At 39.7% G+C, this 276,612-nt stretch overlaps 6 protein-coding genes across 10 annotated transcripts; 5 read left to right on the forward strand and 1 right to left on the reverse strand.

Moving 5' to 3' along the window:
- The first annotated feature begins 6,229 nt into the window (after positions 1 to 6,229).
- LOC308318922 (atrial natriuretic peptide receptor 1-like) lies at positions 6,230 to 67,768 on the forward strand. 2 transcript variants are annotated; one of them, XM_080768635.1, is made up of 22 exons: positions 6,230 to 7,022; positions 8,416 to 9,244; positions 30,106 to 30,293; positions 32,845 to 32,958; positions 34,145 to 34,280; positions 49,326 to 49,417; positions 52,775 to 52,910; positions 53,066 to 53,147; positions 53,304 to 53,421; positions 54,379 to 54,453; positions 54,576 to 54,653; positions 55,150 to 55,254; positions 55,654 to 55,725; positions 56,404 to 56,566; positions 58,017 to 58,172; positions 60,115 to 60,283; positions 60,759 to 60,905; positions 61,240 to 61,363; positions 62,803 to 62,871; positions 63,861 to 64,035; positions 64,409 to 64,507; positions 65,164 to 67,768. In XM_080768635.1, the coding sequence occupies exons 2-22, from the start codon at positions 8,470 to 8,472 to the stop codon at positions 65,313 to 65,315; spliced, it is 3,225 nt and encodes a 1,074-aa protein (XP_080624761.1). In that variant the 5' UTR covers positions 6,230 to 7,022; positions 8,416 to 8,469; the 3' UTR covers positions 65,316 to 67,768. The 2 variants fall into 2 exon arrangements, with proteins under 2 accessions (XP_080624761.1, XP_080624762.1); XM_080768636.1 differs by lacking the exon at positions 55,654 to 55,725.
- Positions 67,769 to 75,537: 7,769 nt separating this feature from the next.
- col6a4a (collagen, type VI, alpha 4a) lies at positions 75,538 to 134,199 on the forward strand. 3 transcript variants are annotated; one of them, XM_080768842.1, is made up of 43 exons: positions 75,538 to 75,642; positions 77,276 to 77,321; positions 87,961 to 88,067; positions 88,948 to 89,550; positions 91,277 to 91,861; positions 93,474 to 94,043; positions 94,988 to 95,608; positions 96,536 to 97,096; positions 97,218 to 97,775; positions 99,442 to 100,020; positions 100,236 to 100,814; positions 100,983 to 101,332; positions 103,337 to 103,415; positions 104,155 to 104,300; positions 104,733 to 104,825; positions 105,519 to 105,572; positions 105,711 to 105,782; positions 105,946 to 105,972; positions 106,182 to 106,226; positions 108,189 to 108,242; positions 109,573 to 109,635; positions 112,842 to 112,907; positions 113,024 to 113,077; positions 114,357 to 114,392; positions 114,667 to 114,729; positions 117,687 to 117,749; positions 118,331 to 118,393; positions 120,447 to 120,509; positions 120,759 to 120,809; positions 121,081 to 121,116; positions 122,597 to 122,659; positions 122,800 to 122,862; positions 123,057 to 123,092; positions 123,224 to 123,260; positions 123,555 to 123,566; positions 124,122 to 124,615; positions 125,873 to 125,969; positions 126,467 to 127,141; positions 127,240 to 127,333; positions 127,520 to 127,677; positions 130,439 to 130,609; positions 132,419 to 132,463; positions 132,689 to 134,199. In XM_080768842.1, exons 3-43 carry the CDS (start codon positions 87,992 to 87,994, stop codon positions 132,862 to 132,864), a joined length of 8,331 nt encoding a protein of 2,776 aa, XP_080624968.1. In that variant the 5' UTR covers positions 75,538 to 75,642; positions 77,276 to 77,321; positions 87,961 to 87,991; the 3' UTR covers positions 132,865 to 134,199. The 3 variants fall into 3 exon arrangements, with proteins under 3 accessions (XP_080624968.1, XP_080624969.1, XP_080624970.1); XM_080768843.1 differs by lacking the exon at positions 130,439 to 130,609; XM_080768844.1 differs by lacking the exon at positions 88,948 to 89,550.
- A 744-nt stretch (positions 134,200 to 134,943) lies between these two features.
- Positions 134,944 to 147,940, reverse strand: pik3r4 (phosphoinositide-3-kinase, regulatory subunit 4). Its single transcript, XM_080767628.1, has 20 exons — positions 147,673 to 147,940; positions 146,436 to 147,155; positions 146,084 to 146,217; positions 145,147 to 145,768; positions 144,721 to 144,855; positions 144,095 to 144,316; positions 143,705 to 143,878; positions 143,255 to 143,400; positions 142,822 to 143,025; positions 141,686 to 141,887; positions 140,220 to 140,311; positions 139,750 to 139,972; positions 139,079 to 139,244; positions 138,609 to 138,773; positions 137,914 to 138,125; positions 137,654 to 137,785; positions 137,001 to 137,101; positions 136,327 to 136,415; positions 136,085 to 136,205; positions 134,944 to 135,524 (listed from the first exon to the last, which is right to left on the reverse strand). The coding sequence occupies exons 2-20, from the start codon at positions 147,151 to 147,153 to the stop codon at positions 135,354 to 135,356; spliced, it is 4,029 nt and encodes a 1,342-aa protein (XP_080623754.1). The 5' UTR covers positions 147,154 to 147,155; positions 147,673 to 147,940; the 3' UTR covers positions 134,944 to 135,353.
- A 3,348-nt stretch (positions 147,941 to 151,288) lies between these two features.
- On the forward strand, positions 151,289 to 186,085 carry atp2c1 (ATPase secretory pathway Ca2+ transporting 1). 2 transcript variants are annotated; one of them, XM_080768150.1, is made up of 28 exons: positions 151,289 to 151,342; positions 158,274 to 158,536; positions 160,638 to 160,742; positions 162,286 to 162,402; positions 165,847 to 165,936; positions 166,463 to 166,498; positions 166,993 to 167,054; positions 167,277 to 167,385; positions 167,663 to 167,818; positions 168,233 to 168,301; positions 168,419 to 168,494; positions 168,626 to 168,692; positions 169,029 to 169,153; positions 169,464 to 169,561; positions 170,007 to 170,102; positions 171,165 to 171,254; positions 174,506 to 174,610; positions 175,301 to 175,457; positions 175,771 to 175,941; positions 176,092 to 176,189; positions 177,527 to 177,577; positions 178,095 to 178,261; positions 178,934 to 179,002; positions 180,207 to 180,323; positions 180,850 to 180,997; positions 181,305 to 181,400; positions 181,717 to 181,858; positions 182,839 to 186,085. In XM_080768150.1, the coding sequence occupies exons 2-28, from the start codon at positions 158,474 to 158,476 to the stop codon at positions 182,964 to 182,966; spliced, it is 2,808 nt and encodes a 935-aa protein (XP_080624276.1). In that variant the 5' UTR covers positions 151,289 to 151,342; positions 158,274 to 158,473; the 3' UTR covers positions 182,967 to 186,085. The 2 variants fall into 2 exon arrangements, with proteins under 2 accessions (XP_080624276.1, XP_080624277.1); XM_080768151.1 differs by lacking the exon at positions 158,274 to 158,536 and having other exon boundaries at positions 151,291 to 151,342.
- Positions 186,086 to 187,269: 1,184 nt separating this feature from the next.
- On the forward strand, positions 187,270 to 189,221 carry rpp25l (ribonuclease P/MRP 25 subunit-like). The gene is made up of 2 exons (XM_080768434.1): positions 187,270 to 187,341; positions 188,069 to 189,221. The coding sequence occupies exon 2, from the start codon at positions 188,076 to 188,078 to the stop codon at positions 188,775 to 188,777; it is 702 nt and encodes a 233-aa protein (XP_080624560.1). The 5' UTR covers positions 187,270 to 187,341; positions 188,069 to 188,075; the 3' UTR covers positions 188,778 to 189,221.
- A 1,280-nt stretch (positions 189,222 to 190,501) lies between these two features.
- Positions 190,502 to 199,934, forward strand: LOC308318635 (gamma-aminobutyric acid type B receptor subunit 2-like). The gene is made up of 19 exons (XM_080768260.1): positions 190,502 to 190,727; positions 190,950 to 191,087; positions 191,483 to 191,653; positions 191,805 to 191,906; positions 192,455 to 192,520; positions 192,795 to 192,986; positions 193,260 to 193,502; positions 193,659 to 193,719; positions 193,850 to 193,930; positions 194,585 to 194,735; positions 195,340 to 195,521; positions 195,637 to 195,860; positions 196,185 to 196,307; positions 196,763 to 196,870; positions 196,971 to 197,198; positions 197,641 to 197,820; positions 197,929 to 198,031; positions 198,812 to 198,920; positions 199,685 to 199,934. Exons 1-19 carry the CDS (start codon positions 190,542 to 190,544, stop codon positions 199,800 to 199,802), a joined length of 2,766 nt encoding a protein of 921 aa, XP_080624386.1. The 5' UTR covers positions 190,502 to 190,541; the 3' UTR covers positions 199,803 to 199,934.
- Positions 199,935 to 276,612: the final 76,678 nt, after the last annotated feature.

The raw sequence follows: 276,612 nt of genomic DNA on the forward strand, positions 1-276,612 counted from the left end.
CAGTAGGTGGAGGTATTCCGATTTTTTAACGGTACATTTGACTGTGTGTGTCTATTTGTCTATATCAGCTGCCTTTAAGTCAATGGGAGACTTACCCATAAAACCCATAGTCTGAACTCTTAACGCTGCAACGTGAAGCTGTGAGCTGAGCTGGAGGCTGCGGCACACACACTGATTATACTGTATATGTTCATAAACGAGAGCTTTCTGCACCTGGCAGTTATGACTGAGTCATTCTTGTTTTTTAAAGTAAAAGTCCTGACTTAAAGTACCAAAAATAAAAGCACTTGAAATAAAAAATATTTACTGTGGAGAAGAATTCAGTATTGGAAATGGGGGGAAACTCCACTAAAGTATACTTAAGTACAGTACTTGAGTAAATGTACTTACTTTCATACTTACTTTTGTATTTACTTTCCACCACTGCTTCCACCACTGTTCTGTTGCCATGACACCACTGCATGTAGACAGTTTATCAGGAACATAAATCAAGTATGCATTGTCATACATGATGCAGGGTGCACCAAGTCAATATTCATCACATCCCCCTCTAACATCTGGTGGCATTTTTTTAAAGGAGGAAGCTCAAGGAAAAGTTTGAATATTTATTAGCTTAATTAGGAGTAATGTTGCCTAATCTAGTGTTCTCAAACATTTGTATGTCAAGGACCCACAAATTAATATGTTTACATATTCATTTTCAAAATGTTTCACATTTTGTCAAGTTGAAAGTCGAAAATACAAGTTTAGTTAATGTTAATTCTCATCTAAGCAATCGTAGACTTCTGACAGAAAATGTATGGCAGAAATTATTCTCTACTATTCTGGAAGGTCATCTATTATTAATGCTCCAATATGCCTTTCCACAGTCTCTCGCCTCCCACAGTCTCTCACCTCATCTTTGCTATTTATGTTTAGTTTCCACCACCCAAAATGATAAATTATTTAAAAAAAAGAAAAAGAAAGAACAATATGTATTGATCCAGTAGAAAATTCTGTATTGAGTGATCGATTGTTCATTCGTTCATTTGTTCGATCGATCATCATTTGGTTTAAAACATTTTATTTATTTATTTGTTTAATCTTGCAATGAAAATCAGTACTGATAATTTTCCACATAGGCTCCCAAGAACTGAGCGTGCTTTTTCCAAGGCAAATACTGTATTTCATAAGACATTCCAGCACGAGTTCCAGCTGCCCAAAGAAAAAAATAATCAATCTTCATCTTCATGATGACATTGGCATCATGTGTCTGTCTATGGCAGCCATATTATGTGGTGTAGGTCTAAATAGTTCTGACAGGGTCCATCAAGGAGCAATCTCTCCTGATCCTTGTGATTCTTTGCTGTAGAATGTACAGCATCCTTACAATCTGCTGAGTCAGCTTGAGTAAACTGAGTCCTTTAGGTCAGGAAGTGTATCACTCCCTATCTTGTGTTCATCTCAAAGGAAGGCCTCTTATGTAACAGAGCTCTAGATGTCAAGATAATAATCTGCCAGCTAAAGCTCACATGCAGGATCACTTAGGCATGTTGTCAGGCAAGCCAAAGTATAGGCTACCCTTAAAACTGTTATCGCTGCATAATACAATGGTTCTCAAACCTTTTCATATAAAGGATCCCCAAATTAATGTTTTGCCACGGACACCCAATTGCAGACCCATACATTTTTTGGGGGAAATCTGCAAGATGTATGCTGTGGTGGACAGTTTCTGCTACCTGGGGGGGGGGGGGGGGGGGGTTGGACCTAGCAGTAACCACAAGGGTTGGAAGAAGTTCAGGGAACTCATGCCATTTTTAACATCCAAGGCCCCATCCCTGAAGATGAAAGGGCAAGTGTATTCTGCAGGCATCAGAAGCTGCATTACATATGGAAGTGAGACATGGGCCCTGCAGGTGGAGCATGAAGAGAAGCTTAACAGAGCAGAGATGAGGATGATCAGATGGATGTGTGGTGTGTTACTGAGGGACAGAAAGACCAGTGCAGAGCTGAGACAAAGGATGGGAGTGGAGGCCATAGTCGATGTGGTGAGGAGAGGCAGACTGCGATGGTACGGACACGTAGTAAGGAAGGAAGAGAACGATTGGGTGAATCGTGAATGTCGATTAACTTAAAGGGGACAAGACCCAGTGGCCGGCCTAAGAAGACCTGGCAGACGACTGTGTTGGCTGACATGAAAGCGCTCGGCATCGATCGCGAGGTGTGCCATGGACCGTTCCCGGTGGAGGAAAAGCCATATCGAGAGTCAAGTCCAACCCAGCGGTGCCTGGAAAGCGGACTTTAAACCGATGATGATGATGATGATGATGGAAAGCTGCAAGCTCACGGTGCATTGCATCATGATGCTTAGATTTGAGCTATTTAATTTTCAAATAGCATTTTTCAAAAAGTAGCGTAAATTGATTTTTATGCTATATGAAATATAGCTGGGGAACCCCTGGGACCTTGTTTATAAAAAATAAAAATAAAAACACACCTGATTTCTTCACTCTGTTGTTGTTCTACATACGTACATACAGTAAACATTAGAGGGACAATGTGATTTTCTCTTGGAATGGGTCCCATTGCTAAACAGTTTTTATGCCTCTCTCTTTTTCTCTCTCTCTCTCTCTCTCCCTCTCTGTCTCTCTGCGTGCATGCGTGCGTGCATGCATGCACGTGCATGAGTGTGTGTGTTTTTCAATCATGTCTACAAGCTGACATAACAGCAATGATATGAACTAAATTGCAGGCTCTGTTTTGCATCAAGCTTGCCACAGATTGAGCACACAAATCAGTGTTCTTGGGTAAGAACTGATAACTGTGTGTCTCTCTGTGTGTGTGTGTGTGTGTGTGTGTGTGTGTGTGTGTGTGTGTGTGTGTGTGTGTGTGTGTGCGTGCGTGCGTGCGTGCGTGCGTGCGTGCGTGCGTGCGTGCGTGCGTGCGTGCGTGCATGTGTTTGTGTCAGGAGTGATTACGGTGGGGTGGGGAGCAGCTAAAGGGCCCTTGGAGAGGAAGCTCACTGACTGACTCCCACACTTTGTTGACCTACTAATGGCTCTCTACTGTGCATCGTTCCTCCCACTCGATACATTTTCCCAACACAACACGATCAACCTTAGATACAATTTGTGTAGACTGTGGAAACGAGGTGAAAACAATAAATAGGTAGCGAGAAACACAGCTATAGGGGGAGGGCATAGTGATGCGTTCGGTAGGATTTTGGCTTATTTGGGCGCCATCTTCCTGCCTACATGTAGGCTAGTAGGATGCTAGGCTACTTATAGTACTTGGCTGCCAGTCTGTAGTTCGTAAGTTTACTTGTCAATGACATGGTGTGTACACTGTCACTGCAGTACACCATCTTCCATCTCTCTACTATCTTTGACTTGTCACAACTCTTCTACTCTATGGCTCTGGATCGACGGTGGTATTATTATTATTCGTCGTTAGAAAATATTCGGGTGTCCCCTCACGTCAAAACCGTTCTCAATGTTTACATTTTACTTGACGAGAAGACATGTGGACATATCCTTATGGAACCAGGGAGAGGGGGAATAACGCCACGAGAGTGACGAGTGATCATGTGTTCTCTCCGCAGTAAATAAATAATCTGTCTGTATGCGATCTGACCATTATTATTTTGATTACACTGTCATGCTCGTTTGACGACAGGTAGAGAGCAGAGCATACATGAGTTTGGGAATGTTCCTGAAGGTTATGTTATTTTGTCAGCTGACACCCAAATCAAAGAAACCATGGCCCTATAGCCATAGACGTCACTGCAAGTATACATGTGACCTCAAACCTCAAACCCTTAGATATGGAGCTGACCTGTTCTGACATTCCATATGTGACAGACTCCAGCACTTTGGTCCTCATCTCGCCAGAATGCCTGACCAGTTTGTTTTGGGAAGTCTGGTGCCTTGTTTTAAAGGCCTTTCAGGTGCTGTGGTACCAATTGGTGCATGCTTGCATAGTCGAAGAAATCTTGTATGGGGGCTCGTGTTAGGGTCTTCAAGCTGTTGTTGTTGACCAGTGAGGAGACCCTGTACAGGAATCTTTTTTTATTACATTGGTGGCCATTTTATCACAGTAAGGATTTGCCTCCAGGATGTAACTCCTGATATCAGAATATATAGACATATTTATTACAAAAACATTTCAAACTGAACCTTGAAGCCATGCCCTAGTAAAGTTAGTAGTAGGGCAAGTGGGGATATAATCTAGAATTACCCGAAGGACTCTCCCTTATACTTTTTTTTTTTCTTCTTCTGTTTTGTTGCACATTTGTTTTTTATTGATCTGTAAAACTGCCTGTAAAAAACACAGTGATGATGGGAACAAGATAATCGTCAGTCTGCAGGAATGGGAGATAACACAGCTGTAAAATTTAGAGACAGGAAAGAGTAACTAAGTCAAAGTGACATGGCACCATTTCTACAGTATATCTCACTCATACAACACAATAATTCCTTCAGCAGTGATCATATTCAGTTTAAGCTGTGATTAAAATCAGTACACACGCACGCACACACACACACACACGCGCACACACACACACACACACACACACACACACACACACACACACACACACACACACACACACACACACACACACACACACACACGCGCACGCATGCATGCACATTAAACAGTTGTTACCCAAGAATACTGATTTCTACTGCTCAATTTGTGGCAAGTTTTATGCAAAACAGATTTTTGCAGCACCTCCAAACCTGTGGCTGTAAACTGAGCAAAACAGACTGCTTTTTGAGTGGTGCTAGCCACTCCTATGCAGAGCTATGTGTGTATGTACTGTATGTGTACGTACTTACGGCCAGTACGCACGCACACGCACACACGCGCACACACACACACACACACACACACACACACACACACACACACACACACACACACACACACACACACACACACACACACACACACACACACACACACACACACACACAGGAAGCATGGATGGACCGGGACAGTGGGGCCAGTCAGTGTTCAGGGGCCCTTGACTTCCAGGCGGCCGGTTGGGACTGATAACATTTTTGCTCAAATGTACAATACTGTACCATAGGTTAAGACTCGGCTCAGTGGCCTTGTGGTTAAAGTGTCCACCCTGAGACTTGGAGCTAGGTCGGGGTTCGATCCCAGTTCATATACCAAAGACTCTGAAAATGGGACCCAGTGGGAGTAAGTCCCTGACTGTGACATAGCGTCATGTCCAGGGGGTGTACATCGAGCTGCCTCGCAGAAGCAGTAGATAGGCTAATGAGCCATTCATTATCCATGCATCATTTGACCAACAACAACTAAATGTTGGTTCTAAATGCTCTAATATGAGAAATAAGGTAAAATAAACATGAAATAAACATGGAGCGAGATATCCGTGCTTTGGGGCGAGCTATCCACGCGGTGGTGCGAGATATCCACGCTTTGGGGACAGCTTGGCGAGCCATCTTCACTTTTAGAAATTCCGGGGCGAGCCGTCTTCACTTTTCCCGGGGGCGAGTTGGAAAAGGGCCGAACGGACCTGTTACCGTCGTGCACAGTTAACAGTTTTGTATTGAGTTGTGCTTGAAATATATACTGTAATTCTCCAAACTGTTAATAAATACTTCAATCAATCAATTAATGCCCAGTGCCCACAGCCCCACCCAAATCCCGATCTGGGTGGGGGGGCCCAGAGCCCCAGTGAGTCTTCAGGAAGAGCCTTGGATATGTAGGGAAACGGACACTCACTCTTACTTCCCGAGCATACAGCGGCACAGCCTGATATATATTTAATACATTTTTAATTTGAAATAAATATTTATAATGTGTTTGCTGTAAGAGCAGCCAGAGGACAGTAGAGACCCTACCATGATGATGATTGTATAAAGAGTGAAGACTCCCCCCCCCCCCCCCCCTGTCAGAATGAAAACCATCCATGTGAAAACCGAAGCCTGCCCCTCTTGCCCCTGTGAGACATCAGCAATCAGGTGAATGCACACAAACATGTCGCACACACTAATCCCATTTTTTTGTAGGCCTACACACTTGGCGCGCCGCCCCCCACACACGCACGACCACACGCACAAAACACACGAGCGTAGCCTATTCAGTGCATATATACTGTGATTCTCTGATATACAGGGCTGCATTGCCATTGATGCAGAAGCTCCCGCCCCGCGCGTCACTGACAAGGAGTTCAGTGGCAGCAGGAACAAGCACATTCTTGGACAGCTAACTGACTGAGCAACACTCCACTGAATATTATTGAAGTCTGGTGCACCTGACTGCACACCCGGAGAGCGTTGAGCTTTTGGGATTAATAACTTTTTTCTCCTTTTTTTAAAAACTTGATAAGCTTTTCACGGGCCTGACCAAAGGCGAGTGGCGACTGGCGTTAATTGGCTGTCCGCTGTCCTCCAAGGCTCCATGACGTTTTCCAACCACGGCATCATGGATAGCTTAATTGATCCAAAACAACGTGGTTATAGGCTCAGCAATTAATTCACTGTAGCCTAGTCCAACTCTATAGCCTATCTACATGCCAGAAGATATAATTGATCACATTTTCAGGACTGTTTCTCACCGCTCAAGATTTTTCGCTTTAAAGTTTGCAAAATGAAACGCAGACTTGGCCCACCTGGACACTTACCTATGATGATAAATTACTCTTCTTGTTCTTGCACTGTTATTTTTGAATCATGGATTTCAGTCTGATCTATTCTCCTCTACAACGCGACCAGACACATTATAGCAGAGGGGTTTACTCGTTTCCCCCCGGATAGATCAGTAGGTCTACCGGTATATACAAATTAAACAGCGCGTGACATTTTGGGCTTTGTTTTCAGAGTGCTGTGTGATTCCAAACCCATGCTGGACTCAGCCGTCGGTCTGACTACGGGCATGATATAGCATATGCATACATGCAGCTCTCAGCCCGGTCAGCCGATAGATATAGCCTACTGTCTCCTCAGCAACAAGAATCAGAAGAGATTGAAAGAGAGAAAAATGCGGAGATCAGATGCTTAAGGAAGGTAGGCTTCTTCTTATCATCAGCATCATTATTATTATTATATTATTATTATTATTATTATTATTATTATTATTATTATTATTATTATTATTATTATTATTATTATTATTATTTTTATTATTATTATCATGATCTTTGTTAAGAGCATTAATTGTTGACATTTTCTTTTACATAGGTTTAGAACGACCTTTTCCCCTTTTTTTTCTTTAAAGTTTCAGCTATGCAGCTTGTTGTGCATATTTTGTATGCACCGTGGCACGTGTGTATTTGTAGCCTACCAGGGGTTAGTTTTTTGTGTAGCCTTACTTATCAAAAAAAGCCTGTTATTTGAAAACCTGTATATGTTTATCAGTTCAGTTCAGTCTAAGTTATATAGCCATGAGCCAGACTATTGTTGTTTTTCTGCAACAGGCACTTTTGTGTTCTTAGGCTGTAAAAAACTTTGTAACAACTTATTTTTTAAATTATATTATCGTGAAAGGTCTCAACTCTACATATAAACAACTCAATAACTTAAAATAATTTAGCTGTCAGGAGCATTTCGTGCATCTGTCAGTTCCTGCAGTCCCACAAGCATACTTTCAATCTTCTACCCCCCTTGAAAACGAGTTGCCGCAACTTATTTTTAATAATTGTTTTGGAAAATGTGGCAGACCGGAAGAGACTAAACAATAAAAAAGTAATTGAAAAAACATGGCCCCTCACGTATTAGAAGGACAATATCAGTCACCAGTGTGTGTTTTTGATGAATCTAACATAGTTAAAATGGAGTTTGAAGCTACAATGGGTTTGAATAGGAAGGGGGCGAGGCAGCTAAAATTAATGTAAAATATCTAAATTTGAATCAAGCAACTTAAAAACTGTCTGGGGTGTTCACATAAGCCTGAGTAGAAGTTTTTTTTAAAGTGAAATATCCCTTTAAGTTAGCTGCTATTTTCTAGTGAAATATACAATTTGATCTAGTGAAAATATTGATATGAAATGTAGTTTTTATTATTGTTTGGTATTAAGTGTGCCTGATGTTGCAGAAGACAGGCCTGTGTTTTAACAATGTTGACTATCATAAATTCCAAAATACTAAAGCTACCCTAATATACACCCCAAAAAAAGTCTGGTACTATAGGCCTATTTACAATAGACCCGTTATTGTGTGCAAAATCCCTCTTGTGGGAGTCATTCTCCCATGACGCATGATGGCCTAGACTTGCAAAGGCCATAAGACTGACGTGGGCAAAATTGTTGAAGTGAATTCGACCATGACAGTCTGTGTCCTACCTACATTATTTGCCAAATGTTACTGTAATTGAGATAGGCAGTCATGCTTCTTCAAACTCAATAATAGTTTTGTATATTTCATTAATGCTTGAAAATATCTCTCACATGTGTACCTTCAGCTCACTGGCATAAATCATTAAAGTGCTGGAACTTGGGAACCTACAGAGCAGAGGATGGCCTGCTGCAAAGAAGGAGTTGGACTCCTGTTGGTAATGCTGGTTCTACTGTCTCTCCTCTGCCTGGAGCTCCAGCAGGTTCATGGCAAGTCCTTACGACACCGCGGCTCACGGCGCCATATACGAGCACACCATGAGCACCGAGAGCGACGAAATGTCACACTGGCCATCATCTTGCCACAGAAGAACACTGACTACCCCTGGGCCTGGCCCCGCGTTGGGCCCGCTCTGGAACGGGCCATCCGAATTGTCAACGCAGACACCACCTTACTCCCTGACCACCTCCTGACCTATGCCTTTAAGAACAGTGAAGACAAAGACGGCATCTGCTCAGAGTCCATTGCCCCACTCATGGCAGTGGATCTCAAGTTGGCCTATGACCCATGGGCCTTCATTGGGCCCGGTTGCTCCTACACTGCCTCCCCTGTGGGCCTCTTCACAACCCACTGGGATGTTCCCATGGTAACGGCCGGTGCCCCAGCTGTGGCTTTTGATGGCGGCGTCTATCCGTCCATCACTAACATAGGTCCTACACACAAAAAACTTGGCAAGTTCGCCCGCAACATCTGTGATCACTTTGGCTGGCGGGATCATGTGATGCTCATGTTCAGTGACAACAAGGTGGATGACCGGCCGTGTTACTTTGCAGTGGAGGGACTCTACACAGAGCTGAAGAAGGCTAACATCACCATTGAGGAGAGTGTGTTTGAGGAGAACAAACCTCCTGTGAACTATTCAGAAATGCTGAATGATATTCAGCATGCAGGACGAGGTGAGTCAACATACTAGTTATGAAATGCAGTAAATTATTCCCAGGGCTGGAAATTGCCTGTTTGTTTTTTGAGTGGTGCAACTACTCCAAGGAACAGCAATGTCCGTGTTCACCTATTTGTTCACCTATGTGTTCACCTATGTGGCCATGAGCACCAGTATATGACTATGAGTACCAGTAGGGGCGCTGTTGTCCCAGAAACAGAGAGAGAGAGAGATAGTATTAGTGCTGCACTGTTGCCTGCTAATGAGAGAGAGAGAGAGAGGAGGGGGGGGGGGGGGGGGGAGAGGGGAGTTGAACCACTCAGTTCACATGGGTGTGATTATTTAATTAGTACAAGGCCATCATTGCTAAGAAGACATCTCAATATAACCTTAAGGGAAAGGGACTGGTCGGAATAACGTCCGGCCGGGGAACTCTCCCCTGTCAGGTGAAAAGAAGCAGCTTGGACTCATCATGCATAGAAGGAAGCATGAGGTCAATCTGCTGCCCCCCAGGTTGGCAGAGGAAGTGTAACGCCCAGGATTACATTAGATAAATGAAAAAATGCGTTGCAAAATTGTGGGATAAAGAAATTATAAGAATAAAAAAGGAAATGCAAACAGCACAGTCATATCTAAAAGGATATACACAAAAAGTGTGGACTTGTTTCCATTGAGGTCCTATGTATTCAATTTTATCAACATAATATAATAACACCAAAAATGTATATCATCCCAAATCTAAACCAGTAGAAAACAGGGGGTAAAGGTATAAAGCGTCCTGAGAGCACTTTTGCTGACTGTTTCTGTCCAGATGAACAGACATAAAGTACAGTGTGTATAGTGAAAATATAATTGAGTGTATCATTACCTTGTGTATACCAACTCCAGTTCTGTACTCTGATCTTTGATACAGATTTGACTTACAGTATGAATAGGTTACAGTATGAATAGGTCTTATGGTCTTATTGTTCCATGTCTAGTACCAGTTAATGGACACCATGTAATGAATCAATATGCACTCTACTCAAATTACTCAATGCATACATTTACCGTCTTCCCACCTTGACCTTTAAACCTTGCAGTTAAAGTACTATAGCCTACTTTTACCAGGAGCGTTTCTGTTATCTTTCTAGACCACAATGTAACAAATTAATCAAGATTGTCCTTGCAAGAGTTGCCTGTCACAACAGACCCACGCCTGCATGCACATACTGTACACACATGCAGTGCTAAAACGCACAAACAGTCGTGTGCATTAACACATGCATTGCATGTTATGCACCATATAAATCATATTAAAAGGACACAAACTGAAACAAGACGTACAAATAATGTTCTGTTAAACCATTTAGTAATTGATTCAGCGGCACAGTTTTAACAAGACATATTGTGCTTTTGTGAGTGTGTGTTTGTGCGTCACATGCTGTTTCTGGTTTTCACTATCGCGTGGCCATCTCACCGTGCCATTTGTGCCCCCCTTTATCCCCCTGAGCAGGATTGGCAGTGTGGCTTGTTAGCCAGGGCATTAGCTTTTGATCCTTGCTGCAGGGCACCATCACAGAGGCAGCCTGAGCCAGAAATATGAGCCCAATCGATGAGCTCCACAGGCCAGACGGCTCAGAGCTGTAAATGGTGTGCCCTGAGGACAAGATGGAAAGTCAGCATCAGTGAATGATGCAGCAGATTTCTAGAATGCACAAGACATTGGGAGAATCACTTTCTAGGGCAATACAATACAAGGAGTGGTTATTTTTGCAATAGAATGATTTGTTACTAACTCAACCTGTACGGCATGAATCTACTTCTGCAATCAATTAAATGTCCAGTACAGCTTTAACATAACCCTAAATTATGAAACCATTCCTTTACACAAATTTGTATGAGCACAAATGTTTGGTTTGTTGCTTCCCTTTGCCGTAAAAGGATCTCTTTGCCAGTTGAAAGCACATACAAATAGACAAGCTTTCAACAGGTTCTCAATGAGCTTGCTTCTCTTGTTCCCACACGGTAGAAAAACCACTCCTGACAGGACATTTATTAACAGAGGTCAAGAGCCCTGTTGCCATATATGGAAACTACAGTCAGCCTATCAGATCGGTAGGTATTTCCTGCTAAACAGACTCACTCATTAGGCCAATGTATTTTTGTCTATTGTGATTCACATTCTACATTTTAACTGGTGCGCTTACTGCACTTAGGCTACATACAATGTAAGTACAACTGTACAGTAAGTTCCTAGGTTACCAACTTTCAGAATAAGAAAATGTGATGCATCAGAGCTGGACCTTAACGTGTGTGTGTGTGTGTGTGTGTGTGTGTGTGTGTGTGTGTGTGGCGTGCGTTCGTTCGTTCGTGCATGTGTAGCTTGTGTGCGCACGTGGTAGTTCCTCTGGAATTCCTCTGTAATTCCTGACAGCTAGTACTGTAATAATATTTTATTATTAAATAAGGTATGCTTTACATTTAAATTTCCCAACAATGTTCAACTGTATGAACCTTTCCCTGACTTGAAGACTTTCTATTGTATTATCAGTCATGTTGTGGAGCTAGCCAATGCTTTTGCAATTCTTGATTTTCACAACCTTAATGGAGTAGGCTGGTTGTTGAAATATAAAATGTACTGCAGTGAGCCAATGTGACATCTGTAATGTTTTTAAGGCTTGCATTTGATTTGCACTAGACAAATCAAATGTTGGGTGTGTGGAGCCTAATGGCTCTATTTTCATCACTGTCTATATCCCTAAACTTCTTTGCCTTTGTTTTTTTACTATTTTGAAAAACATTTTACATATTTCAACTACATCGACACGTGAGCTTGTAGAGCGGCTATTTGAACTATTCAAAAATGTTTTTCAAAATAGGGAAAAAAAGGAAAAAAAGTTTAGGGATAAGGGGTAAGGCAGTGATGAAAATATTGGCAGTTGAGGTGTTCTGTGGCTCACAGCAGAAGACTGGTTTTGCATGATCAAACCAGAATTTGACACAGAGCAATGCAAGGCTTTCAAGGCTTAATACATACACGCATGCATGCACGCTCACACACAACATTACCAGTTATTTCTATAAAATATTATTAAGGTTAGACAGACTTTAAATTAATCTATATTTTAGAGCAATAGCTGTTCTGGTATCGGAAAACAGACTTTCATTGCTAGTTTCTATATTTTAAAACAGAACTGGCCATATCGATGACCAGTAGTGGTCATGGATTTTGGTTCATATTCAGGATATAGTATGTGACACTGAAACAACAGCAACATTCATTATACTGTAGCTTATGCCATTAAAATATCCTATAAGACATGCATGTATGTGTGCACATACACTTCCTCTTGATTTCTCTCTCCCTTTATCTGTCTCACACACACACACACACACACACACACACACACACACACACACACACACACACACACGCACACAAATGCGTGTGTTACAGTTATCTGACAGCCACCAACCGGGTGGTTCGATGTGTCGAAGTGTTCCTGAGCGAGACACCTAACCCTCACGAGCTGCTCACCAAGCACTCTTCTTCAGGAAGTAAGCCATCTGCCATGTCAATTCAGAAAAGTAATTTCCCTCTCGGGACGATACAACACTACTCTTAAATTGATCATCCCCATTGGTGACTCATCAGCATAGGGCAAGCATTCTATTTTCGCCAAATGTTCACCCCAGAATAGGGATATTAGTGTTCAAGTGGTTAATGATTCAGTTTCTGGTGGCTCAGGTGGTTGGTGCTCCTTTACCGTTGTGGTTTGAGTCTAACTTCTGTCATGTCTCATTATGTTTCCTATAATAAATAATTCTTAATGATATAAATCAGGAATGTCAAACTCAAATACACAGTGGGCCAAAATAAAGAAATTGGTACAAGTCGAGGGCCGGACTGTGTTTCAACACACAGGCCAAAAATGGCCTGTGTGTTGAAATGGAGAGGGGTAGCTGAAAGTTGACCACAAGTGATATACTTTCACTGCTGATCAATAGTGAAGAGAAGACGCATGCTTGCGCTTGCGGGCCCTCGATACGTGACAATGCACTCACAGTGCATTGTGGGACTTGTAGTATTATGGTGGTCCGTGCAGTATACCAGAGGGCCAGTTCTAATACTAATTAAATATCATCCCGCAGGCCAAAGATAATTAATTCACAGGCCTGATTTGGCCCCCGGGCCTTGAGTTTGACATATATGATATAAATGGATCATATGTAGTAAGTAGAGGGTAGCACGGGTCCATAAAATTGGGCAGGATATTTGGCCGGAAAAGTATTCAAATGTTATTGTTTTTTTTTGTATTTAGTTAACATAACTATAACATTTACTATGACAGTAATATGCATTGTGGCCCTCTGGAGTGAGTGTGGAAATATAGTGGCGCTCTCCATCGTCAAAGTTGCCCACCCCTGGTGTGTGCTATATTATGCTTATTCTTACCATGACATGAGACTGCTCGTGCTCGTCACCCCGGGCCCCAGCCTCTCTGACGCAGCGGAGTGGAGGGTTACATAATATTAGTGCATTTAGCGGCACCGACATTCTTACCGGAGCCGTCGACAATGCATCACATCAAAACTGTCCCACACAGCTAACTTTCCTTTTGGGTCTTGCTCGCTTTGATTTGTAGTTTGCTTTGTGTTTCACCTCGCTATCAAGAAGGCCACCATGATTGCTTTAATATAGCCTGTGTGTGTGTGTGTGTGTGTGTGTGTGTGTGTGTGTGTGTGTGTGTGTGTGTGTGTGTGTGTGTGTGTGTGTGCGTGCGTGCGTGCGTGCGTGCGTGCGTGCGTGCGTGCGTGTGTGTGCGTGCGCGCTGTTATCGCCGCGGTGTGTTTGTTGGTTACATGTTATGGTATATGTCTATTTTTTAAACCTATTTTTGAGTGGTGCAACCACTCCATGTGTGTCCCTGGGTCCGTCCCTGGGTCCCTGGGTCTGTCTGTCCCTGGATCTTTCTGTCCAAGCACGAAAATAGCTTGGTTGGTAACTCTGTCATTTCTCGACTGTTTCGGATGCGGGCGGCTCGCCGCATTTCTGGGGTTCTGGATGTATATAATATACATCCAGAACCCAGAATACTATTAGTGAATAGTATAAACCTATATGGCACATACATTTTCTACAATTTCTTATTGTTTTCTCAAACTAATGTAGACCCCCATGTCATACCTAGTCAGGAAATATAAGCAGCAATAATACAATGTAAAAGTATCCCTTTGAAAGAAGCACGCACAAGCATGCTATATTGCTATTCTGTGGAGGAGAGACACGCTGCCCTCCAATACTGAAAGTCAAGGGGATGGAAGAGGTGTTTCAAGAGGCCTTGTGCACTTGGACTGAGCCCTCAACATGATGACCATGCATGAACCTCAACATGAGTCACCAGCTCCTTCAAGGAGGAACCAGGCCAACAAGATGAAGAGAAATATTGTAATAAGACAGTAGAAGGGTGTGTGTGGATGCTGAGACAAAATGAGATGAATGATCAGTATTTATGAAAAAGCAAACAATGTGTGCAGGTGCGTACCACGCAGAATTTGTGTTTTTGGTGAGATGGTGACAGAGTGGCGAGGGGATGTAAATGCAAAAACAATTATAAATGTGATGTTTATAGTCTATGTCAGTGTTTCACAAACTTTTTAGGTTGAGAGTCAAAAGTGTCCGAGACTATGTTTTGCACCCTGTCCGCCCCTCTGTGATTAGCTCATCTTCCGGATCCCGACTGACATGAAACTGTGCACACACAGTCCCACACTCCCTGGCATCCCACATTTTCACATCAGCCTGTTATAGCACCACCAGGAGCCTGATGTTTGCTAAACAATTTTTTTCATATTGCTCCTACAGATTTTGCCCCCAGGTTGTAACCAACGCCCTTACATCGCGTTACGTTACATAACGAAACTACTATTTGCAATAATTTGTAACCTAACGCTTTACATTTCCCATTCCATAACGGCGTTATAATTACTGTGCGTGTGTTAACCGCGTTATGGGCTGGCGTTATTATGTCAACTTCGCTCCGTGAGTCAGACTGTCATACAGGCGTCTCTATGCTGTTGGCAAGATTTAAAAATAATAAAGCCCCGACTGTCTGCGGAGTTTATTTCTCCTGCCTTCTGTGTGATGTATTTATCCTTCCAATACCACTATCCTGCGTCTACTACATCCTGTAGTTCACTTAAGAAATAAAAGTATTAGTAGCTTTTATTTTGAAGAGGAAGAGGAAGTTGTTTCGGTTGTAGGCTTGTAGCCAGCTAGTACTACAGTACGTCTACTACTCTACTCGACTAGAAGTGCCGGGTGATAGTGGAATAATAACAACAACATGCTTTTAGCCAAAGTTCATAAAAACCGGTTGCGTCTATGACTTAAACAATGTAGGCTAAACACGTTGGAATTACGTTAAACATGGTATATCCCCCGTGGCGGCGTCATTAGGTGAGTACTAATGAATTGTTAAGTTTCATAGTTGTTGATGCCCCCCAACATGAACAGGTTACAGCCTACAGGATTCTCATTCTGTTACTGTCACTGCCTGCAAGGATGGCCGCCGTGCCATTTCTTATAAACTTTCTAATTCATACGTGGGTCGTCGTGGGTCCACGTGGAGTTGTTGTTGTTGTTGTTGTTGTTGTTCATGCGCCACGGTGCGCGGCGTGGAGAGGGCATCAGAGCGCAGAGCAACAGCCTAGTAATAGTATGTCTTGTCTGTACTCTGATGGTGGAGTCTGTTCCTTGGTCAGAAAAATACCAGTGAAAGCAGGGCCAATGTGCAGAAATACATTTTCCAAATACCTGAACAGTGAATATTCTAAAATGGAAGATGAGCTTAAAAATACATTTGATGAATTAGAATATCTCTATATCACTGCAGATATATGGACTCATTTTTTATTTGATTATTATAAAAAAAAATTGAAGGCAAGTTGAGGCTACAATAAAGATGCCTGTCAAAATTCCTGAACATGTTTTATTGTTCCACTACATTTCATAATGTTAAGAGGGAGTTGTCTTTTCTCTTACTGTGCGACAGAACAAAAAACCTTCTTTTAAATCGTTTTTTATATTATTATTTTTTAAAGTAAAGTAAAGTAAAGTAGTTACTTTCATAATTTAATGTAAAGTAAAGTAACAAATTACTTTTTTAGATAAGTAACGATAACTATAATTCCTTCCCCAACACTAAGATTTTCAGGATTCACTGTCAATGGCAGTGTTGGGTAACTGAGTTGAGTAAAGAAATACCTAATTTCTCCTAATTTTCACAAAACTCAATATACAAAAGTGGTTAATCTTTTGCAGAGCTGGTAGTTTGCTCTTGGATCATTCTTAGCTTCATTGAAGTGATCAGAACCGCTTAGTTGCAGTTTGACTAACATAAACATTAAATGCCATTGACAATGAATGGAAAATAAGAGTGCCCCTCACTTCACACAGGTGTGATTTTTAAGATTTGTTTTTGGCTTTTTGCCTTTCTTGATAGTAGCATCTGGCTCCTGCCATGTTCCGCCGTGGGTTCCGGCCGTCTGATGACGACAACTTATATCCGCTCTAGACAGGACCAGAAAACCGAAGAAGTTGATCCTATGGAATCATGCATTTCCCGTCAGTGTGTGTGATGGTCACAGTGTCTCGCATGTGACAACTATATGTGGATGAGTTGTAGGAAACAGTGGCTAGAGACATGCAGCAAAGTTTGTCAAACACGCGACACGCTATGGCATGCACCTGTACCACTAGGCCAGCAGGCGCCCGTTTGATTAGCTATTGGACGGCTAACGCGTATATCTTTTCTACGTCCGAGTATAGACATGGTAACGCCCCGCCTGCCTCTGATTGGCCTACCGACACTGCCGGCCTTACCAGAGTTTCCTCCGAGGTGGAAAATACGTGCTGGATACTCTGCTCGACTCTGTTGCGAGGTTACTCCGTCGTGGGAAATAAATAAATAATAGTAGTACGAGAATGACAGCTTGGTACACGCGACAGTAACTTTTATTTTTGTAGAAGAGGCAAACTAATATTGTTTATTCTGTTGGCCTGTTTATTTGTATACATATGTGTAAACTTGAAACATTTTTGTACTGTAAAAGGGTCTCTTTTCCCTTGATCTTTATCTTTTTTAGTATAATAGTATTAGTTTACTATAATTAGATTAATACACGATAATCAACACTAACACTTTAATTTAGAACACAGCCAAATCAAATCATAGTACATACGTGTTCAATCAATTATTCAAGCAAACGGCACAAACAATATTAGTTTGCCAGTTGCCTCTTCTACAAAAATTAAAGTTACAAATAAGTTACTGTCGCGTGTTGTCATTTTCTTGTACTCTTGTGTCAGTAGGCCAATCAGAGGCAGGCGGGGCGTTACCATGTCTATGCTCGGACGTAGAATAAGCACAGCTAACTGTCACAAATTGCAACAGGATTGTTGAATGAGTGTCCAGATGCTCTCTGGGGTCCATTTGCACTCTCTCTGTCTGTCTCTCTCTCTCTCTCTCTCTCTCTCTCTCTCTCTCTCGCTCTCTCTCTCCTGCATAATCTACAGCCTCTAGTGTATAATTGCCACTGCCAGCAACAATTGTAACCAAAAACCTTATGTTGCAAGGCAAAACCTAGTGTAGAACAGAGAACTTATAACATTGGAATGCACTGAGCATTCCAATGTGGAGTTTCAAATCAACACAGGTATAATTTCTCCTATAGTGTTTGAAACAGGCATTTCATTTTTAGTGTGTGTTATCCTTCAGTGTGTTTTGTTATATACTTTGTCGTAAGATGAATAGCTAAAATAGCATACAGTATATATTCTCACCATAATGTCGCACCGTACAGAGGGAAGCCAGATTGGTTTTAGTTCCGACATTCCGACAACCTATCTCAAACCCTAACCTAACCGTAACCGCAAGCACGGGAGCAGCGCATGTCCGCCCGTTGTTCCCGTATGTCAGATCGTTGGTCTGTCGGATCTGCGTGTGCATCCCATTGAAAGTGGAATGTCTGTCTACTACTCATAAGCCCACAGCTACCTTTCTTATATGTGAAAAGCAACCAGTGTGACAGAACAGGCGGTCACAGGCTAACAGCCAAAGGCCTTTGGCAGCATCTCTAGGTAGCTTTATCTTGTGCTGAAATGTAGCATAATTGGTTAGCCTCAGTGCAACAAGTGATTCATCACTGCCTCCATTTCTACTCTCATAAAATAACCTTTTGGTTCAACCAGTCATTCATATTCATTGAATACATTAATGTAATTCAATTTATCACCACTGTTAAAAGGAGCATACACGATTGTCTGATATTTGTTTCCAGATAATGTTATCTTGACAGCAGGCTGAAAGGGGCATCACACCCTCACTCGGACTGTCACGCCCCCTCAGTCAACATGAACTAAAAAAGGAGAAGTGAGGAACAAAAATTGTATTCAATAAAATATTATTATTAAAAACAAAACTTGTACTTTAAAAACATTCAAAATTAGAAATCCATAGACTTGGCTGGGGTCCTGTTTTTTGAGGGGTGCTGTTTGTTATTAAAAGTCCATAGAATTGGCTGCCACATGACGTCACGAGTGGTGCTGTTTTTTTACATCATTAAAAGTCAATAGATTTGGCTGCCATATGACGTAATTTCTGAAAACCAGACGTTGACGTTGGCGGGGCTGAGAGGCATACGCTTGTCCGACTTACCAATTGTCCGACATACATGGCCGTTTAAGACTCACCCGTGGCTCCAACATATGTGGCCGGTTGAGACTCACCCGTGGCTTTTGTGTGCCACTATAGGTTATGGTTTGGGGTCCAAAGATATGCACCCAGAGGGGCTAGCACCCCTCAAAAAATAACATTTGTGTGAAGTGAGGGCGCCTTTAGGTGACATGACACATGACATCACACAAAGACGTCACATGACGTCATTTGCCATTGACTTGGCATAAAAGTTTGTACGGAATAAAAACACACATGACATCACGGGCGTAACACAATGCCAGATGTTGGAGGGGATAGCGCCACCTCCAAAAATAGCCTAATACAATTCACAATACCTAAGTGTGTTTGATCTGTTTTAACATTCAGGCATGGTCTAATTTTAATAAAATAAATTATAAACTAGAGCGAGTCAGGCAAGAAGTCTGGCATTTTTGTTAAAGAGATGGCTCTTTGTCTAAAGGAAAGACATCTTACAGTCTATTCGCTCAACAATGAATGAGAATGAGAAGGTCCCTAGAAGCCTCTGCTGCTCAAAATATAAATAAGCCTTCATTTTTTTAACCCTGCTGTGCTGTCTTTTCCGTTCTCTCGCTCCAATCTCTCGATAATCATGTGTATTTTTGGACAGGATTTCCTAATCAAGGAGCAAGGTAGCATACGACTCCACATGGGGTATAGCATCAGCCGCTTGTTCTGCCTGAAAACGCATTCTACAAAGACAATTGTCTGCTGCCTATCATACAGTAGGCTTATTGGAAACAAAGATGGAGAGTGGATTTCTGTTATCCAGTTTTTTAATGACAATGTTTTTTATTTATTACAATGATTTTCATAGTTTTGCAGTCTTCACAATGTCTCTCTCTGGAAAGCCTGACCACACAAAGAAGTGGTCAGCACTAATCAAATATTTTCTGCAATGAGAAATTATTTCCTTTATTAGGCATATAAAGACATTCAGGGGAGACGGTTGGTCGATATGGTTAACATCTTTGAACCTGATGTAACCTGGAGTTATGTAGGGGAACATTTTCAGAAAATGTGTTGTTTTTAATGTCAGACATTTCAACATCATCTATCTGTAAGACAATGTATAAAATAGGGCTTAAGTGGTTGAATCATGGATGGAACAAAGGAAACAAATGACGCAAAGGGCCTGTTAATTAATCATCAGTTATTTGATCGGATGTTTATCAAGCAATTACTGTGTGTTCTTTTGCCTTCACAGTTCAGCAGTCAAATCATAAAACAACATAAAAAAAAGTAGGAATTAAGTGACAGAAGAGGAGAAGAGAAGCATCAAGCTCCAACAGATTCATTGACGATGGAGATAACTAGGCTGTGAATGGAAACTAATTAGATTTACAAAACTTTAGTTCATAAGCACAGTGTCAACAGAGCGGTAACTCAAACATTCACTGACGTCAGTCTTCTCCTCGCCATGACCTACGACTTCCCAAAAGAGGGTGATGTCATATCCCATAGAGCCATCCTCCTTCTAACTACAGTACCTCATCTCATGTCGCCATGGTTGCTGGATGGGCAGGCGACCATGCTGAACAAATCTATCCACAACACCGTGATGCAGCCTTCTTTTCGTTCTCCTTGCCTGTTCCTGTCCATCTGGCAATAGTTAAAGATTAATATGCTGGAATCCCAAAGCCAAGAAAGCAGCGGAGGCAGTGAGCACATGCAGCAGTATGGCTGGTGGCTCTGTTAAGTGCAAGGTCACAGGTTTGATTCCAGCCAAGAGCTATAGTCCTTAAGCAAGACAGTGATTCACGGCCTGCTAAATCATTCCAATTTTGATGTAGCTAAGAGCAACTTTGGGCGACCTTGTAAAAGGGTGTGGCATGGTGTCGCACAGTTGTGGCACTAGGGGATGAGAAATGGGAGGCAACTTGCCATTCAGTTTCTATCCGGAGTACAATTCATTCTCAGTACAATACATTCAGTAGTTGTCCAGGTGGTATTAACTGTGTCGGCAGATTACAGAACTGTTTTTTATTCTCAAACATGGTTTCATCTGAAACAGTCCTAGTCATCATCATACTTAACTTTATATTAATGCAGTTTGCCCACATACTGTGGAATCACAGGTGGAGTACACAGTGTCACACACACACACACACACACACACACACACACACACACACACACACACACACACACACACACACACACACACACACACACACACACACACACACACACACACACACACACACACACACACTTTCTATAATTAGGTATTTGTGTCAGGGAAAGCAAGGAGGCTGACAAGTTCTTCATTAAGCCCTGAGACTCAATTAGACTATTGACTATTTTGTTTCTGTGTTTTGGTTTGGAGAGGCTATGCTGGCATAGTGGTGCCTGCTTACACTTAAGTTGATCACTCACCCATGACTCATTGGCCAGAAGAACAGCCTAGAGGCTAAATGAGATTAGTCTAACAAATGCAGTAGTTGTTCCCTTTTTATAAAACAACACCTTTACGTCTGTCTGTCTGTCTGTGTGTAATCCACGTAACTCGAGAACCGTTCGCCCCACCGACACAATCAAAATCGACACACGCGTTCCACACCACAGCAGGGGGTGCAGTGGCCGGTGTCGAGTCGGTCGGACCCACAGTTGTCCAGAAACTCCCCAAAAAGGCCTCTCCCCATTACTTATTATCATTGTCTAAATCTGAAATTGTCTTACAAAAATGCCTAATAAAAACAGTATTAATAGAGAGGGAAAAAAAAGGCCTCTCCCCGGGCTCTGGACAGGGCCCCTGCCCAGGGTCCATATTCTGACATCATTCTGACGTCTGAAGTAGGCCAGTGCCCAACGGGCACCGCTGCAGAGGCCCCACGGGCCCCGCTCTAGTTAAAGGGCCACTTCACTGGGGTTTTTACGTTGGTAATATGTGTTTTTAGATATTTTAGTATTTCAAAGTATCCATGGGCTCCATGATGTCATGGATACTGGGCTCACTTATTTCCTGGAATACATGTTGTCTCAGTAAGACAGCCCTCCCCCTATCCACAAGGAGGAGCAGTGGACCAAAACATTATGGGAATTGTAGTCCAGGAAGGAAGTGAGCCCAGTGTCCATGACATCATGGAGCCCATGGATACTTTGAAATACTAAAATATCTAAAAACACATATTACCCACGTAAAAACCACAGGAAAGTGTTTCTTGTCTCCAAAACATCATTAAAATAAGATCTGGTTGCAAAAGGGGTGAAGTGGCCCTTTAACTAGAGCAGGGCCCGTTGGGCACATGGTTTTGCACAAAAAACACGGCTAAAAATGGCCATAGCCACTATGTCCATTTTTAACGGATATGGCCTAATGCTATGGCGTGCATGTGTGCTATGGCCTAATGCACGCACACACACACACACACACACACACACACACACACACACACACACACACACACACACACACACACACACACACACACACATTTTCCCTCTCTCTTCCTCTCTCTCTGTGGGGGATGAACACTTTTGTAACATTTACGTAATCATATCTTCTTCCCGAAGCTGTACTACTCCCCTGGCCTTTGAACCTGTAGCCCCACCATCACCGGCAATGAATTATATGTCATAGTAGATCAATGGAAATGTATTACTATTATCTGTGCTGTAGTGAGATGAATTCCACCTGTGTGGACTTAAATGGAAGTTGACTTGTTCTACAGTATATATCACCTCAAGTCTTTACACACGTTCATACAGTGAACCTTTTGTTCATATACCGCATACTGGGGGTAGAGACCCCGTACATAAGGGGGGGGGGGGGTCTCCCACCGCCCAAGTATGACATAAGAACAAAATGGCTGCTGTCAGTTGAGATGACAGTCAGTTGAGATGAAAGCTGGAACCATTACGAGGTTGAAATGAGCTCAGAGGGAGATAATTACCTTTCCTCTTATCCAGCTTCCTCTCTGACCTTTACTTTTCCTTCATACTTTTTCAGTTCAAACAGTATTAATTAAGATGATGTTTTGTAACAAGTTAAACCCTCTAGACTTATTCATAGGGTGAAGACTGATTCATAAGCAGGGTAGGAAGGGATCGTCTTACAATTAATATCACCACACACAAGCTTGTAGATCAGCTATTTTTAGGGGAATAAACTAAAGTGTCTAAAAGCCGAACCAATAATATAATATAATCTGAATAATACGCCACAGCAAAAGTCTCTCTGGTGGTAATCATCCACTCACTACAGGATTTTAAGAGTCGGATAATGGGTTCGCTGTCCATGTCCTGCTCATGTTTTTAAATTTAGAGCACTAATGTGGTGTTAGAGGTTTTTAGTTGGTTGAAATTCTTGCACTTTTTGTTATCGTTTTGTAATCTGTTGTATTGCTTCGGGCCCTAACTGTCTTGCAGGTGTCACTTGCAAAAGTGCTTTCATAATTCAACGTGGCTATAAGTTTCTTTATTTTTAGAAAAACATCATTGCATAGATAACAGTATGAATTATGATGTTTTATACAATTCAATTCTGTATTGCGACTGAGGTGGTTTGTAGCAGACAATGTTTGACCATCATCCGCTATACCGCTTTCCTTGCACTCTTGCCTATATCTGCTGTACAGTACTGTAGCTTATTTGTGGTCAGACCTTTTTTCTGCAGATATTCATTTTATGTGCTAGGTAAGGTAACATAAAATCATGACCTATTGTAGCAATAATAACCTTGTCAGAAGTCAATTTAAAAAATAATATTTCTGTAGTGGGATTTGGTGGATCTGGGGGTATTAGACCTAGCACATCCTGATGGTTAGAGGAAAAGGAACCCTTTCATCACCCATAAATCTCTCATGTGAAAAGTGCATTGGTCAGTGAACTGGAACCCTTTCATCTCATTACAACTGTCCAGCTTAGGAAGTGTGTGAAGATCAGGGGTCAATGGTCATTGGGCACTACGGTAATCTTTTGGTCTTTCTGTTGCTCTGTGACCCTGCCTACCTTTCCTGGTGTGTAAGGGTCATGTCTGTACTTTGGCCTTTTGTACTGTGTACAAATCCTATGCCACTCTGACAGCTAGTGGGGAGGCGGTACCTAAAGGATGCAGGAGTGCTCTTGTGACAGGAAGACTGCTGTTTAGATTTTTCACCTTGGCTTGGAAAGAACAACAATTGCTGTGTGTTGATGTACTGTACAGGTTCTACAGCCTGATGTAAGTTTCAATGTGTGTTAATGTTAACTGTATGAATGTGAAATAACTTGATGAGCAGGCATTCTCTGCAGAGCCACTAATGTTATAATCACTTACAAATGCGCCCAGAGTGCCGGCCCGGTTCCGGCGAGCCGCCCCATGTCCGAAACGGTCGAGAAATGACAGAGTTACCATGTGGGGGTCCCCAGGGGGTCCCCAGTACATCTAGGAACCCGCCCAGGGGGCCGTGCTGCTTCTGACTAGCCGCCCCGCGTCCGAAACGGTTGAGAAATGACAGAGTTACCTTGTGGGGGTCCCCAGGGGGTCCCTGTACTGTACTGTACTGTACTGTACTGTACTGTACTGTACTGTACTGTACTGTACTGTACTGTACTGTACTGTACTGTACTGTACTGTACTGTACTGTCACACACGAAATCATCATATATACAGTTATTGTGTGTGTGTGTGTGTGTGTGTGTGTGTGTGTGTGTGTGTGTGTGTGTGTGTGTGTGTGTGTTAGGCTGCTGTCTGTCCGAGCTTTGTGCTTGGACAGACCCAGCCAGGGACCTAGGGACCCAGCCAGGGACCTAGGGACCCAGCCAGGGACAGACACACATAGCTCCTTAAGGAAGTGGTTGCACCACTTAAAAAGAAAGAAAAAGAGCTAGTAAGATGTGTGATTGATACTGTATGTATTTCTTAATGGGATGAGTCTTCAGTCTGGCCACTAAGCCTAAACCTCACACACACTGAATTCAGATAACTCCCTGGCTCCTATCGCTGCCCTGGCTGGTGGGGTGGGGGTTGAGGGGTTGGTTGGGTATAGAACTCGGAAGATCGCTTTTAGTTTTAGCCTTCGGTGACTTGTTTCCGTGGTTTCACCGCTCACTTCCTGACCCAAGGTTGTTAAACCCTGAAACAATAGAGCGAGCGAGACAGGAACGGCAGGCCGGAGGAATGTCATCACGCCCTTGGAGACTTCCTGTGGCACAGACACCGAACCTCAGGTTTGGGCAGAAGCCAGTAAAATGTTACTGCCCCATTTGCACCTTCAGCCCCCCAGGACAAATTATTGTCACAACGGCAATACCACTTTTTACAACTACTGCTACGCCTACTGTACTACTACCACTACTATTACTACTACTAACTAATACTATTATTACTACTTTGTGTGTAATGCCATGCCATACAGATATAACAGGAATAAAATAGGTAAACTTCTTAACTGACATTCTGTAAGAATGAAGTGAGAATGAAGTGAGCTGAGACTAATTTAGACAGACCCCAATAATATGAACATGCAATGCAATCGCTGCCATTTGGCGGATGCTCACCCTGTGCGACTTACTGTACGATGAGTACGTAATGGTTTTAGTATGACTGGTCTCAGCACCAGCCACAATATGAGTTCTATAAGCAGCGTATGGTTCACTGACTCTTCATAGTTTCAAAATGTTACTGTCTCTTTCTTCACATTAGAATGACTTAATGGCTTTAGCCTTAATTTTGGGCACAAGTCATACACATCACTATACCAGTGAGACGCGCAAACGCGGGAACCCGCCAGTGTGGTAGTGGGTAATATCACACTGCCTATGAACTTGCTATTAACTGTCTCCATTAATTACCTAAGCCTAATGAAGACTGTGTCTGGGAGCATGCCCTTTGGCTCTGATATATTGCTCAGTCTTACTAATGAAGTGCCTTATCTCGGTTGACTGCATACAGTAGTATACCTCCACTGTTGTATGCCTAGCCCAATTATCTTCCAGAAACAGATCCCGCAGCACACCCCCTCCATATCTCACATTATGAAAAAAGTATAAATAGAAAACAGATACTACACCAAAATGTATAGCTCTATATTCCTCTAGTAATAATTCTTTGCTATATATAGTTTTTGTTCTCCCCTCTTTCTTAAGTAAGAGGGGCGAAGGTACCAAATATAATATGTCCAAGTATGGAGTGTCTTGTCTAACTTCAGTGTGTTGTCATGGCATCAGCAAACATCAGTCGGCTCAATATAGGCACAAGGGGCATGCCCCTATATGGGCATATACTGATGACATCAGGGATCTCCATATATGTGCAAATAAATTCCATATATGGGCATAAAAGGACTGATATAGATCGGTGGTGCATAGAACAAACCTACTGCGCAAAAACAATGTTGGTGTGACTTAGCTGATTTTCTTTTACATGCATATCATGACTATAATTCAACTTTGACATGTTTTCATTTCAGTCTGGAGCCTTATCTTATCTTGTGCTGGCAAATGTAATGCCTGCGATTGACTAGTGCCGGTACAGTACATCACTTGAGATGGAGGGACAGGAGCATTGTAATTGGCTAGTAGTTCAGCTCCCATAAATCGGATGGACAGATGGTGCCCAAATGGCTACTTCCGGTCCATAGCCTGGCTGCATGTTTATCCCATAGCCTGGAGAAATGATTGCTATGTGATTATAAATTCAGACAAATTGCATAGTTGTCATTGCCAATTTAAATAAATATGATTCTATAGGGCCTATATCATATAGTATAGGCACACACAGGGGTAAATGCAAGATCTTCACATCAAAGATCTCACACAAAGAGAAACCATTTTTCACTATTTTACATTACAGTATGTGCAAGATTGGAATCCATGTTTTTGCAGAGGTTTTTACGAAACAAATGTATATATTTGGTTATAGGTATGGAAAGAAAAACAAGAAGAAAGGCAGATTACTAAATTACCTATTTGGAGAAATTACCTCTCTCTCTCTCTCTCTCTCTCTCTCTCTGCCTCTATCTTTATTACAGTACATGCACATTGACAGCTGAGCTTCTGTGATTGGTTGCAGTAATGCCAGGTCTTAGTTCACATGCTATACGAAGGTAATACTACTAGTGTATTATTTATTCTTATTTTTTCTTCCTGGGCCAGTAAGTGAAGTAGTTGCTTCAATAAGACACACAACGTGGACATTAAATACACAATAAGTCATAAGTATTGGTACTCAAGACAATTTTGGCAAGTAATCAGACAACCATCAAGACAATGGAATTAGAGAGATATATAGATACTGTATACGGGACAGACAAAGCAAGCTTGTAGAGGCTATAGGAATGATGACAAATGTGGCTTTCGAGCCAAGTTGTAAGATGATTTCCCCCAGGAATGGTGGGTGGTACTTTGCTGTAGTGTACAGTATTATGTATGTAGAGAGGAAGGGCGTCCCAGGTCAGGAAAGCCCCCCTGACCGGTGGTTCTTTCCTCATTGGGACAATAATGTTCCCTCAGGGTGTTGATCTGGTTAACCTGTCATTAAGGTCATGAAAGTACTATGTGGGGGTGGAGGTGGTCCAGGGCTGCTAGGCCATGTAATTGTTAAACAAGAAACCTTGTATGTCCATATTTAAACCGTTTTCCAACCAGTTTTTTTGTAAATGCCCTATACTTTGCCATACACTGCTACAGTGTCACTCACAAAAGAAGCAAACATTGCAAATCTACCAGCTCACAACACATCATGATGCAACATGTGAGCTTGTAGATCTGCAATTTTTTGCTATTTTTGGAGAGAGAAAAATGTAAGTGAAATTTTTGTTTGTTTGTTTGTTTGTCATGTTTATTTCGAATATGCCAATAAAACAGAAACAATTCCTTGCATTTCACAAGGAAAAACAATTAAAATAAAGCAAGAAGAAATAAAAGGAAAAAGAAAAAAAGAAAGAAATCATAAGCATATCCGAAAAGGAGTGAGAAGAAGTAAAAACTTCTAAACTCCCACCCCTCTATAACTGAAATTACTCGCTGGATTCTGTGCCAGTTAAGCTGCTCTTCAAGAGTGATACGAGTATACATATAAACATATATACATATGTACACCCATATACTTACACACAAACATTGTCTATTTTAATTACAACTAAATACCAATATAACATAACATTATACATAAATATAATATATTTTGAGTACTCGTGAATTAATCATTTCTTCCTCCCTGTATCTTGAAAATATCATGTTTTTGTACAATGCTTTAAATTGATTGATGCTTGGACATTGCTTTTGTTCCTTGACAGTGGTCTGTTTGTGGATTTTATAAATATTGAACTATAGGGGCGTCCCGATCACGTTGTTTTGCTCCCGATCCGATTCTGATTTGATTTTGAGTACAGATTTATTATTATTTTTAGAACACAATATCCAGTCTAATATCATGATATGGATATAATATTGATACTAGGGAATAGGATGTCCCGATCACTTTTTTTTTGCTCCCGATCCGATTCCGATCATTTGAAAATGATGCGATCGGCCCTGATTTCCGATCACGTGATCGGATCGGGACAACCCTATATTGAACCAATAAAACGTATTAACAAGAGCTTGTGATGAAATAATAACTAAATTGGATCCATTAGAGTTATTGGAACACACTAGCCTGTGAGCCTCCAGCTCAAAGAACCAGTGCGCTCAGTCGAGTGGGCGCCTGGGCGGGGTCTATGGGCTGGAAACCAGGCTAGGAACATACAACACATGTTCTTTTTCCTGAAATTAACTGTTTTGGACAAGGTCTCCACCAAACAGCGACGATATTAGCTCGTCGCTGAGCTCAGTAGGGGACTGTACTTGGGCAATTATGTATGTAACTTTTGGGTTTAATATCCAGGACTTAAGAGACTGTACAAGATAGTAAAGCTGTATATATATTGCCAGAACATGCCAGAAAGGAGTCTTGAATAACACCTAAAATATATTAAGTTGGATACCACTTGGGTTGGGTCTGATAGATACTGTAAATATAATGTTGTGGAACAGCACTACATACACAAACACGTTTTTTTCTTTTTCCCATTTGAGATGTACAGTAATCATTCGTTTTGTATGCCACTTAGTGACACTGACCATTATCTGTGTGAGTTTAAGAGCAGTCTGTTCACTGTCTTTTGCATGTACTTCATATTACAGTGTCATCTGTTACATTTGAATGTCACCCAAGGGAGATTATTTATGTATATGCTGCAAATGGGTCACAGTTCGTCATTGACTCTTGCACATTCAAGAGTGTTCAACAGTATTTTCAACATAAGATTCGAACTGCACAAAGCATCAGGAGAAAAGGATAATTGTTCCCGTTTGGCTCTAGTTTGGCTCTAGTTCTTTACAAAATGTAAGCCTAACTAATAACTATAAAAAAAAATATATATGGCTCTCCTTAGTTGTAATTTAGTTTATTATCCTGAGCAGTGGAAGTCCATTCTGTTTACCAGTGATGCTCTCATTGCTGCCAGGCCCCAGGGCTAATATTCAGTCAATATTGTAGTAATCTTTCCAATATTATCTCATAAATCTCAACTCTGTTAGCAGTGGTGGGCAGTAAGTAAGTACATCTACTTGAGTACTGCACTTAGGTTTAGTTTGTTTTGACGTTCAATCCACATTTCAGACAAAGACAACATATTGTACTATTGACTCCACTACATTTGTATGAAGGGAAAATTAGACTTTAAATTTAAATTAGACTTTAAATTTTAAATTTAAAAAAAACAAACAATGCTGGGTTGTGTGATGTTCTATACTGTCAGAATCAGCTTTTGTTTGTGTTCGTTTACGGGCGAAAAGAGTGACTTTGATTGATTGATTGATTGATTGATTGATTGACTGACTGATTGATTGAATAGTTTATTAGACAGAAATGTAAAAACAGCAGAGAGATATTTCACTGTACAATGTAGGTCAATGAGGAGAATATTTTGAATTATCAATTTCTAATCAATGGAGCAACTATTTTAGATTTTTCTTGCCCAACTTTGGAGTTACATCCTCTACCAAAGTGTCCTAGCCCTTTAAGTACACATTTGACTGAGCAACTTTCACTGTTGAGTATTAGTAATATTATTTGACCAGGAGTATTAACTCAAGTACTGGCGTCTGGGGTTGAGTAGTCTGTTACAAATGTCAATGTTGTCTCTCCACACTCTCTCTATCCCTCCAGTGGTGTTCTTGTGCTGCTCTCCAGACATCTTCAGGCAGCTGATGATTCACTTTCAGCGGAAAGGGCTACCTCAGGAAGAGTATGTCTTCTTCTTCATCGACGTGTTTGGAGATAGCCTGAACACCAAGAATGGCCAGCCTTGGGCCAGAGGAGATGAGGACGACGCTGTCGCCAAACAGGCCTTTGAGGTACAATGATACTGGTCAGAAGACTAAGACTATAGTGACTAGGTAACATTAGAAATGTCCCCGTAAGTGTGTAAACATGACTGCATCATTCACTTTTTTTTCTGACCCCCGAGAAACCAGAGCTGCCGATTAGTTCATGACCACTTGACACGACACGATACATCATAACCAACCAATAAAACTACAGCATGGCCTTCCATCATCTGGGCTATGGGACCTCAACTACAACTACATAATCCGTAGCCTGTGGGAAAAGTGCCATTAAACAGCTCACATTAGGAAAAAGTGAAAAATGTACGTTTTCAGATTTCAGATCGATTGGTCAACTCATTGAGTATGTTAACATCTGACTAGAAATCTGACATAAAATATCTAAAAGAACATCTATTGTATTGTCATGCACTACAACAAGATGTTCATACACACATACGCATGTGCATAAACACACACACACACACACACAGACACGGGCACCTAGGCTACAATGCACGCATAATTGCACACATACACGCTTTCACAGACACGCAAAACCAACAGATGTACTTACCGGCATTAAAGTATTACATAAAGCCTGACAAGGATAAGAAAACACAGAACCACAAAGTCATATGCACATAGACCCGCCCTCCCACCCCATCCCCCCACACGCCACACACACACACACACACACACACACACACACACACACACACACACACACACACACACACTGGTCCGCATAATCAGAAGTACAAGAATACAATAGGAGAACAGACAGTTACAAAGCTGTTACAAAGCTGAAGATGACATACTTGTCAGACACAGCAGACATAAATAATGGATAAAGGAAACAATGCCTCCTCCCAATTGAGCGGCTTCCTATAATGGCTGATACTGAGCAATACCTTGCTAGCTAACACAGCCAGACTAGACAGACTGATTAAGTGAGCAGGCAAGGTGACAGGGACCATGAAAGCCTGACTCTGTGGCGGTGATGGCAGAGAAGAGGACTCTGGCTAAAACACTAGCAATCCTGGACGATGTTAGTCACCCACTGCACACAGCACTTTATTCTCAGAAGAGAAAACTCAGTAACAGGTTTTTATCATGTAGCACAGATAGACTTAAGAACTCCTTTATCCCAAGGGCCATTAGACTATATAATGAATCAATGGGGGCCGTGGGGGTAGATAAAAATAATTAATATTTTTGGACGATACCGGGCGATTAGGCAATGTGTCGGCCGATGCTCGCCCGTTGTTAAAACTCACTGTTAGTCCCTTCACCTGTAGAATTCCCAGCTCGCAATTCATTTTCAATGGGAGCCACTGGGTTTCACAGAGCAGCTCTCTGCTCCATGTGGGGGAGGAGGGCAGAACACAGCCATGGAGCAGAGCTGTTCTGTGAAACCCATGGTGACTCCCATTGAAATTGAATTACGAGCTGCTCTAACCCCCCTCTCCCCCCGGAACAGAGAGAGCGATTTCGTTTGAATAGTGTGTAGGGCGCCTAATTGTGTGTCAGGCGCCTTAGGGACCGTTCACACCTAAGAGACAGCTGTCTCCTCCTCTGTCTCCTGTCTCTTCTGTGTGTCAATTCAATTCAATTCAAAGGGCTTTATTGGCATGAGAAAACATACGTTTACATTGCCAAAGCAGAAAGAACAATACAACAATACAGCAATACAATCAAAACAAAAACGTCACACGACGCGCCATGCATTTCCAATGGGAGGGGTAGGAGGGCAGAAGACAGCCAGGGAGCAAGCTGGGAGGGGGAGGAGGGCAGAAGACAGCCAGGGAGCAAGCCACGTGACTCCCATTGGAAATGCATTGTGAGCCGTGCGACACAGGGAAGAGACAGGAGACACCGAGGAGACAGCTGTCTCTTAGGTGGGAACGCTGCCTTCAGACACAACCAGACAGACAGATATAGAGATCTCCATACGGGAAACAGACAGACATTTAAAATGGGTGCTATGACCATGGCTATTGCATACTACGTTCCCAACTTGTATCGTTCCCAAGTAGGCCGGTGGCCGACGGGCACAGGTCTAATAACTAGGGGGGTGAATAGTATGTAATATAATTAAGGGGCTTGGGTGGAGTAGAATTGGAATAGAATATAGAAAATCCTCGCTGTCACTCACAGCCTTGATGTTACATCGGACAAAACACGTAAATGGTACTGTAAATGGTGCATTTATGTAGTGCCTTAATCCATAGTGCTTTACAATGTGCATTACATTCACCCATTCACACAAATTCACACACAGATGACCAGAGACGAAGAGTTTTTATAATTATCATGGGGTCCCTCCCCGACCCCCCGCACTCACACTTGGGTACTTATATTTACAGTTTGGTAATAAACACAGTGGTACGATTTCAGTTAACAACAAAATAATCATTCACTCATGACTTGTTTCAGCATCTTGTTTAAACATTTCAGCACCATGACAGTAGTAATAGATGATCAAATCAAAAGAGGAGTTACAAATTTGGGGACCCAAGCCCTTTCACCAGCAGACCAAAATGAAAATACTAAAGTATTATTTTCTGTCTATTTTAAGAGTGTGAAGATACTGACGTATCGAGAGCCACAGAACCCTGGGTACAGAGACTTTGTCAGCCACTTGAGGACAGATGCTAAGAAGACATTCAACTATACAATAGAGGACTCACTGGTAAGGAACATAATACAATTCATACAGTACAGTGTCCATGTGTGTGCATGTGTGTTCTGTTTGTGTGCATGTTTAAGCTCCCCCAAGAAGAAAATATATTTTGAAAGTAGCAGATCTGCAAGCTCACAACACATAATGTATACATGGTTAAATCGGTTTAACTGATTTTGATGCTAAATTAACTAATTTGTCTGGTCTGTCTTAAAGGTGTGTTTGTGTTGTATCCAGATCAGAGAGAGCACGTGTTGGTAATGCTCAGCGGGTCTATCAGCTAATTTTCTCCTGTACAACGCCTGGCTGATTGGTCCAATTCAATTTAGAGAAGCAAGCTAATTTAGTTTGGCCGATCGTATCTTCACATTGTGTCCTGCACACAGGTACAGGATGACAGCATAAAAGAAGCACTGTCACACAATTAGATGAACAAGATACACAGTAACAGAGAGATGGGCAGAGAGAGAGAGAGAGAGAGAGAGAGGAGGTAGTGTCATCTCACAAATCTTATCTGCATACACATTAGATTTAGGTGCAGCCAGAAGAAGAACACGCTGGGTCTAGGCATGGTTCTTCTGTTTGTCAGGCTTATGAAGCTAGTTGAACATTAACAACAGACTGCTAAATAAAACCAATAAACCAATAAAAAATACAGATCTACAAGTTCACAATGCTTTGCAGTGTGACATGTGTGAGCTTGTTGATCTGCTATTCTTGCTATTCATCATACCAGCTAAAATGTCTGAAAACAGACTGGGGGTCTCAGGAAAGAAGGTTGGGAACCACTATTATGAATGTTTAATGATTAGATATGGCTGATAGCAAGAGGGCCCATTAAATCAACTAATAATCAACTAATAAGTGACATAATCAGCCAGCCTTTCAGCCTGGACAGCCTGGATGACAGGCTGCATCAGAGATCTGTTATTTAGTATGCACTTTGTCAAGGCTGCAGGAAATTGCAGTTATTAAATTGTATGCGAGAGAGAGAGAGCTTATAGGCTATCTGGCATTGACCATTATCCATACTGTAGTGTTAATAAACAGAATCTGAATCAAATGTATCATTACAGGTTTACAGGCTCCACAGGCAATCTTACTGTAATAACAGTGGACTTTAAATTTGTCCTTGAGATTTTGCACATTATGATACCAGTCCGCTATTCTGATGTTAATGTTTTCTGTCTTCCAGAAGAACATAATCTCTGCAGGTTTCTATGATGGTCTGATGCTCTACGCCCATGCTTTGAAGGAGACCATGAACCCATCAGGGGATCGGCCTGTAGGAAAAACTGTCACCACCAAGATGTGGAACAGAACCTACCATGGTAAGTCTGTATTCTAGAAATTCGGCCATAGCCACTTGCCAAAATGTGCCCAAATGTGCTGACCTCATCACATTTGTGCTGACCTCATCACATTTGTGATGACGGCTATGGACGTTTTTAGTCCAAGGAGTGTTGTTCGTGCAAAACGAATGCTAATAACTTGTTTTCGCGATGTTTCCGGCAGAGCAGGCCTCTCATTCTGTGGACCTTAATGACCAAATTAATAGAAAAAACACAAATAAAATGTACGGCATGTACAGTCAGGTCCTGTCCAATTTTGGGCCTGTGGCTCCCCGGCTATAACCACTTTTCAAAATTGTTGAAAAATTGTTAAGATCGCTGATCTGCACGATGCTATACGACAAAGCAGCAATATTTTCAAAATGCAAAATGGAAGCCGTGTCTGTGAATATGAATTGACTGCCTCAGTGACCAACAGCAGAAGACTGTGGTTGTGTACACCTGCATGAATATACAGTAACATATGTAATGATGGGTCTCCTGACAGTTACTCTCTGTGGTCTTGGAGGACGTCGATCTGGTAAACAGATTTAACCGTGTGCACTGTAAAGTCCTCAGTGTTCATTTCATTCTGAGAGTGTACAAATGGAACCGAATAGACCCATGCTGGGAGACCCTGTGATGATATTTCTTCCAGTACCCTAGTTTCTTGTCTGAAACATTTTATTGCTGGAGGAAGGTACATTTGGCTACTGTGGAATGATTTCATTCTTCTGAGTTCAACGGCCTGCATTTTGTAATGGTAAGAATGTATGTGGAGGTTGTCTGTGCTTTAACAAAGCACTCAAATTGTAATTTATCTTAAAGAGATATGAGCCCCCTCAACTCAATACTGAGTTCTTGATTTTAGACAGAGCTGGCTCAGACCATCTTCTCAATCAACATTTCATTAATAAACCACAACCCAGAGGACTGGGATGAACAGAAACTCTGGGATACCCATAAAACAACACAGCCCCATCATGCATCAGTATTCTGTAAACCAATGATTTATTAAAACAAAAATATATTTCTTTACCTTCTGTTGACTCAATGCCTTATAATACATTTTGTTAGTTTATGTTTTAAAGATGCCAAGAGAAGTCAGTTGTGTTATTGTTGTGGGTTCCCCAAATAAAGACGAGTTAATCTTGAGTTCATTCAGTGACAGCCAGGCAAAGCAGAGATGTTAAATCCCTGGAGGTGTCCAAGGCTATTAGCTCTCTCCTACATTATAACATCATGGGTATCATCGACCTTTGTTACAAATACATATTCTGTGAATACATCCTCAAATACATTCTTTACATAATGATCATGTGTCATGTGCCATGTGTTTTCTTTTGTTTCTTTTTCTTACATTTTTATCCCACGATTTTGCAACCCATTTGTTCACCCAGTGTCAATTATCTGTAATCATGGGCGCTACACTTCCTCTGCCGCGGACTGGCCTCATGCTTCCTTCTATGCATGAGGAGTCCAAGCTGCTTCTTTTTAGCCTGGCTAATAAGCCTCGGTCTGGCTTATTAGCCAGGCTAGCTTCTTTTCACCTGACAGGGGGGCCAATTTTAACAGAAAAACATATGTCCTTATGTTACCATGGTCCGTAATAGTACCATGGTACAAAACTATACAGCCCTCTGTATACTTTGGCCACTTTGGCCTTGAAGCTGATTGGCTATACACATCATCATTGTTTAGTCATGACATATGAGACCACATCTTGGTCAATGTGGAGCTAGCCTCCCTTCTCTGCACAACTACACATGGTTGCATTTAAATGGCCAGTGGGATGCTTTAGGCATTCTGGTTCTTAATTTTGTTCTGAGCATGACATGAAGCAATGAATACAGCCTCTCTGTAGTTCTGAATTAAAACCCTGTACACTCAAGACACTTCCCTCGCTGCCACCTTTAGATCTCCATATATGGAGCTGACCTGTTCTGACATTCCATATGTTGATCTGACCTCATCAAACCCTGTAGACTCAAGACACGCTCCATTCCATATATTGATCTGCCCTCATCAAACCCTGTACACTGAAGACATGCTCCATATATGGCAGGTACAGAATTCATTCCATATGTTGATCTGACCCCCCATGCCAAAGCGCCAGCGCTCGCTCAGCAGTCTGCCGTCACCACCTGGGTGACCTCAGGGCGTCTTACTGGTTATTATTATAGTATTTAACCATAACATTATGAGATTGTAAAATTGAGCAGACCACCTCAAACCAGTACACAGTAAAATCCTTAACTCTGAGCGTGTACAAATGGAACCAAATCGACTTGTAAGGGTCCATTTGGTTCCATTTGTACATTCATGGATTTACAAATAGATAAATTAACATTGAGGATTTTACTGTGTAGGAATTGAAAAGATAGATCAGTTTTGGTTGCGGCTTTTGTCTTTTGGTGGACAAGCAGATGTTTCCTCTTCGGCTTCTCTTCAAGGTATTGGAAGGAGACAGAAAGGAGACAGAAAGCAGAGGCAGAGAGAGAGAAACCACAAAAATGCCAACGTTGCAAATCGTGTTATTGAACAGCCCCTCTCATCATACGTATCTCGTCTCATTTCTGCATGTCTTCCAAATTCTCTTTTCCTCTGGTTTCTCTGGAAGTACATTTCCGGACACTGCACAATGTAGTCACTCAAAATCCTCCCACTTCAGCCATATTGTGTGTCTCATTCAAGTGTCTAATAGGATACATGTGGAAGCTAATTGTGATGATTTATAATGGAGAAGATACTTGATATATGCTTTTGCTTATGCATCTATATAAATTGAATGCATTAAGTATTGATAGGTTGCTTTCGTGTTATGTAATGTTTGTATTTACATCTAATGGTAGAAGAAATACAAAAACAAAATCTGTTTCTTTGGTGGACGAACTGACTCATGACCTCCAATCCAACCCTGACACAGTCTTCATTGCGCTCTTGTCTAGACGTTTATTTGTATCCAATGTCATGCTCAAACTCCATATGCTTCACATTAAAAGACAATGGGGAAAGCAGTATACATATCTATGCATTTAATTATGTACAAAGTTATAAAATGTGCGGCATAAAACTCCACTCCCTCCACCCACACACATAAAAGACAGGATTTTTGAACCCCATATTGTATACATTAACAAGATACAGCATTTATGACAACCCCACCCTATACAGCAAATTGTTGTGTTAACTGAGTTAACTGTGTTAAAAATCTGGTGTGCAGGGTGATCTGAGTTGACTATAGGTCATCAAGTTTGCAACTTGATGAACCTTAACCAACTTCCTCTATGGTGCGATTTCCAAAGCACACAGACCAACAAGCCTGCAAATGATGGATGAGCTTTTAAATAGTTTGTTGAGGAGTTGACTGGGCCCATAGAAGCCCCATCAATCCCTCTTCACCTAAAATCTCCCTTTTTTGCCTCAACATGGGTGTATTATTCATGTACACGCACACACACACACACACACACACACACACACACACACACACACACACACACACACACACACACACACACACACACATCTCTCTACTTGCCACCAGGATCTGCATGTTTATGAGAGATCGTTCCAGCTCGACCAGCTAAACAAGCCACTTGTCTACGCTAAGCCAATGACAAGCTTTCATCACCTGCCCTGTCCAATCAGGCTGGTGTTCAGATTGTGTTTTCTTGTGTATTTGGGTTAGGCTCTAGCTCTGGCTCTATAGTTTGTTTGGGTGGGCAGCAGAGAGGGTGATGTTTATTTTTGGAAGGTCACTGAGGTCAAAGGCCCCTTTTTGGTCACAGGCACAGGGAAAGAGATGATTGACATTGAGAAGATGGAAGGTTACTGCATGGGCATATGCCTTATGTTAGGATTAATTAAGAACCTACTTAATTTGCCTGTTTCAACCCATAATGTTCACATTTTAAGATGACAGCAGTAACCAGGGGCGAGACATGCGTGTACTCTGATGATTTATTTTGCTCTCCATCTCCCTTTCCTTTCACTCACATCCACTACTCTCTCATTTTCTCATTTTCTACCCATCCATCGTCCTTTAACGCCCAATGTCTTTCCATTCATCTCCTTTGTTAGAGAAACCTCCATCACCAGGAGCTTGCTAACAGTAGAGGTAAACACTTAGAGGGGGGCAATGGGAGGCTAACCGAGGGAAACGCAGGCAGGAGCTAGCTAGACATATGCGGAATCCATCATTGTAATTTAGTTAGCCACAGGCAGACATGATGGCTGCCTTTCATTCATAGAATGAGCCCCCTCAACTCCCTTTTTTCCATCTCTCTGAATAAATGCTGAGATCTTGGAGAAAGAGGCAGAGCTGGCTCAGAGCATCTTCTCAATCAACATTTCATTAATAAATCACAACCAAGAGGGGGATTCCAAAAGCCGGCATCAACAGAAACTGGAACATCCTCCCCAAAAAACACAGACCCATCACACATCATTTAAAACCAAGGCTATCTTAAAACTTGAAACAAAAACATTCAGCAATGGCTTCAATAGCAATGGCTCCCTTTCATTCACAGGAAAGCAAAGTTCATTATTACAAGTAAGACGGGCAAACGCGGGAAGCGAACGCAGTTTGTGTGTGTGTGTGTGTGTGTGTGTGTGTGTTTTTTGTGTGATACAGCCGCGCCCTCTGGTGGCGGGAAGGTGGTGTAACAGCGGGACACACAGACCGACACACAGACACACAGACAGACATGATCTGCAGGGTCTCATAGTGCTCACTGCGTTCGCAATAAAAATAAAATAATAACCTACTTTATTATTATTCTTTTTTTTATAGAATCCAAAATGTGTTTAAATTAATATGTTTTTGAAAACATAATATAATATGTAGAATCAGAATTCAGAATTGTCAATAATTCAGCCCAAATATGTAAGCTCTTCTTTGCTGGAGATCTGTCAGCCTCACCTCCCTTCAGCTCCATTATTCAATCTTCACCTCTCGTCTACCTCCCAGACTCCTGCTCTCCTCCTCTACCATCTAAAGGTGACTCCAGGCCGAGGAAACTTGTCCAGACTAGTCTACTCGACTACTTAAAACTCTCATATTGCAACAGACTAGCATTTCTTATCTGCACAAAGACAGTCTGCCGACGAAACCTTATTTTCCACCATGAAAATTGCAGAAAGCGCTGGTTTGCAGTGTTGCCAGGTGTGCTTATTATAAGCGACTTTGGGCTAGTTGTCCTGGCTGTAACATAGGTTAATATTCATAGTTGCCCGTTGCTTTATGTAGTTTGGACTTATTTCTGAAGTGTAGTTGCTTATTTGGGTTTGCTTTCACGATTCATTTAAAAACATATAGCTGATGTAATAGGCAAATAGGGCTCAAGTAGTGAAACTGGTTGCTTCTTTTGGATTTGTTTTCATAGACATGGTCGCTTGTTTCGCAACACTGCGCTTCACACCAAAACAAACAAAGTTAGCATTATTTTCGCTAGTCTTGCTTTGGAGTTGATTTGGAGACTGGAGTTGATTGATTGGTATATATATGAATTGAGAGTTGATATTGAGAATATGCTTGGCACTTACTATACTGAGAATATGCACTTACTACTGCCCTTTTCTCTCTTTCATGTTTTTTTTTCTTCATCTCTCATAATCACTGAAAGAGAACATCCTCCTTTTTGTCTTGCTGAATAAAGACCTTAAAAAAAGGCAGGGGGACCCCAAAAATAGGCTGGAAATCTAATCGGGTGAAACCAGAGCTTCCTGCCTTTTCCTTCAAGCCCTTCTCCACGTCCTTAGATCCAGGAGAAGTCATCATCCTATGCTTGCCTCTCTGTTTCTCTATCTCTCTGACCGCCTGCACCTCCTTTATCCTTCCTAGGACATCCATCACTCAGTGGCCTTTACAGCTGGACTTTTACCGCTGCTGCTGCCCACATTGTTTTCCAGCTATAGTATTACTGACTGGCATGGCTGGTTAATGCTATAGGATCTGGATAGAGCTGATAATCACACTCAAGTAGTATCTCTCTCTGTAACTTCCCCATCAGCAGGACAGTAACATTATTTTGACGATGTTGAGTGAAGTCAAGTAGAGTAAAAAAAAGAAATCACACCCGTGTGAAATGAGTGGTGCAACTCCGTGTGGGAGTGGGGGGTGGGGTGGAAGCTCCAGACCCACAGAAATGACAGAGTTACCGTGTGGGGGTCCCTCTACTGTACCCTCTACTGTACTGTACTGTACTGTACTGTACTGACACACCCGAAATCACCATATATACACTGTTAATACAGTATGTGCGTGTTTGTGTGTGTGTTAGGTTGCACACAGGTGGTGAAAAACAACAATGCTGTTTTCATGCTCAGACCCACCCATCCAGCCAGCCAGGCAGGCAGGCACCCACCCACACACATAGCTCCGTAAGGAAGTGGTTGCACCACTCAAAAACGGCAATGTGCAGGACAAATACACAGGTGTCAAGTTTGCGGGACATTATCCTTACCAACTGAGAGTTTACAAATGGACCGGGAGGATTCTTGCTTTGAGCTGTTGCCTCTGTCTGCCACTGCCTAGATATACAAGGTGAAAACTGGCAAACTGCGATTTGCAAGACCTCAAGACACAAAACATGCAACAGAAGGCACAGAATGGGACACAACGTCCTAATTTTGGATCTACTTAACTTAATGAGATTGTTTTATGTTGTGTTTTGACTTAAGACAAAATGGAAGCCAGATGTTACATTATGTCCAGTTGTGATTTATCTCACAGCATGTATGCTCTGTCCATGTGCTGATTTAAAGGCTCTGTGTTTAGCCAAAGGCGATCAATCATTTCTAGTTTCTAAATGATCTAGTATAGTTAATTCCTTCCAAAATCAAAACCCTTGCTTTTGTGGAAAATTTGTAGCAATAATTTTAGTTACTTATAGATAGATGTATTTATGTCTTATGCATGTTTCCACAGAGTAGAGTAGGGTAGATCAGTGGTTCCTAAACGTTTGCCCCTGCCGGACCCAAAATAGTGATATTATTCAGTACTTACTTAATTAGTACTTAATTATTATTTTTATTCATGAAATTTCTTAGATTTGTTTGTTTGTTTTTGACTCGTACAAATTGGTCCGTGACCCACAAATGGGTCCCGACCCACGGTTTAGGAAGCAGTGGGGTAGATCGATGTCAGCTCACACTGATACAGGCATGACATCATGAAACCGAATATTGACAGTGCCTGATGTATCTCTGTAGCAGAGACCAGACAGATACACACCCCAAAACAGCACTGATGTTAATGATTCATTTCATTGCATCCTTGGCGTATAATGTGAACTCTCTGATTCCTTCATGAACAGCACGTTATTGGTCATTTGCTATTGATAAAGACTGCACAGGGAAGCCACACATGCAGTTATTAGACGTGTCTTGTTCTTTTTTCCTGAAAAATGTGCTTTTCATATGCCCTTTTAATCTGTAATCTTCTCTCCTGCATCTCCCTTACTTTATCTCCCTCTCCCAGGCTTCCTACACTCAAAGAAAAGCTCATTAACAGTTATCAATACTTGATAGAGGTCAGACAAGGAGGTCTGTGACTGTGCGTGCGTGCGTGCGTGCGTGTGTGTGCGCGTGTGCGCGTGCGTGCGTGCGAGTGAAAGAAAGAAGTGGAATTGAGAGATGGAGAGACAAAAATAGCATGTGAGACAGTAAAGAGATTGAGGTAGAATCTAATAAGATTTTTTATCATAAGCAATATCCATGACAAATACGACATGGATGAAGGGAGGTGGTCTGACGCTATACAGATCATGAATGAGGAAGTGAGGATGGGGGTTATTGGGCGTTGGTGGACAGATCAGGTTACATCTGCTTCTCTCTCCCTCGCTTCTGGTCCATTAACTAATGGACAGCCAGTTCTCACCATGGATGATGGATTGGGATGATGCCTTTTTTATTATTCAGTATACCAAGATTCACTGTGCACCCACAACATGCAACACCTTACGGAAGGTGTCTTGGAAGATCAAAATCAGAATCTGCTTTATGTGACATAAAGGTGCAGTTCATCTAACAAGGAAAGGTAAAACAACCGTGGTAAAAGTTAAACGGCCATATTAGGATGCCCCTCCCCCTTTACTGTACATAGTATTATTTTCTTTCTTTTTCTGACCGGGCTTTCTTGTAAATCCTCAGACCTTGTATTGAAAATGCACTTTACTGTGCGTTTTTCTGAAAACTGTTAATAAAGTATTCAATCAATCAATCAAACAAACAATCAGGGACCCCATTACGGCTATAGGAGGGGTCTCGTATACTGTAGGCCTATAGACTCACTGATTGGCCCACATGTTTTGTTTGAGCGTTAACCTATACATTTAAGTATCATGGCCCCTGGGCACTGACACAATTGGCCCAGTCCAGAGCCATCTAATAGAAGAGTTACGATATTGAGGGGGCAGAAACCAAGCGCTCAAGCGCTGTTCATGCAGCCTGAACTGAGACAAGCTGGAGTTGGAAATACATTGTTTGCAACAAGGGCGGTGCAAATAAGAGCTATTTTAAGCATGTGTGCAACATGACAACTGTACAGTAACAACTAAAGTATCTTTAATGTTGTACTAACAATCTAAAATAAAGGGATTTAAGATCATTAAAGCTGCCTGAGTCCAATGCATTTCTGCCTACTTCCGGTCCAGGACTTGTCCCACTTTGTTGTCCCCATTCTCAATACAAGTCTATGTGGGAGAGCCGCTTTTGGACTGGCCCCATAAAGTGAACAGAGTTTGCGTAACTCTGTCTATATCTAAGGCTCTGGCCCAGTCTATAGAGCAAAGCAGTGGGCGTGGTTTTCTGGACCCACTGAAAACTCTCCAATTCATTCTTTCCATAGAGATTTACAAAAATATAGTCTAAGCCTAGAATCAAGCCATCCAGGTGAATCATGACCATAAAACCTTTGATTCTGTGAAGAAGGAAAAAAAGTGAATATTTTTTTGATATACTACATTTAATTAATACCCTTTGTTTAACATTTTCCATTTTCATTATTACACAGAATCGAAGGTTTTATGGTCATGACTCACCAGGATCCTGGATGGCTTGATTCTAGGATTATAATAATTGACGATTTTTCAGTGGGTCCAGAAAACCACACCCACTATCCCTATATGCCCTATTCTACCCACTAATTTACACAGTCACCCCAATATTGGCATTGCTGCAGTTTCCAGAGATAAAAACAACAACATTATTTCCTGTTACTTTCTAAGTAGAGTGTGTGAAGGTAAAATCAATAAAAAGTAGGCCCAATTAAGCTCTCGACTTTTAACTTTTAGCCTCTTTGTTTACTTAGTGTGCACTGTGCAGTGTGCGCATGTACGCACAGACACACACTGTATTCCTGGAAAGCAATACGTCACTTACCCAGAGCATTACTAACATGGTTCGATGTTCACTATCATATCACTATAGGTGGGTGTTAAATCATAAGTACAGCACTTTACTTCCGTCCACTTTACTTCCGCTAAAGCCAGACAGCAAAACACACAAATAATGTCATTTTCCCACACCGACCGCAGGCAAAGTTAAACAGTCACCAATTGTAATGTGGAATAGGGAAGTTAATGAGGGCGATCATGGAAAGTGTGTGTGTGTGTGTGTGTGTGTGTGTGTGTGTGTGTGTGTGTGTGTGTGTGTGGGTGCGTGTGTGTGTGTGTGTGTGTGTGTGTGTGCGTGTGGGTGCGTGCGTGCGTGAGAGATTGTATGCATGTGTGCGTGTTTGGTTTTATGATGGACTACATTTTGCATTCATGTGGTTCCTTGGGTGTAGCTGCCTGTGAGTTTGCGCACTGCTCATGTGAGCCTTGTGAGCCTTGTTGTAGGTCTATACGTATTATTACGTGTTGATGTTTGTGTGTGTGCACATTTATGTGCATTTGCATGTATTTATTGTGCGTGAGAGTGTAATCTGTATGTGCAGCAACCATATCTCCCATTTCCATCACAGTGATAATCTGCTGCGTCCATCTCAAAGGTCTGCTCTCCCTCGCACAGTGGCAGGCCGCACCTGTAGTAGTTATTTATTACTTTAATAACCTCACACAGCTTTGACATTTCCACAGCCATATAATGGTTTAGTCCAATCAAGGCTAGACAAAATGTCATTTCTCTGAGCACATAAACACACCTGATGACCATCCATCCCTTGGCCTCAATGGTCATGCTAATTTGGTACGGAAATGAAAATGTCAATAGAGCAACTGGCCCACTGTTAGATTCAGGGACAATGCATAATTAAGCACATAAATATAACCGATGCTACTCATCCCAGAAACTTGTTGAAATCTCTCTAATCGTCCTAGTTCTGGAGATAGAAGCAGAAAGCCTCCAAACGTGATATATTTGTGTAAAGGCTGCATAATCAGTTCAGTTAGACATAAAATCTTATTAATTAAATCAGTAGAGTCTCGATATACACTTATGAGATGTGGACATATATAGGGCTTGGTAAAAACACAAAGAAAGGTCAACAAATTCTGACATGGGAAGGGACTATGGAAGCTCAGACAATGATTTAGGCAGTGTACACTGTACACTGTACAGAACAATACAGAACGAATAGGGTGTTAAACTACAGTAGTAGGTTGAGTGGTTATCCTTTTGGAAACTATAAGTCAGCCTAAAGTGTGAAATGTTGCGCAATAACATGGTATTTCATGCAAATGCAAACTGTACAGTAATTATGACAGTTGCATGGATGCGACATAGTGCGTTATGTCTGGACAGGCATGCAGTAGGTATTGTGCGTGGAGAGATGTGTGCAAACGGAGTGGTTTGGTAGGAGAAGGCGAACAATTGGGAACGGATAAACGGGCACAGGGCTTTCAATTAGTGTGGCAAGATAAAAGGGAGTCCTTTCATCTGCTGTTAAATTCTTTGAAAGGTTGATTGATAATATTCATTGTGTCTGCAAAATGCTAATGGATCCATTAGTGTCAGTGCATAAAGTACTCTTGAGTCGAAAATGACTTAACTGTAACATGTACTGTAAAAGGGCGGGGTTGTCATTAAATTACCAAAATGTCCTGAGGCTTACCCATTTCCTCTCCCAGTTATAACACACATAAGTTATATTGCACTGGGTGTGCAAAATGTGTTGGGCTTTTCTTGTTCATGCAAGCTAATGTACTTTTTGTGCACATGTACAGTAAGCCTACAGTATGTGTCTGTTCATGCACATAATTACATGGATGTGTTTTATGATTCATAGTTATATTCCGGTAGTTCAAATTAGCCAATTTTGCAAGTTCACAACATATATTGGTGCAAAGCCTTGTAGTATTCTTTTTTTGTTGTGTAACTCACGCTTAATAACTCTTATCCTGTCACAAGTGCACATGCAGCTCTAGAATTAGCCACAGACAAGACCAAGTCTTGCCATGGACACATTGTCTGTGTACGGACCTATTGATGACACAACCCTTTTTTAACCAAAGAAAATCGCTTATCCTAACTTTAATAATCCATCATTTTATCGTCTACTCAGACTTATGTGAACACCCCAGACAGTTTTTAAATTGCTCATTCATTTGATATTCATTTTAGCTGCCCTGCCCCGCCCCTTCCTATACATTGTAACTTCAAACTCTATTTTAACCATGATAGATTCATCGGAAACACCCGTCGTTTTTTCTGGTGACTGATATATTCTAAAACATTGACTGTTTTCATTTATTTTAATAATTCTTTTTGATGTTTTAGTCTCTTCTGGCCTCCTCCTGGAGGAGGTTCTTTTCTTTTCTAAATACTGAAGGTAAACATCACGCTGTGTCGTCATGGCAGCAGGCGCAAAACAATCTGTCTGCTCCATTTATGGACACAAAAGGGGCCATGCCCAAATGATGACATCAGGGATTGACAGATACAGAGATCTCCATATTTTGGCATAAAAGGATCATGGACTGCTCATGGCCGATGTGAGCTTGTTGATCTGCTATTTTCTGCGAAGCTTTCCACAATAAGGACACTGGGGTTTAAGTGGTTAACACGGCACCCATGTTAAGTGGTGGGTGGGCCTTGTGCATCTTCAGAGCATCAGTGGCGTGCACAGATAGACATACTGTACAGTATGTGGACCATGGTGACACGCTTCTAATATATTATTTGGGCCCCAATATCTATCAATCTCACACTATTAAGGCAACCAGCCTTCACTTGAGCACCTGCCCCTCTAAATGTCTGTGCACGCCACTGCAGAGCATGTTTATTTAACTAGACCTTACCCGTTCTGAATATATGAACATCAAATGATGTTCAGTGTGGGTAATGTGATGTAATATATCACATTACTGATAGGGGGGAATTGTTTACAGATGGTCTTGGGAAGTTGGGTTGGGCCCAAAAGTAGGCTAATTAAACATTTCTTGTGCAAGTAAATGCTGTAGAATCATAAGTACACCAGCGTGAAGTAAATTTGGTGGTGATATTCTGCCTATAAATGGAAGTTATTGAATATTTTCATGATATTTGCATATAAATACCCCCCGCAGAGGCTGAAATTCACACCAATTAAAAATCTCTGGTCTTTCTGCAATTTTGATAGTTTTTAACCTATGACCTTTGACCTTTAACTTTAACCCTAATAAAAGTAATATGTAATATGTTTTTTGTGATCATTAGAATGTCTAGAACATGTTTTATTAATTATTGTGAAAGATATCCCCCAAATGTAAATTATTCATTTATTATTATTATTTTAATAATTATTATAAATGTGCATAACATTTGCACACAAAAAAATTATATATTTTTTTACATGATTTCCTCTGATAATTCCTAGTAGTAAAAAGTAGTGGTAAGGTTGGAATCGTTTTTTTGCAAGTAGAAATTAATCCGGGTTTTACAGGGTTAAACCCTGTTGTTGCGTGCTAACGGTAGGCGGTTAAGAAAACGTCTCCATTTGGCCACCTTGAGTACGACAGATAAGCATTCTGTTGTGTTGGTGCTGTTCAGTGTGTCACGCAGCCACGCTGGGTGCGCGCAGGGCTGTAACCTGTTTATGGTTGGAGGACAGGGCTGCACGGCGCTAGGTTCCGTGAGGCGGTCCGTGCGTCGTGGCGTTGTGAGGAGGCGCACAACGCGAGCAGCTGTCTTGCTCTATGCTAAGGAAGTATTCTGACTGAAAGACAGCGACCGAGTGAAATAGACAGCGAGCGAGCGACCGCTAAATGAATAGATAGATTCCCACAGGTTGAGAACCACTAGTCTAGTATGGCAAGCAACCCCCTGACCAATGCTTTGCTTCTCTTGGGTGAACCGCATTATAATTACCAAATCACCATGGAGACCTGCAATCACCAGCAAGAGCTAATGGTGCCAACTCCTGTCTGTCTTTTCAAATGGAAATTAACACCCGGTCTTCGTCTTCTAACATGGCTAATCGGTGGTAATTAGCCTCGCCCACTGGCACTGGTTAGAGTTAGAGCAGCAAACACTTGCCATGTGGGTGACCTCCATGAAACCAGCTCCTTCTTACTGTATCTCTTCCCCCTCTCTCCCCACTGACTTTGTTCTCATGGTTTTATTATTTACATTATTTTCCCTAACTCTTTATTTCAGATGTCATTTTGTTTTATTTCAGGTGTCATTTCAATCCCACATGTTATTACTCTACTCGTCTATTGTTTCACTCTTTACCAAATTTTCATTCAAGTAGGCTATCTGCTTCTGTCTTGTTTTTGTTTCTATTTATTTGTATCTCTCCTTATCCACTTTTGCCTCATTCTCCCATCTCACCATCCGGATCACGGCCTCCGATATCAGTCATTGCAGGTTCTCTATTCACTTGAGGCCTTCATTTTTGTATTTACTAGTGTACTGTATATCTTGTTCAATCATCAAGGCAATCGAATGCATAGTTGAGCTACTTCAGCATCTCATGCTGGATACTGAAATATTTAAACACAAATTAAATAAACAGACAGTCTCATTATATTTTTGCATTGCTTCGTGAATCGACTAAAAAGTAGTTTGCTTCTGCCGACAGTTTGTGGGCTACTAGTGGACAGCTTGTGGACAGACACATTCAGCATTAAACATTTGCTCTGCTCTGTCCCACTTTTCTTTTGGTGCTTAGGCACCTAGCTGCCCTTTTCCCTCAAAAGAAATCAGAGAGTGCGCTACTGTACGTGCGGTCGTGCGCACATATTTACCCTTTTCTGGGGTTTGGGCACTGTGTGCATAGAGCACTGATAAATTGGTGTGACTGTATCTTTGTGACTGTTTCAAACTATAAAAGTGAACATTTCAGTCAATATGAGGGACATTTCTGTTTCCTGGATACCAAATAAGAAAAACCTTGTTGGTCAACTGTTAGCTTAGGCTAGTTAGCTATTATTGTCCAGTAATGTTGAGAACAAAAGACACTGGAAGAAGCATATCTTGGGTTTTCTCTGACCCGGTCATCCTTGACCGGATGTATCTAAGGATGCTCTCGAGGTCAGAGACTTGTCGAGAGCATTTATGAAACCATCTCTAACATGTCAACATGATGTACAAACTTTGTTTTCAGTGTTGGAAAAAGTACTTACAAGTAAAAGTATCAATACAGCAATGTAGAAATACTCCATTTCAAGTAAAAATCCAGAATTCAAAAAGCACAAAAGTACAATGCGATGCGACGCATTGTGAGCTTGTACGCTATTTTCAATTTGCCGAAATGTACTGTATAGAGGGCTGTGTGTTTTGTAATAATAATCAAAATCTACAAAGTAACTAGTAACTAATTTAATATATTTTTATTCCACATCTTTGCAGTGACACATTGCATAATACATACATAGGTACATGGTACATACATATAATTACCAGTAGGTTTCATGGTAGTCGTTGCATGTTTGTGGATTTTTCTCTCTTTTTTTAAAGAACAATATTTGTCTCTGAAATGTAGTGGAGACGGGAGTAGAAGTAAAAGTACAGAAAAATTGACATATTCAAGAAAGTACAAATACCTCAAATTGTGCTTAATATAAGTGCAGTTCTCAATTAAATGTACTTGGTTTCTTTCCACCACTGTTTACTTTTCAGGTGTGACAGGAGTGGTGCACATTGATGAAAATGGTGACAGAGAGACTGACTTCGCCCTGTGGGACATGGATACCAACACAAGTACCTTCCAGGTCCCAATTACAAATACTGTACAAGATAATAACAATAATATCATCAGCTGATGTGATATATTATATGATGCAAAACAGTATGAGACAAATTATAAGATTTGACTTGATGATTGTGTTGGGTTATATGCTAATGAAAATGAACGGTTGCCCTATCAGGGCAACTAGACTATAGTACTTGGAACACTTTATTATTCTTTCTAGAGTAACCTTTTTTTGGAAACGCTACTCCTCCCACAGTTTGGATGGCACGCACTTGAGCCATTTGTCACATCGACCGGCTTCATCGGTGTGCTTGTATTTTGCTAAGAGAAATGTTGTAGAGTTTAATTGATATTCATTATTAATTACTGAATTCATTTCACCCATTCTTGACATTATTCCGGTAGACTGTCAGTCCAGGCCTGATAATCACCGACAAGTTTGCAAAGCAGTGATTCGAACGATGATGTCATGTTGTCCTGTTTAACTTTCAAAGTGATTTATCCATGCCAATCGTGTTCACGTTTACAACTCTTATGTGCCGGCGATAGTGTCACCCTCTTTCAAGAGGGTGAAAAGGAAAAGCCTTCTTGCTCTGCTGCTCTCTGCTTCCCAGGGTCTTTTGCTGTTCTCGACACAATGTAAGCAATTCGTTGCTTACTCTGCAAGGCACTTACAGTAACCCGTGGCTCCCGACATGCGTGGCAGGTTACAACTAACCCGTGGCAGGTTACCTGTGGCTTCCTGTGAGGTTAGGTTTAGGGTTGGATTTTGGGTAGGGTGTCGGACTCATGACTGTTAGTACGTCAGACCAACTACATGCACCCCCGTCACCCTACAGCCCGACTACATTAGCATATTATCATTTTGTTACACTTCTGCATTCACACATTTAATCTCACCATACAGGCATACAGCAGTCCCACCTAAAGTTGCAATGCACTTACTCTGCAAATGCCTAAGTTACAGTAGCACTTTGTTTGCAAGTGTGCATTCTCTGCACATGTGTGTCTGTGTATTTGTATGTATGTATGTGTGCGAGAGAGAGAGAGAGAGAGAGAGAGAGAGAGAGAGAGAGAGAGAAAGTGTGCTTTGTTAGCAGGTGTGTGCATGTGATTAATCCGGGGACCGCATGTAATTTCTGACTAGTCTGAACAACGTACTGCACCCGATTAATCCAACACAAGTTTAAAAAGCAGGTGGCTTGCAAGTTGCACACATCCAGTTCCTTGCTGGTGCTGGACAAAAGGTAGATACATACAGAGAAGAAGAAGTCCGCACACAGTCTTTGCTCCAACAGTGTTTATTTTGTTAAAACACCATTTAATTCAGGACACGACGTTTCAGCCGTGAACGGCCTTCATCAGGTGATAGTCCATCCCACACAAAACATCATGTCTCTCTTATTATACCACTTCCTCTGTTTGTTGTCTCCACCAGGCCGAAGGCTTTGGGGAAGAGTATGTTTTGCACTCTGTCCGTCCGTCCGTCCGTCCGTCCGTCCGTCCATCTGTTTGTGTGTGTGTGTGTCCGTGTGTCCGTCCGTGTGTGTGTGTGTGTGTGTGTGTGTGTGTCTAATCTCCGGCACCATTAGCAGTACACAGTCTACACACTATCTCTATAGTCATGTGATCAACACAGGTCTGTCCGGTTTCCCATATTCCTTTAAAAACCTTTAAAAGGCATGTTCATATCAGCCTTGTGGCGCTATAACAGGCCGATTTTTACCTATAACTGCACATTCCTATAGGCAGAGGAATAAATCCCACCCTTTTCACATTGGCCTGTTATATCGCCACCAGCAGGTGGACTTTGAATGTCGAATTGCCATCAATTCGTACAATTGTAAGAAGAAATGGAACCCTTTTCACATTGTGCTCTGAGTAGCACTTTTTCTAGTCTGGATATTTTTCTTTCGAGTCCTCATCACTTTCCTCTTCTCAGTCACTCGCTATAGCTTTTTCACTTTCTCACATCTCTTAATCTTTAACCTTGCCACTCGATCTGTCTTTTTGTTCTCTTAGTTTCTCTTCGCTTTCTCTTTCTCCTCAAAGCTAATAGCCCTCTCTGCTACGGTTGGGCCAGAGATTTGTCAGGCTGTATACTCCATGTCTGTTTGCTTTAGACGAGAGCTCCTAATCCTCTGTACACGGACAGTCAGTCAACCGGGATTTAAACAAAACCTCCTTATTCTGTAACTGCAGTGTATGCACAATGTACCCATCCATCCATCCATCCGTCCTTCCATCTTCAACAGCTTAACCGTAGTCGGGTTGCGGGGCAACAGCTCCACCAGAGAGCTACAGATTTTCCTCTCCACAGCAATGCAAATCTGAAATTTACCAGATATATTGAAAAGCAAAGCGTGTATAGTTGGAGCAGTTTTTTATTGCATATCGGCCTAGGCCTTAGGCTACGTATGTGTTTTATATTTATATTTATTTTATTGGTCTCTGTGGGTATTCATTTTCACCTAGACATTCTTTCTCAGTTCATCGTTGCTCTGCTCCTTTCCACACGCCAAAGTGTTTTGTTGAAAAACTGAGACAAGCATAATAACTTTTGTGATGGTATTTCATGGTTCCATTATGGAAACATAGAAGGTAATTTAAGTCCTTGGCTGACAAAAAGATGAAAGTCGTTGAATGACTTGAAGTTCATGTAATCATGATGATGATAATGATTATCGTTAAAGCAGCATTTGATTATCTGCTTGTTTAACAAAATATTGTAGTTCTGCATTCTGGCAGCTAACAATAATTCAAATGCTCTGACAAAAAGGCCCTCAGCCAGCCTTTCAAAAAGTCTCACTGCGTCCTTTAGTGACTAACCAAACATAGGAGAGAGAGAAAGCGAGAGTACCGTGTACCACTCTGACCTTGATTTTGTTGCTCTAAAAAAAACACATTAAAAACAGCCTTTAGTGAGTGAAAGGAAGAAGGGGTGAACATTTTAAGGTGTAATGTTTAATGTTTTGGTAGTTCTGGCAATTTAAGTATCAAGGACAAATAAGGCAAAGATCTCTCAGAGTAGAAAGTCAATGTGTGTCTATGTGTCAGTAGGCCTACAAGCCCCAAATGGATGATGGATCATAATTCCAAAACTAGAAAGGGTCCAGATTTCTTTGAAGGCATTCCAAATGGACTCTTACAGGTCTTTACAAATGGAACCAAATGGACCCTGACGGGTCCATTTGGTTCCATTTATACACTCAGTTATGGTGATCCTTGAAATTAAAAGGTTTGAGAACAACTGCCTTGGATAATGACAATAAAGAATCGACTCAGTTTTCAAGGTTTGTCACTCAGGTTTGGTCACTGAGTGACACATTTCGGCCAAGTATTTTAATAATTCATTTCTTAATGCATTGTTTTCCAGATTGTGTCGTTGTACAACAGCTCAGAGGAGCAGCTGACAGCCGTGCCAGGAATGTTCCTCCATTGGCCAGGGGGCGCTATTCCTCCTGACATTCCTCCTTGTGGCTTCAAGAATGACAACCCTGTCTGCCTGGCAAGTCAGTACAGTAGATAACTACTGACAAAAGATGACTAAAATATATTGTAACTGCAATTTCACTGTTTCGTTGTATTTCTTCCACTGTAAGCGGTACATGCATGTACAGTACAGTATGTATACCCTGTGTCTGACCCCCCCCCCCTTCTCTCTCAGAAACGATCACTATCCATCAGATGGTGTCCATCGTTGTGTTCTTCATCATCATCATGATCACCATCACCGTCTTCATCTACAGGTGAGAGCTGCTTCCTGTTGTCCGAGTCAGAGGTCACTGGTGGTGACAGTCATCATTTCAAATATGTCAGCTATTCTTTTTCTTTTTCCCCACATCTTTTGGTTTCTGACACACACACACACACACACACACACACACACACACACATCCAAACAGGAAGTTGAAGTTGGAGAATGAACTAGTGGCTCAGCTGTGGAGGATCCACTGGGAGGATCTTCAGATGAGCAACCTGGAAAAGGTTCTGCGCAGTGGGAGCAAGCTTACCCTGTCTCTGGTCAGTACACATTGTACATACAGTAGCCATGCATGTACACACTCGCACACACACAGACACACACACACACACACACACACACACACACACACACACACACACACACACACACACACACACACACACTAAAGGTCAATGTGCGTACGAGTAGTACATCAGTAGTGGCCCAGAGCCTCATGAGGACCAAAAGCTTAATATCTCTCCCGCCCAAGGGGAATTCCCCTTTAGGCTAGTGGTTAAGGTTTGGTTTGAATCCTGGGCGAGGTCAAAAGGGGGGTGAGTGTATCAGTAGTGGCTCAGAGCCTCTCTGGGCCATAGACCACTGTGGAGAGTTATAGCCCTTTAGGCTGCTGGTTAAGATGTTGGCCTTCCACGTGCGAGACCGAATTACAGCGATTACAGCGATATGTGTGTGTATCGTGTACTATATGTGTGTTTCATCAAGATTCTTATTGTCACATGTTTTTTAAAACAGCTGTCCCAAATTCCAACATTCCAGGCATAGAAATTCTTGTAGTTATGATAATAGCAGTGATAATAAAAAAAACAACTAAGAAGTCTCAAAAGTCAGAATGAAGTAAAATAGCAAAATAAGCAATATGACAGTGTAGCAATATTAGACAATATAATTGTTTCAATATAGACCCAAGCACAAAAGTGTTCTTGCGAAAAATGAAGACGATTTCACCTTTTGAGGTGTTTCCATTCAGGAATTTAAGTACAAAGTCTAAAATGCGCTAAAACAGGGCTTGATGGAAATGCACTTAACGTTGTATAGCAAGAATAGTAATGACATAAATAATAGCGGTGCAGTGCAATATTGAAAAGTGTGCGTTCGTGTGTGCGTTTGTGTGTGTGTGTGTGTGTGTGTGTGTGTGTGTGTGTGTGTGTGTGTGTGTGTGTGTGTGTGTGTGTGTGTCTGTGTGTGAGCGCGTGCGTGTGCGTGTGTGTGCGCAGAGGGGCTCCAACTATGGCTCCCTGATGACAGGGGATGGAAACTTTCAGGTGTTTGCCAAAACTGGATACTACAAGGTCAGTTTGTGCTAAACTTACATTTATTATAAGCAGACAACAGTGTATGCAAACAGCAGTGAGAGAGAGAGAGAGAGAGAGAGAGAGAGTCTCTTGACATGTAATTCCTTGTAACCCTCCAGGGAAACATTGTGGCCATTAAATATACCAACAGGAAACGCATCGAACTCACCAGGAAGATCCTGTTTGAACTGAAACATGTGAGTATCTGATGTATTTATGTGTTTGAGTGTCTTTGAACTCTGATAACAAAGAGCTGCTCACAAAGATAGAACAAAACAAAAAAACACATCACATTCTTTTTAAAGTTCTGGAATGGAAACAAGTTCCCAGAACTTTTTTTGAGTTTCTTATTTCTGACTAATAAAGTATTCAATGAATCGATGAATGAATGAATTAATCAATCAATCAATCAATCAAAAAATATAGCCTTAGTTGTTCAGGTGAACAATCAGCATGATAGATCATATTTGACAGCCATATTAAACAATGTGAAATATATATTTATTCGATGTCTCCTGGGAATCTAAAAGTTCCCAGTTCGATCCCCTCCTGGCATCAAAGTGACCTTGAGCAAGACAATGAACAATATCTGCCCACTGAGTGAAATGCAGAGGTCATTATTCGTGCAAATGTATTTGGCCAATGAAAGTTCTTCCTCACCCTTATCCACCCCCCTCTCACCTGTTGGCATAGATGAGAGATGTTCAGAATGAACACCTGACACGTTTCATTGGAGCCAGCATAGACACCCCGAACATCTGTATCATCACTGAATACTGTCCTAGAGGGAGTCTACAGGTATTGTACCATCACTGAATACTGTCCTAGATGGAGTCTACAGGTATTGTATCATCACTGAATACTATTACTGTCCTAGAGGGAGTCTACAGGTATTGTACCATCACTGAATACTGTCCTAGATGGAGTCTACAGGTATTGTATCATCACTGAATACTGTCCTTTTCCTTTTCCTCTCCTCCTGTGTTTATCTGTTTCTACATCTTCCCCCTGTCAATTTCCCATCTCCTCAGCCCCCCCCCCCCCCCCCCCCCCCCCCCCCCCCATCCATCTTTCTTTCTTTCTCTTTCCTTGTCACTGCATTTCTGCTTTCTTTCACTTTGCCATTACTATTTATCTATCTATCAATGTGTAGCTCAGTGTCTGGCTGCTCTCTTACTCTCTTACGTTTGCCTTTAGGACATTTTAGAGAATGAAAGCATCACTCTGGACTGGATGTTCAAATACTCCCTCATCGTTGATATAGTCAAGGTACCTTTCTTTCTACCACATACTGTACAGCATGTTTACACTGTAGCTTACACTGTATCCTTTCACTTAAAACTCTTTGGTTACTTTTGTCAGTCGTGACTTGCAAGCCTATGGTGCATTACTTGTTATCTCCATATACTGTAGTGTACATTAATTAAACCTACTTCAAAAATAAGCCTTGCATCACGTTCCTTTTGGCATGAGGAGAACATTTCCACTGTGGATGCAAACAAGTACAGAGCTAGAACATCAGATGAAAATAGAGACAATCAGTGAGTCAGAGATGTATTATACAGTATAATAAAGGACACTGAGTATGTACTGTATTTACAAGTCCCAATTGGACATCATCTATTTATAGCCTATATAGACTTTGTGCTGTCACCTACATTTACCCACCTCTCTCTCTCTCTCTCTCTCTCTCTCTCTCTCTCTCTCTCTCTCTCTGTGTGTGTCTCTCTCTCTCTCTCTCTCTCTCTCTCTCTCTCTCTCTCTCTCTCTCTCTCTCTCTCTCTCTCTCTCTATTATTGTGTATTGTATATTGAGAGTAATAACTGGTGCATGGCACTTCTCTGCAGCTTGCGTTTCAGTACAGTATGTGTGTACTGTGAAAGATGCTTCAGATACATTTATTATACTAGTGATTAAATGTAATTTTGACTCTGTCTCTCTACTCAGGGCATGGCCTTTCTTCACAACAGTGTCATTAGCTCACACGGCAAACTCAAGTCAACCAACTGTGTGGTTGACAACCGATTCGTCCTAAAGATCACAGACTACGGCCTGTCCAGCTTCCGTTCTGAGAACGACCCTGAAGAAGATGCACATGCATACTATGCCCGTAGGTCTTTAGGTTCTCACACTTATGAAGACACATCAAATCTTCAGTTTAGAATGTCCCACGATAATGTACAGTAGGAAGTACCTGTCTATGGTATCTTTGTGTAGCTAATAAGGGCGTATGCAATCAGTAATCCAGATGACAATAATACAACATGCAGCTTGAGAACAGCGCACCTCAGCCTAAAGGGCCTTGCAAACGTGAAGTGAGGAACGCAGGTGTTGTTGCCTGGATCAACACAGGTCTCCTCCAGGTCTGTTGAAGAGGGTAAAAAAAAGGCGTAAAAGAGCATTGTCGCACCGCGACTTCTCAGAGCAAAAACACAGGTCTCATTGAAAATGAACTATAGGCGCGTTTTATCGCTCCCCGTTTCCAAGGCCCTTAATACAGCTAGTCCGGTGCGTCACAGGAGCAGGGACAACAGTTGCAGAAGGGATAGACACTGGACACTGAACACTTTTATTCAGGTACAAGAAGTACCTGCTAGTACAAGAATTGACTGACGTTTTGATCTTTGGAGCTTCGGCTTTGACTGTCAGAGCTGCTCCAGTGTCTATTCCTTCTGCATACAACAGTTTGATTTGCGATCCCTACAGAAAAGTGTGACCTTTCCACAAATATTTTTCACTCCCTTGATTCTTATCCATCCTCATTCCTCATTGCTCCTTCCTTTCTCCCCTCACCCTAACCCTAACCCTAACCCCCTCCTTACCATACACTTCCTCATCCTCTCAAAGACTCTCTCTACTCCTCTCTGCCTCCTCCCAATTCAATTCAAAGAAGCTTTAGTGGCATGAGAAAACATACATTTACATTGCCAAAGCAAAAGTGGAACAAAACAATAATTTTAAAAAAGCAATGTATTTACAATTAAATATTTCAGAGTTGTGTTACATTGCCAATTAGTGTTTGATTGATTGATGTACAGTCAAGCATGCCGTCCAAAAGGATTTCACTGAAGAAAGACCTTGCGGTCTTGTTTCCATTCGGGTCCCATACACTCACACACAATTATGACATGAATAACAATTCAGAACAGCAACAACAATATAGAGGGAAGAGAATATCTTGCAAAACTATAAAAGTTATCCCATATAGGAAAGGTTAGTTTGGTATCAACTTTTGAAATGTTTTTCGATGTTTTGCATTCAGTTTGTATAAAAGCTTTGCGACAAATAGCAGCAATATATTAATGCACTGCGAAGGGTTACTGACACTGATTTCCATTCCATTTCCATTAGACATCCTTCTCCTGTCACAACAGCTCACAAATCTTGCTGCTGTGTTTGTACATTGTTGTACTTCACCCAACAGACACAGGAGTTTTTTTTGTCCTTCTCCCTCCCACCCTTCCTTTCTCCTCCTTACTTGCATTCCTGCAACCACCGACCATCTACCTCATGTTGCTTCCTGCTCAAACCCTGTTTCCTCCCTCCTCCGTTGCTGCCAGGGAGGTTATGGACGGCACCGGAGCTGTTGAGGATGGAGATTCCCCCATTGGTCGGTACTCAGAAGGGGGACGTCTACAGCTTTGGCATTATTCTCCAGGAGGTGGCTCTGCGCCGTGGATCATTCTTCTTGGAAGGAGAACCCCTCAGTCCCAAAGGTACTACTGCAGGAACACATTCACATAATATACAGTACGTACTGTACACATACAATAAAGCACTAACACACAACAAACTAAAAGAGTCCCATGTGCCTCTGATGTCATGGGTTCAGCTTCACTTTATGACGTGTTGCCTGCAAATTAATTTGTTAAGCCAGCATTGGGATTTCAATGTAGCCCGCCTTCATTGTCATGACTTGGGTACTGTAGTTCTGTAGTAGTACTGTAAAAGCGGTATAGGTATTATAGGATTTACTTTAGAATAATTTTACTTTATTGTAACAATGGCTAATGCCTTTATTATAGCTTGACTTGTCTTTCACCCCAGCTTATGGGACATTACCATCGCTATGGAGACTAGATTCAAATGGATGTTATAAATGGATCCTGGATTCCTAGGTCAACTGCTGTTCGTAATGGACTGTCACAGACCTGTGTTCACACCTCTCACACAACCATAGGACTGTGTGTGTTTGTTGTGTGTTGGACATGATACATTTTCTCATTTCAAATAATAAGTAATAATGATATACAATAATATCTGGGATTTATGTAGCATTTTGAGCGGTGCTCACGGCTCCAATGACTGGCCGTGTGTGTCCCTATGTCCCTATGTATGTTTGGAGTATGAACAGCTGCAATACCGCTGGGTGACCTAAAGTAACACTGTTGAGCAGCCTAAAAAAACACACTTAAATGTGTTTTAAGCATGTACTTTTTAATACGGCTCCCCAATACTTGAACTTAAGTGCAAATTTGACAGAGCAACTTTCACTTGTAGTTGAGTAATATTTGTCCAGGAGTAGTAGGCCTACTGACTAAGCACTGTCCAACAGTTACAAACCAATGTACTGACTATATCATTGATTGGACAAGCAGAAAGCTGAGTGACTCATAGAGATCTGTGTAACAAGAGATTTGGGGGAGATATTTTAGTCTGCATCGTGACAGAATCTGAATGTGGAGAATTAGAGCTGGATCATGTCACAGTTGTCTGCAATAACACTCAAGACAGAGAGAGAGAGAGAGAGAGAGAGAGAGAGAGAGAGAGTAAACAGTAAACTATGTGTGTGTTTGGGGGAGGGCCATTTTGGCTTCATTAGCTGTTTTCCCTGATTCCTAAATCCCCCTTTAGGGCAGTGGATTCCTAAATCCCCCTTTAGTTTAGGGCAGTGGTTATTACACTATTTCCAACTTCTCAAAGTGCTCCGTTCGTCCAGAAAAGGCGCTCTGATCAGCTCTTTATGAAAGCAACCAGAGTTGAAAAATCTTGATACTGTCGTGTCGACTGTGTTCATCAACATCAGCAGCCACAGCCGTTAAAAATGGTTACAACACAATGTCGACATGGCTCTTCTGATGTGTTGAATTTGTCAGTTTCTTAAGAATGAAATGTGAAACTTTGGATAAAAGAACACAGATAAACAAAAGGAAATGTTGCATCAACAATAAAGCTTAGCTTAAGGGCTTGCACCGCATACTGACTAAGCTATGTTATAAATGGTAAATCTACCATTTATATCTAATGTAATGCACAATCTATGTAATGCAATTTGGATAAAAGTGCTATATAAATGCACCATTTATTTAGCACTTTTATCCAAATTGCATTACATACTGTAGATTGTGCATTACATTCATCAATTCACACACATTCATTCATATACCAATGTGCAAGGGGTTCAGAGTCTTGCTCAAGGACACTTCGACACTAATTGTTACTCATTGTTATTCACTGAAATTTGTGATTTATCAGGGGGTTCACTGAGCCCCCTTAAGGTCTGATCCTATAATCTGCCCTGGAATTAGGTACAGTATATTTTCGGCACATGTTATGATTATTTTCAAACAAACATACTGTGACATAGATAACAATAAAAAGAAAGGTATCATTTGTATTATCCTAAAGACACTCAAACCTGTCCCTTCCCTTTGGCAGAGATAATCGACCGGGTGATACTTGGAGAGTGGCCATCCCTGAGGCCATCCATTGACCCCCAGTGCCACAGTCCTGAGATAGGCCAGCTGATGCAGCGCTGCTGGGCAGAGGAGCCCACTGAGAGGCCTGAGTTTAACCACATCAAACTACTGCTACGAAAACAAAACACGTATGTAAACTAGAGGCCTGTGAAAGGCAGAGTAGCAGTGGCTGCTTGAAACCTTGTGTCCACCAAGGCCTTTTTTGTACTAGCTGAAAATGCATCTCCTAAAAACACTTCCAAAAAGTTGAAAAGAGTTGAAAATATTTTAACTCTGGTGGCCAGATAAATTTGGCAGGTGTGAATCATAGATCATAAATCATAGATGCTCAGAGCCTTGTCACGCAGTTCAAATTTGTGGTGCTCCCGTTCAAAACAGTTAACGATAACAGAAACAATAACGCCTTGGTGTTTAATTGTAGAAGGAGTACTTTGAAATATTCAGGTGGGGTGAAGAGACCCATCTCTCTTATTGTCCTCGTGTGCCTCACTTAGTGAGATAAGCATGACCTTCCTGCCTGTGAGAGACAGTGGCATTTAAGCATACTGTGTAACAGTATACACGTGTATGTGTGCTTGGACCTGAACCTCTTTCTGTGTGAAGGGAGTCCAGAACCAACATCTTGGACAACCTGCTGTCCCGTATGGAGCAGTATGCCAACAACCTAGAGGAGCTGGTGGAAGAGAGGACCCAGGCCTACCACGAGGAGAAACGCAAGGCAGAGGCCCTGCTCTACCAAATTCTACCACAGTAAGAATCATATTGTTCTAAATATTACCATAATCACTGTTAAATACACACTCACAGCCACTGTACATCACTAATATTTGGTTGAAAAGTAACACGTACAAGTCATGTACTGCCATAACACCATCCTTTACTCTGTACAGATGTGTATATCTAATGTACAGTTGCAATAATACATTTGTTAAGGTGCAACCCTCCAGTAAGTTTGACATATCCTTGATTGTGACCTTGAAAGTTTTGACCCAAATGTTTATCATTCGACCATCAGTTCTAGAGTTATTTTGCTAACAGACAGATGGACAGCCATGCCATTGCTACCCTTCCTTTCCTCCTCCAGTTCTGTAGCAGAGCAGCTGAAGCGAGGGGAGACAGTCCAGGCAGAGGCATTTGACTCAGTCACCATCTATTTCAGTGATATAGTAGGCTTTACTGCTATATCAGCTGAGAGCACACCCCTGCAGGTAAGTAGAGAAGAATAGAACAAAGTAGAACTGAGCAGAGTATGACAGATGATTAGGAAAAGCAGTCGGTCATCAATCATCTATGTACTTCAGAGACATGGTGAAAAAAGATAAATACAGTAATAGTTTGGGGTAAAGGTTGGGGTAAATGAGTCATTGACCTCAGGATAAGAGAATGATTCAGGTAAACAACTCAAAGGTGGAGGGAGAGTGAGTGCATTTTCCGGCAGCGGGATCAGCCGCGGAACACCCGTGGCAGGCGGTAGTGTTTGTCGGCGGCATCAGTCCGACACTACCCCAAACCCTAAACCTAAGCCTAAACCGCAAGCACGACGCAACGCATGGCATTAGCTGGGGAACACCCGCGGCAGGCGGCAGTGTTTCTCGACGGCATCAGTACGACACTCTACCCCAAACCTTTACCCTAACCCTAAACACAAGCACGACGCAACGCATGTCGGACCAACGCACTGCCGCGGAAGCGAGCGGCAGTCAAGTGTCATAATCCCACCAGCGTCACCGGCAGATGCCGCCCCTTCTCCCGGCAGCGCCGCAGCTGTTAATCATTGCCGATGCCGGAGAATGCACTCGCTGCTTCTGCAAAGGAGTGTCAATTCTTGTTCAGCTGATCAGCTCACTCCATCTGATTGGCTATTTAAACCTCACTGCACATTATTTTTGCTGCTGCTCTGCTACCGTATGCTGCTGCTCTGATATATGATATGATATAGTACTTTATTGTCAGTTTGCACTGAAATTAGTTTTGCAACCCAGCGGCCTTGTATGCAACACTTACACATTTGCTGCTTCGTGCTCTATGAAGTTTTTTGTTCTCCCACCACCACACCAGCATCCATGATTCCCATATGGGGGTCTATTTCATTCCCTGTGAGATCTATTTGGCAAATCCTTTATTATATTATTTCATGCTTACAGGCTGTGAATGAATGGAATAAGACAGAGCTTTGACGACAAATATGCTTATAAATATTTATGCTAAATATATTTAAATTTATGCTCAATAAATATTTATTCAATCCAAGAGTTGTCTGACTGAGCTGCACTTCTCAAATGTAGGTAGCACAGTGTACCTTTAGTCTGTTTTCACATGACATTGTTTGAGAAATTGGTCAGATTTTGTAACAATGATTTATGTGACCATTACTCTCAGAATTCCTTGCAAGTTAGGTCATACTCCCATAGCTACAGCTATAACTTGGAGAAACAACGGCTGTTTGAATCAAATTAATGAAATTAGCAAAGGCTATATGACAAAGCTGGTTTTAATTTCTCGACAAACGCAAACAAGGAGACTAGCCATGAAAACATATTTTTATATAACTGTAAATATCAAGGTTGTTGGCTGAATGATCAATAGGATAAGCTTTGAAGAATTCTCCACCATGTATGAACTTGTTTTATATCTGTCAACCCTTCAGGTGGTGACCTTGCTGAATGACCTGTACACCTGTTTTGATGCCATTATTGACAACTTTGATGTTTACAAGGTACTAGCATGCGAAGACATGAATTCATGATTACAATTTTGAAAGCATTTTTGTCAATACAACCAATAGAAAGACAATATGTGCCCAATAAAGCAAAATGCAGTTTATAATTATTAATTTGTTCAAGAAAATACTCGTGAGACAGCAGGAAGGCCACATTTCATTTACGACTGATTGACTTAAAATATATCCAATAGTAATTAATGTGACTCCCAATCAACAGCTGTCTTTCCATGTTTTTCTTTTGTGTTTGTTTGTGGTTTTCGTTTTACACATATGCACGAGGCGGAGGCAGAATGCTCTAGTGCACTAGTGTTAGATTAGAATGTGAAAAATGTGAAAAATATTTTCATCAGATATTATTGGCAGTCATCTATCTATGAATGCACCATGTCTCTGTACGTGTGTACGGTTGTAATCCATGTAACTCAGGAACCATTCGCCCCACCGACTTAAATTCGACACACGTGTTGCACACCGCACAGGGAGTGCAGTGCCCGAGTCGGTCAGACTCACGGTTGTCCAGAACCACCACAAAAGGCCTCTGCTCGGGCTCTGGACAGAGACAGATACAGAAATCTCCATATATGGGAATAAAAGGGACACAGACAGATGGGCGGAACGGGTACTCTGACATGGGTACTGTGGTACAAGTACAACTGGTATGGCATAGCCAGGTGGGGCATGGATCTCCAACTTCCATCGTTACCGACTCAGTGCTCTACAGCCGGGCACCGGTCTAGTTTTATGCCTCTTAGCCAATCAATCACAATACAACTGTGAACCAACTGTGGATGCTTATAATTTGTGTTATTGCTATTTTCAGATAGATCTATCACTGGTGTCCTGTAGCCTCTTATTTCATCCTACAAGACAGCGGAAGAGACAAAATATATGAAATGGTTGACCTGTCTGACTGTGGTGCAATACATGTCTATTATGTCCTTAAAGTTTGGAAAACAGCAGTGCTTGTCTTCTGGTGCCCCCAGGTGGAGACCATTGGTGATGCATATATGGTAGTGTCGGGTCTGCCTATGAGGAATGGTAAGCTCCATGGTCGGGAGATTGCCCGCATGGCCCTAGCCCTGCTGGACGCAGTCCGCACGTTCAAGACCCGCCACCGACCTGACCAGCAGCTCAAACTACGCATCGGAATCCATAGTGGTAAGATAGGGTTTACTTTATTTGTTTTATTTTCTACCGTTTTTATTTATTTTAACCATGTTTGAAGTACAGGATTATATTATATATTTTAAAATAGTTTACAGAAATTTTATCTATGGCAACAACTAAACATACTTATATCCACTACACAATATAGCCTGCTGCACATTTGCAATGGCAAAAAAACGGTCTATTTTAAGTACCAGCAATGCTTGAGTGCACATCCGAGTATTTTTTTGTTCTGTTCTTCATCTATACATTGACTGTGCAATGTCATTTGTGTGTGTGTGTGTGTGTGTGTGTGTGTGTGTGTGTGTGTGTGTGTGTGTGTGTGTGTGTGTGTGTGCATGCGTGTGTGTGTGTGTGTGTGTAGGGCCAGTGTGTGCTGGTGTGGTGGGTTTGAAGATGCCTCGCTACTGCCTGTTTGGTGACACCGTCAACACCTCATCTCGCATGGAGTCCAATGGAGAGGGTGGGTCCGCTCGTCTCCAACATCCATTTCAGGATACTGACATTATTTGTATATTGGTAACAATGTATGGTGCAGTGCAACTTTTGTCAGGCAAATTTACTATGATTTGAGTGGTGGCAGGTGGATAATTCCAATCACAGTAAATCATAAATAAATCATGGGCAGCTGTGGCTCAGAAGATAGAGCAGGTCGTCCAATAACTTGGTCGGCGGTTTGAATCCCGGCTCCTCCGGTCCACATGTCGAAGTGTCCTTGGGCAAAACCTTACATTGCCTCCAATGAGTTGGTCGGTGTGTGAATGTGGGAAGTGAGGACGCTGGCGTCGACTGTCCACTTCACCTCCAAATGAATTAACCATTGTGAAGTGCTTTGAACACTTGGAAAAGCGCTTTAAAAATGCAATTCATTGTTGTAGACTGTAGCTTTGCATCTGCCCGTGTGACAGCATAATATTTATAATTGAAAGTATGTACTGTATCATACAGTATATCTATGCCCATGTCTGCGTAGATATGTATGTATGCACATTTGTTTGACCATATATGCCTGAAAGCATGTGCCTGTTTGTACATGTATACATGTATGCATGTTGCATACATCCACATGCATGTCTGTGTGGTTAAGTGAATCTGTCTGCCTTTGTGTCCTCCATGCAGCCCTAAAGATCCATGTGTCGTCAACGACCCGTGATGTGCTACAGGAGTTCAACTGCTTCCAACTGGAGCTGAGGGGAGACATCGACGTCAAGGGCAAGGGTAAGATGACCACCTATTGGCTTCTGGGAGAGACTGACAACGACAGCCAGTGACATAGCGTATAAGCAACGATGAGGCGGCACAAGGACACAAGGGAAAGAAGGGAATGAATGGACCAAACATGGATGAAGTAAACTCCCAAAGAACTGAACAAGGAGGCAAAAAGGGGAATGAGAAAACTGACAAAGAATGGCAGCGTGAGTGTGGATATTATTATGACAATGAAAGCAGAGGAAGAACTCCACCTCACAGGATCAAGGCACTGTGCTTGAGAATAATTAGGCAAAAGGAATAATTGTTCTAATGGAGCCACTATTCCTGCCATTACGTCCAATGACATCAGTCTGTGTCCTGTATGTCTGTATGTCCTTTTCCCCTTCATGTCAGTACATTTTCATATACTACCACTTGTATTTTTTGGGTCGAATCTTAAAGGGAAGATCAGCTCAAGATGTTCTTCTGAAGGACAGAAGATGCACTTTGTGTACATTATGATGACATCTAGTATGATTACATCAAATAGTGTAACTGTGTGCATACAACACCACATCATCGTCAACTTCTAGGTTAAAGTAAAGTAAATTCTGAGTACTAGTTCCCAGGTGTATATCAAGGAAAGGGATGGATACCTGTCTCTTTTTCACGGTGAAAGAATCAGTTATTGCACTTTTGCCTTGTTAACCACCCAGTTAATTTTGTTTGTTATTTTCAACTAATAATTATTTTTTGTTTGAGAGAGGGAAAAGAGAGACGAGAGATGTGTCTCCTGACTCTCCATCCATCCATCTTCAACCGCTTATCTGTAGTCAGGTCGCAGGGGCAACAGCTTCACCAGAGAGCTCCAGACCTCCCTCTCCCGAGCAACATTAGTAACTTCATTCAGGGGGATCCCGAAGTGTTCTCTGCAGACTTTGGAGATATAATCCCTCCATCTCCTCCTTGGTCTGCCTGGGGGTTTTCTTCCAGTGGGACGTGTATCGAGGACCTCCCTAGGGAGACGCTCGAGGGACATCCTCTGGCGTATACATGAATCATATATACGCCATTAACACAAACTTAACAGCTGGCTCCTTTTCAAACGAAGAAGCAGCGGTTCTACTCCGAGTCTCTCTCGGGTGACTGAACTTCTCACCCTATCATGACCCACAGTTCATGACAATGGGTGAGAGTATATGAAGATTGCTCGATAGACAGAGAGCTTTGCCTTCTGGCTCAGCTCTCTTTTGAGGTACAGCGACTGCAATACCGCCCGTGCCGCTCTGATTCAATGGCTGATCTCCTTCTCCGTCCTCCCCTCACTCGTGAACAAGACCCCGAGATACTTAAACTCTTTCACCTGGGGCAAAGTCTCATTCCAATGTTGTGTCACACAGGAACTCATTTCTGTCTTACTTATTCAGAGCAACACACAATTATTGTTTTTCTCACCATACGCATCTTAAACAATGGTTTGAAAACCAATTATTGTCAATGTATCTTCTGGAAATATATTTGGCATTAATGAGAATCAATATTACAGCAGCATCAATATATTATAGTCTAAAAGTACTTTGTATTTCAAATACCTGTATCAGTAGTGTCACAGCAGCACCCATGGATGTGATAGGCAATGGGCACATGCTGTGGGCTACAGGGCATTGAACCTAAAACTCTGAACTATAACCCGTTTCTCTAACCACTGGGACAACCTACCACATTGATGAATGTACCAACCAAGCAGTTTTCCTAACCTACCTTAAACCATGAATTTGAATGAACTGCTCTAGTCAACCGTGGGTGATGTGGATGAAACAAGTATTTCCTTGGAAAGGATCTGCATTGATGAACTCATTTGTATGAAATAATCTCCTGCGGCAGATATTTTGTTAGTGCCATATTGTTTGTGTGGGAGCATCTCTCCACAGATATCTACCTGAAGAGTCGTATTCCAAGATGCAATATACTGTATAGATGTTTTTTGGAGAAGAAAATAATTTCTTGAAGTTCGTTATTCAATATCTCTAAAATATAAAGGATCAGTGTTGAAGTTGAAAGTTACCTTTCTATCCTATGTAAAAGTTCTATGTTTTTTTTTTTTGATTTTTCTTTTGTGCTCTCGATAATTCTACAAAGGCAGATTACCCTTTTCAGAAGATGGCTGTTGGACATTGGAATGAAAGTTGACTCAATGTTTGTTTTACCTCAAGTTATCTACTATCTAATGCCTTTTAAAACCTTCAGTGGTTGCATTGTGTATGCAAATTGTGTCAGTGATGATAACCCATGGTTATTTGTTAGTTATCAAGCCAGCAGTGTTGTACTGTGCATTAGTGACCTGGATAGAATGCTGTATAAACCGTCTCTCTAGGTGTGTCTCCAATTTGTTTTTAACCCCCAACCGTAAAGCTGCACATTTAAATATACAGTTACCATTGATGACAATATTATCACCTGTAGTTTTTATGTGGTGTGTTGGTGAGGGTGTAGTCAGCAGGGTTGTCCTTCCACTTACAAAATAAAGGTTATAATGTACATGAAGCATAGAGTTATGGATTATATTTGGGTCTGACTCTGAAGTGATTACATCATTTCTATCCCTGGTCTCTCTCACTCACTCACTCACTCACTCACTCACTCACTCAAACACACACACACACACACTCACTCACTCACACACACACACACACACACACACACACACACACACACACACACGCACGCACGCGCACGCACACGTGTGTGTGCGTATGTGTGTTACCAGCTAATCTCCGGCACCGTTAACTCAGTCGGTGCCAAACTTTGTCCCAAATTTTTAGGCCTGTTATAGAGCCACCATGAGGCAGCTTTTCACATTTTTACCTATAACTGTTACTGCACTGATCTGCATGAAACGTTGCATGCACACTCCCTAGAAGCGAAGGACAAATCTTTGACCTGCTGCATTTTTCACATCTGCCTTTCATAGCGCCACCAGGAGGCCGACTTTTGTAAAACACATTTTTTTATATTACTCCTCCAGATTCTGTCAAAAAATCCTGCAAATCGTTACACAGTGTCTCTATAGTCAGTCATGTACTCAAGATGGATTATAGCGCCACCAGGAGGCCACAACCTTACCTGGCCTGGTGAGACCTCTGCCCCGAGTGGCACTTTTTCTATAGTTGTTATTATTTTAAGTGGATACATGAACCCTACTAGAAAAGTCAGCATCATATCGTAATCTTACTGTCACATTAGATTCTATTCAGTTGACTCATTTGGTTCTACCTACAGTATCAGGTTTCCAGAAGGTGACATATCCGTTTCGTGTTCCTGCTGTTCCAGTTCATTTTCCCATAGCTTTGTTTTATTTTCTTGGCACCAGATTTGATTAGTTCAGTTCAGCCAATCAAACGACGCTACTGTATGGGAACATTAACAAACAGGAAATGGTTATGCCTCTTTATGGAAACCCAGGGCTACAATTGAGCACGGACACAGCCTGCCCTGAGTGCAAACAAAAATGTAGTAACTCCGCAAGGCTTTCATGTACTGCCTTCTTTTCAACAGTAGAGGTCAACAGTTTAACTTATAATATAGTGTTGAAATTATTATATTATGAATATGCACTGTCCTTCATCCTCCTTCATACAGATCTCCCCTCACTGCAGCTGGGAGACTTTGAGGGGTGTGGAACTGCCAAAGTCCAAGAAGAAGGGTCCTTCCTGTTTGGGTAGAAAGGTGGTGGGGATGACGTATGTCGATGTAAATGCGATGTATGTCGATTGTAAATGCCTGCTGGAATAGGGTCTGCATAGAAACCACACCTGCAAAGATAGAGAGAGAGAGAGCATGTGTTCTAAGACACTGTAAACAAACAAGATGTTTTTTCCTTCCTCCAGGGAATGAGAACATATACAGTATGTAACCAAGTGCTACTAAGGATTTACTCTTATTTATAGAAAGACTACGCCACCCTGATATAAATCTAGGACATGAACAAACAGACCAGTAAATTGGGTTCCCCAACATATGCAAGTTTTTGGGCCTTGAGACAACTGCAACAGGCAGGCCAGGAATTGAATCCTTTCAGGGGCAAGGCCTTAGTCTTTGGTGTTGTTGAGGACACAAAGGCCAAATGCTGTGGCAGGAAGGCCATCAAATAAAACAATTATTGTAATTGAAAGATCTTTAAATTCATATTTTTACTTATTTTGTACTCGATATGTATTGTAGTATATCTATCAGTGAAATAAATTCATGGTCTGTTTATTTCACAAAATGTATTTGTATGCATACACACAAAGTAGTTTTTTTGCTACGATTTTTTGTACGATGATGTCACGCACATACCACAGCCATGTGGCCTTCATGTCCTTGTAATTCCATGGAGCCTGCATCGATCTGGTGTTGTTATACGTAGCACATTACATGAAGCTGAACGGCCACACCGTGTGCTGTGGGCTTCAACGTATTTATTTTTGCAACAGTTATTTAACCTTTAACAGTGAAATTAAACATTGCTTCTTTTGATACATGAAAGACAAACTAATACATGTGAATGAATGTGTGTGTGATTTGTATACAACAAATACAAAGACCACATGAGCACTAGTAATCCAATAGCAATAGTAGAATCTGTTATTCTACGCACAGCAGTAGATTGTCCCCTAGAATATTTTGAAAGCAGTTTAAACTCACTAGGAGAACATAGCATAGCATAGAACAGGATTACATTTCTATTCAATTCTAACATGTTTTAGTTTTTGTTCCAACTTGAAGTTGACAGCAGAGGGAACCTTTTTATTAGCTTATTTTAGTTTTATACTTGCCACAATGTCTTTGTCATTCCTGTATTTTAGTGGATGAATATACAGTAAGTGAGAGTGGAAGAATGTCACTGCCAAGAACTTAGAGCTTAGCATGGTGAGTTAGCCGTTATGTCCACCCATGACCTTACTGCTCCCCTCCTCCTCCGGAAATGATCCTGAATGACTTAATTATTACAACCTGTGTAAAATAGGGCAGACACTGTGTTTAAAGACAGAGCTGGGATTGGGAAGGCACCCAAGCAGATGCCATAGTATTCACAGGGCAATAGTTTTGCTTGCACAGTACTTAACACCCGATTAATAGCAAAATAGAAGCTGTGTGAATATGCTCACTAAGGTATCCAAACTATCCATTTCATGCAGTCTCCTCAGGCAAACCCTATGCCAAAAAGTAATCTCAAAATAAAACATGGAAAACATTAACCTGATTAGACCCAGGCCTAATCAGTGTTTCTGCTCTCGCCAAACTGTATCTGCACATTGATTTATATTGACTTTGAAATGACAGTTATGGTATATATTTGTTATGGCTGCTGAGAAACACACATGTCTTCAGTGTATTCTGACAGACAGAAAATTGATCTGGAAACAAGGATGAACTTGGATGATGCATGCAGCATTAATGACGTACAGATGAGTAGAATAGTGTGTGTGTGTGTGTGTGTGTGTGTGTGTGTGTGTGTGTGTGTGTGTGTGTGTGTGTGTGTGTGTGTGTGTGTGTGTGTTTTTTTTCCCAGGTATAGTGTGGTGAAGTGAAGTGGGTGTCTGGCTATCTATACAATTTACAATTACAATTTAGGCATATAGCAGACACTCTTAATCTTGGTGGGTTGTAAGACAAGGAAAACAACCTTCATCCGGGAAGGGGAGAAACGGTGGTCCAAGCCATCGCCTCCAGATTCGGGCCCACTGAGTGCAGCCCGGGATTGGGAAATGCGGACAGACCGGGCGGGGCTGGAACGTGAAGGTGGAGGTGGGCTGCAGAGGCCTTGTAGCCAGTTCCACCACAAGGCTCCTGAAGGAAGTAGGGATCAGAGGTCAGGCCCAACGGAAGGCAATCTAAGAACTTTCCACTGCGGCAGAACGGAGCAGTCACTGGCTGTGGCTGAAATGTAGGGAAGCAACATGGGCTTCCAGATGACGACGTGGTGCCACCATGCGACACACACCTAGGTCTGATCAGCCTGTGCGGTGGGCCAACCTCGGCAGAGGGTGTCTTGTGATAAGTGGCCGAAACATCCAATGAGGTCGGGGCACACAACTGAAGATGTGTCGTACTGGTGGCACCACGGGATCATTGACAATTCCACCCCACCCAAGAGGACATCTCCAATCCATTGTTGTGCTGAATATTTAGAGATCTTTAACATCATCATGAATCATACGTAAACTAAGAACGTAACAGTGGAATATCTAGCCTCTCCAACCTGCATTCCATATTGTGTACTGTAATGTGTAAAGCATGTCTCAAGTATTCATTCCCTGGTGAGACTGAGTAGAATATGTCAATGGCAACCAGGGTTTGAATAGTAACCCTGACTTAAATAGACATGACGATCTGGTAATGAGAGCAAGGATCAGACCGAGAGATTACGAGACACAATGTCACCATACAAGGCATTATGTTCTCTTTTACAATCATCTCAATTTAAAGTTATGCAACTCAACAGTCACAAATTGAAAGCGCTAAACTGCACTTGCCCTTTATCAAAGAAATCATTGTTAGTTTCAGAAATAACGTTCAGCCTTCTAATGTTAGATTGTATCGACTTTAGAGACACTCTGAGACAGTGGACAAACAATAACAGGTTCAAACAATAACATCTTTATTTAAATATCCACATCGGTAGTTCTTATTTCATTGCACAGATTAAAAGTAAGTTGAAACAAGCAAATCAATACTTTTGTGAAGAGAACTGTACGTAATGTTATGTAACTTATGTTGATAATTGGTTATTTGGTCTAATACACTTGTATTGTTATTAGATACAGCAGTCTGCTGTAAAAAGAAATAGAATGAAAAGAAAAATTAGTAAACCCTTAGATCTCCATATATGGAGCTGACCTGTTCTGACATTCCATATGTTGATCTGACCTCATCAAACCCTGTACACTCAAGACACGCTCCATATATGGCCAGTACAGAATTCATTGCATATGTTGATCTAGCCTCGGTCCCAGGCTTACTTATCTGCGAAAAGAAAAACCCATAGATTAAAGTATAAAGCAAAGGAAGTTGTTTTCTCGCCAATATTGGCATTATGTTTCAGCAAGAATGATGAAGCAATAATGTAATGGATGTAGTGTGGAATGTGGAATGAAATAGATCCACAGCGTAAGGGTCCAGTGTGGAATTAAATAGATCCACAGTGTAAGGGTCCAGTTTTACAATCTTTAAATACGGATTAACAAGATTGCTGTGTAGAGTACTTGCTCTAGCCTGGGTTCCAGCCTGAATCGCTGCATTCCGTGATTCTGAATTGTCAATTCAGAATCACGGTAACGTTGTTACAAATAAAGAATCTTCCTGGGAGCACCTTCAATTCAGTGTGCGGACATTCATGTTTAGTCTCATACTGCTGGATGGCTGTCAGCCTGGGAAATATTCTAACTTCTTGAATACTTTTGCCACAATTTCCTTCCATCAACTCCCAAGACCTTCCATCATGTAGCTGTCCAGTAGATGTCCTTAGTTGGACTTTTCTTCATCACCTGACTCATGTACCTGTTCTCATGTTACTTACGTAAAATCAATCAGACGGGGTCTGATTTTTAACACTTGCCTTTGTTCCTCATTTTGTTAATTCAATCAGGGGTGCCTTTACGCAAGTCCAGGGATGCCTGATTCAAGTAAGGAGTAAGGAGGATGTTTCTGTGGAAGCCACATTAACACTTCCACGGAACCTAAAACCTGAACACCGTAAAAAACAGCAAAGATGACTCAGACCAGGCTCTTCCATGGACAAATCTTCACCAGATGATTTTCTAGTGTTGTAGATCGGCTATTTCTGGGGGAGATATTTGGTGTTGAGGGGGAAAAGGAACAGATCAAGTATAGAGCCCTGGGAACCCCTTTCACCTATACTATAGGGTCTAAGATAAATGTCCTGCCAGAATAATTGGTTTTGCCATCCATTTTATGAAACCTTTCTTGAACACGCACAGTGATATAACCCTGGGTCTGTGGGTGTTTTTAGTCTTTCAACATCAGAAACTTTCTCACAGACAAACACAGCTTGGTCTGATTAGTGCCAAATGTATTCTGTATCATCCACAGATGCACTTACAAAGTTACAGTACAAGTCATTGACCTCAAACCAGTGCCAAAAAAGTGCATTAGTGTACTGAATGAAGGACCACCCTGGCCGTGGTTCTGTGGGTCTGGAATTTCCGGGGAACCCCCGGGGACCCCCACACGGAGTTGCACCACTTACTTCACACAGGTGTGATTTTTTTAATTTTTTTGGGGGAACATGTTTTTCTCTTCTCTGTTTTTTCTTTTAGCGGTGCCTAACTGCTCCAACGGACAGCTGCAGTAGTGCTCTGTAACTGTGACTGGGGTGGCACTGTTGGGCGGCTAGCGCTGTGTGACCTGGGGTTTGCATGGCCGTCAGTCTCTCACGCCTCGTGTCTGCCATGCTCCATATATGGCTGTCTCCATATATGAAGATCACAACACTGACATCATCAAACCCTGGAAAGCCATACATGGAGAAGACTGGATCATCACCTAGTTCTGCATATATATGGAGCCGGTCTAAATCTGACACTGCCCCCGCTGCCACCCTTAGATCTCCATATATGGAGCTGACCTGTTATCTGACATTCCATATGTTGATCTGACCTCATCAAACCCTGTACACTCAAGACACACTCCATATGTTCACTACAGAATTAATTCTATATGTTGATCTGACCCCTGATGCCAAAGCACCAGTGCTCGACCCAGCAGTCTGCCATCACCCATGCAGGTGGATGCTGGCACGTCGCTTCTCACCCTCAGGGTATCATAGTGGTTTTTAATTTCCTACTTTATATATATAATATATATATATATATATATATGCACACACACACACACACACACACACACACACACACACACACACACACACACACACACACACACACACACACACACACACAGTTTGTTCTTGCTGACCTACAGGCATATCATCAGAATTTTATGCAATTTAGTCCAATATTCCCAAGAGAAAGGAAGCCAGAGAAAACGGCACCTATGAAAACATACTTCATGATGCATAACATTCCATTTTTGACCACATAATCACAATGTCACAATTAGGACTGTTTACTAAAAGGAAATCAATTAGGACTGGTAACCTTTGTTGCATGTCTGCCACCCTTTATTTCCTCGGGTCTGACCACCATCCTCTTTTAAGTGTGTGTGTGTGTGTGTGTGTTTAGTCAAGTCTGTCTAAATCTGCCCACAGCCCATGTGTACAGTAGGCTACAATTCAATGTTGAGTCTCTTGCCAAAGGTTTGACTAAGTTGTCACTTTGTGTTTTCTAGAGACTTTCACATTGCTTTATTCTTCTATAAAAATGGGTCCAGTAGCTTAGTTTATAGCTAGGTTTCTAATTTCTATGTATTGGAGGCGAGCATTCTGGGATTGATGTCCGATTGCGTGGGTGTGACAGAGAGAGCTCCTCTTCTCCTGTTGATTTTGGCCGGCCTATCTCTTCCCTTTTCGGTTCCCTTTTGTGATTTATGTGGCTTTTGGTAAAAGTTATGTTTGGAATTTTCAAGAAATTAATAAACATTTTCTTTTCAAGCTTTAGCCCAAACATGTCAGTTTGTTTGTCTTCTTTCCCTTCATAGAGCTTCTTTAGAGGCAGTAATATATATTATGCATAGGACTTTACTATCCAGAGCTTCATGAAGGGTTATAAGTGGTATTATACTGTGGCCAATGATTGCACTCACCAATTTAAAGCATTCATCAAATGGCATTTTAGAGATTATACAAATGGCTACCAGTAGGCTAATCTGACTTCCATAATATGACATTGACATTTCTTGAATTAATTAACATCATGCATGATGCACTATAAATCTGTATACAACCCATTAATTTCACTTTCATGATCCAGGTTATTCACACTCACACACACACACACACACACACCATCATCATCAACAACTGTAGTTTCCTTTCACAAGAAGTGCTTTGATAATGCTGCACAAATACAACTTTTTCTGGGTACTGCTTTAAAGTCAGTGTCGACATGATTAATGTGTCCATGTGTCTGTGAACAGCGTGAAGAGCTGTGCCTGGCTCCAGTCTTAACTGTAGGCATATAAGTTACACGCTAACCACGTTTTGCATTGAATATTTCCTCGCACGAGTCAACGACGGTGTCCCGCATCGAAATCGAAAATAGCATTCGACTATTTTTCGGCGCACGACACCGTGGTGGGACGGAGCATAAATTAGGCTTAAGTGGGATGGGGCTGGGTGTGAGGAGTGGCTGAGGAACACAGAGACAGAACAACTAGTCTTCCTCCCATACAAGGCAACGGGATTCCTGCCTTCGCGCTTCACATGCATGCACCACCAGCCAAGCTGTAAGTTAACACATGTTTATTAGCATGAATATGAGCTTTGTACAGGTTAACATGGATGTAGCCTATTAGGCGATAAATGAAATACAATAGCTCCAAATGTAACTTTCATTAACAATAACTGCAGCCAGGCTTGGTCAAGTTGCAGGTTGAGCGGCAGCTGCTTTCTGTTGTAGCCTAATGAGTAATGCTGTAACAAATTGCCTGGTTAACATGACTATACCAAATATTTGAAGAGAACAATGGATAATTTTCAAAAAATGCAATTTGATAGACTATTTAATGTGATAGGTAGATATAGACTAATTAATGTAATACTAGTTATACTATACCTAGTTAAAGCCCTTCATAGGCTACAGAAAATACATGTTCCCGTCAGGATACCAATTTCATAGTGATGAAAGAAAGTTATGAGCAGAAAAAAACGGAATTGGAAATCTATAAAATTGAGGATGATAAATTGGTTATCCTGACTGACACATTTGAAAATGTACTGTTTTGTTTGAGATGGAGAGAGAACACATCAGAACATGCGCATTGCCATTTCTAAGAAAACTGTTTTCATTTAACAAAGAAATATCACTTACAGCACTTACTGCAACACTTACTGCTTTGTGCTAGCCTTGTGGTAGTCAGTGTTTACTTTTTCTTTTTCCATTGTCTTTAATACATTGTGGATCTCAACTTAAGGTCTGGTTTAAATCAACATGAGGGTCTGGGACTCTGGGTAAGAGCCATAGCCAGACAGCAAGACTTCGTTTGCAGTTCCAGAATCAGAATGACTATTTGTCATTGTCATTCTTGTAAATTATTTCGTTTGCAGTTTTGACTGTATGTGTGACAGTGATTCAGTTTTTTGTGTAAAAAAGAAAAAAACTTTCAAGAATATGAGACAAACAATAATGTGTAGGCCTAAGTCGACAATGTGTACTGTATACAGTAGGCTATCATTACATCTGCTATGTATCATTACTATTAAGGGTGCACAATTATGAAATTATGACCGAACTGATTCTGACCGATTCCGATAATAGAGAACCACAATGGAAACAAACCTAGGCCCTATGGGCTTGGCCCAAAGCCTGTTAATAAAGTATTCAATCAATCAATAAATAGCCTATACTCTTTTCCAAGTGTCTGTTTTCACAACTGAATGCCTACTGAATTAGATGAGTACACAAAGTGTAGAAAACTGTAAAGTTTATTTTGACTTACTTTGGCTTTTGTTCTAGACTAGAGGAACTAGAAACTTTTGATTTATATTGAACTCATTGATTCATTTTTACATTTTATTTTATTTTTGTTATCTTATCTGCATTATTTTGAGACCGATCCGATACCGATATGGCCGATTGCTACCGATTATATCGTGCATCCCTAATCATTACATAATTTATGTATCATTACATCTCCGAACACTCCCAACTGAGGTTCTCTCGGTAGAGCACCCTAGGCATGTTTTCAATTAATCCATGATACTGAACATGTCTTCTCTTAAAACTGTCACAACTATGTCGTAAGTTTGTTAGCTGTAATAGCACTATCAACGCATAGGACTGATTTAAGGATGTGCAAAATAATTTAGGCTAATGTGGTGCTTTATAGGGTAATAAATCTTATCCCCTCCTCTTTTCAGTGATGTGAACAAGTGAATGCTGGAATCCTTTCTTCTTACCATTCAGGTAGGTCTACTATACATGTTACCTAGTATTCAGTGCATTCATAGCATTTGTGCTGTGTGTGTACACGTGTGTGTGCGTGCGTTTCGTGTGTTTGAGAGAGAGAGAGAGAGAGAGAGAGAGGCACCTACACACACACACACACACACACACACACACACACACACACAGAGTGAGAGACACAGAGAGAGGAGAGAGAGAGTGAGAGACACACAGAGAGAGATGGTGGGGGGGGGGAGAACCATGACAACCAGAAAGCCAGGAGGAGAATAGGCCAGACAACGGGGGTCCTAACAGCCCCATTTATTTTATTAATTGTCGTCTTAAGATGACAACGTAATCTTTCAAATGTCTGAGAGCTTTTCTTCTCTGGTATTTACTTGCGCAAGCAGAGTGCGCAAGTATTGTGGTCGTGCTGGCTTTTTTATGCGTATGCTCGGTGGTACCGATGTTGACGGTGACGTAATTAAGATATGTTTCAATGTCGGGTTATAACTGGCTGTCGATGGTGACGTTATTATGGCAGGATATGTTTCAGTGTCGGGTGGATTAAAGGTAATGTCTGTATGTATACATGTATGTAATCTGAAACCTATTACGTCACCAGTTATACCCCGGCATTGATACATATCTTCATTATGTCACAATCAAAATCAGTACAGTATATATACCTCCGAGCATACGCATGAAAAATCATGGATTACCGTATTCTGCAATGTTAAAGCCACATCAACAGTTTAATGCAGCCACAGGACAAGAAGACGTGTCCACAGCAGTGCTAAACTAATGCAGTTGACAAGCGATGATAATGTTTATAGCCGGAGGCTATAAACTGGAGAGATCAAATGTTGAGTCTGTTAACTGAACTAAAGTAAGCAAAGGACCACACAAGGACTTGAGTTTGCAGATGTGTACACCCACACATACTTTGACTCATCAGTGCACATTATTCATTACTAGACTCATGTTCGTTTCATCGTTGTGCGGTCAGGGATGATACCAGAGCTTTTAGTCAGACTCCTTAGTTAATCTCTTTTCTGTTCTGTTTGCATACTTAGTTTATCTCGACATTTCTTGCAACACCTTTAGTTTTCCTCTTCAGACTGCACATTGTAGAGAGATAGGATTACAGAGAGGACAGAGAGGGAGGGAAGGTGCAACACAGCTTGCTGGCCAGAATCAAACTGGGTTGACAACTTGACATTGTCATTACTGTATATGGTGGATGCTTCTACCAGTGTGCCCCCAAAACAATGCTCTGGAGTCTGGAAACATTTACATTTTAGTTGACATTACAGTGTATACAGGGCTGCCAAGTTTCAGGAAAAGGCAAGAGTGAGACTTTAGTGTCCTGAATCTGATGCACGCCGCCCGGGGCTGAAAACATTGGCCTGGTCAGTCTCCTATTGGTCATATGGTGCACCTTATGTGTGCCTATGTCTCCTATTAAATATCCATATTGGTTTACATAAAAGTCAGACTTTTAAAAACGTATTCTGATGTGATAAGACAGACTACATCACAAATTAATCACCCACCTCAGTGGAATAATTCTCCGTCTGTCTGTCAAAAAAACTAAAACTGGAGAGCCTGATTTGGATGCAGGACAATGTCACTATGACAGAAAGAGACAAGATGGGTCTGTTGCCACATTCTTTCACCCCATAATCTCAGTGGAAATGGGGGAATATGTCTTAGTTAAAACCATTCCATGATTCCCCATGCCCTCTCTCTCTCTCTCTCTCTCTCTCTCTCTCTCTCTCACACCAATGTTACTGATCTACTTGGCTTATTTCCATGCGTCACAGTTAGGGACCCTGCTGATGATTTGGTTGTTACCCTACTTGCATATTACGCTGCATTATCTCATGCAAATCGGCTTTGCCGTTTGTGAGGACCTCAGGACGCACACATGGACGTGTGTTTATACGCGGCGTGGTGCGTGGTAAAAGGTTAAATTGCGTGACTCTCACTCTCAAAGGGTGAGACTTGGCAGCATTGGACTGTATATGAGCCCAATCAGCCCATTCAACTTCAATCTACAATGGACTTGAAAACACATGTCCTTGGTACTTCTGGTGACTGATTATAGGGGATCATGTTTTTCCAATTAACCTTTTTCTTCTTGTTTTGGTTTTAGTACCAACGTGTCCATGCACGTGAAGCCTCCTTTTGATCAACACGTTGCTTCACGTCATTATTCACCTCCTCCGTGTGTCACTGAGAAACGACTCTAATTACAAATGTCACAGAAGACTCTTTCAATATGCCTTGCACTGCATGGCTTCTTCACCCACGGATAAATAGTTTCCCTGTGCTTGTTGTAACTGCACTTCATTTTCTTCCCCTTTCTCCTCGTTGTACTGTGTTTCGTGCATTGTTTTGTTTTGGTGGGTATTCACTAAACTATCCGCACCGCATTGATTTGATTTCCCCCTCTCTGCCCGGCTGTTTGACAGCCAATCCTACCTACCTACACACACAGTCACGGCCCGCCCCCTGGCCCTGTCATGACAGCCTCCGCAGCTCCGCTGCTCTCCCACAGACCCACAGATAATGCGCACATTTGAAAACTGGAACCTGTCTATCATAATGCGGGACAACGTCTCAATTTGCGGGGACGCATGAAAAGTCATTATAATGCTTTTTAATCAAGTTTTAATCAGGTTATCTTTAGGCTACCCTAAAGATAACCCAGTGAAGGTCTAACAGACCGAAACATTGTTTCCCACTAAATATTTTATTTGTATTAATTTTGTGCAGGACGTTGGGCCCTGGTTTGGTCTTCTCCTACGCACCTGTCGCCTTTGCAGGTGTGCAAGAGACTTGCTTTTGATTAATACGGTCCTTTAAATAAAACATTTGTAACAGACTATTACATTTTTTTAACCGTACATTTTATTCCTAGATAGGTCCACTTGTGTTGCCATAAACGTTGCCCTAAAGTGCATGCATTTTTTATCCGTTTGAGGAAATTCATAATGAGGAATTTCCTGCTGATACCCATCAACCAATCAGCTAGCTGCTTCACAGTGGCCTCATAGGGACACTGTCATTTACAGTGCAGCGGATTGTAAACTTGTAGATGTGCTATTTTCACCAAATGGTTGCCTGATGTTCCCCCATTTTTGCATGATGTGTTTGCCTATTATTACATGCCAAAAATATTAGATACGCTAGAGTTCATGTGGTTAAAGGCAGAAGATACCAATCAGCAGTGAGCAAATCCAATAGGGAGTTAAATTACTTGTGTATAGTAGGCCTACACTACTGAGGAGAGATTGAAGAGCTTATTAGAGCTGGATGGTCACTGGTCAGATGTACCAAATGCGCATTTTGCGTTGTCTTATCAAACTAACTTCTTCTTTTTAAACTGTCTTGTGTTTGGTCTGTCAATGACATTAGCCTAAACATGAGCAATGCCAGACAAATCATTAGTGTGTTTCCTGTGCAGGAAAATGGTATCAGATTTCACTTAATCTCTCAAAACGGATTCCGTGCTCCGCAGGTGAATCTGTCGGCAACACTCCCATTACAAAGTGTAGAGTTGTTGTTATTAGGAATGAAAACATAGGAGAACCACTAGAAGGAGAACAAAGGAAAACACCCTCCCCCTTTTTTCCCCTTGCAGATGGGTTCCCAGATTGGATTAGACTAAACCCCAAAGTGCTTGCCTTGAAGTCTGGGAAACGAAAGCAATCTACTACTAGCACTTTGGCCAAAAACCTCATAATGGTAAAGTCACAGAAAGAATATGCTAGTAAGATTGTGTACTGTAATGTTTGTTCCATTAGGCACACTGACATTTTCCTGGAGCCTTTAACATGTTCTGTATCACTCATGTGATACTCTGTGTGACATCATGCAGATAACAGGTTGCTTTACACATTCAGTATTACAAGTCTTGAAACATTGCCATTTTCCACATCATTTACTGCAGTTTATCAGACATAGCCATGCAGGCTATGTCATGAATTGGAGTAGGAGAGAGTAGATAAAACTCACACGACAGTTTTTATGAGGTGCTGGTACTGGCAGCATGATTCAAATAGGAAAGAATACCGCACACTGAATCGATTTTAATGACCTACATTTCAATAAGCTGTCTTCATCAGGGTAGCTGCTATATTTAAAACAATAGCAAAAAAGCTGATCTATTAGCTCACAGCGCTTAGCAATGCGATGCGTTGTGATCTTGTTTGTTACTTTTCCGTGACCTTGTTGTACGACGTTGCAGAACACATGCATAAAACACAGCAACGATATACTTAGTTGACAAACTGTGTACTAGGTCCACTCCCTTTTTCCTGCTTCTAGATCTCAACGACAATCCCTTTCTAAGCTGGTGAGCTTGTACGTCTGTTATTTGTGCCAAATGTTTACCTCAGAATAGGGTTCATGGGGTCTATACATTGAAGTAACCAATCCCTTAGTTTACATTAGCCAGAGCACACACATCTGCTTTTCAAACAAAGCTATCAACAACTGTAAATCACAAGTGAGGGGTTAAAAAACATATGTAGGGTTTGTGTTTAGTGAAGTAAAGCGTCAGGGGCCACATCCAGAGCAGCTGGGAGACAACAGATTGGGGGTCCTGGTGTCCTTGTGTTTGACAGGGGTGGTTACACCACACAGCTTGGGGAGAGTTCAATGGTGTCCCCCTTGTTCTTCAAAGGCCAGATGTGCTGTAAATCCTACACATATGTCTGTGTTTTATAGGAATGGATGGCATTGCATTGGATTATTGTAGCCCAGGCACGTCCAGACGGGCGGGGGGCAACAATAAGAGCTTAAGTGTGGGCCAATAAGAGCTTATGTGGGGGCCAATAAGGGCTGTGTGTGTGTGTGTGTGTGTTTGGGGGGGGGGGGGGGGGGGCAATAAGAGCGTATTTGTAAAATGGATTGCCTGATTCTGTCTCTTTGCACCTTGCATTATGCAAGTGGTCAGAAATTGTTTAACATGGCTGTTGACTATGACCTAGCAGCTTGAGTATGCTGCTTATACCATTCCAGATGCAGTATCATTTTAACAGCAGACACTACAGCACTTCTTTGGCTTTGTCCAAACCAGTTTATTGATTGTACAGGTTTTGCTCACATTGGGATTTCCACTTGGGATTTCCCTTTGTAACAAATGCAATTAATTGATCAGATGTACATGATTAACACAAGAGATAACGAGAGATAATGGGAAATATGGCGATCCATAAGTAACGGAGGGCCTATCTTGCAAACATGTGCTCTCAAGATGTGGAAACCCTAATTACTTGGGCAGTCATCTTTAATTGCTTTGTTGATTAAGCTGATTGCCTGAAGCTAGAACATTCCTCTTGGTGGGTCTGTGACTGCGGCAACTACAATGTGTAGAAATCTAAAAACTATATATGCAGCTGTATTGTTTAATAGTATACCGGTAGATGTTTTCTTTTTTCATAGTAATTGTTTTCATAGTTTTTACATGACCTTTACTTTTTTAACACTGCTTGCAGCACAACTTTTTGTAGAATTGCCTGTTTGTTATACTGTGAGTAACTTCTAATCTTTGAAAGACAGATTCCAACCATGCTGATAATTTGTATAAAGCTTAGCTAGCCTTTGGTGACACAGACAGTACTCATCTGTACCTAGGCTGCATTCCTGCTGCATCTACAGTGACAGAAAAAAACATCAATAAAGTAAGGAATGGGTCGGAGAGGTTGTTGTCAGTCTCAGCCAGCCAGATCTTACGAAGCCTTGAAAGGGAGCTAGTCTTTCAGGTGTGTATCAACCTTAAAAATGACAACACTGCCATAATATGCCATTACTCCTCTAGTGTTTAATGATGTGTGGCTTGTCTGGTTCACAGACAGCATGCTCACAATCTTTGCCTTTCCAAATCTGGCTGAAAAACAGCAGGGCCAGAATGGCTCACTACCTGGACAGAACTTGTTCAAGCTGGCCATCACATTTTGAACCCTGCTTTTAACATTACATGAGTACTTAAATTACTATACAGCTATAACAGCTCCACTGCAAATACAATAAATGTGATTAATTTTGGAGAAGCACACTTCAAAACTCCAGCTAACACTCTTCTCCAATTTTGGGCTGAACAACAAGAATGCCATTCCCAGCAATGGGGCCCCGCTATTTAACATCAAACATCATCATCTATAGCATTGAGCTTGAAAGAACTGCTTGTACATTCTTTAAACAAATAATGTTGGGGAGGTCAATGTAAATAACATTTCAATGGCTGAATGATGCCGAGCCCCTCACTCCAATCAACTGTCACTGAAGTGCTCTCGTTTGATTATGTCCACATGCTTCAAATTAGAGTGAACCTCTATTCCCCTTACTCTGGGGGCCTCAACCATTTGGCGTGTGACTAAACACAGGCATTGCTGGCAAGTTAATGGCAGTGCACAGTGCACACGCATTTACTATATATGCAGACATAACCGGGCACACGCACAGATGGAAACGGGCAACTTTCTTAATGTGCTCACTGAAAAAAAGTGCACACTCACATGGACTCACAAGCACTGACTGGTTATCGTCTCTGCTTTTGAGGCCTGGAAGGGACCGTATGGTTTTACTTTCACAGAAGTTCAGTATGCTGCTCTCATCCATTTTCCCATACCGTGGGACTGAGAACTGTATGCTGGGTTCTGGAATTCCAAACATTGCAATTGAAAAAGTAAAGAAAGCCCCAGAAATCAAGACTAGGGGTCTGATAAAACAAAGCAAACAGTTAAAAATGTTTAAAACCGAGTATTAACAGAAGACATTTCTTTTTTAAATAAACACACTTTGAACTCTCCACCACGCTATTGGACACAGATAATTTAGGGAGTGTAAAGAGAGTTTTTCCCTTGGACACCAATATCATAGTATAATCAAGTATTCCATCTGGTTTGCACTGTGTTACTGTGTTGCACTGTGTTTAGGCATATAAAAGAAGACATATCACAGGTTGTTTTCTAATCACTTGCTTTTCGATGTGCACAGTACATCATTATATTTGAGGATTTAAACAGCAGCAGGTATCGTTTCTGTTCCAAGGGTATCGCGAGATTTGGCTGCCAGACAGGAAACGGTGGACAGTCTCGTGATATTTGGCATGTTCAGAAACGTACTTTTTGCTCTTTAGATAACTCTATGAAATTACAGTGTACACATTGAAAAGCAACACAGCAGAGATAATGTGTTATATGTCTTCTGTTATTTGCCAGCAGCGATTACTTTACAAAATATCTCAGTCATTCAGAAATAGTGTTTGTTCATGAGCTGGTCACTGAGCTCTCATTGGGCCAAATTCATTAAAAAGAAATACGCCACCGTTACACTGTGGCGGAAACAGATATCGTATTTATCCTATGGGCCCTCGAAGTTTGCACGATAAAGAACAGATAAAGATACATTCATAAGTGAATAATTATAGGCCTACTGTACCTCGTAGGCCTGGGATCCTCTTGTCTGAAGAAATTATAATCCAGTGAGTTTATCCAGTGAGTTAAACTATTCTGTGTGTGGCATCCATGCATGTGATCAATATCGATATACATTATTATAAAGTCTGTCCGTCATGTTTGTGAACAAGCGCGAGTGGAGGTGAGCTGGCTTCAAACTATGATATGACTGGCCGACTTTCAAACACGCTGATGCCATTCATTAGGCTAATTTTTATATAGGGCTATATAGCCCTATTCATTTTCCAATGTGAATCGGATCGGCAGCACGCTGCTGTCTGCCCCCCCCACCCCCCCCCACACACACACACACACACACACACACACACACACACACACACACACACACCGACCGACAGTCAACTGACTCAAGGAGCTCCGTAACAAAACAATTTCAATAGGCCTGCCGCCTACTGCAGGCATTACTACACTAAACAATGTTGGATTCGTAGTGCAGAATGCAGATAAGCCTATGTTCTTATTATAATTGTGAGTTTGTTTTAGTTGAGTTTTGATCTACGTTGCACTGCGAGTAGAAAGCTGTCAAGTGAGAAGCGCAATCGCGCATGCTATAGTATTTATAGTAATAAATAAATAAAAAGGTGTCCGGCTTGCAGGGGCAGTTCCTAAAGACGTCCCGTAGGATTTGACGGAGTTTCCGACCAACCTACGTGAGCGTCAAGTTCACGGCCATTTCCATGAATTCCAAATTAATGTGGGAAATCCACGTAAATGCCTTTCCGCTAGCTTCACGTCATGTTATCATCGTAAACGCCGTTGTGAATTTGGCCCATAGACTCCAGTGCATTCTGCCGAACTTCCGGGTGCAGTTTGGCTCCCATGGTGTGACGAATCTGCATTCTGGAATTGCGTGATAGCGAAAATGACGTTTCATATACCTTGGTTCAAACCCAGCTCGTGCAGGCTTCATGTTGAGGTGTCCCTAAACGAGACACTGAACCTGCCTGCTACCTGTGTGCCCCCTGGGGTTACGCACACACTGCTCTTAATAAGATTGATCAAGCACAATTTGTGGGATGGCGCTGCGAGGCTAGTAGATCAGCTCACAGCTGTGAATTCAGGTTGTCTGTTGCATTGCGGTTATAAATGTTTACTCAAGCTTAGTGGTTCCCATTTAGTTATGGCAAGCTAATAGCATACCCTATTACCACAGTCGTTTACAGCTGTCTCAGGTCCGCTCTTGATGTACTTATTTTGTGTATAAGAAAATATATCTATTAGTATCTTGCAGTAAAACAAATCACTCAGTTAGAAATCGACAACTGTTAAAAGCATGTTTCTAGTACAACTCCAAACATTGCTTTAAATCCCTCTGAAACCCCAGAATCCTGACCTCTCTTTCTGCATTCAGTGCATTGTAATGTACGTCCCTTCATCTTTCCTGGCATGTTCAATTCACCAGGAGGGAGACTGACTTCAAAAAGCTGTGTTAAAGATGACCAAAGGAAGGGAATTCATTCTTATTTTAGAAAATCCCTTACTCGCATGCCATTTTTGAAAATGCAGAGGTGTATTTCCGATTTTCAATACTTACTTGTTTTGATTATTATTATAAAACATGCATTAACCACTTCAGCCCTATATTATACTTTGGCTATTTGAAAATAGCTGATCTACAAGCCCAGATATTTTGGGTAATGAGTACTTTCACTACTTCATGTATATTTTCATGCCAATACTTTTGTACTTTTACTCAAGCATATTTTGAATAACAGACTTGTACTTGAGTATTTCTACATTGATTTTATAAACTTTTACTTAACACTAGCAAGGCTGAAAAAATTTCACTACTACTCTGTCTGAGATATTCCGGCCCTTTCGACCGATCTCCCCCATTAAGTAACAAACTTTTACACTGTAACAAATGTGAGTAGTTCTTCCAACACTGATGCAGACACGCTCACATTTTAGTAATCATGCCCTGAAAACATCCTCTTGCATTGTTTTTGTTTACTGATTTATAGCGCTAATATAGACCAGATTGGAGAGTCATGTCATTGAATGATTTTGCATCATGCCTTGGGTTCCCCCGTGGTCCTATATCATTTTGATGAGTCGAATTCATGGTAAACCTCATTCCCTGAGGGAAACGAACACAACTTCCTTAATTGTACTTACATGCGCCAAATCACCGCCCTTTACAGCCCACATGGCAATCAAACTAAATGTGACTGCCAACTTCTAATGCTGTAGTTACCAAACCAGGGATAAGTGCTGTAGATTTAGAAGATCGCATATCCAATGTGACTGTCATGTTTCTAAGTTTCTTCAAAGAAACATAATCATTTTGAAGAGATCTAGTAGCCTAAAGCAGAGATAGAGAACAATAGATGTACTGGAATTTGTATGCTTATCCGGGAGAATGGAATGCAATATGACATTTTTAGATATTCTATAAAATGTGTATTTTGTGTCAGCTCTTGTGTCAGTCTTCAACTCTGTCCTTGGTCTGCTCTTTTCACCCTCTGTTTACACACCAAAGCTCTTTGCCCAAAATAGCTAATCTACAAGCTCACGTGTGACACAGTTGATTAGCTATAGAGCGTCACAGTCCCGTCCCCTTTCAGAATGACGAGTGGCCCAGGAAATAATTCCCCATTAACTTTCCCCATAGGCTTTTCAAAAAGTATTTATTTAAAGACGTTTACACCGCGGACAAAGCCAACTCGGCTCGTGACAAATCATGACAATAAACAGATCAAATAATTAGAAAGAAGAAAAAAAGGCTTTTTGTTTTGTTTTTCTTCTTACTAATTATTTTATCGGCCCAAAACATTGTGTTTATTGTCATGATTTGTCACGAGCCGAGTTGGCTTTGTCCGCCGTGTAAATGTCTTTAAATAAATACTTTTTGAAAAGCCTATGGGTAAAATTAATGGGAAATCATTTCCTGGGCCATGAAAGGGGCGGGACTGCGACGCTCTATTGTGATGGGCTATAACATAATGAACACACATGAGAATGGCTTCATATAAAGTACAGCCAATGTTGGGGAGTCCCACTGGCCAATACAATTACAAATATTCAGAGTACAGTATGCAATACATGTAGCACTGTATAGTATGAATAAACATAAATTATATAGTATGCCATTATTTGTAATAACTGCCTATTTTTCATGACAGCCCTTTTGATGTAATCGTTCATAATACAGTGTTTCTTTATTGTAGGTAAAGAGAGAAACTTGAGAACCATTCCAGCATGGAGGGGAGATGGGGCCTTCTCTTTAGTCTCATTGTAGCTGCATGTTTCTATGGCAACGGTGCTCAGAAAACAGGTGTGTATGATTACCCATATATGACTTAACTTCCTGCATACCACAATATAATGTTTCGAATGTTTCATGTCAACGAATGTTTCATGTCAACATCACATCTGGGAAACTACTACACTTACACAAAACATCATCCAAGGGCACATTAACACACGTGCGCACACACATACGCATGCACACACGCATGGACATACATGTTACACACACACACACACACACACACACACACACACACACACACACACACACACACACACACACACACACACACACACACACACACACACACACACAATACAACAAAATAATTGGTGAGTTTCTCATGTTTATTACCTACCACCTATAGAGCACTTTTACTAACATTGCACGTGTTTGTATTTATTTTTGTTCACTATGGGGCACACAAGCAAAGCATTAAGAGATTCACAATAACACACAATGGAGGATATTTTGGTACAGACTGCTGGGCATTTAAAGTATGTAAGGTACATAGTTTAGTGTTTAGGGTTAGGACAACAACCTGTATACTGTACCACTATATGCAGCACTATCTATTTGTGGACATGCAGCCAGTCCTATGGCAACCCACCACTTCTATGTAGATCATGCTCACGCTTTGCACCTGGGCTACACTTCTATGACACTGCAGGTACAGTAATGCTTTTACCAGCAGCTCCCTGCTACAGCTCGGAAACTGTTCATGACCTGGAGATCGAATGCTCTCCATTCTCCACCACCTTCCTTTTTCAATCTTGCACACGCTTTTTCACTGGCGGCAATTCTTCCAGGGATGATCCTGGCCAGTGTTTTTCCCCCTATCTTAATTTTCTTGTCCGAAAACCATCCATGAACCGGCAATCGGCTGCTCTCCCCCTTCCCCCAGTCTGCACACAAGAGGCTGTAGCTGACATCGTTTTCCTGGTGGACGGGTCATGGAGTATCGGCACAGAGAACTTTGAACAGATCCGCCAGTTCCTGTACACTCTGGTCAACAGCTTTGATGTGGGGCCTGACCAGGTCCGCATTGGCTTGGTCCAGTACAGCACCACACCGCGAACTGAGTTCCACCTCAACGCCTTTGACAATAAAGACGATATCCTTAAGAATATCAGCAGCCTGCCTTACAAGGGAGGTGGAACCCTTACTGGCCTGGGATTAGATTTCATGCTCACTGATCAGTTTGCAGACCGATCCGGGAGCAGAGCCAACGTGCCACAGATTGCCGTGGTGATCACTGACGGCCAATCACAGGACAATGTGGGGCCACACGCTCAGGAGCTGAGGAAGAAGGGAATCGTCTTGTATGCCATTGGCATCAAAGATGCAGATGAAGACCAGCTGAGGGAGATAGCAAACGAACCCCATGACCAGCATGTCTACAGTGTGTCCAACTTCGCAGCACTGCAGGGAATTTCCCAAAGTATTGTCCAAACACTGTGTACAACCGTGGAGGAAGCCAAACGTCAACTCACTCTCAGGGTGAAAGGTAACGTGTAGCTAGTGTACAGCTCAGGATAATTCAGTGAAATACGAGGACCTAAATAGTAATTAAGAGATGGGATGTGGTCTCGCCTTTTATTCCTTCTATCGAAATTGAGATTTCTTTTTTTTTTATCCAAGATTTTTTATTACTTTTTCACACATGAAAATATTACATAAACATTTTTTTCCCCCTTTTTCCCCCCTCCCCTCCCCCCAGAATCTTGCACCTTATGAAATAAAAGGCACGTACAAATATACATAGACATAATAGAATAATAGAAGTATGCAAAGAAATAATAAAATTAAAATAAAATATATAAATATATATATAAAATAATAATAATAAAATAAAATAAAACAATTACAGTAGGGTCAGTGTAACAGGTTAAGGATTGTTGATGTCAGCCGCGTTCATCCTCTCAATGTATGTTAAAAAAGGTTGCCAAATGAATTTTAAGGCACCGGCGTACCCTCTTGTGGAGTAGCGAATCTTTTCCAATGTCAGATGATGTAAAACCTCATTAACCCAAGATTTAAAGGTTGGTGGTATTTTCTCCTTCCATTTAAATAGTATTTGCCGCCAAGCCAAAAGAGATGCGAAGGCTATCATATTCTTGTTTTGCCGGCTAAGATGTAGATCTTGGGAAATAACTCCAAACACTGCAATAGTGGCAGAGGGTTCTATGGGCACTTCTAATACATCTGAAAATGTTTTAAATATTGATTGAAATTGAGAATTATTTTAACAAACTTAAATGGTTAATAGGTTATTCCTGTAGTTTTGAATTCACAAGGGAAAGAGTTAAATAATTAAATTAGAAACCCCAACCTACCTAACTAATGTATGAGCATGTATTGCTAGCATACAGTTACTGTGATTCAGTGAGCTACTGTACTGTGACAATGGGCCAGATTCTAAGCTGTTACACCCATATTTTGGGTGTAAAGGAATTTTCCAAACTTCCCACGTTAGTATAGTTTGATTCAGTAATTCCTTTTTGTCTGAATTTTGCGGAGGGACACTTTTTCTCAAGTTTGCTCAGATGCATGGAACAAAAGCTTGCTGTATGTCATTAGAATGCCTTTTTTGTGGAAAATTTGGAAAATTCCTTTACACCCAAAATATGTGTGTAAACAGGAAAATTTCAAGAAAGGCACAAGACTTGCTATATAAAGTCTTTGTTTAGCCTATTTAAGCCCTAACCACATCAAAGGGTCACCATGCAACTCCTTGGGTCCAAACGGTTGCAAGGAGTTAGCGCTAAAACCGTCTTGACCCTTTGGTGTGGTTTGGGCCATTGCATTCCATGTGTCCATTCACTAGGGTCAACGTGGGTCAACGTGCAACAAGACAATGCTAAAACCGTCTTGACCCTTTGGTGTGGTTAGGGCTTTAGACTTGGAACACCTTGTTATAACTTTCAAGCTGGAAACCGCTCTGTGTGTACTACTGTAGTTGTGGCTATACACAGTATAAAGCAACATATTATTATTATTATTGTCTATTTTATAGACAATGTGACCAGTGCACAAGACAAACACAAATAGTGTTCATCATGATGAAATGCCTTTGTGATGGTAACACATCGGCTTTCTCAGTAAATTCAACATCACATTCACTTTGCAAAGATTAAACATGGTCTGCTCAACATTCAAGTGACCATTCAAGAAAGTAGATCTAGATCAAGTCTGTGATGCCAAATACTGACTATGTTGTCCCTGCTCTGCAGAATGTACCACAGCCACCAAGGCTGACATCGTCTTCTTAGTGGATGGCTCTTCGAGCATCGGCCTCGACAACTTCCAGGAGATCCGGAAGTTTCTCCACTCCATCATTGAAGGCCTGGATATTGGTCCAGACAAAGTACACGTTGGTCTGGCACAATACAGTGATGAGCCGCGGCAGGAGTTCCTACTTAAAGATCACACAGACAAGAGATCTTTACTCGAGCAAGTGGACAAGCTCCCCTACAAAACAGGAGCCACTTCCACGGGCAAGGGCATCACATTCCTGACTCAATACTTCACGAAGGAGGCAGGAAGCCGTGCTGATGAGAGGGTACCTCAGATTGTTGTGGTGATCACAGACGGGGAGTCGGCAGACGATGTTGCCGTTCCGGCCCAGCTCCTGAGGAAGGCGGGGGTCATATTGTTTGCCATAGGAGTGGGGGCCTTTGACGAGAATGAACTCAAGTCCATCGCCAACCGGCCCCATGAACGTTTTATTTTCAAAATTGATAACTTCCAGTCTCTGCAGAGACTGACTGAAGGTCTGCTGCAGACTGTGTGCACTTCTATGGAGGATAAAAGGCTTGGTAAGTTAATCACTCTATTGCTTGTTTGTCTACCATGGGTGCTATTTCATAAATATGTATATCTGCATATCTGCAATTCTGCCCCCATGAAATCTGAATCCCCCCCCTCCACCCACCCCTCACTGTATATGTTTATTTTACCTTTTTACCTCCTTTATGATGAATTCCCGTTCTGTTCTTTGGCTTTATAGAAGTGTATATTTGTACGTCTCTAAATGTTTTGATGAATTGAACAAGGTGGACCCTCTTGTAAACAAGTGTAATGCTTTATTGGGTCGTCCACTCACAGTTAACAGTCTTTGTATTGAGTTGTGCTTAGGTACAAGGTAGATATAGGCATCTGACTTCACTTGACCATATTTGACCCTAAATTCTACCTACTAGGATTATGAAGTCGTTAACAACCTTGTTACTGTTTGTCCAATGTTCTCTATAGACAAAACAATAAAATAGAAAAAAAATAAACAATACTCTATAGAACTAAATTATCCTAAAGCTAATAAGTCTGATTTGAACTATTTCAAAACTTATTAGAACATGCTTTAGCCACACCCTTAACCCATGACTTATAATATTACAAAAATTCAACAAGTTCTAAGCATCATGAATCATGATTAATGCAGTTCTTCTCGTTCCAAATACTGTACTTTTGAGTTCACGCAGCCATGAAATGCAGCATCAGCCAAAACATACATCTTTAAAATGCAGACATTATTTAGAAATAAGAAATACCATAATGTGTTTTTAAATACTTGGTTAGAAGGTTTTGTGTGGGAACTCAAATGGGGTTATTCGCAGAAATGCTTTTTTGGCAGGTTGCAAAGATTTCTGCAACACCATATAACAAACCTTGTTCGTTTGTGGCAGCCATTTTATAGTAGGGTAAAAACACAGGTTTAATGGAACAATTGGGTAATTCAATTAAATGTAGCTGGGCCTTTTCACTGTGCCAACATGCACAATGGCTACACCCTGCAGCTATGTTTGTGACACTAATGTAGGTGGTGCTGCAGCTCCCACAGATTACACATTATAATAGGGGGGAACTTTTTGCATGTGTTATAGGAAGGGAAAATGAAAACCAATACACTAAGAGAATAATTACAGTAATGAACTGCAAACTATAAGGAATAGATCAATAATTTACCCATTTTGTGTTAAAACAAAAACGGTGTGTTAATGTCAATTTAATAAAGATTGTTTATCTTTATTCCCCATGTAAAGCAACTTTGAGTAATTCAATCTGAGGTATCATTATTATCACCATATCAAACACGGCAGTTGGTTGAGGAGGCACTGGACTTTATCCAGGCACAAACATTATAACATAGTAACAATATACAGTACGCTTCACTATATGGCTGCATATGGCCTGCCAGGAGTATCTGCCATGTTTTCAGCCAAGTGTTGATCAAATGCCAGTAAGTAAGGCTATAGTATCGATATGTGACAAATTATTGTCCAGTATTCGTATTTGCAGTTGCTTTTAATTTGCTTAGTTGAAGCTTATACTTTTGCTTAGTTGAAGCCATTCTCTTTACTAGTAGTAGGTACTGTATGTTTATACATTTTCTATCTCTTTAATTTCATTATTTCTTTTACACTTTTACAGCTTTGGTCCAAAGGTTTGCAGATATATTCTTCCTAGTCGACAGCACTTTGTCATCTGGAGACTTCCAGCAGACCCGGAACCTACTGAGCCGATTGACTGCCCAACTCAACATAGGAGCTTCTGCCCACCGCATCGGTTTGGCCCAGTTTAGCGAAGATACCAGTGTTGATTTCCTTCTCAAGGCTTATGCAACCAAAGCGGAGACCACGGCTGCAGTGCGGCGCTTCCGTCTGCGTCGCGTGAAACCCAACGAACCTCGCAACATGGGTCTTGCACTAGAGACTGCCAGCACCAATTTCTTCACCAGTGCAGCTGGTGGACGACAAGACCAAGGCTTCGGCCAGTTCCTGGTTGTTGTGTCAGGAGGCAATTCAAGTGATCCTGTCATCAAGGCTTCCCGCTTAGTAAAGTCCCAAGGGGTGAAAGTGGTGGGGATAGCATTAGGCTCTGCACCAGTGAGAGAGATGAAGGCAGTGGCTACATCTCCATATGTATACCAGGCAACCAACATTGCACCTCAACTGAAGACTCTCTTTGAGACTGAGGACGAGGCAGCCAGTATAACTGAAGGTGAGAATCCTTATCCTTTGATATCATTTATTTGACATAAAAAAGTACATATAGTTACAGAGAAAAGTTGAAAGATAACTTGTTTCCTATTTCCAAGAAGACATGTCACAGCTAGATGACTAAGATACCCTGTACCATCACTTATGCTACATTAAAAACAATGTTGGTTACAATAACGTCTCAATATAAAACAGCACAGCAAAATATATAAATACCGTATATCCCTCTCTAACAGTACAAAATATAAATGTATACATAACATACATACTGTGTGTACACCCAGTGGATGCATGTCACCAGGCACCCCCACACACCAAGTCCTGCCAGTGCCATCTTACCCCTGATTTATACTTGGTCCGCCAGTGTCGTGCACCGGACATCACAGATCTACAAGCTCACAATACTTTCTAGTGCAATGGGCTGTGAGCTTTTAGATCTGCTATTTCCAGGCTGCGACAGATTGTGAGCTTGTAGCTCTGCTATTTTTGGTACACAGCCAAAGTATAAATCAGACATGAGAGTGTAGAGACACTTCATTAGGTGCACCCAGCAAAGTGTATACCTGTATACCTACAAGCCATGCATACAACTATCACACTAGTACTGTACATGCCATTGCAACACCTCGTCCCTCATACATACTGTAATGTAACATTTTATAACTATAGTATATGAATTGTAAAGTATGTGATTACAAAAAAATATGCTTAATCTATAAATATTTCCCCCATTAGGAGAATTCATTATTAATTTACTCTCCATAAACTATAAACAACCTGTGTTACACATTTCACCCTAATTAAATGATTACACATCCTTTCTACTGCCTCCTTAAGGCAGAAAATATTGCATGAATTACTTGGAGTTTAGAGGTCTGGCGCAAAGCAATATGAATAGAATTACCCTAACAAAAATTATATCCTTTTTCTTTTTTTTTCTACCAGATTGCAACAAAGCCAAACTGGCAGATGTGGTGTTCATCGTTGATGAGTCAGGCAGCATTGGAACTGCCAACTTCCAGCTGATACGCACGTTTCTGCACAACATTGTGAATGGCCTAGATGTTGGCAGGAAAAGGGTGCGAGTTGGCATCGTCTCATACAGTGACAAGCCCACGGGACAAGTCTACCTTGACTCTTTTGATGACAAGAGTGAGATTCTTGACTTCATCAAGATCCTACCTTACCGTGGAGGCGGTACCCGTACCGGTGCTGCCCTGAAGTTTGCTAAGGAAAACATCTTCGTCACAACGCGAGGCAGCAGGAAAAGCCTGGGTGTTCAGCAGGTGGCTGTAATTATCACAGACGGTGAATCCCAAGACAATGTGACAACAGCGGCAAAAGATCTCCGTAGATCTGGTGTCACCGTGTACTGTCTGGGGATCCAAAATGCTAATATGAATGAACTAGTGGAGATGGCCACTTATCCTCCAAGGAGGTATGTGTTTATAGTGGACAGTTTTACCAAACTGAAGCCCATGGTGCAGAGTATGCAAAAGATCCTGTGCAATGACATCTTTGACAACGCCATCACGATCAATACGCGAAAAAATGCCATCAAAGAAGGTTTGAGACAGCTGTTTTATGTGTTTAAATGTTCAGATTTCAACAAAATCTAAGTCAGCATGTCTTGTGTATTAAAGCAGTGGTTCTCAACCTTTTCATGCCGTGACCCCACAGAATGATCATATTTGAATTGGGGACCCCCCCACACCCTGATCGGGATTGGAATGTAGGAGTTGAGGCATAACATTTTGATGGACTCGGTTCTACAGATAAAAATTGTGAAAATAGCCAATCAACAAGCTTACAATGCCTCGTAGATCATCAATTTTTTATGTAACTTTATTATATTATTTGACAATTTGGCCAATGTTTGAGCAGTTTTTATAGTATAGTTTGATGATTACTTTTGATTCAGTAATGGTATTAAAAAAGTTAAAAGTCCTTAAATTGTTACTTTACTGTCATCTGGGGGACCCCCAAAACAAACATGTGAGGGTCCCGACCCACAGGTTCAGAACCACTGTATTAAAGGACCACTTTGAACCATTTTCAATATAATTAGTCATATAATTGGTCCTCACTAATGGTCATTATAAGATGACACCATTTCTCTCTACTCAACTCTGTTTGTCAGAGGACTGTTCAGAGGACTGTGGGCAGTTCAGAAACCTGCCTACCAGTGACATCGGTAGGCAGGGTGGGTCATGTGTTTTATAATGCAAGATTGCTGCAACTTTCCAGGGAGAGAGAAAGGCTGTAGTTTTTATTAGCTTAGAATCCCCAACAACAATGTCATTGGTAGGTAGGTTTCTGAACTGTCCACACAGCCCACCAATTAGAGTGAGTCAACTGAAATTGTGCCATTTATAATGAGCATATGAAGATCAGGTGGAACTCCTGGTGGAAGTTTAGTAAATTGACATAGTGATGCTCAGAATAGAATGTATATAAATGAATCCTAAAGTGACATTGTTGTTCTCCTCGTAGGCTGTGTGAAAACTGAAGAAGCGGACATTTTCTTTCTTATTGACCACTCTGGAAGCATCTATCCAGCTGACTTCGAAGACATGAAGAAGTTCATCATGGAGTTTGTCCATACATTGCGTATCGGGCCACAATTTGTCCGTGTGGGCGTCGCCAAGTATGCAGATTCACCAAACTTAGAATTTGACCTGACAGCTTACACAGACGTCCAATCACTGGAAAAGGGTATTGAGAATATCAGGCAAATAGGCGGTGGCACTCAGACAGGAGCTGCGCTGTCATTTATGACGGAGCATTTTGACAGAGCAGCGGTCACCCGTGGTCATCAAGTCGCAGAGTACCTCATTGTCATCACGGATGGAAAGTCTACAGACGAGGTCAAACTTCCTGCAGAGAAACTAAGAGCCCAAGACATCATCATATATGCCATTGGTGTGAAAAGTGCAGACAAGGCAGAGCTGCAAGAGATTGCTGGCAGCCCACAGAAGATGTTCATGGTTAATAATTTTGATGCCCTGAGGCCAATCAAGGATGACATCATGACAGATATCTGTGCCCAAGATGGTAAAATAAGCTGGATTGCTTGTTTGTTTTTTACAGATTGCTTTGATGTTCCAGGTTTAGTATAGATAATGTATTAGCTATGGTAGGGTAAAGGTAACAATTGCTATTTCTCTCTTCACAGCCTGCAAAGACAAACCAGGCGACCTCCTTTTCTTGATTGACAGCTCAGGTAGCATCAATCCAGAGGACTTTCAGAAGATGAAGGACTTCATGAAATCACTTGTCAGCAAGTCTCTTGTTGCTCAGGACGAAGTGCATGTCGGCGTCATGCAGTACAGCACCATTCAGACACTTGAATTCCCTCTCAACCGTTTCTTTGACAAATCTGCAATGTCGCTGGCAATAGAAGCTATGCAACAGATCGGTGGAGGCACACTTACTGGCGAAGCTATTTCTGCTGTTTCTCCGTACTTTGATGAACTCAAAGGAGGTCGTCCGAAACTGGGACAGAGACTTATAGTTATCACGGACGGAGAGTCCCAAGATGAGGTCAAGGGCCCTGCTGAAGCCCTGAGGGCCAAGGGGGTGTTGGTCTATGCAATTGGAGTGGTCAATGCCAACTCCACCCAGCTGCAGGAGATCAGTGGCACCCAGGAGAGGGTGTATTCTCAGAGGGGCTTTGATGGATTGAAGGACCTGGAGAGTCAATTAGCGTTGGAGATTTGTAAAGAAGAGGGAGGTGAGAGGATCGTGATTCATGTATAACTGCTTTGGGACTGTAGTTAAACACCAAAAGACTTATTTGCTTTTTTTTTGGAAGAGAACATTATTTTACAAAGATTTATCATAATTTCTATCAATAGCACCAAAACAAATTTACTGATTTATTGTCTCCACCAGGCCGAAGGCATGGGGAGAGAGTATGTTTTGCACTCCGTCCGTGTGTGCGTGTGTCCGTCCGTCCTTCCGTCTGTCCGTTACCAGCTAATCCCCGGCACCATTGGCCCGATCCATGCCAAACTTTGCACACACACTCCCTAGATGCCAACGTCGAACCTCTGCCCCAAATATTCCTCAACGGCCTGTTATAGCGCCACCATGAGGCCGGTTTAGGCAAATCACATTTCTGTAGATTACTCGTACACATTTTATCCATACATCACACAATTCGGTATACACTATCATTCTCCATAGTCATGTGATCAACACGGACCTGCACCATTTCCCATCTTCCATCCTGATTGGCTAAGATTGGCTTCCAAAGCTCACATGATTGGTTCGCTTTGAACAAAATGTCACAAGTCACAAACACGGTGTGCAATTTCCGTGAAATTATACACGCACATTTCCATTTCCATTTCCACATTTCCACCGAGGACGACATGCCAAATCCAAATCACGGTGGCGCTATAACAGGGCAATTCCTGTTTTTACCAATAACTGCATCGATCTGTATACAACTTATGTATGCCCACTCCCTAGAGGCCATGGAAAAACATTTTCCCTGCATCTCTCCACATCTGCCGGTTATAGCGCCACCATGAGGCCGATTTCTGCAAAACACATTGTTTATGTTAGTCACAGATTTCATCCAAATCTCACGCAAATCGGTACACATGATCTCTGTAGTCATGTGATCTAGACGAGTCTGTTGGATTTTTCAGATTCTACACTGATTGCCTTTCAAAGTTTTCAGGAGTGGCCCGTTTTGTACAAAATGCTGCACATGTCCTGCTCATACAAAATTATATCATCAGAGATGCTATGAGTGATCTGGCTCTGCATTTCCCCAACAAAATAATGAAAATTGTTGCATAAAAAACAAACAAAAGAACATGTTTATATTACTCCTAAACATTTTGCCAAACATCAGACACACTCCTATCCTCCTGGTGGAGACCTGTGCCCAGAGGGGCATTTTTTCTAGTTATCACTAGTCCATACCCGTTTGGGGATATGATATACCCAAAGTATGTGCAGAGTTTCTCCCTACCTCTCACTCTCTCGCACCCCTCTATCCCCTCTCTCTCTCTCCCTTTCTCTCTCTCTCACCCCTCTATCCCCTCTCTCTCACCCTCTCTACCCTCTCTCTCCCCCCATCTCTCACCCCTCTCTCTCTCTCTCTCTCTCTCTCTCTCTCTCTCTCTCTCTCCCTCTTTCTCCCCCTCTCTCTGCCACTTATAATTATTGGCTCATGTGGCACACCAGTTCAGCCAATCACAGCGCAGAATGACACACCTTCCAGCCAATCACAGCACGGATGCATTCCGTCCACACATTTCATCCTCAAATTTTGAGGACACAGTTTGGAGGACACAATCACTAGAATTATTAGTTAGATGACAAAACACATAATTGGCATTGGGATTGAAGTTTTATGTTTTTTCTTTCCAATTTCCAAACAGATTGTAAGAAGACAGAAGTTGCTGACATGATTTTCTTGGTGGATGGATCCACAAGTATCGAACCGCCGCAGTTCCAAAGCATGATTAAGTTTATGTCGTCTGTGGTAAATGAAACCACAGTTGGCGAGAAGCTGACACGCTTTGGCGTCATTCTCTTTTCCACCGAAGCCAAAGTGGACTTCACTCTGAATCAGTTTTATTCCAAAAAAGAAGTTCTGAAGGCCATAGCAAGCCTGAAGTCACCATATGGTGATACCTATACAGGCAAAGCTCTGGCATATTCCTTACAATATTTTGATGCAGCAAATGGTGGCAGAGGAGCTTTACACGTGCCCCAGATTCTATTCGTGATCACAGATGGCGACGCTACCGACGCCAATAATTTAGTTGCTCCATCTAATGCACTGCGAGACAATGGCATCAAGGTCTTCAGTATTGGAGTGGCAGAAGCAAACAAGGCTCAGCTCGAGATCATGGCTGATCATGACACATCCAGGGTTTTCTATGTGAACGATTTTGAAGCTTTAGAGGGTCTATATAAGAATATTTCACATGTCCTCTGCAATAACACTAAGCCAGGTGAGATATCTGTCTATCTATGTATGTGTCTATAAAACATTGCTTTCCCCCACAACATTTTTTTTACATGTGTAATGTGGAAATATTTCTTAAATCAAATGTTCGTCACATTCTAAATACATTTCAAAATGAATATACAATTATTGCATGATTTTCAAAAGAACCCTGCTCTACTGCCACAGAACATTTATCTTTACCTGTCTTTGTATTGGCAGCCTGTGAGAAACAGAAAGCTGACCTGGTCATGTTGATCGATCAGTCCGGCAGTATTGACCCCATGGATTACAAGACCATGAAGACATTCATGACAGACCTGGTGTCGAGTTTCCAAGTTAGTGAGGAGTTTGTCCAGGTAGGAGTTGCCCAGTTCAGCAGTTCTCCTCAGAAGGAGTTTTACCTCAATGATTTACACAATGAAGCTCAAGTGAAAGAACGCATCCTCGCCATGAGGCAACTCGGAGGAGGAACAAACATCGGACTTGCCCTAGGGTTCATTAAGGATTACTTTCTAGCATCACATGGCAGCCGCAAGTCACAAGGCATTTCCCAGAACCTGGTGCTGATCACGGACGGTGATTCGCAGGATGAGGTGGATGCTGCGGCCGCGATCCTCAGAGCTGAGGGAATAGAGGTGTTTGCCATTGGCATCGGAGATGTGCACGACCTGGAGCTCCTGCAGATCACGGGCAGCCCTGAGAAGTTATTCACAGTGAAGACCTTTGACGACTTGGCAAAAATCAAGCAGAAAGTGGTTGATACCATCTGCCAATCCAGACTCATCCCAGACAGACCTGGTAAGTTGGTCCATGGACCTGGTACCTTATTTAGTGTCATTCTATATTCTTTCTTTCTTTCTTTCTTTCTTTCACTGTTTCTGTCTATCTATCTCTTTCAGAAGCAAAACCTGAAGTGTGACATTGACTGAGTGACAGTAAGCAAATGGTTTGTCTTTTCTCCCATAGCCTGCAGCATAGATATCGCCTTTGGATTCGACATTTCAGACAGGCCCACAACCCAGCCTCTGGTCAGCAGTCACCCCAAGCTCCAAACATTCCTGCCAGAGATCGCCCACTATGTGTCCACACTGCAGGGCCTGTGCTGTGTTGGACCCTCACCCGTCACTGCCAACATTGCATACAGCGCTTGGGGCCGTAATGGACAGGCACTGCACAACTTCCACTTCGAAGGTTACAGCGATGAGGTGGTGAAGAAAGTCATGGCCTGGCAGATGTCTGAGGCCACCTACTTCAACACTGATCTGTTGCACTCTTTCAGAGACAAGTTTAGGACAGAGTCTAATGCTGGTGTGAAGGTGAGTTGGAAGGATGCTGAAAGAAATCTTGCACACATTATACCACCACTGTCGATGCACTGGCCTATCAACCTTTCTTTGGTAGTGAATTAAATGTCCAGAATGTTGGTTGAGTCCTGAAACACTTTGTGCTCCATCTTATGCCATGCTTTATCCTCAAGTAATAAACATTTTCCGTGAATTACGCATTTAGGAGCTTCCACTATGCGTAAATGTTATCTTGCGGCCACACAACCCACTATTCATTTTGCCGACTCCTATATTTGCGGGTGGAGGTGTGTCTGTAGCCGTGTTGATGCACTTTCCCTATAATTTGCTATCCTATGCAGACAGGTCTAGGACAATGGAAAGTGCCTCTTCAAACCACCCATAAAGCGTATTCTGTTTGATAAAAGAATGCGCTCCTGACTCTGAGACGGTGAGACCTGAGTTGGAGCTGCCTCGATTTGAGTCATGTTGACTCTGAGACAGTGAGACCTGAGTTGGAGCTGCCTCGGCTTGAGTCATGTTGCACAACATTCACAGCTCAGAGGTCTCGTTCTGTCTTAATTCTCCACAAATCTCTGTGATTGGAATTTTACTATAATCAGCAGAGTGTCAATTCCTTGTGCTTATTGTGTTTAATTGTCTAGTCAAAGAAGTTATTAGATTTGTACGAGTGAGGCTGTGTTGGAGCTACTGGACACAAAACAACCCGGCCTCTGTATCAAATATAAATAGGCTATATTTCAAGGCAGCAACGTGTCACTCTTCCATGGCCATGGGCCATAGTGTAAATCACTGGGCATAATGTTAAATGGATAATGGATCCCTTAAAGGCAATGACAGGTGGCACAGGGATTGGTTTAATCATCGTAACGCCCAAACCACACCTATGCATAATGTAAGGGGTAATGGAGGTGTTTTAGGGACATAGGGCTCCATTTTCGTTCGATCTTTCTAAATACAATTTTGGTATTTAGCAGTGGGGAAGGGGTGTTCCCCCACTAAAGTTGGTATCTTGGTTACCTGTCTAAATCCCTAAAACACCTCCGTTACCCGTTATATTATGCATAGGTGTGGTTTGGGAGTTACAATAATTGAACCAATCACCAGTCCACGTGCCATTGCCTTAAAGAGATCCCATATCCGTTGCCCGTTATGCTATATTGCTCCATAGCCTTACGGTCTATAGCCCATGGAAGAGTGATGTGCTGCTGCCTTGAAGTCTCACTTGTGATGTACCCTGAACCCCCCCCCCACCGCACGCACACGCCGCACAATGCCTGGCACAAATAACTTGGACAAGGAAGTGGCATAGCACTCACTTCTGCTGATTATAGGAAAATTACAAAGAGATGCAAAAGGAGCATAAGGAGAGATGAGGCAGCCTGACTAGTCTGTGCCTGGACATCTCCATTGAGGTGCACGCCGCTCTACCAAACTAATTTGGCATTACGGGTGGTTTTAACGCTGGACCAAAATACTGTTAAGGGACATAGCAAGCTCCTATACTCGTAATTTTCGGGCCACGGCTGCATTGCGGGCCGCGTCGCGGGAAACGGCGGCGACAAAATTGGAGCCCTTAGGCTGTGGCACAATATAACAAATTTTACGGGGCCACACCTCTCACACAATACTAAATCCCCAAATTAAGGAAAAAGGGCCCCTGCCGCAAGATGGAGCCCATAGTGTGTACAGTAATTTAGAAAGAATAGAATAGAATCATTATTTAGAAATTGTTTTAAAATGCCTTTTTTAAAGATATTTTTGGGGCTTTTTTGCCTTTATTGATAGATCACAGTAGGTAGACAGGAAACTGGGAGAGAGATGGGGGGAAGACACACAGCAAAGTTCGTTGGGATCGGGCCGTGAGACACTGTCATGCTGGATTACCAGCCCAAGGTGCCTGGACCGCTAAACCGGCCCTGGCTATTATTTAGAAATGGTGACAGACCTGTTAGTATAAGTATTGTCCATCAGGATTAGCACCAATCTAATGTGACTGCTGCTGTTACCCACCAGGTGCTAGTGATCTTCTCAGATGGACTGGATGAAGACGTGCTGAAACTGGAGCGGGAATCAGAACTTCTACGTCAATCTGGTAAAAATGAAGAGAATCTCAATAATAATTATTATTTATGGTGGACCAGATGAAAACATTTTCACGACAGCAGGACCACTTTATGGGACAAAGTGTGTTGGGGTTGGGTGGACAATAATAATCATTTATTGTTTCATTTTGATTAAATTCCTTGATTTCAGATTTGATGGTAATATAGCTCATGTTATTATTACTGTAAAGGCATGAGTATACTAGCCTTCAGCCTTGCAAAGCCAGCCCACAATCTTCACTTCACTGATTGTGGTTGGGCAAGGCTCAGTCGACATTTGCTTTGATGGGTAGATTGTGGGCATTATCAGTGGGTGTGGACCAAAATAACTATCAGCTATTGTTACATTTAAAATACAAGGAAAATCATTGCTGTTAACTTATCATCTAAACAGCTGGTCCGACTTCCAGCTGCCAGGCTCAATTGATACTTTGGAAAATGTATATCTTCCAAACAAAACAAAATAGAGACATACTGTTGCTACTAAATTAGCCTACATTATACATGTATATACTGGTACACATGGTATAATAAATTCAATATTTAGACTAGTGTACATATACATACAGTATAATTAAATATTATATTTCCAGTTCATTTCCTCAATATAAATTCAGTTACTGCATGTGTTGACAATTGACATGCATGATGCATGGCATGATGCAACTATACAGTATATCTTCTGTAAGAACAAAGGCATTAATTCATTATCATGTCTTGTTTGCTAAGGTATAAGTGCTCTGCTGATAGTTGCCCTGGAGGGAGCGAGAGATGCCGGCCAACTGCAAATGGTGGAGTTTGGTCGAGGGTTTGGCTACAAAGTTCCTCTCAGCATTGGCATGCATAGTGTGGGCAGCACCATGCTGAAACAAGTTGTAAGTTGTGGCTGTCAGTCTACAGCCATTAATACCTCGACTACTTTAGTCTTCTAATGGGACAAGACTGCCCAATAAAACATTTCTATCGTAGTCCTAATTTCTAAAACCTGAAAGTGAAAGCTCAATAATAGGCTTGTTTTTGCAATTGAGTGACATTTCAGCATGTCAAGTATGGCAGGCGTTATTGTCTCTTCAGAAATTGTTTCTTGCCTCAGCTTGTCAGTCTGGTGGAGTGAAAATATGGTCCTGAGGGTAATGTCAAAAGGAAATAATGGTGGGTGATGGTAAATCTGTCTTTCAAAGGAGAACCTTGATGATTGACAGTCCCCCCTCCTAATAATCATTTACCATAATTATCTTTTTGTCAGTCCTCTTTCCTCACACACTCTCCCTCCCATTGAATGTATTGTGTTGTCTATCTATCTCTAGGACGCAGTGGCAGATAGAGACTGCTGTAATGTTATGTGCAAGTGCTCTGGACACGAAGGGATTCGTGGATTTCGGGGCCCCTCAGGGTCAAAGGTGACTGTAACATGCATGACTTTAAACATTTAACGTTTGGTGCAAAATTGTGTGAAACTATACAACAGAAGAAAAACCTTAAAACATTCCTTTGGTTGTGCTCAGAACACATACTGTAGATACATTAACGATGAGGAAACTTCATTATTTAAATAAATAACATTCCATTTCATATCCAATTCCATGATTAAAACAGTCATAGTCTCTTGAATAGTGTTATAGTTTTGGTGTTTATTATCATAAGATTACTAAATCTACAGTTGATTTGGTCGACTAAAATGTATTTTGGCGGATCTTGATGCCGTTGTAATGACTGATTTTACACTTGCTGAAAACTATCTAAAAGATCTACAAGCATTAAGTTTTAGTCATCATAGCTTAGTTTTCATTTAGTTTCTACTTTCTATTTAGTTTTTGTCAGTGAAAAAAGGTAGTCGATGGACATTTTTGCTGCTTTTCAATTTAATTGAAATTTAGCAACACAATTGTGAACTTGGGACAAACTGCATTTTCATGTAGAGCAAAATATATGACAAGTACAGTAGGGGCAAAATGTATGGGAATAAGTGTCTGAAGTGTAAAATTCATTTGTGTGCTGACCTTTGACAGATTTGAGTGAATGCTGTAAATGGTGATCGAACGGGACAATAGAGTCTTAATGTAGCTCCTCACCTGTTGTCTTTCTTTGCACAGGGCGTGGTCGGGCCAAAGGGCCATCCTGGCTACCCAGGAGAGGAAGGCATTTCTGTAAGTGTTTGTCCTTTCATTTTCATTTATTTTGTTCATGACAGACTTCTGGCCAAGAAAGCATGCAACATGCATGTAGTGTCATGATGTTTTGTTGGATGCTCACTCACTGTTGAAGCTGTCTGTGTCTACCCCCAGGGTGACAGAGGTCTACCTGGACCACTTGGACCTCAGGGGATACAGGGCTGTGCTGGGTCACGAGGACTGAAGGTACAACAGATAATCACACACACACACACACACACACACGCACACGCACACGTACACACACAAATAAATATAATTATTTACATAATGAATTGCTGCTCTTGCACTAGTCACATATGCCGAGCAACCTTTGCTGACCTGCCTTTAATCTGTGTGTGTGTTACAGGGATACCGAGGCCACCGGGGAAACAGGGTGAGTGACTGACTCATTTGGAATGCAAATGTATTTATCTAAGGAAGTTATAAGACATACACGTTGTATGCAGTGTGAAATACCTTTAACAAGTCTAAATGATAAGTTTAAAGGTCATGATAGCTGGAAAAAGAAGACGAAAATAAATAGGATTTAAATGCGTAACAGTTACAGTTACTTAACATCTTTTAATCATTTTGCCATTGCAGGGTGATGATGGAGAGGATGGGCTTGATGGAGTAAATGGCGAACAGGTAATTATAAGACTATATTATTCTTTATCTCTATTACGCTACTTCTTAGAATCTCTGTCTGTCTGTGTTATTATTACAACTGCAGAGGAGGTTGTTGTAACAAGGTTGATGCTACCAGCCACCACTGGCTTGGTACTCCAACATAGGGACACAGTCAGCTTGATGGTTCAAATCACATTCATTGTAGAGTGGCAAGATGGTACAAACCAAAGCAGATGTAAATGCTGTCATGACCGAGGGTCTACCTCAAGTGAATGTGAGGGCACGTCTCATGGACATGGATATGGCAACGATCAGAATAGATTCAGAACGACAAAAGGCCATTGTGTTCACACTTTTAATTTTGCTTTTACATGGAGACGCAACAGTGATTTAAAAGGCTGTAGTGTGCATGCCAGGTGGCTAGGTGGCGGTGTGACACTCTGCCAGATAGATCAGACATGCGTGAGTAGAAACACTTCCGTTCTACTTCCTATCACAGCTGTTTATTTAATGGTCTCCTACTGTAAGTGGGTATCAGCGTCTGACGGCAAATCTCGTACACGTCCTATGTTTATTCATTTATTGGTGCTATTTTTGTCTTGACACCAATGCAGGATTCAGCAGTTCTGCACAAATGTAATAGCATACTTGACATGAGCCGACATGAGCCATGACATCACACGTTTTGCAGATTCCGCTGTGTTGCCCATTTACATGGAGACATGAGGCGGAGCGTTTTCAAAGATTTCCACTCTGGAAGGGGGTTTCACTTTGTTGCGTTCTCTAGAGACGTTGTCGTTTAAACACGGTAGCTTGTTGTGTATCGATTAGATCAATGCACAACAGGTGAGCGAGCAGTCACACCCAGCTCAAAGCCCATTTACAGTAGTTTGGCCAGGAGTAACTGCCTAAAACAGCCGTCACCCACACCACGGGTGCATGTGATTGGTCCAGTCCTACAGTCATGAATCCGACAACCCAAAAGCCAACCCTAAATCTAACCTCACAGAAAGCCACGGGTTAGTTTTAACCTGCCACGGGTTAGTTGTAACCTGCCACACATGTCGGGAGCCACGGGTTAGTTTTAACCAGCCACTGGTTAGTTTTAACCTGCTGCACATGCCCGGAGCTACGGAGTTGTCGGACTAATGCCTGTCGGACTGTTAGTATGTGGAACAAACGTATGCAACCCCTCATCACAGTTATGATTTTGCCAGAGTCTGTCACAGGGCTGTATTTTGCATGTCTTAAGAACCAGGTCTTATTCCCTAACTTGAGTAAACGAAAGACCTGGAGGCGTGATCAATGCCATTTGTCTATTCTGAGTGGCCAAAGAGCATTGATCACGCCTCCAGGTCTTTAGTTTACTCAAGTTAGGGAATAAGACCTGGTACTTAAGACACTCAAAATACAGCCCAAATTTAAATGTCTGTGACCAATATATGTCCTAAAGTAGTAGCCAGATTGCCATGAAAATTCGTTCAGAATTAACAAATGGAACCATTAATTTAATGGTTCCATTTGCAAGGGTCCATTTAGTTTCTAACTATCCATCATTTAGCTGGGGACCCCCTGGACCTCCATCAAACACTACATTTAGAAATAAACTGATATTTTTAATACATTGAGACCAAGAGGAAATAACCTTTCTCTAAAGGAGTAAACTGGGGAGATTTTAAATCCTTGAGGTTGACACCCTACTGACTGCATTACTTTTCTTTATTTCCTCAGGCTCTGTATAAAAAGAAATTGGAACAATTTCAATAATAAAATACAGCATACAGCCTTGTATATTCCGTGTATTCTGTCTGTAGTCATCACCACATCAACTAATTGCTGCTCAATGTCTTGGCTTGTTATAGGGCAGCAATTTGAAAACTTTTATTTATTTGTGTTGTCATGGAAGTGACTGGGCGTGTTGAGGAAGTTTGTTTATTTTTGTCTATGTATCCTAATTAAGTTGTTATTGTCTGTTTGCAGGGCCTAACAGGAATTGGTGGGAGCTCAGGAGAGAGAGGAAATCCAGGAAACCCGGTAAAAATATACATTTATTTATTCATTCATGTTCATATCAGTCTCTCAAGCCAGACTACTATTCCACAATCTCCGAATGAGAGTCTGTAACTATATGCCTCCTGAATGTCGATAACGGAAGCTCTCATCAGTTTGTCGTTTTCCGTTCACTATAGGCTATAGGGTTAAACTAATTTGATTTACATTAGGACCCTACTACAAAGACCGAATGGAAGTGGGGGAGGTGGGGCATCAACTGTAAACTCTTGTCTCATTGTCTCCACCAGGCCGAAGGCATGGGGAGAGTATGTTTTGCACTCCATTTGCGTGTGTGTGTGTGTGTGTGTGTGTGTGTGTGTGTGTGTGTGCGCGCGCGTGTGCGTGTGTGCGTGCGCGTTCTTTTTACCTATAACTGCAACGATCTGTGTAAAACTTTGTATACGCACTCCATAGAGGCCAGGGAAAAAGTTATGCATATGTGCATTTTTCACATCTGAGCTTCATAGCGCCACCAGGAGGCGAACTTATGTAAAACACATTTTTGCGTATTACTCCTTCAGATTTGATCAAAACTAGACCGGTGCCCGGCTGTAGAGCATTTTTACCTACTTTAACTGCACCGATCTGTGTAACACAATCCCTAGAGGCCAAGGAAAAATAACTGGCTTGCATTTTCCATTCTGCCTTTTAGAGCGCCACCAGGAGGCCAACTTTTGTGATCTTTTTCTTTGTGATCCTATCATAATAAATAATCTACAACACACTAAAAGTTCCAGCTACTGTTAAGTCTTTGCTATTTGGCTAATACTGCACGACCACAACAAAGTTCCTGATCTGGTGGAGACCTGTGCTCCGCTTTTTCAAATTTCCAGTGTTTTCATTGCAAATGACGGAAGCATTGGAAAATTGTGTGGGCCGATAGTCTGGCTCGAGAGACTATTCATACTGGCACTCACTCTCTCTCTATCTCTCTCTTCTCTCTCTCTCCCTCACTCACTCACTCACTCACTCACTCACACACACACACACACACACACACACACACACACACACACACACACACAACTAAAGACGAGCACCACTCAACAGTGACTTCTTTTACATATATTCAACCCAAACAAAACAATTCTCAATGTTATGGACCATATTATGTTATTATATTTATGTTTTATGTACTGTATATGGTGTAGGGCCACTTTAAAATGTACCATCATGAACTCCTTCCGATCACAAACTCCTTTCTATCACAACATGAACTCCTTTCTAACACTGTTGGCCCTTAACCACTTATTTATGGTTTGATTTATTATTTTTCAGTGGCAATTAAGTTTGATTTGTTTCACTTCCCCAGGGCATCCCAGGTATCAGCGGAGAGCCGGGGGTACCAGGTCAAAAAGGACTGAGAGGAGACCCGGTGAGTTAAAAGAAAAAGAAAAGAAATCACTTTGTCTGTCTCACTGTCCCAATTCTTAGTGTATATAGCCTACATGGCCAAAAAGGTTTGGGAACCGCTGGCCTACAGCACAAAAAATGTCGCCTCTGTGCCCAAGCCCAGGATGATGAAAATGAATGAATACTAAATAAATATGTCACGCAGTCACATACCATAATACTACAGCGTCATACTCCACAGAGAAAAGCACAATTTGCGCAACACCAACGTTCAACAGCCTGCTCGGCTCATTTAGCCAGCCAGGCACCACCGAATGCTATTTTTGAGGTGAGCCTCGTGCGTAAAGTCATTCTAGCCAAGCTGCCAAGGCAGTGGGCACCCCTCGCCTCTGTGCCCAAGACCAGGATGATGAAAATGAATGAATGCTAAATAAATATGTCACGCAGTCGCATACCATAATACTACAGCGTCATACTCCACAGAGAAAAGCACAATTTGCGCAACACCAACGTTCAACTGCCTGCTCGGCTCATTTAGCCAGCCAGGCACCACCGAATAGTGTAACCTTTCTTTAATCTATTACAACCACATACGCAGACAAAAGTACATGGCACCGCGGACAAAACACAAGTAGGCTACTGTGACGCACACACCAACAATCCACCATTGCAATGCGAGTGCGCAAAGATGCACATGACAGCTGCATGCTTTTAGACCAGCCCTACCGAATTCTGAATGAGAATCTGTGTCTCGCCTGCGCTTTTCTCCGCCACCATGTCGACGATGCGTTGTCCAAAGACGGTAGAGTCTCTTCCATCAAAATGTTCCATGTCCATCAACATAAAGGCCTCAAGGTATTCCTGTGATGTTTTACTACTTTCTATGTGGAGGAGCTTCGTTCACAAGCAACTTCAGTCACAAACAGTAACTTGTGAGAAGTTTATATCGTAACATCATCCACGACCTCAGCCCCAACATTATTATTATTGTTGTTATTATCCTCTCAGTCTGACATTTTCCTGACTCAGTGATGCAGCGCTGGGTTTCACCGAGACACCTCACACCACCACCGCAACCTCCGCAGCGGTGCTGTCAACCTGCTGCTGCTCGCCTTCCTCCTCTCTGACCGACAACACTGGCTCTTTTCAGCGGCCTGCTGCTGCTGGCCCGCAATTCAAACATCGCGGTTTATAGCTTGAAAAATGTTGCACTTTTTCTACTGGAAATGTTATGAACGCAGAATCAATCTGTCCCACGCTGTTTTGAAGTGGCTACACGTCAGACGGGGCAAACCACATCAGCGGGCCGGGGGAGGGACCTTTGCTGGTAGAACAGATCTACAAGCTAACAACGTGTCACCAAGCAACACGTTGTTAGCTTGTACATCTGTTCTATTTGCATGCACAGTTGCGCACACATGGAAGATACCAAGTACACTCGCCACACAGGGTAAACTTTATATAGATAGGAGTAAAACACTATGAAAAACAAAATAATCAAAACATTTTTTAAATACTAAATTCAGCAAAATAAATTTGTACAACCCCCCCAAGCCAAAATAAAAATAAACATATCCCCACCTCAGGCTCAAAAAATAGTTTAATGACCCCCCCCCCCCCCTTTTTTTTGCACCATACCAACCTTTGATAAATAACGATCAGTCCCTTAGAGATTGTAAAACATTTACATCATTTTCTTTCATTTGCTGAAAGTGGGGAGGGGGCATTCGGGAAAATGGCTGAATATGTCCTTTTTATATATAACATTCTACAGCGATTTCTTTATTATTATTTAGTAAAGTCCTACTAGAGTTAGGGAATTTACATTCTGGCAAAAAATATCACAGGCTCTATTGAATGTGAAGGGAGAGGTACTAGGGGGCTGCCATACTGTGTCGTAGGCTCCTGTGTCGTAGGCAACCTTCGTTGAAAAAAATAAAGTTGTCCTTTAAAATCTATGGACTATGGGACATAAATAAAGGGATAAATCATCTGAAAGACAATTTTAGAGGTTTATATAAGTACATTTTAAGTTTGAAATTGGCAGTAGTTTGTAACTTGCAACTCAATGATGTCCTTCGGCACAGCGTGCCGTGTAATTTCCTGTTAGTACAAAATTGTATGAGACATGAATTTTACTTCCAAAATATGGCAGTCACGGGTTGTGAGCTGGTATATTGGCTAGGTCTTAATTAGATAATGTATGTTTTGCAATAATAATCTTTCTTTTTGGCTTTTCTGCCTTTATTGATAGTATCAAGTGAAGATAGACAGGAAAGAGGGAGAGAGAGAAGGGGAGAAGGTCGTCATGAATGGGACTCGAACACGCAACGTGCTGTCAGGCCAAAGCCATTATGTGACATGCACCTGGACCACTTGGCCAGTACTGCAATAATAATCTAAATCTGACTGTAACTGAAATTTTCAAATAATTGTAGTGGAGTAAAAAGTACAATAGATTAGAAGTATAAAGTTCTGAAAACGGGAAATACTCATCTTAAGTAAAGTACCTCAAAATTGTACTTGAATAAGTAAATGTACTTAGTTACTTCACCACTCCACCACTGCTCTCCTGTCACTCGAGACAGCATGTGACCCCATGCCCTCCTCTATGCTTTATGTGGTTAGCCATGTGGTTACATGATATCTTTGGTATGCTGACAGAAATACTTCATTTCCCCTTCTAAGCTGCTTCTCTCTTTTCAAAGCAGATGAACAATGTGCTTCACTCACACATGACATGTATGGCAGGAGTGTTAAAATTACATTATCCGTGTCATAGTTCCTAAGTCTGCTGGGACTCAAGTTATTTTTAGTATTATTTCATGATTTCAGGTATTGACAATACCTGAAAGGAAAACGCATAGAAGGCATGCACGCAGCCACACACTCACACACACACACACACACACACACACACACACACACACACACACACACACACACACACACACACACACACACACACACACACACACACACACACACACACTGTTACTTTAGACTAAACTGTTGACTGATCTGATTGGTTTTGATTGGAGGATGATTGGGTGACAGGTCATTTGTATTTACAAAATGTCACACACAGCTGGAACACATCTGTAACCCACCAGCTAGCATACGTAGCAGAGACTTCAATTTGCATGCCTTTACTGGGCCATGGCACCATGGTCTTTTCACCTCAATGAAAATCTTCAAAGTAAGAATCTGTGTTGTGTCATCCAATAGGGTGAACCGGGTGTGGACAACACTGTGCCGGGACCCAAAGGAGATGTCGGGAACCCAGGCTTACCAGTAGGTGACATCATGGCTGACAATTGATAGGATAAAGCAGAACCCAGATGCCTTTAAAATTTGTACTTAAATTATTACATACTACTAACAAATGACACATATTTGTCCTGCTCCAGGGAGATGCAGGAGGCGATGGCGTAGCAGGGGAGAGTGGAGTTAATGGAGGCCCGGTGAGAATTTAAAGCTCTACATTCTATAATCTAAAACCCCAAAGTTAGTTATTCTCAAATTGTTCAATTTCAAGGATCCCCATGAATGGGAGAGTTACGGACCCGTAAGGGTCCATTTGGAATGCCTTTGAGAACCACTAGCCTACAAAGTGTTAACAGTGCTAGCATTTATGGGAACATCTGCTAGCGAGAATAACTTCATATTCTTATAGAAAAGGAACACATAAGTAAGTGAAGATTCAATTTCCTGTTTTTCTTTTTTATATTTAAGGTGCAATCAAGCCTTAGGTTACAATGAACTAGAAATTCAGCTATTTTATTTTTGCGAACAAATCCTGTCTTCAAACTATATACAGTAATAGTCACACAGCTACTACGGCTATCTGAAGCTCTGCTTGAGATAAGTGACCAGATGTTTGGGAACAATTTATTGACTTCATGTGTACCAAGCCGAGGTCTAAATCTCATTGTGTTCCAGCTCAATGAGTTTCATATTTCAGTTGATATTTCACAAATGTTCCATGTTTATATAATGAACCTTGCAAATATATGGAGTCATATGTCATAGATACGCTATAGATAGACATAGACCTGCCCAAATAGTGAGCTCCACTTGGCCTGTCGGATATATGCGTTCCACTGAATGCGCCTTTCATTTTTGTTTTGTTTTGTATCCTCATTTACCTATTGTGCCTTATAGCAAATGTGATGCATGGAAGAAACATTAACAGTAAATAGTTTAAAAAATAAAAACTTTTCCGACACAGCTTAACATTTAAAAGGCTAGAATTACCGTTCTGACTTGTTCTCTTTTCATCACAGTGGTGAGATAGGCAATTGCAAGAAAAAGTGGAAATACATTATCCAGGCACACACTATGACAAGTGCAAGAAGGATATTAGGTACTGTTTACTTAATCTCACTCCCGGTAGATTTCTGATGATTTATGACTTGCAATGGTTTAAACTCGTCCCACCTCCTGCAATATGTTCCTGGGGACATGAATACAAACAGAAAGACAGCATGGGGGGTGGCAGGATTTGACCATTTCATCACCAGAGAGGTATGAAGACAGTGGGCGGGGCTAAATGCTGATTAGCAATAGATGCCTATTTAGATTATGACGTTTCTAAATTACATTCTCCTCCGCGAGACTGTGAATTAAACTGTCACTAATTGACACAGGTAACCAAAATGGGCCCATTTGGTTACATTTGTACATTGTGCTGACAGACCATACTGCCCGGTCACAAACTAAGTCTGTCCTCTTGCCTTGTAGGGCCCAGAAGGAAGAAGAGGACCACTTGGTCCCAAGGTACGGTATGAGATTAAGTAATAATAAATCTCCTCAGTTCATGCTGGTCATTTACAGATTCATGCTCCCTTTTCAGGCAGTGAGTCTTACTGTCTTTGTGTGTGTGTGTGTGTGTGTGTGTGTGTGTGTGTGTGTGTGTGTGTGTGTGTGTGTGTGTGTGTGTGTGTGTGTGTGTGTGTGTGTGTGTGTGTGTGTGTGTGTGTGTGTGTGTGTCTTTGTGTGTTTGTGTCTTTGTGTGTGTGTGTGTGTGTGTGTGTGTGTGCGTGCGTTCCAGGGGGCAATTGGAGGAGAAGGTTCCCCGGGAGTTCCAGGGTCCCCAGGGCCTTCAGGACCCCAGGTCAGTGTGGTAAACTGTCCTGCCTTTGATGCCTGATGCAACAGGTTATCACATCTCTGTGGAACAAACTTGCATATAGTAAATACAAGTCAGTATTTAAAAAGCCAAAACAGGGGGCACGGTGGCACAGTTGGTAGTGCTGTCGCCTCACAGCTAGAAGGTCCTGGGTTCGATTCCCGCTCTGGACGCTGTGGTTGCTGGCGGCGTGTTTCCTCCTCCGTGTCATGCCCATACCCGAGGCGGGGTTGGCGAAAGGGCCTTTCTGTGTGGAGTTTGCATGTTCTCCCCGTGTACCCTAGGGTAGGTACCCTCACAAAAAACATGCAGTAATCCTGGTCTCTAAACTGCCTCCCCCTGGCCAGCCGGAGCGCCTGATGGAGGGGAAAGGAAATGGTTGGAATAACGTGGTCCTTCCATGTGCTACATCCAACCAGGGAAACTCCCCCTTGTCAGGAGTAAAGGAGCAACTTGGACACTTGAAGGAAGCATGAGTTCAAGTCTTTTGCTCTCCCCATGTCCCCCATATATGGGGACTAGGTTGGCGGAGGGTGTGTATAGAGCCCAGGATCACATTAGATGATTGACACAGGGGTGAAAAATATGTTACAAAATCGTGAAAAAAGAAAAGAAAAGCCAAAACAATCATTTAATCAATTAATAGAGATGCTGCCTGCAAGTAATTTATCTAGTAGTTTGTTTCAGGCCCACGTAATCTACAGTATGCCTTTATATAAGCTTGCTCTTCAGTCTGGTTCAGCATAAAATAATGCTGTCTGCACAAAGGTACAGAGCCACATCTTTTAGCATGTTCTGTATATTAGCTGATTGATGCTGTATAAAGATTAGCTGAGAGTTTGTGTAACAGGGTTTGTTGGGGAATATCTCCTTGCAGTGTAACTTGGCTTGGATCTTAATAATCTGACACTTGCATTTGGCTACTGGTGATAAAGTTTCCTTGGAATTTGTTAGGAATTGTAGGCAAATCTGCAGGGATTCCCACTTCCCAGTACTCGTGAGATGACTTCATTGTGTTCTTGTGAATTTGTGTCTGTCAGTGTGGATCTGTTGGTAGTGGCTTCGGAGTGGGAGGTCTACGGAGGTCAATCATTGGAGAGCAGAAATAACTAAATATAAAGAACTAAATAACTGAAGCTTTATTGGCCATGAAGTATAAAGTAGTTGCAGTAAAACCTAATATATAATTTGTTTTACAACCACGTTGCTCACCAAACACATTTTCAAAACATTTGTTTCTGGCACACTCAAGCAATTTTCATAAGCCAGTTATTAAGTTAGGTTAAGTCCACTATGAAGATGTAGCAGTAGATACTAGCACAAAAGGTAGCTACATCCTCTAGCATGTACACTAAACAGTATGCTAACTGAGAATTTGACTAAAACAGGGTTGGTTCTTATTTTTTTTAGAGGCAGATGTTTCACTTTGGGGATTCCCAGCACTATTGTTTTATGATGTTCAAGCATGTGTGTCTGTGTCAATAGCCACTTATGCTCAGCCTGTTCAAGACAGGAATGTTCTGTTCTGTATAAAATGAGGTGGAATGGGAGGCATTGTTGTTCTACCATTAAAGCATGCTATAAGCAATAATATGTCAAAATTTGAATGACCTTTTTTCTTTTTTTGGTATTCAGTTTTCAGATAGCCAGCAATGGGTAGAACGCTCCCACGCTCTCTGTGACACATCTAGGGGCTGCAATCTGCATTCAAAGATTTTCCTAGAAGCTTTGTCATTGGTCGATTTGCATGATTGGTTAGTCATTGCGACCAGGTTTTGTTTTTTTTACCAATGACAAAGCTTCTAGGAACATCTTTGAATGCAGATTTCGGCCCTAGATGTGTCACGTTTTTCTACCTGGCTGACTGGATAAAAAAATAAAGGGTTATTAAAATGTTGACATATTGCTTATAGCAGCTTTAAGCCAGTGGAGTTATAGTCAGTCTATCTTCCTAAGTTCTGCCTGGAAACCATTCTCTGTAGTTTGCAAGCCCAATATACATACTATTATACATTTACATACATGTGACAGAATCCCCCCCAAACGTTCCTGTTCCCAATAAATATATATTTTAATTCATGTCAAAATGCTGTCAAAGCTTTCATATACCAATGGAGTCTCCATAATTCTGGCCAAGGAAAGTGTCAGGAAAAGGATTTACACAGGACTTTACACATGTTTGCTGAAATATAATAGATAATTTGCTCTGGGATTTTTATTTTACAGATTGTGACATCTGTTCTGTTCACACAGGATTAAGATCACAGATGACCTCCGCAATTACTGTGAACTAGAAAAAGAGATTTTGTTTGGCTGCATGCTCTCAGTAATTTATTCTTTGAATGTCAATTTGGACAGATATAGGGGCCGCTGTCATTTAAATGCAGGGCCTATGCAAACATCATTGCCACAAGGAATTAACAATCAGCATTCTTTAACATAACCCTAACTCCTCATGCCTTTTTTGAGGGGTGCTAGCCCCTCCAACGCCTGGCTTTGTGTGTGCCCCTCCATGACGTCTTTGTGTTAACCACTCTTAGAGAAACAGACTTCGAATTACAACTATACTTGGATGGCTTTTTCCCTCTGCCTGTAGATCTGCTATTTTTGGCTTATGTTCCCCCCAGAATATGGATGCTGGGGTTCAGGTGCACATAGATGCATTAGCTGTGATTGTTTACTTTTGCAGGGACAGACATGCATACAACATACACACAGACAAGCCATGTTCAAGACTCCTTGGCCTACGGCCACAATTTAAGGCCCTCACAGGCATGAGGCACTCTGTGACAACCCCATTGAACCCCCCTTTACAGCAGCCCTGTTAAGCTAAGAATTATACATTTAGCACACTGTATGACATTGTTTGCATTCATTTGTGAAATTTGTGACTTACCTAGGGGTGTATGAGATCACCATATTGTGCCACATTTTATCCACAGGGAGCCAGAGGAGTAAGAGGCCAGCCTGGAATGAGAGGGACAATGGGTTTGCCTGGACCTCAGGTTGGTACAGTATGCCCTTCTCAACATGCTTCTTTATCAAGTGTAAAATAACTGCATGAATTTGCCAAGAAATAGATCTCATTGTTTCCGCTTACACTGAATGAATATGTTGAAAGACTGCCTGTGCTATTGAAAGTCCAATTGTATATTTATTTAACTTATCTTTTACTATAATTACTGTAGTTCAATGAGTGTAAAGCAATTTGTCTTTGTGATATTGGTGTATACTAGTGTTGCACCCTTGAAACTTCTCTGACAACTGACAACTATGTCCCTTTAGGGGCTCCATACGTTATTACAGTACATACTCATTCTCATTCATTTTACACCTATAATTAAAGTATTATCAAGATGAAGTGTGGAAACACAGTGTGTTTGGAGTTGACACACACGTGCACAGTGCGCACACGCACACTCACACTCACACATACACGTCATCGTTTCATATTGGTTGTTTATTTTCCTGACTCACTGTCTGTGTTCAGAAGGCAAACGACGATTAATCTGCATCACACAGTCCTGACCAAAACATTGTGTAGCCTAATCCTGGCCTGTGGTGTAACTGAATGTGACTATTGCAGGGTGGCCCTGGACCAGCAGGAAGCAAGGGATCATTAGGCCGCCATGGAGCTAATGGACAGAAGGTGTGTGACGTCACTTCATTACATGTTAATATAACACTTCTAAGCAGACCAGGTGGGGGGCAATTGACATTCTGTTCATTTAAGACAAACAAGGACATTTGTTGTGGAATGAAAATGAAGCAAGTCTTTGCACAGAATAAAAGCACGTTAAGCCAGATTTCATAGTAGCAGTCAATACAATACTATAGCATTTTCATTGAAATTTTCTCTAGACTGTTCAAATCAATTTTCACTTTATTAAACACAACGATAACCAAACTTTGACAAGAATCTATTGGATGACATTTTGTGTGTTCTGTGTGGTAAATCTATTTATCTAAACAATAATTCTAACAATCTCTGAATGTCTGAATGAATTAATGTCACTGACAGCAAATTATCTCATCATTAACTGCACGAATCACTCCCACTTTTCACACAGGCATGGACCATAATCATATGGAGGTCTTAACGGAGCCCTTTTTCCCATTTGACACATTAATGATTAATAATGAATTTATTAGTGAATTAACCTCGCATCCTCACACCTTAGCGACACCTGCATCACAGGCCACCGTTCTCACCGTTACCCCACTGGCATGCTTCCTCTAGCTAGCGCTGCAACACAACAAATTGTGCCCTATACAATTTGGCGCCGCTGACTGTGTGTGTGCGTGTTGCATCCTTTGGTAGTCTTCTCCTGATAAACTACACGGTTTGCACACATCTCACCATGCACCGCGGCGACAGGTAGCCTGTCCACACATGGACCGCTACTTTGCATTCATATTCATGTCATATTTACAGTACTACGGCCTTCACAGTGTGTGTGTGTGTGTGTGTGTGTGTGTGTGTGTGTGTGTGTGTGTGTGTGTGTGTGTGTGTGTGTGTGTGTGTGTGTGTGTGTGTGTGTGTGTGTGTGTGTGTGTGTGTGTGTGTGTGTGTGTGTGTGTGTGTGTGTGTGTGTGTGTGTGTGTGTGTGTGTGTGTGTGTGTGTGTGTGTGTGTGTGTGTGTGTGTGTGTGTGTGTGTGTGTGTGTGTGTGCGTGCGCGCGCGCGGGACGCTAAAACTGTCAACACTTCTACTAAAGAAAGAGGCAGCGATGGCGCCATAAGTCCATATCCATACATTCGGGGACATAAATTGCGCAAAAAACTTCTAAACTTTTAAACCGCAGCAGCTTACTGCATTCTCCTAGCTGTTGCTAAGCTACATTAGCATAGGAACGGAACCAAAACAGTGTTGGGCAATCACCAGGGTTGCCACATTGACTGAGAGGGAAACAAGCAACCAGGTCTATGAAAATGTTAACAGGCCAGAATAAGTCAGAAAATCCGAAAATAAATCTACAATAAGCAACAATATAGCTGACTGTCAAACATCATTGTCCAATGTTGTTTCAGAGCAGTGGTTCTCAAACATTTTCATGTAATGGACCACTAATATTCTATATATATATATATATATATATATATATATTTACTATATATATATATATATATATTTGCTGTTCATATATTCAGAACGGGTAAGGACTAGTATAATATATTTATATAGCGCCTTTATCCAAGGCACTTTACAGAGATTGTGCATTACATTCACCCATTCACACACCAATGCCAGAGGAAACCATGCAAGGCACCAACCTGCACACCGGGAGCAATTAGGGGTTCAGAGTCTTGCTCAAGGACACTTGAGGGGAGACTATGGGGGAGACTGGGTTTGAACTGGGAACCTTGCGGTTCCCATCCGGTCACTCTACCACTGAGCCACTGCCCACCCCCGACCGTGCAAGTTATATTTTCATATTGTACGAATATAAGACAAACGGTATGCTTTGGAAATGGTCAAGTACACTGTGAACCATATAAGCTAAACATGCCAGACCACCGATATGGACCTTTAATACGATAGATGGCCATAATGCATAACTCAGTAGCCTATTAGAAAAACATATATAAGAATAATAATCACACAGATCAGACATCAGTTCATTTTTTATTTTCACGCTCTCCACTGTGGAATTAAACTCTGTCTAGTTGAACTATTCTGATCAACTGTCACATTTTTGCAGGGTCAACCTGGTGATTCAGGGGTACCGGGAGTGCCAGGAACAGAGGGCCCCAGGGGAATGCCGGTAAGATGTCGGGGCTTGTGCTTTGTACGTAGAATAGGCATGGTGTCCATGAGCATGTGTCTGCTTGTGTTTATTTGTGTGCCCTTCGGTCTGACATTTCTTAAGCCATGGGTCAGGACACAAATTAGGTTCTGGAAATGTTTATCATGCATTACTGAGTTTGTGCTTGTGCTCATGTTTAGTGTATGTGCATGTGAATACCTGTGTATCTGTCCATTACTCTCTACAACTTCTGTTCTGTGTTCTCAGGGTCAGGATGGCAGAGATGGCTATGGACCCCCTGGACGGCAGGGAGCAAAGGTATGTCCTTCATCTTAACTAGTACTCTCAGACTGGGCTGCACAATTTATTGGATATTGTATTGTATATTGTAATATAGGTTTCCAGAATTTGAAAGGTAATTTCCTTTGGCTATGTACAATAAGTGCTCAGGCACTGGATCTGTTATTCAGGAACATAGTTGGAAAGGAGAGCAGACTGCAGGTAAAATAGATTAACAGAGAGACAAGTAAAATAATGTTCTTATTGGGTCTCATAATTCTTCTAATATACTTGTTTTTTTCCCTCCTAGGGAGAGCTTGGTTTCCCTGGTTATCCTGGTTTTCCAGTGAGTTAATTCATTTTAATTAATCAGTGAGACATTAAAAGTTGAGAAACTTTGTCTTTATAGCCTGCATTGGTGTGTGAATGGGTGAATGTAATGCACAATCTATGTACAGTAAAGCACCTTGGATTAAATATTAGATAATATTTAATATTATCCACTAAAGTGAGGTTCAAATGTATTTTATGCAATGACAGAGTGCATGTTTTGTTTGAATGCCAAATTATAGTTAGGCTGAGGTCATGAACACAGAGGCAGATAGGGATGCACTGGAATGCAAAGATGATTGTAGGTTTGGCAATGATATCTTCCGAATGCAAGACATTTTAGGTCCCGTGATGTTTCTGGAACAAAGGGCTACATTATAGAGCCAATGTGCACTATTAAATGGTAAATGGTGCATATATACAGCACCTTTATCCAAGGTGCTTTACTGTACTGGCGGGGGAAACCATGCAAGGCACCAACCAGCACATCAGGAGCAATTCGGAGTTCAGTGTCTTGCTCAAGAACACTTCGACACCAACTCTGGGGGAGCCCAGGTTCGATCTGGCAACCTTGCAGTTACCATCCAGCCACTCTAACCCTGAGCCACCGCTGCCCACTATTAATGCATTACAGCATCTGATGTTTCTGCGAGGTGTCATGAACTGGCTTGAATTTATCCTTTGTGTGTGGTCTCCCATTTTTATCATGAATTAAAGTAATTTATTTAACAAATAATAATAATAATAATATATTTAACAAACAAGAAACTATACACAATAAAGGTGACGTGTTTAGTCATCAGAGTCAGTAGTGTAATGAGTGAAGGTGTACTGAAAGTGTACAAAATAAACCCTTGCAACCAAACACAAAACAACCAGTCCAATCAGCAAGCCCTTATGAATAATCATAAATTATGATTTCATTCACCTGTGCTGTGTGATTACCATAGCTCAATGTTCCTCCATATCAGGATGCTGCGGTACTGTTACTGCATTGCCTTTTTAATAGGCAATACAGTACGTTGTCGTCACTGCCTCTCTCTCTCTCTCTCTCTCTCTCTCTCTCTCTGCGTCGCGTTGCGATGTGCAAGTACACTGTCAGTGTCACAAGACAGAGTAGGAATGGTGCACTGTGATTGGCTGCCACAACCAGCCTCTTTCAATAGAAAATAAAAAGGCCACTGCTGCTCTATATTATATAGGCTCCAGGGGATGATTGGAGGCAGATGTGTCTCATGACTCTCATCCCAGGCTGGCCACTACCTTCTACACAGAACAGACAAAACAACACACAAACCACATGGGAGGGGTCATTACGGAAGCCCGGAATATCATCAAGACAGGAATATCAATATTGGAGGATTATTTAATTTCCCAAGATGAATGTGCAGCACAAATGTCAAACTAAATAAACCTCACTGGCCAAAATACATTGAAGAAGTCATTAAGTCACTTTATTTAAGCAATACTTTTAATGGAATCTTAATTGTCTCCAGGGTGAAAGTGGGCTACAGGGAACCAGTGGAGGTCCAGGCCCCAAAGGAAACCTGGGTAGAAGGGTATGTTATCTATTACAAAACGGCACCAAACAAATGTGTCACAATACTGTAATTATGGCTAATTCATTTGTGAAAATGTTTAGTGTGTGTCCGTTCATGTGTGACTATTATTACTATTCTTTATTTCCCAACTGATGCAGGGGTATTCAGGCCATCAAGGGGAATCAGGTGTGTCCGGAGAAATAGGACATCCAGGTCATCCGGTTAGTATGAAGCCTAATACAGTACATAATGCTTCAACACATTCACATTACTTATTATAGTTTAGGCTCAGGATGGGTAAATGGATGGATTGGAGTATTGCAAAACAATGATGGTGGTGGGGGTGGTGATCAAGTGAATGTTCCAAAATGAAATACATATTCGTAAAAACAAGTTATTCTCTCTGTCCACTCAGGGTCCTAGAGGCCCTGCAGGAGCAAAAGCCATGTCTGTAAGTGGTCTTATACACAAGATTCTTGAACCAGTGATCTGTTATGAAACAGTACATGACATTAACTTAACATTACATTAACATTGTATTAACATTACATTGACTTGACTACCGGTACTGTTTTTCCGTAGGAATGCCAGCTAATAACCTACATCCGAGACAACTGTGGTAAGTGCATGTTGTAAAATAATACATCCAATAATGTTGATATTTGACAATTTGACATTTTTGACTGACGTCCTGTATTCTGCTGGTGAAGTGCCTTGCTTAAGGGCAACCTTACAGTAGAAGTTGTGGGAGGCAATTTTGATGATAAAATTTGGACACATAATTGTGTCACCAATATTCTTGTTACACTGTGATGATTTGATATACAGTATACAATAATTCTCTGATGAAATACTTGGCATCATCTTCTGTAATTTTATTTTGTATCTAACTGATGTTTTTTCCCCTAACCAGCATGCTCCCATGGTAAGTTTCTTGATTTTGCCACTCTGTCAGTAAGGACTGCACTGTAAGTACAAGAAGACATCACATCACATTTCAAGTAAGATGATAATACTCGGCTGTGCAGGCACGTTTCTGGGTGGGGATGGCGGGGGCATGGGCCTATCTGTGTGTCTGTCTGTCTGTCTTTCCCTTGCATATCTCGAGAACAGAACAAACAATTGATTTCAAACTTGTCGTGTGCACAGGAGTGCCGTGCCAAGTGGGAAGTTGGTCGGCTCAGCAGTTATTTATCTACACATCCACAAATCGCATATATTTTGTGTCAATTCATTGATTAATAAAAAATAAAACGAATTATCCAAAATGTGCTTTTCGATTATTCGATGAATCGAAAAAGTGATGATAGACGGAATGATCAGTAGTTGGAGTCCTACAAAGTACTTTGACACAGGTACAACGGGTATTGCATAACCAACAGGCATTGCCCTAGTTTGTTAGAAGAGTTTAGAGCCTTATGAATAGTACACATACTGTATAGTGTTTCATATTCTATAATCTTTCCTCTCTGTTGTCCAGGTCAGACGATGTGCCCTGCATACCCCACAGAGCTGGTCTTTGCCCTGGACATGTCAGAGGATGTGACCTCTGATGCATTTGAGAGAACACGTTCTGCCCTCCTTTCTCTATTGGAGGACATAACTATTGCTGAGAGCAACTGCCCAACCGGCGCACGCGTTGCTGTGGTGGCATACAGCACCTACACCAAGTACCTGATCCGATTCCAAGACTACCGCCGCAAGAAGCAGCTGATCGAAGCCATTCAAAACATCGCCTTGGAGCGCACAGCCAACCAGCGACACCTGGGTGCAGCCATGCGCTTCGTTGGTCAGAATGTCTTCAAGCGCATTCGGCAGGGAATGAGGATGAGAAAGGTGGCTGTCTTCTTTGCCAATGGACCATCCCAGCACCCAGAGACCATTGTTACAGCAATGATGGAATTCCGGGCCCTCAACATTGTTCCTGCAGTCATCGCTCTGAAGAAGAGCGCTAATATCCGCCAGGCTTTACAGGTGAACATTGTTAGCCAGAATGAATTATCTATATCTATTTGCAATATTTCTGAACCCTTAGTAATCAACTCTCCCATCCAAACCAGTTGTTGTATTATCAGGTTCCTGGGAGTTGTTCTATAGAACAAATCCAAGGAGTAAGTCCAGAGCTGCTGTTCACTTCAGAACCAAATGATCCATAAGCATATCCTCAGAAATGCATTATGTCCTCTAATCAATTGATTAGATTACAGTGTATTCAGAATGCGGGGTCTGATCGGAATCTGAATGACACATCTTCTGACATAAAACAGCAGCATCAAGCTAGAAAACCAGTTTGCACAAGGTTTCTCATTCTAACAGATAGTTGGAGCCAAGGGAGTATTGCTAATTGTTAAACAATGCAGTACTGAACAAGCTAGGCTTATGCCAAAGTGTAAACAGAACACCACAACCGAAGGATGAACGTCAAGGCATCTGACCAGTTCCATTTTCTGCTTTGACAAATCTAGTAGTAGCAGGAATTAGTCTCAGTGTGCCAGGAGAACTTTATGACCCATGATTTCGTTCCAATCCCTTGTACATGGAGTTTATTTTTTTCATTTAAGGTTTTGGTAGATTAGGTTGCTTTACTGTTACCATTTTGTCTGACAAAGGAAGTTGTTGCTTAACCATGAACTACATTAATTACATTATTGAGTAATGTTAAAGATTTTTTTTAAGCAAAGTAAGTACAATGGTGTATTCTTTGATACTCAGTGAGTGTTGTGCATATGCTTATTTGGTGGATGACCATACTAGGGCTGGCCAAATGGAGACATTTTATTTACAGCCGTTATGGAAAAATGCGCTATTTTTTAGCCAGTTCTTTAATCAACAGAAAATACTTTATTTGAAACAATCCTACACTCATTCATTCAGAATTGGCTAAAATGCAACTATAATCTAACTTTACGATGATACATTGTTATATTATACCAGTAAGATGCTCTGAGGGCGAGAAAGCGACCTCGCCCTTCGTGCACGCCTGGGTGACGGCAGACTGCTGGGCGAGCGCTGGCGCTTTGGCATGGGGGGTCAGATCAACATATGGAATGAATTCTGTACTGGCCATATATGGAGCGTGTCTTGAGTGTACAGGGTTTGATGAGGTCAGATCAACATAATTATGGAATGTCAGAACAGTAAGCATGGGTGGGGCCGGATTTCATCTGTGTAATTTTCAGTACTTTTAATAGCAAACATAACAGTGACTCAGTGACATATTTATGCTTGCAGGTTGATGACACGGGCAGTGCTATATTCACATTGCTGGAAAAATCTGAAAACCTGGCTGCTGACCTGCGAAGGACCAGACACTGTGCTATTTGTTATGGTAATGACTTGAATACATGCATCTAACTAGCCTGCTGACATTCATTACAACCTTTGTTAGCTTTCCTTTTATAGCTTCCCTTTCATAAAAATTATAACTTGCATTATTATAAGAACGTATCACAACTTCAAAACACATGAAGATTTAACTTCTTTTTTTTAGGTTGTCATGTATGGATCCTCATGATGTGAAGCTGGCAAGGCATTTTAGACAGTAACATGTAATCTTACTGTAACTGTAATGAGATTATTTACATAAGAAATTCACTAATCTGTATTCAGTAACACATAATTCATATCACAATTAAAGTATAGTTAGTTGTAAACATAATACATTATTTACACAATAATTTGAGTACCGTTTTAATTCATAATACAAATGTAATTTGCAACGTCATATCAATAACGCGGTAACAACTTAAGGCTATACTATCCAGGACACATGCTTAACCTTACTGGTGAGTTTATAAAGTAGTGGCTACTCCCTGGTCTCTTCAGATCCCTGTAGCCCCCTAGAGGAGTGTGGCAGCATCCAAGAGAACCCAGGACCACAGGCTGTGGATATTGACCTTGCTGTAGTTGTGGACGGCTCAAGGGAGGTCCAGGCTGACCAGTTTACTGGCGTCCAACAGCTGTTGGGCTCTGTGGTGGAGCAGCTGGCTGTCAGTCCCAAACCCGGTGAGAAAGATAGCCAGGCTAGAGTGGCTCTTGTCCAGCAGAGCGGCTCACTTCGCACACCAGGTACACTAGTATCTGCCAAGCTGGAGTTTGGCCTGCAAGCGTACGAGACCCATCAACTGATGAAAAGGCACGTTGTCCAGGACATGCAGCAGCAGGGAGGCTGGTCAGTGCTGGGTCAAACCCTAGAGTACACCCTGAGGGAGGTGCTACTCAAAGCCACCAAGCCCAGGAAGATGAGGGTGCTCCTGGCCGTGGTGGGGTCGGAGACGGCCTATGCGGACCGGGCCAAACTGAAGTACATCGCCCAAGAGGCCAAATGTCAAGGCGTGGCAGTGTTTGTGGTGACAGTGGGTGAGGGTTACAACCGTACCCAAGTAGAAGAGATGGCCAGTCCTCCCACAGAGCAGCACTTGATCCACGTGAGTCATCTGAAGGCAGAGGAACAGGGCTACACCCAGCGTTTCTTCAGGACCTTCCTCTCTGCCCTTAACAGTAAGAAAAAGCATGTAACTAAAAAAGAAAGCGTATTACTTCACATAAAATCACAGCATTATACCCAAATAAATGTGTGTGGTCTCTGTTGCATCTAGGGGGGATGAATGTGTACCCACCTGCCTCTCTCAAACAGACCTGTGACCAGCTGGAGGGTCAACAGGGACAGGGACAGGAAGTATTTGTATTCGGGTACAGCTGACATTATCAAGTATCTTTTAGGTGTACAGTATATGCAATTCAATTCACCCAAGCCCTATATATTGTTTTGCTTATTTTTGCTGAATGTTCGCCTATTATTTTTTTGTTGATGGTTAACAAACTCATTATGCATGTTCTAATTTAGTAAAATAATCATATTCTGACCGTTTTTTCCAGCCAAGGGGAGGCAAATGTGGAGGAAGTCAGAGAGGAGCGGGAGACCTTTGAAGCACATACAGGCCATCGGACACAGAAGGGCCTGAGTCAGCTGGATGTGATAGAGATCTTCTCCAGGGGAGATGGAGAGGGCATTCACTCACAACCTACCCTGAAAGGTAGGCTTTACACTAAGCCTGCATGAAGAGTCAGTTTACTGGTTGTCTAACATGGATGAAATGGTATCTAATGATGATGACAATGGTCACGTTTCCCAAAGAGAATCTGCACAGGGTGCTTACGAAGGGCTTACGTTACGGGTGTTTATCGAAGGTGTAAGCGCCTCTCTTAAAACAGGTTACGATGTACCTTAAGCACGCAGAGCTGTCGAAGAGCCCTAGCAATCGATGCCAGACTTAACCGATTGTTCAACTTCCACGCAACTTCCTTATAAGGTGCTTGCAAATGAAGTGTGGGATTGCACCAGCCCGTCAATAAAATAATGCTGACAATTAACTAGCTTTAAGCACTGTTGTATTGGAACTGTAACTGCACATTGTGCACAATACCCTTGTTTGAATTTTTGTCTCCACCAGCCGCAGGCATGGGGAGAGTATGTTTTGCTCTGTCCATGTGTTTGTGTCCGTCTGTTACCAGCTAATCTCCGGCACCGTTAACCCGGTCGATGCCAAACTTTGCACACACTCCCTGGTTGCCAACGATGCCAAATTTTCCAGAAGGGCCTGTTCTAGCGCCAAATCATTACACAGTATGTCTATAGTCATGTCCTCAAGATGGATCTGTCATGTCATTTTCCATCCTAATTGGGATCCGCACCGAGCATAATTCCGTTGGAGCATTAATCCGACATGCGCTGCTCCCGTGCTTGCGGTTATGGTTAGGTTAGGGTTTGAGGTAGGTTGTCGTTTGTCGGACTAATGACTAGTCTGAACTAAGTACTGCACCCTCCTAATTGGCTAACATTGGCTTTCAAAGTTTGAGGCTTTTTGTTCAAAACCGGCCAATCCTGCAAAGCATGAACGCAGCTTGCAATTTACATGAAATCTTTCACCCACTTTCCTACTAGGCTGAGGAATATATCCCACCCTTTTCACATTGGCCTGTTATAGCGCCACCAACAGGTAGAATTTAGCTAAACATATTTTTGGAACAAAATGCCTCAAATCATCCAATTGCCATCAAAGGCGTAAGAATAAATGGCAACCTTTTCACATTGGCCTATTATAGCGCCACTAGGAGGCCACAACCTGAGGGGTACTTTTTCTAGTTTTATTCTAAGACTTCCTCTTTATATATCATCTAGCTAGCTATTATCATTACACTATCACAGGGATTAACAGTGTTCCTGCAGTCGAAATCATCTAACTTTCTTTCATAGTGTGTTGTGCAAAGCTCCGCTCTCTCTACAGAGAGAGAGAGAATAGTCGAGTTTGTATTGAGAGAGATATATCGTGTCAGTGATGCGTTGCTGTCTCTGATTATAACTTCTTTAATATGTTGAGCTGACGTTTCCTAAATGTACTGTCACGATTCACGAATGATCCGATAATCTTAAACTAAACTAAACTTCTCTAGATGATGCTGAGATAAATATGTTTAGAAGTTTTATATTTAAATGAGATTAAGAGAGTCAACACTCGCCACACAACACTGCGAATGGTGTTACGAGCTCCCCATGTCGCTCTGCGGCCTTAGGGGGTATGTGTGCATGCGCAACGCACGTGCGCAAGCTACGCACAACCTAAAATCACTTTGGGAAACCCGGCCAATGTCTCTGCTTAGCATATGCCAGGTGTATAGTACTGTAGGCTGCAATCTCACAATCAATGGTGGAAGAAGTACTCAGATTTCATTTTAACAAAGTAGCAATTCCACAATATAAACATACCGTTGAGTAAAAGGCCTTTATTTAAAAAATGACTTGAATAAAAGTACAAAGGTATTGGTATCAAAAATATACTTTAAGTACAGGCTTTCCAGTGACTATAGGAAGATTGAGACCAAGACGGTCATACAGTAGATATGCAAACGAAATGAGAGACACGAAAGAAATCTATGACAGCCCAAGGCCAAGATACCAGATCAGCTACTCCGTGCTAATACTGCACATAATTATGTTGACAAATTCCAATGACACCAAGTTGTTCATAATTTTCCCTGAATGAAGAGCTAAGTCAAAACATATTTTACATCAAGACAGGAATGTGTAGTGTTTAGTTTACAGGCCCACACACAGTCATGGTCAGCACTATACCAACACAGGTGTGCGTTTCTCTACATCCCATATTTTGCAAATAAGATCACTTTTACCACACAGGACAGTTTACTGAGTGCTAGAACTTTTACACAATCAAATCAGAATATATTTTTTTGCGGTGACCTGGCAATATTTCGACTAGAATTATGAATCATAATATATTCTATGCTCTTTAACCACATGAACGTTAGTTTCCCTATTCTGGGCACACCTGTATAGGAGTAACCTGACGCTGCCAGATCCAAAAAGCTTGCTACACAAATTTGTTTCACAGCTTATTTGGATCTGGGATCGCGGAAGCAAAAAAACCATTGTGAGCTTGTAGAGGCTATTGCCGGTCAAGAGGTGTAGGGGGAGGTTTGGTGTAGGGGGAAAAAGGATGATGCCAAGTACAGACCACAGGGGGGCCGTGGTCAACTAGGTATAGGGTTTAAGTGGTTAAAGCACAACTCTCTTACAGGTCAAATGAAAGTGCACTTAAATATGAGCCTTGTCAACACCATTACCTGAATGCATGGCTGAATGCATGTTTTGTGTTAGCAACATGTCCTTATGATGTATCAAATATCACAGGGCTGAGTATAGTATGCAAACAAACTGCATGTATTCCACTTGAATTATAGTGTGTGTCTATTTTAAACCTCCATCTTCTGCTTTCTCAGCTCAGTGTCAACTGGATTCAGACATTGGCACTCAGTGTGCAGACTATGGCCAGCGCTGGTTCTTTGACAAAGCCATCGGTGCATGCTCCCCCTTCTGGTATGGTGGTTGTGGCGGCAATGCCAACAGCTTTAGCACGGAAAATGAATGCTTCCGGACATGTGGCACCTATAGTAAGTCCCAAAGCACTCTGTTCCAGAGATGGTCCCCAAACCAGGGCTCGGTATTAATAACTAGTGGTACAGATTTGGGGTAGCTAACTGTTACCAGCTTCACAAAAGCTTTGAAATATCAAATTTGTATCACCCTAAAAGTATTTGAGAAAATTGTGTATTTCAAATCGGGTATACATAGGCCTACTGTACAACAATCAACATTGAGCCATAGATTTGACTATGGAATGAAATTTGTATTTTATAATAATTGTTCCACTGCGATATCCATCCCTTTAAACACATAGCTGATTTTGCTCTTGTAGACGCTTCACCTGCTTAGACCTGCACTGTCTTACTGTGACTGTTATTTTTGACTACTGACTACTGCATGAACTCTGGCGCACTTGCACATGGACTACTAGGATGTACTGTACATTGCTTAACTTCAGCAGGTTAAGGATAATAAGTGAGATATTATTCACTCATCCTTAATTTCATTGTTGATAACGCATTTATAGGTACACTCACTCATTCATTCATTTAGAGATCTAGTACAGCTATCTAGGCCCAGCTGCTCAATATTTAATTTATACTGGTTTGGTAATTGACTTATACTTAACTGCACTTCTCCTGTGTTTCATTATCACTGCTGTTGCTGCGACACCTGAATTTCCCTCTGGGGATATTATCTAATCTTGTCTTATCTTATTTTACAGTATCTTCCATAATGCTTTGGTCAGTACCAGCCAACCTGTCTGTTATTGTTTAATATTAACCTCAAGTGTGTTGAAGTCAAACTTGATGTGATGCATGTGGCACTCACTTAATTCTTGTTTTAAATAGCATAATAGGCTTTAACAAGCATTAACAATGATTTCTGAGACAACGTTAGTTTCCAAGTGAGAGGCACTGAGGTGAATAATAATAGCATTAAGCCTAATTTATACAGTACAACATTGTCACTTGCCAAAAAGAACAGAATTAGGCCTACAAGCTAATACCGTAATTTCGGCCTATAAGCCTTTTCCCATGCTTTGAACCCTGCGGCAATGGTGCGGCTAATCTACAGATTTTTACAGCTAACGGCCACTAGGGCACCTTCTAAATCTATCTCTATGCCCACCTGCAGTTTATAGTCCAGTGCGGCTTGTATATGTACACATTTGTTTTTTTCCCTAAATTTAGCTGGTGCGGCTTTATAGTCCGGAATTTACGGGTAGTTTATTTTTGACAAGCGACACCCTCATACAATGGAGTATGAATTTAATGTTAAATTCTTGTTGACCTGGGTGATGTAGCTGTTCCTGATCAATAGCATTGTTTATTAGTTTGAGGATGAAACTGTTTAACCTGACGCTGCCAGATCCAAGAAGCTTGCTACACAAATTTGTTTCACAGCTTATTGGGATCTGGGATCTCGGAAGCAAATTCGATGACGGGGCTGTTCCTTTTTTTCAAGATACTTGGTAGATGATTCACCGTGTGGGTGTGCAAACACAACCAATCATATTGACGTGTCTATATAGCTTCACATCCGGTTTCGCACATATCCCGCCCTTAGCTCACGCTGATTGGTTCGGTACGGAACGGATTGGTGTTAGCTGAACTCCCTGAGAGATCCCAGATGGAAGCTGTGTTGGGGAACATGGTTAACCAATTCCGCCCCCATCTGGCAGCGTCAGGTTAGAAACTGTTGCCCATTACCAAGTAACATGTTGGTGACTGGACTGCTTTTAATAACAGGACACTGTTATTTCAATATGGAGACAATGTTGCTGTATGTCAGTGCTTTGAATTTGTTTGAAGTAGTTGTTTTTTGTTTGACAGACCCTACCTACCTCCTAAAAACAGAGGCCAGTGATCTTAACAAAGGTAAGGGCTACATTAATTTCTGAATGTCTGTCTGGCAGTAGCTTTAAAGTTACTGCAATCTCAAGCACAGTTTTTGTTTTTATGCAAACATTTCCACACATTTTTTACAAATTTGGAATTCATATGCATTTTCTTACAAAATGGTTTGCTTTCCTACTCTTTGTTTTTTCTTCAAATTTCTCCTCCAAATGTTCCTTTGCCCCCCACCATGGTGCTGTGGCCCAGATGTCTGCTTCCAAAGGCAAGATGTGGGAAGTTGTCAGAACTACACCATGAAGTGGTACTTTGACACGGAGCAGAGCGAGTGCTCTCGGTTCTGGTTTGGAGGTTGTGGCGGGAATGGTAATCGATTTGAGACGCAAACAGAATGTGAAAATCTCTGTCTGATAAAGAGGCGATGATAAGCTACTGTAATAAGCTTAGTTACGTGCATCTACGCAGCTTGAGTTTGACCAAGATGTCCATCAGATGTCAAGATGTCTCTATGATATCCAAACGTCTTCCTCGTCGTATGGGTTTAGTAACACTTAAAAGTACATACAGGCCTTTGCAATTCGATATTATAATTTGATCTGTACTGGGGCCTTCGAAAATGTGACGGTGAGCATTGAGTCCACATAGATTGTGCCTGGCCATAATAAATAAAATTCTTAAGATATGTATAGTATGATGTGCTGATTTGAGTTTTACTTGGCTGTCCTGCAGCAGTTGTAGTCAAAAGTGTAGATGTATTAATAGTCAAGCCTGGGGCCAGATGTCAGTTTGCATGAATTCACAAGTAAACAACTTAGTACACACGAAGGTGTAAATGGTCAAATTATGCTTACATAAGCAATGACAATATTCATAATTTGTCAGCTACATGTAATACACATGGTTTTTGGAGTTGGTGTCAAACATTTGCTAGATTTTCTGTTTTGCTATTTGGATGATTCACAAATGACACTAAATAAAATCACAGCAGGTGTAAAACATACAAAGCTAAATCTCTGATAGTGGACCTATCTCAGAGTTAAATTACAGTGTAAGCAAACGGTAATGATAGTTGGTAGAATCAGCCTTCTCTTTTTTAATATTCTATTTATTGTTTTCAGCGTTGCCAGTTATACATTTGTGTACACATTTGGTGCTATACTCAGTGAGAAGATAAGATGATCTCTCTTACTTTTGTTTAGAAATGCTTGAGTCTTCCTGGACATTGGTTCATCAATCATTTTTATGTGTACACTACACCCTTTAAGCTGGTCCCAGGTGTTGATGTACAGTACACCATTCTTGCTGCTGTGCTTTATTGGCTCTATCATTGATCATACTTTGACATAATTGCCAATAAATATCAAGTCATTGCATGTAATAGAAAACACAGTCAAAGCAGTCATTTAAATGTTAAATGAAGATAGCAATTGGAAATGGGACAGATTATGGTTTACACTTCAGAGGAATGAACTGCAAACAAAGGGGCTTCCCTTGCGTCTGTACAGTCTCGACTTTACACCATAAACAAATCCCTAAAGTTGCTGGAGCAAACCTCAGGTCCGAGTTAGAGTCAGCCTTAAATGGTCTGGAACTCATCACTGCACTGGATAGAGATTGAAAGTGAACCTCGCCAAACGTTCAGTCTCTATATCATCCTTTCTCACTGTTTGTAAATTGAACATAACTTCAGTGTGTGTAGTTTATCAAACTGACCAATGGTGCTTCATGGTTAAAATAAATAAATACATAAAAAAACCCTTCAGGGTTGTGGGCTTGTTTGTGTGTGGGCTTTATAGCCTGGAGTTAACCTGCCACTGAAGTGTTCATCCTACACAGCTGAAGAAAATTAAATACTGGCGCAAGCAGCTGGACAAAGTAAAACCTTTAATTTATGGACAAATAAAGCCAACAGGATTATGTGAAAATCTGTTTACACTTCAGTAGTGGTTAATGTTAGGTTAATCATTTGCCACTCTGCAAGATGCAGATAAAATATGTTTGGTTGCTTGGGGAATTTATCTTGCACTCCCTTTTATGATGTTTTATGTGCTACTTAAACAAGACTGGCAATTTGATATCTTAAATCAAAGTCAAGGAATTCCTGAGTCCCAACATTGGCTTGTTATAGCAAATGTTATCTTCTAAAATGAATATCTGCAGTGCGTTGAGGGAAGAAAAGCCCAAATAAATTAGGGAAGTTAGTTTGGAGAAGATATATAAAAGAATAAATACAAAATCAGAAACATTTTGAAATATCTCTGCTGTCGGGAGGAAACTCCCAAAATGTTAATTTTTCAGGAAATTTAAAATGTATTTTCAGGAAAATTAAGAAAACCTTATATTTAGAAAACAAAGCAATACTGCCCCATCAAAGTTGATGTTGTGACTTTCTATATTGTCAATGACTTCGATGAGAGGGGGAGAGGTTGTGGAGTTAGTTGCTTTAACAGACAGTTTGAGGGTCCAATGGAGTTAAGTAGTTTTGTCCAGCCCATACACTGAAGACACTGGACGAATCTTAAAGTAATAAATCCAAGGAGTAGTCAAATGATATTGGATTTTTTTTATTGTCAATTTGAGCAGTTGACAAAGAACATCAAAAATGCTAGCAACGTTTTGTTAGCATTGTTTAGTAATTACTGTAATGAATATCATAAAAAAACGTAATATTCTATTTTCTTTTATACAAGATTCTAATTTCAGTCATTTATATTATTCAATTGATTTAAAATATGCTTGCTATGTACAGTGTAGGGGGAACAAGGAGGAAATTTGGAGACGGGTGGGGAGTGTACAGTGTGTGTGTGTGTGTGTGTGTGTGTGTGCCCGTATGTGTATGAGACAGAGTACGAGTGCATATCCTTCTGCGCCTATCTTTAGATATACTACACTTCTGCCTGCAACAAGCAGCAGTTTACTTCCAGACTTTGACGATGCCATCTCGAGAGGAGGTGACAATGAAGCCCTGTGTGGTCTGGAAGGTAGCGATGTCAGTGATGATGTCATGGTGGCCAACGGGGAGGGACTCTGGGCCCCTGCGGGGGGTGTCCTCTGGTGCCCCACTCTTCTGCTTACTGTGTATTTCCTGCAAGGACACCATGCGAAGATAAAATTGTGATGTTGATGAAAATGTGAAAGTAGCTGATTGGGTGGTGCATCAAATTATTTCAACGACCACTTTCAAATATGATCTACAGTATGTTGCTCGTCATTCCCACTTTCTAGTCTAGACTGTCCTATCTGAACAGATTAGAGGTACCGAAACAAAAGTACATTAAGAATTAAGCCCCATTTAAAAAATAGCATAGCCAATTACAAAAGAACATTATGAATTAAGCCCCTTTAAAAAACAAAATAAATAGAAAATCTACAAGCTCAAAACCGCATTGCATCAAGACATGCTGTGAGCGTGTAGAACATGTATGCCCTTGGCCCCTTACTGTACATGTATGTCAACATGAACTGCAATGAAGCATCGTCCTTGTGAGTGGCTTTCTATTGGCATTTCATTTATTTCTGACACAATAATTAAATAAGAAAATCCAACAGAATATAGATAAATGTGAATTTCTCCAAAGGATGATACAAATCAATAAAGAAACAGTTATATATCTTAAACTCATCAGTTAGTAACACCTTTAGTACCTGCACTACTTCTGTGCCCTCGATGATCTTGCGGCTGTAAAGGACGGAGGGGCAGTGGAGGGAATCATTAGCCCCACCTGCAACAATATATGACCTCTCTGGATATGCCAAGTCCCAGAACCTGGAGAGAGAGTGAAAAGTCATTTTTTACACACAGCATGGGTTCAGCATTTCTCTAACAGTAGCATTTACGGGACTTATAGGAACACTATTTACTGTATCAAAATGTAAATGTGCAGTACCTGATTCTCATGTCAGAGCCTGCAGTCAGGAGTAAGGGGTTCCCATCAGCTGGACTGCAATAGATCCCATGAACGCTGTGTGGAGATGGCTGAGGCGCGCGCACACACACGTTATTTTCAGAGATTATTTAACTTTATCACACAATCCAAGATTCAACATTACCCATAACAGAAACACCAACCTGCTATTCTGATTCTACAACAACTTGGAGAACTTGGAGTACTCCATAGCACCACATCTGATTATTTCATCCTCACATCTGTCTCAACAATAATATGCTAATGCTATGGCTAATCCTGCTGCTAATTTGTCAGCATCACCTCCCTTTTGGCTCAATCACCATGGAGTTACTGTTAACAAGAGAGATACTGTATACATGGAATAAAAACAAAGCTGCTTGAAAAGGCTTCGTTCATTTTCCAGTGACAGGTAAATGTGGGCCAGATAATCAGTATTAGCCATACAGTATAACATGCAAAACAATGATGATAGTTAAAATATAAAAAACTCATGCTTCTCTGAGTTTGAGGAATATAAAGAATGAACCAGGCATCAAAATTGCAGCGATACTCCCAACTAAAACCATTCATCACATGTACTGCCGTTCCCAGATGTGTTGAGGTCTGATTTTCATTTTCTCTCACACTAATGCACAGGCCCCACCCTCACACACCTGCATCTCAGATAATGGTGGAGCTGAGCTGGCCCAAAGGGTGAACTTGCGGTCTCCAGTTTCCATGTCCCATATTGAAACCTCGTTGTTTCCTTGGACAGCTGCAAGAACAACAGGGAACATCAATCAACCTTTATTTAGCATATTAACACAACCAGGGTTGGCCAAAGTTCTTCACAACAAATGAACAGTGAAAATTGCAACATTTTTGCAAAGTGGAACGTACGCCTATTGTGAAATGTTACGGGAAAGGAATACACTTATCTGCATATCCTGACCCATTTCCACATGAAACATTTCCCGATATTCTGTGTTACAAAACTTACAATCATAAACAATCATGTTCCATAATACAGAACAGGAGCAAAGTATCCTGCATCAATAAAAAGAGTTTCGGGTCAAGACATGGCCAATAAGATGAGCTCATCTAGTGTCACAGCAAACTTATATTTGGGAGGTGAACATAACCACTGCACAGGTCAGGATAGCCTGACTGGAATACAGTAAATGCCATTTAATCCCTTTTATATTTCCTTCCTTTGCAGTATGTCAGGAAAGGAAACAACCTAACAGTGAAGTAATGTGAGGTCCTCGCAACAGACAAAGAGTCCTGAGAATTTATTTTGCTCGTTAATCCAAAAATGTCTTCTCACCAGCAATGACAGATTGTTGGTAGAGTGGATGCATTAGCAGTCTTCTGATTCGTGCTCGGGCAGGGTGGGAGTGGTTTGAGATGGGAAGCTGGAATCGCATATCCCAGCAGGCCATAGTGCCGTTGCTTGTACCTAAGAAGGAAGGATTTTCAGTACCAATATGAACTCATATATCTGTATCTTGGTGGTTATTTACACTGCTAACATTAATAAAGTGGAAACTTCCGGTCTTTGCAAGCAGCACAGGTAGGCAAAAGCACCTAAACAGAGCCAACACTGGTGCATGTCCACGGTGAAGGAGGTGATGAGGCCAAGGCGGAGGTCATGACGCAGGGTCCAGGCGTTGGAGTTGGAGCGAAGGTCCCAGCCAACCAGAGAGCCATTCACTGTAGCGTACGCCAACACCGACTGGGCTCCAGAGTTGAAATGGTGAACGTCAACCACACATCCATCGTCCTGCTGATCCAGAGACCTGGACGACAGAGGAAAATGTCAGGCATGCAAGGTACACAAAGGTGAGGAATTAACTTGTGACCTTGTATAACCTATATGGGTTTCCTTTTTCACCTGCACTTATTTCTGTCTTTTAATAAAATGTTACCTTTGTATTGCTTCTACTATAAATACAACAGAAAAACTAAAACAAAGACTAAGTGTTTAGTTTGTTTAGTCACTAGGAAGTTAATAAGACCCACTCATCTGTTAATAATAGCCTCTACATCCTGCTGAAAAGCTCTTGAACAAGACAAATAATCCCCACAGCCAGTCATAGGCCAGCATTAAAAGACTGTGGCTGCATTGGGCAGATGTGTGAGTATGTGTACAGGTATGTGTGTGCGCACTGTGTATGAAATCTTCACTACGATTGCAAATACTCCCTAAATAACTACCCCAATTACGACATCTAAGTCATTATGTCTGGTTTCACAGTGATAAAATGATATGTGTTGCCAACCTTGTCTGGAAGGGCTGAACCTTGGGAGATTTGGGAGGTTTGTTAGCCTCGACAGCTAAAAGCTGGATGGAACCATTGTCTGAGGCCACTGCCAAGTAATGTGACCCCTGACAGAAGGTTAAGGTCTTGACGTGGCCACCGATACGGGAGTAAGTCAGCACAGACCTGGAGGAATAGGCAGGCAAAGTGTATATCTATTATATATGTATATTTATATGGTCTGCAAGTATACAATACATATTATGGGCTATGTTCACCATCACTATTACAATGTTAGGTAAAGTATAGGTAATGTAAAGCATCTCAAGCTGTTGTTTTGGTAGCTGTGATGTTAAACTACCATGTACATGTAGTAGTAGTTTTGATAGTTGGCACGATAAACTATGGTGTCATAGTAGTATTTTTGTAGTTGTTATGATAAACTACCATGTTGAAGTAGTTTTGGTACAATAGTTGTGATGACAACCTACCTGGTGGTTGTGGTTTTGCCCTCCATCTTCTGGCTGTCCCAAACCTTTACAGTGCCGTCGTTAGAGGCGGTGGCGAAGATGGAGTGCTCATCAGAGACGCGAATGCGGTTGACGGCAGACTTGTGCTCATGGAGGTGAGCCACTAAAAGACCCTTGGGGTGCCAACCTGGATGCCCAAACCAAACACATACAGACAGTAGATTATACATTTTAGACTTCAATAAAGCCTAATCAAGTCTACAGCATAAGAAAAACATTTGGGAACAAGGATTAATTTGTCTCTATCCGTCTTTGCAGGAATACTACGGCTGCTCATCCTGTGAATTTAAAGTAGCTACATTTTTGGTTGAACACATACCATTTTCTGAAATTCTATCGAGGGCTGTGTTAGCCAAACCATGCTGGTCTTATGATTAAATTATTTTTTGATCTACAGTATACTTCTCAAAGAGTGGATCCATGTTTCCTTTCGTTGATGTGGTTTGAAGTAAGCATGTATCCTTCTAATGAAGTAAATTACCTCTCTTGTCAAGTGGTTTTCATCAAAGCAGTCTGGAAAAGAAACCCTGAACCTCCTTCTCACAGCCCCACACATCATTAACATATTAAAGGCCTTCTTGGTACTATTTACTATCCATCTACTTTTCCATAGCCTGAGAGCAGTGTGTTACCAGGTGGTGGGGGCCTGCTCTCCCACTCAGCGCTCTCCATCATCTGTTTGGCCATGCGTTCAGCGCTGCACTGCTCTCTCTTCTGCTGCAGCAGTTGCTGGAGCTCTGCCTTGCAGGTGTTCAGGCGCCGCTGGTAGGTTGGACCTCCGGCAATTGACTGAGCCACAGGAACGGCAGGTGCCACGGTGCTCTTTCTGTTCTGACTCACTGGCCCGTCGGCTGCCTGGGGACACAACAGCTGGCTGTAAATATCCTGACATAAACAACATCAACGTTACTACTAATGCTAATACAGGGTGTGTGCAACCTCTGTTCGGATAAGTGACCTATCTGTGTCTATGTCTATGTCTGCCCCCCCCCCCCCCCCCCTGACAATGCATGGATTAAAATTACTTTGTTTTTTGCTACGCTTAGACTGGAAACAATTAATAACAATAGGACAACCAATGCCCTCTTTAGGGGTAGTTTACCGTGGGGGGTTGTTGTGAGGCTGGCTCTTGTGATCCAAACATGCTCTTCCATTCTTCATTCATGTTGGAGTCCTGCTTGGTGTGCTTCCTCGCTATGGGTGAAAACACAAAAGTATAGAAGAATTAGATGTTGATGGAGTCATGATTACAGTTAGGGCTATTAAGGAAAACGAAGCAATAAGGTTTCTACATGTTCTTTTACCACATGCTATGACTTCTAGGGCTGTTCACAATTACCAAGGCAAAACAAGGATTTGTAATCATTTGGAAAAGATATACAGAGACAGAGTGAGCAAGAGATAGAGAGAAAATGTTTCTGTGATAAGACAACATTCCGTAAACATACAGAACATAGATGGGTTCTGTTCTGCACAGGAGGTGAACCACATAGACTGCTCCGTCTAATCTTCCAAAGTTCTTAATAATACACATTGTGCTTGGTCCAGATGCTGTATTAAAACACAAAAGTTTGTCTATAAAGACCTTGCTTAAGCTATCTGAATGGGACATATTAGTCAGCAAAACAGGACAAGATGGGGCAGGAAAGAATTGAATAGATCTTCAGCATCCCTGGAGCATATTTTGTGCAAAAGGTCAGTAAAGGGTATTTCCTTCAGTCATGTTAACACTGGTTTGTTTCTTGGCAGATACCAAAAGCAAACCAAACACAGCAATCCAACACTCCAGGAGGATGTGGCCGTGCGACTGTAACCAGCTGGAACGCAAACAGGTTAATCTGTGTCTATGTCTGCCTACAAATGTCTATGTCTAAAAGGCATTTGGTGTAGAGGGAAACATAGAAGAAATCTTATAGCATTAGTTATTGTTAATGCCTCCTTTTGAATTTCTTTATATACCGGTAGTTATATTATTTGACCTGTGCGCTTGTTCACAGTGTTGCTGTGTGCAGTAATAATGTAATGAATGTTCTCCCTGAACTGTTAAGGTACGTGTAGCATGTGCTCACAAGGCAAAGAAAGGGTTCAACACAGATGTTAGCACTCTCCATCATTAAGGAGAAATCTCCTAGTCAATATAATGTCTGGGCTACAGACCAAATTTGTAATTCTGAGGCCCTTGTTGGGCTTTGAATTACTGAGAGAAGTGTATGCTACCAAAATCATCTTGTGTTTTAATACCTAGTTTTATTCCCATTGTATATAAAAAATACATTTACTTTAATGCTTAGGTTATTTCTTATTTTATCTTAGTTTAATCATTGTATTGTTTTCTTTAAAATAAGTTTTTCATTTGAGAAATAATGCACTGCTTTATTAGTAGTAGTACATTGGACAGACATCCCTGATGAAAGCATTCCAGCTGAATGGGACACAATATCGTGTACCCCGTCATGTCTGAGGAGAAACACTGAGGAGCAATGTTGTTGTGCAGACTTTTATTCTTTTGAACCGTCTTAACATCTCTTGGCACACAATGTTTCTTCTCATGTCATTATCAAATGTTACCTCTCTTGTCCTCTGTCTCTGACTTGGGTTTCACCAAGTCCACTTGGCAGCCTGTGATGCCCAACGTGGCCAGGTCGATAACACCGCTGTGGGCGGTCTCTCCCAGATGGCTCTGCTCACCCATGTTAGCCTTGGCTTTGTTGGATTTCAGCATGAAGTCTTTTAGCGCCAGAAGCTTGTCCTCCTCAGCCTCAGTCATTCCCTGCAAAGACCAATTAGGCTGGATGTTAACAACACACCATGTGGCTTGACTAGACATGACCTCTCCTTGACCGCATATGGAGGGATTCATTTCCAAGCAGAATTCGGACTCTGGCCCGGCTCCACAAATGTGTCCATTTTACACGTATGTTTTTTAAGTCCATTGTTTTCTAACAATTAATATATAAGCCTTGATAATAATGTAAAAATCATTAATGAAAGCCAGGCTGTCTGTTCAACACTTCATATGGAGCTACTTTAAACTGAGTGCCAAAACACACAAAATTTTATAGGAAGGTTATTTTTATGACACCACTTCACTAATACTAGAGGGGAGTCCCACACACCCACTTCCAGGACAGTGTCTGGAAGTTGATTGGATCCAGGAGGGATGGAGGCGGAACTTTAATGACACCATATGTCTTAAAAGGCAGCCAAAAAGGATGAAAATGATTATGTGGGCGTTTGTGTCTGTGGTTGGGTGAGGGGGTATGGCACAATCGCAGGGCCGTTATATGTCCTAAAATCCCTTTAGACTCATGGAAAGGATTTCATTTCAACAGAATATTATCAGATCTGTTAAAAGCTATGAGTAGCATGGATCCCCCACCCATATTAGTGATGAGTCACTAATACAGTAGCCTCGGAAACCCAATACAGTCATCAAAATTAACTAAAGACACTCTTTCATTCTGACCTGGATTGTAGTGTTTTACATTATATATATGCAGGGGTTGACACTAACGGTTGCCCGGGGCAAGTAAAAAAAAATGGTCGGGCAGGTGAGGGTTTCTACCGGGTTGCCCGACCGAGCAGGTGTGCATTTTGAGTGGGGATACAACCGTCTTTACACTCGCTATAATGACAACATGTCATTTTTGGGGGGCAAGTGTCAACCCCTGTATATGTAGATTTGTTAATAATCTTTTTCTGACCTGTGACAGCAGCTTTTTTAGCAGCTGGGCGATGGCCGGGTCCTCGGGTATTGGACACTCTGGAATGGAGCCCGCGCGTTTCTTCTGCCGGAGCAGCAGGTGGCGGAAGAGGCTAGCGATGTCTTTGGAGCGCAGTGCATAGTCAAAGATGGAACGACTCACTGGCTCCTTCAGCACACTAAGAAGCACCAACTCCTTGTCAATCTGAAGAGAAAGCAGTGCCTTGTTCACTACAGGTATTTAAAAAATATAAACTCATGCCAATGTTTACTGACATCCAGCCTCAACATTGATTCTGGCAAGTGGATTAGTGCCACTGATGAATACAGGGGTAAGACTACTGTAAAAGCCTAAATTATCATGACAGTGCCGCTCAAACGTAACAGATTTACGACAGTATTAAAGTCATGCCAATGGTAAATTGAGGACTTGCCTGTATGATGGGCTGGGTGATGAAGGGGTTGAGGTGAGGCATTAGTTTGCAGTATATATCTGCCACGTTGAGGTGCTGTGCCACCACAGTGATGAAACCCACCGCTCCATAGCGGATCCACAGATTCGGGTGACACAGGAATGGAGCTATGAACAGTGGCATAGCAATATAATCAATATATAGGCAATATAAGTTTGTATTTGGGATTGTGAGAACATTTCCATTGCTGTGTTAAATGAACACTGAATATTTTACTCTGTGCCCCTAAGAATTACAATAGAAATAAAATACTACACACTTAACTGATTAAAGACAAGGATATAATTAAACAAACACTATTTACAGTTTAGGCATTTAGCAGACCCTCTTAATCCAGAGCGATTTACATTAAGCAAGAACAAAACATGGCAATACACAGCACTAATTAATTATAAGAGCTATTCATCTCACCGATGTCACTGACAAATTCATAGATATGGGGCTTCTGTAAAAGGCCCAGCTGGCACATGCAGGTGAGGGCATTGAGGGCCTTGTAGATAACAAACTCCTCGGCGTCACTCAGACCCTGCTGGAGGAGAGGCTTCAGGATGGAAGAGCTCTGCCAACCTACATAGGCTGCCACTCCTAGACAACACAATACAGGTAGTGTGGTCAACAGTTGGGTTAAATTCATAGTTATATTCTCCGGCACACATTTTGTGATGGAACATAAATCAAGCATGTTTTCTTTTGCTGATAGAAACGGAGTGGATCTGACATTTTTAAACTAAAGTTACGATTGCGAAACATTTGACATTTTCCTACCCTACTAGAATGTAAATGCCCCATGAGTCTACATACCCACGATGCTGTCAAAGAAAGCTCCACGCAAATGCCAGTCATTCTTATCATTGAGGAAGGTGATCATGTGTGAGAGCAACACGTCATTGGCCTTCTGTCTGCCAAAGAACACGCAAAGACGCGTGATGCCGTTCTCCATCAGAGACTGTTTGACAATATTCTCAGAGTCGCTCAGTAGAGTCACTACCTTCTGCTGTACCATCTCATGGAGGGCCTGCAGCTCTGAGACAGACAGACAAAAGGAAAGTTCGGTCTCAATAAACAGTTAAAAGCGTCAAAGTACATAAATGATATTCCACATCTGAGAAATATGTGGTTGGTGATAAACATGTGGATTGAATTGGCGACTTGGATTGTTGTCAACGATGAAAAAATTGAATGAAAATAATTGTCAACATTACATTAGGTATAGTATACCATAATTTTGCTCTTGGTGGAATGTTTTCCTTAGTTTTTTGTTGCGAGAGCAGTTTTGTATTTTTACTTAAAATTAAGGTTTAAAAGGTTCTTATTTTTAATTCCTGAAAACAATATCACGACTCACAAGGTTTTCATCTGATGAAAGTGACTGTAATGTCATTGCAGTCACTTACAGTCTGTCTCTAATGATCTCATTAAATGTCTACCTGAGTCATAGTTTTCATTAGGGTGGAGTGTCTCCTCTGCATCCTCTCCACTCAAGTCATGTTCTGTGTTCAGGTGGTTCTCCTGGACCAGCTCTAAGAAGCGAAGTGCTGTCTCTGCCAGGTGGGCTATATTCTCTGTTACAAAAAAGGAAAATGTACTGTTAGGCAAAGTAAGCTATGTTAATGTCACAATTTATAGATTCAAAGAAACTATATATTAAATCTAAAAGCTAAAGCTGCGAGCAAGAAGTCCTTCTTCAGAATGCCATGTATGTCAGTCAGATAAGTCATTTATTTCTGCCATGCTGAAGAAGGGCTTCTTGCCCAAACATTTGTGCAATATTAAAATACCATTACTGGTATACTTGTTAACAAACAATGCCCCTTCATAGAGCACCCATCTCAAACACCATCCAAAAAAGGCACCTGCATATGCCAGCCTGACAATGGTGGCATCATCCTGGGCAAGGTGGGCGATGCCTGGCAGGATGTACTCCGGATAGATGTTGACGTCATTTCTGGGCACTTCTTTTACCAATGCCAGCACCTTGGCTAGAGTGCGCACCGCCTGTGCACGTACACGGGGCACAGGGTCGTTGCAGAAATGCAGCAGGTAAGGTGTGATTCGGTCAAGCAGGATGTCCACACTGAGCCGTGGCGCCAGATGGAGCACCAGCTCCAGTGCTGCTAGCTTTGAGTCACAGGAACGCAGTGTCTGCAGGCAAGAGGTGATGACTGACACCAACACTATAAGGCCTTGTTCTTCTCTGGGACTTACTGCTCCACAGCCACTCTCTTGGGCTGCCTTCTCAGAACAGTAGCCTGCTCCTGTTGCTCCACCTCTTAAGTTATGGAGGATATTGTCCAGATCCTTACGGATGACAAGCACTCGCTCATCGGCAGACTGGAAGGTTTCTTTGGCGAACTGGGCCATGTAGGGCTGTAGAAAGGTATAGAAGATATCTGGGAAGGCTTTACCCCTCTGCTGCTTTAGATACTCCTCTGCTGTAAGCCGCCTCTCAGGCTCACACTGCACCATCTGGGCAACCTGATACAGACAAGGATGTTGTTTACACAAATCATTGAAAGACAAGACAAAACACACAACCAATGTTTTTGCATGCACGACAGGACACACAACTGCTGGTCATTATATATATATATATATATATATATATATATATATATATATAATTTATTATTATTATTATATATTTTTTTGCAGCATCAAACAAAGTAGTGAATCCTCAACCTTCAGCTACTAGAGGGCCTCCTTAAATACCCTAATCACCAATAACGGTATGCACCCCAAATGGATAACAGAACATTCTCCATAATAACTTCAGCTAAAACAGATAATTACCAACTCCCGAATGCTTTGGTCCTCAATTTTCATTAGAACGTGCTCTGTCTGGTAGTGTCCTTTACGATAAGCTAGTAACTGGGAGAGATCAAATAGCGGGACTCCCTCTGTGAAGAGTTCTGCAATCACACATCCTGAAAAAGGCAAAAGGCAGTGCAGAGTATGAGTAAGGAGATTGCAATTTCAATTAAACAATCTCAAAGCAAAAAAATATATTTTTGTGTTGGCTATTAAAAAATAGCTGATGTACAAGCTTGCAGTGTGGTACGAATATTTTTGATTTGATGAACTGATTTAGAAGACATTTTCAGAATCCTCCTAATTAGGTTAAATAGAACAATACACAGCCTACCTGCAGAGAATATGTCCATGGACTGTTTGAGCTCTCCTCTGCTCCTCTGGTTGTTGTTGGTGAGGTCTACCAGAGGGGTGTTCTGGTCGCTCTCTGTTGCAAACATGCTCCCATCCACAAACCTCTCAGGAGCAATGTAGCAGGTTCTCCGTCTGGATGTGTCAAAGAAGTAGTTGAAGTCGGCTGGGTTGTCCTCTGGCAGGTATGTGGGTTTGAAGCTGGCAAAGTCAGTGAGCAACACCCAATTCCAGCTTGTCACCATGACGTTTTCCGTTTTGATGTCTCCGTGGCGCACGCCCGCCTTGTGCGCCTGGTCAACAGCGGTGAGAATTTGGAAGGCTAGCCAGCGCTTCTCCACACCGTTGAGGAAAGGCCGTGTGCTGATGCGGTCATACAGATTGTCCCGAACATACTGCCGGAAGAGGATGGCAGCCTTCTCTGTGAGAGATGCTTTCTGGAAGGGCAAACAGTTTTGGCAGGAATGGAGCCTTATCTTCAGTTCCTCTAGCTCCTGCTTGTAGCTGGTGAGGGGCAAGGAAGGGTCTTGAATGGCAAAGACTTTAACTACCACCAGCCCCTCTCTATGCTTCGCACGTGCCACTTTAAAGAAGCGGGTGCTTCCAAGGCTCTTGTCATATTCATGGTCATGAATGTCAGAGAAGTAGCTGTCTACAGACAAGATCTGTGAGGGAGCGATGCCTGCGAGTTGATTCCCCATGACTGCACAAAATTGAAATCATATGGTGGTAATAATTAGACAAGCAATGTCAGTTAATAGTTATCATCAACAGCTTAATTTACAAATAAAATGTTTAATGAAATGTATTTTGTGGCCAACAGAAAACTATCAATATTAGCCTTTGATCAAGACTATCAAATATGTATTTGACTATCATAACATGAAAGTCAGAATGGATAAAATACATATATCATAGATACGTAAGTAAGTCAGACTCGTTAAAATACAAATATGATAGTCTTGATCCAAGGGTAGATGAACATAATGCAAAACAGATGCAAATAGAGAACATTAATTATTAACAGTGCATTCTGCATGCATGCAGCAGCAGTCATATGACACACCACGATCAAGAAAAACAAGGCAGTGCTACTTTAGCTTGCTAACGTTAGCGGTTAGTCAGGGTGGATCTGGATACATGTTATCTGTTCGCAAGATGTCAAATCTTTTTATAACATTTGATAAATTATCAAGAAATGTGCGGTGATTTTACATTACCGGGGTGATGTTGAAAGAGGCTTTGGCAGACTGCTGCTGCTGTTGTTATTGTTGTTGACAATGGTGTTGGAGCCGACGTCTACACTTGGTAAATTTGACTGACTTTAGCTGGAGACGTGTTATTCAGTTTCATGCTTCATCATACGTGACATACATAGCTGAAACATCTGTATTGCTTTGAAGGTGTTTTGCGATTATCTTAAATCCAGTCGTAAAATATAAAATAAATGCCACAGCCCTGACTATAGCTCAGCGAAGCTGCTTCTTCTTCTTCGTGTAATTTCCGGAAGACTAGATGCCTTTTCGGCACATTGCTGCCTCCCACCGGCCGGGAGTAGGCCTATTCCTCATGTGTCCATTTTTCCTTCAATCCTGTGCCTGCCGCATGATTATGAATCCCACCAACGTTGTGGGATAGACCGGTCACCCGCCTCACCATGTGTCGTCTGATTTGCAAATCTCTCCCCCCCCCCCCCCCAGTGAGCTGTGGCGTTCCACAAAGAGAACATTTACTGTTCCTAATATAATTATGTAAACGACATGACATCAGCTTGTGACTGCAACTTGTTCCTGTTCGCAGATGACTCTGCACTGGTCTCACAAACTGCAGGTTGAAAAGGCCCTCAGCTCTATGAACTCTGCACCTGGCTTGCTGATAACAAACTATCTTTACACCTGGGAAAAACTGAATTAATTCTCTTTGGATCAAATAGTAATCTCAGCAAGGCAGATGGCTTCTTGGTTAGAGTGGTTGACTGACAATAATATTATCACACGAAAAGATGAAATTACTTACAATTACTTCCATCCTGGAGGCAAATCTTTCAGATGATAAGATACTGTATAGCCACCAACGTAATAAAAAAGTCAACCAAAGAACAAGATAACTGTACAGGACAACAAGATAACTGTACAGGTCAACAAAAACACCTTGAAGACCCTAACAGGAGCCACAAAGGCCCTTAAAATAAGGCTCTAGAGTCTAGACTTCCAAAACAAACTGGTCAGGCTACTATAGGCCTCCCTCCCTGAACCCACCTCACCCTGCCCATTTTGACAGGCTAGAATGGCTTAGGGTTGACGTACAACATCTTGTAATGGGTCTGGTCCACAAGATAAATAAAGTCTAAGTCCCCCCGCCCTTTTCCCCTCACTGTATGTTTTTCCCTTTTACTTCCTTTATATGATATTTTCCTGTTTTTTATAGAAGTGTATATTTGTATGTCTCTAAATGTTCTGATGAATTGAAAATGGTGGACCCTGTTGTAAACAAATGCTTAATCATGGTGCCGTCCACAGTAACAGTTTTTGTATTGACTTGTGCTTTCGTTTGAAATGTACCCATTCTGCAGACTGCATACTGTGAAAAAAGAAAATCAATCAATTTAAATTTTCAATCCATCCTCTTTCTTTCCTCTTTCCTTTTACTGTCTTTTGATTGATTGATTTAAATATTTATTAACAGTTTGCAGAATTACAGTACATTTCAAGCACAAACTCAATATAAAGACTGTTGCGTGGACGACCCAATTAAGCATTACACTTGTTTACAAGAGGGTCCACCTTGTTCAATTCATCAAAACATTTAGAGACGTACAAATAGACACTTCTATAATATAGAAGTGTCTATTTGTACGTCTCTAAATGACTATTATAGTCAAAGAACAGAACAGGAATTCATCATAAAGGAGGTAAAAAGGGAAAAGATATACAGTGAGGGGGAAAAGGGGTGGGCGGTGGGGGGGATTCAGATTTTACGGAGGCCAGTTTCGAATTGCTGCCGTCCGTAGGTGCCCTTTGAGAGCAGTTTTGAAGGAGTCAAGGAATTTGCATGTCTGACTGTTGGTAGGGCATTCTACATTTTGGTGGCATAAGAGCGAAAATAATTTAGTCCCTTGTTTGTGCCGAATCTGGGTGGTGTATTGAATCTTGTGGACCAGACCCATTGCATTGTCTGCCTTTGATCTCTCTGCCCCCAGGTAGCATACATCTTTTTGCACACTATTCTGAACTTTAAAGTAATGCCTTCCCTTCTTTTCCCTTTCCCACTGCTCCTGCCACCCTGCTGTTATTCTTCTTTTAATGATGGATCTGCACTAGCTAAGCTGCTGGCTGGCTTTCTTCTTTTCATGTGTTGTATACTTGTATACTTGTATAGCACCTTACATGGTTTACATAACATAGTACCATTTTACATGGTTTAGATACCATTACTTTTTATATGCTTTAACAACATCATACTATATTAATCAGTGTCACTGGTCAATGAAAATGTTCATTGTAAAAAAGAAAATATGAATATAAATAAAACATCAAATAATGGCACATTCTTTGTATTTGGTCTTTTGCATCACTGACAATTATTGTATAATATATTAGGCTACTGTCTGCCATGTCTTTAGCCTTCAATCATGACGGGAAAAGTGAAACTTGGGAACTTAAATATGCCACTGCATTTTTTTAGCCCCACGTGTCATAGTCATATGACTGAGTGTGAGATACTTAACCTAATTAAGAAAGGAAATTCCATTATTCTGTATTAGATTTAGTAGCAGCAGGAATAGAATACTTGGCTACTCTTTCTGCTGTCAGATTTTTTTTTCAGATGTCTTTGTACCAAGAACTTTCTAGAATTGGAACTGAAAGTAAAACACATATAGCCTAGTTATGTTTCTTTATTGTAGGCCTTGCGGTCAATGTGTCACAAAATTGTGGAACATATCTATTTTTGTTGTAGCATAATAGCCTAATAGGTAATCTATTCTAGAATAATCATGAATTATTATGTTCCACAATTAATTAACATACCGGTAGGTAGCCTACTTTGTTGCTCTCATAACAACCTTAGTAGTTGTGAGAGCAAGTAGTAGTAGTAGTTAGAATACTTGTGGATTCCTGACTTCCTGTGAGTGTGAATTGTCAACACTGTGTGCGCATGTGTCAACAAAAGTAATCAATTTTGAATATTTTTGAAATATTTTAACAACACAAATTTTGTATCCACATGAAAAAGTTTGAGAATCACTGTTTTAAAGGTAGAGTATAAGTGCTATGTATGTAAGTGATAGTATTAGGTTAGGTTAGGTTAGGTTAGTTAGGTCTGGATAGTGGATATCAATTTTATCCAATCAGGAAAGAGAACTCAGGATAGAGAGAGAGAGAGAGAGAGAGAGAGAGAGAGAGAGAGAGAGAGAGAGAGAGAGAGAGAGAGAGAGATTACTATCAGAATGTAATGCTTTAACCGTTTAACAAAAAACCGTTAACCCAAAAATACCACGATATTGTGAAATAATTGCCCAATGACCTCTCCAGACCAGACCAGAGCCATAGAGTATAGACAGACAAGAGTTACGCAAACTCCGTTTACTTCATGGGGCCAGTCCAATGGCGACTCTTCTACATAGGCTTCTATTGGTTCGTCCCTATTTGAAGGCTTCAAATAGGGACACCCGGAATGCATTGGAGTCTATGGGCTCGCGCGAGTACTGTGTTTTCTGCCCCCTCAATGTCGTAACCCTTCTATTACATGGCTCTGGACCAGACCAACGCATGACACCTGACTCCGCCTCTTCCACCGAGAGCCACCGAGCGATCGACCTACCGACCGTCAAAGACAAAACGACACACTGGCAGGATTTTACGGAAGATGCTGAAGAAACGGGAGCTTTTGGTAAGTTTCTGTGTTATTGCCACGTTTCCATTAAAACCGCGCCCTTTAAAAACACAACCTTTTTTCCCACGGCCTATTTTAACTAAATATGTATAGTGGTATTTAACCCATTGCATTGAACTTCCTTCCGCAGCGATAACAGCATCTTTTAGCAAAGCTACTGATCGAGGCTATCATGCTAACGTTAGCTTTAGACACAGCTAACTTTGGGTAGTATATCGGTGACATTGTTGTTGTTTACATTATCGCTGATGCTACCGTTCGTGCCGCCATATCCTATAGGATTGAATATTCATGAATAATATTAATTATAGTCCGCAGCGTTCTGTCTTGTTGTCAGCCAATTTGACCATTTAGCTATAGCTTCAACGTTATATCCTTATATTTATTCGCCCCGGTGTTACTTGCGTGTGTCTGTACTCTTTAAATAAACTTGCCTTGCAATCATGCATTACTTTTTTATCCTGATTTTTGAAATTGGAATCATAACATGTATGTAGCCATACAAAGACAAGAGTTTGTTGTCAACTGATTGTTGTCAAGCATCACTGAACGGCATTATTAAGACGCCTGTATGTGGGTGTACGTGTACGTTGGTTCTAACCATCTCCCTATGGGGTTTAAAGTCTGTGAGTGATGATGGAGCCCACAGTGCTTTATAATGATGGACACAGCATGTTCAGACTTGATGCAAGATGGGGCAGCTTCAGTTATTTGTGAGAGCATTAGCTCCTTTACTATATAATTTAAAAGCAGTTTCAAATACATTATTACTTCTGAGCACACCCACGATCCAGAATATTCTCAGAGGGATGCGGTTGTGCAGTGTGTCCATTCAGCATATATTCTATTCTGTGTACTATCTAAAATGGGTACTACTATACTGACAGACAGCCAGGCCTTTGATTTGTAGGAAGTTTGGTTTATTGAGTACAGAGGACTGATGTGACAGATGTTTATGATCATGTGTCCTAGAATTACACCCAATATTTAGTTTAACTAATGGTAAACCTCCAGTCCACATCTTGTATATTTAGCATGGTGTGGGTACTGTAGGTTTGTCTACTAGTACTCAGCTGTCCTATTGAAACAAATGTTTGAGGAATGTAGGCTACAAAAACTGGTTTCCTTTCTTAACCTTTTGCCATTGGTATGGATGTAGTCCATACTCTGTTGTAGGTGGCCAGGCTGAAAGAAAAAACTCCCGCACACTGTCTTCAAATGCAAGAAGTTTTAATGGGAAACACAACATAAACTTAAACAATGGTGGCCAGGCTGAAAAGTGAACATGTGATGAGAAAGAGAAAAGAGAAAGACTTCCATTTGATTGTCAAATTACAAAGGGCAATAAGAACTGGTTGGTCCTAGGGGCAGTATTGAAACATCGTCCTCCGCCTAGGCGGCCCATACACAATTAATTTGTCACCCTTTACCAACCTGTAGGAGTCACTGGTGCAAGTGACTGCCCAGGCAAGGATGCCCAGGCAAGCCGGAGGCACCACATTGGATTCCCCTAGTTCCTGTAGTGATGGGGTGGAAGTTTACCTCTATGCCACGGTGCCACCACAGTGCCCAATAGAGAATATATATTATAACCTATTTAGAATTTACCTGCTGACGTACCTACTTAGTCTTGATTGTTAATGAAATGAAAAATAATTTATGTTTCCCATCATTTAAATTAGGCATTATTTTTTAATAATTTAACTTGTCAAATGTACCATATAAGAGCTTCCGAACATGCCATATATAGATTTCAGCCTGGATTCTGCCCATTGAGTCTACACCAACCTGTGAAATCTCTGCACTAAAGACAAGCCAACTAGTGCAGTAAGCTTGAAGGTCAAGTTTCTGAGTTGGAGTATTTTCCACAAATGCTATGTGCTATGTTGCCTGTGCTATGTTGCCTGCAATGAATGAGTGCAAGAATCATTTAAAGCAACAGAATGAGATGGTGTGTTTTCAGATACTGAGATTAGATATTTATCTGGGATACTGAGACTTGGGTAGCCTTAGTCTGTATGCATCCTTGTTTTCCACGGTAAGATTCAGAATGTTGATTCATGCAGGAATATTGCACGAATATGTCATCAGATTCAGAAGAAGGGGAAAATGCATAAAATAACTGATACATCCTTCTCCATAATACAAACTATATCTATTGGTCAGAATTTATCAAATATTGTCCGCTTGTCTGTATACTCAAGTGTGCTGTGTGTTGAAACTGTATGTTTGCTCTTGTTGTGTACCTGCCAAAAGGAGGAAGGGAGTTTTGTGGCCATGCTGGCATCACCAGCTCTCTAACTGTCTCTCTTTCTCAGTCTGTATTTCTAACCACCTCAGGCAGACCAGCGATCTCCCTATGCTAGCCTAGTAGTTTAGTTTAGTTTAGTTTATTTGCACATATGTAAATAATAACAACAATATGGTAAAATAAATACAGAAAGCAAATATTTCAATAGGAAACAAGATTAGTTACATAAATGATGTGCTGGAAGTGCCAAAAAACCCCAAAGGGACTTATCGAGTGGCCTTCCTATATAGAAGCTACCAGTTGATCTTAAATAACAGAAATTAAGATATGAATAATATTGGTAAACCTAAGGATTATAAATAATAATAATAATTAAAAATAAATAAATATATATAGTAATAATAGAATAATAGTAGCCATCCCTCACTTGTAACATTCACACAATGGTCATTACTGGCAACACCTTTTTGTGTGTGTGCGTACGCGACGTGTCTTGTCAGGTCTCAAATCTGTGGTTAGGAAGTTTTCCTTGTATTGTAGACTTCAGTGATCATTTTGACTGAATTGTGATTTCTGACACAAAATTGATAGGACTTTCACAAGGTGGTGCTGGTGTAGTTAGGCTGCACTGCAGTAACAGGTATACGACCTCCTGTTCATAACCACCTCCTGATCAAACTGTCTCTAGTGTGCACTTAACATTGTTGCTCGATAATAAATTAGGTATTTGTCCTTTCCTCCTTAGCTGCAGTGTTAGCCAATTGAGTCAGAGTTTTAACGACATCAGTATCAGCAATTATAACAATTTGAGCAATATCATTTGGTGCTTGACATTATTTTTATAACCCTGTTTTTAATAATTTGATTGATTTCATGTAGTTTATTTATTGTTTGCTAGTTCAATTAAAGAATTAAAGATGAATGTAACTATGTTGTATTTAAGTTTAATATACTTTTAAAAGTAGTATTAAAAAGTAAAATAAAGATACAGAAATACATTGGTGAATAACTGAATATTAATCATCAAACTTTTAATTTGATGATGCATCATTCATCCAGGTGGATGATTTTATTTCTATTTAAAATGCCTAATTTCCAAAAATGCATGCATTCATTGCTTTAGTGCTGCATACCAACCAACCATATTCACTTTATTCACTTTCATGGCACAAACAACATTTTAAATTAATGTAAAGTACTGAGTCTCACAAAATTAACGCTCGTGGCGTGTACGGTCGCCGGACGGACAATTATTTCAATCACATTTGCACCTAAAAATAATTCTGGAAAACTGGAAAGTAGCCTACATTAACCCATTTAGGCCTGACGTCGAAATAAAAAAAAAGTCTTCTGAAAGATTGTTACATTTTCAAAGATTTGTGCCGCATTTTCACGATTTTTAGTTAGAATTCAGGCAATGAAAGTTTACTTGTGTCCGTTATTTGAGAACCTTCAATTGAGAACCAGATGCTCAGGAGTTGTTAAACTGGCTTACATTTCAGTACCGAGACATGTCCATGAATATCATGAAATCTATTAGGTCAGACCCGGCACTGTGTATTTTGGCATCTTGCCTTTTTTTGTGCTCGGCTGTGAAGTCATGTGAAGCTGTATTGCATGTGCATGGCTTGTGTGCGTTGTCTTGTTGCATGTGATGAGGATCTGTACACATAACCCAAACTGTTCTAATGGATCTAAACCAATCAAATAGGTTTGAGTGAGTGATTTAGTCAATAGTAATACATAATACAATGGCAACATGAAACTTCTTATTCAGTGGTAGTTGAGTTTAGAAAGTGTAAAAGTGACACTTCCAAGTGTAAAATGTTTAGTGCCACTAAGAGCATAGTTTATATGCTTGCAGTAGTTTCAGCCAGTTTCACCTGACCTGTAATCTTGGTCATAAAGTAACTAAGTTATCTCCATGTACCGGACATGCCTTAATGCTCACTTAGCATGTATATCACGCTCATGCAATAGTGAAACAGGTCTTGGCTCTTATCTGCTTTATGTGATGTGCATTCTAAAGGCAGAGTGACATTATTCATCTGTACTTTGCTGTGGCCCTCCCTGCAGGGGTTTGGCACTTCTCCATCACTGTCGCCAAGATCGTTAATAGAGTTTGACCTGGATCTAATTATAGGTGCCTGAAAATAATTAACCCCCGCTGAGTGGGAAGAAAGGTTATACACTTGAGGAAGAAGGGAACGAGGGTAGAGATAAGAGAAAAGAAAGCAGCTAGCTTTATTACTCATCTTGAACCTCTTGGACATTTGCCCAGTACCCATAGCTGCTGGGGGCTACTATTGGCCTCACATAGGGTGGGGGGGATAATCATTAAGTTAAAAAAACACACCCATTTGGGAATTGGTTAACACTATAAATACAAGACTTTTGACACCAAAAGTAACTCTGTATCTTGAAAATAACCCCCCACCCCTTGAACTTGAAAAGGGGAATTTTCTGCCCATTCCACCTGGTATGCATAAGTTATTCTTACTGTATGCTGTAATTGCTGTTGAATAAATACTTTCAAACCTATTTGGGAATTAATAAACACTATAAATAGAAGAACTGTTACACCTCAAAGTAACTCTGTATCTTGAAAATAATCCCCCATTCCTATTTAAAATGAAAAATAACTGGCTGTTCCACCAGTTATGCAGTCTTACTGCTAATACTAAAAGCCTTAAGTCATTTGGAATACTTTGTTGAACATTTAATTGTATTTCAAATACAAAACAGGTCATTTTTATTCAGTCACACTGACAAAAGAAGAAAAGAACTTTAGCTTTTCAGTCTTAAGTAGCAGCTCACATTTTTCTTATGCTATTCTGTCACTCCTGTCCATATTCCAGTGTGGTTCGGACACTCTTCTTGCCCAGGTCGTATGACATGAGGTCATCTCCAAACTCCTGTGCTGTTTTCATCCTCCTCTTCCTACTGGGCACTCATTCGGAAGATAGAATCGACTTTAGGCAGAAGCGTGGTACTTTCTCTGACAAACTGAACATCCAGCTTCATCCTCTGCTGCTTTGCATTGTTGTTCATCCACAAGGAACTTCTCAACTTAACCCTCTCAGTGAAGGGGCCAACTCTAGACTTCAGTGTGTCCAGCATGTCTAGTCTCTTCCTCTCCTGTCTTTGAGCCATCTCTTGTTTCTGGTCTGTCCCACTACTACCTTGAAACCTCTGAAGGACGGAATCTGTCCAGCTCCTGGCTCTTCTGCAAAATGATTGACCTGCTGACTGTGTTTAATGTGCATATCTTATTCAGTCTGTAGTCCACCTTGCCACATTGTCTCTCCATTCCAATGTTGTGCACAGGGGTTTCATCTATCTTGCTTGCCTGTTCGCTGACAGGATAGTACATTGGGAAGGTCTCCTCATCAATGCCATAGTCCCTCCTCTGCCTGGCCAGGGCAGTCTGCATGTGGGGCTGCATGAGATTGGTCAGCTTCTTCAGTTCCTCCAAGTGTTCGGCAGCCATGTCTGACACTGAGTTCAGGACCTCCTCTAAAAAGCTTGTCAGACACTCCAGGATACTCGAGTGTTGTGAACATTGTGTAGTTGTCACTGATTGGCTGGCTCAAGCCTTTATGCAGTCCCTTGTAGAACTCCCTGAGCTGATTATGGGTAGCATCTTTCTCTATGGTTCTGGCATAGAAGGGCTCCACCAAGTGCCACACCCAGGCAAGCAAACACCATGGCACGAGGACCACCTTGAGGTAGGGAAGCTCCATCACTTCTCTGATGAGGCCGTTGTTTATGTGAGGGTTCTGGCTGAAGATCTCTGTCAGATGGCCAAAGTGGTAGGTTAGGAGTTAGGACTGCTGCTGCCCTGGAGAGACACCCAAACCTGCTGTCTTTGTAGGCAAATGGCATACTATCTAGTATCTATATACCTGCCTTTGCTCAAAGAAGAGGAGGAATTCCTTGTAGCGGTTCCAGGGTTTGTGGGCATCAGGAGCCACCAAGATGAGGCACATGTCCAGTGCCTGTCCAGCCACACTGGCATTCTTGCTGTCTACATCCAGATCCACCACGAAACTCTTTAGAATTGGCTCCATCTTCATATCGGCCTCCACCAACCATTTTACCGTATTCATGGCACTGCTAAAGCCCAGTGTATTGTGGGTGCCACAAAGGATTTGCCCTGCTGGTGTTTCCAAGTTGCCAGCAGCTTTGAAAACCCTTTATTGTGCTCTGTACTGTCAGTCATATATGTGTATCACAAGTTTATACACATCCTCCACACTGACTCCTCTTGACAGCCCGCCAGTATTTCGAACCCCATATTAACCACTTGCATTGCTATATCTCTCCATGGATTGGTAAGATAGGCAGAGGAAATGGGTTGTCCTGACTCACATGTAGCCCTTGCACCATAAACTGACCTACACCATTATCCTCTCTAAGATTGTATTTATTTATTTTATGAAAAAGGGGGAGAAAGTGGAGAAAAACATGTCTGATTTAGTTTTTTGGGTGTTATGGGGATTGAGTTTCACTTTTTAATCAGACAAGGTGTGTGTTCATTGATAACAAGTGGAGAAGAGAGAGCAGAGACTGCAGGAGTACCACAGCTTTAAGCTTGTGTCACTCTTAATCAGAAACAATCCTTTCAGCCACTGAACCTAATCGTATGCAATGCCTTCTACTGTCTCCTTCAAATAGGGCAATAGGACGGTCAGTGTATCCAGGAGCAAAAGAACACGATGCCACTTTTGCCTGTAGCCCTCTCTAGTGTTCTTGAGAGTTACAGGTGATGACTGGCACTGCAGAGGGGATAGGACACACTGGAATGCATTGCTGTTGTCTTGGAGTTGGTTCATGCTAATGATCGGCTTATCTTCGCGGCTACCATTGCCTGTTGGATGAGTGGTCAGGGAAAACGACTGCAAACAGCCACCAGTACTAGACCCTGCAGTTTAATCAAAGTAGGTAAATTAGTTGCTGGTGGTGGGCTTATATCTACAGTATGTCAAGTTGGAACAAAGGATTGATTGTGTGAGTCTGTGTGTTGCACTTGCGTTTGATGCAAAATTCTTGCATCCCGCATACCCTTGACTTGTCTTTTCAATGTTTTGTTTTCATGTCTTCTCAAACACACTAATAACATCATTCTGAAGTATTAAAATGGTCATAATTCTATAATTGTGATTATTTTAACTTTAATATCTTAAAGGGGAATACCACTCATTTTCAATATTGAACTACTAGTGCAGGGGCCAACACTGATATTTTCATGAATTGGTACCACCTAAGGTGACCCTCTAGTTTATATTTTGGTATGATAACTCTTCCAATGCCAGTTATATGTGACCAGTGACCACACCATAGACAACCTATAAGGCAAAAACTCCAAATTTCATTATGCTTTAAGTAGCATGTGACATGTCAAACTAGGGGTTTTTCATGATTCTAAATCCATTCCAAGCATTAGTTTTGCACGAAAAACAGTCCTCTGGGCTAAAAACGGCCATAGCCAGCAAGTGACAGCCCATACATCCAAACAGAAAAGTCCTATCTGATTGTATTAAACGATATTAAACTCACTTTGCCACTCGATTTGGCACTCACTTTATGCATGCGCATACCCTCCATTCAGGTATGAAGAGTGGGCCGTATAAAAGTTGTCCCAGGGCCACATTTGGCTACACTTTGGACACCCCTGGCTTAGGGTCCGACTACGTGGCTTCCTTATGCGGTTAGGGACTGGGTTAATAATGAGCGTGTCGAAATGGCAGTTCGTCTGAATAGTGGGCTTCTTAATGCTGGTGTGTAACCATTCATTTTTACGTGATTGGGTAAAGCTTTTTTCCCAATCTGATAACGTATTAAAACGTTTTCACCTGCATTGTAGCTTGCCCACGGGGCATAACTGAAGAGTGACAAAATAAATACTATTATGTAGTATCAGCCCTCTGGAGTTTGACACTGACAGCAGCCGGAGTAGCTTACATAGCAGTCCTCCTCCAGGGGATATATATGACACACTCGTATATATACCGTCTCTGTTGCAAAGGTTCCAATATTTGACACCAATCGAGATCTGGGCGAGAGCAAACTGTCTGAACTCTCGGACAAAATTCGGAATGTCCTGCGAATACGAGGCTGATGCGCTTTTCCTTGGTCAGCTACGCTGCGAAATGGTTTGTAGTTGGACACTCCTATCTCCATGCAAATATATTTTTCACCTTTTTATGACACTATTTTTTCAGTTTTGGTTTGCTGTCACATTCAGCTCTCTCTTGACCCAGTAGCTAAACGGAGACACGGGGAAACAAAGTGGACAATATTGACAAAATGACAGGCTAAAAATCTGTGGTGAAAAAGGGGAAAATATTAACAAAATGACTGGTGAATGTTTATATTATTCATATCCAAAGATTTGGTTGAGTTGTTTTTTATCTACAGCGTCTGAACATTACACACACATTACACACACATTACACATTACACACACATAGTCTCTTGACAAGTCAAGACTATGAGGCTTGACTTGTATTTTGTCATATATTTATTTTAGAATATTTTCTGTAGCAGTGCTGTTTGAGATCAAAAGTTCATGGTAAACTTTTTTCAAGAAAAAAAAGGTCCTCATTGTATTCCTCAATGTAAAAACTACATGGGCACAAACGGCAATGCAAAATATTATAAATACATATTTTTGTAAATAAACAACTAGTCTAAAATTAAGGTTTCGCAGCTTTTTTTTTTGCACTTTTCAATAATCTTAATCGGTAAACGATATTGTGACACAGATGAGCCATAACTCACAGCTGGGGTCACACTGCAAAAACAAATAACCCCCTGTTAAAGACCAATGATCTAGTACAAATACCCATTACTTACAAATGTGTAAAATTGTCTTTGTCCAACCTTACACCATTTACTAGAATACTTGATGTGTCACTTTCCCATGTACTGTTTTCTGTTTAGGAGAAGCACCACTACATAATTTAACTGTAAATCCCTGTTTTTCTCACAGAAATTGAAATACCGGTACTTTGCCTGAGCTCTGTCTTTGTCTTGCAGCTTTCCGAGAGACAACCCTACAGTGAAGATGAGACCATGGTCCCAGTACTAGCCTCAAAGAAAGCCAGTGAACTCCCTGTGAACGAAGTAGCGTGTATCCTCCAGGTAATAACACAACAAACTTTAGCCATTGTTGATTTCTGAGGGGAAATTGTTAAAACAATAACAGCAGCAAATAGGCTAGTCTGCAGTCCCAGGTTTCCAGAATTTGGCATACCAATTCTCTGTTCCGGTTCATAACTTTGTTTGACTCCACAAACGGCAGGTTTGGAAACACTTAATGTGTTTCTAGTTCAAATCTGCTCCTGAGCAGAAGTGTATTATAGGTAATAGAAGTAATGTGAATAAAGTGCAGTGCAAAACTGTATCCTACATAACTGTCACATTGCTGGTGACTACGAGTCATGAGCAAATATTCAGCATCATGGTGACCAATACTGAAATCTGGTACTAAAACTGGTGTTTGTATAATATATTAAATACATTATTTATCAGTTAATAAACAAGATCTTCACTGGACAAATACACAACAAAAGTATGGTCGTTTTTTAAATTTGATTGTCATATAGCCAGCGCACCTGTCTAAATTCCCCACTGACGGGCGCCGTCCCATCCTGTATCACAAGTGTAATGCTTTATTCGGTCGTCCACTCACAGTTAACAGTCTTTGTATTGAGTTGTGCTTGAAATGTACTGTAATTCTGCAAACTGTTAAATATTTCAATCAATCAATCAATGTAAGAGTACGTGCATTAACAAAGATCAACAGCCAGTTGTGTTTGTATAGATGCTCGGCAAGTAGGGATGTTAATAGTTAATCGATTGATCGCCGTTAAGAAATTAGTCGGTAGTCGTTAACAGTTAATAACTAATCGTAATTAATCAAAAATTATGCGGTGCTATCACTGGGTGGTTTTCTGTGAATGTAATGCTGTCTGTGCGAGCGAGTGTGGCAGAGGAACGCACATACAATGATGCCATTGCCTGGCCCTGTATCGTCAATGGTCAAATAAATATAAATATAATAGGCCTTTTGTATTATTTCTGTATATCAGCAAAATGTAGATTTGTATGTTAGACATTGAGGGAAATTAAGATTCTCAAAAAAATGTTTTATTAACTAACTAACTAGCTAATCGTTCGATAACCTTATCAAAACGTATCAATTAATGCATGAATTGAAAATTCACATCCCTATCGGCAAGCCATATGGTGGTCTCGAACCCCTAGTCTCCATGGTGGTGGGCAGGTACTTTACGTCTCTGCCACCTGAGCACATAGCAGACTGTTTTAATTTGATTTGAAGTTAAGACTGTTATACCATCTACTCTGGCCTCACCACTGGCAAACCATTGATTGTAGCTCCTTTGATTTATATTCTGGCCAAGCAGAATTGTACAAAGTTAAAATGATGAGCTTTCTCAGTACTACTGCTCAGGCACCATCTAAGGGGAACACACTAAAAGCAGTATTGTTATTGCTCAACAGCGCAAATCAGCATGTCAGAGTTCACTAAAGCTTAATTATATGATCCTTTGTAGCAAATTAATTCCAGAAACGAGTGTACTGAGATTCCATTCAAATAAATGTAATATCAAAATTCATTCGCTGTCACATATGCTGATGTGGCAATGTGTCTTCTTCCCAGGCTGACCTGCAATTAGGTCTAACCCAGGAGGAGGTGTGTAGGCGGAGGGCTTATCATGGCTGGAACGAGTTTGACATCAGTGAGGAGGAGCCGCTATGGAAGAAATACATCTCCCAGGTACTAAATCCTATGTTTTTTTAAAGGGCCACAACACAAATCAAACCTATTAAGAAGGTTACAGTCTTAAAGACCATTTTAAGACTGATTCACCGCAAAGCCTGCTATTTCGACACACCACCATTCCGATGTGCTCATTACTAAGCCTGTCCTTAACCTAACTATCTGAGTAGATAACTACTGTTTTACCATACCATGTATGAAGTAATGGCACAATTTCCGAAAGAAGAAGTAGGCCTTCATAAATATATATATATATAGAAAATGGTGTAAAGATGTGCATTGGATACAAAATGATACTGGGAGGCTGGGAAATGGGGTGATTTCTTTTTTATGTTGTCGCCATGACACAAAGGATGTTTTGATGTCTTCTAGATTACATTTGGACTGTATACTCCAAATGTGTAAAATACAGCCTCTTGGGATATTGTTTTGACCATAGATTTACAGTATATAAGTTATATTATTTTATTATATTCTAATTCTAAGCGTTGACAGCGGTCACTAGTCAACTCCAATAGTAGCTTAAGGGGGTGGGATTTAGGCATAGGTCAATTCCTGAGGTGACGAGAATAGTCTTTTTCCCCAGACTCTTTTCCAAACTCTCCTCTCCACTTACTATATATCACTATGGTGGATACAAATTGAATGTGTGGAATTACCACCTGTCACATATCTGACAGGCTGGATCCAGTAGTCACCACACCAGTAGTTTAATTTACAAGCTTCTTCGGCAGTTAATCAGTCATTGCTTCTTTTTATAATATCAATTGGTCAAAATGTTTTAAGTGGCTGTTTCTTCAGCCAATCTGGCCAGTGGTGATGAAATATCTCTGCTACTCCCAGGCAATCGCAGGCAACCCCTGAGTTTGGTGTGTTTGTCTGACAAGGACACACTACCAAATATTGTGTTGGTTTCCAGGGGGAAGGATGAAAAAGGAGAGATGTGTTCTATGGTGGTGAGCTGTTCTGAGTCCTCTGTGGCCACAAGCAGAACAGAGAGAGGTTAAATATAGCACAGCCACCAGAAGAGGGCAAGAGATGAGAGAAATTGGAAGGATGGAATGGGAGATGAGAGAAGCACAGGAGAGACTGGCTTTTCTTCCCTGAAATAAGAGGGGGCTTTGTCCTATTTTTCTTTTGTCTTTTTCTTTTACCCTCCTATTGTCTCACAGTTAGTTACAACAAGTGAAACATTATGTAGACATTGTTTGATAATAAGCAATTTGGAATTGGAACTTTTATTATTGTAGTTAATACATTACATGCTGTAGAATGTGAACTAAATGTTGCTTGCACTTCAGCCTACGTAACCACCATAAATTAGAATGTCTATCAGTCTGCTTTTTCTGCTAATGAGCCTGGCATTGACACACCAGCTTCACATATCTGATGATCCAGTAGTCGCAAATGCAGATGCTACTCTGAACAGGAAATCAACACCATTTAGTTGCATGGATTTTATGACCATGAAAGGAAACTTATATTTTCTACAGGTTCCAGTGGTTTAAATATCTCAAAATGTACCAGTCCAGAACTCCAGACATGATGCATTTATATAAAGTCATAATATAGACTTATAAATGCAAAGTTGGCTGGTTAGTGGTGGTGGATCTTTTTCACCCACATCCTGGATACTATGACTACATTTTCTACCAGTAAATTAAACATATCTACAAGATGACTAAATAACTCAGGGCTTGACACTACTAACGGTTGCCCGATTGCCCGGGGTAAGTGTAAAAAAATGGTCGGGCAGGTGAAGGTTGCTACCGGGTTTGCCCCGATCGAGGCAACTGTGCATTTTGAGTGGGGATACAACCGTCTTGGTTCGCTATAGACACAACACGAGATATATCTGTCTTAAATGTGGTCATTGCGCTCCGCCTCCGCGTCTTTCCCTGCTTTCTATCTCTCTCCCTGCCTCTCTTCCAAGCCCCACAAAACAGGCCAACTGCCTGGGGAAAGGGTAAAAAATGCTACGGACAGTCAGAGAGAGAAAACGTGACGATAGAAAAAGTAAATATTAGTCAGAACGACGTCAGCGGAAAGTTTGTCGAGTTTCCAACATTGCTGACCGGTATGTTCAGTTCAGTCAATCGGTAAACAATCTAAACATGATATCATGCCTACGCCATAACCCGCCTCGCGAGTCGCCAAAAAAGTTATGATCTCTTGACTTGGCTCGGCCCGAGCCAAGTCAAGGCGATTCTGCGGCGTACGGCGATGTAGCACACTTCACAACGCTTGGGATAGGATGCGCCGTGAACTTGTGGATCGTTTGTTTTCGCCACACGACACCGTTTTACCACAAAGTAAATCTGGCAGAACGAGCACACAACACATCAATATACATTGCCTGTCTGCCAAGTGTCAACAATACCACCACTGGTTGGCTTATTAATTGTGTTTTCAGAACGTCGTCGTTGTTTAATGGTTGCCAGTCATTCAACACTCATCTCACGGCGATAGTAAGCCCATGGGCTGTGTGAAGTGCCAAAGTGGCACCTCCAGTAATGAGGGGTGTCCTCTGAATGGAAGAACAACATGAAGAGAGCTACCTCTATAATTATTGTTAAAATAAAATGCTATTATTTACATAACTTGATTGTTTACTTTTGCCGATTCCTGTGACTTAAACAAAAACATTGTTTTCAACTGGGAAAGGAAACGTTTCAAGCATGCAATAGAAAGTGAAAAATCACACCTGTGTGAAGTGAGGGGCGCTCTTAGCATCTTACAACATCGAGGACAAAAAAAACATGGAAAAAACGAACATTAAACTCTGTCCATTGTCAATGGCGTTTTTAATGTTTGTCTAAGGAAAAACAAACATTAAACCTGTTTATAGGAGGGGCTAGCGCCCCTCAAAAATAAGGTAAAATGAACAGTAATGCAAAATGTACAATATGGGGGCAAGTGGCCATGAGCTGAGGGCAAGTAGAACATGACCGATGGGCAAGTGCCTCTGAGACCTTAGTGTCAACCCCCGAACTGCAGTGCTGCCACTCCTGCAGAAGAATATAGTAGAAGCGCTTTGTTGGTTGGGCTGTTCGATCCTGTTGTTAGTATGGAAATGGGGTCATTTGAACGCGTGCTGCTGAAAATAGCCATGGACCTGTTGGCCTGGATCACTGAAAGAATGTGCTCAACAATGGCTCACTGAATGATTGACACCTTTTCTGAGCTTGTTGACATGTCAAGTTCGTATTGACTGGACAAATTATGTGCACGCACAGTTGTACACACAGGGGCAGCATAGTATCAGTCACATTGACATTGATTCTGCATTATTGAAGCTAACCAGTTTAATTTATGTCATAACGTCTCCACTCTCTTTCTCCCAACCACTACTATCTTTCTATATACCCCCCCCCAACACACACACAAAAACTCTCCTTCATTTCTCTATCGGTCTGTCTTCCTTTGTCCCTTCCTCTGTAGTTTAAAGATCCTCTCATCATGTTGCTGCTGGCCTCGGCAGTCATCAGCGTTCTCATGCACCAGTTTGATGATGCCTGTAGCATCACTGTGGTATGTGCACCCGACATTGTTCACTTTTCTTTATTCTTTTGATTAGTCATTTTCAGGCAACAGTACACTACTTACCGTACCCTTTCTTTTTTCTTTGGTCTTTCTTTCAGCCTTTTGATCTTTTGTTCTCTTATACGCCTACACTGATTAAAACATGAATCAAATACTCTTCATTTTGTCTTGGTCACATGGATGGCCAAGACAGGCTTTACTACATGCTGTAGTAAAGCCTTTATAAAAGTTGCACGATGTCGCCATGTGTTATTTTCAGCAAAGTATAAATTCATGTTTTGTACGTTGAGTGCTGATGGACATTTCCAGGACAACAGAAACTGACAGCAAAGATACAGAATAAGACGTGTGCATGCGTGCGTGTGTGCGCATGGGTGTGACCTGTGCTTGATTGTTCTGGATTCTTTTGATGAGCACATGTCATTGGTTTTGATCAGACTTGACTACTATAGGTGTACCTTTTGCTGATCACTCAGACTCCTTCAACTCTCTCTCTCCTCTCTCTTTCTGACAGGCCATTATAATTGTTGTAACAGTCGCCTTTGTCCAGGTAAGGTGTGTGTGTGTGTGTGTGTGTGTGTGTGTGTGTGTGTGTGTGTGAAAATAATGACACTGGAACGTTTTAGTATCAATAACATTGTGATTGATGATATTTATCAGTTATCATCACAAAATGTCAATTTCAAAAAAATTAAAAGCCAAACTATGTTGAATAAAATGTAGTGATATGGAAGTGAGTGGGGAAAATGGCCATGTGTAAAGCAAAACGCATTGCAATATTGTGGTACTCAAAAATATTTTGGCTGGTCTGTATGTGTCTTTATGTATATGTGGGGGCGTGCATTGGAAACACATGGCCTACCAACAAACATCTCTGCTCATTTATCATGGCCTCATAAATGTTCGATCTTTTAGGAGTTCATGAAATATGAATAGGAACAATCAGTGTGAATCCTTGCATACTGTGATCGTTTGTGTGTGTACTTTAAGCTGATTTAATTTAAACTATGAAATGGAAGATGTCTGATTTGAGTTATTGTGTAGGAGTACCGTTCAGAGAAGTCTCTGGAAGAGCTGGGAAAACTAGTACCTCCAGAATGCTACTGGTGAGTCTCTCTCTGTGTCAATAACATTGTCATAGTCATAAACCGAGTAATAAAGGTAAATGCATCTAATACAATTGTAACGTAAAATGAGGGAGAGATATATTACTAAATGTCTCAACCCAAAACCTCTTCTCCTTATCTCCTCCTCTCCATTCCTACCATTATACCTCTCCTCTGTCTTTCCATCCATGTCTGTCTCTGTCCTCCATGCTCATCCTCCAGTATAAGAGAAGGGAAACTGGAGCACCTTTTAGCCAGGGACCTGGTTCCAGGAGACACAGTGTGTCTGTCTGTGGGAGAGAGGGTTCCAGCTGACCTCCGCCTCTTTGAGGTACTGACACGCACACACAACACAGTTGTCCTACATAACAGTGTTTCTTAATAGCTCCCCCGCATTTATATGCAATTGTGTCAAGATTGTTTAAAAAAATTGCAGATATAATGGCTCACAGTGCACTTGTAAATTGGCTATTTAAACATACAGTATACTAAGTATAACATGGGATTAATGTGTTAAAACTCATTTTGCTGGGGATCCCCTGGAACCTCTAAAGGGGACCCCTAACTTTGAATGGGAAATCTCAATGCTGTGTGTGCCCCTTTGCCAGGCGACTGACTTGTCTGTGGATGAGTCCAGTTTAACAGGAGAGACGGCGCCCTGCCCCAAGTCCACCTTTCCCCAGCCTGCTGCCCTTAATGGGGACCCGGCCTCCCGCAGCAACCTATCCTTCATGGGCACCCTGGTGCGCTGCGGCAAAGCCAAGGTACCAACAACACCTCACAATCTCACATCGCCTCGACACCGCATAATCACTGGTTTCATCTCTCTCAGGAAATGATATGCTTCTCTTCTTACGTTAAATGCTGCTTTTGTATATTTTGCTTTCAATTTCTTAATGTTTGATAAATACACAGGGATTTGCTTGGTGATGTTGGTGCATAAATATATTGACAGGGTAACATAGTACATGCTGACGCACACAGTACAAGGACAACAAGACCTTGTACTGTGCAAATGTATAACACTAAAGACAGTAGGCATTACTTACTTGTATAATGTGTTTTTGGTTTGAAACTAGAACACTATAAGGTAAATATTTTGTCTTTACTGTCATTTGAAATATTTGTTATGCTGGTCACCAAAAGGTTTCGTCCCCCTTTGGTTTGCTTTCTTCCAGGGCATCGTCATAGGAACTGGAGAGAATTCCGAATTTGGGGAGGTTTTTAAGATGATGCAAGCAGAGGAGGTATGTATTTGAATACCCCAGAATACCCCTGACAAAACCCATTATACCTGTTGAGTTATTGTTAAGCAATGTTTGACTGTGTTGTTAGAAATAACCGTTATCATTTATTGTATCCAGGCCCCTAAAACACCTCTACAGAAAAGCATGGACCTGCTGGGGAAACAGCTCTCTCTATATTCCTTTGGGATAATAGGTTGGCAAATGGCAATGTTTGTTTTCTAAAATTAATATTTGTAATGTATTGTGTCATTGTGTGTGACTTCTCCCAGGCCTATTTATAGTTTTGTCGGTTAACTACTAAAATGCAAATGTTTCATGTTTCAGGGGTGATCATGCTGGTGGGCTGGCTCCAAGGAAAACGGACATTGGACATGTTCACTATTGGTGTGAGGTATGCAGCGGTTGATATCTGATCATTTTTTTTATTTCTCCATCTATTTCCACTTTTATTGAAACGGCATTGGAGAAGTAGAGCTTTTACGGCAAATAATTTCACCCACTTCTTTATACCTGTCAAGTTGAGTTGAGCTTTAATCCTGGTTCCTTCTGTTCTATTGTGATGGCCAGTCTGTTAAAAGCCCATACCCTGCATTCTTGTTTTGTACTTTGATTTAACAAATATTATGGTTGTTATTAAGATTACACTCATGTTTTGCTTGCTGTGTGTATATTGTGCCTTTTGGTACCAAACTGCATTGATTGTGGATCTGTTTCCTTCCCTCTTCAGCCTGGCCGTAGCTGCCATCCCTGAGGGTCTGCCCATCGTAGTGACCGTAACCCTGGCTCTGGGCGTCATGCGCATGGTGAAGAAAAGGGCCATCATCAAGAAGCTCCCCATTGTGGAAACCCTTGGTATGTTCCTGGTACATATAACACAGTAGATTCTAGTCTTTACACTGTAAGCAACCACATCTCAGTGCTGTTGGCTAATGGCGAGATTGAGTCAGGTGATGGGTATCCATAGTGCTATTAGAGCGATGTTTGCCAAAAGTTTCACATGAACAAATGGAAAAATGAGACAGTCATGGTTTATGTGAATCAATGTTTCATTGGTTGTGGAAAATGGTTTCCTGAATGACTTGAGGCGTTCACCCACAGAGGATTATTCAACAGATTGAAGGGTATTATATTTATAGTGATGTGTATATATTTTTTCTTCCAGGATGCTGTAATGTGATCTGCTCAGACAAGACGGGCACTTTGACCAAGAATGAGATGACTGTTACTCACCTGTTCACATCAGATGGGTTCCATGCTGAGGTCTCATCTCATTTGTCTTCACTTTGAAACATACAGTCCACCAGACTTAAAACGTAGAAGTTCATGCCTTTAAATTCATGAAGTTCATGTCGTTAAACTTGAAAGGGAGAACAACTGAATGTTGACTTTGTGTTGATCTTATGCCCTAGGTTGGTGAGAACTGTTTACTCTTTGTAAACACTCACTTCCACTTCCAAGGGAACAGTTTGTGTTGCATTACCCGATAAAGCGGAATAGAGTATACATTGGAATAATGGGGAAGAAAATGTCAACAATGACACCATATATTTGACCCAGCACAGCATTTTTAAGTAATTTAATACCAGTTGACATACCTGATATTTTACCTTTGGGGCAGTGTGTTTTCATTGTTCAATTATTGACCAAGCTGTCCATCCTCAGGTGATTTCATTGTTCAATTATTGACCAAGCTGTCCATCCTCAGGTGACGGGTGTTGGCTACAATGGCGCAGGAGAGGTGCTAGTGGATGGAGAGATGGTTCACGGCTTCTCTAACCCCTCTGTCACTAAAATAGTAGAGGTGAGCGTTTCTACTGCAGCTCTGGGAACAAAAGAAAAAGTAGAATATGTATTTTAGGAAACTATGGAACAAAATGAGTCCTAATATTATTTTGTTGCTTTGAGGACGAATCATCTAGTCTGGCTAATGCTGACTGCATGGTACAGCATCAATGAGCTACTATACTGTATATGACTAGGTCTGGGAAAGCTTCATTTATTTTTCGGTAATTGCTCAGCCAGAGTGTGTAATTATTTGAATGCCCCTGACTACACAGCTACACAGCCACTCCACGTACCAGGTAGCTAGACTTATTGGAATTATTATTGGTAAAGTTGTGATCACAGCATTGTTTGTCCAGTTTAGATTATTTGTTAATGATCCTACTATTGTCCGCCCATGAACTCAGAGGGAGGCCCATGTTTGTTTATGAGGAGTGCCTCCAGTGAGACTTAAGTTTCATGTCATATTGACTTCTGGGAATCGCACTTTAGATTACAGAAATGAAAGTTTCACAGTATGAGTGATCTCATGGCCTAAAAAGGAAACCTACACCCTTAAAATAGCCGATCTACAAGTGAGTCTCATCACATCACGTTGTGAGCTTGTAGATCTGTTATTTTCAATGCACGACATCTTCGTACAACAGAGTACATTAACCATGACCTGAACCATTCTTTGTAGGATCTCATTTTGTTTGTCATTATTTTTTTTTAATAAAAAAATAATGTACTAGTACGTAATTGTATTGTGAACCCAGTATCGTGAATCTTATCCAATTGTAAGTTCAGTAAATCCCCACCATCCCTGGATCATGATTAAAGCTGGGGATATCAACCATTATAGGATCCTACTGGCAAATCCACTTAATACACATATTACGCACAAAAGATCAAAGGACACAGTCCAGAGTCATGGTGACCAGGCTAGGAAGCCACAACTGCAGCATACCAAACCAAACCAAAAAATTATAAAATGCTGTATAATTAGTACCCAATGAATGAAAATGTTCTTTAAGAGAAGGCCTGAAAAAGGTTGATGTAAATTCTTGTGTTGTTAATGTGTGTGTTTGTGTTTCTCTAGGCTGGTTGTGTGTGCAATGACGCTCTGATCAGGAACAATACACTCATGGGTCAGCCCACCGAGGGATCGCTGATCGCCCTGGCCATGAAGGTAGAAACGCAAACACCAACACTTCTACTTTAGTGCTACTGCACTTGTGAGGACTGTCTGTTGACTACACACTTGCTTGATTAAACTATTGGCCACAGGTTCTTTATTTCCCTCAGTGATGCCATCGTGCTTTGAACATTTATTTTTTGGTTGATCCCAGCACTCATTTACCGTCAACACACCCATCTGGTGTCTGAATTGTGTACTCCAGGACTGCCACACATTGCATTTCTATTGTGGACACCTTTTTAGTTTGAAAGCCGTTTCACTTAGAAACCGAGAGTCGGGGAGTGTATTATCGCTGTAAAGGGTCCCGCGAATGTTCTTTAATTCACCCAAAACATGCATTTTGTAACCGGGGATTATATCGTTTAGAGAAATGAGGCGCAAATCAAACTTGTTTTGATCCAAAAAGAAGAATCCAAGATACCATAGACAGCATAAGCGGAACACTAAACCGGAGTTGTACGAGCGTGTAGAGAACACAGTTGTGAACCATAATCAATTTATATTAAAATAAGTTTCAAATGGCGATCTCGGCGGGGATGACGTTTGGACCAGAAGGTGTCAAAAGGCGTCTGGACGCTGCCCATACGAAGACATTTTTAGGTGAATCCCCAAAAGTTTGTAATCGTATTGCCGTTTCGTCCACACGGATCCGGTGTTTTGGGTGACCGAATAAATAAGCAAATTTTTTAAACCGGGTCCTAGACTGAACAATTTGTTTTAGGGCTTTTAATGCCTTTATTGATAGTGAACAGTAGACAGACAGGAAAGGGGGAGAGAGATGGGGAGTGACACGCGACAAAGGCCGGCTAGCTCGGCAGCCTACCCACACACTAATGAACTTTCTATCTTTTACAACAAATGTTGTAATTTTTTTTAGTTCTCACATACAATACTGTGGTGATCATACTCACTCGAAACTTGGTGCAAGAACATATAGGCTATATACTCCAACACACTTCTCCTCCTGCATTCACCAGTGTTTGTGGACAGCTCTGCTTGTTTTTAGCTTTTAGCTTAGCATTCATTTGGTTACACTGCTGATAGACATCTTACTGTTTTTCTTCACAGTTCTAAATTAACATAAAAACCAAACTGAACACACAGCCTGTGGCTACCCTCTGATATGCAACAGGACTTTACTCAGCAGAACTTATTTAAACACTTATGTCCCTGTTTGTCCACTCGTTTTTCTTTCTCCAGTCTCTCTCTGTGTTGTTTCCTCCTTAACCTTGTCAAGGTTGATTGACGCCCCAGTTACACAATAACAATTCTACCATGAACAAACAGCAATATAAATTGAAAAGTAATAAAAATAAATGTAACGCATATGTAGCAGGGTTCTAAAATTGTAAACAACATTTAGCAAAATTATGCAGGGCACTGCATACGCATTACGCATGCTCCATGTGCCTTCTCTCTTTGGTTCATTGTGGCAGCTACAGCGCCACTTAACAGGCCGGGCATATATATACATGTATACTACAGGCGTATTGGAACCTTTTAAAAACGTATTTGTGTGACTGTGCATCATATCACAAAGTGAGTTTGAATATCTCTGCTAAACAAGCAAGCCAAGAGCCTCTTGGGAGTGGCTGGCTGTGAGCATGCTGCCATGACAACTGATAATGATCTGCTTTAGATGATTGCCTTGGATAAAGCCAAGGCACATCTCGCTTTGAGCCAGGTGACTGTGACAAACTGGGATGTTTGCAAGATGGTTGTAATTTGATAGAAGATAGACAACATACTGTAGATTACACAGCAAAAACCTGACTAATTCTAAGTTTGTGTAACAATTATAATTGATATTACTCAATTTTCAGTTCAATATTCTCCACTCGATCTAGAGACGGGAAAAAAAAATCGTTCTACTCCACGAGTAAAGACATTCTGGTGTCTAAAATTGATGAAGTGCCCCTCTAATGTTATCTGTTGATCTACATGTTGCTGGTTCACATTCTTTGACTGAGAAGCCTTGAGCGGTGGTGACTCATTCACCTTCCTCAGTGCCCTTAACAAGGTACAGTACCAATCCCTGTGACTGAAGGTCTGGAGTGTACAGGATGTTTTGTAGCATACGACTGCCCAGCGACTGCACCAGGCCATTGGATTTTAAATTATTATGTGGTCTCACTCCTCTGTGTGGCTTGGCACTACGCCTGGGGTGACGGGTTTCAATTGCTTCTGGAACCACCCTTGCAAATAAAATGGACTTATGTGCTCACAGTATTGTAAAGTACAAAGGATAACTGAATTAGTTACATTTTCGCTAGAAACAGACTATCATATATGAGTGACTGATTGTCGCAAACAATACAGACACCTCCCTGACGATAACGCAGAGACAGCTTGTTTATTTTTGGACCAACGCTTATATGAAACGATTTAAAGATGACCCCATGTTATTCTCCATTGAGAAATGACTTCCGTGAACCAGGGGAATCGAGGGGACGAGCGAGTGACGTCAGGACACACTATGAAACCAGCAAACATTTTTATGTATGTGCGCACCGCAAATATGTCCGGGCGGAAACGAACGACTCAGAACACAATAGGTTCGCCTGAGAATTTTAGTTCCTACCTAAACTACTGCGCTGAAACTGACACAGAGGCAGTTATTGCGGACCACCGCAGATAATAACAATGCAGCTGGTAATGAATTGATTTAATCAATTCTTGTTTAAAGCCAACTCTAAATAAAACAAGGAGCCAATGTAAAGTTTCCCAAGACTGGGGTGATTATGCTCACGTCTTCTGGTTCTTGTTGGCCGTCTAGCTGCAGAGTTAAGAATTAATTGCACTCCAGTCTCTGTAGGGATTTCTTACAGAGACCAGTAAATAAGGCGTTACAATAATTGTCCAGCCGACTTGACACAAAAGCGTTAATCTGTTTTTCAGCAAGGATAAAAACGAGCATTACGTGGCAATGTCTCTAAGATAAGCTGAAAGAAGGTTGTCCTGGTCACCTTGCTTATATGGGAGTTGAACCAGCTGAACATTTGGAGTGCGTGTGTTACTTCATTCAGAAGGTGCAATTAAAATTGTCAACGTTAAACTATATACTGTGTGGTCCTGCTTTGTCTGTTTATAAGCATATTTTACTCCTGCATTCTGCATTAATGTTTTTGTTGTTATTGAGACACGGAACAGCACGAGAGTAAAATGGCGATGCTTCACTTTTTGTTTAAAGATGGTAGTGGTGCTTTGGCTCAGCCATCTCCCCTGCTCCTTTTGCATTCCAGATGGGTTTGGAAGGCCTCAAGCAAGAGTATGTGCGTCAGCAAGAACAACCCTTCACCTCCGAGCAGAAGTGGATGTCTGTCCGCTGTGTTCACCGCACCCAGCAGGTCTGCACCCGCTACTCAACCTGCTTTACTTCTCTTCTCCGCTTTGTTTTTGTCTTACTTTTATTCAGTAGTGATTGCAGTAGCACTGCAACAACCTCACCACCACTAAGGAGAATGTTGTATTTTCCTGCTCATTATTTTTATTAACTTATTAGTGATATTTTACAAATCTCTTAAATATAGAGGATTTTATACATAATTTACTTTATACAAAAAAATAGATGATATGATGGATAAGAGAGTCCTATAAAAAAGAAAATAAAAATAAATCCTTTTCATACTATCTCAGTCCCAGTCAACATTAGAGGCCATTTAGGTCACATGAATATTGGATGATTGGATTTACCCCCCTTTCCCCACCATCTCCATCCCCTCAGGACAAGCCTGCAGTATATTTACCCCCCCTTCCCCACCATCTCCATCCCCTCAGGACAAGCCTGCAGTATATTTACCCCCCTTCCCCACCATCTCCATCCCCTCAGAACAAGCCTGCAGTATATTTACCCCCCTTCCCCACCATCTCCATCCCCTCAGGACAAGCCTGCAGTATATTTACCCCCCTTCCCCACCATCTCCATCCCCTCAGGACAAGCCTGCAGTATATTTACCCCCCTTCCCCACCATCTCCATCCCCTCAGAACAAGCCTGCAGTATATTTACCCCCCTTCCCCACCATCTCCATCCCCTCAGGACAAGCCTGCAATATATTTCATGAAGGGTGCCTATGAGCAGGTCATCCGTTTGTGCAGCTCATACAACAGCCGCGGAGCTACCCTTCCACTCAACAACCAGCAAAGGGAGTTCTACCAACAGCAAAAGAGCTACATGGGCACTGCAGGACTCAGAGGTAAGCCAGCTTTACGTTTGCCAGTGTTTACTTTATTGGGGTTTCAAATACTGAAACCTTATTGCTTTTATGCTTGTTTATTATTTTTGACCTTCTACCTCTATTTTGCATATTAATCCGTTAAATGGGTGAGACAGGACATTTTCACCATCAAATATTGGAAGTTGTGTTCATTCCTTGAAGGCAAGTTTATTTGTATAGCACGTTTCAGCGAGGTCCTTTGGTATTCGTTTTTAGTATTTGTATACAGTAAATGTGAACTCAATTGTGCCAAGCCCCAGAATTAAATGCTGTCTGTCTTTTATCTTTGCAGTCCTGGCATTTGCATCCGGATCAGAGACAGTCAACCTGACTTTCCTTGGCCTGGTAGGCATCATCGACCCACCTAGGTCAGGGGTCAAAGAAGCAGTGGCCACACTCATCGGCTCGGGAGTGGCCATCAAAATGGTCACTGGAGACGGCCAGGAGACAGCCGTATCCATAGGTGTGTGTGTGTGTGTGTGTGTGTGTGTGTGTGTGTGTGTGTGTGTGTGTGTGTGTGAGAAAGTATACTTGGATCTGGTCTCAGTCTTTGTCTTCATTTACACATTAAAGTTTAATTAAAGACACTGGTGTGTGTCCCCTCTCTCTCTAGCGAGTCGTCTAGGTCTGTACACTAAGGGTTCCCAGTCGCTGTCAGGTGAAGAGGTGGATCAGATGGATCTCCAGCAGTTGTCAAAGATAGTCTCCAGGGTAGGCCTCCCTGCTGTCCTCACGCTCCATATCACTGTTCCTCACTGTCCATTAATTAAGGGATATAATTAATCTATACCTAGTTGTTGTGCGATTCATTGTGATCTTATAGATCTGCTATTTCCATTATTTGTGCATGATACTGTTGTATGAAGTTTAAAATTAGGCTTATGTGGTTAATCGATTCATTAACAGTTTCCGCGCCAAGATTGACATTGGACGACCATTAACACAATCAGCGCCGGGATTTCTTTCAAAATAGAAGCTCGGGGTGCCGGGCAGATATGGCAGCTTTTACTCTGAAAGCCGGGGGCTTCCGTTCCGTACAAAAACCGGGAGGCATAATGTTGCTTGCTTACCTTGCGATCGACGACCCCTTAGTTTGTAAATTTAAAAAAACAAACAATTACTGGGTCTGCCGTCGATGAGGTCGATCGTCATCAAGCAACCCCTCGCCACCATGTCTGTGATGTCATCGAACATTTTCCATCTACGGGCTGGACACGATCCAAAAAACTCATCCCATTGAAATAGCCCTTTTGTGGTCCGCACGGGTCCGCTTCAGCTTTCTGGATCACAACACACATATCTAATGTCCACACCTGAAATGCTTCCGTGTTCCCAGAAGTAGGTGATTACCGGTGGTGTCACCTCAAATAGGGTCCGCTATGAGAGATGATTACCAGTGGTGTCACCTCAAATAGGGTCCGCTATGAGAGATATGCATGGCATTAATATCCAATATTAGTGGGGCGACACTAGAGGGCAACGTTGATAGAGTTAAAGGGGCATACCACTCATTTTCAACATTCTACTATTTCATTAATATACTTTTGAGCTGTGCGGAAATAATAATAAAAAGTCCCCCCCATTCTGTGTTTCCTATAACTGAAGGTCTGAAAAAAATCATTAACATTGTGAATCACATCTTGATGACATCAAGATGTGATTCACAACAGCTCTAAGGTATATTAATGACATAGTAAAATGTTGAAAATGAGAGGTATTCCCCCTTTAATATATGAAAATATTAATAAATGTATTTTAAACCTGCTTCTCACATATTCATTTAATCGAAAAAGCAATTGTCAATAGAAAATAATTTAATTTTAATTTTGCAGCCCTACTGCCCATATCAATAATAATCATAAACACATTTACAATGAATGAAAACTTTGATACAGTAAAATCCTCAGTATTAATGTAACCGTCAGAGTGTAAACTTTTTTTTACATTTTAAGCTTCAATTCAATCTAACACTGAGGATTTAGCTTTGTATATATTCATAAGTTATAATAGAGTGGCTCTAAAGTCAGGGTGGTTTTCTCTCTCCACAGATAGCAGTATTTTACAGAGCCAGCCCCAGACACAAGCTGAAGATAGTCAAGGTAAGGCATAAGATGATGGTGAGGATTAGTCTGTTAACCCATTTTGACCTGAGATCAGATTCTAAAAATGTCTTTTACATCATGACAGTTTTCTTCGATTTTTCAAAAATAGCAGACCTACAAGCTCGTAGCGCGCCACTCGGTGGTGCGCTATGAGCTTGTAGATCTGCTATTTTTCAATAGCTAAAGCATAACATAATGCTAACACCAAAAGGGGTCCCTGCCCAAAATGGGTTAAGAAAATATTTTTTCATCTCAGAAGTATGAAATGTAAATATGCTCTAAATTGCACACACACAAGGCCCCTGAAAGCTGTACATTAAAGCTTCTTTGTCATCTTATGAAGGTTATACACACTCCTCCTCCAGTTTTCTATTCAAAAAAGCACCATTGTAGGTCTCTGAAAGAGACCCTAGGAATTGGTCCTAATATCAAACCATCTTTACATGTATCACTTTCTGAAGTGAATGTTGGCTTTAACCTGTGATCAACTCCTGTGATCCCTTTATCCATCCAGTCGCTACAGAACATCGGGGCTGTGGTTGCCATGACAGGGGATGGGGTTAATGACGCCGTGGCTCTGAAAGCAGCAGACATCGGTGTGGCGATGGGCATGACGGGCACCGACGTCTGCAAAGAAGCAGCAGACATGATCCTTGTCGATGATGACTTTCAGACCATCATGTACGTGTAGTGATGAGTTGTATAGGGACCAAACCTTCATGAAATATCTAAAAATGGTGTATATCTGTTTTTCAGACCTAGAAATACTTTTCATAAGGGAATATGCTCGGATAACACCATCTGCTCTGTTAGAGTGGTCTGATATGTTTATTTATGAATGGTCAGAATAGATACTCATTAATTAATGTTGCCATTTTCATCTTTTGAAAATTCATTCAATTCATCCCATGTACAGTATAACGACTACACTCTGACTGAATGACCAGAGAGCACCTGGGGTATGCACTCCAGCACTCTCGGGAGTGCATTTCCAAGCACACCCACAATTCTAGAGATTGTTAATCAAAACTGCTGATGGAAAACGTTTAAAAGAGTCTTAGCAGAAGGAAGACCTGGGGCATTAAAACGCTAAAGGAAATGGCATACAATGTAATGAGGAATTTTTGCAAAGGTGTAATTGGAATCATAGGCTCAATTTGGCAAGTTAATGCTTTGATTGCATCTGTTGATCTGTTTAAATGAGCTTTTCTTCTAAAATGTTTTTTCTCTGTGCTGATGAGTGTGTTTCTTTAAAATGCAGTTTGTAACGTGTACATCACAGTTCTCACTAAGACAAGTCATTGGTGATGATTGTCTTTATTTTTTACCTCCTTGTGTGATTTTTGTTCACAGGTCCGCCATAGAGGAAGGTAAAGGGATATACAACAACATCAAAAACTTTGTTCGCTTCCAGCTGAGCACGTGAGTAACAATTGAAGTTGATCATATTTACTGTTGTCGTTCAATGGAGGTCATATATATTTTTTTAATTAAAATATTCCATAGAAGAGTTGTCAGGTGTTCTTTGTAAGGCTTACTATGAAAACGTGCATCTCCCGTCCGCTAGTTAGTCAACCACGTCTCCATATATAGTAACGCGCCACATCATGGAGACACTTAGATCTCCATATATGGATCTGACCTCGTGACATCACGTTACATAATGGAGACCCTTAGATCTCCATATATGGTTGTCAGTCCATCATACTGTCTGACATCATCAAACAGTCTACAGTACACTCAATATATGCTATATATGGCCATGAACCCTGGCCATACCTGTTTTTTTATTTGTTATTCTTTTTTCGGCTTTCGCCTTTATTTTTTTTATTTTTTTATAGAGGGACAGACAGTAGGCTGACAGGGAATGGGGGAGAGAGATGGGGGGGTGACATGCAGTAAAGGCCGTCGGGATCGGGAGTTGAACCCGCGGCACACTGCCAGACTCGGGCTACCGGCCAAGGTGCCTGGACCGCTGAGCCACGGCCCAGGCCAAGGCCATACCTGTTTTTTCATTGTGCATTTTCTGGTCAAAGTTGATCCCATGCCAAAGCGACAGCACTCGCCCGGCAGTCTGCCGTCAGTCACCCAGGCGGATGGGTGCACTCGCCGATATGCAGATCGACCTTGACATCAGGGATCTCCATATATGGGAATGTCAATATATGGCCATATCACGCCTCCATATATGGTCACACCTCGTAACATCACCCCTCTGTATATGGTCACGCCTCGTGACATCATGGAGACCCGTAGACTTGTAAATGGGTGGCACAGTCTGTCCCTTCTAGCCTCACAGTTAGAAGGGACTGGGTTGGATTCCTGATGTAGGGGATAGGACCTGGTTGGAATAACGTGTTCCTTCCACGCGTTACGTTGTACCTGGGGAAACTCTCCCCTGCCAGGTGATAAGAAGCGGCCTGCTCACTCCACATACATTGAAGGAAGCATTGAGCTCAGTTTGGGGCATTCCCCAGGTTGGCAGAGGGAGAGTAGCGCCCAAGATTACAGTTTAGACAATTTAAACTGGGTGAAAAATGGGTCACAGAATTGTGGATTATGGATTAAAAAACACTTTTTCCTCCTCCTAATCCCTAATGCATTCTGGCCCTCTGGTGGTCTACAGGAGCATCGCAGCACTGACATTGATTTCCCTAGCAACGCTGATGAACTTCCCCAACCCTCTGAATGCCATGCAGATCCTGTGGATCAACATCATAATGGACGGACCTCCAGCTCAAAGGTACTGTAACACTAACAGAGATTTTACTGCAATGGAAAGACTTTGACTCAGACATCAAATGTATGTATTATAAAATGCTCGTATTATCAATACTGTTAAAAAATATATTTGACAATCTTACATTTATCCGTTAGAATTGTGCTTTTCATGATTTTAATGGACCCAAGGATCCGAGGTCAAATAAAATGTTGAATTGAAGATGAATAATACAAAGAAAATTTGAATTAAAATGAATACATACAACTATACACTGGTGGCTTTAGCCAATGGGGAAAACCTTGGTGTCTGTGCTCTGAGATGGCAAAATAAAATACCCCAAGGACATGGCTGAAGGCCAATGCAATATCAGTATGCAATGAGTATCTTAGCAACAGGTGCATGGGAAAATAGTGCACGCTGTCATGAACTGTTTTAAAATTACCCTAAGAAAGAAAATACATATGAGTTGAGAGGTTTCTACCTGGAGGGAAACTCAGATGTCATAGACACAATGGATATTGAGTGATATGAGTCCTCTCTTCCTTAGTTTGGGAGTTGAACCTGTTGACGGAGACGTGATCCGAAAGCCTCCTCGTAACGTCAGAGACAGCATCCTCACCCGCAGTCTGCTCATCAAAGTTCTGGTCTCAGCACTCATCATTGTCTGTGGTACACTGTTTGTCTTCTGGAGAGAGGTGAGCTCTTTATTAACTGAACTGGAACATTTGTTTTCCGATTTAGCTTGTTGTCTTCTTGTTTGATTTAATTACTTGCATATTTATTTTATTAGCTAAATATTCATCCACATTTGCTATCAAGTGCAAAATTGTGCACAGTTTATTACAACACTGAGCACCTGAATTGAAATATTTGAAAATACAGTATATGGTGCTTGTTTAAAATAACACTGCATCATAAGTCTTTAACGTCAAATAATTATGAGGAGGATACACTGTTTGACCATTTTAGTTTTTTCTGTTTTTGTTACTTTTTGTAATGTAGCTCCGGGACAATGTCATCACTCCACGAGACACCACCATGACATTCACCTGCTTTGTATTCTTTGACATGTTCAATGCTCTCAGTTCCCGCTCACAGGTACGGCACACGTGAGCTTCCTTAAAGCCCTGTCAGCTGTGAATGAGACAATATTCGTATTTATTTATTTGTTTGGAAAATGTAGGAAAACCAGAATTAATTTTAAATTCTATGTGAACTGCAGCAACATTGTATTGGGGCCTAAATGTCAACTGAGGCGTGTTTATAAATCTTGTTTTTGTTGCTTATCTAGGGTCAAATCTTAGAACACTTTTCTCTGCGTAAATGGATTTTAGTATCTTAGAGAATACTTTTGCAGCTCAAGCATATAAATTGGGCACCCAGCTTTAACACACGTTCTTTTCCTGTTTCTCAGACCCGTATGGTACATGAAATGGGTCTGTGCAGTAATCCGATGTTCTGCTACGCGGTGCTGGGCTCCATTATGGGACAACTGTTGGTCATCTACTTTCCTCCTCTCCAGAGAGTTTTCCAGACTGAGAGCCTGAGCTTTTTTGGTAAGAGCTAAGTGGCTAGTGTTATCGCATTTGGCTCTCAAACTAGTAAAGACTTTATATATTGTAGATGAGAAAACTTTTATTATCAGACAAGCCCTGTTATGTCCCATTTCTATACATTGTCCCAGCTTGCCACACCACTACTTTTGTTTGTCCCTGTACTGGACTTAGTCATCAAGCGCAGCCAGCCACCATGAAAACTGTCCTCCATGGTCTTTGGATTGCTAGTGAGGATTGTCTGACCAATCAATAGTCTGCAGCATTTCACGTCACCATTTGGTATAGGTTCAGACCTGCTTGGCACACATGGAACTTTGGATGTATCCGGTACTAATGGAAAGGAAAGAATGAGGGCAGAGCTGTGGCCTGCTATGTCAGGACTATGCAATGGGGCGGCAGTGGCTCAGAGGTAGAGTGGCCGGTAGAGAGGCCAGATGGGAATGTTCCCAGTTCGATCCCGGGCTCCACCAGAGTTGGTGTCGAAGTGTCTTTGAGCAAGCCGCTGAACCCGTAATTGCTCCCAATGTGCAGATTGGTGCCTTGCGTGGTTTCCTCCGCCATCGGTGAATGAATGTGAATGGGTGAATGTAATGCACAATCTATGTAAAGCACTTTTGATAAAAACGCTATATAAATGCACAATTTTCCATTTACCAATGGAAAGGGGCCATTAGTGGGATGGGCGCACACCAAGAAAAACATGTCTGTAGACTGGTATGTAGCCCCCAATATTCCTTTAGCCCATAAGTTAATTGTCGTCATTAGTATAAATTATAGTTTAGAGCTAACCATAACGAGCTGCTGATTGGATGGAGTTGGGTGCTAAAGGCTGTGCATATGTGATGCCCTAATTGGTTGAATGAGCTCAATCCATTTTTGGGAGAAGGTCACTCCATTGCGTGGACAGGTTTCTCTGTGGCTTCATAACTTCTACTTGTGTTTTTTAACACTCTCCCCTGTCTGCATCTCTGTTCCTTCAGACCTGCTGTTCCTAGTGGCCCTCACCTCATCTGTCTGTTTCGTCTCTGAGGCTATCAAGAAGGTAGAGAGGTGGAGAGGAGCTGAGAGGACAACTAACATGCCCATCGAGACCTTCTACGAAGTATGACGCACAAGGACCTCCTGGCCAAAGGACAATAGATTTTTGGGGGCAATGACTGATGGAGTTAATGTAAACACAGATGGGATTGATTGATGGATGAGGATGGTAGTGGTTGGACTACAATGAGTGTGGGATAACAACCGGCAATCACTAACTGAGGCTGCTGGGAAGCTGTAAAGGATCCAGGTGTCACTGACTAGGGCTCCCTGACCCAGCAGCGGTTTTGGTTGGGGACTGGATGTTGCTCCTGGCCTCCAGCTAGGTTGATGAGAAGAGCTTTATTTAATGGATATTGGAACTGGATTGGCCAGACAGACGTGGCAGGACAGTGTGGTTGCTGAGAGAGCTCGCTGTAGACTTGGTACCCAGCCCAGTGGACGACTCTTTCACAGCTCAACGCACCATCTATCCATGTCTTTTGTTTGACTTGTGCTCTCTTTGCCCCTCTTGTCTGGCTTAAGTGAAGGTACCAGAGCATAGCTTTGTTGAAGTTTGGCACTGGCCTTCCTGCATTCCGGCTTGCTTTTAACTTCTACAGTAGTTCATTTTCCTGTTATCAAGGAATCAGGCTAAATTTGAAAGAGTCATGGCTTGAAATGTGTGCAATCCTTCTTTTCAATGTTTTTGTTTTGGTATATACATAGGAGGTGTTGACCACTACACAGCCTGCTTTGTGTGGTTGAATATAATGGTAAATTATTTGCAATGGGTGGAATACTTTTTAACTCTTATACAAGTGAATATACAGCATTTTCTGTTGTCTATTAGATCTTCTGGTTAATTCTAAGCACATTGTTTAAGGAATTAAAAGAAACCATAGGTTGGTTTATATGGACAATAACAAATGTTATTATTATTATTATTATTATTATTATTATTATTATTAAATAATAATAATTTATTATTTTAATCATAAAGTGAGTTTTCTTTTCTCTCACACTTGTCATGCTTCATTGCACTATGGTTCCACATGCTTAATGCTCCTCTGTGAGCAAGTGATAGAAAATAAATAAAAACAGGTAGTGCAGTGCCAAGCTGTCCTAAGACCTGTGTCTGTGGCTATTCTGGCTAATTTACTCAGTCATGCGTCTACAAATTTGGCAGGTGCAATTGAGGTTGTGGCTGTTGAATGAATCAGCCTTTGGGCTTGGTGGAGGAAAAAGTTAAGATTCTTGTCCTCCATCCTGATGCAAACATTTCTTTCATTTTAAATGTGGAATTAGTCCTCAAAAACCGCAACAATCTGTTCTCAGAACAGGTTAGCACTGATATGGTAGCTTCAGGGTACAATGTTGACACCTTTATTATGGCTTTCTCCGTTTCTGTGCCTTAGAAAAGTAATTACTTTTTCCTTAACTTTACATCACTGGACAAAAGAACAAACCTTCAAGTGTTAATAAAATGTTCAGTAGGTGCAACACTTGAAGGGGAAAATAATCAACCCATATCGGCCTCATTGCAATTAAATGGACATTTTGGGTTCAAAATATTCAGTTCCTTACAGATGATTGATACAATTTCCCATATGTTTTGTTGACAGTTATAGCCCTAATTTTATTTAAGACTTCAAATCCCATAATTCACTTACTGGCACATAACTGGAGTTTTTGTTACTTACCCAGCCAACACTGGCCATGATACTCTTAGATGCTCTTAGATTCCACAAAAGAGTAAATGTCTGTACTGAGAGAAAATTAAAACGAGCAGAAATATTTTTGTTAGTAAAGGATAGGATAGTAAGTAAAGGATAATCTTCATAATGCTAAGTATCTCTTTCTTATCCCTGTACTTCCTGTGTTTTTGAGGTCTATTCCACTTGTGTCCAGGTTTCTTCCAGATGTACAGTTATTAAGTTTTCACACCATCCAGAAACCAGCCACCCCAGAGTGACTCGCATTCCTCTTCCTCACTTTTCAGAACAAACTTTTCCATCACTTTTGGATATGATGGAAGATACTAGGTACTGTATGTAAACTTGTACAGTCTACACTGTAATATAAGTGCAAATATGTCTCAGTCTTAATGACATTTATATGCGCTTGCTATATCAATTACTGTATCTTGTGTATCGGGGCCAAAAATGATTGACAAAGTTTTCTCTCTAGATACAACTGTGTTCTGCATTAGGGAGCACATGGGCCTTGTTTGCTGTGTTAGCACTGAGTTTTACTCCTGCTAGGCAGAAGTTAGGAAGCAGTAGAATCAATGCCTGGAGCAAAATGCTGTTATATTTTGTCTGTGTTTAGTAAATTGGTTTACATTACCAGGCGCATTGGGATGACGGATGAAGTTTACCAGCCACCACAACTGATATGTTCCTCTGTCTGTAATCGCATATTATTACATAAATGTTAATAGTATTAAATTGTTGCCATCTGGTGAAAACCTTGTATGTCCAAAACGTAAACCATTTAAAATTGTGAAATCTACAAGCGCACAACACAATGATCGCATTATAATGTGTTGTGAGCTCTAAGACTTTTTTTTACTACTTTTGTGCAACACTCTTGTATGATGAAGTTGGCATTAATTTATGAAAAAACATCAAAAGTTGAAATATGAAGATACAGTACAAGGTTTTTGCCTGTCGGCAACTCCAAAGCTATCCCCTTGACCAACTATTTCTTTGTGAAAATCGTTAAAGCAACATTCTTCTTCCATTGTCACCTGGCATTTTGTTTTATAATTCAATATTGTGTCATGAGTGGGATGGCCGACAAGGAAGGATTTTAACTGAACTGGAATGCTAAGCAGAGTGGGACTGCCAGACACAGTTTAATGCTGCACATTTCGCTGTGGCTAGTATTGTCTACTCTACAAGCCACTGCAGTAGATGACAAGCTACTGCTCTGTTCTAAAAGTCATGTTTTCTTAATTTTCTGGCTGTTGAGTTATTGGAAGCAACCTGCCACTTTGGCTGGTGGAAGACAGTTTCTCCTCTGTCCCTTTTCTGTCTGAGTCAGCTACTGCTTTGGTCTCGTGCTACTAGGCGATGTGGACATTAGTCAAATGATGATCTCAGTCTTTATAATATTTTATTTATAATTTGTGTGTGCAGCACAGGGGAAGTGAATATTTTGTCACTGGATGAAAATGTATATTAAAGTTTTCTATGAATCTTTTAATGGCCTGATTTTATTTAATTGAAATAACTAACCCTAACCCTAACCCTTACTTTATAATATGTAAATACAAATAGTATCCATTCATAAAGTTTTAACGATGCATGCCTTTAACCGCTACATTATTTTAAATTAAAAGAAAACATTTATTTCAGTCCATCAGGACCGGACGTGTTATATTCAGTAAATTAATAAAAAGACGTGTACTGCAAAATATGCAACAGTGATTGCTCTCTAAGCTAAGGAAAGTAAAGCGGCTTGATATTGTTTAAATGATCGACTGTCCACAGTTTTAGAATCGGTTTTAGAATCCATTATATTGATTTTGATATAGCAGTCAAAATATTGCTTTTCTTCTAAACTAAAAACGAGTTAGCCTATTTGTCATAAAATGTCTTCAGTGAGCTTCTGTTGGACTCAAAAGGCTTACGACTGAGTCTGGCATTTACTGCATAATTGCCTAAATTGTGGGTATATATTCACGTTTTCATAGCAAGCCATTTTATCATTGCTTACAAACTTGACATGCAGATGTCAAACTGGACAGATGTCAAACATGTACTGTTGTACTTGCTTGCTGTGCATCAAAAAGCCAGAAGCCATGCATCATGCATCATAACCTGACGCTGCCAGATGAGGGCGGTATTGGGGAAACAAACAAATTTGTGTAGCAAGCTTTTTGGATCTGGCAGCGTCAGGTTACATGCATCATGGCTTAGGCCTATATGTTTATGAAAATGATCTCAAATCTCAATCGCCCACAATACACCCTACATTTTTCCATGCCTTCGGCCTGCCTACATCACTTGATTTCACATGATTGAGGGATTGATTGAATACTTTATTAATTAACAGTCTGAGTGTGCACTATACGATTTTATAATGATTGTTAAGGAAATAATACAAAGGTTCTTATTCCAATAATGGTCCTCCTGGGTGTTCAATTATTATAGCCAATGTTATTAAGAAGCCATGAACGTAAATGTAGCCTACAAAACAAATGTATTTCTGGGGTTACAAAAAACAAATACACATTAGAGAAAGGTAACGTTCTCCACAACCATTGCTCGATGTGATGTCAACGCCTAACCCAGTGTACTCTTTGCTGCCCCATCTGGCGGAGTTAGGTTAGTGAACACCAATGTGCCCTAGAATTTAGAAGAAGATGATCACAGCATTTTGCAGCAGTTGGTATCGTCGCACGTTAGAAACTGGCAGGAGCAGTAAACATGTGGGCAGTTTCTAAGGTTTTACTTCAAGTAAGATTATTAAATATAAATTCAGTTTATGTTCGCTACAATTAGACGTATACAATGCATCCAACTAGCTGGTTGAACCAGGCTATGACTATAGTTAAATTACATGACGCTACATGCTAACCAACTGAATAACTTCTAGACATATTGTCCACGCTAATGTATTAGCTTACTCGCTGCTTAGCTCATGCAGTATTGGTGGTAGCCCGGGTGGTAGACTACACTGTAGTCTACCACCCGGGCTACAGCACGGGTCAACGCGTTTTACAAAGTAACATTAGATGTCATGTCAGTTACAGTAATTTTGATCATGTCATCAAATCCATTTGCACAATTTAGGTTGAACGCCACGGTGACGTCTCAACCCGGGCCCGTTCGGGACCCTTGTACCTTTTCTGTATTTGGGGAGACCGTCTCCCCAAATACAGAAAAGGACGTCAAGATACAATTATACTGTATACTAGTGAATGTCGACATACTATTAGTCTACATAACGCTTACTGGTGACTACACGCAAAATACCATTGTACAGTCAAGCAATGACATGATTTAATTTAATTACCTGATAATTAATAATAACCTGACTCCGCCAGATGGGGGCGGTATTTATTCACGTTGTGAAACAAATGTGATTGTGAAGCAAACGTCTTCCATCTGGGAGTCAAGTTAAATTAATATTTGTGTTATCTGCTAATGACCATTATGTTTGCATTGCATTTTCTCTCTGCAGATGTCAAATGGAAAACTACAGTAAGGCCAAGGCGGTGGAACAGCCCTATCCCTCCCCGTTCCCTGATCTCCCCCCCACCACCCCAGAAGTACGGGTCAGAGATGGCAGCAAGATCCGTAACCTAATGCGCTATGCCCTGAGCCGCATGGAGCCCAAACCAAGGGTAGCTGAGGATGAGGAAAAGGGACTTTCTAGAACTGATGAAGGTGATGTAGTAGCCATGGAGACTCGGGAAGTGACAGGCTGCTCGCTGATCACTGAGAAGTCCCTCAGCCGGAATATACTGTTCACAGCGACTGGTAAAGGGGTCTCCAAAGCCATCACGTGTGTGGAGATTATGAAGCGACGTGTGAAGGGGCTGCACCAACACACCAAGCTGTTGTACAGCACAGTGGACGAGGTGTGGGAGCCCTTGGAGCCCACAGCAGGGCTGGACAGTCTGACGGTCAGCAGGAACGTGCCGGCCATCTGGATCCTCCTCTCCAGGGACCCTGTAGATTCCAGTCTGCCAGGGTACCAGGCTCCAGGGAACTTTGATGCCCTCTGGGCTCATTCAGCCAAAGAAGAGGCAGGGGCTTTTGGGGGTCAGAGACATGGACACAACAAGAGAAAGAGAGGAGGTGGTGGAAGCAGTGGCAGCAGCAGAGGAAAGGGAGGGTCTGGACGTCATACTGGTCGGCCAAAAGAGCCATTTAAGAGCCAGAGTTAATTCAGGCACTGCAGTTTAGAAAAATAAAATATTTAAGTTGAAGAATACACACCTGGACACTCAGATATTTTATGTTCAGCCAACTAGGATCTTATTACCTCTGCTTGCATCATTTGACCACTGTAATGCAGAATATTGATAAAAACCTTGCAATGTTCTGTTTAATTTGTACCAGAATTGCATTGATAGATTCTTTTTCTTTCATGTGATTCCTCACAGCTAGCCATGCAGCCGCCAGCCGAAGCTATTTTGTTTTAAATGTATTTTCTTATTTTGATGGGTAAACGGCAACTACATTAGTTTTGAATTGGCTTTTAAACTAATTTCACTGGAAATCACCAACTTTTGGTGTCTAATTTGTTTCAACAAGTGTGTGAAAGGCATATGTCTCAAAGTCTACAGTAATGTTAGTGACTTTGTTTGAGAAATAAAATGTAACGATGATTTCTTCACCTTTTTTATTTTGTCATGCAAATATAAATGTCCCCAAATATTTTTGTCCCCCCCACCACCATCTGGTAAACCGAATATTAGACATTATAGCCTAGGCCACTCTTAGCCACATTCATTGTGTTTAGGTCATGTTCTTCTAAACTTAAGTAACCAGCTCAGTGGCCTTGCTGTGGTTTGAGTATCTGCCCTGAGACTGGGAGGTCGGGGTTCGATCCCTGGCCGGGTGATACCAAAGACTGAAAGATGGGACCCAATGCCTCACTACTTGGCACAAGGGTTGGATTGGGGGCAAGTCCCTGCGACATACCTGTACTAGTGTCATGTCCAGGGGGTGTACATCAAGCTGCCTCACGCTACAGAAAGAGGAGATGGGATCCTGCCCTATGGGCCTCATGGCTCAGCAAGGCTTACTTCTAAAGTAGCCTCGGTCCCAGGCTTAGTAAACAAAGACATATTTGGGAATACACATTTAAGGTACAGGTGAGGTTTTCCCATGTGTCAGGTGTAAGAGCAGGAAAAGTGTTCTTTTCCATAATGGCAGATCCAAACGTACTTAAAAAATAAATAAAACATAAATAATATCATAGATTGAGGTAAAACTGGTGGCCTTAAAACTTAAATCTTAAGAGCGAGAAGCACAAGCTGCACAACAGAACAGACCTGACTGTACATTTTATTTTGAGTCAGTAAACCAAAGCAGGGAGAACATTGTTTATTTGTTTTAAATACTGTTTCATGAGACAGGAAGTAAGAGCCCATTATCTTCACTTTTCTTTATTCTGAGTGACCCTATTTCATGGCTGAAATTATAATCTGTGTTTATCTGTGGAAGGAGACAGGCCGGCCTTTACAGTAATTCAACTTTTCTTTGAGTGGTAAATATGAACCGTATTTGGTCTCTTTTCATGTTATGGATGAAAACAGAATTATAAATAGTATACAGAAAGGGATCTATGACATCAAATCAAAGAAAAAGGTCCCACACACTGTCTGGAACTAATTTATCTAAATTACTATAATCCCAACAGAGTTTAGAGTCTAAGACAAGGATCCTAGTGGCAGATGTCAGTGATCTGTGGTGATCTTGATCCTTTTATCCCCACGCATGGCCTCTTCAATAGCCTGCAGTGAACACAGTTGGCTGGTTATTCCGTAACAAAGGATTAGGGATTATTTGCAGGGACCGTGTGTTGGTTTGTACAGGAAAAGTAAATTAAAAGGATAGAGGGAAGTCGGTCCAGAACTCCAGAAGAAGAGTAGAAAATGGCTAGCTGGACAGAGGTGGGAAGATTCCTGATATCTGCATGGTTTATGGTATTTCCCTGCTGCACTCAGATCTATCACCCACTACCAGTCTTGTGGCTCATGCCACCTCCAGGGCAGGAGAACCTAACTGCAGCAGTGGCACCAGCCATCAAACTGGCCCTGCAAGACCTGAGGAGACAACCTCCTCCACTGGGAAGCTATGAGATCCACTTTCAGCTACTAGATTCACAGGTCTGTTGTTTTTGTGTATGTAAATACTTGTCTGCGTTTCTGTGCATTAGACATATTGTACACTGTCAGATGCACTGACACTCCACAATTATTTTTACCAGTATATGTCATTTGCAGATATTGAATTATGTTGAGCACAATAACATACAGTAGTTTAAACTGTGTGATTTTAGTTTCCCTGCGTTTATATATGTATGCCTTATTTTTGATTTTCTATTTTAGTGTGATAGTGCCAAAGGACTAAAAGCCTTGTTTGATGCTGTGTGGACAGGGCCAAAATACCTCATGATCTTTGGAGGTGTGTGTTCTTCAGTGATGACTCTCATGGCTCGCTCCCTTCAAGCACTGAACCTCTTGCAGGTATCTAAAACTGGGTGAAACTTTAAGATTGGAGATTGGGGTCTAATCCAAGCCTGCGGTCTGCTGTGATGAATCTTGCACCCTCTCAGTACACATTAAAACAATTTACTTAATTATTTGCTTGCATAGTGTAAATACTTGAAGTAAAAGCTGTAGGTAGCTTAAGTACTTCTAAGGCAATTCTATGCAGTTTCATGTTATAATTATATGCAGCACCTCCATACAAGTTTTGTAGTTACTAGTCTGATACTGTTTCATTTCTAACTATTTCACATGCACTGTGTATTGAGTTTGAAAACAATTTCAAGGTATATTGTTGTGGTGCAAAACATTAGTATCGTTTAATGTTTCTGAGCCAATATTCTGCTCTCTGCTTCCAACTATTCATATTCCAGGTGTCTTTTGCTGCCACATCCCCTGCCTTGACTGACAGAGGGAAGTATCCTAATTTCTTCAGTACCATTCCATCAGAAAGAACAGTGAATCAAGCTGTAGTGAAGCTCCTGCAGAGCTACAGATGGAGCAGAGTGGGAATTCTCACCCAGAGAGGGCAGCGGTTCTCAGAGGTGCTTTCACATACAATTTCAAATAGAATTTCTACTCTTGATTTGCATGTTTTGTATGCCTTTATAGCCCTTACATATATGTTATACACAAACATTCTAGGGACAAGGGCATTTTATGTTAAATGTTTATTTTTCTCTCTTTTATATGCAGATGAAGACTGATCTTATTAAACAGTTAATGAAGGCTAATATTCAGATTGTTGCAACAGAAAGTTACTCTAACAACCCATGCACAAGCCTCAAGAAACTGAAGGTAACTGCACGGCAAATTCCATTAAATGTCCATTAAATACTGAGTAAAAATGTATCTGAAAGGTAATTTGGTGTGGTCAAAACTCAGGCTGCATTGTATTTATAAAAAGGTAGGCTATATCTCTCTGCTGGTACCTTACCAGCTTGGTATAACTAACCAAGGTTGTGACCTGAAAAGTTTGGGAACCACTGATAGAGAAACATGCTTTCATTCAGAAAGGTATGAAAAGATAATATAACCAGTACTGAATTTGCGAAAAATAGCGTCTCAAAAGAATACCTATGCATCCTTACAATCTATTATGCCATGGAATTTCAATAACTATCCTGAATGCACATAGCTTTGTGCTGTAAAAAGTCCAAACTAATTGCAATGGACTCACTGAGTCCGTTATGAAAATATATTTTGTTTTAATTGGGGTTATTAGGTCAGGATTTTATGTGAGCATATAACGTGCATTTCATGTACATTCTTTATACAATTAAATGAATTAATATACATTATATGTAATATAATGAATGGAATAGTGACTTGTCCCACTTTAACAGGACAGTGACACACGGATAATCATTGGACAGTTTGCAGAAATTTCTGCCTCAAATGTCTTCTGCTGTGTGAGTATTGAAAGTTATTTAAAATGTGAAGATGTGTTTTACAATATCAAGGAACCTGTGTGTGTGGGGTGGGGTGTGTGTGTGTGGATAGGGGGGGTTGGCATGTGCACACCAGGCCAAGATAAAATAAAATAAACGATAGAACATCAATGCATATAGCATCCATTGTAGAGCCAACATAGTCGTTAAAATTGTTATGGAGCATATAAGTGACGTGACATTCCACAGTGGGATATTCCATTTAAACCTTTTGTGATATCTGATCTGTTTACAGGCCTACAGATTGAACCTGTTTGGAGGGAGCTACCAGTGGATTCTAACCAGTGGCTCTGGACATGCAGGGTCGAGGCTGGACATGCAGGCTTCTAGATGTACTCCACACAGTCTGCTGACTGCCAGAGAGGCTTCCATCACCCTGGATGTCACCTACCTAAGTGACAGAAACATAAGAGGCATCTCTGGAAGGGTGAGAAGAACCTTTAGCCTCCACCTTCCTTAACCCTTTTTTAAACCTTCTAGTCCAGATTTAGTAATGTGGACATGAGTTGACTTTGTACTAGGACCGCTTTTCATCTGCAGCCAAATCTCAACAAAAATAGACGATCTACAAGCTCACGACGTGACACGTAATGTTGCAACGTGTTGTGAGCTTGTAGATCTGCTGTTTCTGACTTTAATATTCCCCCCAGAATATGGATAGTGGGATTCAAGTGTTTAAAAGTCTTCTTCTTCTTCTTAGACCCCCAAGGAATATAAAGATGCGTATTTCACAGAAGTAAGGCAGGAAGGGGTCAAAGCCAGCTACCTCCATGGCTTTGCCTACGATGGAGTGTGGGTCATAGCCAAAGCTTTAAGCCACGTCATGGAGGCAGTGAAACACAGAGAGAAATACAGTGTTCAGCGCAACCTCACCATCACAGAGAATGAGATGGGACGAATGCTGCTGTATTCTATGAAGCAGATGCAGTTTGAAGGAGTAACAGTAAGGCCTCATTTGTACTTCAGTCACTGAAGTACAAAAAAGCAATAAATCTGTTATCTTCAGTGATTGACAAATTATGAGTTACTGTAGATGTCATAACAGTAGGTACTTATACTTGAGCAACTCCCTGACAAAAAAAAGCTGTTATCTTTCTAGGGTCCAGTTTTATTCAGAAATGGGGAGCGTGTGGCATTGATTGAACTGAGACAGTTTCAAGGTATGTTCTGATACCGTTAAAACGTGACAATACCTTGGCATTCCCATACAACAATGTCATGTACAGTATGATTGTATACTACAGTACTTGCTAATTTTATTTTTATATCTCAAATGTGGTTTTTCCACAGAGACAAGAAGGGTGGTAGTGGGACAATATAATACCCATACAAAACAACTTCAAATGATTCAACACACAATGAAGTTTAAAGGTATCAGATCTCCCATGGTATTAGACCTCTGTGTGTGTGCGTGAGTGTGCGTGTGTGTGTGTGTATGTATATGATATTGTATGTATGCAATATGCCTACTGTATAGTATTTATATGCCTATACAGTACATACATAACACACATCTAGTGTGCAGATTACCGTTTAAATGGGCATTACATTTTAAAATATGCTAATGTGTACTCAAGCTTTTGTGTGCGCACAGTGCACACAGACTTTTTAAGTAGCTTGATTCAATATTTTATATATTTGATATTTATTTCATCAGATAACCCTCTATATAAACTCATTGAACTTCAAACTACATTTAACCATGTTAGACACATTGAAAACACATGCTATGGTCTTTCAAATGCGTAAAAAGAAGGGGAAAAAATAAAATAAAAAATATAATAATAATTTAAAAAGCCAGCCTCACACATTAGGACAAATATCAGTCACCAGAACCAGTGTGTGTTTTAAATCAGTCTAACATGGTTGAAATTGACATTGAAGTTGAATGGTCTAATCAATATCAAATATCGAAATATTGAATCAAGCAACTTCAAAACGGTACACACAATAGCCAGAGTAGACCCCAGAAGTGTTTTAAAGCAAAATGCCACTTAAATCCTGTTATTTTGTCCTGTACTGTAGCTGGCAGGCCAGCCAAAGACCAGACACTTGTACTGCGGAGTAGAAGGCACATCGGTCCTGCTCTGTACATAACCTTGTCATCAGTCACCGCTTTGGCCATCTTCATCATTCTCGTTGTCCTCTGCTTCATTGTGAAAAACAGAAAACCCTGGTACATTACTTGGCAAACATATTGTTTTACTCCCACATTTGTGTCCAGTGTCACCTACTACTGTATAACCTGTGGATTGAAACTGGGCAGAATCCTTGGCATTGTTTATTGATTTGAGTTATGCCCTGACACAATAATGGCTTTATAACCTTCCTATCCATGCTCGTCTGGAGTGTGCTTGGAGGTAAAATAATCACTTTAAAAGTTGATGCTTCATTCTTGAGAAATCTTAAAAGTGAATATCCATTGAATATCTATTCATTTTGTTTTTTGGGAAGGATATTTGGGAATGTGTTACTGGCAGTATTAACTAAGCCCTTTAATTTGGTAGTGATGAGCAATGTTTGGATGTGTTACAATGTAGTATATCGGAGTAGGGTATTCATTTACAAAAAAAACATAAGAAGTTGAAATATGGAGATACAAGGTTTCTGCCCGACAGCAACGATATCAACATGTGGCCTACTATATAAAGTATAAATATTAAAGCAACATATTTCATGTTTAACAACAGCTTTGTCTTCTTAAATTAAGCTCTCATGAATGTTTTAGATGCGGTTTATATCCCTTGGATGAGAGACTATTGTGTTCTCTCCTCCTGCAGGCAGCAGATAGGGTCCAGTCTACCCCAGGACAGTGTCCTCCTCCTGGCCATGCTGTTGTCTTCCTGCTCAGTCTTCATCCATGGTCTAGAATATGGAGCGTTGGAGTCTGACTCTTCTGTGGCTGACACTCTCTGCTCTGTCTGTTCTCTCCTGGTTCTTTGTGTTGGTTTAGAAGTACTGTAGTGTCACAGTTTATACTTTCAGGAGTAGGAGATGTGTGCACTGGGTTAAAGCACCTAAACATTTTTTTATTGAAAATGCAATGTTGTAACCATGTAGGTCTTCATCTCTCTAAGGGAACTGTTCTATTCAACCAATGCCTTCTGTACACTTTGCAGAAAATATGCACATTTCGTTCACATTTTTTAAAAGATTTGATCTGAACAGATGTTTTGTCATTGACTTCCCACAGGTTCACCTGTGGCTTCTCTCACTAGGTCACACCGTGGGCTTTGGGACGTTGTGTCTCAAGATCTGGAGGATGCTGTCAATCTGTGTTAACAATGGAACAGAGGGAAAGGTACAGTATAGCCACCTATGACTATTCCTCTTTTAGCTGTCAATTTGTTTTGGTTCTTGAATTATATGTCAATTTAAGCAATTATCAGATATCTAAACAAGTAAACAATCTAATCTAAACAAAGCCCCATAATACAATTAACAGTAAGCTTTGTGCACTCTAGGCTATTATGATTCTAAATACACATTCATTTGTTTAATAATGCACAATGTTTGGATAGTGAAGCATAGTGTCAAAACAAACAACAACAACAATAAAATAATCTTAGATACAAATGTATTGAAGCTACACAACAATTTTCAACAACTTCTGTCACCCTCTCAGAAGAGCTGGACGCAGCAGCCAGACTGGCTAATGGCTGGGATGTTGTTGCTGGATGTGTTTGTTTTAACTTCCTGGCAGATCATGGACCCTGTCACAAGGGTGGTGTCAGAGCACAGCTTGGAGGTACTGTAACAATAAACAGTAATTGTCACTGTTTCATTACTTTTCAGGATATGGAAAAAAAACAAAACCTATGTTCCAATGAATCCAATGTGGTTATTATTTAGTACCAAGTTCTGTCTAATACTTTTTATTGGTTCAATATATAAAACCTAGGGTAGAAGGTCCTGGGTTCGATTACCGCTGTGGGCGTTGGGGGCATGTTCTCTCCTCCGTGTCATCAGTGCGTTTGCATGTTCTCCCCCGTGTCCCTTCACATAAAACATGCAGTAATCCTGGTCGCTAAACTGCGTCCCCCTGGACAGCCGGGGCGAATGATGGAGGGGAAAGGAACTGGTTGGAATAACGTGTTCCTTCCACGCATGAGATCTGTCCGTTGCTCCCCCCAGGTTGGCAGAGGGAGCCTGAGTGTGTGTGTGTGTGTGTGTGTAAATATATTATGCTCTTTTATTTTTCAGACTGCTCCAAATGGCGAAGACATCATCAGGCCTTTCTCAGAGCAATGTGGTAGCATCAAGACAGACCTGTTTATCACTGTAATGTATGGCTACAAAGGACCTCTTTTGGTGAGGACTCTGAGGAGTGGTTATTGTGTATTCTAACCCCTTAAAATCCACAACCATCTTAACATAATACAAGCTACATCATCTTATTTTTTCTCTCCAGGGTCTTGGATGTTTTCTTGCTTGGAAAATCAGTGACTCAGAGGTATCACACCCTCCTGACAATAACAAACACCTGGCACTGAGTGTGTGTGCTGTGGTGATCGCCAGTATACTTGGAGTGCTGGGATCTTCGCTGACCCTGCAACAGCCTAATATTCAGTTTTGTCTGACCACCCTTGATATTCTCTTCTGCAACACAACAATTCTGGCCTTGGTGTTTAGGCCAAAGGTTAGTGTGCTGTTTTAGGTTACAGAGGATACAAGGAGAGAGTGTACAAAGAGTCTACAAATATACATTCTTGAGTTAAGGTTCAAGGATTCAAGTTTATTTAGTGTCCCCGAAGGGCAAATTGGGTTGCAGCATAGACTCAACTCAACTTTATTTATATAGCACATTTTACATAACCAGGTCAACCAAAGTGCTGTACAGGTTCAAAACAATACAATATAAACAGGCATTTAGAACATGAAAACAAACGAAGAAGAAGAAATGAAAGCAAAAATATACAATATACGCAGACAATACAAAGGAGCAAACAAAGCAGACTATTGCACTGGTGAAGGGAACAGGGCTACCTCAACTGACATTAAAAGCCAGGGAGGGAACCAATGCTTTGGGAACTTCAGCATGTTTGTTTGTTTGTTTGTTTGTTTTTATGGTGTTTCTTTAGGTTGTGTACATCAGTGCAAATGGCAGTGAGGTGGCACATACTTCAGACTCAGAGTGTGATCCTAACCAGGAGACCTGTGAGGATGTTGATGGATCTCAGGAGGACAATGTCAACACAAGCAGCAGGGGAGCAGAATGCTTTCACAGTGAGAACCATCAGCTGAGGCGAAGGATAACACAGGTCATTTCATTTATATTTATATGTGTGTGTGTGTGTGTGTGCGTGTGCGTGCGTGCGTGCGTATATGTAATGCATATTTTGGAAGTAATGTTTGTTTGTTCCATGTAGCTTGATATGGAGTTGGAGACTATTAGTATGCAACTTCATGAAATGCCAATGTCAAGTCCCTCTGGTGCAAGGCAATATCACACAAGCCCAGAAATTAACAATGGTAAGGATAACCTGAGACAGTGTGATAAATCTGATAGTATAGCTCACATTTTCTAATATTTTTTACCCAAAGTGTAACACAGTAAGTCCATGTCCCCTAGTGGGAATAAAACCAACAACACTTGCAACACGTGCATTGAAATACACAGGGACATGATCTTAATGTGATGGCAGGTATCATTTTGTGTATCTCATTCATAGTGGTCAATGTTTAATGACGGGAGACGGGACACAGCTAGTATCTTACACAACACTGCCAACTAATGTACAGTACATCGTCCAGCTTCAGTGTGACTACCAAACCTGAGCTAAAAAAATATAATAATCTTTATAAATTAACTACACAAACAGATTGTTTGCCCTGTATCATTTATTTTTCTTCTAATTTATGATTAAAATAACACTTTCTCCATAACTCAGTCCTCACTCAGTCTACTACACTTACTGTAGTCTGAGGCAGGCATTTTTGTTTAATCTAGACACAGCCCACATTTGAGATACAGAGCTTGTAGATATTAATGGTCCCATCCCATCTTATAGTGAGCATTACTGAGGAGTGAGGGCCGATACAGTATGGAAGAGCTTGTAGATATTAATGGTCCCATCCCATCTTATAGTGAGCATTACTGAGGAGTGAGGGCCGATACAGTATGGAGATAATGTTAAAAGCATAACATTTACATCTGAGCTTGTACAGCATAGATATTAAGAATGTATTTATTTTGACACCAATAGGACTTTGTTTGACTAAATTAAGTTTACTTTGTGTTTTCCCAAGCAGAAGATAACAGATCTTTAGTCAGCAGACCGTTAAAGCTGACCCATCAAGTCCAGATTTGTTCTGAGGACAAGGGATCTGCAATGAAGGAGGACATTAACTCACCTGAGCAGTAAGACTAGAGCTCATGCACACTAATGCACTGTAATAAGTTATATTATTTATTGCAACATCAGTTTCTTATGATGATCAAGACCAAACTGGGTGACCAAATAGCTGAGTGGTTGGGGACGGGGTACCTAAAATAGGCTGTACTATTATGCCCAAAAGGCTCAACAGCCCAAAAAAAACTTAACAAATAAAAAAGGCAAACCAAACAGTTTGCAAACACATCAATGAATAATAGAAAAGCATGATTTTGATCATTATTGCATATGATTGCAAAAAGTATGCATATTCTTTTTCTTATATTCATATTTTCTTTTTATTAGTGTGGTTGCCTATGGGCAACCATACTATTGCTTTTGTGCCCTTTTATTTATTATTGTGGGCTCGCCACAGCGAGCACACACTAGTTATTGCCAATTTATATTTATTATATTTCTTTATTCCGCCCTTTTTTTTGTCACCTAACTACTTCCACATACTTTATGCTAGAAATTTAGTTCAAACTTCAAACTGTTCAGCTCTTTGCAGTGATGTGTGCTTGTATTTGAATTTTTACAAAGTTTTACAGCCAACTTTACGTTTTGGGGTATAACTCTTGAACCGTAGGTCGTAAAATCAAAATGTTTTTTTCCCCTGGATTCCTTGGGTCATGACCCATATAGGCTGTATATATATCTTCTATATATATATATATATATATATATATATATATATATATATATATATATATATATATATATATTTATTTATTTTCTTTTTCTTTTGCAGTTTACGTCGAAGGCTGTCTATACAGCTGCCCATTCTGCACCATGCCTACCTCCCAGTTATCGGTGGAGCAACCAGCTGTTCCAGTCTGTGTGACGGGCCAGACACCAATATCTCATAACATTGACAGACTGACCTTGGGTCTCAACCGCATCTTCCATAACGGCTGATTCACCTCAAACCCTACTTATTAGTTGACCAGGGCCTCCTTTTGTGGCTCTTTTTGTCTCTCTACACCAGTGTTTCTCTACCTTTTTTGGGCCAGTACAACCAAATAAAATGTAAGCTTTATTGTTCATTTTTGTGTTCATTATATAACTTAGAAAACATCTTATAGATTTCTAAATATCTGATTTTACATTAAACTGTACTTGTGGCTGCATGTCAAAGTATCCTTGACATTTATAATGGGGCTCAATGGCAGCTCTATATATAGGCACGTCAAAAGTCACTTTCACCTAGAAACTCCATTCACACTTTTTATTATTGTGGGCTCGCCACAGCGAGCACACACTAGTTATCCCCAGTTTATATTTATATATTTATTATTCCAATTTCCGCCCTTTTTTTCGGTCTCCTACTACTTCCACATACTTTATGCTAGAATTTTAGTTCAAACTTCAAACTGTTCAGCTCTTTGCAGTTATGCTTGCTTGCATACAACTTTTTACAAAGTTTTATACTTTTTATACTTTTTAACTTTTTAACTTTTTTTTACATCCTTTATAATGAGAGTCGATGGAAGAAAGGTCCCATTTTTCACAGTTAACTTTTTGGAGCTCTTATTACTCCGTCATACTTTCACTTTGAAACTTCATTCAAACTTTATAATGTTCATCTATCTTTGAACTTTCATTGGTGAAAAAGTTGTTTTGAAAAAGTTTATACTTTTTAATATATTTAACTTTATTTATAGTTTTTTCCTCCCATTGACAATGTATGGGATTTATCTCTAAATCAACCTCACTTTTGCAGCCTCATTACTCTGGCATACTTTGTCGTAGAAACGTGATTTAAACTTTAGAACGCTCACACGACTCTGGACTTTTTCGTGGTTCAAACCGTATTCGAATACGTTAAACGTTTTTTCCGGAATCGCAATTCAATCGCAGGCCGTTTCGCGTAATTAGTGCCAAATTAGAGTGCGGGGCTTCTTTGACTAGAGTGTGGAAACTGAATTTCTTTCCTTAAAAATTTACCAAACAAATTGTCGTCCCGGCCAAAGTATTCATTTTACACGCATGTTCTTTGGTCATTTTGTAGCCACACATGTCCTCTTTCACACAATGTGACCACCAAAGCACAGAGACATACAGAATGTGAACTACGGCCTTTTAAGTGACACAAAAACAGTCAATCTGCTCATTGACCTCCATTGTATAATTCTTACGAGGAAATTATCGCGCTGACAATTCTTAACTCGCTCTTATAACCACATTTTCAATCGTACCAACACCACAATCGCACATGGTGTACCCCAATAGCTCAGGCCACTCACAGCGAAAAAAATATTTGCATTCGACTTTTACTTTTTGCGATAGAGCAATTTGTTCGGACATAGTTTCCCCCATCCAGGACCATTGAAATATCCCAGTCATAGTACTGGCATAGAACTTGGAAGTCTTTTACTTCCACAGCTGAGACATATAAGGGCTTAATTACAGGGCTGACATTAAAGTTACAAGATCTCAATGAGTTGCTCTGCGATACCTTGTGAGCTTGTAGGTCTGCTATTTGTGCAATTAGGCTAGACACACGCAAACGCACGCACGCACGCACACACACAAACACACACCCTGTCTTCTTATTGGCTGGCCTTTACACAGCTCTTGCAACGAGCATAACGAGGATAACTTTTTTTTTCAAAATTTCAAAAAACATGGGCTATAACCCATCGTTTTTTTCATATTTTCATTATTTTCAAATCCTCAAAAATGATGAAAAACGGCGTGCTATAGTATGCCGTACGATATGGGCTATAGCCCATGGTCCAAAATGATGAGAAACGAGGATAACTCAAATTGTCGTAGTGGTTAAGATGTTGGCTTTCCACGTGGGAGACCAGTGTTCGATTCCCGGCTGTTACACTATCATACAAAAGAAGACCTCAACAGCGCTAAGAAAGATCTGATTAATATGATGCTGTGTTATTTAAACTTTACTAACTGAAGGCTAACGAACAAAAGATCACTTCAAAATTACCAGGAGACTTTGCCTGAGAGTGTCTGACTGATGGTGCAGTGGTCTAATCATCAGGGTTTCAGTACAGACATTCCATGTTCAAGGCCTGTTCCTCCTACAGCTCAATGCTGCAGTAATTTGAACTTTTCAAGGCTAGAATAAAAAATAAAAACTCAAAAGCACCCGGAGACATCTGCTGAATGCCCAAAGGTGCCGTGGCGTAATGGTGTGGAGCGCTTGGCCCGATGCCTCTGCTACAGTCAGTTGGCGCGCCTGGTCGAGTTCCATCTTCGTCCTTTTTTTGTTCCAAGTGTTTCAACAATGTTGCAACTTCCGGGCCACCGATTGGCCGGTGCCCGGATCGTGCAGGCTACCATTGGCTGGTTCCAACTGGGGTTCCAACCCAGGAGCCAATGGGGGCATGGTCCCGCCCCTACCTCTCAGTAATTCCAAAACAGCACGGCGGCGGCCATCTTGTTACAGTGTGCGGTGGATGGAGGTATTCATAATTTTAATAAATCGTACAAGGTGTTTGGAAAATATTTAAAGGCAGCAGGGCTTTCTCCAGGGGCCAATAAGGGAACGATTTTAATTTGGAACATTTCTGTCCATTTTTGGCTTAGTTATGGACATGTAGTATCTGTTAGCATGTTAGCTAGCTGCTGGATGATGATGATGATGATGGGTTCTTCTTATTATGTGTGAATATTTCATATTTTTTTATTAAATCGTACAAGGCGTTTGGAAATTAGTGAAAGGCACCGTGGCTCCAACCAGGTCTCACCAAGGAATCGACTTTAATTTGGAACATTTTTGGTTCATTTTGGCATAGACATGGACATTGCAGCATATGTTAGCATTAGCTGCAATGGGTTCTTCTCATTATTGCGAACGCAGTGATTGCGAATCCAGTGAGCACTTACTATGAGACCTAGCAGATCATGTCTGTCTGTCTGTCTGTCTGTGTGTGTGTCTGTCCCGCTATCCAAATATGGAGTGTGTTGCATCAGCAATCACTCAGCTCCATATATGGCCACAAAAGGGGCCAGGTCCACTCAGCTCCATATATGGGCACAAAATGTGAAAATTATGTAATATGAGCTAGATTGTAGATTGGCTATTTTAGTATTTTTCTTGTTTTATTTATTTAACTGTCTAGGCCTATTCACATGCAATGAACTCAAGTGTCACAAAGCAAAGCAACACGAAAAGCGATGGTAATAGGGGAAGCACCCTATGATCCGACGGACCATTGCTCCGAAGGAGCATTGGTCCGAGGTGAGCTGGGGGTCGGGAGAGGGTGGGTGGTTAGGTTTAGGTGTCTGCCCCGGGGGAGGTTAGGGTTAGGGTGAGGGTTTGAGGTAGGTTGTCGATCGGACCAATGGACCGTCGGCATATTGACGCGGACCCTGGTAATAGTACTATTACCCAGCTTCTGCTGACCTATATGGGGTGCGAGGCCCTGCATTGCTCAATAACCTGCTTTGATGACACTTTTGTCCTTTTGTATGTTTAAATCAAATGTCAAATTATAGTTCAAAGACACCAAGAAGATAGTCTGTGATTACAATATCAATTTAAAATGTATTACCCATTTCTTGTTTCCTGTTTTCCACTTTATTGTGATTTTAAATGATCCTTCACCTGACTGTGGACCAGCCCAGTGTCTCTGACATTAGCTCCGAGCCTCTCTCTTCACCGTCCAATGGCTGCCATCAGTCTCCGTCCACTCATCATCCGCCAGCCTACCTGCTGCCTCCTCCTCCTCCTCCTCCTCTTCCTCCCCCTATCCAGCTCATCGCCCCTGGACTTCAGCCCATCGCCCCCCAGCTCCATGCGGCGAATCTGACGATGAGAGCGCCCCTCACTTCACATTGTTGGGATTCTTCAGTGGTGCAATTATATATACGCACGCATGTTTCATGATAAATGCTTTTATGTGATGTATTCCCATGCTTTTGTTCTTGCTTAATGTAAATCGCTCTGGATTAAGAGCGTCTGCTAAATGCCTAAATTGTACAATTGTAAATTGTCCCCTTGCGCGCAGGGTCCGGCCCATTCCTCTCTGTTATGTCATATGACGAGCATTTAACTTTTAATATCACAATTATTGTAGCTAATCTAACTGAATCTGGAAGTATTCCTTTATTAAATGATTCTTCATAGTCTGGAATTGTAACTGATCAATTTTCTTTTGTGACTTTCGCCTTTATTTTATATGGAGGGACAGTCAGTGGTGTAAACTTTATTTATATAGCACATTTCATACATAAAATGCAACTCTGTCACATTCTGTCTCTCCCTCAGTCTCCACACTGGCCTCCCATATCCCATTCCAGCACACCCAGTTCCATTTACACACCTGTCAACTACCTCATCAGCCCAGCAGTGAACACTTCTCCAATCAACCTGCTCACTATAAAACTGGACTCAGTACAAACACTCATTGTCAGTTCATAACCTGTGTCACAGATGTCCTGCCTGTTCATGTGTTGACTTTGATGTCATTCTGATTCATGCCTGATTCCTACCTGCATTCCCCTGTGTAAGATATCTCGTAATTCTTTATTAAATACTTTATTATTATACTCTAGTTTGTTGTGACTTTGCTCCTGGGTTCAACTCTGTCTGCATCCTTGACAACTAAAGTACTTCACATATTAAACTTTATTTATATAGCACATGTCATACATAAAATGCAACTCAAAGTACTTCACATGAAAATAAAATAAAAAATAACATGCCAGAAACAAAAAGTAGGTCAATCTACAATTAGCAAATAAAAATAGCAATACAAAACTAAAACATTAAAAATGGTAAGGAAATTTGTATTGGATAATACATTTTAAATTGATATTATTAGATATTCAACTTTATTGACATTTATAATTAAATTGGTGTCTTTACACTGTAGAATCCATTGTTGTTTGTTTCTGTTGCTTAACTCTGTTGCTTTAACTACATATAAGTGTCTATTTGTTTGTCTCTAAATGTTTTGATGAATTGAACAATGCCCTTTGTTCAATTCATGCCATACTATAGCACGCCGTTTTTCATCATTTTTGAGGATTTGAAGAAAATTCAAAATTTCAAAAAACATGGGTTATAGCCCATCGTTTTTTTAATTTTTGAAAAAAATGTTATCCTCATTTTTCATCATTTTTGAACATGGGCTATAGCCCCTACCGTACGGCATACTATAGCACGCCGTTTTTCATCAATTTTGAGGATTTGAAGAAAATTCAAAATTTCAAAAAACATGGGTTATAGCCCATCGTTTTTTGAATTTTTGAAAAAATGTTATCCTCATTTTTCATCATTTTTGAACATGGGCTATAGCCCCTACCGTACGGCATACTATAGCACGCCGTTTTTCATCATTTTTGAGGATTTGAAGAAAATTCAAAATTTCAAAAAACATGGGTTATAGCCCATCGTTTTTTGAATTTTTGATAAAAATGTTATCCTCATTTTTCATCATTTTTGAACATGGGCTATAGCTCCTACCGTACGGCATACTATAGCACGCCGTTTTTCATCATTTTTGAGGATTTGAAGAAAATTCAAAATTTCAAAAAACATGGGTTATAGCCCATCGTTTTTTGAATTTTTGAAAAAATGTTATCCTCATTTTTCATCATTTTTGAACATGGGCTATAGCCCCTACCGTACGGCATACTATAGCACGCCGTTTTTCATCATTTTTGAGGATTTGAAGAAAATTCAAAATTTCAAAAAACATGGGTTATAGCCCTTCGTTTTTGAATTTTTGAAAAAAATGTTATCCTCATTTTTCATCATTTTTGAACATGGGCTATAGCCCCTACCGTACGGCATACTATAGCACGCCGTTTTTCATCATTTTTGAGGATTTGAAGAAAATTCAAAATTTCAAAAAACATGGGTTATAGCCCATCGTTTTTTGAATTTTTGAAAAAAATGTTATCCTCATTTTTCATCATTTTTTAACATGGGCTATAGCCCCTACCGTACGGCATACTATAGCACGCCGTTTTTCATCATTTTTGAGGATTTGAAGAAAATTCAAAATTTCAAAAAACATGGGTTATAGCCCATCGTTTTTTGAATTTTTGAAAAAAATGTTATCCTCATTTTTCATAATTTTTGAACATGGGCTATAGCCCCTACCGTACGGCATACTATAGCACGCCGTTTTTCATCATTTTTGAGGATTTGAAGAAAATTCAAAATTTCAAAAAACATGGGTTATAGCCCATCGTTTTTTGAATTTTTGAAAAAAATGTTATCCTCATTTTTCATCATTTTTGAACATGGGCTATAGCCCCTACCGTACGGCATACTATAGCACGCCGTTTTTCATCATTTTTGAGGATTTGAAGAAAATTCAAAATTTAAAAAAACATGGGTTATAGCCCATTGTTTTTTGAATTTTTGATAAAAATGTTATCCTCATTTTTCATCATTTTTGAACATGGGCTATAGCCCCTACCGTACGGCATACTATAGCACGCCGTTTTTCATCATTTTTGAGGATTTGAAGAAAATTCAAAATTTAAAAAAACATGGGTTATAGCCCATTGTTTTTTGAATTTTTGAAAAAAATGTTATCCTCATTTTTCATCATTTTTGAACATGGGCTATAGCCCCTACCGTACGGCATACTATAGCACGCCGTTTTTCATCATTTTTGAGGATTTGAAGAAAATTCAAAATTTCAAAAAACATGGGTTATAGCCCATCGTTTTTTGAATTTTTGAAAAAATGTTATCCTCATTTTTCATCATTTTTGAACATGGGCTATAGCCCCTACCGTACGGCATACTATAGCACGCCGTTTTTCATCATTTTTGAGGATTTGAAGAAAATTCAAAATTTAAAAAAACATGGGTTATAGCCCATCGTTTTTTGAATTTTTGAAAAAAATGTTATCCTCATTTTTCATCATTTTTGAACATGGGCTATAGCCCCTACCGTACGGCATACTATAGCACGCCGTTTTTCATCATTTTTGAGAATTTGAAGAAAATTCAAAATTTCAAAAAACATGGGTTATAGCCCATCGTTTTTTGAATTTTTGAAAAAATGTTATCCTCATTTTTCATCATTTTTGAACATGGGCTATAGCCCCTACCGTACGGCATACTATAGCACGCCGTTTTTCATCATTTTTGAGGATTTGAAGAAAATTCAAAATTTCAAAAAACATGGGTTATAGCCCATCGTTTTTTGAATTTTTGAAAAAAATGTTATCCTCATTTTTCATCATTTTTGAACATGGGCTAAAGCCCCTACCGTACGGCGTACTATAGCACGCCGTTTTTCATCATTTTTGAGGATTTGAAGAAAATTCAAAATTTCAAAAAACATGGGTTATAGCCCATCGTTTTTTGAATTTTTGAAAAAATGTTATCCTCATTTTTCATCATTTTTGAACATGGGCTATAGCCCCTACCGTACGGCATACTATAGCACGCCGTTTTTCATCATTTTTGAGGATTTGAAGAAAATTCAAAATTTAAAAAAACATGGGTTATAGCCCATCGTTTTTTGAATTTTTGAAAAAAATGTTATCCTCATTTTTCATCATTTTTGAACATGGGCTATAGCCCCTACCGTACGGCATACTATAGCACGCCGTTTTTCATCATTTTTGAGGATTTGAAGAAATTTCAAAATTTCAAAAAACATGGGTTATAGCCCATCGTTTTTTGAATTTTTGAAAAAAATGTTATCCTCATTTTTCATCATTTTTGAACATGGGCTATAGCCCCTACCGTACGGCATACTATAGCACGCCGTTTTCCATCATTTTTGAGGATTTGAAGAAAATTCAAAATTTCAAAAAACATGGGTTATAGCCCATCGTTTTTTGAATTTTTGAAAAAATGTTATCCTCATTTTTCATCATTTTTGAACATGGGCTATAGCCCCTACCGTACGGCATACTATAGCACGCCGTTTTTCATCATTTTTGAGGATTTGAAGAAAATTCAAAATTTCAAAAAACATGGGTTATAGCCCTTCGTTTTTGAATTTTTGAAAAAAATGTTATCCTCATTTTTCATCATTTTTTAACATGGGCTATAGCCCCTACCGTACGGCATACTATAGCACGCCGTTTTTCATCATTTTTGAGGATTTGAAGAATTTTTTTTTCAAAAAACATGGTTTATAGCCCATCGTTTTTTGAATTTTTGAAAAAAATGTTATCCTCATTTTTCATCATTTTTGAACATGGGCTATAGCCCCTACCGTACGGCATACTATAGCACGCCGTTTTTCATCATTTTTGAGGATTTGAAGAAAATTCAAAATTTCAAAAAACATGGGTTATAGCCCATCGTTTTTTGAATTTTTGAAAAAAAAATTATCCTCATTTTTCATCATTTTTGAACATGGGCTATAGCCCCTACCGTACGGCATACTATAGCACGCCGTTTTTCATCATTTTTGAGGATTTGAAGAAAATTCAAAATTTCAAAAAACATGGGTTATAGCCCTTCGTTTTTGAATTTTTGAAAAAAATGTTATCCTCATTTTTCATCATTTTTGAACATGGGCTATAGCCCCTACCGTACGGCATACTATAGCACGCCGTTTTTCATCATTTTTGAGGATTTGAAGAAAATTCAAAATTTCAAAAAACATGGGTTATAGCCCATCGTTTTTTGAATTTTTGAAAAAAAAATTATCCTCATTTTTCATCATTTTTGAACATGGGCTATAGCCCCTACCGTACGGCATACTATAGCACGCCGTTTTTCATCATTTTTGAGGATTTGAAGAAAATTCAAAATTTCAAAAAACATGGGTTATAGCCCTTCGTTTTTGAATTTTTGAAAAAAATGTTATCCTCATTTTTCATCATTTTTGAACATGGGCTATAGCCCCTACCGTACGGCATACTATAGCACGCCGTTTTTCATAATTTTTGAGGATTTGAAGAAAATTCAAAATTTCAAAAAACATGGGTTATAGCCCTTCGTTTTTGAATTTTTGAAAAAAATGTTATCCTCATTTTTCATCATTTTTGAACATGGGCTATAGCTCCTACCGTACGGCATACTATAGCACGCCGTTTTTCATCATTTTTGAGGATTTGAAGAAAATTCAAAATTTCAAAAAACATGGGTTATAGCCCTTCGTTTTTGAATTTTTGAAAAAAATGTTATCCTCATTTTTCATCATTTTTGAACATGGGCTATAGCCCCTACCGTACGGCATACTATAGCACGCCGTTTTTCATCATTTTTGAGGATTTGAAGAAAATTCAAAATTTAAAAAAACATGGGTTATAGCCCATCGTTTTTTGAATTTTTGAAAAAAATGTTATCCTCATTTTTCATCATTTTTGAACATGGGCTATAGCCCCTACCGTACGGCATACTATAGCACGCCGTTTTTCATCATTTTTGAGGATTTGAAGAAAATTCAAAATTTCAAAAAACATGGGTTATAGCCCATCGTTTTTTGAATTTTTGAAAAAAATGTTTTCATCATTTTTCATCATTTTTGAACATGGGCTATAGCCCCTACCGTACGGCATACTATAGCACACCGTTTTTCATCATTTTTGAGGATTTGAAGAAAATTCAAAATTTAAAAAAACATGGGTTATAGCCCATTGTTTTTTGAATTTTTGAAAAAAATGTTATCCTCATTTTTCATCATTTTTGAACATGGGCTATAGCCCCTACCGTACGGCATACTATAGCACGCCGTTTTTCATCAATTTTGAGGATTTGAAGAAAATTCAAAATTTCAAAAAACATGGGTTATAGCCCATCGTTTTTTGAATTTTTGAAAAAAATGTTATCCTCATTTTTCATCATTTTTGAACATGGGCTATAGCTCCTACCGTACGGCATACTATAGCACGCCGTTTTTCATCATTTTTGAGGATTTGAAGAAAATTCAAAATTAAAAAAAACATGGGTTATAGCCCATCGTTTTTTGAATTTTTGAACATGGGCTATAGCCCCTACCGTACGGCATTTGTAAGTGTAAGGCTTAATTGGGTCGTCCACTCACAGTTAACAGTCTTTGTATTGAGTTTGTGCTTGATATGTAGGCCTACTGTAATTCTGCAAACTGTTAATAAATATTTCAATCAATCAATCAATCAAAATTGACATTTCAACTATTGATCAGACGCTGTGCATTGACGACACCTAGTGGTCATTCATTTTAATTGCATGCATGCAGAGAAATCACAACATTGTGAGACGCACTGGGTCGTTGCCATGTTTTGCCACGGAAACCAGCGACCTGCCTTGTGTAAGTAAGTAAGTAAATTTTATTTATAAAGCATCTTTCCTAACAATGTTACAAAGTTCTGTACAGTGACACAATAAAATCAATCATAATTAAAACAGGACAGTACAACAAGCAAATAAGAACAACATAATGTTAAAAATGTTCCCGAAATAAAAACGTTTTCAGTGGACGAAGCCAGGCTTGATACGAGCAGACGTGGCAACGCGATCGAAACACAGGGGCAATCTCCCGTTGGCCCAGAGGTTGGAACTCACGGGCCAATGGGAGCCTGTGTCGTGTAATTTCTCCCTTTACACTGACTATAATTCTATCTATTTGAGACAGAAACGGCTAAGCAATACGGCAGGCTGTAGGCTGTAGTCAAAAGCACCGGACGAATGAAGGCAGGCAGAGAGTGTTCTGAAGTGTAGTGTAGAGTCGATCATTTTATTGCAACCGAGACCAAGACAGAGAGCTTCGCCATTGTCCCTGAGCCTGGAGCTCAGGGACTCCCTCGTACTGAACCGCTGCCGCGGCCAGTTTAAGACTCCCTAAAACTTGCATTTTACAGGACATATATACAGTGTTTTTGCATAGACACAGATATACGGAGGTGGAGACTGAAACTTTACATACCGGTATTCATCAACATATTGCCACTTGGTAAGCAAAGGTCTCTCCTGGATACAATAGAATGCTAAGTTCCCTATCACACCTGGCCAGACCAAGCTACTTGACTAAGGCCCACGACACCTTGACTTTAAATATCAAAGACAGGCCTCTGCAGACACAGTGACTGCAGATAGTGACAGTTGACTTATTTAGCATGTCTTAGCACAGTGACCAAATGTATAAGTCGGACATTTTAACATGGCTTATATATGAATATCATGAAATATAGATACCACACCTGCATGCTTTTGGGCGGCCAATAAGGGCAGGGGTAAAACAGAGAGAATTGTTCCGGATCCTTAACATCAACTAGCACAGAAAAGCTGTGTTTTAGTAACCAGCAGTTAGCTCAGTGTGATGAGTGTCTGTGTTTGTGATCCACAGGTCCAGGGTTCAAATCCCACATTATTCATGTGTCTCTGTGATGCTTTGCTTTGCACACTGACTTTCAGAAGGACAACTTTAAAGCAGCACAGAAATTCCCAATGATTGTGTGCCTCAGTGGACCAACGGATAAGTCAAATGATATCCGTAGTATACCTAGTAGAAGTGTGCCGGTTCGAACCCCGACATACTCAAATCTTTACTGACACTTTGCATTCCACACTAACATCAACTAGCACAGAAAAGCTGTGTTGTAGTAACCAGCAGTTAGCTCAGTGTGATGAGTGGCTGTACTTAGTTGTGATCCACAGGTCCACGGTTCAAATCCCACATTATTCATGTGTCTCTGTGATGCTTTGCTTTGCACACTGACTTTCTTGAATAAAAAATAAAAACTCAAAAGCACCAGGAGACATCTGCTGAATGCCCCAAGGTGCCTTGGCTCAATGGTGTGGAGCGCTTGACCCGTTGCCTCTGCTTCAGACAGTTGGCCGGTTCAAGTCCCATGTCATGACATCAAGGTGCTGGGAAGGAACATCGGGAGACGGTGCTCTCTCCCCCTGTTTCCTGAAAAGTAACGGTTGGGGGTTATGCCGTACGATATAGGCTATAGCCCACGGTCCAAAATGATGAGAAACGAGGATAACCTTTTTTTTCAAAATTTCAAAAAACATGGTCTATAACCCATCGTTTTTTTTTCATTTATTCCAGTTGAAATGTCAATTTTGATTGATTGATTGATTGAAATATTTATTAACAGTTTGCAGAATTACAGTAGGCCTACATATCAAGCACAAACTCAATACAAAGACTGTTAACTGTGAGTGGACGACCCAATTAAGCCTTACACTTACAAATGCCGTACGGTAGGGGCTATAGCCCATGTTCAGAAATGATGAAAAATGAGGATAACATTTTTTTCAAAAATTCAAAAAACGATGGGCTATAACCCATGTTTTTTTAAATTTTGAATTTTCTTCAAATCCTCAAAAATGATGAAAAACGGCGTGCTATAGTATGCCGTACGGTAGGAGCTATAGCCCATGTTCAAAAATGATGAAAAATGAGGATAACATTTTTTTCAAAAATTCAAAAAACGATGGGCTATAACCCATGTTTTTTGAAATTTTGAATTTTCTTCAAATCCTCAAAAATGATGAAAAACGGCGTGCTATAGTATGCCGTACGGTAGGGGCTATAGCCCATGTTCAAAAATGATGAAAAATGAGGATAACATCTTTTCAAAAATTCAAAAAACGATGGGCTATAACCCATGTTTTTTGAAATTTTGAATTTTCTTCAAATCCTCAAAATTGATGAAAAACGGCGTGCTATAGTATGCCGTACGGTAGGGGCTATAGCCCATGTTCAAAAATGATGAAAAATGAGGATAACATTTTTTTCAAAAATTCAAAAAACGATGGGCTATAACCCATGTTTTTTGAAATTTTGAATTTTCTTCAAATCCTCAAAAATGATGAAAAACGGCGTGCTATAGTATGCCGTACGGTAGGAGCTATAGCCCATGTTCAAAAATGATGAAAAATGATGAAAACATTTTTTTCAAAAATTCAAAAAACGATGGGCTATAACCCATGTTTTTTGAAATTTTGAATTTTCTTCAAATCCTCAAAAATGATGAAAAACGGCGTGCTATAGTATGCCGTACGGTAGGGGCTATAGCCCATGTTAAAAATGATGAAAAATGAGGATAACATTTTTTTCAAAAATTCAAAAAACGATGGGCTATAACCCATGTTTTTTGAAATTTTGAATTTTCTTCAAATCCTCAAAAATGATGAAAAACGGCGTGCTATAGTATGCCGTACGGTAGGGGCTATAGCCCATGTTCAAAAATGATGAAAAATGAGGATAACATTTTTTTCAAAAATTCAAAAACGAAGGGCTATAACCCATGTTTTTTGAAATTTTGAATTTTCTTCAAATCCTCAAAAATGATGAAAAACGGCGTGCTATAGTATGCCGTACGGTAGGGGCTATAGCCCATGTTCAAAAATGATGAAAAATGAGGATAACATTTTTTTCAAAAATTCAAAAACGAAGGGCTATAACCCATGTTTTTTGAAATTTTGAATTTTCTTCAAATCCTCAAAAATGATGAAAAACGGCGTGCTATAGTATGCCGTACGGTAGGGGCTATAGCCCATGTTCAAAAATGATGAAAAATGAGGATAACATTTTTTTCAAAAATTCAAAAACGAAGGGCTATAACCCATGTTTTTTGAAATTTTGAATTTTCTTCAAATCCTCAAAAATGATGAAAAACGGCGTGCTATAGTATGCCGTACGGTAGGGGCTATAGCCCATGTTCAAAAATGATGAAAAATGAGGATAATTTTTTTTTCAAAAATTCAAAAAACGATGGGCTATAACCCATGTTTTTTGAAATTTTGAATTTTCTTCAAATCCTCAAAAATGATGAAAAACGGCGTGCTATAGTATGCCGTACGGTAGGGGCTATAGCCCATGTTCAAAAATGATGAAAAATGAGGATAACATTTTTTTCAAAAATTCAAAAACGAAGGGCTATAACCCATGTTTTTTGAAATTTTGAATTTTCTTCAAATCCTCAAAAATGATGAAAAACGGCGTGCTATAGTATGCCGTACGGTAGGGGCTATAGCCCATGTTCAAAAATGATGAAAAATGAGGATAATCTTTTTTTCAAAAATTCAAAAAACGATGGGCTATAACCCATGTTTTTTGAAATTTTGAATTTTCTTCAAATCCTCAAAAATGATGAAAAACTGCGTGCTATAGTATGCCGTACAGTAGGGGCTATAGCCCATGTTCAAAAATGATGAAAAATGAGGATAACATATTTTTCAAAAATTCAAAAAACGATGGGCTATAACCCATGTTTTTTTAAATTTTGAATTTTCTTCAAATCCTCAAAAATGATGAAAAACGGCGTGCTATAGTATGCCGTACGGTAGGGGCTATAGCCCATGTTCAAAAATGATGAAAAATGAGGATAACATTTTTTTCAAAAATTCAAAAAACAATGGGCTATAACCCATGTTTTTTGAAATTTTGAAATTTCTTCAAATCCTCAAAAATGATGAAAAACGGCGTGCTATAGTATGCCGTACGGTAGGGGCTATAGCCCATGTTCAAAAATGATGAAAAATGAGGATAACATTTTTTTCAAAAATTCAAAAAACAATGGGCTATAACCCATGTTTTTTGAAATTTTGAATTTTCTTCAAGTCCTCAAAAATGATGAAAAACGGCGTGCTATAGTATGCCGTACGGTAGGGGCTATAGCCCATGTTCAAAAATGATGAAAAATGAGGATAACATTTTTTTCAAAAATTCAAAAAACGATGGGCTATAACCCATGTTTTTTGAAATTTTGAAATTTCTTCAAATCCTCAAAAATGATGAAAAACGGCGTGCTATAGTATGCCGTACGGTAGGGGCTATAGCCCATGTTCAAAAATGATGAAAAATGAGGATAACATTTTTTTCAAAAATTCAAAAACGAAGGGCTATAACCCATGTTTTTTGAAATTTTGAATTTTCTTCAAATCCTCAAAAATGATGAAAAACGGTGTGCTATAGTATGCCGTACGGTAGGGGCTATAGCCCATGTTCAAAAATGATGAAAAATGAGGATATTCTTTTTTTCAAAAATTCAAAAAACGATGGGCTATAACCCATGTTTTTTGAAATTTTGAATTTTCTTCAAATCCTCAAAAATGATGAAAAACGGCGTGCTATAGTATGCCGTACGGTAGGGGCTATAGCCCATGTTCAAAAATGATGAAAAATGAGGATAACATTTTTTTCAAAAATTCAAAAAACGATGGGCTATAAACCATGTTTTTTGAAAAAAAAATTCTTCAAATCCTCAAAAATGATGAAAAACGGCGTGCTATAGTATGCCGTACGGTAGGGGCTATAGCCCATGTTCAAAAATGATGAAAAATGAGGATAACATTTTTTTCAAAAATTCAAAAACGAAGGGCTATAACCCATGTTTTTTGAAATTTTGAATTTTCTTCAAATCCTCAAAAATGATGAAAAACGGTGTGCTATAGTATGCCGTACGGTAGGGGCTATAGCCCATGTTCAAAAATGATGAAAAATGAGGATATTTTTTTTTTCAAAAATTCAAAAAACGATGGGCTATAACCCATGTTTTTTGAAATTTTGAATTTTCTTCAAATCCTCAAAAATGATGAAAAACGGCGTGCTATAGTATGCCGTACGGTAGGGGCTATAGCCCATGTTCAAAAATGATGAAAAATGAGGATAACATTTTTTTCAAAAATTCAAAAAACGATGGGCTATAAACCATGTTTTTTGAAAAAAAAATTCTTCAAATCCTCAAAAATGATGAAAAACGGCGTGCTATAGTATGCCGTACGGTAGGGGCTATAGCCCATGTTAAAAAATGATGAAAAATGAGGATAACATTTTTTTCAAAAATTCAAAAACGAAGGGCTATAACCCATGTTTTTTGAAATTTTGAATTTTCTTCAAATCCTCAAAAATGATGAAAAACGGCGTGCTATAGTATGCCGTACGGTAGGGGCTATAGCCCATGTTCAAAAATGATGAAAAATGAGGATAACATTTTTTCAAAAATTCAAAAAACGATGGGCTATAACCCATGTTTTTTGAAATTTTGAATTTTCTTCAAATCCTCAAAAATGATGAAAAACGGCGTGCTATAGTATGCCGTACGGTAGGGGCTATAGCCCATGTTCAAAAATGATGAAAAATGAGGATAACATTTTTTTCAAAAATTCAAAAAACGATGGGCTATAACCCATGTTTTTTGAAATTTTGAAATTTCTTCAAATCCTCAAAAATGATGAAAAACGGCGTGCTATAGTATGCCGTACGGTAGGGGCTATAGCCCATGTTCAAAAATGATGAAAAATGAGGATAACATTTTTTTCAAAAATTCAAAAAACGATGGGCTATAACCCATGTTTTTTGAAATTTTGAATTTTCTTCAAATCCTCAAAAATGATGAAAAACGGCGTGCTATAGTATGCCGTACGGTAGGGGCTATAGCCCATGTTCAAAAATGATGAAAAATGAGGATAACATTTTTTCAAAAATTCAAAAAACGATGGGCTATAACCCATGTTTTTTGAAATTTTGAATTTTCTTCAAATCCTCAAAAATGATGAAAAACGGCGTGCTATAGTATGCCGTACGGTAGGGGCTATAGCCCATGTTCAAAAATGATGAAAAATGAGGATAACATTTTTTTCAAAAATTCAAAAAACGATGGGCTATAACCCATGTTTTTTGAAATTTTGAAATTTCTTCAAATCCTCAAAAATGATGAAAAACGGCGTGCTATAGTATGCCGTACGGTAGGGGCTATAGCCCATGTTCAAAAATGATGAAAAATGAGGATAACATTTTTTTCAAAAATTCAAAAAACGATGGGCTATAACCCATGTTTTTTGAAATTTTGAATTTTCTTCAAATCCTCAAAAATGATGAAAAACGGCGTGCTATAGTATGCCGTACGGTAGGGGCTATAGCCCATGTTCAAAAATGATGAAAAATGAGGATAACATTTTTTCAAAAATTCAAAAAACGATGGGCTATAACCCATGTTTTTTGAAATTTTGAATTTTCTTCAAATCCTCAAAAATGATGAAAAACGGCGTGCTATAGTATGCCGTACGGTAGGGGCTTTAGCCCATGTTCAAAAATGATGAAAAATGAGGATAACATTTTTTTCAAAAATTCAAAAAACGATGGGCTATAACCCATGTTTTTTGAAATTTTGAATTTTCTTCAAATCCTCAAAAATGATGAAAAACGGCGTGCTATAGTATGCCGTACGGTAGGAGCTATAGCCCATGTTCAAAAATGATGAAAAATGAGGATAACATTTTTTTCAAAAATTCAAAAAACGATGGGCTATAACCCATGTTTTTTTAAATTTTGAATTTTCTTCAAATCCTCAAAAATGATGAAAAACGGCGTGCTATAGTATGCCGTACGGTAGGGGCTATAGCCCATGTTCAAAAATGATGAAAAATGAGGATAACATTTTTTTCAAAAATTCAAAAAACGATGGGCTATAACCCATGTTTTTTTCAATTTTTAATTTTCTTCAAATCCTCAAAAATGATGAAAAACGGCGTGCTATAGTATGCCGTACGGTAGGGGCTATAGCCCATGTTCAAAAATGATGAAAAATGAGGATAACATTTTTTTCAAAAATTCAAAAAACGATGGGCTATAACCCATGTTTTTTGAAATTTTGAATTTTCTTCAAATCCTCAAAAATGATGAAAAACGGCGTGCTATAGTATGCCGTACGGTAGGAGCTATAGCCCATGTTCAAAAATGATGAAAAATGAGGATAACATTTTTTTCAAAAATTCAAAAAACGATGGGCTATAACCTATGTTTTTTTAAATTTTGAATTTTCTTCAAATCCTCAAAAATGATGAAAAACGGCGTGCTATAGTATGCCGTACGGTAGGGGCTATAGCCCATGTTCAAAAATGATGAAAAATGAGGATAACATTTTTTTCAAAAATTCAAAAAACGATGGGCTATAACCCATGTTTTTTGAAATTTTGAATTTTCTTCAAATCCTCAAAAATGATGAAAAACGGCGTGCTATAGTATGCCGTACGGTAGGGGCTATAGCCCATGTTAAAAAATGATGAAAAATGAGGATAACATTTTTTTCAAAAATTCAAAAAACGATGGGCTATAACCCATGTTTTTTTTAATTTTTAATTTTCTTCAAATCCTCAAAAATGATGAAAAACGGCGTGCTATAGTATGCCGTACGGTAGGGGCTATAGCTTATGTTCAAAAATGATGAAAAATGAGGATAACATTTTTTTCAAAAATTCAAAAAACGATGGGCTATAACCCATGTTTTTTGAATTTTTGAATTTTCTTCAAATCCTCAAAAATGATGAAAAACGGCGTGCTATAGTATGCCGTACGGTAGGGGCTATAGCCCATGTTCAAAAATGATGAAAAATGAGGATAACATTTTTTTCAAAAATTCAAAAAACGATGGGCTATAACCCATGTTTTTTTTAATTTTTAATTTTCTTCAAATCCTCAAAAATGATGAAAAACGGCGTGCTATAGTATGCCGTACGGTAGGGGCTATAGCCCATGTTCAAAAATGATGAAAAATGAGGATAACATTTTTTTCAAAAATTCAAAAAACGATGGGCTATAACCCATGTTTTTTTTTATTTTGAATTTTCTTCAAATCCTCAAAAATGATGAAAAACGGCGTGCTATAGTATGCCGTACGGTAGGGGCTATAGCCCATGTTCAAAAATGATGAAAAATGAGGATAACATTTTTTTCAAAAATTCAAAAAACGATGGGCTATAACCCATGTTTTTTTTAATTTTTAATTTTCTTCAAATCCTCAAAAATGATGAAAAACGGCGTGCTATAGTATGCCGTACGGTAGGGGCTATAGCCCATGTTCAAAAATGATGAAAAATGAGGATAACATTTTTTTAAAAAATTCAAAAAACGATGGGCTATAACCCATGTTTTTTGAAATTTTGAATTTTCTTCAAATCCTCAAAAATGATGAAAAACGGCGTGCTATAGTATGCCGTACGGTAGGAGCTATAGCCCATGTTCAAAAATGATGAAAAATGAGGATAACATTTTTTTCAAAAATTCAAAAAACGATGGGCTATAACCCATGTTTTTTTAAATTTTGAATTTTCTTCAAATCCTCAAAAATGATGAAAAACGGCGTGCTATAGTATGCCGTACGGTAGGGGCTATAGCCCATGTTCAAAAATGATGAAAAATGAGGATAACATTTTTTTCAAAAATTCAAAAAACGATGGGCTATAACCCATGTTTTTTGAAATTTTGAATTTTCTTCAAATCCTCAAAAATGATGAAAAACGGCGTGCTATAGTATGCCGTACGGTAGGGGCTATAGCCCATGTTCAAAAATGATGAAAAATGAGGATAATTTTTTTTTCAAAAATTCAAAAAACGATGGGCTATAACCCATGTTTTTTTTAATTTTTAATTTTCTTCAAATCCTCAAAAATGATGAAAAACGGCGTGCTATAGTATGCCGTACGGTAGGGGCTATAGCCCATGTTCAAAAATGATGAAAAATGAGGATAACATTTTTTTCAAAAATTCAAAAAACGATGGGCTATAACCCATGTTTTTTGAAATTTTGAATTTTCTTCAAATCCTCAAAAATGATGAAAAACGGCGTGCTATAGTATGCCGTACGGTAGGGGCTATAGCCCATGTTCAAAAATGATGAAAAATGAGGATAACATTTTTTTCAAAAATTCAAAAAACGATGGGCTATAACCCATGTTTTTTTTAATTTTTAATTTTCTTCAAATCCTCAAAAATGATGAAAAACGGCGTGCTATAGTATGCCGTACGGTAGGGGCTATAGCCCATGTTCAAAAATGATGAAAAATGAGGATAACATTTTTTTCAAAAATTCAAAAAACAATGGGCTATAACCCATGTTTTTTGAAATTTAGAATTTTCTTCAAATCCTCAAAAATGATGAAAAACGGCGTGCTATAGTATGCCGTACGGTAGGGGCTATAGCCCATGTTCAAAAATGATGAAAAATGAGGATAACATTTTTTTCAAAAATTCAAAAACGAAGGGCTATAACCCATGTTTTTTGAAATTTTGAATTTTCTTCAAATCCTCAAAAATGATGAAAAACGGCGTGCTATAGTATGCCGTACGGTAGGAGCTATAGCCCATGTTCAAAAATGATGAAAAATGAGGATAACATTTTTTTCAAAAATTCAAAAAACGATGGGCTATAACCCATGTTTTTTGAAATTTTGAATTTTCTTCAAATCCTCAAAAATGATGAAAAACGGCGTGCTATAGTATGCCGTACGGTAGGGGCTATAGCCCATGATCAAAAATGATGAAAAATGAGGATAACATTTTTTTCAAAAATTCAAAAAACAATGGGCTATAACCCATGTTTTTGAAATTTTGAATTTTCTTCAAATCCTCAAAAATGATGAAAAACGGCGTGCTATAGTATGCCGTACGGTAGGGGCTATAGCCCATGTTCAAAAATGATGAAAAATGAGGATAACATTTTTTTCAAAAATTCAAAAAACAATGGGCTATAACCCATGTTTTTGAAATTTTGAATTTTCTTCAAATCCTCAAAAATGATGAAAAACGGCGTGCTATAGTATGCCGTACGGTAGGGGCTATAGCCCATGTTCAAAAATGATGAAAAATGAGGATAACATTTTTTTCAAAAATTCAAAAAACGATGGGCTATAACCCATGTTTTTTTTTATTTTTAATTTTCTTCAAATCCTCAAAAATGATGAAAAACGGCGTGCTATAGTATGCCGTACGGTAGGGGCTATAGCCCATGTTCAAAAATGATGAAAAATGAGGATAACATTTTTTTCAAAAATTCAAAAAACGATGGGCTATAACCCATGTTTTTTTTAATTTTTAATTTTCTTCAAATCCTCAAAAATGATGAAAAACGGCGTGCTATAGTATGCCGTACGGTAGGGGCTATAGCCCATGTTCAAAAATGATGAAAAATGAGGATAACATTTTTTTGAAATTTTGAATTTTCTTCAAATCCTCAAAAATGATGAACAACGGCGTGCTATAGTATGCCGTACGGTAGGGGCTATAGCCCATGTTCAAAAATGATGAAAAATGAGGATAACATTTTTTTCAAAAATTCAAAAAACGATGGGCTATAACCCATGTTTTTTTTAATTTTTAATTTTCTTCAAATCCTCAAAAATGATGAAAAACGGCGTGCTATAGTATGCCGTACGGTAGGGGCTATAGCCCATGTTCAAAAATGATGAAAAATGAGGATAACATTTTTTTCAAAAATTCAAAAAACAATGGGCTATAACCCATGTTTTTTGAAATTTAGAATTTTCTTCAAATCCTCAAAAATGATGAAAAACGGCGTGCTATAGTATGCCGTACGGTAGGGGCTATAGCCCATGTTCAAAAATGATGAAAAATGAGGATAACATTTTTTTCAAAAATTCAAAAAACGATGGGCTATAACCCATGTTTTTTGAAATTTTGAATTTTCTTCAAATCCTCAAAAATGATGAAAAACGGCGTGCTATAGTATGCCGTACGGTAGGGGCTATAGCCCATGTTCAAAAATGATGAAAAATGAGGATAACATTTTTTTCAAAAATTCAAAAAACGATGGGCTATAACCCATGTTTTTTGAAATTTTGAATTTTCTTCAAATCCTCAAAAATGATGGAAAACGGCGTGCTATAGTATGCCGTACGGTAGGGGCTATAGCCCATGTTCAAAAATGATGAAAAATGAGGATAACATTTTTTTCAAAAATTTAAAAAACGATGGGCTATAACCCATGTTTTTTGAAATTTTGAATTTTCTTCAAATCCTCAAAAATGATGAAAAACGGCGTGCTATAGTATGCCGTACGGTAGGGGCTATAGCCCATGTTCAAAAATGATGAAAAATGAGGATAACATTTTTTTCAAAAATTCAAAAAACGATGGGCTATAACCCATGTTTTTTTTTATTTTTAATTTTCTTCAAATCCTCAAAAATGATGAAAAACGGCGTGCTATAGTATGCCGTACGGTAGGGGCTATAGCCCATGTTCAAAAATTATGAAAAATGAGGATAACATTTTTTTCAAAAATTCAAAAAACGATGGGCTATAACCCATGTTTTTTGAAATTTTGAATTTTCTTCAAATCCTCAAAAATGATGAAAAACGGCGTGCTATAGTATGCCGTACGGTAGGGGCTATAGCCCATGTTCAAAAATGATGAAAAATGAGGATAACATTTTTTCAAAAATTCAAAAAACGATGGGCTATAACCCATGTTTTTTGAAAATTTGAATTTTCTTCAAATCCTCAAAATTGATGAAAAACGGCGTGCTATAGTATGCCGTACGGTAGGGGCTATAGCCCATGTTCAAAAATGATGAAAAATGAGGTTAACATTTTTTTCAAAAATTCAAAAAACGATGGGCTATAACCCATGTTTTTTGAAATTTTGAATTTTCTTCAAATCCTCAAAAATGATGAAAAACGGCGTGCTATAGTATGCCGTACGGTAGGGGCTATAGCCCATGTTCAAAAATGATGAAAAATGAGGATAACATTTTTTTCAAAAATTCAAAAAACAATGGGCTATAACCCATGTTTTTGAAATTTTGAATTTTCTTCAAATCCTCAAAAATGATGAAAAACGGCGTGCTATAGTATGCCGTACGGTAGGGGCTATAGCCCATGTTCAAAAATGATGAAAAATGAGGATAACATTTTTTTCAAAAATTTAAAAAACAATGGGCTATAACCCATGTTTTTTGAAATTTTGAATTTTCTTCAAATCCTCAAAAATGATGAAAAACGGCGTGCTATAGTATGCCGTACGGTAGGGGCTATAGCCCATGTTCAAAAATGATGAAAAATGAGGATAACATTTTTTCAAAAATTCAAAAAACGATGGGCTATAACCCATGTTTTTTGAAATTTTGAATTTTCTTCAAATCCTCAAAATTGATGAAAAACGGCGTGCTATAGTATGCCGTACGGTAGGGGCTATAGCCCATGTTCAAAAATGATGAAAAATGAGGATAACATTTTTTTCAAAAATTCAAAAAACGATGGGCTATAACCCATGTTTTTTGAAATTTTGAATTTTCTTCAAATCCTCAAAAATGATGAAAAACGGCGTGCTATAGTATGCCGTACGGTAGGGGCTATAGCCCATGTTCAAAAATGATGAAAAATGAGGATAACATTTTTTTCAAAAATTCAAAAAACAATGGGCTATAACCCATGTTTTTGAAATTTTGAATTTTCTTCAAATCCTCAAAAATGATGAAAAACGGCGTGCTATAGTATGCCGTACGGTAGGGGCTATAGCCCATGTTCAAAAATGATGAAAAATGAGGATAACATTTTTTTCAAAAATTTAAAAAACAATGGGCTATAACCCATGTTTTTTGAAATTTTGAATTTTCTTCAAATCCTCAAAAATGATGAAAAACGGCGTGCTATAGTATGCCGTACGGTAGGGGCTATAGCCCATGTTCAAAAATGATGAAAAATGAGGATTACATTTTTTTCAAAAATTCAAAAAACGATGGGCTATAACCCATGTTTTTTGAAATTTTGAATTTTCTTCAAATCCTCAAAAAAGATGAAAAACGGCGTGCTATAGTATGCCGTACGGTAGGGGCTATAGCCCATGTTCAAAAATGATGAAAAATGAGGATAACATTTTTTTCAAAAATTCAAAAAACGATGGGCTATAACCCATGTTTTTTGAAATTTTGAATTTTCTTCAAATCCTCAAAAATGATGAAAAACGGCGTGCTATAGTATGCCGTACGGTAGGGGCTATAGCCCATGTTCAAAAATGATGAAAAATGAGGATAACATTTTTTTCAAAAATTCAAAAAACAATGGGCTATAACCCATGTTTTTTGAAATTTTGAATTTTCTTCAAATCCTCAAAAATGATGAAAAACGGCGTGCTATAGTATGCCGTACGGTAGGGGCTATAGCCCATGTTCAAAAATGATGAAAAATGAGGATAACATTTTTTTCAAAAATTCAAAAAACGATGGGCTATAACCCATGTTTTTTGAAATTTTGAATTTTCTTCAAATCCTCAAAAATGATGAAAAACGGCGTGCTATAGTATGCCGTACGGTAGGGGCTATAGCCCATGTTCAAAAATGATGAAAAATGAGGATAACATTTTTTTCAAAAATTCAAAAAACGATGGGCTATAACCCATGTTTTTTGAAATTTTGAATTTTCTTCAAATCCTCAAAATTGATGAAAAACGGCGTGCTATAGTATGCCGTACGGTAGGGGCTATAGCCCATGTTCAAAAATGATGAAAAATGAGGATAACATTTTTTTCAAAAATTCAAAAAACGATGGGCTATAACCCATGTTTTTTGAAATTTTGAATTTTCTTCAAATCCTCAAAAATGATGACAAACGGCGTGCTATAGTATGCCGTACGGTAGGGGCTATAGCCCATGTTCAAAAATGATGAAAAATGAGGATAACATTTTTTTCAAAAATTCAAAAAACAATGGGCTATAACCCATGTTTTTTGAAATTTTGAATTTTCTTCAAATCCTCAAAAATGATGAAAAACGGCGTGCTATAGTATGCCGTACGGTAGGGGCTATAGCCCATGTTCAAAAATGATGAAAAATGAGGATAACATTTTTTCAAAAATTCAAAAAACGATGGGCTATAACCCATGTTTTTTGAAATTTTGAATTTTCTTCAAATCCTCAAAATTGATGAAAAACGGCGTGCTATAGTATGCCGTACGGTAGGGGCTATAGCCCATGTTCAAAAATGATGAAAAATGAGGATAACATTTTTTTCAAAAATTCAAAAAACGATGGGCTATAACCCATGTTTTTTGAAATTTTGAATTTTCTTCAAATCCTCAAAAATGATGACAAACGGCGTGCTATAGTATGCCGTACGGTAGGGGCTATAGCCCATGTTCAAAAATGATGAAAAATGAGGATAACATTTTTTTCAAAAATTCAAAAAACAATGGGCTATAACCCATGTTTTTTGAAATTTTGAATTTTCTTCAAATCCTCAAAAATGATGAAAAACGGCGTGCTATAGTATGCCGTACGGTAGGGGCTATAGCCCATGTTCAAAAATGATGAAAAATGAGGATAACATTTTTTTCAAAAATTAAAAAAACGATGGGCTATAACCCATGTTTTTTGAAATTTTGAATTTTCTTCAAATCCTCAAAAATGATGAAAAACGGCGTGCTATAGTATGCCGTACGGTAGGGGCTATAGCCCATGTTCAAAAATGATGAAAAATGAGGATAACATTTTTTTCAAAAATTCTAAAAACAATGGGCTATAACCCATGTTTTTTGAAATTTTGAATTTTCTTCAAATCCTCAAAAATGATGAAAAACGGCGTGCTATAGTATGCCGTACGGTAGGGGCTATAGCCCATGTTCAAAAATGATGAAAAATGAGGATAACATTTTTTTCAAAAATTCAAAAAACGATGGGCTATAACCCATGTTTTTTGAAATTTTGAATTTTCTTCAAATCCTCAAAAATGATGAAAAACGGCGTGCTATAGTATGCCGTACGGTAGGGGCTATAGCCCATGTTCAAAAATGATGAAAAATGAGGATAACATTTTTTTCAAAAATTCAAAAAACAATGGGCTATAACCCATGTTTTTTGAAATTTTGAATTTTCTTCAAATCCTCAAAAATGATGAAAAACGGCGTGCTATAGTATGCCGTACGGTAGGGGCTATAGCCCATGTTCAAAAATGATGAAAAATGAGGATAACATTTTTTTCAAAAATTCAAAACACGATGGGCTATAACCCATGTTTTTTGAAATTTTGAATTTTCGTCAAATCCTCAAAAATGATGAAAAACGGCGTGCTATAGTATGCCGTACGGTAGGGGCTATAGCCCATGTTCAAAAATGATGAAAAATGAGGATAACATTTTTTTCAAAAATTCAAAAAACAATGGGCTATAACCCATGTTTTTTGAAATTTTGAATTTTCTTCAAATCCTCAAAAATGATGAAAAACGGCGTGCTATAGTATGCCGTACGGTAGGGGCTATAGCCCATGTTAAAAAATGATGAAAAATGAGGATAACATTTTTTTCAAAAATTCAAAACACGATGGGCTATAACCCATGTTTTTTGAAATTTTGAATTTTCGTCAAATCCTCAAAAATGATGAAAAACGGCGTGCTATAGTATGCCGTACGGTAGGGGCTATAGCCCATGTTCAAAAATGATGAAAAATGAGGATAACATTTTTTTCAAAAATTCAAAAAACAATGGGCTATAACCCATGTTTTTTGAAATTTTGAATTTTCTTCAAATCCTCAAAAATGATGAAAAACGGCGTGCTATAGTATGCCGTACGGTAGGGGCTATAGCCCATGTTCAAAAATGATGAAAAATGAGGATAACATTTTTTTCAAAAATTCAAAAAACAATGGGCTATAACCCATGTTTTTTGAAATTTTGAATTTTCTTCAAATCCTCAAAAATGATGAAAAACGGCGTGCTATAGTATGCCGTACGGTAGGGGCTATAGCCCATGTTCAAAAATGATGAAAAATGAGGATAACATTTTTTTCAAAAATTCAAAAAACGATGGGCTATAACCCATGTTTTTTGAAATTTTGAATTTTCTTCAAATCCTCAAAAATGATGAAAAACGGCGTGCTATAGTATGCCGTACGGTAGGGGCTATAGCCCATGTTCAAAAATGATGAAAAATGAGGATAACATTTTTTTCAAAAATTCAAAACACGATGGGCTATAACCCATGTTTTTTGAAATTTTGAATTTTCGTCAAATCCTCAAAAATGATGAAAAACGGCGTGCTATAGTATGCCGTACGGTAGGGGCTATAGCCCATGTTCAAAAATGATGAAAAATGAGGATAACATTTTTTTCAAAAATTCAAAAAACAATGGGCTATAACCCATGTTTTTTGAAATTTTGAATTTTCTTCAAATCCTCAAAAATGATGAAAAACGGCGTGCTATAGTATGCCGTACGGTAGGAGCTATAGCCCATGTTCAAAAATGATGAAAAATGAGGATAACATTTTTTTCAAAAATTCAAAAAACGATGGGCTATAACCCATGTTTTTTGAAATTTTGAATTTTCTTCAAATCCTCAAAAATGATGAAAAACGGCGTGCTATAGTATGCCGTACGGTAGGGGCTATAGCCCATGTTCAAAAATGATGAAAAATGAGGATAACATTTTTTTCAAAAATTCAAAAAACAATGGGCTATAACCCATGTTTTTTGAAATTTTGAATTTTCTTCAAATCCTCAAAAATGATGAAAAACGGCGTGCTATAGTATGCCGTACGGTAGGGGCTATAGCCCATGTTCAAAAATGATGAAAAATGAGGATAACATTTTTTTCAAAAATTCAAAACACGATGGGCTATAACCCATGTTTTTTGAAATTTTGAATTTTCGTCAAATCCTCAAAAATGATGAAAAACGGCGTGCTATAGTATGCCGTACGGTAGGGGCTATAGCCCATGTTCAAAAATGATGAAAAATGAGGATAACATTTTTTTCAAAAATTCAAAAAACAATGGGCTATAACCCATGTTTTTTGAAATTTTGAATTTTCTTCAAATCCTCAAAAATGATGAAAAACGGCGTGCTATAGTATGCCGTACGGTAGGGGCTATAGCCCATGTTAAAAAATGATGAAAAATGAGGATAACATTTTTTTCAAAAATTCAAAACACGATGGGCTATAACCCATGTTTTTTGAAATTTTGAATTTTCGTCAAATCCTCAAAAATGATGAAAAACGGCGTGCTATAGTATGCCGTACGGTAGGGGCTATAGCCCATGTTCAAAAATGATGAAAAATGAGGATAACATTTTTTTCAAAAATTCAAAAAACAATGGGCTATAACCCATGTTTTTTGAAATTTTGAATTTTCTTCAAATCCTCAAAAATGATGAAAAACGGCGTGCTATAGTATGCCGTACGGTAGGGGCTATAGCCCATGTTCAAAAATGATGAAAAATGAGGATAACATTTTTTTCAAAAATTCAAAAAACAATGGGCTATAACCCATGTTTTTTGAAATTTTGAATTTTCTTCAAATCCTCAAAAATGATGAAAAACGGCGTGCTATAGTATGCCGTACGGTAGGGGCTATAGCCCATGTTCAAAAATGATGAAAAATGAGGATAACATTTTTTTCAAAAATTCAAAAAACGATGGGCTATAACCCATGTTTTTTGAAATTTTGAATTTTCTTCAAATCCTCAAAAATGATGAAAAACGGCGTGCTATAGTATGCCGTACGGTAGGGGCTATAGCCCATGTTCAAAAATGATGAAAAATGAGGATAACATTTTTTTCAAAAATTCAAAACACGATGGGCTATAACCCATGTTTTTTGAAATTTTGAATTTTCGTCAAATCCTCAAAAATGATGAAAAACGGCGTGCTATAGTATGCCGTACGGTAGGGGCTATAGCCCATGTTCAAAAATGATGAAAAATGAGGATAACATTTTTTTCAAAAATTCAAAAAACAATGGGCTATAACCCATGTTTTTTGAAATTTTGAATTTTCTTCAAATCCTCAAAAATGATGAAAAACGGCGTGCTATAGTATGCCGTACGGTAGGAGCTATAGCCCATGTTCAAAAATGATGAAAAATGAGGATAACATTTTTTTCAAAAATTCAAAAAACGATGGGCTATAACCCATGTTTTTTGAAATTTTGAATTTTCTTCAAATCCTCAAAAATGATGAAAAACGGCGTGCTATAGTATGCCGTACGGTAGGGGCTATAGCCCATGTTCAAAAATGATGAAAAATGAGGATAACATTTTTTTCAAAAATTCAAAAAACAATGGGCTATAACCCATGTTTTTTGAAATTTTGAATTTTCTTCAAATCCTCAAAAATGATGAAAAACGGCGTGCTATAGTATGCCGTACGGTAGGAGCTATAGCCCATGTTCAAAAATGATGAAAAATGAGGATAACATTTTTTTCAAAAATTCAAAAAACGATGGGCTATAACCCATGTTTTTTGAAATTTTGAATTTTCTTCAAATCCTCAAAAATGATGAAAAACGGCGTGCTATAGTATGCCGTACGGTAGGGGCTATAGCCCATGTTCAAAAATGATGAAAAATGAGGATAACATTTTTTTCAAAAATTCAAAAAACGATGGGCTATAACCCATGTTTTTTGAAATTTTGAATTTTCTTCAAATCCTCAAAATTGATGAAAAACGGCGTGCTATAGTATGCCGTACGGTAGGGGCTATAGCCCATGTTCAAAAATGATGAAAAATGAGGATAACATTTTTTTCAAAAATTCAAAAAACGATGGGCTATAACCCATGTTTTTTGAAATTTTGAATTTTCTTCAAATCCTCAAAATTGATGAAAAACGGCGTGCTATAGTATGCCGTACGGTAGGGGCTATAGCCCATGTTCAAAAATGATGAAAAATGAGGATAACATTTTTTTCAAAAATTCAAAAAACGATGGGCTATAACCCATGTTTTTTGAAATTTTGAATTTTCTTCAAATCCTCAAAAAGGATGAAAAACGGCGTGCTATAGTATGCCGTACGGTAGGGGCTATAGCCCATGTTCAAAAATGATGAAAAATGAGGATAACATTTTTTTCAAAAATTCAAAAAACAATGGGCTATAACCCATGTTTTTTGAAATTTTGAATTTTCTTCAAATCCTCAAAAATGATGAAAAACGGCGTGCTATAGTATGCCGTACGGTAGGGGCTATAGCCCATGTTCAAAAATGATGAAAAATGAGGATAACATTTTTTTCAAAAATTAAAAAAACGATGGGCTATAACCCATGTTTTTTGAAATTTTGAATTTTCTTCAAATCCTCAAAAATGATGAAAAACGGCGTGCTATAGTATGCCGTACGGTAGGGGCTATAGCCCATGTTCAAAAATGATGAAAAATGAGGATAACATTTTTTTCAAAAATTCAAAAAACAATGGGCTATAACCCATGTTTTTTGAAATTTTGAATTTTCTTCAAATCCTCAAAAATGATGAAAAACGGCGTGCTATAGTATGCCGTACGGTAGGAGCTATAGCCCATGTTCAAAAATTATGAAAAATGAGGATAACATTTTTTTCAAAAATTCAAAAAACGATGGGCTATAACCCATGTTTTTTGAAATTTTGAATTTTCTTCAAATCCTCAAAAATGATGAAAAACGGCGTGCTATAGTATGCCGTACGGTAGGGGCTATAGCCCATGTTCAAAAATGATGAAAAATGAGGATAACATTTTTTTCAAAAATTCAAAAAACAATGGGCTATAACCCATGTTTTTTGAAATTTTGAATTTTCTTCAAATCCTCAAAAATGATGAAAAACGGCGTGCTATAGTATGCCGTACGGTAGGGGCTATAGCCCATGTTCAAAAATGATGAAAAATGAGGATAACATTTTTTTCAAAAATTCAAAACACGATGGGCTATAACCCATGTTTTTTGAAATTTTGAATTTTCGTCAAATCCTCAAAAATGATGAAAAACGGCGTGCTATAGTATGCCGTACGGTAGGGGCTATAGCCCATGTTCAAAAATGATGAAAAATGAGGATAACATTTTTTTCAAAAATTCAAAAAACAATGGGCTATAACCCATGTTTTTTGAAATTTTGAATTTTCTTCAAATCCTCAAAAATGATGAAAAACGGCGTGCTATAGTATGCCGTACGGTAGGGGCTATAGCCCATGTTCAAAAATGATGAAAAATGAGGATAACATTTTTTTCAAAAATTCAAAAAACGATGGGCTATAACCCATGTTTTTTGAAATTTTGAATTTTCTTCAAATCCTCAAAAATGATGAAAAACGGCGTGCTATAGTATGCCGTACGGTAGGGGCTATAGCCCATGTTCAAAAATGATGAAAAATGAGGATAACACTTTTTTCAAAAATTCAAAAAACAATGGGCTATAACCCATGTTTTTTGAAATTTTGAATTTTCTTCAAATCCTCAAAAATGATGAAAAACGGCGTGCTATAGTATGCCGTACGGTAGGAGCTATAGCCCATGTTCAAAAATGATGAAAAATGAGGATAACATTTTTTTCAAAAATTCAAAAAACGATGGGCTATAACCCATGTTTTTTGAAATTTTGAATTTTCTTCAAATCCTCAAAAATGATGAAAAACGGCGTGCTATAGTATGCCGTACGGTAGGGGCTATAGCCCATGTTCAAAAATGATGAAAAATGAGGATAACATTTTTTTCAAAAATTCAAAAAACGATGGGCTATAACCCATGTTTTTTGAAATTTTGAATTTTCTTCAAATCCTCAAAATTGATGAAAAACGGCGTGCTATAGTATGCCGTACGGTAGGGGCTATAGCCCATGTTCAAAAATGATGAAAAATGAGGATAACATTTTTTTCAAAAATTCAAAAAACGATGGGCTATAACCCATGTTTTTTGAAATTTTGAATTTTCTTCAAATCCTCAAAAAGGATGAAAAACGGCGTGCTATAGTATGCCGTACGGTAGGGGCTATAGCCCATGTTCAAAAATGATGAAAAATGAGGATAACATTTTTTTCAAAAATTAAAAAAACGATGGGCTATAACCCATGTTTTTTGAAATTTTGAATTTTCTTCAAATCCTCAAAAATGATGAAAAACGGCGTGCTATAGTATGCCGTACGGTAGGGGCTATAGCCCATGTTCAAAAATGATGAAAAATGAGGATAACATTTTTTTCAAAAATTCAAAAAACGATGGGCTATAACCCATGTTTTTTGAAATTTTGAATTTTCTTCAAATCCTCAAAATTGATGAAAAACGGCGTGCTATAGTATGCCGTACGGTAGGGGCTATAGCCCATGTTCAAAAATGATGAAAAATGAGGATAACATTTTTTTCAAAAATTCAAAAAACGATGGGCTATAACCCATGTTTTTTGAAATTTAGAATTTTCTTCAAATCCTCAAAAAGGATGAAAAACGGCGTGCTATAGTATGCCGTACGGTAGGGGCTATAGCCCATGTTCAAAAATGATGAAAAATGAGGATAACATTTTTTTCAAAAATTCAAAAAACAATGGGCTATAACCCATGTTTTTTGAAATTTTGAATTTTCTTCAAATCCTCAAAAATGATGAAAAACGGCGTGCTATAGTATGCCGTACGGTAGGGGCTATAGCCCATGTTCAAAAATGATGAAAAATGAGGATAACATTTTTTTCAAAAATTCAAAAAACAATGGGCTATAACCCATGTTTTTTGAAATTTTGAATTTTCTTCAAATCCTCAAAAATGATGAAAAACGGCGTGCTATAGTATGCCGTACGGTAGGAGCTATAGCCCATGTTCAAAAATGATGAAAAATGAGGATAACATTTTTTTCAAAAATTCAAAAAACGATGGGCTATAACCCATGTTTTTTGAAATTTTGAATTTTCTTCAAATCCTCAAAATTGATGAAAAACGGCGTGCTATAGTATGCCGTACGGTAGGGGCTATAGCCCATGTTCAAAAATGATGAAAAATGAGGATAACATTTTTTTCAAAAATTCAAAAAACGATGGGCTATAACCCATGTTTTTTGAAATTTTGAATTTTCTTCAAATCCTCAAAAAGGATGAAAAACGGCGTGCTATAGTATGCCGTACGGTAGGGGCTATAGCCCATGTTCAAAAATGATGAAAAATGAGGATAACATTTTTTTCAAAAATTCAAAAAACGATGGGCTATAACCCATGTTTTTTGAAATTTTGAATTTTCTTCAAATCCTCAAAAAGGATGAAAAACGGCGTGCTATAGCATGCCGTACGGTAGGGGCTATAGCCCATGTTCAAAAATGATGAAAAATGAGGATAACATTTTTTTCAAAAATTCAAAAAACGATGGGCTATAACCCATGTTTTTTGAAATTTTGAATTTTCTTCAAATCCTCAAAAAGGATGAAAAACGGCGTGCTATAGTATGCCGTACGGTAGGGGCTATAGCCCATGTTCAAAAATGATGAAAAATGAGGATAACATTTTTTTCAAAAATTCAAAAAACAATGGGCTATAACCCATGTTTTTTGAAATTTTGAATTTTCTTCAAATCCTCAAAAATGATGAAAAACGGCGTGCTATAGTATGCCGTACGGTAGGGGCTATAGCCCATGTTCAAAAATGATGAAAAATGAGGATAACATTTTTTTCAAAAATTCAAAAAACAATGGGCTATAACCCATGTTTTTTGAAATTTTGAATTTTCTTCAAATCCTCAAAAATGATGAAAAACGGCGTGCTATAGTATGCCGTACGGTAGGAGCTATAGCCCATGTTCAAAAATGATGAAAAATGAGGATAACATTTTTTTCAAAAATTCAAAAAACGATGGGCTATAACCCATGTTTTTTGAAATTTTGAATTTTCTTCAAATCCTCAAAATTGATGAAAAACGGCGTGCTATAGTATGCCGTACGGTAGGGGCTATAGCCCATGTTCAAAAATGATGAAAAATGAGGATAACATTTTTTTCAAAAATTCAAAAAACGATGGGCTATAACCCATGTTTTTTGAAATTTTGAATTTTCTTCAAATCCTCAAAAAGGATGAAAAACGGCGTGCTATAGTATGCCGTACGGTAGGGGCTATAGCCCATGTTCAAAAATGATGAAAAATGAGGATAACATTTTTTTCAAAAATTCAAAAAACGATGGGCTATAACCCATGTTTTTTGAAATTTTGAATTTTCTTCAAATCCTCAAAAAGGATGAAAAACGGCGTGCTATAGCATGCCGTACGGTAGGGGCTATAGCCCATGTTCAAAAATGATGAAAAATGAGGATAACATTTTTTTCAAAAATTCAAAAAACAATGGGCTATAACCCATGTTTTTTGAAATTTTGAATTTTCTTCAAATCCTCAAAAATGATGAAAAACGGCGTGCTATAGTATGCCGTACGGTAGGGGCTATAGCCCATGTTCAAAAATGATGAAAAATGAGGATAACATTTTTTTCAAAAATTCAAAAAACAATGGGCTATAACCCATGTTTTTTGAAATTTTGAATTTTCTTCAAATCCTCAAAAATGATGAAAAACGGCGTGCTATAGTATGCCGTACGGTAGGAGCTATAGCCCATGTTCAAAAATGATGAAAAATGAGGATAACATTTTTTTCAAAAATTCAAAAAACGATGGGCTATAACCCATGTTTTTTGAAATTTTGAATTTTCTTCAAATCCTCAAAAATGATGAAAAACGGCGTGCTATAGTATGCCGTACGGTAGGGGCTATAGCCCATGTTCAAAAATGATGAAAAATGAGGATAACATTTTTTTCAAAAATTCAAAAAACGATGGGCTATAACCCATGTTTTTTGAAATTTTGAATTTTCTTCAAATCCTCAAAATTGATGAAAAACGGCGTGCTATAGTATGCCGTACGGTAGGGGCTATAGCCCATGTTCAAAAATGATGAAAAATGAGGATAACATTTTTTTCAAAAATTCAAAAAACGATGGGCTATAACCCATGTTTTTTGAAATTTTGAATTTTCTTCAAATCCTCAAAAAGGATGAAAAACGGCGTGCTATAGTATGCCGTACGGTAGGGGCTATAGCCCATGTTCAAAAATGATGAAAAATGAGGATAACATTTTTTTCAAAAATTCAAAAAACAATGGGCTATAACCCATGTTTTTTGAAATTTTGAATTTTCTTCAAATCCTCAAAAATGATGAAAAACGGCGTGCTATAGTATGCCGTACGGTAGGAGCTATAGCCCATGTTCAAAAATGATGAAAAATGAGGATAACATTTTTTTCAAAAATTCAAAAAACGATGGGCTATAACCCATGTTTTTTGAAATTTTGAATTTTCTTCAAATCCTCAAAAATGATGAAAAACGGCGTGCTATAGTATGCCGTACGGTAGGGGCTATAGCCCATGTTCAAAAATGATGAAAAATGAAGATAACATTTTTTTCAAAAATTCAAAAAACGATGGGCTATAACCCATGTTTTTTGAAATTTTGAATTTTCTTCAAATCCTCAAAAAGGATGAAAAACGGCCTGCTATAGTATGCCGTACGGTAGGGGCTATAGCCCATGTTCAAAAATGATGAAAAATGAGGATAACATTTTTTTCAAAAATTCAAAAAACAATGGGCTATAACCCATGTTTTTTGAAATTTTGAATTTTCTTCAAATCCTCAAAAATGATGAAAAACGGCGTGCTATAGTATGCCGTACGGTAGGGGCTATAGCCCATGTTCAAAAATGATGAAAAATGAGGATAACATTTTTTTCAAAAATTAAAAAAACGATGGGCTATAACCCATGTTTTTTGAAATTTTGAATTTTCTTCAAATCCTCAAAAATGATGAAAAACGCCGTATGCCGTACGGTAGGGGCTATAGCCCATGTTCAAAAATGATGAAAAATGAGGATAACATTTTTTTCAAAAATTCAAAAAACAATGGGCTATAACCCATGTTTTTTGAAATTTTGAATTTTCTTCAAATCCTCAAAAATGATGAAAAACGGCGTGCTATAGTATGCCGTACGGTAGGAGCTATAGCCCATGTTCAAAAATGATGAAAAATGAGGATAACATTTTTTTCAAAAATTCAAAAAACGATGGGCTATAACCCATGTTTTTTGAAATTTTGAATTTTCTTCAAATCCTCAAAAATGATGAAAAACGGCGTGCTATAGTATGCCGTACGGTAGGGGCTATAGCCCATGTTCAAAAATGATGAAAAATGAGGATAACATTTTTTTCAAAAATTCAAAAAACAATGGGCTATAACCCATGTTTTTTGAAATTTTGAATTTTCTTCAAATCCTCAAAAATGATGAAAAACGGCGTGCTATAGTATGCCGTACGGTAGGGGCTATAGCCCATGTTCAAAAATGATGAAAAATGAGGATAACATTTTTTTCAAAAATTCAAAACACGATGGGCTATAACCCATGTTTTTTGAAATTTTGAATTTTCGTCAAATCCTCAAAAATGATGAAAAACGGCGTGCTATAGTATGCCGTACGGTAGGGGCTATAGCCCATGTTCAAAAATGATGAAAAATGAGGATAACATTTTTTTCAAAAATTCAAAAAACAATGGGCTATAACCCATGTTTTTTGAAATTTTGAATTTTCTTCAAATCCTCAAAAATGATGAAAAACGGCGTGCTATAGTATGCCGTACGGTAGGGGCTATAGCCCATGTTCAAAAATGATGAAAAATGAGGATAACATTTTTTTCAAAAATTCAAAAAACGATGGGCTATAACCCATGTTTTTTGAAATTTTGAATTTTCGTCAAATCCTCAAAAATGATGAAAAACGGCGTGCTATAGTATGCCGTACGGTAGGGGCTATAGCCCATGTTCAAAAATGATGAAAAATGAGGATAACATTTTTTTCAAAAATTCAAAAAACAATGGGCTATAACCCATGTTTTTTGAAATTTTGAATTTTCTTCAAATCCTCAAAAATGATGAAAAACGGCGTGCTATAGTATGCCGTACGGTAGGAGCTATAGCCCATGTTCAAAAATGATGAAAAATGAGGATAACATTTTTTTCAAAAATTCAAAAAACGATGGGCTATAACCCATGTTTTTTGAAATTTTGAATTTTCTTCAAATCCTCAAAAATGATGAAAAACGGCGTGCTATAGTATGCCGTACGGTAGGGGCTATAGCCCATGTTCAAAAATGATGAAAAATGAGGATTATTTTTTTTTCAAAAATTCAAAAAACAATGGGCTATAACCCATGTTTTTTGAAATTTTGAATTTTCTTCAAATCCTCAAAAATGATGAAAAACGGCGTGCTATAGTATGCCGTACGGTAGGGGCTATAGCCCATGTTCAAAAATGATGAAAAATGAGGATAACATTTTTTTCAAAAATTAAAAAAACGATGGGCTATAACCCATGTTTTTTGAAATTTTGAATTTTCTTCAAATCCTCAAAAATGATGAAAAACGGCGTGCTATAGTATGCCGTACGGTAGGGGCTATAGCCCATGTTCAAAAATGATGAAAAATGAGGATAACATTTTTTTCAAAAATTAAAAAAACAATGGGCTATAACCCATGTTTTTTGAAATTTTGAATTTTCTTCAAATCCTCAAAAATGATGAAAAACGGCGTGCTATAGTATGCCGTACGGTAGGAGCTATAGCCCATGTTCAAAAATGATGAAAAATGAGGATAACATTTTTTTCAAAAATTCAAAAAACGATGGGCTATAACCCATGTTTTTTGAAATTTTGAATTTTCTTCAAATCCTCAAAAATGATGAAAAACGGCGTGCTATAGTATGCCGTACGGTAGGGGCTATAGCCCATGTTCAAAAATGATGAAAAATGAGGATAACATTTTTTTCAAAAATTCAAAAAACAATGGGCTATAACCCATGTTTTTTGAAATTTTGAATTTTCTTCAAATCCTCAAAAATGATGAAAAACGGCGTGCTATAGTATGCCGTACGGTAGGGGCTATAGCCCATGTTCAAAAATGATGAAAAATGAGGATAACATTTTTTTCAAAAATTCAAAACACGATGGGCTATAACCCATGTTTTTTGAAATTTTGAATTTTCGTCAAATCCTCAAAAATGATGAAAAACGGCGTGCTATAGTATGCCGTACGGTAGGGGCTATAGCCCATGTTCAAAAATGATGAAAAATGAGGATAACATTTTTTTCAAAAATTCAAAAAACAATGGGCTATAACCCATGTTTTTTGAAATTTTGAATTTTCTTCAAATCCTCAAAAATGATGAAAAACGGCGTGCTATAGTATGCCGTACGGTAGGGGCTATAGCCCATGTTCAAAAATGATGAAAAATGAGGATAACATTTTTTTCAAAAATTCAAAAAACGATGGGCTATAACCCATGTTTTTTGAAATTTTGAATTTTCGTCAAATCCTCAAAAATGATGAAAAACGGCGTGCTATAGTATGCCGTACGGTAGGGGCTATAGCCCATGTTCAAAAATGATGAAAAATGAGGATAACATTTTTTTCAAAAATTCAAAAAACAATGGGCTATAACCCATGTTTTTTGAAATTTTGAATTTTCTTCAAATCCTCAAAAATGATGAAAAACGGCGTGCTATAGTATGCCGTACGGTAGGAGCTATAGCCCATGTTCAAAAATGATGAAAAATGAGGATAACATTTTTTTCAAAAATTCAAAAAACGATGGGCTATAACCCATGTTTTTTGAAATTTTGAATTTTCTTCAAATCCTCAAAAATGATGAAAAACGGCGTGCTATAGTATGCCGTACGGTAGGGGCTATAGCCCATGTTCAAAAATGATGAAAAATGAGGATAATTTTTTTTTCAAAAATTCAAAAAACGATGGGCTATAACCCATGTTTTTTGAAATTTTGAATTTTCTTCAAATCCTCAAAAAGGATGAAAAACGGCGTGCTATAGTATGCCGTACTGTAGGGGCTATAGCCCATGTTCAAAAATGATGAAAAATGAGGATAACATTTTTTTCAAAAATGATGAAAAACAATGGGCTATAACCCATGTTTTTTGAAATTTAGAATTTTCTTCAAATCCTCAAAAATGATGAAAAACGGCGTGCTATAGTATGCCGTACGGTAGGGGCTATAGCCCATGTTCAAAAATGATGAAAAATGAGGATAACATTTTTTTCAAAAATTCAAAAACGATGGGCTATAACCCATGTTTTTTGAAATTTTGAATTTTCTTCAAATCCTCAAAATTGATGAAAAACGGCGTGCTATAGTATGCCGTACGGTAGGGGCTATAGCCCATGTTCAAAAATGATGAAAAATGAGGATAACATTTTTTTCAAAAATTCAAAAAACAATGGGCTATAACCCATGTTTTTTGAAATTTTGAATTTTCTTCAAATCCTCAAAAATGATGAAAAACGGCGTGCTATAGTATGCCGTACGGTAGGGGCTATAGCCCATGTTCAAAAATGATGAAAAATGAGGATAACATTTTTTTCAAAAATTCAAAAAACGATGGGCTATAACCCATGTTTTTTGAAATTTTGAATTTTCTTCAAATCCTCAAAAATGATGAAAAACGGCGTGCTATAGTATGCCGTACGGTAGGGGCTATAGCCCATGTTCAAAAATGATGAAAAATGAGGATAACATTTTTTCAAAAATTCAAAAAACGATGGGCTATAACCCATGTTTTTTGAAATTTTGAATTTTCTTCAAATCCTCAAAATTGATGAAAAACGGCATGCTATAGTATGCCGTACGGTAGGGGCTATAGCCCATGTTCAAAAATGATGAAAAATGAGGATAACATTTTTTTCAAAAATTCAAAAAACGATGGGCTATAACCCATGTTTTTTGAAATTTTGAATTTTCTTCAAATCCTCAAAAATGATGACAAACGGCGTGCTATAGTATGCCGTACGGTAGGGGCTATAGCCCATGTTCAAAAATGATGAAAAATGAGGATAACATTTTTTTCAAAAATTCAAAAAACAATGGGCTATAACCCATGTTTTTTGAAATTTTGAATTTTCTTCAAATCCTCAAAAATGATGACAAACGGCGTGCTATAGTATGCCGTACGGTAGGGGCTATAGCCCATGTTCAAAAATGATGAAAAATGAGGATAACATTTTTTTCAAAAATTCAAAAAACAATGGGCTATAACCCATGTTTTTTGAAATTTTGAATTTTCTTCAAATCCTCAAAAATGATGAAAAACGGCGTGCTATAGTATGCCGTACGGTAGGGGCTATAGCCCATGTTCAAAAATGATGAAAAATGAGGATAACATTTTTTTCAAAAATTCAAAAAACAATGGGCTATAACCCATGTTTTTTGAAATTTTGAATTTTCTTCAAATCCTCAAAAATGATGAAAAACGGCGTGCTATAGTATGCCGTACGGTAGGGGCTATAGCCCATGTTCAAAAATGATGAAAAATGAGGATAACATTTTTTTCAAAAATTCAAAAAACGATGGGCTATAACCCATGTTTTTTGAAATTTTGAATTTTCTTCAAATCCTCAAAATTGATGAAAAACGGCGTGCTATAGTATGCCGTACGGTAGGGGCTATAGCCCATGTTCAAAAATGATGAAAAATGAGGATAACATTTTTTTCAAAAATTCAAAAAACGATGGGCTATAACCCATGTTTTTTGAAATTTTGAATTTTCTTCAAATCCTCAAAAAGGATGAAAAACGGCGTGCTATAGTATGCCGTACGGTAGGGGCTATAGCCCATGTTCAAAAATGATGAAAAATGAGGATAACATTTTTTTCAAAAATTCAAAAAACAATGGGCTATAACCCATGTTTTTTGAAATTTTGAATTTTCTTCAAATCCTCAAAAATGATGAAAAACGGCGTGCTATAGTATGCCGTACGGTAGGGGCTATAGCCCATGTTCAAAAATGATGAAAAATGAGGATAACATTTTTTTCAAAAATTAAAAAAACGATGGGCTATAACCCATGTTTTTTGAAATTTTGAATTTTCTTCAAATCCTCAAAAATGATGAAAAACGGCGTGCTATAGTATGCCGTACGGTAGGGGCTATAGCCCATGTTCAAAAATGATGAAAAATGAGGATAACATTTTTTTCAAAAATTCAAAAAACAATGGGCTAGCCTATAACCCATGTTTTTAGAAATTTTGAATTTTCTTCAAATCCTCAAAAATGATGAAAAACGGCGTGCTATAGTATGCCGTACGGTAGGGGCTATAGCCCATGTTCAAAAATGATGAAAAATGAGGATAACATTTTTTTCAAAAATTCAAAAAATGATGGGCTATAACCCATGTTTTTTGAAATTTTGAATTTTCTTCAAATCCTCAAAAATGATGAAAAACGGCGTGCTATAGTATGCCGTACGGTAGGGGCTATAGCCCATGTTCAAAAATGATGAAAAATGAGGATAACATTTTTTTCAAAAATTCAAAAAACGATGGGCTATAACCCATGTTTTTTGAAATTTTGAATTTTCTTCAAATCCTCAAAAAGGATGAAAAACGGCGTGCTATAGTATGCCGTACGGTAGGGGCTATAGCCCATGTTCAAAAATGATGAAAAATGAGGATAACATTTTTTTCAAAAATTCAAAAAACAATGGGCTATAACCCATGTTTTTTGAAATTTTGAATTTTCTTCAAATCCTCAAAAATGATGAAAAACGGCGTGCTATAGTATGCCGTACGGTAGGGGCTATAGCCCATGTTCAAAAATGATGAAAAATGAGGATAACATTTTTTTCAAAAATTAAAAAAACGATGGGCTATAACCCATGTTTTTTGAAATTTTGAATTTTCTTCAAATCCTCAAAAATGATGAAAAACGGCGTGCTATAGTATGCCGTACGGTAGGGGCTATAGCCCATGTTCAAAAATGATGAAAAATGAGGATAACATTTTTTTCAAAAATTCAAAAAACAATGGGCTAGCCTATAACCCATGTTTTTAGAAATTTTGAATTTTCTTCAAATCCTCAAAAATGATGAAAAACGGCGTGCTATAGTATGCCGTACGGTAGGGGCTATAGCCCATGTTCAAAAATGATGAAAAATGAGGATAACATTTTTTTCAAAAATTCAAAAAATGATGGGCTATAACCCATGTTTTTTGAAATTTTGAATTTTCTTCAAATCCTCAAAAATGATGAAAAACGGCGTGCTATAGTATGCCGTACGGTAGGGGCTATAGCCCATGTTCAAAAATGATGAAAAATGAGGATAACATTTTTTTCAAAAATTCAAAAAACAATGGGCTATAACCCATGTTTTTTGAAATTTTGAATTTTCTTCAAATCCTCAAAAATGATGAAAAACGGCGTGCTATAGTATGCCGTACGGTAGGGGCTATAGCCCATGTTCAAAAATGATGAAAAATGAGGATAACATTTTTTTCAAAAATTCAAAACACGATGGACTATAACCCATGTTTTTTTAAATTTTGAATTTTCGTCAAATCCTCAAAAATGATGAAAAACGGCGTGCTATAGTATGCCGTACGGTAGGGGCTATAGCCCATGTTCAAAAATGATGAAAAATGAGGATAACATTTTTTTCAAAAATTCAAAAAACAATGGGCTATAACCCATGTTTTTTGAAATTTTGAATTTTCTTCAAATCCTCAAAAATGATGAAAAACGGCGTGCTATAGTATGCCGTACGGTAGGGGCTATAGCCCATGTTCAAAAATGATGAAAAATGAGGATAACATTTTTTTCAAAAATTCAAAAAACGATGGGCTATAACCCATGTTTTTTGAAATTTTGAATTTTCTTCAAATCCTCAAAAATGATGAAAAACGGCGTGCTATAGTATGCCGTACGGTAGGGGCTATAGCCCATGTTCAAAAATGATGAAAAATGAGGATAACATTTTTTTCAAAAATTCAAAAAACAATGGGCTATAACCCATGTTTTTTGAAATTTTGAATTTTCTTCAAATCCTCAAAAATGATGAAAAACGGCGTGCTATAGTATGCCGTACGGTAGGGGCTATAGCCCATGTTCAAAAATGATGAAAAATGAGGATAACATTTTTTTCAAAAATTCAAAAAACGATGGGCTATAACCCATGTTTTTTGAAATTTTGAATTTTCTTCAAATCCTCAAAAATGATGAAAAACGGCGTGCTATAGTATGCCGTACGGTAGGGGCTATAGCCCATGTTCAAAAATGATGAAAAATGAGGATAACATTTTTTCAAAAATTCAAAAAACGATGGGCTATAACCCATGTTTTTTGAAATTTTGAATTTTCTTCAAATCCTCAAAATTGATGAAAAACGGCGTGCTATAGTATGCCGTACGGTAGGGGCTATAGCCCATGTTCAAAAATGATGAAAAATGAGGATAACATTTTTTTCAAAAATTCAAAAAACAATGGGCTATAACCCATGTTTTTTGAAATTTTGAATTTTCTTCAAATCCTCAAAAATGATGAAAAACGGCGTGCTATAGTATGCCGTACGGTAGGGGCTATAGCCCATGTTCAAAAATGATGAAAAATGAGGATAACATTTTTTTCAAAAATTAAAAAAACGATGGGCTATAACCCATGTTTTTTGAAATTTTGAATTTTCTTCAAATCCTCAAAAATGATGAAAAACGGCGTGCTATAGTATGCCGTACGGTAGGGGCTATAGCCCATGTTCAAAAATGATGAAAAATGAGGATAACATTTTTTTCAAAAATTCAAAAAACAATGGGCTATAACCCATGTTTTTTGAAATTTTGAATTTTCTTCAAATCCTCAAAAATGATGAAAAACGGCGTGCTATAGTATGCCGTACGGTAGGGGCTATAGCCCATGTTCAAAAATGATGAAAAATGAGGATAACATTTTTTTCAAAAATTCAAAAAACGATGGGCTATAACCCATGTTTTTTGAAATTTTGAATTTTCTTCAAATCCTCAAAATTGATGAAAAACGGCGTGCTATAGTATGCCGTACGGTAGGGGCTATAGCCCATGTTCAAAAATGATGAAAAATGAGGATAACATTTTTTTCAAAAATTCAAAAAACGATGGGCTATAACCCATGTTTTTTGAAATTTTGAATTTTCTTCAAATCCTCAAAAAGGATGAAAAACGGCGTGCTATAGTATGCCGTACGGTAGGGGCTATAGCCCATGTTCAAAAATGATGAAAAATGAGGATAACATTTTTTTCAAAAATTCAAAAAACAATGGGCTATAACCCATGTTTTTTGAAATTTTGAATTTTCTTCAAATCCTCAAAAATGATGAAAAACGGCGTGCTATAGTATGCCGTACGGTAGGGGCTATAGCCCATGTTCAAAAATGATGAAAAATGAGGATAACATTTTTTTCAAAAATTAAAAAAACGATGGGCTATAACCCATGTTTTTTGAAATTTTGAATTTTCTTCAAATCCTCAAAAATTATGAAAAACGGCGTGCTATAGTATGCCGTACGGTAGCCCATGTTCAAAAATGATGAAAAATGAGGATAACATTTTTTTCAAAAATTCAAAAAACAATGGGCTATAACCCATGTTTTTTGAAATTTTGAATTTTCTTCAAATCCTCAAAAATGATGAAAAACGGCGTGCTATAGTATGCCGTACGGTAGGAGCTATAGCCCATGTTCAAAAATGATGAAAAATGAGGATAACATTTTTTTCAAAAATTCAAAAAACGATGGGCTATAACCCATGTTTTTTGAAATTTTGAATTTTCTTCAAATCCTCAAAAATGATGAAAAACGGCGTGCTATAGTATGCCGTACGGTAGGGGCTATAGCCCATGTTCAAAAATGATGAAAAATGAGGATAACATTTTTTTCAAAAATTCAAAAAACAATGGGCTATAACCCATGTTTTTTGAAATTTTGAATTTTCTTCAAATCCTCAAAAATGATGAAAAACGGCGTGCTATAGTATGCCGTACGGTAGGGGCTATAGCCCATGTTCAAAAATGATGAAAAATGAGGATAACATTTTTTCCAAAAATTCAAAACACGATGGGCTATAACCCATGTTTTTTGAAATTTTGAATTTTCGTCAAATCCTCAAAAATGATGAAAAACGGCGTGCTATAGTATGCCGTACGGTAGGGGCTATAGCCCATGTTCAAAAATGATGAAAAATGAGGATAACATTTTTTTCAAAAATTCAAAAAACAATGGGCTATAACCCATGTTTTTTGAAATTTTGAATTTTCTTCAAATCCTCAAAAATGATGAAAAACGGCGTGCTATAGTATGCCGTACGGTAGGGGCTATAGCCCATGTTCAAAAATGATGAAAAATGAGGATAACATTTTTTTCAAAAATTCAAAAAACGATGGGCTATAACCCATGTTTTTTGAAATTTTGAATTTTCTTCAAATCCTCAAAAATGATGAAAAACGGCGTGCTATAGTATGCCGTACGGTAGGGGCTATAGCCCATGTTCAAAAATGATGAAAAATGAGGATAACATTTTTTTCAAAAATTCAAAAAACGATGGGCTATAACCCATGTTTTTTGAAATTTTGAATTTTCTTCAAATCCTCAAAAATGATGAAAAACGGCGTGCTATAGTATGCCGTACGGTAGGGGCTATAGCCCATGTTCAAAAATGATGAAAAATGAGGATAACATTTTTTTCAAAAATTCAAAAAACGATGGGCTATAACCCATGTTTTTTGAAATTTTGAATTTTCTTCAAATCCTCAAAAATGATGAAAAACGGCGTGCTATAGTATGCCGTACGGTAGGGGCTATAGCCCATGTTCAAAAATGATGAAAAATGAGGATAACATTTTTTTCAAAAATTCAAAAAACAATGGGCTATAACCCATGTTTTTTGAAATTTTGAATTTTCTTCAAATCCTCAAAAATGATGAAAAACGGCGTGCTATAGTATGCCGTACGGTAGGAGCTATAGCCCATGTTCAAAAATGATGAAAAATGAGGATAACATTTTTTTCAAAAATTCAAAAAACGATGGGCTATAACCCATGTTTTTTGAAATTTTGAATTTTCTTCAAATCCTCAAAATTGATGAAAAACGGCGTGCTATAGTATGCCGTACGGTAGGGGCTATAGCCCATGTTCAAAAATGATGAAAAATGAGGATAACATTTTTTTCAAAAATTCAAAAAACGATGGGCTATAACCCATGTTTTTTGAAATTTTGAATTTTCTTCAAATCCTCAAAAAGGATGAAAAACGGCGTGCTATAGTATGCCGTACGGTAGGGGCTATAGCCCATGTTCAAAAATGATGAAAAATGAGGATAACATTTTTTTCAAAAATTCAAAAAACGATGGGCTATAACCCATGTTTTTTGAAATTTTGAATTTTCTTCAAATCCTCAAAAATGATGAAAAACGGCGTGCTATAGTATGCCGTACGGTAGGGGCTATAGCCCATGTTCAAAAATGATGAAAAATGAGGATAACATTTTTTTCAAAAATTCAAAAAACGATGGGCTATAACCCATGTTTTTTGAAATTTTGAATTTTCTTCAAATCCTCAAAATTGATGAAAAACGGCGTGCTATAGTATGCCGTACGGTAGGGGCTATAGCCCATGTTCAAAAATGATGAAAAATGAGGATAACATTTTTTTCAAAAATTCAAAAAACGATGGGCTATAACCCATGTTTTTTGAAATTTTGAATTTCCTTCAAATCCTCAAAAAGGATGAAAAACGGCGTGCTATAGTATGCCGTACGGTAGGGGCTATAGCCCATGTTCAAAAATGATGAAAAATGAGGATAACATTTTTTTCAAAAATTCAAAAAACAATGGGCTATAACCCATGTTTTTTTAAATTTTGAATTTTCTTCAAATCCTCAAAAATGATGAAAAACGGCGTGCTATAGTATGCCGTACGGTAGGGGCTATAGCCCATGTTCAAAAATGATGAAAAATGAGGATAACATTTTTTTCAAAAATTCAAAAAACAATGGGCTATAACCCATGTTTTTTGAAATTTTGAATTTTCTTCAAATCCTCAAAAATGATGAAAAACGGCGTGCTATAGTATGCCGTACGGTAGGAGCTATAGCCCATGTTCAAAAATGATGAAAAATGAGGATAACATTTTTTTCAAAAATTCAAAAAACGATGGGCTATAACCCATGTTTTTTGAAATTTTGAATTTTCTTCAAATCCTCAAAAATGATGAAAAACGGCGTGCTATAGTATGCCGTACGGTAGGGGCTATAGCCCATGTTCAAAAATGATGAAAAATGAGGATAACATTTTTTTCAAAAATTCAAAAAACGATGGGCTATAACCCATGTTTTTTGAAATTTTGAATTTTCTTCAAATCCTCAAAATTGATGAAAAACGGCGTGCTACAGTATGCCGTACGGTAGGGGCTATAGCCCATGTTCAAAAATGATGAAAAATGAGGATAACATTTTTTTCAAAAATTCAAAAAACGATGGGCTATAACCCATGTTTTTTGAAATTTTGAATTTTCTTCAAATCCTCAAAAAGGATGAAAAACTGCGTGCTATAGTATGCCGTACGGTAGGGGCTATAGCCCATGTTCAAAAATGATGAAAAATGAGGATAACATTTTTTTCAAAAATTCAAAAAACAATGGGCTATAACCCATGTTTTTTGAAATTTTGAATTTTCTTCAAATCCTCAAAAATGATGAAAAACGGCGTGCTATAGTATGCCGTACGGTAGGGGCTATAGCCCATGTTCAAAAATGATGAAAAATGAGGATAATTTTTTTTTCAAAAATTAAAAAAACGATGGGCTATAACCCATGTTTTTTGAAATTTTGAATTTTCTTCAAATCCTCAAAAATGATGAAAAACGGCGTGCTATAGTATGCCGTACGGTAGGGGCTATAGCCCATGTTCAAAAATGATGAAAAATGAGGATAACATTTTTTTCAAAAATTCAAATAACAATGGGCTATAACCCATGTTTTTTGAAATTTTGAATTTTCTTCAAATCCTCAAAAATGATGAAAAACGGCGTGCTATAGTATGCCGTACGGTAGGAGCTATAGCCCATGTTCAAAAATGATGAAAAATGAGGATAACATTTTTTTCAAAAATTCAAAAAACGATGGGCTATAACCCATGTTTTTTGAAATTTTGAATTTTCTTCAAATCCTCAAAAATGATGAAAAACGGCGTGCTATAGTATGCCGTACGGTAGGGGCTATAGCCCATGTTCAAAAATGATGAAAAATGAGGATAACATTTTTTTCAAAAATTCAAAAAACGATGGGCTATAACCCATGTTTTTTGAAATTTTGAATTTTCTTCAAATCCTCAAAAAGGATGAAAAACGGCGTGCTATAGTATGCCGTACGGTAGGGGCTATAGCCCATGTTCAAAAATGATGAAAAATGAGGATAACATTTTTTTCAAAAATTCAAAAAACAATGGGCTATAACCCATGTTTTTTGAAATTTTGAATTTTCTTCAAATCCTCAAAAATGATGAAAAACGGCGTGCTATAGTATGCCGTACGGTAGGGGCTATAGCCCATGTTCAAAAATGATGAAAAATGAGGATAACATTTTTTTCAAAAATTAAAAAAACGATGGGCTATAACCCATGTTTTTTGAAATTTTGAATTTTCTTCAAATCCTCAAAAATGATGAAAAACGGCGTGCTATAGTATGCCGTACGGTAGGGGCTATAGCCCATGTTCAAAAATGATGAAAAATGAGGATAACATTTTTTTCAAAAATTCAAAAAACAATGGGCTATAACCCATGTTTTTTGAAATTTTGAATTTTCTTCAAATCCTCAAAAATGATGAAAAACGGCGTGCTATAGTATGCCGTACGGTAGGAGCTATAGCCCATGTTCAAAAATGATGAAAAATGAGGATAACATTTTTTTCAAAAATTCAAAAAACGATGGGCTATAACCCATGTTTTTTTAAATTTTGAATTTTCTTCAAATCCTCAAAAATGATGAAAAACGGCGTGCTATAGTATGCCGTACGGTAGGGGCTATGGCCCATGTTCAAAAATGATGAAAAATGAGGATAACATTTTTTTCAAAAATTCAAAAAACAATGGGCTATAACCCATGTTTTTTGAAATTTTGAATTTTCTTCAAATCCTCAAAAATGATGAAAAACGGCGTGCTATAGTATGCCGTACGGTAGGGGCTATAGCCCATGTTCAAAAATGATGAAAAATGAGGATAACATTTTTTTCAAAAATTCAAAACACGATGGGCTATAACCCATGTTTTTTGAAATTTTGAATTTTCGTCAAATCCTCAAAAATGATGAAAAACGGCGTGCTATAGTATGCCGTACGGTAGGGGCTATAGCCCATGTTCAAAAATGATGAAAAATGAGGATAACATTTTTTTCAAAAATTCAAAAAACAATGGGCTATAACCCATGTTTTTTGAAATTTTGAATTTTCTTCAAATCCTCAAAAATGATGAAAAACGGCGTGCTATAGTATGCCGTACGGTAGGGGCTATAGCCCATGTTCAAAAATGATGAAAAATGAGGATAACATTTTTTTCAAAAATTCAAAAAACGATGGGCTATAACCCATGTTTTTTGAAATTTTGAATTTTCTTCAAATCCTCAAAAATGATGAAAAACGGCGTGCTATAGTATGCCGTACGGTAGGGGCTATAGCCCATGTTCAAAAATGATGAAAAATGAGGATAACATTTTTTTCAAAAATTCAAAAAACAATGGGCTATAACCCATGTTTTTTGAAATTTTGAATTTTCTTCAAATCCTCAAAAATGATGAAAAACGGCGTGCTATAGTATGCCGTACGGTAGGGGCTATAGCCCATGTTCAAAAATGATGAAAAATGAGGATAACATTTTTTTCAAAAATTCAAAACACGATGGGCTATAACCCATGTTTTTTGAAATTTTGAATTTTCGTCAAATCCTCAAAAATGATGAAAAACGGCGTGCTATAGTATGCCGTACGGTAGGGGCTATAGCCCATGTTCAAAAATGATGAAAAATGAGGATAACATTTTTTTCAAAAATTCAAAAAACAATGGGCTATAACCCATGTTTTTTGAAATTTTGAATTTTCTTCAAATCCTCAAAAATGATGAAAAACGGCGTGCTATAGTATGCCGTACGGTAGGGGCTATAGCCCATGTTCAAAAATGATGAAAAATGAGGATAACATTTTTTTCAAAAATTCAAAAAACGATGGGCTATAACCCATGTTTTTTGAAATTTTGAATTTTCTTCAAATCCTCAAAAAGGATGAAAAACGGCGTGCTATAGTATGCCGTACGGTAGGGGCTATAGCCCATGTTCAAAAATGATGAAAAATGAGGATAACATTTTTTTCAAAAATTCAAAAAACAATGGGCTATAACCCATGTTTTTTGAAATTTTGAATTTTCTTCAAATCCTCAAAAATGATGAAAAACGGCGTGCTATAGTATGCCGTACGGTAGGGGCTATAGCCCATGTTCAAAAATGATGAAAAATGAGGATAACATTTTTTTCAAAAATTAAAAAAACGATGGGCTATAACCCATGTTTTTTGAAATTTTGAATTTTCTTCAAATCCTCAAAAATGATGAAAAACGGCGTGCTATAGTATGCCGTACGGTAGGGGCTATAGCCCATGTTCAAAAATGATGAAAAATGAGGATAACATTTTTTTCAAAAATTCAAAAAACGATGGGCTATAACCCATGTTTTTTGAAATTTTGAATTTTCTTCAAATCCTCAAAAAGGATGAAAAACGGCGTGCTATAGTATGCCGTACGGTAGGGGCTATAGCCCATGTTCAAAAATGATGAAAAATGAGGATAACATTTTTTTCAAAAATTCAAAAAACAATGGGCTATAACCCATGTTTTTTGAAATTTTGAATTTTCTTCAAATCCTCAAAAATGATGAAAAACGGCGTGCTATAGTATGCCGTACGGTAGGGGCTATAGCCCATGTTCAAAAATGATGAAAAATGAGGATAACATTTTTTTCAAAAATTAAAAAAACGATGGGCTATAACCCATGTTTTTGAAATTTTGAATTTTCTTCAAATCCTCAAAAATGATGAAAAACGGCGTGCTATAGTATGCCGTACGGTAGGGGCTATAGCCCATGTTCAAAAATGATGAAAAATGAGGATAACATTTTTTCAAAAATTCAAAAAACGATGGGCTATAACCCATGTTTTTTGAAATTTTGAATTTTCTTCAAATCCTCAAAATTGATGAAAAACGGCATGCTATAGTATGCCGTACGGTAGGGGCTATAGCCCATGTTCAAAAATGATGAAAAATGAGGATAACATTTTTTTCAAAAATTCAAAAAACGATGGGCTATAACCCATGTTTTTTGAAATTTTGAATTTTCTTCAAATCCTCAAAAATGATGACAAACGGCGTGCTATAGTATGCCGTACGGTAGGGGCTATAGCCCATGTTCAAAAATGATGAAAAATGAGGATAACATTTTTTCAAAAATTCAAAAAACAATGGGCTATAACCCATGTTTTTTGAAATTTTGAATTTTCTTCAAATCCTCAAAAATGATGAAAAACGGCGTGCTATAGTATGCCGTACGGTAGGGGCTATAGCCCATGTTCAAAAATGATGAAAAATGAGGATAATTTTTTTTTCAAAAATTAAAAAAACGATGGGCTATAACCCATGTTTTTTGAAATTTTGAATTTTCTTCAAATCCTCAAAAATGATGAAAAACGGCGTGCTATAGTATGCCGTACTGTAGGGGCTATAGCCCATGTTCAAAAATGATGAAAAATGAGGATAACATTTTTTTCAAAAATTCAAAAAACAATGGGCTATAACCCATGTTTTTTGAAATTTTGAATTTTCTTCAAATCCTCAAAAATGATGAAAAACGGCGTGCTATAGTATGCCGTACGGTAGGAGCTATAGCCCATGTTCAAAAATGATGAAAAATGAGGATAACATTTTTTTCAAAAATTCAAAAAACGATGGGCTATAACCCATGTTTTTTGAAATTTTGAATTTTCTTCAAATCCTCAAAAATGATGAAAAACGGCGTGCTATAGTATGCCGTACGGTAGGGGCTATAGCCCATGTTCAAAAATGATGAAAAATGAGGATAACATTTTTTTCAAAAATTCAAAAAACAATGGGCTATAACCCATGTTTTTTGAAATTTTGAATTTTCTTCAAATCCTCAAAAATGATGAAAAACGGCGTGCTATAGTATGCCGTACGGTAGGGGCTATAGCCCATGTTCAAAAATGATGAAAAATGAGGATAACATTTTTTTCAAAAATTCAAAACACGATGGGCTATAACCCATGTTTTTTGAAATTTTGAATTTTCGTCAAATCCTCAAAAATGATGAAAAACGGCGTGCTATAGTATGCCGTACGGTAGGGGCTATAGCCCATGTTCAAAAATGATGAAAAATGAGGATAACATTTTTTTCAAAAATTCAAAAAACAATGGGCTATAACCCATGTTTTTTGAAATTTTGAATTTTCTTCAAATCCTCAAAAATGATGAAAAACGGCGTGCTATAGTATGCCGTACGGTAGGGGCTATAGCCCATGTTCAAAAATGATGAAAAATTAGGATAACATTTTTTTCAAAAATTCAAAAAACGATGGGCTATAACCCATGTTTTTTGAAATTTTGAATTTTCTTCAAATCCTCAAAAAGGATGAAAAACGGCGTGCTATAGTATGCCGTACGGTAGGGGCTATAGCCCATGTTCAAAAATGATGAAAAATGAGGATAACATTTTTTTCAAAAATTCAAAAAACAATGGGCTATAACCCATGTTTTTTGAAATTTTGAATTTTCTTCAAATCCTCAAAAATGATGAAAAACGGCGTGCTATAGTATGCCGTACGGTAGGGGCTATAGCCCATGTTCAAAAATGATGAAAAATGAGGATAACATTTTTTTCAAAAATTAAAAAAACGATGGGCTATAACCCATGTTTTTTGAAATTTTGAATTTTCTTCAAATCCTCAAAAATGATGAAAAACGGCGTGCTATAGTATGCCGTACGGTAGGGGCTATAGCCCATGTTCAAAAATGATGAAAAATGAGGATAACATTTTTTCAAAAATTCAAAAAACGATGGGCTATAACCCATGTTTTTTGAAATTTTGAATTTTCTTCAAATCCTCAAAATTGATGAAAAACGGCATGCTATAGTATGCCGTACGGTAGGGGCTATAGCCCATGTTCAAAAATGATGAAAAATGAGGATAACATTTTTTTCAAAAATTCAAAAAACGATGGGCTATAACCCATGTTTTTTGAAATTTTGAATTTTCTTCAAATCCTCAAAAATGATGACAAACGGCGTGCTATAGTATGCCGTACGGTAGGGGCTATAGCCCATGTTCAAAAATGATGAAAAATGAGGATAACATTTTTTCAAAAATTCAAAAAACAATGGGCTATAACCCATGTTTTTTGAAATTTTGAATTTTCTTCAAATCCTCAAAAAGGATGAAAAACGGCGTGCTATAGTATGCCGTACGGTAGGGGCTATAGCCCATGTTCAAAAATGATGAAAAATGAGGATAACATTTTTTTCAAAAATTAAAAAAACGATGGGCTATAACCCATGTTTTTTGAAATTTTGAATTTTCTTCAAATCCTCAAAAATGATGAAAAACGGCGTGCTATAGTATGCCGTACGGTAGGGGCTATAGCCCATGTTCAAAAATGATGAAAAATGAGGATAACATTTTTTTCAAAAATTCAAAAAACAATGGGCTATAACCCATGTTTTTTGAAATTTTGAATTTTCTTCAAATCCTCAAAAATGATGAAAAACGGCGTGCTATAGTATGCCGTACGGTAGGGGCTATAGCCCATGTTCAAAAATGATGAAAAATGAGGATAACATTTTTTTCAAAAATTCAAAAAACGATGGGCTATAACCCATGTTTTTTGAAATTTTGAATTTTCTTCAAATCCTCAAAATTGATGAAAAACGGCGTGCTATAGTATGCCGTACGGTAGGGGCTATAGCCCATGTTCAAAAATGATGAAAAATGAGGATAACATTTTTTTCAAAAATTCAAAAAACGATGGGCTATAACCCATGTTTTTTGAAATTTTGAATTTTCTTCAAATCCTCAAAAAGGATGAAAAACGGCGTGCTATAGTATGCCGTACGGTAGGGGCTATAGCCCATGTTCAAAAATGATGAAAAATGAGGATAACATTTTTTTCAAAAATTCAAAAAACAATGGGCTATAACCCATGTTTTTTGAAATTTTGAATTTTCTTCAAATCCTCAAAAATGATGAAAAACGGCGTGCTATAGTATGCCGTACGGTAGGGGCTATAGCCCATGTTCAAAAATGATGAAAAATGAGGATAACATTTTTTTCAAAAATTCAAAAAACGATGGGCTATAACCCATGTTTTTTGAAATTTTGAATTTTCTTCAAATCCTCAAAAAGGATGAAAAACGGCGTGCTATAGTATGCCGTACGGTAGGGGCTATAGCCCATGTTCAAAAATGATGAAAAATGAGGATAACATTTTTTTCAAAAATTCAAAAAACAATGGGCTATAACCCATGTTTTTTGAAATTTTGAATTTTCTTCAAATCCTCAAAAATGATGAAAAACGGCGTGCTATAGTATGCCGTACGGTAGGGGCTATAGCCCATGTTCAAAAATGATGAAAAATGAGGATAACATTTTTTTCAAAAATTAAAAAAACGATGGGCTATAACCCATGTTTTTTGAAATTTTGAATTTTCTTCAAATCCTCAAAAATGATGAAAAACGGCGTGCTATAGTATGCCGTACGGTAGGGGCTATAGCCCATGTTCAAAAATGATGAAAAAGGAGGATAACATTTTTTTCAAAAATTCAAAAAACAATGGGCTATAACCCATGTTTTTTGAAATTTTGAATTTTCTTCAAATCCTCAAAAATGATGAAAAACGGCGTGCTATAGTATGCCGTACGGTAGGAGCTATAGCCCATGTTCAAAAATGATGAAAAATGAGGATAACATTTTTTTCAAAAATTCAAAAAATTATGGGCTATAACCCATGTTTTTTGAAATTTTGAATTTTCTTCAAATCCTCAAAAATGATGAAAAACGGCGTGCTATAGTATGCCGTACGGTAGGGGCTATAGCCCATGTTCAAAAATGATGAAAAATGAGGATAACATTTTTTTCAAAAATTCAAAAAACAATGGGCTATAACCCATGTTTTTCGAAATTTTGAATTTTCTTCAAATCCTCAAAAATGATGAAAAACGGCGTGCTATAGTATGCCGTACGGTAGGGGCTATAGCCCATGTTCAAAAATGATGAAAAATGAGGATAACATTTTTTTCAAAAATTCAAAACACGATGGGCTATAACCCATGTTTTTTTAAAATTTGAATTTTCGTCAAATCCTCAAAAATGATGAAAAACGGCGTGCTATAGTATGCCGTACGGTAGGGGCTATAGCCCATGTTCAAAAATGATGAAAAATGAGGATAACATTTTTTTCAAAAATTCAAAAAACAATGGGCTATAACCCATGTTTTTTGAAATTTTGAATTTTCTTCAAATCCTCAAAAATGATGAAAAACGGCGTGCTATAGTATGCCGTACGGTAGGGGCTATAGCCCATGTTCAAAAATGATGAAAAATGAGGATAACATTTTTTTCAAAAATTCAAAAAACGATGGGCTATAACCCATGTTTTTTGAAATTTTGAATTTTCTTCAAATCCTCAAAAATGATGAAAAACGGCGTGCTATAGTATGCCGTACGGTAGGGGCTATAGCCCATGTTCAAAAATGATGAAAAATGAGGATAACATTTTTTTCAAAAATTCAAAAAACAATGGGCTATAACCCATGTTTTTTGAAATTTTGAATTTTCTTCAAATCCTCAAAAATGATGAAAAACGGCGTGCTATAGTATGCCGTACGGTAGGAGCTATAGCCCATGTTCAAAAATGATGAAAAATGAGGATAACATTTTTTTCAAAAATTCAAAAAACGATGGGCTATAACCCATGTTTTTTGAAATTTTGAATTTTCTTCAAATCCTCAAAAATGATGAAAAACGGCGTGCTATAGTATGCCGTACGGTAGGGGCTATAGCCCATGTTCAAAAATGATGAAAAATGAGGATAATTTTTTTTTCAAAAATTCAAAAAACAATGGGCTATAACCCATGTTTTTTGAAATTTTGAATTTTCTTCAAATCCTCAAAAATGATGAAAAACGGCGTGCTATAGTATGCCGTACGGTAGGGGCTATAGCCCATGTTCAAAAATGATGAAAAATGAGGATAACATTTTTTTCAAAAATTCAAAAAACGATGGGCTATAACCCATGTTTTTTGAAATTTTGAATTTTCGTCAAATCCTCAAAAATGATGAAAAACGGCGTGCTATAGTATGCCGTACGGTAGGGGCTATAGCCCATGTTCAAAAATGATGAAAAATGAGGATAACATTTTTTTCAAAAATTCAAAAAACAATGGGCTATAACCCATGTTTTTTGAAATTTTGAATTTTCTTCAAATCCTCAAAAATGATGAAAAACGGCGTGCTATAGTATGCCGTACGGTAGGGGCTATAGCCCATGTTCAAAAATGATGAAAAATGAGGATAAATTTTTTTTCAAAAATTCAAAAAACAATGGGCTATAACCCATGTTTTTTGAAATTTAGAATTTTCTTCAAATCCTCAAAAATTATGAAAAACGGCGTGCTATAGTATGCCGTACGGTAGGGGCTATAGCCCATGTTCAAAAATGATGAAAAATGAGGATAACATTTTTTCAAAAATTCAAAAAACGATGGGCTATAACCCATGTTTTTTGAAATTTTGAATTTTCTTCAAATCCTCAAAATTGATGAAAAACGGCGTGCTATAGTATGCCGTACGGTAGGGGCTATAGCCCATGTTCAAAAATGATGAAAAATGAGGATAACATTTTTTTCAAAAATTCAAAAAACGATGGGCTATAACCCATGTTTTTTGAAATTTTGAATTTTCTTCAAATCCTCAAAAATGATGAAAAACGGCGTGCTATAGTATGGCATGAATTGAACAAAGGGCATTGTTCAATTCATCAAAACATTTAGAGACAAACAAATAGACACTTATATGTAGTTAAAGCAACAGAGTTAAGCAACAGAAACAAACAACAATGGATTCTACAGTGTAAAGACACCAATTTAATTATAAATGTCAATAAAGTTGAATATCTAATAATATCAATTTAAAATGTATTATCCAATACAAATTTCCTTACCATTTTTAATGTTTTAGTTTTGTATTGCTATTTTTATTTGCTAATTGTAGATTGACCTACTTTTTGTTTCTGGCATTCCGCTGCTTGTTATTTTTTATTTTATTTTCATGTGAAGTACTTTGAGTTGCATTTTATGTATGACATGTGCTATATAAATAAAGTTTAATATGTGAAGTACTTTAGTTGTCAAGGATGCAGACAGAGTTGAACCCAGGAGCAAAGTCACAACAAACTAGAGTATAATAATAAAGTATTTAATAAAGAATTACGAGATATCTTACACAGGGGAATGCAGGTAGGAATCAGGCATGAATCAGAATGACATCAAAGTCAACACATGAACAGGCAGGACATCTGTGACACAGGTTATGAACTGACAATGAGTGTTTGTACTGAGTCCAGTTTTATAGTGAGCAGGTTGATTGGAGAAGTGTTCACTGCTGGGCTGATGAGGTAGTTAACAGGTGTGTAAATGGAACTGGGTGTGCTGGAATGGGATATGGGAGGCCAGTGTGGAGACTGAGGGAGAGACAGAATGTGACAGAGTTGCATTTTATGTATGAAATGTGCTATATAAATAAAGTTTACACCACTGACTGTCCCTCCATATAAAATAAAGGCGAAAGTCACAAAAGAAAATTGATCAGTTACAATTCCAGACTATGAAGAATCATTTAATAAAGGAATACTTCCAGATTCAGTTAAAGATTAGCTACAATAATTGTGATATTAAGGTGCTGGAGGACCATCGGGAGTTCCTCCTACAGCTCAATGCTGCAGTAATTTGAACTTTTCAAGGCTAGAATAAAAAATAAAAACTCCAAATCACCCGGAGACATCTGCTGAATGCCCAAAGGTGCCGTGGTGTAATGGTGTGGAGCGCTTGGCCCGTTGCCTCTGCTACAGTCAGTTGGCCGGTTCAAGTCCAATGTCATGACATCAAGGTGCTGGAGGACCATCGGGAGTTCCTCCTACAGCTCAATGCTGCAGTAATTTGAACTTTTCAAGGCTAGAATAAAAAATAAAAACTCAAAAGCACCCGGAGACATCTGCTGAATGCCCAAAGGTGCCGTGGCGTAATGGTGTGGAGCGCTTGGCCCGTTGCCTCTGCTACAGTCAGTTGGCCGGTTCAAGTCCCATGTCATGACATCAAGGTGCTGGAGGACCATCGGGAGTTCCTCCTACAGCTCAATGCTGCAGTAATTTGAACTTTTCAAGGCTAGAATAAAAAATAAAAACTCAAAAGCACCCGGAGACATCTGCTGAATGCCCAAAGGTGCCGTGGCGTAATGGTGTGGAGCGCTTGGCCCGTTGCCTCTGTTACAGTCAGTTGGCCGGTTCAAGTCCCATGTCATGACATCAAGGTGCTGGAGGACCATCGGGAGACGGTGCTCTCTCCCCCTGTTTCCTGAGATGTAACGGTTGGGGCTTATGTCTGAAAGAACCCTGTCCAGCTAATCTTTTACCATGAAAATGTCCAATTTAACATACTCTTACCACCTCTCAGTGTGCCATTTTCCAACTGGCCTGGAAGCCAGACATAAAAGAGGGACTTTCCAACCAAGTTTTGGGCCACCTCAATTTTCCAAATTTGCAATTTCCAATTTCCGCAATTTGCAATTTCCTCAATTTCCGCAATTTCCAATTTCCCAAATTTGCAATTTCCGCAATTTCCGCAATTTTCAATTTCCGCAATTTGCAATTTCCTCAATTTCCGCAATTTCCAATTTCCCAAATTTGCAATTTCCGCAATTTCCGCAATTTTCAATTTCCGCAATTTGCAGTTTTTCATTGTCAAATTCATATAGTCACAGACTATTCTGTCAGATGATGGGCCAAAATGCATTGCTATTTCTTTTTAAAAGTTTGACCTAATTCTTATCTGTAAAACTTTAGGTGGACAGGGTTCTTTCAAACATAACCCCCAAATGCTACTTTTCAGGAAACAGGGGGAGAGAGCACCGTCTCCCGATGGTCCTCCAGCACCTTGATGTCATGACATGGGACTTGAACCGGCCAACTGACTGTAGCAGAGGCAACGGGCCAAGCGCTCCACACCATTACGCCACGGCACCTTTGGGCATTCAGCAGATGTCTCCGGGTGCTTTTGAGTTTTTATTTTTTATTCTAGCCTTGAAAAGTTCAAATTACTGCAGCATTGAGCTGTAGGAGGAACTCCCGATGGTCCTCCAGCACCTGGATGTCATGACATGGGACTTGAACCGGCCAACTGACTGTAGCAGAGGCAACGGGCCAAGCGCTCCACACCATTACGCCACGGCACCTTTGGGCATTCAGCAGATGTCTCCGGGTGCTTTTGAGTTTTTTATTTTTATTCTAGCCTTGAAAAGTTCAAATTACTGCAGCATTGAGCTGTAGGAGGAACTCCCGATGGTCCTCCAGCACCTGGATGTCATGACATGGGACTTGAACCGGCCAACTGACTGTAGCAGAGGCAACGGGCCAAGCGCTCCACACCATTACGCCACGGCACCTTTGGGCATTCAGCAGATGTCTCCGGGTGCTTTTGAGTTTTTTATTTTTATTCTAGCCTTGAAAAGTTCAAATTACTGCAGCATTGAGCTGTAGGAGGAACTCCCGATGGTCCTCCAGCACCTTGATGTCATGACATGGGACTTGAACCGGCCAACTGACTGTAGCAGAGGCATCGGGCCAAGCGCTCCACACCATTACGCCATGGCACCTTTGGGCATTCAGCAGATGTCTCCGGGTGCTTTTGAGTTTCTATTTTTTATTCTAGCCTTGAAAAGTTCAAATTACTGCAGCATTGAGCTGTAGGATGAACAGGCCTTGAACATGGAATGTCTGTACTGAAACCGTGATGATTAGACCACTGCACCATCAGTCAGACACTCTCAGGCAAAGTCTCCTGGTAATTTTGAAGTGATCTTTTGTTCGTTAGCCTTCAGTTAGTAAAGTTTAAATAACACAGCATCATATTAATCAGATCTTTCTTAGCGCTGTTGAGGTCTTCTTTTGTATGATAGTGTAACAGCCGGGAATCGAACCCTGGTCTCCCACATGGAAAGCCAACATCTTAACCACTACTACAATTAGAGTTATCCTTGTTTCTCATCATTTTGGACCATGGGCTATAGCCCATATCGTACGGCATACTATAGCACGCCGTTTTTCATCATTTTTGAGGATTTGAAAATAATGAAAATATGAAAAAAACGATGGGTTATAGCCCATGTTTTTTGAAATTTTGAAAAAAAAAGTTATCCTCGTTTCTCATCATTTTGGACCATGGGCTATAGCCCATATCGTACGGCATACTATAGCGTGCCGTTTTTCATCATTTTTGATGATTTGACAAAAATGAAAAAATGAAAAAAACGATGGGTTATAGCCCATGTTTTTTGAAATTTTGAAAAAAAAACTTAACTTAAACCCCCAATGCATTCTCTATGGCAATAGCGCAAACTTTGGTATGCTACTAGTCCTACATACTTAAACCTACCAACCCCATTCTAGCCTACTTAGGTTCATCTTACGGTGGACATGTTTGCCTGAAAAGGAATCTTTGAAAGGTGTCATAGTTTTAGAAATATAGTGCTTTCAAATTTGAGACATTTAACATGGGGCTCAATGGCAGCTTTATAGGCACTCAAAAATCACATTCACCTAGAAACTCCATTCACACTTTTTATTATTCGGCTTACTGTGGAGACACATGCTGGAAGTTTTTACTTTGAAATGTTTTGTAGTTTCTGAGTTATTTATGTGCTAGTTGATGTTAGTGTGGAATGCAAAGTGTCAGTAAAGAATGGGGTGGGATTGGCCCCTTTATTTTTTTGTTTGAACCTGAGCGGGCTTTGAACCCACCATCTCCCGATCATGTGGCAGCGTTCTAACACACTGAGCCACTGGCTCCAGACAATTCACACTTATTTTTTGTTTCTTTTGTTCTTCTGTAAACTCATAAAGTTTTTCACTCCGTGAGATCAGCCAAAGAGTCGAAGGGTTTTCTGTACCTCATTTGAACTGCCTAAATCCAGGATTGAAACAGGGACCGACCTTTAAATCTTCAGCAGGTTCGAACTTGATGCAGTTGAGAATGTCTGACTTAACCCACCTTTCAGAATATAGAGGTTCTTTAGGTTAAAAAACAATGCACACTTTAGACATAAAAGCCCTAAAGGAACAAGTGTATTTTGTGGAGGTGCTCTAGGTGATCGAGTTCTAGCGTGGCTACCTATGCGACTGTGTACCGAGGTACATAGCCAAAGCAGGTTCAAGGCCAGCCTGGGGGACCAAGCTGTAACCAAGCACTGAAGCCAATACTCATCGATGTACTCTGTTACCCTGGGTCTACTGGGATGCAGTACAGTGGGGCCGGGGGGGGCCGGGGGGGGTATTTCCCCCCCGGTGTTTCCACACAGTAAAATGTGGGTGTTATGGCAAAATAAACTAGAAATGCACCCTATCGAGTGCCTACTTGCTTGTTGCACACAAGTAGGCCTACTAGTACGGACATTTATACAATATTTAGCTCACTCTTACATCAAGGATGTTTTTCCAAGTTTGTATGTGTATTACAAAGAGCAGTTATTCTTTTTTCATTTTGCATCTTTGCAAGGTTGTACCTTTGTAGGACTACCTGTCTCTATTGTATAAGCAAAGTTGTAGTAGCGGTTAAGACACAGGCTTCGCAAACAGAAGGTTCTAGGTTCAAGCCCAGCAAGGGGCTTTTTACAACTGTTATCTTAGTCTTACCCAATATTTCACTCCTAATGAAGAGTGTGATTTGTTGTTTCAGTTTTTATATTGACTCATTTTTGAACCTACAACATTCGGTTTATACATCCTTGTCTTTATGTTTATGCCACAAAGGCATGTGAGATGCATGGTGCAGAGTTCTGTCTCCATGCGAAGATGGGTTATAGCCCATGTTTTTTGATTTTTTTTAGTTATCCTCGTTTCTCATCATTTTGGACCATTATAGCCCATATCGTACGGCATACTATAGCACGCCGCTTTTCATCATTTTGGAGGATTTGAAAAAAATGAAAAAATGAAAAAAACTATGGGTTATAGCCCATGTTTTTTTTAATTTTGAAAAAAATAGTTAGCCTCGATTCTCATCATTTTGGACCATGGGCTATAGCCCATATCGTACGGCATACTATAGCACGCCGTTTTTCATCATTTTAGAGGATTTGAAAAAAATGAAAATATTAAAAAACAATGGGTTATAGCCCATGTTTTTTGAAATTTTGAAAAAAAAAGTTATCCTCGTTTCTCATCATTTTGGACCATGGGCTATAGCCCATATCGTACGGCATACTATAGCGCGCCGTTTTTCATCATTTTTGATGATTTGACAAAAATGAAAAAATGAAAAAAACGATGGGTTATAGCCCATGTTTTTTGAAATTTTGAAATAAAAACTTAACTTAAACCCCCAATGCATTCTCTATGGCAATAGCACAAACTTTGGCATGCTACTAGTCCTACATACTTAAACCTACCAACCCCATTCTAGCCTACTTAGGTTCATCTTATGGTGGACATGTTTGCCTGAAAAGGAATCTTTGAAAGGTGTCATAGTTTTAGAAATATAGTGCTTTCAAATTTTAGACTTTTAACATGGGGCTCAATGGCAGATTTTGGCACGTCAAAAAATCACTTTCACCTAGAAACTCCATTCACACTTTTTATTATTCAGCTTACTGTGGAGACACATGCTGGAACGTTTTACTTTGAAATGTTTTGTAGTTTCTGAGTTATTTAACTTAAAGGCCCAATGCATTCTCTATCTATGGTAATAGCACAAACCTTGGCATGCTACTAGTCCTACATACTTAAACCTACCAACCCCATTCGTGCCTATTTAGGTTCATCTTACGGTGGACATGTTTGCCTGAAAAGGAATCTTTGAAAGGTGTCATAGTTTTAGAAATATAGTGCTTTCAAATTGCGGAAATTGTGAAATTGCGGAAATGGAATTTGCGGAAATTGCGGAAATTGCGGAAATGGTAATTGCGGAAATTGCGGAAATTGTGAAATTGCGTAAATGGAAATTGCGGAAATTGCAGAAATGGTAATTGCGGAAATTGCGGAAATGGAAATTTCGGAAATTGCGGAAAAAACACTCACAATTTGCTAATGTTTCTCATCCTCCGCAACACTCAATTTTTCCGGTAAATACAACACATTGAGCAGGGCACTGCAGGGAGTTGAACCCCGTTCCGGTAAACCAGAAGTACGACACCAGTGCCTTAGCTTTTGTGTATTCAACTATTTGGGTAACATTTATCCTCTAATTCATGGGCCTGGATATTTTTTTTCAAAATTTCAAAAAACATGGGCTATAACCCATCGTTTTTTTTTTTTTTTTTCATATCCTCAAAAATGATGAAAAACGGCGTGCTATAGTATGCCGTACGATATGGGCTAGTATAGCCCATGGTCCAAAATGATGAGAAACGAGGATAACTTTCTTTTTCAAAATTTCAAAAAACATGGGCTATAAGTAACCCATCGTTTAAAAAAAAATTAAAATCCTCAAAAATGATGAAAAACGGCGTGCTATATACCATATCATCTTCACCTGCCCCTTACACAGACCACCCTCAGAAGCCAGCCTCTTTGACCTGGGACCAGAGATGCGGGCGTGGCTCCGCGACACCGAGTTGGACCTCTAACGTTACACGAAAGAAGAAGAAGGTGGTGGATGCTCGGTGGATGAGCTCTAACTGGGCGGTAAGAGACTTTTTTTTTTTTTTTTTACAACAATATAATACTGAGTTCAAACCAAAGAAGGATTTATGGTGAAATTACATTGAAGAATGTAGTTTTCAAACAGTACACCATAAAAAAGTGACATCAAACTCTCATAAAATAGTTAATTGTTTTAAAGTTTTAAAGCATATGGTTGAAAAAATGATACTGCCTTTCTAGATACTGTAGTATTTTAGTGATCTTTAATAATTATTCAATTATTAGACTGTATACAAATTGAAAAATGTGAGACTCAGGTCATAACTACTCTTTAGTAAACATCCAGATGTGATCTGTGCGTGTGCGTGTGTGCGTGTATGTGTATACATACAGTATGTGGGACATCATCACACATGATCTTTCGTCTCCGTGACTGTTTGCAAGTGTCTGGACCTAAATATGTGTGTGTATGTGTGTGTGCAATAATATAATAATGTGTAATAAGATACAACACAATAAGTTTCCATTGCTTCACAGCTCAACTAATAGTAACCACAGTTCTGCAGTTCTCATTCTGCTGTTATACTGTACTGTTATCTAGCAGCTTTTATAGGTCGAGGTTGTTGGTGGCTGTCATCCTCATTGGAATCAACCATGTCACTATTGATTAAATGATGTAGTGTTCAGGTGGGAGTAGTCCCAGTCCTATCGAAGTGAGGATACCTCAGTCCCCAGAACAGAAGTCCCAGCAGCAAGAGGAATGACAGGAGGAAGATTGGCAGCAGATAGGACTGCCAGGATACCATGGGGCTCTGTTGATCTGATAATTCCACCATACTGTGGGAGGAAACACAAGATGGCGAGAAGGCTGTACAAAATGTAAACCGTTCTCAGCACTTTTCATGTAGACCTTAAAAAAGGTTTTGTGTCATGCACTGTATCTATGTACCTTACATAAATAAACTTTAACCAAACTTTATTTATTATTATTTTTTGCAATCTATCCATCACTTTAATCTATGGCTTAAAATATATATTTTTTAAGCCAGAGAGGGGTTGGGGGGGGGGGGGGTTATTAAACAACAATAAATATTTAACATTATTTGAGAAATAATAATTGCTGATTTACATTCGGACACTGACATTAATTATGTGATGGTCAACACGATTGTCACATATTTCAGCAGCTCAGCTCACCTCACCAATTTCACCGTAACACCACCATGCTGGAGTGACGAGTGTGAGTGAGCGAGTGGCCGAGATTTGGGGTATTGGAATTTGGCTTCAGTGAACATGGAGAGGACTCACTGTTCAGATATGATGGAGTCTGCTGTACTAAGTTCAGAGGGTGTTTCCATGGACTCTCCTGACTCTGGCCCCAAGTCTTCAGCTTTCTTTGAATTGTTGTCACCTTCCAAAATGGCTGACCGATGTCTGTGGCGCAGTGACACCTGTTGAGGACTGGGACACACAAACACATTCAATACAAAGACACTGAGACACACTGTGCCACTCAGAGATGCTTACTGTACACCTCCCTGCATTTGACTGCTGTATAAACAACATTAAACCTGACTAACAATGATGGACAAATGAGGTACAAAGAGACCTTTATTTTGAATGTAGGAGGGAGCTGCCACTGAAATAGCTCAATGAGTTTTACACTGTTTAACTGTTGTATACAAGGGAGTCGGCAAACATTTTGACATAAAGTGCTGTGTTTTTATATTCTTGTTAGTCAGTGTGCCATATGAACATGAAGAATTATGACACCACACACAAATAAAATATTTCTGATTTTGATGTACATATACATTTTCCTCAGCCAGCCTCCATCTGCCTTTGCAAAGCATATTGCGTGCAGCACAGTGGAATATTACTATCGCAACGTGAGGCTACATATACATAGCAACCTTTTCTTCTAATAAAATGACAAACTAAATCAACCTAATGAGATGCTTGTGAGAGCGTTTGTAACCTGGGAAAGCAGATGGCTTCACCCTCATCATTGTTGCTCTGGCAGCTCTGGGTGGAACTCTGTCTGAAGAGAAGGTTGAGGTCTGGGCTGCTCAGGTTCTGACCCTGAAACCTTTCACTGGAGCTCTGCCTTAGGAGCGAGCTGGCCACTGTCCCGCCTGCTAAGATGGGACAGGGGCTGACAGCAGGAGACACACAAGATCAGATCAAACCACTGAGTGGAAATGGAGTCATTAGGTCCATTGGAAGGAGAAAATAATAAAGCAACAGAAAATGAGTACGTCCTAAACAAAAATAAAAACAATATGTACAACTATAGCAAGTATGTGTTGTGTTATGTCATGAACAAAGCAAACAAATACCCTGCCTAGAGGTGACCTTCATTGTGTAAATACTGTAAATGTAAATAGTTTCCTACACAGTATGCTATTGTTTACATAATGATTTAAGAATATTTCAATGCTCATAATTCCTATAAAGGCAAGTTAAACTGCAATTGTAGTATGATAAATATCATAGTGTAGTTTCCCAGACAAGACTGTTGTGAGCACCATACACAAAATATTGTGGCAGCATCAAATAAAATAAAATAAAATAACTAAAAAGTTGCATAGTCCTATGCTAAGAATTAACCCATTCTGACCTGAGATCAGATTCTATAAATGTCTTCTACATCCTGACAGTTTTCTGGAAAAGCTATGTTTCTATGTCAGTGGTTCTTTGATTTTTCAAAAAGAGCAGACCATATTTGAAGTTCGTTTGGAGCCGTCACCCCAGATCACTATTTTTGGGGTACCATGAGATTTTGAACTTCTAACCCAGAAACAGTCTAATATGGTAGCATTTGCCTCACTGATAGCAAGACATAGAATATTGTTGGGGTGGAAATCCCCAACTCCCCCTTCTATAGCTATGTGGCTTAAGGATATTATGGGATTTTTAAAATTGGAAAAAATTAAGTTTACAATTAGAGGTTCAACAGCAAGGTTCTTTTCTAGCTGTCAACCATTCATTACCTACTTTGAGAATCTGAGGGTACTTCCGACAGACTAATTGAACCAATACTATGTGTGTTTTTTTTGCTTCCTCATAACGATAGAACTCTGTATAGAGGGTGCTGAATGACAACGTTCCGATTCAACACAATATTTTCCAACATAACTTGTAACTCTTTTGAACTCAAATAACCCAACTCATAATTGTATTTGTTTTGTTTTGTTTTATTTTATTTTATTTTTTGTTATTTATATTGTTTTTGTTATGTGCTTAAATTATTATTTTTATTTCCTACTGTTCATATTATATGTCAAATATACATGGTTGTTTTTGTATGTCTGTACTCAATTGTTGTTATTTTCTATATTGTTTAATGACGATAATTGTGGGGGGAGGGATGGGGTAAGGGAGAAAAAAATGGTATGTTCAAACTGTACTACATTGTTGAAAACTACTACCAATAAAATATATATTAAAAAAAAAGAGCAGACCTACGAGTTTGTGGATCTGCTATTTTTCAATAGCTAAAGCATAACATAATGCTAACACCAAAAGGGGTTCATTTTCGCATTTTCACCATTTTCCCATTTTCGCATTTTCTCAAAAAATTTGCGAAAAAGAAAATTGCGGATCTGCTATTTTTCAATAGCTAAAGCATAACATAATGCTAACACCAAAAGGGGTTCATTTTCGCATTTTCGCAAAAGAATTGCGAAAAATAAATTGCAAAAACAAAAATGGCAAAATTGCCACTCGGTGGCGCGCTATGAGCTTGTGGATCTGCTATTTTTCAATAGCTAAAGCATAACATACTGTAGGTCCTCACTAATAATCATCATAAAATGGCACGATTTTGTGGGTTGTGGGCAGTTTAGAAACCTCATCATTAGGCAGATAATTTTTTTAACAAGATTCTTTTACAAAAATGTTTAGATTTTCATTACCGTGAGAACGATGGCTTCCATTTTCGCATTGCAACTTTTCAGGACTAGAAAGCCTGCAGTTTTTATTAGCTTGTATTCCCCATCAATGATGTCACTGGAAGATGGTTTCTGAACAGCCCACAGCCCTCCTATGAGACACAGACCGAGTAGAAAAAGATTGCGCCATTTTTTCAAGATTATTAGTAATGAAGATAGGTTGAAAAGTGGTGAAGTGGTCCTTTAAGTGTCACGAGTATTAGAGAAGAAACAGTGGGTATCACATGGAAAATGAAACCAAGGACACAAGGATTATGTGCAATCTCTGGTTTTACCTGAAGTCCTGTGAGAAACTGCCATCCTCTGGTACCTGGCTGGCAGACTCAGATACAGAACTATCCTGAAACCCCTCTTGAAACCTGGCTTCCATGTCACTCATCTGTGTGAATTGTTAATGAGTGTTTGGAAACTATATATTTTCTTAGACCATTATGCATTAAAATCATTTATTTGACATTTTACATGATTTATTTCATTTTATCGTGACAATTTATTTTGTGTATTAAGAGCAGCTGACCTGTGCCTGTGAACTTGGGATCAGTGTGATGCTGACTCTTCTTCTTAGATGCTGAGATAAAAAAGGACAAATGGAATATTAGAGCCTATTTACAGTTACACTGGATAGATATGCTGTAGTTAGGAGATATACACAAGATGTGCAATACACAAGATGTGCAACAAAAGATACAGACAGCAATAATAAATCAACAATATTAAAATTCCTTATGCATTAATAATGCATAATTTTACAATTTACAATTTAGGCATTTAGCAGACGCTCTTAATCCAGAGCGACTTACATTAAGCAAGAACAAAAGCATGGGAATACATCACATAAAGACATTTATCATGAAACATGAGTAGCTAAGAAAGTAACAGTGGAATATCTATAATGAAACTATACATATATGCTATACATCTATACTACTATGCTACACATATGTACTATGACGTGCTATGACTACTAGAATTGCTATCTAAGGGGGTGGGGTAAGTGCTATGGGCCATGATGGAGTCTGAAAAGGTGGGTTTTCAGACTACGGCGGAAGATTGGGAGTGATGCTGCAGTTCTGACTGCAATGGGAAGTGCATTCCACAGTTTTGGAGCCAGAAGGAGGAATTAACATGCCACACAAAGACACACACACACACACGCACACACACACACACACACACACACACACACACACACACACACACACACACACACACACACACACACACACAAGTATTACAGTTCTAGGCAGCTCACCTGTTGAGATGCTTGTCTGAAAAACTGGTGTCTCAAGTCAATGTCTTCTGCAAAGACACATGCAAGAAATGTAAAAATTTATGATTTAAGTTTACTATCTTTTAGCTAATACAGTGGCGTAACAGGTCAACACTGAGCCCCAACACACGGTGGTCACCACAGGTCAACACTGAGCCTCAACGCACAGTGGTCACCACAGGTCAACACTGAGCCCCAACGCGGGGTGGTCACCACAGGTCAACACTGAGCCCCAACGCACAGTGGTCACCACAGGTAAACACTGAGCCCCAACGCACAGTGGTCACCACAGGTAAACACTGAGCCCCAACACACAGTGGTCACCACAGGTCAACACTGAGCCCCAACGCACAGTGGTCACCACAGGTAAACACTGAGCCCCAACACACAGTGGTCACCACAGGTCAACACTGAGCCCCAACGCACAGTGGTCACCACAGGTCAACACTGAGCCCCAACGCACAGTGGTCACCACAGGTCAACACTGAGCCCCAACGCACAGTGGTCACCACAGGTCAACACTGAGCCCCAACACACAGTGGTCACCACAGGTCAACACTGAGCCCCAACACACAGTGGTCACCACAGGTCAACACTGAGCCCCAACGCACAGTGGTCACCACAGGTCAACACTGAGCCCCAACGCACAGTGGTCACCACAGGTCAACACTGAGCCCCAACGCACAGTGGTCACCACAGGTCAACAGTAACACTGAGCCCCAACGCACAGTGGTCACCACAGGTCAACACTGAGCCCCAACGCACAGTGGTCACCACAGGTCAACACTGAACCCCAACGCGGGGTGGTCACCACAGGCCCTCCATGACAAACCTCCCCCTCTGAGCTAATAATATTCACACAAAGCCAGTGGAAAGGTTCTCGTGTTAAATGTGTTATAAGCAATAAAGGCAAGGCAAGTTTATTTGTATAGCACATTTCAACAACAAGACAATTCAAAGTGCTCTACTCAAAACATTAAGAGCATTGAAGGGCGTGAGGCCATGTCTGTTTGGAGGTTTTCCATTTATTTTGTTGCGCAAAATCATAACTTTTATTCATCCACTGTCTGCTTCTATGTTCTCAGGCTTGTAGATATACAGTAGGCCCCTCTATGTGTTTTTGTAAGATAGGCTCCTCCAACAAACCTTGAAGCCAATTATAGCAAATTGACCTATTGTACAAGAGTTGAAGAGAGCTGGTATAGCACCACCATGAGGCCGATTTGAAACATTTGAGTGTACTTCAACCATGCTCTTATTGATTCTCTCTCACGTACTGCACCCCTCTGATAGGGGGTGCTGTACTTGCCTGAGTAGGAGTCACTGTGTAGTCTACCTCTGTGTTGGTGGAGTAGCTTCCTAGTCTCCAGTAGCTCCGTGCTGTTTGTGGTCTGACGGTGCTTCAGGTGGTTCACATGGAGCTCCATCAGCTCTGCTGCGCAGATGACACGAGCCTCCTGCAAGAGAGGATCATCACAAACAATAATGGCCTATCATCAGTTGTTTGTCCACAGGCTGCCAGGCGGCCCCATGGAAAGGACTTTGTGTGTGTGTGTGTGTGTGTGTGTGTGTGTGTGTGTGTGTGACATGTGTGTGTGTGTGTGTGTGTGTGTGTGTGTGTGTGTGTGTGTGTGTGTGTGTGTGTGTGTGTGTGTGCGTGCGTGCGTGCGTGCGTGCGTGCGTGCGTGCGTGCGTGCGTGCGTGCGTGCGTGCGTGCGTGCGTGCGTGCGTGCGTGCGTGCGTGCGCGTGCATGCGTGAGTGAGTGAGTGAGTGTGTCATCATCATCATACCCAGAAGTTATGCAGGAACGCACAAAACATGGCACAAAACATTATTTACAGCCCATACATCCAAACAGAAAATCTGATTACGATTTTCCACTCAATTTATGCATGCGCTGCGCATATACCCATACCCTCTAAAGGTGCAGGCCCACAACCTGAGGTTATAGTAAATTTGGTATAGTCCTTAAAATGGCAAAGTTTGCCTGCCTGTCAAACATACAGTACAGTAGAGTATGACAACCCTGTATGCAAACATTATTTGTATAGGACAGGGAAACTCTACTCTGTAGGACAGTATTATATGTAATTTATAGTTTAATATGACATGTCAAAGCCTTCTCTGCCTCTATGTTTTTATAGTGAGGGTTTTTCTTTACTGTTGAAAAAGTATGAATGTGGCTTAACCTGGTGTGCTGCTCCCAACGCCTGGGCCTGTCTGGTGATGTCTTCCATACTGGCCAACACTGTCTCCAAACAGCCCTCCATCTGATGCAGCAAGGTTGACTGCTCATTGTCAGCAGAATACCTCCCTCTCAGAATCTGAGGACAGAATGAATTGCATTTTTAATGAATTGCATTTTTATAGCGCTTTTCCAAGTTCTCAAAGCGTTTTACAATGGTTCATTCATTCATACATTGGACAGGAAGGAGCATGTTTGTGTGTGTGTGTGTGTGTGTGTGTGTGTGTGTGTGTGTGTGTGTGTGTGTGTGTGTGTGTGTGTGTGTGTCTGGCCAAGCCAGAGACACTGTTTCTCGTAATTGAACCTGAATCTCTGTGTGCTGTGGATGAGTCTTTTATCACTATGCCACCGAAAAACCCAAGCATTTAGTTTTTGTTCATGTATTTTCTTTTTCTATATTATTGCGATAGCAAGTCGCATTTACTATGGAATTGCGCATTTCCCGTTAGTGTGTTGTTTGGTTGGTTGGTCACCCCAGTATGACCATATATGGTCATGCCTTGTGACATCACGTGACATCATCAGGGATGGAGATCCCTGATGTGTGGAGATCCCTGATGTCATCAATATAGAGCGTCGCAGTCCCTCCCCCTTTCAGAACGACGAGTGGCCCAGGAAATGAATCCCAATGCATTTTTCCCATAGGCTTTTCTTAAAGTATTTATTTAAAGACGGTTACACCGCGGACAAAGCTAACTCGGATCGTGACAAATCATGACAATGAACACAATATTTTGGGCCGATCAAATCATTAGAAAGAAGAAAATTCTGTGTGGAGTTTTCATGTTCTCCCCGTGTCCCCTAGGGTAGGTACCCTCACAAAAAACATGCAGTAATCCTGGTCACTAAACTGCCTCCCCCTGGCCAGCCGGGGCGCCTGATGGAGGGGAAAGGAACTGGTTGGAATAACGTGTTCCTTCCACGCGCTACGTCCAACCAGGGAAACTCCCCCCCCTGTCAGGTGTAAAGGAGCAACTTGGACACTCAGGCATGAAGGAAGCATGAGTTCAAGTCCGTTGCTCTCCCCTTGTCCCCCATATATGGGGACTAGGTTGGTGGAGGGTGTGTAGAGCCCAGGATCACATTAGATGATTGACACAGAAAAAAAAGAAAAAGAAAAAAATAAAGGCAGGAGACAACACTATTTGTTTTGTTTTTCTTCTTATAAATTATTTGATCGGCCCAAAACATAGTGTTCATTGTCATGATTTGGCTTTGTCCGCTGCGTAACCGTCTTTAAATAAATACTTTAAGAAAAGCCTATGGGCAAAATGCATTGGGATTCATTTTGAGCCACTCGTCGTTCTGAAAGGGGGTGGGACTGCGACGCTCTATTAAGCTAGCCTCGGTCCCAGGCTTACTTATCTGCGAAAAGAAAAGCCTGGTCACAACCTAAGGCAGAGAAGCTATCGGTGGTTGTATCCTCCAGAACAGCCGTCAAATGTATTTCCCCGGATACGATATTTTCCCGACCAATCACAACACTTGTTTCATTCGCGGAGAATGTAAACTGATTTGTAAAGCATCAACGATTTCACTTCCGCTAAAATCCCGCAACTTCCGCTGATAGTCTTTTCAGCTTAGGTCTTGCCCAGGGTGCTATTAAGCCCATATGGAGATCACTGATGTCATCAATATTGGCCAGCAACTCTACATCTGACATTCCATATGGTGATCCTTCCCCATCCATCCTTCCTCTTTGGTGTCTGCGTTTTCACTGATACCTATTCATTTAAACTCTAGACGGGCCTGCCCCAAATTATTAGTGCACCGAAAACTAGAGTTCTCAACAGGCCCGAAACTTAAGGTCCGGCCCTACCTGGGCCCTCATCAACCCTGTACACTCAAGACATTGCCCCCGCTGCCACCCTTAGATCTCCATATATGGAGCTGACCTGTTCTGACATTCCATATGTTGATCTGACCTCATCAAACCCTGTACACTCAAGACACGCTCCATATATGACCAGTACAGAATTCATTCCATATGTTCATTCATTCCATCTGACCCCCCATGCCAAAGTACCAGCGCTCGCCCAGCAAGTCTGCTGTCACCCAGGCGGACAAGGGGCGAGGTCGCTTCTCGCCCACAGGCGTCCGTACTAGTGCTCTTCTGTTTATGTAACTGCCTCTTTTTGTCCTATGTTGCCAGTTCAGTGTCCCACATGGTGATTAATAACGTGCATTCATTGTATTGTGTAGTACAGTCACTCTAGTGCTCACCTGCAGTGTGTCTCGGGTGTGATCCACCTCTCGTTGCATGTTGTCCTGAGCCACTGTGAGCTCATGTTCTCCAGCCCGTTGTCTCTGACTCAGTGTGTACCGGTCACAACAAAAGGCTAATGCCAGCTGGGTGAATTCGTTCTGTGAGAGGCAGAGCAGAGAGTATTTTAGATTTAGAACACCTGCTAGTATATATTCCAGTTTTTCTTTTCTTTTTCAATGTGTTAATTCTGCTGCTGAATCTCTATTATTATTATCTGTTATTAGTTTGATACTGACTGCTCACGCAATTTTGGGTCATGAAACTTATATTTATCACAAGTTTATCTCTATTTCATGCATTGACTTCATGAATTTCATGCATAGACTAATGGGACTCCTTGACTACATTACAGACAATATTAACATAATGAAATAACATATAAAAATCAGACATGTACTGTACTGTACTGTACTGTACTGTACTGTACTGTACTGTACTGTACTGTACTGTACTGTACTGTACTGTACTGTACGTGTGTTAGGCTGCGCAACAGTGACACTTGGTGGTGGAAAAAAAACACTATTTCTGTGCTCGGACGTGTGGCTGCACCACTCAAAAAAGGAAAAAATTAAGACCTCCCGACCCCATCAGTCATCATGAACCACGGACGGACATGTGTTTTCAATGAGTCTAACAGGGAGTTTATGGGGGTTATGGCGTGTCCAATCAAATTAATATCAAATTATTAATTAAATACAAACAAGCATGAGTAGGAGTGAAAATCATCCCATAATTGGTAAAGACCCAAAACAAAACAAGTCTGTTTGATATGTTTAGAAATAGTTTAGCTCACCTCCACTTCTTCCTCTGTCATCTCTGCACCACTGGCAGGAGGGAAGGACATGGAAATAAGCAATTTGATAAAATGCACACTGACTGACACACAGATAAGGCTAATTTACACTCTTTACAATGATTTTCAACTGAAAAAATGTTTCTCAGCTGAGAATCAGTTTTATTTGCTGATCCAGTGACATGGTCATTTGATGAAATATAAATTAGCTCATACACAGACAGACAGACAGACAGACAGACAGACAGACAGAAACTTGCCTAGTGAGGCTGAGTCTTTCCAATATTGGAAGAGCTTCCCAGAACACTGGCTGCTCTGCACTGGGATCTTAATAGAGAGAATAAAGAAATACTATATTCCAAAGTGAGGCTGTTTAAAATAGGAATGATTTTACTCTACCATGAACTATCTGAGATTTTGAAAACAAAATGTATCTCTTTTCTGTATTCGCTTAATGTTTATCCGGTCACTTCTTGCTGCACGTTATGTTGTGGTGTTAAAGTTACCTCCAATGACATGGTCTGTATTCAGGGACATGGTATTAGTAACAGTTACAGTACATTAATAACAGCAAGATAAGAAAGCAGTTATTTGCTGTGTAGTCCATCCTAATCACAATACATACCATCGTCACTGTCTTCGCTGTCCCCTAGTATGCCAGCATATTCACTGGAAGTCTGTACTGGTTCAGTGGGCTTAAGAGAACAAAAGCAATAAGGCTAAGTGATATTCTTCCTAAATTTCAATCAGACTATTGAGAACTAAGCCATTTCATTACCTGTGTGGTCATGGTTGGTCTCCTCTCCAAACAAAGTTGACTGGAGATTAACAAAGGCCAGAGGTTCTTACATTGCAGCACGATTTTAGCTTCACCGTCATACTGCAGAATATAAATTAGGTATAATGCTGATGGTCCATGTGAGTGATATTGGAAAAACAAGACTTTTGAAGGCACCAACAGCTGTTGTTTTACATAGAGAAAATCTAGGGGAATATAAAATTCTTAGACAACATAAATATTATCATAAATATTTTTGCTATATTTTTTGTTTGTAAAAGTGCAATAACATCTAATTTATAAGATTATATATATTATTATTGTTATTATTGATTTAATTCCATCATGAGACAGACCAGACAGACAGACAGACAGACAGACAGACAGACAGACAGACAGACAGACAGACAGACAGACAGACAGACAGGGCCACTTTACAATGGCTCAAATAACTATCCTACAACTAGAAATCATAAACAAACACTACTATGCTCTCGATGCACATTTAGTTGATGTTTATAATAGGCCTATTATAAACTTTATTTGCTTTGTAATATTTACAAAGCAATATTGACGGAGAACATTGGGCAATGATGCATTTGCAGGAAGGCATCAGCCTGGCACACCACCAATGGCAACAGCTGAAAACAGGACATACAAGTTGTTTTCACATTCATGGAGTTGACCCAAGTAATATCACTTGTTGCAGCACAACCATGTCCTCATCAATGTTTCAGAGACAGTGAAGAGTGTTATGGCTGCTATTATGGAAGCCTTAAAACAAAACAGTAATATCACCATTTGGGGATATTATACTTTAAGGAGTATACATCTGTCCTCTGCATTTGACCATCCTAACCATTACGCGCAGTGGGCAGCACTGTGCCTCTCCCTACAGGGACCAGCTCCACCTTTACGGTTGCTGCCTTGCTCAAGGCACTGCCAGGATTAAACACATCAATTTATGTAATAAACTAATTGCTCCAATAAAGGTGTCATGGTGATTTCTACACTACTCCATTACTTGATTTAAACATCTCCCTACTGATCGAATATTGAATACTTTATTAGTCAGGAATGTAAACAGCATGAGGTACAGTCAGACATTTAGGCTAAAAGGATAACACAACACTCAGAGTCTCATGTTAACAGAGTCCATGTAAACATATTATTGAATAATCAGTGCCAATACCAGTAACACTCCATGTTTAGCCATACAGTAGTTCACAGAATAGCCATATATATTATACTGTAGATTGGCAAACAGCTTGCAACTAATATATTAGTACAATAACATGAAACGTTATCGATACTCTATATTCAGTAAAAATGAATCTAATGATATATGAGTATACAGTAAAATCCTTGGTATTACATTTTTACAATACTGAGGATTTGACTGTGTATGGCTCACTGTGCAGTCTACATGGAGAAGAAAGAATAGCTTTAAATGTGTCATAATATAATGGTATGAATGTACAAAAACATAAAAATAAAGATGAATTCAAATAAATGACTATTTCTTACCTGAAATGGTAAAGAGAGTATTATTGCTACTGTATGGATTAGAGTGTATTTAAGTCTTCGTCGACCAGCAAGAGACAGCTGGCTGTGTTCCCACGCCACCTGGCAGCTTCACACACACACGCACACGCACACACACACACACACACACACACACACACACACACACACACACACACACAGAGTGGTGGTGGTGGTGGTGGTGGTGGTGGTGGTGGTGACTGGCAATTTATGGCTTTAAATCTATAAAAGATATGGAATTAAACTGACTATCATTTTCATTGAAAACTAAAACATATGTTTTATTTCATGCTTTACAACAAACCTCAGTGCTGGCCTTACCTGCTGTAGGCACCACCTGGGCATTCCTTCTCTCCACTCTCAATGACATCAAAGTGTTGTCTGTCTGACTGTGACTTTCTTTTCCTTCTCTGTCCCGGTATGGCTGCACCAAAGCACAAGAGTTAATCTAATTAAGTGTCATGGTTGCCTCCTATGGGGCATGGAGAGAGGTCACCACAAGAGGACACACAAACCACAAGATCTAGAAGGTGTCATTTCTGTACATTACTTAATTCTAAATGCAAAAGTATCTTATGCAGACGTCTCTTATGCAACATCCACTTTGACCATTCTGTGTAGGCCTAATAATTACACACAATAATTTTCA

Source organism: Protomyctophum bolini (assembly GCF_963924005.1).
Source record: "Protomyctophum bolini genome assembly, chromosome: 7".
Classification (NCBI taxonomy): Eukaryota; Metazoa; Chordata; class Actinopteri; order Myctophiformes; family Myctophidae; genus Protomyctophum; species Protomyctophum bolini.

Excerpts from the sequence above, each read along its gene's own strand:
- rpp25l (XM_080768434.1), top strand. The coding sequence starts at position 188,076 with ATGGAAAACTACAGTAAGGCCAAGGCGGTGGAACAGCCCTATCCCTCC.
- pik3r4 (XM_080767628.1), bottom strand. The coding sequence starts at position 147,153 with ATGGGGAATCAACTCGCAGGCATCGCTCCCTCACAGATCTTGTCTGTA. Across the intron at positions 138,126-138,608 it reads GTTCAGCCCTTCCAGACAAG|GTCTCTGGATCAGCAGGACG; the intron begins GTTGGCAACACA and ends TCTGTCGTCCAG. Across the intron at positions 137,102-137,653 it reads CCAACAATCTGTCATTGCTG|CTGTCCAAGGAAACAACGAG; the intron begins GTGAGAAGACAT and ends TTGTTCTTGCAG.
- col6a4a (XM_080768842.1), top strand. The coding sequence starts at position 87,992 with ATGGAGGGGAGATGGGGCCTTCTCTTTAGTCTCATTGTAGCTGCATGT. Across the intron at positions 95,609-96,535 it reads AAAAAATGCCATCAAAGAAG|GCTGTGTGAAAACTGAAGAA; the intron begins GTTTGAGACAGC and ends TTCTCCTCGTAG. Across the intron at positions 97,776-99,441 it reads GATTTGTAAAGAAGAGGGAG|ATTGTAAGAAGACAGAAGTT; the intron begins GTGAGAGGATCG and ends ATTTCCAAACAG.
- LOC308318635 (XM_080768260.1), top strand. The coding sequence starts at position 190,542 with ATGGTATTTCCCTGCTGCACTCAGATCTATCACCCACTACCAGTCTTG. Across the intron at positions 190,728-190,949 it reads TTCAGCTACTAGATTCACAG|TGTGATAGTGCCAAAGGACT; the intron begins GTCTGTTGTTTT and ends TTTCTATTTTAG. Across the intron at positions 195,522-195,636 it reads TGTTGGTTTAGAAGTACTGT|GGAACTGTTCTATTCAACCA; the intron begins AGTGTCACAGTT and ends CATCTCTCTAAG.
- LOC308318922 (XM_080768635.1), top strand. The coding sequence starts at position 8,470 with ATGGCCTGCTGCAAAGAAGGAGTTGGACTCCTGTTGGTAATGCTGGTT. Across the intron at positions 32,959-34,144 it reads ATACAATAGAGGACTCACTG|AAGAACATAATCTCTGCAGG; the intron begins GTAAGGAACATA and ends TCTGTCTTCCAG. Across the intron at positions 49,418-52,774 it reads CCAACACAAGTACCTTCCAG|ATTGTGTCGTTGTACAACAG; the intron begins GTCCCAATTACA and ends ATTGTTTTCCAG.
- atp2c1 (XM_080768150.1), top strand. The coding sequence starts at position 158,474 with ATGAGTGGTCAGGGAAAACGACTGCAAACAGCCACCAGTACTAGACCC. Across the intron at positions 175,458-175,770 it reads GGGCACTGCAGGACTCAGAG|TCCTGGCATTTGCATCCGGA; the intron begins GTAAGCCAGCTT and ends TTATCTTTGCAG. Across the intron at positions 181,859-182,838 it reads TGAGAGCCTGAGCTTTTTTG|ACCTGCTGTTCCTAGTGGCC; the intron begins GTAAGAGCTAAG and ends CTGTTCCTTCAG.